Below are 288,358 nucleotides of genomic sequence, written 5' to 3'. Positions count from 1 at the left end.
CAGATTGCTCGCAGCGAGCGTTTTACGAAACAATTCAGAGTGTATGTGCCTTGTAGGGCAGTGGAGATCGATGGAATAGTCGCCGAACCGGGTCTAAAGTGCGAAGACCTGTTGAAGTACGGGGTTGGCTGCTTTAAGGACCCTTCACTTCAAAAGGTGAAGATTCTGGAATGCAAGCAATTGTATTCCGCAAAAACAGAAAATGATAAGACAACTTATTCTCCGTCAGACTCGATTCGGGTGACTTTCTCCGGGTCTGCTCTTCCCAACTATGTCCTCCTGGATAGGGTTCGCTTACCCGTTCGCCTGTTTGTACCGCGGGTAATGAACTGCAGCAATTGCAAGCAACTGGGCCACACAGCCACTTATTGTGGCAATAAAAAACGGTGCGGCAAATGCGAGGGAGAGCATGAGGATGACGCTTGCGGTGGAGAAAAGTACGATTCAGACGATACATCAGCTTCCGTCAACGTCAACGGAACGTCACCGTTCCGTCAGGATAAGTTACATGCAGTTAAATGGAGGCATTCAAACACAACATCAACGGCACGGAACGTTTTGACGTACGGCTTGTGTGAACGGGCACAAGAGAAAAGTATTAAACTTATCCTGACGGAACGGTGACGTTCCGTTGACGTTGACGGAAGCTGATGTATCGTCTGAATCGTACTAAACTGAGAAGTGTATTTACTGCGGGGGCCCTCCGCATGCTCTTAAGTCATGCCCGGTGTACAAGCAGCGCGGGGATAAAATTAAGCGCTCCCTTAAGGATCGCTCGAGGCACTCTTATGCAGAAATGCTAAAGAATGCTTCGCCATCTGTCCCTTCCGAAAATTCCTTTGCTCTTTTGGCTGGCGTTGAGCAAGAATCTGACGACCCACAAGAGGGAACATCATTGGTTAACCCAGGGGAATCCAGGAAGAGGAGAAATCTAGCCTCCCCTACATTGCCTCGTAAGGGTGCCAAGGTGTCGTCCACTCAGAGTGCGCCATCAACAACCAATAAATCCAACGGAAGTCATGCACAAAAGCCGAAGCAATTTGCTCCAGGACTTGGAAATATTAATTCTAACAAGGAGTACCCACCACTTCCAGGGACACCAAAAACCCCAAGTGTCCCCGTTTTTCAAACAGATACTCAGTCCAGTAACGGACTAATGAAATTTTCTGACATAGTGGACTTAATTTTCACAGCTTTCAATGTTACTGATCCTCTTAAAAGCCTTCTGATACGTTTTCTCCCTATAGTGCAAACATTTTTGAAGCAGTTGACTACTAAATGGCCCCTCCTTGCAGCGATCGTATCCTTCGATGGCTAAGTCATCGAACGAGGTCACCGATTCGATCACTGTTCTACAGTGGAATTGCAGAAGTATCCTCCCGAAAATCGATTCCTTCAAATTCTTACTAAACAGTTTAAAATGTGATGCTTTCGCATTATGTGAAACCTGGTTAACTTCTGATATAAATCTCAACTTCCACGACTTTAATATAATCCGTCTGGATCGAGAAAACCCTTATGGAGGAGTACTTTTGGGGATCAAAAAGTGCTATTCTTTCAACCGAATTAACCTCCCTTCGACACCAGGCATTGAAATTGTCGCTTGTCAAGTTTTAATCAAAGGTAAAGACCTTTGCATTGCTTCCATCTACATTCCTCCTAGAGCCTCGGTAGGGCACCGAACGCTTTGTAATATCACGGAATCCTTACCGGCACCGCGGCTAGTTCTGGGAGACTTTAACTCGCACGGTACGGTATGGGGCTGTCTTCATGATGATAATAGATCAACATTAATCCAAGATCTTTGCGATAATTTCAACATGACCATCTTAAACACGGGAGAAATGACGCGGATTCCTACACCACCAGCACGCGCAAGCGCGTTGGATTTATCGCTTTGCTCGACATCGCTACAGTTAGATTGCATGTGGAAGGTGATCCCTGATCCCCACGGTAGCGATCATTTGCCTATCGTGATTTCAATTGCTAACGGTTCAAGACCATCGAAAACAATCAATGCCTCGTATGACCTCACACGGAACATTGATTGGAAGAGTTATGCGACCGCGATATCCGTTAAAATCGAATACACTCAAGAACTTCCTCCGGAGGAAGAGTACAGGTTTTTGGCTGGCTTGATTCTCGACAGTGCGAATCAAGCTCAGACTAAACCAGTACCCAGCGCGAATACCCATGGACGGTCTCCCACACTGTGGTGGGATAAAGAGTGCTCAGAGCTGTACGCGGAGAAGTCCACTGCATATAAGGCCTTCCGGGAAGACGGGTTACCCGCTAGCTATCAACAGTACGCGTCGCTAGAAAGGCGAATGAAGAGTTTAATAAAAGCCAAAAAGCGCAGTTATTGGCGCCGGTTCGTCGACGGGTTAACGAGAGAAACAGCGATGAGCACTCTTTGGGGTACGGCTCGACGTATGCGTAACCGTAATAGTACCAACGAGAACGTGGAATATTCAAACCGTTGGATATTCGCTTTCGCCAAGAAGATCTGTCCGGACTCTGTCCCGGTACAGAAAACGTGCCGCGCCGCGTCTCCTCCCGATACCGCGAACGAAACACCGTTTTCGATGGTGGAGTTTTCACTTGCTCTCTTATCATGCAACAATAACGCCCCAGGGTTAGACAGAATCAAATTCAACTTGCTGAAGAATCTGCCTGACACTGCAAAAAGGCGCTTGCTGAACTTATTTAACAAGTTTCTTGAGGGTAACATTGTCCCTCATGACTGGAGGCAAGTGAAGGTCATCGCCATTCAAAAACCAGGAAAACCAGCCTCCGACCACAACTCATATCGGCCGATTGCAGTGCTATCCTGTATTCGGAAGTTGTTCGAGAAAATGATTTTGTTTCGCCTCGATAATTGGGTTGAAGCAAATGGCTTACTGTCAGATACACAATTTGACTTCCGCAAAGGCAAAGGGACGAACGATTGCCTTGCGTTGCTTTCTACAGAAATCCAAATGGCCTATGCTAACAAAGAGCAGATGGCATCAGTCTTCTTGGATATTAAGGGGGCTTTTGACTCAGTTTCTATCAACATTCTGTCAGAGAAGCTGCACCAGCATGGTCTTTCACCAATTTTAAACTTTTTGCTAAACATGTTGTCTGAAAAGCACATGCACTTTTCGCGTGGCGATTTAACAACATCGCGATTTAGCTACATGGGTCTTCCCCAGGGCTCATGTCTAAGTCCCCTGCTCTACAATTTTTACGTGAATGACATTGACGATTGTCTTGCCAATTCATGCACGCTAAGGCAACTTGCAGACGACGGGGTGGTCTCTGTTACAGGGCCCAAAGCTGCCGACTTGCAAGGACCATTACAAAATACCTTGGACAATTTGTCTGCTTGGGCTCTTCAGCTGGGTATTGAGTTCTCCACGGAGAAAACTGAGTTGGTTGTTTTTTCTAGGAAGCGTGAGCCGGCGCAACTCCAGCTTCTATTAATGGGTGCAACGATCAACCAGGTTTTCACATTTAAATATCTCGGGGTCTGGTTCGACTCTAAAGGTACCTGGGGATGTCACATTAGGTATCTGAAACAGAAATGCCAACAAAGGATCAATTTTCTCCGAACAATAACTGGAACATGGTGGGGTGCTCACCCAGGAGACCTGATCAGGCTGTACAAAACAACGATATTGTCGGTGATGGAGTACGGGTGTTTCTGTTTCCGCTCCGCTGCGAACATACACTTCATCAAACTGGAGAGAATCCAGTATCGTTGCTTGCGCATTGCCTTGGGTTGCATGCATTCGACCCATACGATGAGTCTCGAAGTGCTGGCGGGCGTTCTTCCGCTAAAAAATCGATTTTGGGAACTCTCATATCGATTGCTCATCCGATGCGACATTCTGAACCCGTTGGTGATTGAAAACTTCGAGAGGCTCGTCGAGCTTAATTCTCAAACCCGATTTATGTCCTTGTACTTCGACTACATGGCACAGAGCATTAATCCTTCTACGTATACTCCCAACCGTGTTCGTTTCCTAGATACTTCTGATTCTACTGTATTCTTCGACACATCCATCAAGGAAGAGATTCGTGGAATCCCGGACCATATACGCCCTCAAGTGATCCCCAATATATTTTATAATAAATTCCGAGAAGTCGACTGTGACAAAATGTTCTACACTGACGGATCAAATCTCGATGGGTCCACTGGCTTCGGTATCTTCAACAATACTATCACCGCTTCATTCAAGCTCAATGATCCTGCTTCAGTTTACGTCGCAGAGTTAGCTGCAATTCAGTACACCCTTGGGATCATCGACACTCTGCCCACAGATCACTACTTCATCATTTCGGACAGCCTCAGCTCTATCGAGGCTCTTCGTGCGGTGAAGCCTAAAAAGCAATTCCCGTATTTTCTGGGGAAGATACAGGAGTCCTTGTGTACGTTATCTGAAAAATCTTATCAGATTACCTTTGTTTGGGTCCCCTCTCATTGTTCTATCCCGGGCAATGAAAAGGCCGACTCATTAGCAAAGGTGGGCGCATTAAATGGTGACATATACGAAAGACCAATCTGCTTCAACGAATTTTTTAGTATTTGTCGTCAGAGGACACTCAACAGTTGGCAAACCTCGTGGAGCAATGGTGAACTTGGACGATGGCTACATTCGATTATCCCAAAAGTATCAACGAAACCTTGGTTCAAGGGGATGGATGAGGGTCGGGATTTTATTCGTGTAATGTCCCGACTTATGTCCAACCACTACACCTTAGATGCACATTTGCGGCGTATTGGGCTTGCGGAGAGTAGTCTGTGCGCTTGTGACGAGGGCTATCATGACATCGAGCACGTTGTCTGGGTATGCGCCGGGTATTTAGACGCCAGGTCTCAGTTAAAGGATTCCCTTCGGGCCCGAGGTAGACCACCCAATGTCCCAGTCCGAGATATGCTGGCAAATCGTGATTTCCCCTATATGTCCCTTATTTATACTTTCATAAAAACGATAAATATCCCAATTTAGCCCCTCTCTTTTTATTTCTCGTTTTTAGAAGTTTCCTCTTTCCGTGTGGAACCGATATGCTTCAGACTGCCACTATGTAACCGCCGTCGCCCTTATCACTACGGAATCTGAAGCGAGAGCGACTCGAGGTCCGAAGGATTCCCTTTGAAGGATCCCCCGCGGGTCCGAAGAATACCATCCGCCAATCCGACCTACTAGACTGAGGCGCAAATTTGTTTCGCTGATCTCCCGTTTGCCTGAAAGTTGCAAGTTTTGCTCTTCTCTACCGGTCACCATCTACGCCTTCTCTCCCCTGTCCTTGATACAACTACTTCTACACCGATTTTGGATATGACCAAGCATAAGTATCCGATAAAAAATCAAATTTGTATTCCGTATTCCTAGTTTTAAGATAGTTGTAATTTCTACTCTTTGTTAAAACTATTGTCCCCCATCTTGCAAATAGAATTGTATCCCTAGTTTTAAAACATCTGTGAAATTTTTCATAAATATTTGTTCCCCCTTTTGTGTACCAAACTATATTGTTAGTTTTAAGATAACTGTAAATATTTCCTAAAAAACTATTACTATTGAATTCCTTGTTTTAAAATTTTTCATAAAAAAAAATCTTTTGCCCCCTCTCTTATATATAGAATTTTTTTTTCTAGTCTTAAGATAGCTGTAAATTTTTTCTCTTTTATAAAAAAAAATATTTCAACATTGTAACCTCCTAGTTTTAAGATATTCAAAATGTAAAAACAAAAGAATTCGGCACCGCCAAGCTAACGCATTTGTGCCTATCAAATAAACGAAATGAAAAAAAAAAAAAAATTGCTTATTTAGTTGCAGAATATCACAACTCCCTGAAAACCTCTTGATTCATACCACACCGTTGCGTACATCGCCTGATTTCCTGTCCGTCTACTACCTGAACGTTTGTGGAATGAGAACAAAAACGCAGGTCTTCTTGCTTGCCCTCACTTCCTGCGACTACGCCCGTTGGAAAGATCATTTATTCTTCTTCTCAGAATACTTAAATAATTGGAAATCGGTTGAGAAATGTTTGCGTAGAAAACTTTTTAGTGATTAATGTCCTGAAAAATAGTTTTTTGGCCATAAGTCGATATTTTGGGGGTATATTGAATTGATTAAACGTGGTTTTGAGTTGTATTTAACCAGATCTACAACCTTAACTTGAAAAGTACATTCAGTTTTGTATTGTGTAGCATCGCGTAATTGACAAACGTCAACACGGATTTGTTAAAAAAAAACGTTCCGCCACTTCAAACTTGATGACGTACACAAGCTTTCTAGTTCCAGCTGTAGAAAAATGTCAACAAGTGGACGCTATATGTTTTGATTTCGCGAAAGCATTAGATAAGGTGCCCTACAACGTTGCTGTTTTGAAACTGGAGCGACTAGGTTTTCCTGGATGGGTAACCAGATGACTGCACTCTTATCTCTTACAACGTTCCGCTCAAGCGCATTCGAAGCGCCAACTGGTGCGCCTCAAGGAAGTCATCTAGGGTCACTGATTTTGCTCTTATTCATCTGCGCTCTCTCACTTGATGCGATCAAGTCTACAAAACTACTCAATGCTGATGATCTGAAAATCTTTCGTTCAATTGCCTCTACTGTGCTCCAAGACGATATAGCCAATATATAGGTATAGCAGATCAACGACGATAAATCTAAGGTGATAAGTTTCGGACGCTCGACAACTCTAAGGCGTTGCGACTATACAATTCAAGCCTGTGTCATCGAGAGGGAGGATTCTATCTTTGGTTTGGGAGTGTTATTCGACAGAAAAAGTCCTTTTCGCCGGCTACATCACTGCTACAACGGAGAAAGCTTTGGCAATATTGGGTTTTCTTGAACGGAACCCAGTTGATTTTATGGATTTCTACGCACCGAAATCTTTATATTGCGCATTGGTCCGAAGCACTTTGGAATGTGCTGTACAAGTATGGGTGCCGTACAATGCACAGTGGTCCAGATCCTGGGAAAGCTGGCCAAAAGTCAATATCTCGCGAGTTCTTTGATAATGTTTCCGTAGTAGCAGATGTCACTGGATTCGACAAAATGGTTTTTAAAGCATTTTCTGTGATTTTAGTCACTCTATTGTTTACACTACTTCAAAGTATTATTTGTTCAAATATTGTATAATAAACAAATAAACTAACTATAATACGGTTTCCATTGAAAACCATCCGTTTTTGTTGTTTTCACATATAATTCGCGTATCTGCATATTTCTGCATGAAATGTTAAATTTTTCTAATAAAAGATACCTAAACAATTCTATAATAATCGATTATGTCGTGGGGTATGCTGGGGAACGGAAGTTATTCGTAATTTTGTGGTTAAAATATATCTAGAGAAAATTTTCAATAGGACGTAAGTAACAATGAGAGATTCTCTTTGAGGTCTTTCTCTTCTGTTAATTACTCGGCCAATTCAACATTTGCTATTCTACTCTTTGCATAATATTGTAGTAAAAACCGTCGACTTTCGACATGTACTGGAAAATTAGTACAAAGTGTTGTAATGACGTCGTAATAAACGAAAGAAAAAGTAAACAAAGAGAGGCTCTCAATATTACTTACGTCCTATTGAAAATTTTCTCTAGATATATTTTTTGCGTAGAACAAATAATAACTTGTCAGATTCACGATCAAGTGTACTAAAATGTTAATAGATTTTTTGCGTATTATAGTATGAAACAATTTTGTAGAACATTTCAAACATGTGAATGTCAAAGAAAAATAATTATTAAGTAAAAACCGTTGTGTAGTTTTTCTGTAAAAAACGTTTAATATTTCAATTAGTTCAAGAAAAGGACACTTGGTGTCTTCAGCAAAATTTCTTGTGATGATATTTGCTAAAATTTTGCCGAAGATACCGATCCGGAATAAGAAATATTTGAAAAAATAAAATTCGGATCCCACTGTTAGGGCGATTAATAATTGATCTGTCAATGGCGAAAGCAGGGGCTACTTATGTGCAGAAACATTGCCGAAGACATCACTAGTCTAAAATGCAACACTCGCGAGATAATGACTTTTGGCCAGCTTTTCCAGGATCTGGACCACTGTGCAACGTCGTCCAAAGTAACCGGCTGGAGAGCGTTCAGAGAAACTTTGTACGATTTGTTCTCAGAAAACTGCCTTGGAACGACCCTATCGGTCTCCCGCCGTATAATAATACATGCATATTGCTAGATTTGCCAACACTGGACTTTCTTGCAAAGAATGTTCATTTTGATGTGTAGTCGAACAATTATTGACTGTTCCGACATTCCCTCAAGGATTAATTTATTTATTCCTCCACGTAGTATAAGCAAACTCCGCTTCTGTCGATTCCTAGGCACCGTACAGTATCTTGTCAGAATAATCCACTAATACCACTAAATCTAGCTATAAGTTAGCTATTAGACATTTTTACATTGACACTAGCAATAGCTTTATGTGCAAAATGTACGGTATACACCGAAGACGTAATAATAAATAAATAAATAAAATAAAAAATTAAACGATATTGGAAAAATTTACAGAATAAATTGAATTGTGTCAAATTAATAATTGGGATGAATTTAACAATCAATCAATTAAAATTAAATCAAAGATATGAATAAAATACAAGTTCAGGATGAATCAACAGAATGAAACGAACAAAATAGGTAAAAGGAACCCATATGAAGAAAATGATTAAATAAATGCTGAATGAAATGCATGATTAAACGAATAAAATACATGAAACGAATAAACTGAAAAATGAGTATATAGGATATAATAAAAAAAAGATGGGTGAGTAATGTCAGAGACATAACCGGAGTGAAGTAGGATACACTTTAGTTTGTTAATACGAATGCTACAATTTTGACTATCTTCTGATAGGTTGTATTAAAACCAGCTATTTCTTTATTTCTAATGGAAATACCGAAATGTCAGTACACGTACATCGAAACCTAAAATATTCGAACATATTTATCCTCACATGTGTAGATAGTAAGTGTTGATAATAAATTAAAATAAATGGTCTTAAAATATACTCCTACATAGTATGCGGGAAACAAACAAAATGCGACAATATGGTAACCCTGAAAAGAGCATTTAATGAGAGCGAAACAATTCATTAGGCAACAGCAGAAAATCGAATATACTTGTACCGTTATTTCGCTATTTCCATTAGAAACACCGAAATAACTTATTTTAATAAAATCTTTCTGAAATTAGTAAAAATTGCAGCATTCGTATTAATAGCTTAAAATGTATACTACTTTATTTCGGTAAAGTCGTTGACATTATCTACCCATCTTTTTCGCTATTTGCAAAACAAAAACCGATATTTAATCGATCACAAATTTCCAAAAAATTCTCATTTCTAGCTTTAAAAAATATGGGTAGGTAACGTCAGAATTTTTAATGGTAGAGTTGCGCAAAAAGCATTGGCAACATTGGATCAATCATTGGATTTTTTTAAATTTTGGCAACCTTTTATTTTTTTATTAAATTTCAAACGACTTTACCCGAACGCTTCAGTTAGAAGTTAATATGGTGCGTTTAAAAGTTTAAAATGAAGTGTTTAGTTTTATTTTGTTAAAATCAGTTTGATAGAAATAATCGGATGAGATGGATTTTGAAGGAAATGATTCAGGGAATCTAGAAAAAATAGTAATTTTTGGTTGCAGTGTTGCCAAATATCCTATATTTCCAATTTAAAACTTAAACTGCATTTTTCTCACAATATGTGTAGTTTTATTTCTCAGATAGTTTTAAACACAAGTCATTTGAAGCAAAAAATTGAATATTTCTCAGCACGTTTCTCGCTACATCTCACTAACCAAGCAGAATGTCATAATTCTGAAAACACCACTTTGTAGAGATTTTTTAGACAAGTGATGCGGCATATCTAACTCAGTTTTCCCCAAAATGGCGTTTGTCATAAGATAGCAGAACAGCGACGAAATATCACTTGAAATGTTTGAGCGCTTCATCAAGAAATAGATCATTCGAATGGGCCATCTCAAGCGCTGCTAAGTTAAACAGTCAAAAGAAATTGTTTTCAAGCAATAAATTGACAAAGAATGTTCTTTCTAGTGATAATAAAGATTTCGCGATTTAATTCATTTTTCAATTTTTTGCTGGATTGAAAAATGATAAATTACCCCGTATTAATAGGGGAACAGCAGATAAAAACAATTTTTTTCTGCCCAAGCCATGGACATTAACAAAAATTTCACATTAGTAGAAAATCTTACGGCGCAACTTAGAAATAGATAGAGTAATAGCAAAATAGATGTGACATTATTTTTATATTATATATTATGCGATATTTTGACTCCTTACATTCATATTATAAATAATGCAACTGTTTATTTTTGCCCCTTGACCAGTATGACCTAAATCTTGAAAAGGAAGTCAAATTTTCACTAGAGTTTTGAGATTCAAAAATTCAGTTGCACTCGGCGATGCCACGAGTATAACATGCACATGAACTATGTGAGAAATTTATTATCTCGCTACTATGTGGATTCCTTGGTGATCTGTGTATTCATATCAGGAATCAGGAATCAGTAGCGACTGGCTCAAAGGGCACGTTCCCCATGTTGATTGGAGATTTGTGCCTTTCCATGATCTGCTTTTTCATCATTTCCCTGATGGGAAGGATTGGGAAGTGGTAAGGTTAGAGGTAAGGGAAATAACGACACTGAACAATTACAACAGAACATTCTGCACATCCGGAAGGATGCTGGACGCTCTGCAGGTGCCACAAAAGCAGGAATAAAACTTCCAACCCCCGGAGGGATTTAAAATTTTTAATTCAAACAGTGAGCGGATATATCAACACTCCCGAGGGAATATTGAGATAACAGAACGACAACACCCCCGAAGAGATATTGTCATTCAAACAGAATTAATCCTTCACTCCCTAAGGAATAATCAACCTTTCTTAAAGAGCCTCTAGCTCATTGCAAGCTCTTTGCATTGAAATTTTCGTATGCGCCTAAAATATTACGACAAATAAAGATTTCCTTCCGAGCTGGCACCCCCAAAAGGATATCAAACATGGTCTAATAAGACATACAATTACATTCCAACACCCCCTGAGAGGTATTGAAAAGATAACTAAATTGTTAGTTAGCAGGAGTTCTGCTGAGCGGCCTTGCATTAACTTTTTGGAAACCATAATTTAGCCGAAATTTTTGCTGTTCTAGAAGGTTCAGAGATTCGTCAACAATACCGAAGAAAATCAAGCGATGTTCTGGATTGATTGGTGTGGATCTCAAAATCTTCCACTTCCGAACTTGTATATTAACATTTTGTACTGCCAGTCGATTCAAAACATCAATATCACTCAACTTTTCCATAGAATCCCATGGTATACTGAGTGATATCTTGTTTTGATGCAAGCAGTATGGTTCAATTACGAACTTGTAAACTCCAGCCTTTTTATTGATTATTCCCAGCTTCTCCTTAATCCAGGCACAACTTTCCTCGTTCTCTGGCGAAAACTAAAGAGCTCCGAATCTTAAGCCTGAGCCACTGAAGCTGGGAACAAATGAATTAGGTGGAGTAGAATAGCCCGCCCTTTGTCTTACCAAAGTCTCGTTCCGAGTTGGACTCACGATCACTTTGCTGCTGGGCCGCCATTTGCAATGCGATAATTATTAAAATCCGAAAGTGACCTGATGTCGATCGTAGTCAGAAGTAAAAAAAAAGATGCCACGATGCGATGCCACGAGTATAACATGCACATGAACTATGTGAGAAATTTATTATCTCGCTACTATGTGGATTCCTTGGTGATCTGTGTATTCATATACCATCCAACATCTACCTCACAGCTCAATGCAACGCTTAATCCAAGGGGTAAATAAATCAACTCTGGATAAAAAATTCACTTTTTTTTCATCTAAAGATTTATTTCAAACGGCTAAATGCGTTAGCACAACTGAGCCGTGGGTTTTTTAATTTTTTTTCAATAAGTAAAAATAAAAAAAATTGTTAATGTCGGCCTGCCAGATCTTGTTGACACAGTTTGCTGTAGTAGATGAGTTTTGACTAGTTGCTTCGGCGCATGTTTTTCCGTAGGGGGCTGGATGGTTACAGAATTAGTATGTTGGGGGCTGCCCGGGATATGTGATTAGCGTTGTTTGCTTATAGGTTAAGCCTTCCTTCGATGATTTGCATTCGATAGTCATGTAAGAAATCCGTTGGGAATGCCGGTGAAAAAAATTCTCCAGGTGTTATTCGTAATAGATTCTACTTCTCCGTATTGCGACATAATTCTTTTGATGTAATCTTCCCTAGTGCGCGGGGCCAAATCATGGATACGCACGTCCACCATGACACATTCCACGCACTTGTATCGCTTACCTCATGAAAATAAATCTGCTAAGATAAGTAAAAGTTGTTCTGAAATATGTTGGTATAGGTTTAAGCCAAATCATAGATATATAAATTTTTTTTAAAAGAATTTAATGACGGTCGTCAATGAAAACCAGTAATGCATTTAATTTTAATATTTGAACTGTTTTTTTCCGTACCACACCGGTAGATTTGTAATAAAATTAATTTGGAATAATCTTGAATGCCATTTTATTGTTTACATATTGTACAAAGATTTTATCTTTGGACGCAGATTTATTGAGTGAATGAATCGCCGGATAAAAGGGGGGCAAAAATTGATGATTTTGGCGTTGTCCCCTAACGCAAAAACCAGGTTTTTTCAATTTTTCACGAAAACTTTTGAACTTTGAAATCTTTTCAGAAGCTATTAGTACTCATCAATACCTTTCTAAAAATGTGCTATTTGTATATAAAAATCTTTGAAATCGTTCTCTCACAGGGGTGCACTGAAGTGTTGTCCCCTAACGCTTTCTTTTACAGTACGATGAATCCTTCTGCAGTTACTTTGAGAGCCTACAGAACAGGATGTAGACATAAAAGATAAAAGCAACCTATTTCAGTAATAGCGCAGCCATGCAGTGGTAGGAGTGGCAGGGCCTAAGGGGCGAAGAGAGGGGGTGGGGGGCCTACCTTATAATATCGAAAGATAATCTATTTTTTTATTTCATCTATCAATAGATAAACTATCTAAGGATAAATCAATAATTTAGAACAGAGTTAGAAGTGATTTCAAAGATATAGAACGGGACGCATTAGAATGCCAAACAAGTATGAGAGCGCACGGACGAATTTGGTCTTAGGGAATGACACTCACTCGTTCTCCTTTAATATTCTTTCGAATTGATTGGTTTCTATTTCTTTGGCATACATCAAATGGATTACTTATTTTGTTATCAATGGAATATTTCAACATCTCATTGAGTTTTCAATTTGCTTTCAGTGATAGCATAAATAGTTTTCTGTTTGCTGTTATAGGACAATTTTTTTTTGTTTTCGGTTTTGATCTTTTAACCGTTAAAACGACCAAAACGATAACAGCCCAAGCAATCATTACCTACTACATCACAACATCAAGTTTAGTTCTCAATTTGATATCAGACTCTGCTCGGGCTTTCTTTCGAAATGTTTATTTCAACCGTATTTCAGGTATTTTGCGACAACATTATATACAAATTGTAAATATAATAACTGCTTGACTGAGAATAATCGTTTGACAGCCTTGTTGAGTTGCTTCAGTCACCTTTGTCTATTTTTAACGAAACAAAAAAATAAATATTGAACCACCCTAATGGCGATTTTTTGATCTACCCTAATCAACAGTAAATTTTATTTTCAAGATTTTATAATGTCAAAAAACAAAGCCAGCGCACCAAAATTACTTGAAATAAACTTATTTGGTCAACAACGTCCCTAATAAACAGTTAATTTTATTTCATATATTTTCCGATGTCAATAATGTATTCAACTTACCAAAACTACTTGAAACCACCTTTTTCGAACCATTAGAATGTGGCGATTGTGGTCTACAAACTCTTTAATACCGGGCCACACTGTGGTATGCAGTGTGTCCTGTTCTCAATCAATATTAATTTGACTTCTAAATATCATTTGTCAAATACACATGAAGGTAAAACTAGAAATACATATAGTTTGACATTTCAAATCTTTATTTTGAGTTATCAACAGGTTTAGAGGTAATATACATCGCTTTGTTTGAGCTTCAACAAACACTCCAGTCGCGTTAGGGGACAACACTTCATGTGCGACCGTTTGTGTTCATTTTGGTGTTGTCCCCTAACGCAGCGTTTGCATCGGTCGTGGAAAAATTTTCATGAAAGCTCGAAAATCTAAGTATACAGTATTGTTCTGTGACTATCATTGATCAAATTCCTAGAACAAATGAATGCTCTAAAGTTTAAGATAGAGCAGGTTTTTTGATAAATACAAGTGTAGGTTGAAAAATCAATATTTTGCTCTGTTGTCCCCTTACGCGACATTTTCACCTCTCAGAATGAAATGACAACCTTTTAAAGTATTCAATTCAGTTTTTTGAGCGTACATCGTAGGATTTTTCAATCGACGAGCTGTTAACAGTTGCATGATGCGTGCAAACGTTGTCCCCTAACGCTGGAATGTGTCCATGTCGTTTTCCATTTGCACGGGGATCTTGATTCTGGTGTAATTATATTTGACCTCGTGTTGCATGTTGTTCCTTGCAATGAAGTTTTCTGCCTGTGCTAAACCTAAACGTGATCAAACACAGTTTTTAACGTGATGTAGCTGAATGTACGTAGCTACAGCGAGATTAAGCTCCATTTTAACCCTCCCTCCCTCCCGGTTTCGGAAAAAGTTTTCAAAGTTTGAGATTGGTTATCAAAAATTCAAATGTGAATCAAAAAGCGAAGTCGCTGACACTAACTTTTGTGGAATACACTCAAGTTTTTTTTTACGCGGTTTTTTTTTGCGCGGTATTTTTTTACGCGGTTTTTTTTACGCGGATTTTGAAATTTACGCGGTTTTCATTTACGCGGATTTTGAAATTTACGCGGTTTTCATTTACGCGGTTTTTGAAATTTACGCGGTTTTCATTTACGCGGTTTTTGAAATTTACGCGGTTTTCATTTACGCGGATTTTGAAATTTACGCGGTTTTCATTTACGCGGATTTTGAAATTTACGCGGTTTTCATTTACGCGGTTTTCATTTACGCGGCTCGTATCCCCCGCGTAAAAAAAAACCTGAGTGTAATTCAAAACGATCGCATTTTAACCGGGCATATAACATAATCATTTCACCCTACTGCATCGAGCCAATATTAAGATAAAATCCGAGTTTCTTAGTCAGGAAAATTCCGATTATTTGAACACTAGCATGTTTATCGTTTATGTTTATTCGCTCAATATTGTTATTGATTACCGAGAAGAAATATGAAAAATCATCTACTTCAAATGATTGTAAAAATCGTTCGTTAAAAACATTAGCACGAAGATTGCACCTATAGTGCTAGGTGAACTGTAAATTAGCTGCTCATCAAACATCGTTTTCATTACTCATTACTCGTTCGCTATTTCTTCACACCAATCTCACTGGTTTTTGGTATGTGTGACTACCGTTGCTTGACTGCCACTCTACCGACATGGTAGCATGTTTTTGAGCACACCTTTTCGGTCCTTTCCTCAAACAAGCATGCTCCCATCTATAGTGTTGGTGAGTTTATGCACTTTCTGCTCGGTTACGACGCCAGTGATAGTACAGCATAAACTGAGATCAGCTGCCATTTATCCCGCCACACACATAACCAACACGACAGGCCAGTCACTGCAGTCAACATCGGACAAGCCACTTGACGATTTGTTTGTTTACACATTCAGTTTCGATACGGTCTAGCTACCTACCACTATTTGCTACAATCGATTCGTGCTTTTTACAGGACTAGATATCACACAATTTGGTGTGATCTGTGGCCTCTGGATACGAAGTATGACGGGCCATTTGCGAGGTCCAGGGTGACGATGGGTAGAACTTCACTGTCCAGAATGAGAAAGAAATTCATGAGGTGTGGTTTGGCAGGTCATCCTGGTGGTCTATAAATAGTCGATTAATTAGATTAATGCGATTCCAGACTGCACCCGGTATGGCGCATCTATTGCATGGTGCTCATAATACTTATCCTGTACAACGAGGTGTTCATTTACATTCTTCAAAAGTTCAAGTGGTCGAATATTTACTGTAAGAGAGGTAGTAGAAGGATCGGTTGAATTATTACATAAATAGATGAAAACACAATTCGTCCTTTCACAGAAAACTGCCTGCGAATATTGCTGGTTGGGGATCCGCAGATTCTGGGCAAATCCTTTGACACTCATTTCTATGCCGGAATCGCAAATTACGATTCGGATCGGTACCTGGCGTGGTACTATGAGAAAGCCATCGAACACGTGAGACCGGACGTCATTTGTTTTCTCGGAGATCTGATGGACGAGGGTACCACCTCCAATGAGGCGTACTTCAAAGAGTATTACGAGCGCTTCGGAGCGATCTTTCCTACACATCCCACTGCTAAGGTGAGTGATTTAACGGTGCAACATATTTCAATTATATTTTGATGCAATTTTTAACAAACGATAGACCATTTACGTACCGGGCGATAACGATATCGGTGGCGAAGCGGGTGAGGAAGTGAAACCTTCGATAGTGCGACGATTTCGGCAGTATTTTAGCGAAAAGCCGGCATGGATTATCAACGAGAATGTTACCATCTACAACGTGAACAGAATTACCCACGAGATGCCAATGAACGATCCTCGACTTTCGGCGAACGGCGATGGGGCGGACGTGTCCGACCAGTATATCAGGATATTTCTAAGCCACATGCCATTTCTGAGTACACCAGGCTCATTTACTTATGATGTAAGTACGATACTGATGGGTTATTTTGTTTCTGAATTTGCAAACACCGCAGTGACTTTTGTTAAACTGAGGCAAAGGCAGTATTTGCAAAGTGTTAAGGGTCGAAAAGAATGCATCGTCACTGACTCAGCTTCAGGCCCAAATTGGAAAATCGAAATATTGCTAAATTGTGGCATCATCACCTCTCACGTTATCCGAGCAAAGCCTAATATCAAATTGAAAACTAAACTTTATGCTGTAACGTTGCAGATAATGCGAGGAAAAAATGCCATGTTTTTACGTCACAAAAACAGGACTATGAACAAAAATCATGTTTTTTTTTGTGAGAAATTTTGGTGTTTACCCAATTTTTCTCTTTAGGGTGAAATATAGCATAGTAAAGATCGCTTTTATTAGAGGAAGTTTTTGTTTTGTGAACTTCAGCACTGGCGGCTCCAGGGAGGGGCACGAGGGGCACTTGCCCCCCTATTCGACCAGAAACCGTTTTGGTGAAAAGATATTTCCATTTTCCTATTTCAACATGCTAATATTTTAGAAGTGATCAACAAGGTGATCAGTTCGTTTTGTTCTTTATAACACTTTTTTGACTAAGTAAAAGACAATGAATTAAATTTGGTAACAAAAGTAATTTCTAATTTTGGCTAATAACAAGCAAAGTACAGTTTCTACTAGGGTAATACCGGTAACGAAAATCCGGGAATCTCGACGGGCTGGTTGTTGCCCATCTATAGTAAGCTGTGTCCTGTCTCGCGCGCGTCACGTTTCTTTAGAATATATCTAATCTAGAGTTAAAGCTTGACGAGAATCAAAATGCCATCGCTTCCAGAAATGTATCCGGTGATAACTAAAGTTAAATGACACACTCATCAGTAGAATGGCGCAGTATAGGTAAACATAATACCTAAGTGGGAAAAATAAGTGTAACAGCAGGCGATCCACAGGGTTTCATACTCGGCCCAACTCTTTGCAATGCTATGTACGACGCAACCTCCCTAGGGGCGTGAAGATTGTCGATTTTGCGGCGACGTGGTGCTCTTAGTGATCGACGAATCACTAGAGGAAGTAGAAGTACTCGCAATAAAGGCAATAGATGTTGTGGAAGATTGGATGCGCATGAAGAAGCTGACGTTAGCTTACCACAAAACTGAGAAGGTGTTGATAAGCAACGACAGGGCAGTGCAGAATTTCGGTTGGAGAGAGTACCATCAACTCAGCGCAGGAAGTTAGACAACTGGGAATGATGATAGACGACCGACTAAGCTGTAATAGCCACACCGACCACGTATGCGGGAGAGCCGTAAGAGTGATCTCGGCACTATCATGGATCATGCCCAACAATTCGGCGATCAGCAGCAGTAAAATGCGACTACTTTCAGGATCTGTATGGGTGAGGGAACTGCAGACGAAGAGGAACTCATCTCGGCTGAATAGCACGTTCAGGCTGATGGCCATGCGGGTGTCTAGCGCGTATCAAGTTATCTCGTCAGAGGCAGCCTACGTGATAGCTGGAATAATTCCCATAAACCTTCTGTTCAAAGAATATAGCGAGTGTTATAGAGATCGAGGCACAAGAGGAATCCATAAACAAGCCCGAGCTGATACCTTAAGCAAGTAGCAACATCAGCGGGATAACGCTGTAAACGGTAGATGGACACATCGACTAAGTCTATGCTTGTGGGTGTGGATGAACAGAGCGCACGATGAAGTGAACTTCCACATGGCACATTCTTGTCTTGGCTGGGCATGGTTCGGCCACGCGAGATCGCCGTACTGCATCGCTTGCGGTGATGCAGAAGAAACGCCTGAGAACGTGGTCTTCGAATGCCCGCGATTCGAGCACGAGCAAAACGAAATGAGAACCATTGTCGGTGAGGACGTTAGCATGAACAATATTGCCCAAAGAATGTGAGAAAAAAAAATGTTCAGATCATGTCAGCATTGCAACAAAGATGGTGAAAGGAGAAACGACCAACAACGTAGCAGTTCACGGCTTCGGGTCGTCAAGGCACCGATGAACCGAAAGTTACACTCCAACTGGAATCGCCGGACCGACCTTGGCACTCGAAAAGTCAGTCTGGTGAAGAGAGATATAGGAGACCAGCAGACGCGACCGAAGTAGACTAGATCCACCACGGGGGACTAGACTGAGCGCACGTATCGTCGACGATAAATCGTCGGGGCATATGAGAACCGAAAGTCATCTTCCGGAATCGCAGGATTGACCTCGGTACTCAACCAACCAGAATCGAGATAACGGTTTCAAGGGAACTTTCGACGTCGACAAATTTCTCCTTCGGAGTAGGCTAGGCCCACCGCCCGGGATTGGCTCGAGTAGATCGAGAAGTAGCACTGGCAAAAGGTCGTCGGGGCGTTAGCGAACTGGAAGTCAACGCTCCACCTAGAATCGCAGGACCGACCGCGGCATATGCCTGGGTAGTATCGGTTTCGGAAAATCTTCCACTGCCGGGGAACTCTTCATAGGAGTAGGAAAGATCCATCGTCGGGGACTACTCCAAGTAGTCCGTAGGGAATCCCCGGCTTAAATCTTCGGGGCAGCAGTGAACCGGACGCAATCCTCCACCTGGAATCGCCGCACAAATCTCGGCATTGTGCCGGACTGCCTGGAAGCAAGAATAACGCGTCCGTCAACGGTTTCGGGAGATATTCTTTGTTCGGGGAACTCTGCCGAGGTAGGCTATCTCCACCGGCGGGGACTATGCTGTGTAGCACCGACGAACCACCATCATAAGGTTGTCGGGATACTAGTTTTTATTAAAACAAAGACGCTTCCTAATAAAAATGTGGGCAGTGAACCCCGGGATTTATTTGAAATTGGTTTTCGCATAAATTTCATCGTCGATCAGGACACATCCATCAAATTTCGTCAGCACATGGCCGTACCACTAACGGGCCCGGGTTCTGACCAGTTTCTTTTGTTTGGACCTACTGTTAGGTTATTTATTCGCATTTGTAGCCTCCTCGAAGACGGATTTTCCGCGAATAAACCTAAAATCAATTGTCCTAAGTGACTTCCTTGAGTGAAATCTATCGGCATTTCAACTGAGATTGAGCCCGAGGAACTCTAATCCTTTAAAGGCATTAAGATATTGGATTTCAGTCAATTATAGTCAATTGTCTAAATTTTACGAAAATCTGCTTTTTGTGGAACGTGGAATTCGCCCAAATCAGTTAAATGCAAAGGATGCCAATTTAAAGGATGAATTCGGCCGAATAGACGTCCACTGACTGCAAAGCATTTGTTTAAAAAAAATGATACCCAGATCTTCGTGTTCCTTCTCAGTTTAGCAACAACCTTGTGTGACTAGGAAGCAATATGGGTACACTGCTGTACACGATTCAAGGGTGCAGAATTTATATGTTGTGTTGGGTCAGAAAATTGTCCCATGAAATCAAACAGAACTTCTATTGTGAAATCAGTAAAAGTAAATCGAAAAATCATTGAGATGTTGAAATTTTTTGTTGAGCAAGTATTTCAATTTGATGTTTTGCCGAGGAAAAACAAATAAACAAAAAAGCGCAACAAAACGAGAACAAACTTTGAAATGCTATTTGTTAATCATATCCTAAAATTAAATTAATATTTAAATCTGAAGCTAATATCAGAATATTATTTCGCTTTTCTGTAAAGTGTGACGCTAACAGACCTGCTATAGTGAAACCCTTCATATCACCCATTGTATCCTGACCGATTGCGCAAAATCAGTGGCGAAATGAACTCCCTGACGATTAGTAGTGAAAAAAGAATAGTTTTACGTTACGAAGTAACATTCCAAAATTTGACATTTTTTTTGTCAGAAAGGTGTGCCCTAGGCTGTCCCAAAAAACGATGTTCGAAAAGCCATGGTGCTCAACCCTATAATGAAAGACAAGCATATTTTAAGCACTTTTGGAGAACAAATCAAGTTTCTGAAAAATCATCTAGGGGTTCCGCAAATGCGATTTATGAAAAAAGGTCATTTTTGAGCAAAATTGTCGTATATAAGTGGTTTTCGCAACCTTTTCAAAGCCCAATTATTTTCAAAATATTTTTTTATTTTTCTGTGGACCTTAGAGAATAAATCCCATTTAAAAGTTTTTTTTTCAAAAAATCCTTATATTAATTATAGAACCTTTTAATCATGGCGAAAAAAATATTGAACATCAATTTTTTTGGGACAGCCTTGTGCCCCCCTTTCCCAACCGGCTGGAGCCGCCTATGAACTTCAGTCACGGTTTCTGCTATGACATTACCAAATCCATTTTCTATACGTGAACTAGTTCACAACTTTATGAACATTGTTCATACAATCAAAGGTTGACTCGGGCTTTTATTCATAGATTTAGGAACATAAATCAGAGTCAGACTATACGACGTGTGCTGATTAAAGATTTATTACATTATGAACATGATCCGGTTTTCGTGTTTGTGAATTAGATCACAAAATCAAGACGTATTTTCGCGTATTTCACGAAACTCGAAATATTATTCATGAATCCTTTCCATCATTTTGAGCTAGTTTATGATTACTAATATATTAGCCACGATTCAATATCCGTGCTGGTTAAATAGTTTCCAAAATCATAATGTTTTATTCATGTATACGTGAAGTGAATCATAATTCCTAGCGAATTAGTACTCGTGAAATAGTTTACAAAACCATGAAATAAGTTTCATGTATTCGTAAACAAGTTTACTAGTTGCTAGTATTATAGTAACCACTACTGACCCTTCGTACTCGTGAGATAGTTCACGGAATCGTAAAATATTCCTAGTACATGATTCACGATTTATCTTGAGTGCTTGTGATATTTAGAAGATATCCCAAATCATTTTCAATTTCATGTACCATGATCATGAAATTTTCACGTGATCTATTTCACAAAATTTGAGTTTTTTTCATGAAATATCATATAGTTATGTTCAGTTGCAAGCGACTAGTAATAGGTGTGAGCAGCAGATATAAGAAAACTATTAGGACCTCCATCATCATTATTCATTTCATAAGGTTCAATGCAGGGTGGCCAACCATACGGATTTTTCCGTAGATCTACGGATTACTATCTTTTCTAAGGATCTTTCCACTTAACTCGTGAAATCTACGGAATTTTCAAAATTTCTTCAGAATGCTACGGAAGTTTTGTAAAAATAATACGTATTTGATTTTTTAAATCACTCAAGATTTGTTCATTTTTCATTTCATGGCATCCGATAAACAATCATGCATGTTTTGTTCACTTGAATTCCGAAACCAATCGAACCGTAATCGGTTGATGCATTTGAGCAGGAATAGATGAGAATTCCGAATGGTATTTCTACAAAATTTGACTGGTATTCAATTTAAAACAATTTAATTAAAGTTCGTAAAGTTCGTTCATTTGGAGTACAGAGCAACGAGAATTCCTATAATGGACGAAGAGGGATTTCTTCCATGAAGTAAATGGGGAATGCTATTGGTACCTTTGAGCCAATATAAACTCTGGCTTGAAAACGTGGATAATTTCTTCAATGATAAACAGATTCGTAAAATACTATCGGATCCTACAACTAAACTTTATTACATTTCTAACGTTAGTGTGATAGATCACCGATTAACTCAACAGATATTTCGCATCGGAAAAGTCTGAAATAGTATTATATGATAGAAGACTGAAGGTGAAACAAACGTTGGGATATTTTGTGGACCCAGAAAATCTTGCTAAAAGTTGTGGAGTTACTGAAACCAACTCCAAACCCTTTGAACAGGTTCGAAGAAGTTGTTAGGATATCGGTATTGAGTTATCCATCTATAATTATATCCGGAATTTCAAGATTGAACTTTTTACAGGAATGCAAACCAATAGAACAAAGTACTGGCTCTCGATTTTAATAGTTGCTCTTTAGAGACTTACCCCGTATTTTGTGAATACAACTTGTGAACTTATCATCTCTTTGTGTATTTCAAGGCAGTCCATTATTCAGTGCAATAAAATCAGTTGTGGAACCAGATAATTCTTGAACATTACTTCCCGACAAATTGAATAGTTTGGGTTAAAAACAAGTCACATCTTTAGCTATTAGACATCCGACTCGTTGGTGACGCTTGCTGTATTGAAGCTGAGCAATGCACTTCCTGATTTGTTGTTCAAGAGTGCTTGAAAGTGCGATTCCAAGAACTGCTGTGCAAAAGAATGACACTATCATTAAAAAATCTCGCATGCTTCTTGGTTTGGGGCCGTACACAAATGACGTAGCTTTTTTCTGGCGATTTTCGACCCCTCCCTCCCCCCTCGTAGCATTTGGTCACAAAATTCTAACCTCCCCCTTGTAAATGACGTAGCATATCTCTAACCCCCCCCCCCCACGCAACGCGACCGGGAGATGAAAAAATTTCATATGTTTTTCAATTCTTTTAAATATATGTCCTTACAAAATGTTTGACGACTTTTATCGACATTTTCATTGTAACAGCAAATTGCCTACAAAAGAAGCCCATTTCATGACATATATAGTGTGGATAGTTTTGTTTAGAATTTTACATGTCATAAAGCACGAAGAAAAGTTCACAATCCTGCAGCTGCCAACGATTTTAGGAAGCATAAGCTCAACTAAATTACTAAATTTTCTTTGATTGAATCCGAAAGAAAATTCAATTCAGCTATTAAAATAAGTCTACTAGTTAGCAATATTAGCTAACTAATGTGGAAATTTAAATCCGCATGAAAAATCTATCATTTTCTTTGCGAGCCTGCCATTCCGCGAACAGTAAAATTTACAAAATGAAAAAACCGCGTGAAAATCAACTTAGGAATGGAGGAACATTAAATTTTTTTCTCTAATTAATGGGTTTTGATGCCCGCCAAAAAATTAAAACTTAATGCTACGTCGCACAACTTCTGACCCTACCCTCCCCCTCGTCACACTTCATCACAAATTTGGTGTACCCCCCCTACCCCCTAAAATGCTACGTCATTTATGCATGACCCCTTTCTGGGTGACTAGACACCATTGGAGTCGACCGTAGAGTTGTGAAAGAGGCATTTGTGCCTTTTAAAAGAGGGGCTGCCAATATCGATTTGAGTATAAACTCTGGCAAAATAAAATAAATTGCTATTTTTTTTATTTCGTTTATTTGACACGGCTCATAGTGGTAGCTTAACTGAGCCGTTGATCATTCATGTGTTTATAATATGTAAAATATAGAAATAAAAACAAATATTATTGATTGGTCGTTGGATCTCGTGCGCGTAACTTTTGATTGCGAGCGGAGATCTTTCACAGCCTACTGCGTCATGGGGATCATTTAATTCTCTCCTGTCCTTCACGTCAAGGTCATCATCGTAAAAGTGTCTTGGTGCTCGCGATCAGATGTTCTTTCCTGCTTCTTACACTTACGGGTGACCAATGTAAATGCGTCGTCATTGTTATTATCTTCTTCGCCGATATTGCTTACGGTGGTTTTCGGGGTACTGGATGCTGCTTTTGCTGTTGTCAATATGGACTGAATAGCTGCGACAAATTTGGCAACCGTTTGTGGCTCAGGTATTGGTATTGAAAAGTCTTTTTGGGCTGATTTGCCGTGGATGCACTGGCAATCGGTAGAGATGCATTCTCCTCTGTATCTTCCGCGCAAGGTTGCCCGTGGTGCGCTGTCTGATTGAAATACTTACACGTAGGAGTTTGTCCCTCAAAAAAACGTTGTTTGGTTAGTAGTAGCTTCGTGGATTTTGAGTTTTATAGTCAAGTGAGAGGGGATAGGTCTTTCGATCCGCAATCCTCATCACAAAAACACCGTTAGGTGTACCTGGGAAGAAATTTCTCCACTTATCAGGTGTAACGGATTCTACTTCTCCGTATTGCGTAATGTAATGTAATGTAATCTGCAATTAAATCAAGAGGGGTACGTGGTGATAGGTCATGTTGCTTTACATCTACATAATCTTTTTCTATATACACGGGGATCTTAATTCCAACTTTATCACTTCCAGCTGAAGCACGTGGCAGTTGTTCTGCAAAACGAAGGATTCGGCTTTGGCTAACGTGTTGAATTATGAGTACTACTTTGCGAAGATAACCTCCTAGATATATAACCTCCTTGAGCCTAAGCTGCATCTTTACATTCAGCAAGGAATCCACTTCACGAAAACTCAACAGTATTGAACAAAATTTAAAGTCAACGACCGCTGTGTTGGGTCGGAGCAGAGTTTTTTCGTCAACTTTACTCATGATGGCAAGAATAAACTAAATGTCTTTTTGTTCTCGAGACAACGCACACTAGATCGAGAGGTTGCTAGTTGTTGTTCACTTGGTTCACTTGGACTTGGGCAGAAGTAGAAAGTAGACTGAAAATAAATTGTAGTTGATAGAGAACCAGGTCGCCAGCACGGTGTTGGTTCCGAGATAGAAATTCACGCGGCAATTGAATACTTTACGGTGACGTCACAAACGAACTCAGTGTTCATTTTTGACAGTTTGCTTGTACTGTTTACATGGCCTTAGAAAAATTCTTTACGATTTGCTTCGAGCGAATCTAGTCGTCTACAAATTTTTCTAAGTCCATGTAAACAGTACAATCGAACTGTCAAGAAAAGTGAAAGTGTGTCAGTAAAGAACCTAATAGCTTGTCGACGAGTTCATATACCTTGGAAGACTAGTGACATTAGTGATATCGACATGTAATAACGAATACAACCGTGAGATAAAAAGCGGTTTGCGGCTATAAATGGCATTTTATACGATTTGCGCATTCAACTGAAAATTGGAGCCTGCGGACACGCACAAAACTTTCTCCATACATATTGCTGGTACACCCCGTTGCTCTGTTCGGATATGAGATGCGGTAGTTGAAAGAAATAGATTATTGTCGCGCTTATAATAAAATCTCACATAGCGGGCGTCTGAAAGGCGCATCAAATATAGCCGCAGTTGCTCCGCATGCAGATTTCAGTGGAGCTTTTTTTCTGCCAGCTGTGTGCTTTTCGAAAGCTTCAAGGAAAAAGCTGTCTATAAATTTATATAGGCGGCTGTCGCGCGCCTATCTCAATTGAGCTTTCATATAATCGCATATAAGCGATTATCCTGCAAGGCACAATATCAACTGGTATGCAAACATGCAAGGCCTATAAAGTGCGGCAGACTACAGTTGGCAGGGCATGTAGCTAGTTTGCAGGAAAAGGAAAACAACTAAAGCTCTGTACAGTTGTGAATCTGGATGCCGTTGGTGTAGATCCCGTACTCGAGAAATAGGTTAGTCATTTTTGCTCAAAATTGGTACATAATCTTAGGCAGAAACCGTCATGCCAACACAACGATGATTGCATTTTTTCGAACTAGTTTTTTTTCGAACACACAAGGTAATTCAATGCGATAAACTTTAGACTTTCCAAGAAAGGTATGCCAATGTACCGTTTATATGCAGAAAATTGTGCGTGCCATGTCTCCGACGAACTACATAATTAACTCACATTTAACGATGAATTCCTAGATACACTAGAGTCATGCGAAAATAATACTCTTGGGTCAGACAGAATCAAACTCAATTTTTGAAGTATTTGCTGATCCGACGAAGAGTCGACAGTTGAATTCATACACTGATTTTTGCAGAGGAGCGTTGGTCCACGGGACTGCAGACAAGAAACTTTGATTGTTATTCATAACCAGCTTTCGACCACAATTCGTATCGGTCGATTGCATACACTACGCCCAGACAATTTGATGAAGGTTAACGGCTTATTATCAAAAGTCAATTTGCCTTTCGTTAGGGTACGAATGATTTTCCTACGCCGCGAAAATCCAACTAGCATACGCCCTAAAGAGTAACTGATTTGTGTATTCGTGGCCAATAAAGGATCATGCGATTCTGTAGAAATTGTTATCTCGAATAAACTTAACCGTCCATTCTAAGTAACTATTCGTATAATTTTAAATAACTAGTCGTATAATTTGTTGTTCCCACAAGCCGTGGTACAGATACATAGTACAGAGTTACAGATTTGCAAAAAAAAAAAACAATGCAAGATATCTTTGAATATTTTTGCACTCTGGGTGCAAATTCGCGTATTGAGTTCTCCAAGAAGAAATTGAGCTGGTTTTCAATGAAGCGTGGTTCAGCTCAACTTCAGCTTCTAATAGTGGATAGAATGATCGCTGAAGTTTCACATTTAAGTACCTAAAGGGTAGTTCGATTCATAATGCATTTGAAGAGGATACATCCGGTATCGATAGACTAAATGTCACCAAGGAGTTAATTTTATTCGTACATTGATTTGATCTTGGCAGGGTGTTTACCAAGGTTATATCAAATAACTATACTCTCTGTAACTGAATATGGGAGCTACTGTTTCGGTTCAGCCGCAAATTGACTCATATTATCAACGTGGAACGAATACAGTAGCGTTGTTTGCGTATTGCCCGAGATTGAATTCCATTTCTGGGATATCCCTTCAGTGTATTTCAGCCACATTCAGATTACACTTTCTAAATAGAATACACGTGCATGAAAGAGAATTTTTGGAGGAGTCCGGATCATCTACGTTCGCTGGCTATACACTAGAGTGCCCAGGAAAATGATGAATTTTGGAAACGCATTCGGCCCACCCCTGAGTCGATTCCTAGTCCACCAGGAGTGCTTGCTCCAAATTTGAAGCAAATCGGACAAGTCTAGCTACCGGACCAACGTGCCTGAAATTTTTATGGGATTTTTCGACAATTTACATGGAGAAAACCCACTAACTCCCATTTTCGCCGCTAGGTGGCATTGTATCCATCATATCATCACTGTAAGTGAAAATAAGAAAGATCATTTAATTGCCTACAACTTTGTTGAAGACTGCTAGTGAATCCGGCTTTGTTAAAAGAAGTTATTACACTTTTAACGAAGTGCTGTCTGAGTCAGTTTTGCATGGGGCCTAACAGAGCATGGTTGTGTATCGGTACTCGATTCCCACCAACTATACATTTTTGTGAGATAATGGTTAGATTTAGCTGAATAGTATGTTCAGAAGAATTATAGTACAAAATACGAGTTATGTTTTGGTTGGAAATTTTTAGTTCCACCTGTGACCGCATAGAGGGCGCCAATACTAACTTTTCATAGAAGTGAGATAGAATATCGATATGTTCGGAAGAATTATTTAAAAATGCATGTTCTACAACTTTGTGGAAAACACCTAATCTTTATCTCTTTCCGTTGAAAAGTTAGTGTTGGCGCCCTCTATGCGGTGAAATGTGGAACTAACATTTTCTAACCAAAACATAACTCGTATTACTTACTATAAATCTTCTGAACATACTATTGACCTAAACCTAACCGTTATCTCACAAAAATGTTTAGTTCGTGTGAATCATGTACTGATACACAACCATGCACTGCTAGGCCCCATGAAAAACGGACTCAGACATCATTTCGTTAAAAGTTTCATAACTTCTTTTAACAAAGCCGAATTCACTAGTAGTCTTCGACAAAGTTGTTGGCAATTAAATGATCTTTCTTATTTTCACTTACAGTGTAAATACGATGTGTACGGTGCCACCTAGCGGCGACTCAGGAATGGGCCGATAGGAGTCTTTTTTTCCTGTGACTCTACTATACACACTATGTACATCTCTTTCATATTGGGACCACTGATAGTGAGCTGTGCGTGTATGGCAAGGGTTACCATGACATTGAGCGTGTTGTTTGGTCAGGAGATTCCTTTAAAGTCCGAGCTAGATCACTCAATGTCCATATTCGTGATATCTTGGCCAGCCTGGATCTGCCGTTCATGTCACTGATCTATTATTTTTGAAAGATCGTTAATATGCTGATGTGAGTTCTTCCTAAAGCCAATTAATTCTCAGAAATAGAACCTTCATATTTTCGGTTTCTCGTATATACCAGCTATCGAGTTTCTGCAGCACAGCTGTTCATTTCGCATTTAGTCCGAGTTAACAATGCCTGCACGCTTCTCTCCTTCGCCGGTAAAGCATATAAAATAACAATTATCATCGATAACATTGTGCCAGGGCCTATTTTGATACGCTTGATTCGATGCTGCACGTTCGCTTCGTGTAATAATCGGAGACGAATGAAAATCTGCATGGATGAATGGGCGGTTTGTTTGTTTCAGAAAACGAAAACTGGGCTAGGTACCAAAATACATTATAGAGACGCGAGTCGTGTTCGTGATACAGTTCACACAACAAGATACCGCGAACAGTCACACTTTTGTGATCCAGTTCATACTGTCACGTTGTTCCGAATAAAAAATCCCATGGTAACCTAAACATAACAATACGACAAGACTAATAATATGTTCACACTACAGAGTTAAAACACGCTGCAAGAAAAATGTCATCAAGATAGCGTTAAGACACGTTTAAGCTCGTAGTGTAGTATAAAAGAAATTTCGAATATAATGATAAAACTGTTGATATCATGAACATGATTCACATTGCTCCACGACTCTCCCACAGTAGACACGCTTTTCAGCAATGCAAGAGTTATCGTAACGATTCTCTGCTCACTTGCCACACCAGGCTTTTGTCATTCAAAATCTTCAGTCACTGGAGCAAGGGGTCCTTGATACCCCGTCCTTTAGTAGATCTAAACCAGACAAGCCCGAATCGATGACCACACCGTCGATCTCAGCATTGTGGGTGGGCGCGTGGGTGAGGTAGTCTTTTATAAAATATTTGTCGCCGGTAATGCCATTTGCTTACTTTTGGTTGGATATTACAATAGTAATATATTGAAATGCTGAGCAAATTGTCCAAATCTTCAAAATACTAGCTCTTCGATTATAAAGAAAATGGAGTATGGTCCTAGTTAGATCAATACATATGATTTTAGTAGGAAGTTGGAGTCTTCGATGACGAACTTGTTCGACAACCATTTTATCATCGGCAGATTCTTTTTCAGGAGAGTTCACTTAAGCATCCATTGAGCTCGACGCAAAGTGAACACTACAATAGTACGGAGGAAAAGACATAAATTACAGAAGATATAAGAAATGGAAAGTCGTGTCAGGAGATTGTAAAGCAAAAATAACCACCTTTCTTTTCTTGATGTATGGCTAGATGTCACCAATGAAAAGGTGTTAAGAGCTTTAACAGTAGCAGATCATGAAATTATTTCGAAAAATTGAAACTTGAATCGAAATGTTGGATTGACTTGAATTGGCTCAAAACTACCGTGGTCATGCAGTGCCACATTTCCTACCGCTACCATGACTCCGTTTGGCTGTCTGATGCATCTTAAACGTCTTGATAACATTTTTTACATTTTGTAAAACCTTAAAAGATTACCGACTCAAATAATGAAAAAAATTTGTACCCAAAACTTAATATCGCAGTATATTTTCAAGCGATGGGACTTTAGTTTAATTTATTGAAACCAAACACCGATTTATTTTAATTGTAGTAATGTGTGTTAATTATTTCCAGGCAATAGGAAGACTTAAACCAAACGTAATATTTTCCGGCCACCTGCACTCCTCCCGTGTTGTCCGAATACACCGCAATCATCTTCAGTCCGCTTCGTACATGCCACTGAGTGGCGATAAAAAGACAGCCTACAAGGTGCATAGTTTCGATCTACGCTACCACCGGGACACACAGGAACTGCTCGAGATTGTGATACCGACCAGCTCCTATCGGATGGGGGTACCGGACATCGGTTACGGTTTCGCTGTCATAGGTAAGTTTGTCTATAGAAAAGATCTTCTTGCAAATACTGATTCATATTTCTTTTTTAAATTTTCCTCAGATGACACCACACTACGCTACACGGTTCTCTGGACCACTAATCGCTTTCATCAACTGATCTCCTACTTGGTCGTCATTTCTGTGCCACTTCTGTTTCTTTCATTGACAGTGTTGGCCAAAGTTCTTCGGACGATTTGCGTTTGTCGAAGGGAACGGTCAAAGCTTCCCATCTAGAATTGGGCTGTTGTTTTGCAGCGTTAATATCAGTAGTGTTGTTTCTATACAGGTTTAAGTTAAAGTTAACATCATTTTGATGTTCTTTAAAAACTTTTTTTGGGCAATAAATCTTTTCTGAAAAGTTATATTTCTTTCGTGATTGCCTTGTACCATTTAAGTTATAATAAGCTTTGAAAGTTACAATATTAAGGGGTTATATATGTTGAAATGCGGGAGAAAAGGGAAAAGTTTGAATTTTTATAAAGGTATGTGGCCATATTTTTATGAAATACTTGTTATACGTTTAGCGTAGTACAATGTCCAATTTGCAAAATCCACTTGAGAAAATAAAAAAAAAAATATTTCCCTAATTTCCGTAATTTCCGTAAAACGCGTTTTTTCAAAGAGGTTTACCGTGACTACGATTCCAATCCAACAGCTCAACAGAAACCATCAAACTAAAAAAAAATCATTAGTATATGTACCTGTGGTGTCCTTGAACGATCGATAAAAAAAATTCTTCTTTTTGAAAACGGGGACGATTTTTCCAAAAAAAAATCACTATTTTCACCTGAAAAAAATTATTAAAAAATCCTTAACAATAATATGAAAATTTGACGAAAAAATGGAATCGTTCAAGGACACGGCAGTTAAATTACGAACAAGTCAAAAAAAAATTGAGATTGGTTGAAAAATTTTCCGGCTACCGTAGTCACCGCAAAGACGCTTTTGGGAAACATGAATTCGAGATAATCGCGTTTAAAATTTCAAGTATAAGCAACACCTCCATAAGGAAGCAAGATGAAAAACGCTATACCTTTGGTCCACTGCTCCGATCTCTATAAACATTTGAGTTATAATTCTTAAGAACCTGAGCTTTACGATAGAAGAATAAAAAATTTCGATTTTTTGGCCGACCTCAACATATATAACCCCTTAAATATTGTGTGCAAGGCACGAGCACCGTGACAGCGGGTAATGCAATTCGCGTAAACCTATCAAAACCAATGAATGTGTCTATCATAAAATTTGAAAGTGCGCTGTTATCGAATGAAAGAATAGAGGTAAGTCATAGAAAACGCAGCGCTTTGTTCTATATCCAATGCACAAACACTGCACTTATATATACTTATCAAATGTAATGTCTTGGCAACACGGTTGTTAACGATTATTGTTTTCATACTACGCGTACAGATTTTTACTGATTTGTTTATGTAATTTGCGTTGTTGAATACTAGTTTTACTTCCAATTCGTTATCGTGACCTCTTGCTGTGCTATCAACATAAAGTGTTGTGTGTTTAAGTCGCTGTTGGCTGGTGTTTCAATATTTACTACAGCACTGAGTAGAAGTGATAGTTGCCCACCATTATCATCGTCATTATCAACGTCATTCAGTGGCATTATTACCATCATAATTTGTCACCGCTGCCAGAAGATCGTGAAAGATAAAGAGGCAGTAATATGTAAGGGCTACTGCGGTGTAACCTTTCATGCAGTTTGTGCCAATGTTGATGGTCTTTTGTTGGACCAGACGAGGAATTACAAAAACAACGTATTTTGGATGTGCGACGGTTGTGCTCTTCTTTTCTCTAATGCGCACTTTCACAAATTGATGACCAGATTCGACGACAAATTTGCCTACCGCTATTCAATCCATGCAAACGGAAATAGAAAAAATGCGCTCAGGATTTGAATCACTAACTGCAAAAGTAGACTCCAAATCGAGTGCGCCTTCTCCTTTTGTTACACCGATTTCCTGGCCAAATGTAAATCGCTTCGATATACCAATCAACACACCAAAACGTCGCAGAGCAAACGATGAGAATTCATTTAGCTTCACCGCCGTAACGAATAATGTAGGTACGAAGGCACCAAATGTGATCAAGACTGTGAATCTCAACCATCGTGCTGATGATCATTTGCTTTGGATATATCCTTCTGCCTTTCATCCGGCTACTGCAGAGAACCAGATTGCCTCACTGGTTAGTGAATGCCTCGATCTATCGAACGTAACACCCAAGGTAGTTAAATTAGTACCCAGAGGAAAGGACGTTAGCTCGCTTCAATTTGTGTCATTCAAAGGCATCGATGAAAAATTCAAAGACAAAGCTCTTTCAAATGAATCATGGCCAGAAAATGTTCGATTTCGGGAATTTGAAGATATCCGCTCAAAAAACGGTGTGCAAATTATCAGGTTGACATCGGCCAGTAACGTTGGAGAGGAAACCCACGTCCCATATGGAGCCGACGATGGAGCCGTCACATTTGGATGTTTAGAGTTGGCAGTCTTATCTTCACCGGGACGCACTAAAAACCGTACGGTGAAAGCCCCTTCCGACCCCGTAACTGCCGATCCATCAGCTGTCACCATCAGGGCCGCCGAGAGGGGGGGGGGACCGGGGCGTTTCCCCCCGGGCCCGGAGTTCTGCAGCGGGCCCGGATTTTTAACAGAAACTAAAATTTTGACAAATACTTTCTCGACAAAATTTTTTTTGAGAATGCAATTAAAAATTTAATATCTTGTGTATGAGGTAACTAGAATAGCGAAAGTTCTAAACTATTGCATATTTGATATCAAATATGTTTATACCAACCTAATTATCGCATCGAAATAAGGTCAGACTCGATTGGGCATAGCGGAATTTGTACATTGAATGTCATGTACGCAGCTCACCTGGGTTCGAATCCCAGCCCTTCTCACAGGAATAGAGATTTTTATAGGAAAACTCCTAACCTGAATGAAGAAGCGAATGACCTTAAGGTTAAAATTGAACCTTCGCTTCAATGGATCAATGTTCCTCACAAAGATTCTAGAAAAAATTGAAGTGTGATTTCACACCCCGTGTTTGTTTACTGATGAGCAGAGCAAAGCTCGCTCGGGTTATCCTTCACAGCGAGAGTAGCTGGTGCTTTTAGATTCTTTGTGAATATCCGTGGAAGCGAAGTACTACATCCAACTATATCAACAAAACTGTTAACAAATGCAAAATTATACAACAAAAAGGTGAATGGCACAGAAAGGTGGAGTGTTTTACCAAAACATTACACTCTACGGTGAATGTGAAGAAAATAAGATATTTTTCCTCTAGTGTTACGAGCTACATATGAAATAAAACAGTGCATATTTATTTGTTTGTAAGCGTTTTATACAATAAAAAGCAATGGAAGTGCTTCAAAATTCTGTCGAGTGATCACTTTAATTCGAAATTTTAATTGATTTCAACGTAAGCCCACGTGTCTCTTGAAGTCTATTTCCTGCCCAGTAAAACTCTTCTGGTCAAAATACCACTAGAGGCTGTAACCCTACCTCTATTTGAGAGCTCAATTGGTCAAATGAGTCATCAAATACTCTTGATATTCCAAAAGAATTTGAAATTAATCCAAAAATTTCAATTTAAAATTTAATATATGTGTTTTACCGTTCATTGTTACAAAATCCATAAAAAAATCATATTCAGATACGCGATGATACTGAAACATTTTTGTCAGGGGTCGTACTAAAATGACGTAGCTTTTTTGGCGATTTTCGACTACCAATTCTCCCTTGCAAAGATGCCAGGGATAGAAAAAAATAAATACGTTTTACAATTCTTTCAAATACGGCTTAGAAATTTTCATTAATTCATTATAACAGCAAATTACGTATACAACAAGCCCCTTTCATGACGAGTATACTGCTAATAGTTTTGTTTTGAATTTTATATGCCAACTCTGCTACCAAACTAAATCAACTAGTTAGCAAGATTAGCTAACTAATGTAGCAAGTTAAATCCGCATACAAAATCTTTTCGTTTTGAACGTAACGATTTTATTTTTTTTTTTGAGCTATTTACTAGAAATCGGTTACAACATTCTTGTAAAATATTTTAAGTTGTGCTAACACACCAACACAAAAAAAATATTCATGTTTTTATAGGATTATGAATGTTTTCGAAACAAGCATAGCATAAAATCCAACCACAACCCTTATTTTAATTTGATCCATGTGTCTCACTTTTTCCCATTTTTTTCTTCCTACTTGGATTTTTTTATTTTGTTAAAATTTCATTGATCTATTTTTCCAAGTTGTGGATTGTATTTGTATTTCTACATGATATTCCGCCTTTTTTACCTATTTCCATACTTTTATTTTATCCATCTTTTTACGTTCCTTACTTTTGTTTTTTTTCTATTGCTATCACTATCACTTACTTTAATTTATAGTTTTTTCTCTGTTATTTCATTTTATTCGCAATTTTTCGAGAAAATTCTGCTCTCGTTATTTTATTTTTCTTATTGTTTCATATTTTAATACCCTTCTTTTTTATTTGTTTCTTTTGTCACTCCATCTAATTTTTAGAATTTTTCTATTTACTACATTTATTCTTATCATAGCTTTTTTCTATTTCCCGCTTTCTATTTTTTTGCATTTCCAAAAGCAATTTCACTTATTTAAATTCATTCCAATTTGTCTTATAGTGTAATGTTTTATCTTTCTCCTATTTTATTCTTTATGTTCTAGTTTTTAGCTTTCAGTTTTTCGCAATTTTATTTTTACCCATTGTTCATTTAATATAATGTTATTTATTTTTATACCTTTTTCTTAAGATTTAATTCGTTATTGTTATTTCTTCATTTTTTGTGTTTCTATAGTTCTATAGTTGACTTTTTCTACTATTTTTTGTTTTCCATTTTGTCTGTTTGCTCCGTTTTTGTTCAATACCTCCAATTTTCTTTACTTTTTCGTCTTTTCATCATTCCATTTTTCCAGCTTTCAAAATTTTCCAGTTCGTCCATTTCTTTAATTTCTCTATGGTTATTTTATTCTTGTCTTTTATATACACTCCTCTAATTTTATGCATTCTTAACGTTTTATTTAGTTTTTCTATTGCTTTTAATATGTTTTGTTTTTAATGTTAAATAAATTTTATTATTCTTGATTTATCGAGTTTTTCAGTTTTATGCATTTTTATATTAAAGTTTTCTGTAGTTTTTTTTTCATTTTCATTGATTCTTAAAATTTTCCTACTTTCTTTAATCTTCGCAATATGTTTTTCTAGTTTCCTGTTTTCTTTTATCAATTTTTATAGGTTTCGTTTTGGTTTTTTTAATAAACATTTTTTGACAATTGACATTAATTTATTTATTTGGTTGATTTTGTTGTTTTAGCTCTTTTGTACATTCTTTTAATATTTAGTTTTCCAATTGACAAAAATGGCGCTTTTTAAAGTCACCAAAACTGTCGAAGAGGTATTAAAAAACTCCCAAAGTTTAAAAAACTACGTTTTTTCTTTCATTGGCACTACAAGCAACTAGAGCATAAAACTGGTACATGAATAAAAAATTTCAGTGCATTATACACTCAGGTTTTTTTTACGCGGGGGATACAAGCCGCGTAAATGAAAACCGCGTAAATTTCAAAATCCGCGTAAATGAAAACCGCGTAAATTTCAAAATCCGTGTAAATGAAAACCGCGTAAATTTCAAAATCCGCGTACATGAAGACCGTGTAAATTTAAGAATCCGCGTTAATGGGAATCTCGTTAATGGATACCGCGTAAATTAAAAAATCCACGTAAATGAAAGCCGCGTAAATTTCAAAAACCGCGTAAAAAAGCCGCGTAAAAATACCGCGCAAAAAACCGCGTAAAAAAACCTGAGTGTACATAATATTAGTGAACTCCAATGGATTTCAAACATTAACTTTTTTTACTCAGGCAATACATAGTGGTGGGGGCCCGTACGTTGGACCCCCGGGCCCGCATTTTCTCTCTGCGGCCCTGGTCACCATCTTTCAATGCTCCGACACGTTTCCAAATCTGTTTGGTCTTCAAGCATCCAGCGTTATCCCATTAGTATGCAGCATTACTCCGTCAGGTAACATTTGCAGCAGTATATGTCCTGCTGAAGCTTCGACTGGTACTGCTCGCCTTTTAAGTAGTGATAACTTCCAGGCGTGCGTGACGTCATCCGATCATCAAAACATTGTCGCTTTATCAGATCTGCTTGGTCTTCAAGCCTGCAGCGTTACACCGTTAGGTGATCATCTTTGGAGTGATGTGGGGGAATTTGAGGAATTGACTCTCGACGCTGACTTGAATGGTAAACTGATGATTTATTACCAGAACGTCCGAGGCCTACGCACAAAAATCGACGAAGTTTTCATAGCAATCTCTGCCTCCCATTACGATGTAATTGTTCTCACCGAGACTTGGTTAGATGATAGAATTCATTCTCGTCAGCTTTTTGGTGATTAATATGCTGTTTATAGAAACGATCGCAGTTTTGTGAACAGCCGTAAATCACGCGAAGGGGGCGTGCGCATAGCTGTATCTACTGCATTGAATAGTTTCGTTGATCCAACACCTGTTGATGTTTCGCTTGAACAGCTGTTCGTTAAACTGAAGTTACATGATCGTTTTGTCAGCATAATTTACTTACCATCAGATCGTAAGAGTGATCTAGTCAGTGCAAACAACCATGTGCGATCAATTGATGCTGTTTTTTCTTGCCTTGGAAGTAATGACTGCGCATTATTGTTTGGAGACTACAATCAGTCTGGCTTTATTTGGAACACACATGACAATGTCGCAGTACAGTAGTCAGCGTACTTCGCTCTTACATTTCTAACGCTTGCGCTGAGCTATTAGATGGATTCAGCTTCAACAGTCTCACACAAATTAATAGCATGGAAAACCGTTATGGTCGTATCCTGGAATCCATCTCTGTGATTAATGCAAATCATCCACCAGTAGAAGTTACTATCAGTCTGCCGAAACCTGTTATTTTTGAGGATATCCCGAATGATCTTGGTTTTGACTTTCACCGAGCTGATTTCTTGGGACTTCCATCAGCACTCTTTCATACTGATTGGCATTCACTTGAGCATACGGAAGATATTGACTGCGCCGTTGAACATTTCACTGCCGTGATCAATGCTCTCATGGCTGATTATGTTCCTTTGCGTAGGCCAGCTCGTAAGCCACCGTGGGGTAATGCACATCTACGATATCTTAAACGGCTCAGATCTAAGGCACTTCGATTGTATTGCCGTACACGCTGTCGTTTCGCCAAATATCATTTTGCGCAAGCGAGTAATAATTATCGATCTTATAACCTTCTCTTGTACAAACGCTACTCCATTCGAACACAAGCAAACCTGGGCAGTAATTCCAGACAGTTTTGGAAATTTGTGAACTCCAAGCGAAAGGAGAACGGCTTACCTACTGATATGTTTTTGAAGGAGCAGACTGCCAATATGGCTTCGGAGAAGTGTAACCTATTCGCTACTCACGTTAAAAGCGCATTCAATGAAACAATTTCATCTGCTGATCAAATTGCGCACGCTTGTAGAGACACTCCATTAAATATTTGTCCTTTGAGAAGTTTCACTGTTACAGATCGGCAGGTTATTGTAGCAATCAACAAGCTAAAATATTCAGTCACTCCTGGTCTTGACGGCATTCCTTCATGTGTTCTCGAAAAATGCGCGGATGTACTAATTTTACCGCTGACTACTCTATTCAACAGTTCCTTTAGGCAGTGTCGTTATCCTTCCAGCTGGAAAAGATCAATTATGTTTCCTGTATTCAAAAAAGGAGATCGGCGAAATGTTGAAAATTACAGAGAAATTACATCGTTGTGTGCCTGCTCCAAAATTTTTGAGATCATAATGAACGATGTGCTCTCTGCATCCTGCCAAAGCTACATTTCCCCTGATCAACACGGATTCATCCCAAAAAGATCAACTTCCACGAATCTCGCCCAATTCGTGTCATTCTGCTTACGTAATATGGACGCTGGTGCTCAAGTTAACACTATATATACCGACTTGAAATCAACATTTGACAGAGTTGATCACGCAATACATTTGGAACGGCTGAAGTTATTAGAAGTGTCTCTTGATCTGATCCGTTGGCTCGAACCATATCTGATAGATCGAACACTTGTAGTAAAAATTGGGTGTGTGTTTTCTGCTCCTTTTACGAACAACTCGGGTGTTCCCAAAGGAAGTAACTTGGGCCCACTCTTATTCACACGCTTTATCAATGATCTAGCCACGGTATTACCTCCGGGTTGTCGTATATTCTACGCTGATGACGTTAAATTATATATGATCATCAAGTGCTGCATCAGGGATTGCTTAGCTTTACAACAGCTCTTGGACACTTTAAATGACTGGTGCTCCTTAAACTCGCTTACAATTAGTATTCACAAGTGCAGCGTAATATCGTATCATCGCAAGCACAAGCCAATTTCGTACGACTACTGTATTGGAGATCAACATCTTGAGCGTGTACGACAAGTGTCATTAACATTATCGTTAACAAGGCAAACCGCCAGATGGGATTCATGTTTAAAATTTCGAATGAATTTAACGACCCTCTTTGTCTTCGCTCACTGTACTGCGCATTGGTACGGTCGATATTGGAATCTAACTCCATAATATGGTGTCCGTATCAAGCAACATGGATAGCAAGAACTGAAGCCATTCAAACAAAAATCGTTCGTTATGCATTAAGACGCCTTCCGTGGCAGGACCCTATTAATCTTCCGCCGTACGAAGACCGCTGTAGACTATTAGGTCTACACACGCTTGAAACGAGAAGGAGAGTAGCCCAAGCTGTTTTCGTCGCTAATATTCTTCTAGGTGAGTTAGATACGCTGGAATTATTAGGTCAACTCCACATCTATGCACCAGAACGTATGCTCCGTCAACGAAGCTTTTTGTTGTTGGAACATAGGAACTCCCTATATGGTGATCATGATCTGATTCGTTTCATGTCTGCGATATTCAATGATGTGTTTGCGGATTTCGATTTCAACGTGTCATCCACCACTTTCAAGAACCGGCTGCTCAGGAGTCTCTGACTTGACAGTTATTTACCGACGACTTTTTATTCTGTAGTTTTATTTGCTGCTTTTCTTTTATATTTTTTTACTTGTTCTTTACTTTTTTGTATTAGCCTGTTTAGTTACATTTTTTGACGTAGGACTACGTCTTTGTTTTCGATTTAGGGGTGCACGTTGCAAATTCTACAAAAATGGTATGTAACGAAAAGTGGTCCAATTTTAAACGCATATAATTCATATAAATACTTCTAAGAATAGATTCCAATAGATTAACCCAAAGATTTTTGATATCATGGCATTAAAAATTTAAATAATGAACAACTTAGTCAAAATATCGCGCATTTACACACAGAAGATAGCGCTTCCCTAGTCCAGCACGACAGATTTGTGTACCTAGCGCGCTACGCTTCTATGAATGACGTCATCATCGACTATTTAAACGGACGGATTTGGCCGAACACGCTCAGTAACCTGTTGAGCGGCAGGCGAGGCAGATCACTGCGCTGTGTGTTTTCACAGCCAGTGTAGCTGAGTTAAGGACGATTCAGACGATACATCAGCTTCCGTCAACGTCAACGGAACGTCACCGTTCCGTCAGGATAAGTTACATGCAGTTAAATGGAGGCATTCACACACAACATCAATGGCACGGAACGTTTTGACGTACGGCATGTGTGAACGGACGCAAGAGAAAAGTATTTAACTTATCCTGACGGAACGGTGACGTTCCGTTGACGGAAGCTGATGTATCGTCTGAATCGCGCTTTAGAAGTCCGTTACACTATTTGTGGAGGTACGCTACCCAGTGAATGCGACTCCGTTCAAACACTATGCTATCTTTTGTGTTGTGCTCGTTTCCAGCACACTTTTATGTATAGTACACAAAATAGTTTGTACATGCGAGCTCCATTTGCAAACACGGCTAACATAGTGTCGTGGTATTAGTTGTCTCTTTCGCTCTACCCATCATCATCAGCGTTCATTCATTTTGCTTTGTGCGCTTGGGTTTAATTTTTTTTTTATTCATTTCGTTTATTTGATAGGCACAAATGCGTTAGCTTGGCGGTGCCAAATTCTTTTGTTTTTACATTTTGGATATTTTAAAACTAGGAGGTTACAATGGTGAAATATTTTTTTTTACATTTTGGATATTTTAAAACTAGGAGGTTACAATGGTGAAATATTATTTTTTTTAAAGAAAAATTTTACAGCTATCTTAAGACTAGAAATAAGATTCTATATACAAGAGAGGGAGCAAAAGATTTTTTTTTTATGAAAAATTTTAAAACAAGGAATTCAATAGTAATAGTTTTTTAGGAAATATTTACAGTTATCTTAAAACTAACAATATAGTTTGGTACACAAAAGGGGGAACAAATGTTTATGAGAAAATTCACCGGTGTTTTAAAACTAGGGATACAATTCTATTTACAAGATGGGGGACAATAGTTTTAACAAAGAGGTAAAATTACAACTATCTTAAAACTAGGAATACAGAATACAAATTTGAACTTTTTTAGCGGAGACTTATGCTTGGTCAAGATATTCAGAGGGGGCTGTAGAAGCAGTTGTATCAAGGACAGGGGAGAGAAAGCGTAGATGGTGACCGGGAGAGAAGAGCAAAACTTGCAACTTTCGGGCAAACGGGAGATCAGCGAGACAAATTAGCGCCTCAGTCTAGTAGGTCGGATTGGCGGATGGTATTCTTCGAACCCGCGGGGAATCCTTCAAAAGTCATCGGACCTCGAGTCGCTCTCGCTTCAGTTTTGTGCGACGGTGCGACGGCGGTTACATAGTTGCAGTCTGGAGCTGATCGGTCCCAAAAGGCAGGAGAAAACTTCTAAAACGAGAAATAAAAAGAAAGGGGCTAAATTGGGATATTTATCGTTTTTATGAAAGTATAAATAAGGGACATATAGGGGAAATCACGATTTGCCAGCATATCTCGGACTGGGACATTGGGTGGTCTACCTCGGGCCCGAAGGGAATCCTTTAACTGAGACCTGGCGTCCAAATACCCGGCGCATACCCAGACAACGTGCTCGATGTCGTGATAGCCCTCGTCACAAGCGCACAGACTACTCTCCGCAAGCCCAATACGCCGCAAATGCGCATCCAAGATGTAGTGGTTGGACATAAGTCGGGACATTACACGAATAAAATCCCGACCCACATCCATCCCCCTGAACCAAGGCTTCGTTGATACCTTTGGGATAATGGAATGTAGCCATCGTCCAAGTTCACCATTGCTCCACGAGGTTTGCCAACTGCTGAGTGTCCTCTGACGACAAATACTAAAAAATTCGTTGAAGCAGATTGGTCTTTCATATATGTCACCATTTAATGCGCCCACCTTTGCTAATGAGTCGGCCTTTTCATTGCCCGGAATAGAGCAATGAGAGGGGACCCAAACAAAGGTAATTTGATAAGATTTTTCAGATAACGTACACAAGGACTCCCGTATCTTCCCCAGGAAATATGGGAATTGCTTTTTGGGCTTCATCGCACGAAGAGCCTCGATGGAGCTGAGGCTGTCCGAAATGATGAAGTAGTGATCTGTGGGCAGAGTGTCGATGATCCCAAGGGTGTACTGAATTGCAGCTAACTCTGCGACGTAAACTGAAGCGGGATCATTGAGCTTGAATGAAGCGGTGATAGTATTGTTGAAGATACCGAAGCCAGTGGACCCATCGAGATTTGATCCGTCAGTGTAGAACATTTTGTCACAGTCGACTTCTCGGAATTTATTATAAAATATATTGGGGACCACTTGCGGGCGTATATGGCTTGGGTTTAATGTTTGTGGCGAATGTGTAGGTAGATCGATCTAATTTGTTACTAAATTGCACAACGAAAGTTTATTATTGACGTTCGATCAATTCATTGATTCATTTCCCCATCACGTGATTCATTTCCACTCAGCCTATAGTATTTTGATTCTACTAATAGATACATACTACAATGTCTATTTATGAATGAATATACTGCCACTTGAAAAACCGTTGCAAAAACGCATCTTGTGCACATATAAAATTGTTTTCCATTCTTGCATATTTATAATTTCTATATATGATTAAGACCACTGCATTCGCTATATTAGTATGCGTACTTTAGGAAAGTTACAAATAATGGCAAAATATAACTAGAATGCTTGGTATATACATGAAATGTGATTATATTGTCTAAAATTTTATTTTTCTTCACTGGTCCGGGTTTTTTACCACACACAATCGAAAATTTTTTACAAGCTAATTTTATTCTATAAAGATTTAGTTCCAGATATTAGTTCGGTCACAGTTTTCTGTCTTCTTTCTTCAGATCTTCTTAAATAAGTTTAATCGGATTCGATCACCTGCTACAAATGAAATGACCTGATAACCAAGAAGGTTTGGTTCAATATGTAATATTCGATGTTGATTGGTTGTGATTAAACCATACGCAAGAAATTTATTTGATTTATTATTACTATTAATGTACTAAGAAAATAAATATTTTACATTAAGTAGTAAAGTCCTACGTCTACAGCTCGTGCAACCCCATAGGGCTGCCCCTTGTTTTTTTTCTTTTATTTTTATTGTTATGTTATTATTGTTATTGTTAAGTTCTGTATTGTGTATTCAATTGAAAAGATATGGGGATTTTATGTCAATTTGAGAAGAGATAATGTTTCACTCAAATTGGCTTTTACCCATCCCCATATTCATTAAGACCAACTAGGTCAGATGACAAATAAAATAAAATAACGCAGTATTGTATCGTTGCCGCCGGCTGTGCCGTGAAATGAGTCTACTAAAGGAAACTAAAGTGTCCGTGTTACGGGATAATACAATTTCGATTGACTTTAATAAAACTTGTGTTAGACCCACAGTTCAGGAAGTGGAACAACTAGTTTAAGTCACAATAGAGCTTAATCGGGAGTTACGTACATTCATACAAGTCAGAAACTGTGTTTTGATAACGTTTAGAAATTTAGCTCAGGCAGAAAACTTTATTGCAAAAGAACAACATGCAACACGAGGCCGAATTTAATAACACAAGAATCAAGATCCCCGTGTATATGGACAACGACATGGTGGACGTTCGTAGCCATTATCTGGCACCGTGCAGGAAGGAAGATTACATCAAACGAATTATGCCGCAATACGGAGAAGTGGAATCTATTTCGAATGACACTTGGAAAAAAAATTTCACCGGCATTCCCAACGGCGTTCGTATTGCGAGGATGCGAGTAACTAACCAATACCTTCTTACATGACTATCGAATGCTAATCACCGAAGGAAGGCGTAACCTGTAAGCAAACAACGCTGATCACATATCACGGCCAGACCTCAACATGCTAATTCTGTAACCAGACAGCCTACTACGGAAAAACATGCGCCAAAACTCATCTACCACAGCCAACTCTAACAAGCAGCCACCGACACTTACAGATAAACCAAAAACAATGATCCAATTATTCAATAATGCAGGTACAACGACCACGACAAGCGCTCCCAAACCCACAACTTGTATCGCCAATAAAGAAGCAAATATCGATGAAGACATCGATTTACAACAGCGACCCGTACGAAAAAAAAACAAATAAGAACCTCTGACCGTGAACAGTAAGGGTGCTTACAGAGTGGCGGCGAGAAGCTGAGCTGGCGCTGGAACTGACATTAGAATGCGAGATGCGAGAAACCTGCTTGCTGCAAACCAAATGGGTGATGTCAGAGTGAAAGCCGAGCGGATCTGCGCCGACTGCCCGCTTTCACTCTGACATCATCCCTTTACTTTGCTGCAGGCAGGTTTCTCGCATCTCGCATTCTAATGTCAGTACCAGCACCAGCTCAGCTTCTCGCCGCCACTCTGTAAGCGGCCTAAGAAAGCATTGCCGATGCTGACATAGACGTGAAAACGATAACGCGAGAGAAGGCAGACTAAACGACGACGAATAAGGCAACTAATGATTCACCGTCGAGGAAAAAGATCTCGACACGCAGCAGCAAACATTCTTAGTATTTTTTATTTTTACTTATTGTAAAAACTTAAAAGATCCACAACTCAGTTTTGCAAACGGTTTGAGCCGTGTCAAATACTCAAAGTAATCAATGATTGTCATATTCACGACGAGAGATTCGATTTATATAATTTCTTTTATAGCACCCCTGGCGGCACAGTTTTCTACTAATTGAATATCCAAATTACTCTAAATTGTAGGTTTAAGTAAGCATATCAACTTTACCAAAGAAAGCGTGGCGCTAAATGTTAACGTAGACGAAATATTCGGCCACAACCCCAATCAGTCGAAATGGCATAAGCTATAGGATTCGTACTACACGGATACTCTTTTTACGTCCCCGTTTATTCGCGTAGTAGGAAACCCGACTGTAAATCAAGATTTTGACGGTATGCAACATTTTTCATACATTTGTTTGTGCTGCATTTGATGAGATCTACAACCTATACCAGGTTACTTGAGAAGTACAAAATCACTGTAGGACGGTGTTGTTACTGGTGTTGTTCAACTCGATCTTTTTTGAAAGCTTTCGTATTCCACATTATGGTGCATTTTATGGCGTCTCTGCCTAAAGCTCACCAGCATACAAATTCATGCTACCTGTGATGAACACCGTTGATTGCTAGTTGTGTCCGGCAACGATCACTTTCCGCTCGGATCAGTCATACCTTACCGTCCGATCGTATCGGTTCGCGCGTTTGTTCTTTCTGTGGTGCTTCGATTCGAGACGTTTTAGTTTCCATCACGCCATCCAGCGCACGGGTTCGTCGCCTACTACTTGGAGCCTGTGGCCGCCGATCAACTTTTTTCGGGTTTTCGTTCGTTCATTTTTGACAGTTCGGTTGGTTGATCAGTTTCTTTGTTGGCTCCGCGTGTTCAGGCATTATTTATATTTTTATTGGATTACTCACCCAATGGGGTCCCTGTAGCCCCCACGAATTGGATGCGGATTTTCTTTCTGTGTCTTGTCGTTTTGCTGCGGCATTGTTGTTAAATGTGTGTGTGTGTGTTGGTGGTTAGGTTTAAGCTTTGGCGCGCTGCTGTGGTATTTTTCGCATTTGGATCGCGGATTCGATTCGTTTCGTTTGGCTTAATTTTTCCTTTGGTGTGCGACCCCGCGGCCACCTACTTCTTCCTCGCTCGGGCTGTTTCGGTCAGTGGACGGCGTTTGAATTTTATGTATATTTCGTTTAAGAAGCACTGTTTGTTGAAAATATTTCCGTTTGATTTGTTTACATAATAAAGACATAAGTTTTTTTTATCAATTACTTGTAGTTACACTTAACTCTACAATCAGTAAATCAATCGCTTTCAATTTAAATTTTTTGAAACCACGTTTTTAAAATTTTAAGTGCATAATTTATCAAAATATTAATCCTCATTAGTTTTCTCCGTAAAAAAATGTAAAACATTCGCATCGTGTGCGCTCTTTTGTTTGCTCGGCACACCACGCGGCGATCGTTTGGGTCTCCCGCGGATAGCGAATCAGCCGGTCGGTCGATCGTCGCGCGAGTTGGGGGCTGAATTCAATGCCGAGCGAGACTTTCTATACGCAATAATATTCAGTTCCATTTTGGCTGTTCCGGCGTGCAGCGCGCTCGAGTAATTGAGGCTCGGTTCGACAGACGTAAAAACCAATAATACGTACACAATCGATTAAACATAAGTGAAATAACTTCACTGTTTTGATCGACTTCTACTGCGCTGTGTAATATATTAATAGTTTCGGTTATTGTTTTTCACTATCGCCCCCCGATTGGTGCGAAGACCTTGACGATCGATAATTAGGTGCGAGATTTGTTGGAACGAGATAGCGTTCATTGACGACGGTGGAAAGATATTAGCCATTTGGAGTGAAATCCGGCCAAGTGTCTCTGATGTTTCCCGGGATTTGACCGTAGAGATCAATCGATAAGGCACAGTGCAAAGTGAGTGAAAGAGAAGAGACCAGTAGTGAGTTATGATTGCTGACTAACGCTTATCTTCCATCGTCAATCAGTGCATACAGTTGAAAACGCTGCACTCAGCTAGTGCCTTGGAGTGAAGGTTTTGATTGCCCTCCCAACTGACCGAGCTAACACATCGAAACAACGCAACCGTCACGAAGTGTAAATGTAGGAGAAATAACGTTTCGAGATATGTCACCTGAATACTAAAATGTGGAAGGCGTGAATAATAAATATGGTGCTTGAAGGAATATCAGCTAATTGGACGTTACACTGAGAGAGGTGAGTTTCATGCGTGATATGTGTTTGGTAATTTCTGTAAGATTTATGTGTGATGTGAGTTGAAAATTTTTGAACCACTTTGGCCCGGCGTTTGTTCGTGTTTTTCGAATTATTTTGGGTTTGTTAATGTAGTTTTGCTAGTGGTTTGCTCCTTTAGCTTGGATAGTTACATGTACACAATTGTGGAATATTCGTAGCTGCGCTTGTCGCTGGTATAAATAATCTACTCATGCTCAACTTTGTTCTTGGTCAGACAGGATTCCAAAACTTTTTTTCCTTAATATCTGGAGTCGATGAACACAGAAAGCTTGTTTTCAACTATGTCTTGATCATTTTTTTTCTACCGTATATAGGGTTCCAAAACTATTTTTCCTTGGAATTCCAGTTTTGAGCAAGATATGTGTTTCTTTCGCAGTGCTACAAGCAACTCATCTTTATATTCCAATGCTCAATACAATTCAAGAATATTTACAATACCCCAATTGCATTGAAAAGATCGTCGAAGACACTCTAAATTGATAGGCTTTATCAGTCTTCCGTAATATTGCAAGACAACGAAGTTATATCAAAACTTCATTTTTCACCTTTGACGAAACTGTTCTTGGCAGCACTGTTTTAACGGATCATTTTCTTAATGGGAAGAATTGGGGAGGTGGTTAGGTTAGGGATAAGGAAAATATCGATACATAGAACCTAGACAATACCGAAGTATTCTTCACTCTCAAGGGAACTAAACGACACTTTTCGATAAGTGAATTTACACAGAAAAAAATTGTTCATGAATCATGAACTATAAATTACGATTTCGGGAACTGAGCGATTTACGAAAATCGTGACCATGTTCCTGTAACTACGGATAATAATCCTCGTATTCATGAAACTATGTGTGTTTTATTTAAAAACTAGTTCGCGCAACAATGCACCTTGCATTACATTGCAAGTTTTGGATGGGTTACTGTGGTTGTTTCCTGGACATGTTTAGTTTTTGTTATGATTCTTGTTCATACTTTGGGGATACACTGGTTTTTACTATATAAACTAAAACGGTGGTCATGATTTCAGGAGCTTAGTCGCGGTTTTTCTTAATTTCTCATCACGGTACTGTGATATTTTATTCGTGAGTTTAGTATCGCATTTTTTCTGGCCGAGTAGCACGATTTCTTTTTCATGATTTCAGGATTTCAGTTACAATATTCGTAATTTATATTCACTTTTTCGTGATATTTCATTAAGCTTCGTCAGGCCCGTAGCCAGAATTTTGTTTCGGGAGGGGCTTAAAACTTGTTCTGGTGACTTGAGATAGTCACTTGAAACTGAATGTAATTTTGAAAATATCTTAGTGAAAACAGTTCCAAAACTAAGGCAATAGACAATATGTTGTCTAATACATAATGGTATAGTACATCGACGAATTCTTGCTTTTGAATTTGGTTTTTATTATTAATTTATAAGCTACCATTTTCACCGTTGGAATTTGCAAACGTGGTCTGGTGGGTGCTCCCATCATACAACTTGAAGCCAACGAAGTGAGGTTGTCCAGCGCAGATTCATACGATATGCGTTACGTCAATTGCTTTGGAATGGTCCGCTGAACCTGAACCATACGAAGATCGTAGTCGATTATCAGGGCTACACACTTTAGAAGATCGTAGACTCGCATCGTAAACTACCTTCGTGTCTAAGCTTCTTATGGCTGAATATGATGTTCCCGATCTTCTATCACACCAACCCGTGTCCTTTGTTCTCGAACACTGCTGCACTCTGAAATGCACAACACTAACTACGCTGCCAACAACCGATATTAGAAATGACCCGTAGCTTCAACGATTATAACGACATCTTCGACTTCGTCATTAGTTCCGCGCATGCCACTTTAGGTCTTTTCTTTTTAGTATAGTGCATTAAGACTCAATTATTTAAATACAAATGCAAATACAAGAGAATGTCGAAATTCACTCCAAATCTTCTGATTAGGCAGGCGATTTGTAGATCCGCAGAAACGGTTCAACTCCTATTCAACACAAATTTATAATAATTTTCAATTTAAATTTAAATTTACATTAAAGACTATTTTCAGACAAGTGAGGACCACTAATTATTTATCTATTTAAGTATTCAGATTTTTCACAGATCCTATTCTTTTATGAAATTGATACTTTTTATATCATTAGACAGGCTTATTTTTTTAGACAATTCTTCTACTAGATCCTTGAAACTATGGCAAAAGACAAACCAGTAATTTTGTTTGTTGACATGTGAAGGATGTACAAAAATACTACTGATTACTCTACAAAGCATAAACAAGAATTATAGTTGTATTTACCTAGATAAGGCAAAGATTATATTTGAACACTCGAAGCTTACAGGTTTCATTTCGGAATTCATGGATTTTTGGACAATAAAAAAGAGATGTTTCAATGAATTAATTTACTAAACTAGCCGGAATTTTATCTACTATAGGACTGCTCACTAATCGAAAGGAAATCGCCTGATTACTTTTATCAAGCAATTTACGTAAATTTTGTTAAATGTAACCAGAGCTTAAAAAACTGACATCCCTGCGTGAACTTGAATGAGAACCGAAATTTGATTTCTGTCCACCGCGATGAATGGAATGTTTGGTTCGTTTCCCTCGTCATTCATTCTCCCGACATAGCGCATTCGGGTTCGTATATGTTCGGTTTCAGAAGCAAATTGAATTTTGTTTCTATGCTAGCTTATTGAGCGAAAATGCACTAGACATAGATTACGCAGCTCACTAATGCTCGAACTGTCTACATAATAACAAATGAATGCTTTGGTTGGTGAAGGAATTACTATTTCCACTGCACTCAAACATTCGATTCTGCATGAAATTCCAGTCAGTTGGAAAGTTAATGAATGACCGAGGCGTTGAATCTGAATGTCAGTTTCGATAAGCAGAAATAGTTAACTGATTTTGAAAGCACTGAATGTAACATTGATGATACCACTAGAATTACTCGAAACTATAAATATGGGTGAGCTAAATAATTTTAGCATCACGCTTGCTTCCGACAAATCATAGAAAACACATCGCACTTGCTTCTCCTGTGCCGAAGAGACTTTCTTTAAGATTTCTATGTTTTTAAATTATCCGATTTCTGTGAATCTTTTGCAAAAATTTTTATCAGCGGCAGTTTTCGTGATGCGAAGATGCTTGCAGTTAGACTTTCTAAGTAAATTCAAACAATCATCTCAGTAATTGTTTCGTTTTAAAATAGCTAAAAATTTTTTACATTCATCATCAAATTTGGAAGAGATGCATTACTTCTTGAAGAAAGCTGTAATACTTTCTGATTATAGGTTTGTTTTACTAAAATTTAGGAAACAATTTTCAATCAACGTTGTTCCACCTAACGTTGAATGTTGTGCGGATAACGAAGACGTAATGTGTTTTCGAAAATGCTGTTTTATGCAAACCGAATTGAGAGGATCAGAGCGAAATTCTGAAAGCACTCGTTCTGAGTGCATAGAAAAGATCAGTGCAGTAAAATTTCATTTCATTCAATCGAAACTGAATGAACGCAGTCAATCAGTCGTCTACGGTAGCATTCATATTCATTTAACGCATCAGTTGCTGTTGATCTGAAGCTCAGTTCGTGGCACTTCACTCATCGATGCTTTCAAATGAGTTGCAATTCATATTCAACCTCCTTCGTTTGATCCTCCTCTGGTTTTCTGGTGGTAGAAACTAAACAGGCATAAACGTCAAATGACCAGAACCTGTTATTCAATTGACAGTGAACTCTGAGTGACTCAAACGAAGACGGCAGCAGAACTCAATTGATATAGTGGTGGTATGCTTACAGTGAAAGACTCGCAGTTTCACTTGAAACGAATATTTTCGTTTGAAATTGATATTTTACCGCACTGGAAAAGATAGAAGAGGTGCTCTAGAAGCTTCTTAGATTAGCTGATTCTTTTTTCCTCCTCCGTGATTTCCGATCATCTCTCATTTTAGTCCAAAATGAATAAAAAACAGATCGTGAGACTGCTATATACTGAAGAAATAGAATCGAAATTATTTGACTAATATATTCAACCAGTCACAACATTTTAGTCGCAACGGTGTTACGAACTCGCATGAACGGAACGAATTCCTCGCATGAAAGTGAAATTAAGTGCCAATGAAAATGATGATGCGTTAAAATGAAGCGAAAGCAAAAACTGTTGCCTCAGCTATATCATTCTCAGCAAATTGAAATATTTTTTTGCTTAGTACGCTTGAATGTGATGTCTAGTATTTATACTAAGAGTACAGAGTGCACAGACCTAATACAGTAATTCAAATTGGGTACAATTCAAAAACCTGTCATTTAAATTTAAAATAGAGTTGCCAATATCGAGTATTACATCTGAGTTTTGTTAAAAGGGACAATCACTTGCGATGATGCGTTCACTTTTGCAGAGTTTTAGTACTCAGTCGTCCATTAAACTTCTTCTACTATTTTTAAAATAATTCATAAGTGAACTTGGTTCAATGCTTTAACCAATCGAAACAGTGGTTCTGTTATATCTATTTCCAACAATAAAAATAATAAAATGAGTTTTACTAGTTGTCCAACAGATCTCACGCAAGCTCTTAACCATTGCACGTAGATGCCTGTTAACGAAGCAGGGAAATATTTTTTTCTCGCCAACTGCGTATGGAGGGTCGTTCATATCTATCTCGCTATTGAAATCTTCCGTTTCATAATCGTGGTTGCTGCCTTTATGTTCGCAAACTTGCTTGCTTGTTGTCTTTATGATTGTAAATTTCCTCAATGATTGTGCTGGCTGTAGATTTTGAGATATTGACACAGCTTTTGCCGTTGTCAATATTTCCTGAACATGTGCCACATATTTGGTAATTGTTTGTGTTCAGCGGTAAATAAATCGTAATGTGACGTTTTTCACAGAACTGGAACGTATTAGTTTGCCTTTGATATGTGCAAAGAATACTATGTGTAATTGTACTATCGCATCATGTTTTGTACTGCATTCCTCCCATATGTTTATGTATCTGCAAGTAAGCGGTATCCGATCTTGTTACCGAACATTGATTCTCTCATCGTCCATTTATATGATGATCTTAATTGCAGCATTGTCACACAAAAATATTAAAATTTCATGGCTTTAAATCATTCAAAATCAATGATTTCGCCTGATCCAATTTGTTAAACACTATGAGCGCTGGTAGAACTCAATAAAGGTGGCTATCGTAAGTATAGCCTCCATTTTCACCTTCAGAAAATGTTCCTTATCACAAATACTCGGTCTTATGCGAATCATCACTAATCACAGTATTTGGCAGGTGCACCACTTCTTGCTGCTGCGACTCACTCACCTCGCCAGATTACTAGGGCATAGTATAGTAGAAGTTTCCTTTGTTCTTCAGACAAGGAACACAATATAAAAGTAACTTTATTTGTCGTTCGCTTCACACCGGCTGGGACAGAAGCATAAACCACACTGAATTTCGTGACCATTGATTTTGGTTGTTGGAAGCAGCAATCTTCTAGCTTTATCTCAAACCAAACGAGCTACAAGCTAATGACGCTGATAATAATGTTTTACTGTATCGATTTTGTTGGCTATTTTCGGCAAATTTGAGACTAAGAGAAACGAAAGCAATGAAATTGAAAGACGGATAGGTATTCTAGAGCGTATCAGTTATAAAATTAGAACGGAAAACTAGAACCAGGCAGGCTCATATGGGCATGATCGAAAGGAAATGTGAAGAATTCTTTGCCTTCTGCAGAGTAGGAGTTGGGCGTTGCACCCAAGTCTACCGCATGGTCTATGGTAGAACATAACTCATCATCATGTTTTACCGCCGACGCCGGCCATAGTAACATAATAATGGTTTTGAAACTTATTTTCAAAACATTTCGGGGAGGGGGGGGGCTTTAGTCTCCTAGCAACCCCCCCCCCCCCCTCCTCTAGCTACGTGCCTGAGCTTCGCGTTGAATTTTTCTGGTAGAGTAGTGTGTCTTATGTTCATGATTTCAGGATCTCAATTACGATTTCCGTAATTTCAATTCACTTTATCGTGATATTTTAGTTTTAGTTTGTGTTCATGAGTTCAGGATCATAGTCACGATTTTTGATATTTTAATCACGAGCAGTGTAAATTATGTTCATGATTTCAGAATCTTAGTCACGTTTTTCGTAATTTATATGCACGTTATTGTGATATTTTATTTCGTTATTGACTTCACGTTCGATTTTGACACGTGCAGTAATGTAACTACTGTTCTTGTTTAATTACTATCGGATTTTCTACTCTGAGTAACGTGACAATATGATTTGGTTCAGAAAACCGTAAAGGATTAACTTGTTTTGACTACATTACGAACACGGTTCGTGGCTCTATAATATATTTTTGATGTTCAGTGTAATTTTCGTTTTCTGAACCTTATCGAATGAATAATGATGTTCATGATCCTAATAGTTTTCTTATATATGATGTCTTCTAAATATCACAAGCACTCAAGATAGATTGTGAACCATGTGCTAAGAGTCATGAACCAGTTCACATATTCATGATTTTTTTATGATTTTGTGAACTATTTCACGACAGCGCATGGTCAGGTGTGACCATTATATTAGGAATCATGAATCAGCACTCGTTTCTATGAATAAGATTTCATGATTTTGTGAACTATTTCAAAAGCATAGTCAGTCGCTAGGAATCATAAATCAGTTCACGTATACATGAATAATATTTTCGCGATTTTGTGAATTATTGCCCGAGCTAGAATGGTAAACCTTGACTAGTATCTTAGGAATTATGAACTAGGTCACGAATATATAAATTATTTCATGGTTTTGTGAACTAGTTCAAGATCTTCAATGGTGACCAATTCTTTAGAAATCAGGAATCAGTTCATCTATACATGAATAACATTGTGTGATTTCATGAGCACGAATATTGAATCGTGACTATTATATTTGGAATCGTGAACTAGTTCACGATGATTGAAAGGATTCATGAGTAATATTCTGGGTTTCGTGAAATAGTTCACGAGTAAATGTTTTACAAAAGCTATGAATAAAATCACGATTCAACCATTGGTTTTATGAATGATGTTCATAAAGTTATGAACTAGTTCACGTACGGAGAATCGATTTAGTTTTGGTATGGCCGTGACTGAAGTTCACAAAACCAAAACGAATATCTTCACAAATAAATTACTATTATAAATAATTACAGTCTACTATCAAATTCAGTTTGTTCTTCAAATTATATCCCCCATGATTTCTGTCATTTCCTTCCTATACTTCAGTGTTCACTTTGCGTCTGGCTCTAGGTTCGTGCATCAATAAACTCTGCTGAATCGACCCAAAAGATCCCAAAAAGGATGTCGAACAAGATTCGTCTCCAAAGACTCCGAGTTCCCATTTAAAATCAAACAGATTGAACTGGGTTCCACCATATCCAACCTTCTTTCAGATCAAAGATAGTCCGCGAAGTATTCCAATATTCCACAAGACGCAGAAATATTAAGCTGTGCCAGATATATCGAAAGTTCGCCTAGATAAGTTCAGAATTGTGATATTTTGTCTAAAGAGAATAAATGGCGTTACAGGCGACAAGACATTCATGAAGAACTAAAGCGTTTACATACCCGCTCACAGGTTGAGATCGATGGTGTAGTTATCGATTTGAACTTGGCATGCGTGGATCTACTGACCGACGGGATTGGCTGTTTCAAAAACCCTCTGCTCCAGTGAGCGAAGATTTGAAGTGACAATCGCAACAGGCGAGACTGCTTGTTCTTCGACAAAGATCGTCTGCATGATCGGTTGTTGGTGCCGCGCGTCATGCATGCAGTATTGCACTAATTGCAAGCAAATGGGTCTTTGTAACAATATTTTTTTTCTCTCTTGAAAGTCGCTAAATACACTACCAAGAGAAAGCTCTGCCACAAATTTGAAGCTAAATGGTCTTAGACAATTGAGAAGAAACAAAGAATTTCCTACGCTTCCAGGAACACTAAAAATCTCATGTGACATGTCAACCAGAGATTCAACTTATTAAACTTAGTGCAGGATTAGTTGGACCTAGGTTGGGAATTTACAATTTTGTGGTATTGTGGATCTTCTCCCAGTATTGAGGAGACTTCATTTTTTTATGGTTCGGCAGGGGGTTATCTTCTCGATGATAATTGATCTAGCTTACTCTACGATCTTTGCTACAGCTTTAAAAAGGTGGCCTACTTTACTGCTCATGACCACATTTCCGTTTCCCTTGTTCCTATGAAACTGAGCAAACGAGCAGAAAATGTTCGCAATAATTTTCGCTTTTTTATATCTTTATTTTAGAGGCTTTGAGCTGGTTCACCTATTTTCGCTTTTTTTGGTTAAAATTTGAAGTCTTGTTCTTTGTTTAATCTGGACTAACACGACTGTAGCGTAGTCGTTTGGCACTTTTGGTAGAGTCTCAGTTATGCACATTTTTGCTGTCTGCTTTCTTTTACAGTTCAACTTTCAAACAGTAATTTTGTGTGTACCTGAGAATGATACTTCTAACCTGATTTATTTTATGGCTTAACCTCACTTATTTTATAAAGCTGATCAAGATTTGAGAACCCCCCCCCCCCCCCCCCCTTTGAGGTTGGCACCTTTGGCGGGGGCCAACCTGGTCTTCACCGCAAACTCCCTATTGAAGTGCCGATTGGACTCTACACAGAATCGCGAAGATTTCTGCTTGAAATACGGTACAGTACCTACCAAGCGCATGAGATAGGCCTAATCTCATTTCACGACAATACACACCAGCACCGGCTCAGTCCTCCAACAACCGTCAGTATTGCAAACTATGCATTCTTCAAGTTGTTGCTCCATCCAATCAGACAACCATCGCTCACAAGGAGGAATTCTCACATGGAAAGTTGTAAAAGGAAAACTACGTGTGAGTGCAAGGTCACTGGGAGCAAGAATGTATTCAACTCATGTAACCACATTCTTGTGTGGCTAGTTGAACGATCTATTGGGTTGCTGTGTTTATTTTCAAGAGTGCCTCTAGAGCAGCAGTAGGTGTTGTCAAGAACGCACGACCGTCTTCTGAAGATGGTGTAACTTTGATTGAATTGTCATGACTTCTTCCTTCTGTCATTAAATAAGGCACCCGTATGCCAGTATTAGTCTAACAATTGTTGTGTAGATCCACTGAATGTACTATGGTTTGAGTGTTCAAGGTTTGCCGAGAGCCAGTCTACATTGACCGAAGGCTTCTTGTTTCTGAAATCGATGTGATCTGTCCAATTAAGTTTTGAGTGAAGAATTACCCCAGCGTACTAAACTAGATCTGCGACAATAATTTCAGAGTCAAAGAACTGCAATGGACGAGCTCGAGTTGTAATCCTTCGTTGCGTAAAAAAGCACCATTGATGTTTTATTTGGATTTACTAATAGTCCAACATGAAGACACCATTGCTCAGCAACACACAAAGCTTGCTTCATCAAAGCAAAAAGTGTATGATCGCAAATACCGGTCATCGGCATATGATAATCATCGACGAAACCATATGTCGAAAGCCCAAGCTCATTAAGTTTTCTTATCAAGCCATCGGAAATAGGTTCCATAGAAATAATGACAGTACACTACCTTGAGGACATCCGCAGACACTCAGTTTTCTTATTTCTACTCGTCTTAACGATAAGCACAGATGTCGGTTGCTCAGCATTGCGTATATGCAGTTCGAGATCTATGAAGGTGCTGCTTCCAAAATGGATTCGTAAGACACGTTGTCAAAAGCAGCTTCAATAACAAGAAACATTCCTAAACTTGAATACTTTTGCGAAAAATCTTTTTCAATATTGTAGACAACATTGTGTAACAGGGTGATAGTAGATTGCCCCCGCTGATATGCATGGTGCATTGCATGCAGCGGGCTCTCACACGATCTAACATTCCGAATGTAGTGGTCGATTAAACGTTTCACTGATTTGAGAAGGAAGGAGGTCAGACTGATTAATCTGAAGCGTTTTTATTTGCTCATTAGCAACGCGGCCACTTTTGTTTTTTTTTTATGTTTTAACGAAACTAAATTGGCAAGGGACTGGAAGGTGTGAAATATTTTTCAATATTAAGAGCCATAATACTCAAGAGAGAGCAATGAGTTGAAGAATGAAAGTTTAGAAATACGTGGAGTAAGGTCATATGAGCCAGCTTAGAGTTTCCCGGCGACTTAACCTTTTGTCTGCTACCGCAGGAGTCAAGATATTTCGACATCAATCTATTGATACATTCCGTACTAGCGCGCGGTGCCAAATCGTGGATGTGTGGATTCCGTATGATCAAGGTCCATACACACGGGGCTCTTCGTTTTGACGTTTTCGTATTCGATATCGTGTTCGATGTTGTTCTTCGCTACGAAATGTTCTGCCTCGGCTAAGGAGGTAAACGTTATTAGTACTACATGCCTCGTATGATGTAGCTGTAGGTGTGACACTTCAGTACGCACAAGTTCCATTTTCACCTTGATCAATTTTTCAACCTCGTGCACTGTAGGTCAACGACTAGTTTGCGTAAAGTCAACTGCAATTGTGTTCTCCTGTAATGTGCGAAATTTATTTCGCAATTCGCTCATTTCACTTGCAGTTGGGGGTAACGGGACTTTGCTAAACATATACGCCAGAGTGGAGCGGCGCGGGCTGGTATTTTTGTTGGTGTGCTGTTCGCTTGCGCTACGTTTTTGCTTTCTAATCTGTCGGAACCTTTTTGAATATTGAAAATCCCAGAGCTATATTGAGAGTTACTTCTTAGCTTATAGAACATATCTTCTGTAAATGTGTTGACTTGAGCTCCCGAATCTATTAAGAATTCGCAATGCATTCCAGCCACTCTTGCCGCAATTATACTTCCATCAGTACATTCAGCAATTGATGCTATTATTTCCACACGATTTGGTTCAGACTTCATTATCTATCACCATTGAAATATTTATTTTTATTTGAGTTTATTATTTAGTTACATTATTAGAAAACTAAGCTACAATATTGCAAAATTTAATTATCATTTGAATCACTCACATCAGGTTCAACTGTTGAAAGAATTTCCTCCATTTTCTCTACGGTTGCTATCTTTAACGGCTTTTTATTCAATTCTCCGCTATTTTCATCAGCCGGCCTTTTTCTGTCTGTAGTTCTGTAACGACATGCACGTTGAATATGGCCGATTTGCCCGCATCTTCTGCAAATTTTGTCTAGAGCTTCGCATTCTGATGATCTGTGGTATACACTACTGCATCTCCAACATCGATCTCCATGATTAGGATCAGTATTTCTGTAAAATTCGCGGCGACTGAATTCCCCGTTTCTGGAGCTGCTCGATCTATCCGTTTGCTTGTAACGTAATTCACCTCGATATGTCTGATTGCGTCGGTAGGGTTTACCACGAGTTTCAAAGCGCTGATAATTTTTTCGGTGACGATCTGTATTGGTGGGAAAATCGGCGCTGACCGGTGCTATGATTCCTTGTTCGAATTTACCATGTTTTTTTTTGAAGAATTCCTCGTTAATGCGTATTGCTTCGATTTCACGAACCTTATCGACGAGATCAGTAAACGTTCCTTTGCGACTTAATATCTTTAAAGCTGTAGTGCGTACCTCCTTGCTGCACGCATGTTCTGCGATAGTCCCGATAATCTCTTCAAATTCTTTCTCAGCGCCGAAGTCACATAGACGAGCGGTGGACCCAACTCTCGTGATATATGTTAAATCGGATTCACCTGGTTTCTGTACCATCAACGCCAATTTACGACGCTGCAGCATGACATCGGAGCCTGACCCGAAATAGGATTTTAAACGGTATAAAGCATTTTTAAATGGTTCAGAGACGGGATCCGGTGCTCCCTCTCCGGACTTCGTGTTTCTAAATATCTCCAATAAGCGTTGACCAGCTTTGACTTTGAAAATTGTGAACATTGTTGTTTCGTCAGCAATACCCGCTAATTTCAATGAATCTACCAAAAGGTCTTTCCAAAGCTCGAAAGTGTGACGGTGGATTTCTTCGTCGTCCGCTAACGGTTTGCATTCGGGGACACTGATGGAGGAGACCGACAGCTGGTTAACTGAAGATACGAAACGGGACTCATCCAGAGTCACTCCCTCACGTCTAGTACTTGACAGTCCCACTTCTTTCTCAAAATCAGCAACACTATCATCATTGTTGTCTTTTTCAGTAGCCGTACGGAGTATTCCAATGTTCGCTTCAAGTGCATTCTTTTCTTCGCGGATCTTCTTTAATTCCTCAGCCAATTGTGCATTGAGCATTTTCTCGTCCTGTAGTTCTTGTGTGAGTGCATTCAGCTTTGCGCTCTTTTGATAGCGTTGCAACACCGACAATTTTTGCGGCTTCATTATTACGCCTTTCTGTAATATATCGAGGCAAAAAAATCTTTCACTTCATGGAGAACCCATTATTTAAAAATAATATGAACATTCCATCTAAGTTTGAGAATTATGTAGCACCAAGAAAAACGGTTGGCAAGACAACATCACAAAAGAAGGTTCTTCTTCTTCTTTTTTTTAATTATAATTTGCTCTTGAGCCAAGCAAATTTCAACAGCTGCTCGATTAATCGCGGAAGCAATGTTAAAAACAGAATCTTGACCTATCGCAAGAATCTACAATGTATGGAAGTAATCACAGTTCCATTACTTCATTGAAAAACCTATTCTTTTATATGAACATTACATGTACTTTTGAAAATGAGCTGATGATCACTAAGAGAACGGTTGACAAGGTAACATATTTATCGAAATTAAAGTTGGTGTGTTCATATCTTGGCCTATCGCAAGAGTATGATCTTTTCTCTCTTTTTTTGTTAATTTGCCCCTAAGTCAGGCGAATTTTGTGAGCTGTCCAACCAACCGCGGAAGCAACGTTAGAAAACAGGGTCTTGACCTTTCGCAAGAATCTAGTTTAACAGTACTCGTGACAGGATCTTGACCTTTCGCAAGAATCTAGTTTAACAGTGCTCGTGACAGGATCTTGACCTTTCGCAAGAATCTGTAATTTAACAGTATTCGTGACCTATCGCACGATACTGAAATTATCCTCAATCTGTGAGACCACTCGCTCACATTCACATTTGCGAAACAATTTTTTTTTGTTCTTGTAGGCGTTTTAATTCATTTAACTCACCTTCCAGAGCTTCGACTGCGCCAATGTAGTGACCGAACCTAAATTCTGCGCAATGGAAAACTGAACTGTTCTTCCTGAATTTCTTCAAGTGAATGAATTTTCATACCAAGTTCGTTGCTAACCCATCTAAACATGGTATGTTCGCACGCTTTGATCATTTACTGACTGCAGTCCCAACATGTATGAAGGAATATAATCAATTAATAAATGGCTTCATAGAAAGCTAGATAACTATTAATATGTGTTAAATCATTATATACAAATTGTAATAGTTCGATTTATTTCATTAGTTTTATTTATTACAATTATTTATTTATTTGTTTTAGTTTTATTACATTATCATCTGTTCTCTACAGAGATGTGGAAGCAGACTGTGCACTTCTTAGTCCTTATCGCTGCTTTTCTATTCTTTTCAATTCTCGGCTTTGAATAAAGTTTCGAAAATTCCGCCAAGGAACCCAAGCAATCAATTACCATTATAAAGTAGCCTTAGATTTGCTTTAAATGTTCATAGAGGTCTTAAAGAGCCATTGCGGCCTATAATACGATTCAATGCTGATATAATGCCAAAGAAGCAAAATAAAGTGCTATTACTGAGTAGGGATTGATAGCTTACACACCTAGAAAAAATCGTGTAAATTTACGTCTCCTGACCCTGACATATACGAGCATCAAAAATGACTTAGTTTTATGTTTGATTCCAATTTTACATAACGTTGAATTTCACAAAGCACGTAATTTTACTTCACATATGGCGTTTGTGCTGAATGGTAGTAACTGTAATTTTGTGTCATTGAACATGTAAAGTGTATGTTTCATGTAAAATTAAACGAAACACGGTTGTTTTTCGGCATTTAGTGAATTACGGCTTGTTAAATTGTGTCATTTTTGCAATTACGTCAACGATAAAATTCAGAATTTTTTGGTGTGTAGTTTCTGCATTACTAACGTTAATATTTAGCCGCAATGCAGAACTATCATAATTGAAAGCGCAATATCGGCACTACTCATGCTGTTAGACAGCTTCAATTGGCTGTCATTTTCCGCAATGATTTTGCGCAAACGGATGTACTGATTTCATTCTACCTCGACCAGAATCTTTCTTAAATCTTCACAACTGAGAGGATGTAGACAATACACTCTAAAAAGAAACTGGGCAAAGTTTGGTTAATTTCGGTCAAGTACGAAAAAAGTTACGCTAGCTTAAAAATGTCACAATACTTATCGACTCACGCTTTAGATGCATAGCACATAATAAGTTCCGTTCCGTTACAACTATTTTATATTCACTTCATGTTCATAATAGCTTCCGCTCCCCAAACCTACATGTAATCAACTCCACTAAACCAATACCTGCAATTAATTGAGTGGATTGTAAAATCACCTGCAAATTTGTTGATTGCGGTTGGAAAATTATTAAACACCAACCGATTGCCGGTTGCTACCTTTTACATCTACCTTTATCAACACACAAGGAGTTAGCTTTTCACCGACAACGGACCGCTCGTGGCACGTCAATTATGTATTTAATAATGACGGATTGATTTGTGTAAACGAAAATTCCATCCAATGGTCAGAGTCGAAGTATTGATTGCAATTCATTCCACACCCGCCCGAGCCACGCCGCGTTGCGTTTCATTCACGTTGGCATATGAGTCACCGGACAGCCATGTGCTCAGCTCCGATCGCATGTGGGAAGGCACAAACCTTCCACCAGCAGCAAGCGCCCGCAGTTTCATCACACTACCGTTGCCGGGCTGGGGACGGTCGGGGAGACTGCCTGGCAGCGTACGCTGAGCGAGATTCGATGGAATAGAGGTTGCCGCAACGTGAGTGTTTATATTTTATCCAATGATCAGTAAGTAGGTACATGTAACGAACAACGTTAAAAAACCCCTTTTATAATTGGACAGCTCATATCTTCATCATCGTAGAAATTGTGAGACACGTGGAGTTTGAGAAATACATAAAGTATGACATCCTAGGTTGAGAGAATACATGTTTAGAGTTTCTATTAATACACAGAAAAAAATATTACAGCTGATTGCATCGTATTGTTTGTTTAACTATAAAGTTTAACTGTGCTGTGCTACTCATGATCGCATACTTCTCGCAATTTCTATGGGATTTTCTATCTTTATGGGACTGACTTGCGACCATATGCAGTGTGCTAGTTAGTACGCTCAGCTGAGAGATATTGAATTTTTTTAAAAATTCCGCACATTATGGAGCCACTTGTTTCCCATGTCATCCTGCGACGCTGTCTTAAATTTGAGCTAATCTGTCACCCCATTTTTAAAGTGTTAACGGTGAACCACGTTTATTTGTTTATAAATTTAACAAAAACGATAGGTCACAAAAAAAATATTACTTCAGAAGTATGAATTGTTCGGAGAAGTTGTTGCCTTTGGGATTGTGCTTCTATATGAATACACCGTTCAGTGATTATTTCCAGAGCCGTAGCAATCCTGTTTTGCGTGAGGGGGCAAATTTTTTTTATTAAACTTAACTTATATTTAAAGCAAGGGACTGGAAGTAAAATTATTTTTAATATTTAGAACCACAGTACTCAAGACGATTTGGTGTTTAATGTGGATGAAGCAATTGCGCAATGTCGCGACACGGATCCAATGTCACGCCCCAGGATCCAGAAGCTGAAGTATTCTTTTAAGTTGACCTGTGAACTTCAGGTCATGAATGGTAACGTGCTCCCAATTCACCTGGAATTTGTGCAGAACTTACTACAGTGGCAACCGTAAGATGTTTACGATACCGACTTACACCTAGAGGCAACCCGCCTCAATATTACCGGGAAAAGTAACTACCTACAAGGTAGCGTTGGAGAGTCGGATCTCGAACAACTCTGCCGCTATCATTCCACATACTGAGCTTCGCATGCTGGGAGCTCGCCAGCTGACGAAAAAACACAACACACCAATTCAGTAATAGAGTCTTTTATCTATTTTTTTTAATGTTACTTCTATGACCAAATCAGCCACAAGAAGTCCAATTTCAGCGAAGGTCTACCGGATATCAGCGATGTTATAGCTTTGAATCAGTATTTGGGAGGTCCCCGTACAATATCGTGAAGGGCAACAGTGGCTTAGGCGCGTGGAGAAAAGACCAGGCGAAGAAATCGACGAGATGTCAGCTGTCTCCGTCGAAACCAATGATGTATGCGAGGGTACACAGTATCTTAGAAATTGGGCGTTACGCGAACCCCGTTAATCGCCGGATTTCATCACCCGTGGTACCACAATTCTCATCCCCAAGGACATACCAATTACCTGTCTAACAAGTCTGCACAAGATCATGAGCACCTTCATCACTACATACAGCCCACTATGAGAAGAATAGCACCAGATCAGGACCAGAGGAACAGAAGGGATGTAAAAAAATACACAAGACTGAAAAGATCAAGTTATCCTCCATGCAATCATTGTTTGTATTTGTATTTGTATTTATCATATATACACCAACAGGCAATTCAAAACCACAATGATGTCTTAATGCTAAACTTATTGCTAACAGTCAAATCGTTACAAACTTTGATAAAAATAATAACAATACAGTGAAAAAATCAACAATGAAGGAATCAGCCGAAATTAACGGGTCCGTTGAAGGCTAGGTAAAATCATTGGCGTTGGGCGAGGCAAATTAAAGTCGAAAGCTGATGCGACTCGGTTGACGATCCTTTGTAGGCCCGTAATGGCCCCGTGCAGAATTAGTGCGTCGAAATGGCAATCGGAGCATGAGGTTGTTACGCGTTGTTCGAGGTGCAACATTTATGTTAATTTGTTCCAAGATGGCTGAGCAATCCAGATGACCTCACAAAGTATCAGCATCAAACAAAGCCCTTGCTGTATTCCATCGAACAAGCAGGGGTTCCAAACTAATCAGCTGGCACCGGCTTTCGTAACTTGGCAGACGGACGGGATCTCTCTACGGCAAACTACGAAGCGCAAAACGTAAAAAGCGTCGTTGCACGGACTCAATTCTCTCAATACCGTTGTTATAGTTTGGGCTCCAAACTTCGCAGCAGTACTTCAGGATTGACCACGACAAAGAGCAGTACAGCGCTTTGAGAAAATACATGTCAGTAAAAATTTTCGCTATCCAGAAGATGCATCCCAGCATTCAATATGCTTTGCTAACTGTATAGGAGACGTGCTGTTTAAACGCAAGTTGCGAGTGTCCTAGATCCTTCACCTGACTAACACGTTCAATGTCAATATCAGGTAGACAGTAGTTAAAACAAACCGGGTCTTTTTTCGTGAGAACGATGTCACCTAGCACTTTTTTGGATTTACACACATACGGTTCGTGTTACACCAGTCAGCGAAGGCTTCATACTGCGGTTGGAGTAATCTGCAATCTTCAGTAGAGCTGATGAGAAGAAACATCTTGAGATCGTCTGCGAAGGACAGGCGTGGAATCTTCAGAACTAGATGAACGTCGTTGAAGTAAAGCAGAAACATCAGCGGTCCCAAGTGACTTCCCTGGGGTACTCCTGACGTAGAAATAAATGTGGGTGCCTGACAATCTCCAATGACAACCACTATTTCTCAACCTGAAAGGTAGGATCGAAACAACTGCAACAATACTACCGTTAATTCCAAATCTCTCCATTTTAGTGATTGTTATTTCATAGTTCACTTTGTCAAAAGCGGTAGATAGGTCTTTATAGATAACATCCGTTTTGAGCGCGACGTTCCATACTCTCTGTTATGTATGATGTTAGGCAAAGCAGGTTAGTCGTTGTCGAACGGCCAGACATGAAGCCATGTTGACCGTCACTTAGGTACTGCTTGCAGTGAGCCTGAAGAGGTTCCATAATCACCAACTCTCGAACAACTTCGAGACAGCACTCAATGAAGTAATTCCCCGGTAATTATTGTCGTTTCGCTTATTACCCTTTTTATGGACTGGGAACATGTTCGCGGACTTCCAGCAGGATGGAAAGATGCCAATTCGGCAATCCACCACGACGTTTGATTGAGAATTCAGCGAGTGGTTTTGTCAACAAGTTTGCTCCAGCGAACAGAAAAACCCGTCCGATGACCATACTTCGATAGCCCGATAGTTTGATGTTGGATCAAATCGGCGATTTTGTCAGATATCGCACCCACCCGAGTTACGTCAGAAGAAATAATCATCTAATCAGAAATGCCTCATGAATTGCCTAATGGCAATAGATGCTCTAAATATTCGAAGAAGGGGAAGTGCTAAAACGTCGATGTGCCTTTTTTAAAGTACTGAAGGGAAACCATCGAGTCCCGGATTGAAAGACGATTTTAACCGAGAACAAGCTCTGGTAATCAACGTTTCATTGACATCAATAGCGCTTCGAGTTTGGCTCACAACCGGAACTTGACTAACAGCGAGTTCAATTTGATCAACTGTTAGGGCCTCATATGTGAACACATTCGCGAATTTCTCCGAAAAAATTCTGCACATATCTTGGGTTGTGATAGCTGTGTGCCCGTTGAAAGTCATAGACGACGGCAGCCCGGATTCCTTGCGCTGCTCACTCACATATTTCCAGAAACGTTTTGGGTGCAATACGCTGAATGTTTTGCTGATATCGAAAGAAACAATCCTGGCTAGCTCGTTAATAAGCATGGTTGAGACTGACGTAAAAGTTTCTAAGTGGAATTGTGCGATACTTGGTCAACCTCCGCAGAGCAGCTCTCTTAATGGACTTCAGCCGTCGCATCGTGCTCATTTGCCAAGGATGGCCAATTTGTTGATGATGAATTTCGGGACGTGCCTGTCAATAACATAATCCAAAACGTTGGAAAATGTTTGAACTGCCGTATGAACATCTTCGGGGTCCAGAAAATTTAGCCAATCGAGAATGGAGAAGAGGTCTGCGATGTTGTTGGAGAAGTAATGTGTAACCAACGGAACATTAGTATACCGATTACAAGAAGACATACAACTCCATATCGCACTCGCTCCTCATCAAGGTATTAAAGATGTATAAAGCTGATCCTGTAGTCTAAGGTTCCTACGGTAGGTGATGGAGAGAGGAACGACAAAACTGCTCAGCTCAGAAGTGGAAAAGACGTGATGCGGTCTAGAATGCTTCGCATCTTGAGGGGGACCTTCCAAGACGATTCTTTTATCCCGCACAGTAGGACACGTACTTTCTACGTGGACGACATCAAGATCTATGCTGACTCGACAGAACGACTGGGTGTAGTCATCAAACTAGCCGAAAGAATTAGTGGCGACATCAGCATAGCGTTTGACCTAGAGAAATGCCGATCTGTTCCGCTACTATCAGGGCTATTGGTCGAGACTGGAGACTGCGAGATCGACGAAGGTGAGATGATTCGGGACACGATTCGAGGCGAATCATATCAGTATATCGGATTCCGGCAGCTCCTCGGGATTCGCCACACCGACATCTGGCTTAAGCTCCGAAATAACGTTCCATTATATTACTTTTAGGTGAATTAACTAAACGATATACTTCTGGAGATCGCATGCGCAATCATAAGGGCAACAACTTCTCCGAACAATCTATACTTCTAAAATTAAAGGGTTTAGACGCTATTAATTTTGAACACGAAAACGACGTTTTAAAACACTGTGCAGAGTGGAAGTGGCACACATGGTATCCCGGTCGATCGTAACGCTGTTTCCTAGCCGGGTCCTGTCGTTTTCGGTTCCGCTTACCAGCATATACTTTGTTTTGGTCGCATTTACCACCAGTCCGACCTTCGCTGCTTCGCGTTTCAGGCGGATGTACAGGTCTGCCACCGTTCCAAATGTTCGTGCGATAATGTCTATGTCGTCCGCGAAGCATACAAATTGGCCGGGTTTTGTGAAGATCGTGCCCCGGCTGTTGAGCCCGGCTCGTCGCATCACACCTTCCAGAGCGATGTTGAATAGTAGACACGAGAGTCCATCACCTTGTCTCAGTCCCCGTCCAGATTCGAATGGACTGGAAAGTTCACCCGAAATTCTTACGCTCTTTTGTATACTGCCCATCGTTGCTTTGATCAGTCGAATCAGCTTCCTGGGAAAGCTGTTTTCGTCCATGATTTTCCATAGCTCTACGTGGTCAATACTGTCGTATGCCGCCTTGAAGTCGATGAACAGGTGATGCGTTGGGACCTGGTATTCACGGCATTTCTGCAGGATTTGCCGTACGGTGAAGATCTGGTCCGTTGTCGACCGGCCATCGATGAAGCCGGCTTGAAAACTTCCCACGAATTCATTTACTTTAGGTGATAGACGACGGCAGATGATCTGGGATAGCACTTTGTAGGCGGCATTCAAAATGGTGATCGCTCGGAAGTTCTCACATTCCAAATGGTCGCCTTTCTTGTGAATGGGGCAGATCACCCCTTCTTTCCACTCCTCCGGTAGCTGTTCGGTTTCCCAGATCCTGACTACTAACCGGTGCAGATAAGTGGCCAACTTTTCCGGGCCCAACTTGATGAGTTCTGCTGCGATACCATCTTTGCCAGCTGCTTTGTTGTTCTTGAGCTGTTGGATGGCATCCTTAACTTCTCTCAACGTGGGAGTTGGTTCATTTCCGTCCTCAACTGCACTGACGTAGTAAAATCCTCCGTTGCCTTGGTCATCTGTACCTACATTCTCCTCGCCGTTCAGGTGCTCGTCGAAGTGCTGCTTCCACCTTTCGATCACCGTCCGTCCTTATCCCTACATACTTCGGCTTGCGGCACGAAGCCTTTGCGGGATGCGTTGAGCTTCTGGTAGAACTTCCGTGTATCTTGAGAACGGCACAGCAGTTCCATTTCCTCGCATTCCGCTTCTTCCAGGTGGCGTTTTTTTCTCCCGGAAGAGGCATGCCTGCTGTCTCCGTTTCTGTTTGTATCGTTCCACATTCTGTCTCCAAAACCGCCCTGCACTTCTCGTCTAACCAATCGTTCCGTTGCCTCCGTTCATCATAACGACAATGTCCTCAGCTACGTTGTTGATGGCTGTTTTTACTGTTCTCCAGCAGTCCTCTAGAGGGGCCACATCGAGCTCTCCCTCGTCCGGCAACGCTGCCTCGAGGTGCTGCGCGTATGCAGTGGCGACATCTGGTTGCTTCAGTCGCTCCAGATCATACCGAGGCGGCCGTCGGTACCGTACATGATTAATGACGGATAGTTTTGGGCGCAATTTAACCATCACCAGGTAGTGGTCAGAGTCGATGTTAGCGCCACGATAGGTCCTGACGTCGATAATTTCGGAGAAGTGCCGTTCATTGATCAGGACGTGGTCGATTTACGATTCAGTATGTAGCGGTGATCTCCAGGTGTAACGATAAGGGAGGCTGTGCTGGAAGAAGGTGCTACGAATAGCCATGTTCTTGGAGGCGGCGAAATCAATGAAGAAAATTTGTATCTTCAGCAAAATTGTAAATAGTTTATATTATTGCAACAAAATTGCTGACTATATTGTATATCTTGAATTATTAAATCTAAAGTTATAGGTTAACTCTTTTAAATTAGTTTTCTATTGCCAACTTAATTCGCCATTCTTTTACGTTCTTTATATCTGGTGCAAAGTTGTCCGCTGCATAAAAACACGTACTTTTGGAGAACAAAGTAGCCTCCTATCTGTAGAATTTAAAAAGATTTTCCAAATTTTCCGATAATTGTAAGGTTATTTTCACTGTTAAGGAGCGAATAACATCATAAGGAAAGTATTGGCTTTGTACTTTCATATAGCGTTAGAATTGTCAGTCAGTCTTTTTCCAAGTGTTACATTCAAAACAAAATGCCATCGCAGTGGTAGGGTAATTTGGGGAGAGATGCCGTACATTTCTAAAAATCGATCCTACATCAAAGTAAACCATTCAATATTTGATTAAATCATTTATATCAATTGCGACTACTGTGAAATGGTTTTTGCCATGAAAAAAAAAATTCATCAAATTTCCAAGAACATTTAAAAAAACCTGTTTTAATCCACCTAGCGGTGCAATTGTGCCTTTCTCATTTCTCTAAACTATGGCACTGAGGCTTTTTATGTTCAACATAATTGTGGAAATGTCCATTACATTCTTAGTACACTTGAAACAAAAAAAATATCATACTCTATTAGCCTAATCAGCATTAGATCAATGTTATCTGCTTGCTAACTCATTTTGTCATGCGGGGGTGGGTATGTGAGGAGGGCGAAAGTCCCATGAACGAACGACTCCCCAGCTTAAATTGGTATGCTTTGTGATATAGTGATGGTTTAAAGATGATGGGGTTGAAAGGGAGGGGTATGAGGGCTGGATGGGGTGGTGGTCTGAGGGGTGATTTAAAGAGATTTTTAAATGAGGGGAGTGAACAGTAGAGGGGGGGGGGGGGTGTAACCCCTCTCCGTAAACCATCAACTACGCCCCTGTTAAAATCCAGAAACCTTATGCGAGTCGAAAAAAATTTGGCCGGGATTAGGTTGACGTTTTTCAGAGTGATTGCATAACCTTTCTATATGAGAAAGGCAAAAAGGTCATTGCGGAATAGATGTCGCTTGTGCGGGTGAGACGCCGCACCTTGGTCTCAAACTGAAAAATGGTGAACAAAAGTATTTTTTTGCTCTCGCTGATGATTTTGTGATTAGGTGTCTTCAGCTGAGTTTCATGAAGTTTGGTTACACCTATAAATCGGCTAGCACCTTCACTTTTCTTAAGGAGGTACTACCATTTCTAGAAACATTTTTGCCTTTCTCATATGGAAAGGTTATGCAATCACTCTGAAAAACGTCAACCTAATCCCGGAGGGCCGAGTGTATATCCTATTCGACTCAGTTCGTCGAGATCGGAAAAAGTCTGTATGTGTGTGTATGTATGTGCGTATGTGTCAAATAATGTCACTCATTTTTATCAGAGATGGCTGGACCGATTTGCCCAAACTTGGTCTCAAATGAAAGGTGCAACCTTCCCATCGGCTGCTACTGAATTTTGGATCGGAACTCTGGTTCCGGAATTACGGGTTTCAGAGTGCGGCCCACAGAAATTTCTCATATAAACTATAGGAAAAATTAAAAATAGAATTTTTATTATTGATGCTAAATGTGTTCAAGGTGCATGAAACGTCGAGATTTGATGCAAACTCGAAAAAAAATTAACGGCGATTCACTTTTTTGGATTTTGGCACATTTTTGCTTTTCTCATATAGAAAGGTTATGCAATCACTCTGAAAAACGTCAACCTAATCCCGACTCGCATAAGGTTTCTGGATTTTAGCATACCAATTTAAGCTGGGGAGTCGTTCGTTCATGGGACTTTCGCCCTCCTCACATACCCACCCCCGCATGACAAAATGAGTTAGCAAGCAGATAACATTGATCTAATGCTGATTAGGCTAATGGAGTATGATATTTTTTTTTGTTTCAAGTGTTTCACCGTCGACACGTAGCTCATCAAGTTCGTGGCTGGCATGCCATTGTGTATACGTGCAAAGTGTACTAAGAATGTAATGGACATTTCCACAATTATGTTGAATATAAAAAGCCTCCATGCCATAGTTTAGAGAAATGAGAAAGGCACAATTGCACCGCTAGGTGGATTAAAACAGGTTTTTCAGTTCAATATTGCCGTGGCTGTTTTTTCTTTTTCAAAATTTTAGAACTCGAATAATGATTTATTTTCCTGTATATAGTTGTCATATGATGTATAATAATAAAATGTAATATATATGCATTTAAAAGTTTTTAATGAATATAAACAACGTACACATTCTCGTGATTCATGATTGAGAAAGGCACAATTGCACCGCTAGGTGGATTAAAATAGGTTTTTTTCATTAAAATTGTGTTGTGTATGTGTGATAAAGTGTAATGATGTGTATATGAGTATGTGTGATGCAAATGCATGCTTTCTGGAATTTCGTCGCGTAGCAAGAGGAAGAGCATACGAATGTGTGGTGTGAATAATTAATGTTCAACACTTGGTTTGTATTATGGTAAAAATTTTCCCCTTTAATCTTTTCAAGCTTTATTGTCGCTTGTGAGGCCATTCTAAGGAGTAAGATCCGTTCTGCAAAAAGAATATATCCCCTGTTACTAGGATTCATTCACTTAGAAGTAACATACGCTTTTATAGTAAGCTATTCGGTTCGTATTATGATTTTTCGGAACTCCGTTGATCAAAATTCGGCAGTCGATGGAAATTGTTCTTCAATATCATTTTAGAATCTTGTATTAGATTATCCTTTTTCCTTTCGCTTTACAATAAAACTATGAATCGCGCTCAATTAAATTTTTATTTTCTGGTCGGTTTAAGACAATACTGACAAGGAATAAATGCAAATACCGGAGTTTCCGTGTATTTCAAATATTAACATGATGTTATAATAGTGTAATTGAATACCATAAACAACTCCCAGTCGTTCGCATTGAATCAAAAATGAACTCAACCTTCTAAACAACGTGTCGATCTTACCCATCCTAAAACTGTGTGTCTTACCCCAACAGTGCACATTTTTGTTAAATGCCCAATAAACAGTGTTGGAATACTCAAACTTATCCTCAACGCAGATGAATAATGATATGGAGAGCAGATTAGAATGTGCGGCAAAATACTGGTGATTTCCAAAGCTTTTGTGCTGTTAGCACTAGAAAATGTTTCAACTAAAAATAACATCCAAGTGCACATCAACTTTCTTTTCGCATATTTTGTTTATTTTGTGACGTTGGATGAATCTATATGACATCTATGTGTCTCGAAATGCTCAAAATAATCGTACTAATGATTGCCTGTTATTATTGTATGATTTAAAATTTGATATCTGGGAAAAGTCGTGGAGTGTCGGCTTACCCACGGTATCGGACTTGCCGGTTCCCCTACTTTCAGATAGAATAATAAAAATATTTCTATTTTTTGACGTAGGACTACGTCTTTGTTTTCGATATGGGGGTGCACTTTGCAAATTCTACAAAAATGGTATGTAACGAAAAGTGGTCCAATTTTAAACGCATATAATTCAGCCATCTCACGATAAATTTTCAATTTTTTTTGCGCATATCGCTCCGAAATACTTCTAAGAATAGTTTCCAATAGATAACCCAAAGATTTTTGATATCATGGCATTAAAAATTTAAATAATGTACAACCTAGTCAAAATATCGCACATTTACACACAGTAGATAGCGCTTCCCAAATCTGGCACGACAGTGCCTGACGCGCTACGCTTCTATGAATGACGTCATCGTCGACTATTTAAAGAACGGTTTTGGCCGGACAAGCTCAGTTGCCTGTTGAACAGCAGGCGGAGTAGAGCACTGCGCTGTGTGTTTTTACAGCCAGTGTAGCTGAGTTAGAAGTCCGTTATACTGGTTGTGGAGGTACGCCACCCAGTGCCGTCCAACACGCGACTGAGCTTGTCCATTCAAACACTATGCTTTCTTTTGTATTGTGCTCGTTTCCAGCACACTTTATGTACAATCTTGAACACAATAATTCGTACACAAAATCGCTTGGACATTCGAGTTCCATTTGCAAACACGGTTAACATAGTGTCGTGGTACTAGATGTCTCTTTCGCTCTACCCATCATCATCAGCGTTTACTCATTTTGCTTTGTGCGCTTGGGTTCAATGTTTGAGGCAAATGTGTTGGTAGGTACATCTCATTTGTTTTCAGGCTTACCATATTCACAGATTTTTCTGTAATGTCACAGATTTTTTTCACAATTTTTGATCATAGATTCTTTTTCACAGATAGCAGATTTTTGGCATTTTGATGAAAATTTTACGGATTTTTGGAAACATTGTGATTTTTCACAGATTTTTTGGAAATTTATCATAGGTTTTTTTCCTGTTTCACAGATGGTAAAAAGATATTTTTGACAAAAACACAGATTTCAATGTGGCATCCCTTTTTGTTAGCCGTTGCATGTGTAACCTGCATGATAGCAATCTGTGCTTTCATTGCGCAAAGACGAAAACTTTCTTAGCAACAAATTTGCGCGGATCGATGGAAAGCACAACGAAAGTTTATTATTTATTATTATTTTATTATTTATTATTTATATTATTTCTTCAGATCTTCTCAAATAAGTTTAATGGGATTCGATCACCTACTGCAAAGGAAATGACCTGATAACCAACAAGGTTTTGGTTCAATATGCAACATTCGATATTGATTGGTTGTGCTTAATCTGTGACTTACGTATAGATTTTGAGTTATTATTACTCTAATTGAACTAAGAAAATAAATATTTTACATTAAGTAGTATTGTTCTACGTCTACATTTCGTGCAACCTCATAGGGCTGCCCCTTGTAGTTTTTTTTTAAATAAAAATGGTATGTAACCCCTGAAGTTTTTGTAATGTGCATGCAATTGAAAAGATATAAGCCGTGTGGTGTCCGGCGGGCTAAAATCTTTTTGCACTATTTCAGCCAAGAATAGAACCTCTGGGAACCTGCTCCCATGTCGTAAGAGGCGACTAACAACATGCTAGGAGTTCCTAGGTCAAGGTATTGCTCCGTACCGAAGACTTAACCTGGACGGACATTAAGGTTTTACATCATAACCTTTATCCATTCTGTATTTAGTGAATCACTGACATATAGTCACCTTTTTTGATTCGCTATTCCCGATTGTGTAGCAACGTTTTAGGTTTCTTCTGGCGGTTGTATAACAGTCGTAAAGGACGAAGTTTAATTCTACACTAAGCAACAGCATATATTAATATACCGGCTCTTCCACGCCAAGGTTTAACTTCCAAAGCTTTGGTTTAAAACCCCCTTTTTTTAAAAAAAGCAAACTTTCATGTAGGAAATTTATTGAATTGGCCTAAGATGAAGCTGTCGAATTACACAAAAAGTTATTTATGTTGCAAGCGATCTGTAGATGTATCAAGTTAGGTATTTTTTTAATTAAATCTGGAACCGTCTAGCGACAAATCTACATTTACGAATACCTCCAAAAGTAACTTCTTGAGGTCTCATGAAGGCTTGACACTAGCTTTGTTATACTTTTGCTTTCCTAAACAGTGGTAAAAATCTCAACATTCCAGAACTTCACTTTGTCGGAAAATGTAGGGTCATCGGAAGCTAAAACTTCGCAAAATCGCACTCCTGGTTCTTTCTTCAAAATCATCCAGTGCAGTACTCTACGTCACTCGTTCGAATTTGCACCGCTCATATGGTAGTCGGTATTTGCTAGTATTGCTGTTCTCCCATCCATTCTTCGTCTGGGTCACCGAGGGATCCCCTGTCGCAGTGTTTATTATATTTGTTACGCATAATAAACATATCGTTTGCAATTGGTATTTAACCCAATTTTGGGAACGTATCTGATAGGGAGAATGGAGATGCCAACTTGTCATTATCATGTCGCAGTGAATTTTTTCACATTCATTTGGGATATCTTTTATACATTTGTACGCTTTCTTTGTACTGAAAACTTTGAAAATGATTATTGAAGTGTTAATAAGAAGCATTACTCCCGATGGCCGGCTGTTCGGAGTTTAAATTGTTCGTTTCGAATTCTCGGAAATTGATCGCGAGCGACTTCGTACATATTGCCTAGATCATATTGTCTATAGATGAATAGATCTCTATCATATTCCATGCGGCTGTATTCTTTTATTACCCCCCCCCCCCCCCCCCCCGGAAGAATAATTTTTAAATGCCTATTTGAATGGATTCATATTTCTACTGGAGGTCGCACACCTGAAAACTTTGATCTAAAATGAAACGACAAAGCGCGTGAGTACTTAGTTAAATCACAATATCTACCAAGATATATCTCCCTACCTACTAACACCAATCCTGTCCTGTGACACTTGTGGATGATGCAGAGAATTCCTCGGTCATAATAGTCACAAGTGTTGAACTAACATTCCTTCCCATCCTAAAATTGACCTGCATGGGCGTGGCCATCTACGTTATTGATCATTCTATAATCTTAGTATATTTACATCCCCATATTCATTAAGACCAACTAGGTCAGATGATAAAGAAATAAATTTAAAAAAGAAGGTTTCGTGGTGAAAGATTACGAGATTGGGACGTACCACTAATTCCATTAGTATTTCGAGCATGCGGTTATGAAAAATATTTAAATATTTTTCGTTATCGATCGTAATATATGTATGTATAGTATGGATCAGTTCAGTAGATTTCATCGTCTGAAAATCCATAAAAAGCCTTCTAATCCGTAGATTTATGTCGTCCTACACATTTCTGGTCTTATCTGTTGTAATCTGTTCTTAAATTTTGAGCGATATGTGCAAAAATTTCGGAACTTTGTCGTGACATGGCTGAATCATAGGCGTTCAAAATCTAACCACTTTTCGCAGATCTACGTTAAAATAAGAATTGTGCGAAATATGTTCAAAAGTAATGAGTTGCTAATCCTTGCTCTAAGGGTTGATTGAAAACAGGTAGCGTGAATCAAAAGTTTGCGGTTTGGCGCCAGTGAATGTGTTTATTTTCAAGTAAAGTGGTAGTTCGAGAATTAATATAATCCAATGAAAGCTTTTTTGATGGATATGTTAACGATGTGGATCACTGATTCGATTTGATTAATCGGTTTCGCTGATCAATACATCTGTGATGTCATTCTATCATATTTTCATAGCATCTTTTATAATATAAACGAAAAAACAGCGCCCAAAATATGGCGGCGCTATTACGTCGTCTAAAACGGTCCATCTTATTCCTGCATATATTTTGCATTTTATTGCAAAATTCCAAATAAGTCATTTATTTTTATATATATTTTGGATCATCAACGGTCGAAGTACAGGCTACCCAGCCCGGGGACAACTTGACACATAGTGCTTGTTTCATATATGTACCACTAATTTGATGGTGGCGCTAGTATGCCTTCTCCGTACGAGTACCACGAACAACGAAACGAAATTGTTTCAAGAGAAAAGCGTGTTTCGTTACGTGTGTTATGAACGCCGTCAATGCAGCAAGAACAACATTTAGAAAAAGCGTATTCCAAAATGTGGATAAAGAAAACAATTATTAGAGAATAAATTTATCCCTAACTGGAAACTACAGACACTTTATACACAGACTAGCGAAGTGTCAAAAATTGCAGCCAAACGGACTGTCAAAAAGTGCAGCCAAACGAGCATGAGGGTTTTTGTAGGGGAAGTGCAAGAGGAAGCCCATGCAAAGCTTATGGGAGCTTCCGTGATGCCAGTTTACATCCACGGTTGCTAGTTTTACTGTTTTCTCTCCGCTAGTCTGTTATATACAGTGTCTGTACTGGAAACTGTCAGCAAGGTACATAAATCTTATTATAAATTTAACTGGAAGTCGTTATTTTTTGTTTTATTGTTGTGTGAAGTGTATAATCGGTAAATCATTTGTGCTTTTTGCCCGAGAAATATAAATGAAAATCATTTTGGCCAATCACCAAGCCTAACAATTCGTGAACATATGACATCTTATTTCAAATTAATTAAGAACGTCAAGAATTCTAGAATTTCGTTTGGGAATATAAACGAAATATGTAGGATTTTGCACAGTTAGCAAAATTGGTTTTGGATGTAATTTGTGCGCTTTTACCAGAAGTCTGGCAGCAAACCGGTAGTGCCTGGTTTTAGCAAGAATACTGCCAGGAATATACAATTATGTTCGACTCTTGTCAGAGTTTTGTTCGACTTTTGCAATAATTCTTTCCAAAAGATTGTGCGATGGTTTTGGTACTGATCCCTTCAGAATTCATTTCGCATATTACTCAGCTCCAGCCCGACAGAAAACTAATTGAACGGCGTCTACCGGAGGATTTCATGTTGGTTCGATTCCGAAGATTTTCGGAAATTTCAATACAAGTGGAAGTATCTTGTATTTCTGAAGATCGATTTATTTTTCTTGGATTTTGTAGATCCAAAATGGAATCTATGTTTCTGTTAAGGTATGGACTAATTTGAAGAGCGAAATAAATTTGGTGATAGAAATGCTTAAATTGTTAATTTTTTACAGATATAGAAAATAATAGATGGGATGCGCCTTTTTTAAATTTTGTTCCATTCGAGCCGCCATGACATCATCAAATCACCACAAAATTTGCTTCGGAGTTCAATATATGTAGGGTGACCATATCAGACGAGTAAAAAACCAGGACAGCCGAAAGGGTCCTGCTTCCCCCCGTTACCTCTCAATCGACATTGCCTTTTCCGCATGTTTTCGGCAGTTAAAAAGTTCTGGGGTCTGGCAGGCGGAGCTTGGACAGTAAAAAAGTTATGGGAGTCTGGGAGGAAGAGCCCTTCCAGAAAGTCCTTCATCGGAATTCCACAGGGGCAGTTTTTGCTACACCACCATAAGCAAACGATTCATGCTGAGATGGTCTGTGCAGGACCGGCGAGGTGTTTTAGTACTAAAACACGACATGGACGTAAATCAGAAACATCAGTGATCCCAAGTAGCTTCCCTGCGCTATGCCTGGCAATCTCCATTGACAACCATTATCTTTGAGAGCTGCAAAACCTATCGTTGTTACCAAAAATTTCTCCGTTAATCGATTGTTATATGAAAACTGGCGGATAGCTCGGTATAAATAATATCAGTTTGAGCCCGAGCTTGAAAAAATTGACATCCCTGCGTAAACTTGAAAGAAAGCAAAATTCAATTCATGCCCGTCGCAATGAATGAAATGTTTGGTTCGTTTCCTCTTCATTCGTTCTCCCGACACAGCGCATTCAGGATCCATTCTACCTATGAGAGGGATTATTGAGCAAAAGTGCACCAGATATAGATCATGCAGTTCACTTATGCTCGAAAATGTAGAAGATGCCAGCTTCTGCCTTCAAACTGTCCACATAAAAACAAATAAATGAAGTTTTATTTTTTGTGTTTCGAATTCATCTCGTCAGTAACTAGCACCATCTGGGTGTCTAGCTAGACGATGTATCTAAACTAGTACCCAAACTAGCACTAGTTAGGGCCGATTTCTTCACCCTCGCTTAACTTTTAAACCAGGTTTACCAGTGCATTTAAACCTGGCTTAAGCGTTAAGCGAGGGTGAAGAAATCGGCCCTTAGACACAAAAAAAAATCCAAACAGATCGCACGACACATGTTAACGTTCAAAAGAACTGACTTGTCCCGAGTGATGTCCCGAGAAGCAAATACAGAAGCTCAGGTTTGTTGACGAGAAAGCGAAAACGAACTCTTGTCTTTTGATTTTTATAGGAAATTTGTCAAGGAAACAAAGTCTAGAAGACTGCAAAACGATCTGATGCTTGTGGAAAAAGTTATTAAGCAAAAACCGATTGATGCCCTGAAGATTGATGAAAATTTCACTTTTCATAGCATCACTGCTTCTGACGGTCTAATTATAAACAAATTTTTGAACTTTCTCTTATTATGTACAAAAGAAGCCTCTATTTATCCCTCAAAACCTTGCGAAGTGGCCAAATTGTATAGATAAACGATTTAGACACATTAAGAGAAGATTAAAACAAAATTGCGTATAATTGGACAACCAACAGCAGTGGTGCTAGAAAAAATGAATATTTTATTAATCGTCAGAGCATCAATCGGTTTCTGCGTAATAACTTTTTTCTCAAGCGTCAGATCGTTTTGTAGTTTTCGAGACTTTGTTTCTTTGTTAAATTTCCTACAAAAGCCACATAACGGTTTATTTTTAGGGAGCAATGGGCGAGTCCTGGAGGAATTATTTTGTGAAAGTTAATTTTCCCAAGCAAAATCCCATGTAAACTTTAAACGGTTGGCGCAAAAATATAGTATCAGGGATCAAGCTAAAAATTTGCACAGATGGTACCCAAAAAGCTGTTCGGAGCTGGAATCTATTTTTGTCCCACCCTAATGAGTATACGTTGCAGTTATGATTGTGGTCGGTCGTTACTGCGATCTAGAGCATAGTGAAAATCGAAGACTGAATAAATAGACATATATTAGGCTTACAGTAGAAAAACCAGGACAAATAAAGCATTTTCATCGACTTCCCAGGACACCAGGACAGTCAATGCAAAACCAGGACATGTCCTGGGAAACCAGGACGTATGGTCACCCTAAATATATGGGAGCTGTCAAGTTGTCCCCGGGCTGAGGCTACCAAAAGGGTAGGACAGAAAAAAAAACTACAAGAAAAGATCGACCTGCTGAAATTAGGTCATTGTTTCGGATGAACGAAAAGTGTGTTTTGATGGTTATTCTGACGTTTCTTACAAATAAGCTTTACAGTATGCTTGATGAATTTAACAAGTTCTCACCGTCGAACTAATTGCACTTCTTCTAAGCAACCATGATTACTTTCTGTTTTGCTCTTTTCTTCAAAATCTCTCAAATGCTCCCCAAAAAAACCTTCTCGAACGGGATTTCCTTTTTATTACTAAATGATCTACAAAGAAAACAACAGAAATAAATGTGCCAAGAGCTCACGTGCTCGCACTTGTATGCGAAAATCAGCCTAGTTTCATCCGCTACTTTGAACACCACTCCCGAAAATGCTTCACCGGGCGGTTATTTAGGTTAGGTCCAGTGTTTTAGCTTAGCCTTCACCGCTCGGGCACGGCTTTACGCACCGCTTTTCGAATGTTTCTAACGTTGCGTTGCAGCGGAATTTCAACCTAGGCAAAAATAAATAATGGCAAGAATGCGGCTGGCTGGTGAACGGCGTACCATCGCCGCATTGAGTAAAGAAATAAAAAATACAACGCCTCTAATTCGACATGAAACAAAAACCTTCGATTTCGATGCGATAATTGAAATCAAATTCCTCCTAGCTGCCCGAATGGAGAATGCACGTAACGCCAGCGAACTTCTTACGCACGACAACACCTAGGTATGCGGCATGCTGCAACATCGAAAGTAGGCAGGCTTTGATTTGGAAGGAAAGACCATCAGGGTCTAACCACAGGTTCCAAGGTTAGTTTCGTTATATTCGGTTGGTTCATTACTGCCTGCGATTACAATTGCTATTGCCCCATTAAGAACTTTCGTTCATTTCGTTTCGATGTGCGCTGTCAGATTGGAATTTAAGTATTGTCCTATCATAACTCTAATAGTAAACAATTCACGTAACTCGAAGTTAGATCGTGATATCTTTGCTGATGATCGATAATGCCATCCAACAACAACTGGACCACTTTTAGGTTCCCCATGCCATCCATCGTGATCGTTACGAGACAAGCCCATTCGTCACAACAGCCAGCAAACCGAAATCAGATTAAGTTGATCTCTCAATTCGAACGCGATCGGTTATGATTTTGTTTTGAGTGGCGGGTTTATCGGATCCGCCGGTAGAGATTAGCTTTTAGATTAGGTAGTGCGCGCTGCGAAGGGTGTTACGTGAAAACATCGCTTGCTTGCAAGCGAGGCTTTGCGTTTTAGGTTTACCTACTAAAACCACTAACTATTTGACTGATTTACTACTTTTTGTGTTAAACTTTCTTTCGCCATGTGGTACGGTTGGAGTTCGATGAGGATCGCGCAAACTAATCATCGCCGTTTCCTCCCATTGTTTCGCTGGGCTAATATGAACGGTTTATGAACTTTCATGCTCTTTCTTTAGTGTAAAATTTATTAGACTTTTCACTTCCGGATGGCTAAAGTACACTAAAAGTGAAATAAAAATTATCCAGATCTATGCCATCCGTTGCTTTTGCGTGAGCGGAATGGTTGTGGAGTACCTTGGATCGAATCGCACGATTTTACTAATTTGCTCGATTCTTCAAATCAACGATACGATCGTGTCCAATGGAAAATAGACAGGGAAAGAATGATCGGAGCGGTGACAATTCACCTTTAATTGGACGCACTGAGAAAAGATATGATCTCAAGCAGATATTTGGACCTAACCTGCGATCTCCTTGTCTCTAGTTGAGCGCATTAACCACTTCGCTATCGAGGAACTGTGATGATATCATCATAGATTGCCAACAGTATCGTGATCGTCGTCACAGCGTCATGGACCCATGATCCTCAAAGACGGTTCAAAGACGAACAAACTCTAAATCTGTTTGAGATTACCAGAGCCCTGACGTAATGATATTCGGCAGGGACTGAAATATCAAATATTCGCTCTGATTACACTAGTTTACAGCATTTCTGAACTAAATAAGCTAGTGGTCATTTTATAATGTAAAATCGTGTGCAGTAGAGCAGTTTTCGAGTTACAGTGAAAAAATGAATTTTACCCTTAAAATTAAAAGTACGTTTAGTAAAATCCAAATATCTTCGGTTGTAGTGCATCGATATAAAATATTATTGTGTTGAATTAAAGGTAATTGAATGCGCTTTCGATCGTTAGAACATTTTGTTTTAGTGCGACTACTGATTCTGACGTTATTTACGAATTTATTGAACTTTTTCTTAATTTTTCGTCATTTTTTGAAGAAAAATGAATAAAAATTATATTTTTATGGGAAATTAAAGCCTGTTTCAATCCGATGAAAATTTCGAAAGTTATTTAATTTTTTGTAAAATAGTAATTTTTGTGTTTCTCTGGGTCAACTTATTGAACCGTCTCGATTCCATTTTTTTCTAGGGCTTGTTTAACCCATTCATGCCCATATTGTTTGTGGACAACAACGTTTTTAAATAGCTATAACTTTTGTTTGAGGCAAGATTTGCTCACAAAAACAAGTAAGGCTAATAAATGTGACTATTAGCTTTTATTTGAGTATTAACAGTTACAAGGATCAGCTCTAGAACTGAAATTATTGCAATTAGTCTGATTGAACTCCGATGGAGCAGTGCTGCCAGGGACCGTTTACGTTGACGACGGAAAATGAATTTTTCATATAACTTCGTTATGTTGCAATATTAGTGAAAACTGATAAAAGTTATCAATTTAGACTATTTTTGACTACGTTTTCCACGCAGTTGAGCTATTATAAATATTCTAGGAGAATTGTAGTGAGCATTGGAAGGTAAAAATTGAGCAGCTTCTAGCACTGCAGGGAAAGCACCTACCTTTATGAAAAAAAAGTTTTTCGAGTTTCTTGACCCCGCCGTTTTGAAGGAAAAATAGTTTTGTAACCCTACATGCACTAGAAAAAAGTTGGGCATGAAAGGGTTAATAATATACGAGAGACTCTGTCAGATTTCTGTTAAACAAGTAAATGGAAGAGTTTTGAAAGAAATATATGTGGGGTAATATTCGAACTCATTTGTTCAAATGATTAAAGACTTTTTTTATTTCAATCATAGAGGTTTTAATCTTAAGGTCATTCGCCTCTTCGGGCTAGAAAAATCTCTTAAGAAAAATTTCTAACCCTATGTGCGGGGTCGGGACTCGAACCCAGGTGCGCTGCGTACATGGCAATCGATTTACCAACTACGCTACGCCCACCCGTTTAATTAAAGACTTCTGATAACAATGTTTTCAGGCTCAGTGGAGTAATGTCATCAAAAATTTGGCATTAAAAATACGCATGATATTTACATGTGTCATACAGAAACGTATATGTACAAAATACGTTGTAAACTGCACGCTCCACAATGCCTTGACGCACACGTTGGAAGCTTATGACGGTGCAAAATGAGTAAAGCCGCCATGTCAAGTGATCCTCGAATTTTTCGCAAAATCACCGATCTTCATGAGGTATAATTTATTGTATAGGGATTATGGTGATTAGCTTTTGGTATAAATATTTCGTTACAATTCCTTTTTTTCTTTAAGATATTAACCCTTAAACTTTATTGCATGATAAAATTGAAAATTTTGTATCTTAAAAACTACTGAAGATAATTCAATGAATTTTTGCACACTTATGGAATGATATTTGCACTATCTTATAAAAATGTTTTTGGTTTATAATTGTGTAAATAACGGTACTTTGCATCTATTTAAAGTTTTCAGTTGTATTTCTTCTTGTGTTCTTCACGCTAAAAATTTTCAAAACTTATGTCAAATTATGCGAAAATCTTTTACCTTCAATAATTTGTATTTATAATTTTTCATTTTTGTTCCTATCGAGAGTTATAGAGGATTTTGTAACTGTGCGCTGTTTCAACGCATGGCTCATTTTGATGCAACCCGCGAGAACGTACCTATTGGCAATGCCGCACGTCGCAACGTCCTAATGCGCATCGCTTTGAAGGAGCGTATCTCATGTTCAAAAATGGCATCTCTGAGATTAAAGCAAAAAGACAAGCTTTTCTTTATGGATAATTGAAAGTGAATTTTTTCTGAGTAATTTGCATGCTCTTTAGCGTTATTATATTGTTCAAGAGTTATTTAATTTTCTGTCACTCAATACCTCGGACAAGTGCGCTCGGTTATTGCCAGCCGATGAGCAAAGTTGAGCAGTGGGCATGTTTTAATCTGCGTTAGCATATTTTTCACAAATTGACATACTTCACCACGTTTTATTTTCACTTGGTTCTGTCTAAGAGGTAGATTGTGAATCTTTTCTTAAATCCACATAGCGCCTTTTCAGCCATGCGTCATCGGGTCGTGCGTTAAATTACGCGCTCATTTAATTTGCATCAGTGCGAGTGAGAAAACGTTTTGACGTTTGTTTTTGTTTCGATCGCACTTGGGTGTTTCCCATATAGAGAGAACTGGACGAAATGCTATATTATCTCAAGATATACAATATTTGCTCAAAAAAACATTCGATTGATTTATGTTATAAATATGGGTCGATCACACGAATGATGTATTCCGTTAAAAAAAATTCATAAATATGTTCGTCGTATCTTGTTTTTATGGCATCCATGTGGAGTGATAAATTTAAAAATTATATTGGTCAACACATGTGTAGCATATGTCGTAATGGGCGCAAAAAATACAACGAAAATAAATATGGACATGAACAAAACACAATTTTCCTTAAATTTTCGATTTTACATCCAATGTTTATAGTAATGGGTTCCTCTATAACGCGTTTAAAATATAGGAAAATTTACGCGTTTAATTTTTCTTCTTATAGTGTTTGCCAAAGTAATGGAACTGGAATATTCGATGACTCAACAGGTACATGCGGAAAACTGTAACGAGGATTTTGAAATAAAGATCGTTGATGAATAATTGAAATTCGACAAAAATAAATAATATCGTACCAGAACTTGGAGAACCACCAATCAACAGAATTAACAGAAGCAATAGTGATAAAAAACCCCAACATCGATGCGATTGAACAACAGATTTTACGTAAACTTTTTTCAAAAGCACATCGTTGTTCACTCGGTGAAAATAAAAACGTGAAATAAAATGCTGTTGGCATAAGATTTTCCACTTTCATATAGTAATGTTGTAGACTAAAAAAGAATTTGGATATAACGTAGATGTATTTTGACTAACAAAAGTGTTTTTAAAGATGTTAATCGTTAGTAGCGTTAAATTATAATAATAAAAAATATATTTAACAGCTATAATTTTCGTTGTGCACTTCAGTCAAAAAAATTTAACGCATCTCAAAATATCCGGAAAAAAATTACCTTCGATAATTCGTATTGAAAAGTTTGCCCTTTTGCGCTAATCGAGAGATATGGTTTCTTTTAGTCATGCGATGCGCACTTCCTACACGATGCGCTTTCTGACGTAGTGACGTGCGACGTTGCCAATATGAACGTTCTCGCGGGCTGCATCAAAGTGGGCCGTGCGTTGAAACAGCGCACTGTTACAAAATCCTCCATAACTCTCGATAGGAACAAAAATGAAAAATTATAAATACAGATTATTGAAGGTGAAAGATTGCCGCATAACTTAACATACGTTTTGAAAATTTTTAGCGTGAAGAACACAAGGAAAAATACAATTGAAAATTTTAAATAGATGCAAAGTACCGTTATTCACGCAATTATAAAGTAAAAATATTTTTATAAGATAGTGCAAATATCATTCCATAAGTATGCAAAAATTCATTGAATTATCTTCAGTAGTTTTTGAGATATAAAATTTTCAATTTTATCATGCAATAAAGTTTAAGGGTTAATATCTTAAAGAAAAAAAGGAATTGTAACGAAATATTAATACCAAAAGCTATTCACCATAATCCCTATACAATAAAATATACCTTAAGAAGATCGGTGATTTTGCGAAAAAATCGAGGATCACTTGACATGGCTTTACTCAAATGCTAAATTCGGGCACTAGCTTCACGGATGATGACTTATCCACCTATTTCGTCACGTTTTGTTCTACTAACAATTTATTTTACGTTATTGAAACATCTAAAAGTTTATAATTTGAAATTATATTGGATTCACATTGGCTTCTACGATGTACCGATTTTACTGTACTGGTTCACAAGACATCAACATACTACAATATATTGCGTAAAACATCTAAGTGCAACTACAAAATATTCTACGTTCTTCAAATCATTCTTAAGCTAAAAAGCTCCAAGGTTTTGAGATTTCAAACCTAAAATAAGTCTTGTTCGATGTCCTACATAATTTCAAAACACGCTAGATGTTCTAGGAAGGAACACAATTTAAAAGTTTTACAAATTATTAATTTTATAATACTTAACGTATGTAGTATCACATATTTCTACGGATTCGTATAGTTTGTATTAATATTGTACAAAACCCAGTTGAGCAGCTAGCGTTTCAAAATACGAATTTTATAACGTATGCGGGTTTAGTTCACAACGAATTTTGTATCATAAGAGTGTTATTTTATGTAATACACTTATAAATATTACACGCAGTATTGCATACTAATCATTCGATGACTTATAATTTCAGTGAGCCTGAAATTATTGTTATCAGAAGTCTTTAATCATTTAGATAAACGAGTTCGAATATTACCCCACATTAAATTCTTTCAAAACTCTTCCATTTACTTGTTTAATAGAATTCTGACAGAGAGTCCGTCAAATATTATTAAACAAGCCCTACAAAAAATTGTAATCGAGACGGTTGAGTTACCCAGAGAAACACAAAAATTGCCATTTTACAAAAAATTGAACTTTCGTAATTTTCATCGGATTCAAACTAATAAGTGTTTATTTTCATTAGTTGTTAGCAGGCTTTAATTTCCCATAAAAATAATTTTTAGGATTTCTTTATCTTGCCGAAAATATTGACCACACGCTCATTTTTTCCAAGAAATGACAAAAAATTAGGAAAAAGTTCATTAGATTCGAAAATGGCGTCAGAACCAGTAGTCGCTTTAAAACAAAATGTTCTAACGATCAAAAGTGCATTCAATTACCTTTAATTCAACATAATAATATTTCATATCGATGCACTACAACTGAAGATATTTGGATTTTACTGAATGTACTTTTAAGTTTAAAGATAAAATTCATTTTTTTACTGTAACTCGAAAACTGTTCTACTGTAACTTTTTTGGACCTCATTTTCGGATTCAGCACGCAATTTTCCATCAGAATTGTAATCGAACGTGTACGACGGGGAACCATGCGTACTTACCCGCACACGAAGTTAAGATCGACGGGGTGGTATCCTATTCAAATTTTAATTGCGCGGTTCGGTCGCATTACGGGGTTGGCTTTTTATATGACCCTTGGCTTGGGTCAATGAAGATGCAGGCCTGCAAATGTTAGCTTTCATCATTGGTAGTATCCGACTTATTTTCATGTCAGGTGGCTTGGCTGTGTTAGCTCAGTCGAACTAATTTCTGTTTCACAAGTTTCGTCAACCTGCTCACCATTTGTTCTACGATTCAGGAACTGATGTAGTTGCGAACAATTGGATTATAAATCCACTCGTTGTAACAATTGTTGTGGAAAATTCTTGTTTAAGGAATCTTGAAAAGTGAAAGAATCCCTGTCAACATACCTCGCAAGTAAACAACGTAAATGTTATATTATCTGCTAACTCTGATGATCCTCACAATCTTCTGCTGTGCTATAGAATGACAATTATTCTTTGTAAACTTTAGCAGGGAGATTGAAATAGATGAAATGCGTTGGATTAAATTGAAATAGAAGAAATGTTTTTTTTGCGGGGGCTGTTGTGTGATCTCGTTTTAGAGGCGGACAAGTACGACTGCTGTAAATGTGATAATTATGTGTTCTTCCTGGGATGTCATAGCCCAAGGATAGCATTAGGGTTAGTGCATTGGGCCGGAGAACCGAAGGTTGCAGGTTCTAATCCAGCCAATGCACAGTGGTCAAGGAAGACAAATTTAGATATAAAGCTTGAGTAATTCACTTTGTCGCAGAATCCGAAGTGTAATTAACAAATTCACATGTTTTTTGTACTAGTTGTACTCCGTACATCCCTAAGAGTTGATTAAAAGAAAGAAAACGTATTTAAATGTCCACGCTAACTAGAAATCTAATAAAAAAATTAGGAGAAGTAGGTGGGACGTATACGTCACACTGCGTCGCAAACGGTTAAAAGACACCGGAATGGAGTACCTATGCTGTGGCGCTTTCAGAACAAAGAAACAGGGAGGCACGGTAGGTCTTAACAGAAACGATACCTGAGAACTTTTTCACCAGTTGAAATATTGGAAATTACTCTGACAGAATAGGCAACGACCTCGGCTTCCTTGTGAATTGGCTACACGGAAAAAAATCCGTTCATAAATTCGTGAACAAAAGGTCACGATTTCGTGAACTGCACGATTTACGAAAACCGTGACCAAGTTCCTGAAATTATGAAATGTTTTCTAAAAACCAGTTCGCCCCGAATATATACATAGCGTTACATTAGAATGGTTGGTTGGGTTACTGATGTTGTTCCCTGGACATGTTTAGTTTTTGTTGTGATTCTTGTTCATGATTTGGGAATACACAGTCGACAGTCAAACGTTGTTCATAATTTCAAGAGCTTATTCGCGATTCTTGTGAATACTCAAGGCGTTAGCGGAATTAAAGTTCATGATTTCAAGATCTTAATCGCGATGTTCATAATTTCCATTCACGTTATCGTGGTATTTTAATCATGAGTAGAATGCTTCATGTTGACGATTTCAGGATCTTTGTCACAATTCTAAATATTTTCGTCACGAGTTGTGTGATTTAAGTTAATGATTTCAGGATCTTAGTCGCGACTTTTGTAATTTCTGTTCATGTTATCGTGATATTTTAGTGATGAATAGATCAATTCATGTTCATGATTTCAGGATCTTGGTCACGATTTTAAATATTTTTGTTACTAGTTGTGTGATTTGTGTTCATGATTTCAAGATAGTCACGATTTTCTTAATTTCTGTTCATGATATCATGATATTTTATTTTAGAGTTTACTTTCAAAGAGTAGTGTAACTAATGTTCATGATATCAGCAGTTTTATCATGGTATTCGTAAATTCTCTTAGCCTTATCGTGATGTATTACTTTTTGGTTACTAATGTTTTTTGCCTTTCTCATATAGAAAGGATATGCAATCACTCTGAAAATCGTCAAACTAATACCGGCCCGGAGGGCTGCGTGTCATATCCCATTCGACTAAGTTCGTCTAGATCATGTTTATGTATTTTCTAATCTCACTCACTTTTCTCAGAGATGGCTGAACCAAATTGCTCAAACTTAGTTTCAAATGAACAGTATAACGCTCACATAGGCTGCTATTGAGTTTATAGTTGATCCGACTTCCGGTTCCGGAGTTACGGGTTTAAGAGTGCGACCACGCTGAAATTATCAAATGAACGGTATTGTCGTGTCCGGACGTAGCAGCAGCCGAACTTCCTCGTTCATAGTCTATTACACAACTGCCGAACGTTTTCCAACTCTTTTCCTTCGACCCCTTTCTACAGTACAGTCTCTCCGCTCCACCAATTTTATTTTAATTACTCTCTCTTTCTCTCCATCTCATTCCTTACAGGTATAGCGTTCGCATAGGCAGCTATTGAATTTTTAGTTGATCCGACTTCCGGTTCCGGAGTTACGGGTTTAAGAGTGCGAACACGCAGAAATTTTTGCCTTTCTCATGGAGAAAGGAAATGCAATCACTCTGAAAATCGTCAACCTAATCCCGGAGGGTCAAATTTTTTTTCGACTAGCATAAGGTTTCTGAGTTTTAACAGAGGCGTAGCTAGGAGTGCACGGAGAGGGGTTACGCCCTCTCTCCTCCTCACTGGTCACCCCCCCCCCCTCTTTGAATCCCCCTAAGATCACCCCTCATTGTACCACCTTCAGCCCACCACCCCATCCATCGCTCATACCCCCTCCCCCTCTCAACCCTATTATCTTTATACCACCGCTATATCACAAGGCATCCCAAGTTAAGCCTGGGAGTGGTTCGATCGAGGGTTTTTCACCCTCCTTACACACCCACCCCCGCATGACAAAATTAGTTAGCAGGCAGACAACATTGAATTAATGCTAATTAAGCTACTTAAGAATGATATTTTTTTGTTTCCAGTGTTTCACCGTCTACCCGTAGCTCATCAGGTTCGTGACTGGTAAGCCATTGTGTGTAGGTGAAAAGTTTACTCAGAATGTACTAGATATTTCCACAATTGAAACGAACATAACCAGCCATGGAACCATAGTGAGAAATAAAGAAAGTGGAGAAATGAGAAAGGCACTATTACACCACTAGGTGGATTAGGTTTTTTACTCGGAATAACGTGACAATATGAACTGGATCATTAAAATAAGACTCATTCGCGATATCTGGTTCGGTGTACTATATCACGCATACTATTTTGGGTTCTCAGTGCAGTTTTCGCTTTCTGTCCGGATATCACAATCAAATAAATCAAATAAATAACGATGTTCGAGGTTCTTAAAGTTTTTTTTATATCTACTGCTCGTACCCAGGGATGCCAACGGTACCGATAAACTACATTTTTTTCGGTATATTTACATTTGCACAAGCCGTACAGCCCGCTACAGCGACGCATCACTACAGCTCTTGCCAGAACGGTAACCTAACCGAGTACATTTTCCCGTACAGCAGTAGAATACATTTTTGTTTTGCTGCTGTACTCCGACTGCTCGGTGAGAGTGTGGCGTAGTAAAGTTTGTTCTCTCGCTTTGTACATTTTTCTCTGCATAGTCAAAGGGAGAGGCCCGCACACGAAAGCGTTAATGCCAGCCGTGGCGTAAGTGAGCCGCATTCATTGTAGTCATTTTTGAATAAAAATATTAAAAAGATTGAAAATATTAAAAAATGTAAAATAAGGAAAGAGAAGCTGTACCGCTCGCGTCTGATGGCTGTACTGGGGACAGTAGTTTCTTGTCATGTTACTGCTTTGCACACAGGCAGCCGTACAGCGCTGGACGTCCTGCACTAGCGGACGACAGCAGCATAAAGAGAGAAATGAGAATGTAGGCAGAAAAATTACAGCCGCAGAAAAGGTAGGCATTTTGCATCCTTGCTCGTACCTATTACTGGTCGCTAGCAGCTGGGTATTTCATAAAAAAGTGCATGGAACAAAACATGATTCCACGAATAATACTCCAAGTTTTGTGATAGAGTTCACGTAAAAATTCATTACCATGTTGCATGAAATTGTAAATGATTAGGGATATCTTCTAAATATCACCAGCACGCCAATAGATACTAAGATAGAACGTAAATCATGTACTAGGAACCATGAACCAGTTCACGAATACATGAATAATATTTTATGATTTCGTGAACTTTTTCACGAAAATGAATGATAAGTTGTGAATATTAAACTTGGTATCATGAATCAGTTCACGAATATATAAACAATATTTCATGATTTCGTGAACTATTTCACGAGCACGGATATTGGATCGTGACTGGTATGTTAGGAATCATGAACCAGTTGACGAATACATGAATAATATTTTATGAATTCGTGAACTATTTTACGAAAACGAATGGTAAGTTGTGACTGTTATACTAGGTATCATGAACCGGTTCACGAATATACGAATAATATATCATGATGTCATGAACTATTTCACGAGCATGGATATTGGATCGTAACTAATATATTAGGAATCATGAACCAGTTCACGAATGCATGAATAATATTTGATGATTTTGTGAACCATTTCACGAGCACGGATATTGGATCGTGACTAATATATTAGGGATCATGAATTAGTTCTCGAGGATTGAATGGATTCATGAATAAAATTCCGAATTTCGTGAAAAAGTTGACGAAAAAACAGCCAGAATAATTTGATTTTGTGAACTATTGTTCCTATAACTATGAAAAAAAATCATGAGTCAACCTTTGGTTTTATGGATAATGTTCATAAAGTTGTGAACTAGTTCTTGTCGGAAACCGTGACTGAAGTTCACAAAACAAAATCAAATATCTCCACTAATGAAAGCGTTATGCGGGCGTTACTGAAGGGAAATTGAACATAATTATAAAAGCCACGATTTTTGGTCATGGTCCTGTTTTCGTAACGTAAAAAAGTGATTGTTCCAGAATTCATGGCACTTTATTCACGATTTTGTGAACATTTTTTTTCCGTGTATCTACTGCGAGAACACGGTCTCATAGACGAACACGAAAACATAGAAATTTAATGGCATTTTTTTCAATTTTCCTATATTCACCTACGTGATCAGAAACACTTTCAGAACTAATTTAAATAAACATACCTGACATCGCCAACCACAACAAAATGTATACCACTAGCACCTAAATAGGTATAAGACCCTCCAAGACGACACCACTAGAATTGATTATGTGAGTTACAATCGATTCATTTGCGTTTATTAACAGTTATATCCAACTTATGGTTTGTTATTTAACTTTGATCACTTGTCCTCCTTCGATTGAAGCATGTTCCGTAAACTTTAAAACCCCCGTCAAACTCATACACACACGAACGGTGAATGATCTCACCGATATTTAAATAAAATGCCCGGCGGCCAACCGCCCAGAGAATCGCGCCTGTCCAATGACCCACCGAAGGTAAACTTGACGAGGATCATCATTTTCGATGGGCAACTTCATCGCATCGTGTGCAAGCCAGCACACACCTTCCTGTCTTTTCGGCAAAGTACAGTTTTGCGAGCCCACATATGTAAGCGGACAGGATTGTTTTTTTTTTCTTCTTCGAAGTGTTTTGAAATGTTTTCCTCTACCGGCATGGCAGTTTTAATTACATGTGATGTGATGTTCATGTTTGAAGAGGGCGTTTTTCATTGCCATCCGCCACTCGAACTGCCAAAACAAACGGATAGATGAGTTTCGGTTTACGTCGTAACTACCTACCTACCCTGTGTTATGATGGGTGTTGTGTACGAGCTAGCCCACGAAGCGGCCATCAACATCAAACTTATAACACTTATACAGCGGCTGGCATAATAATGCGGAAGGTGTGTCTTTTCAACACCTTCGCCAAACTGTATGGAGCGACTATTGTGCACATCATCATACTTTATAAGAAGCTATGATGGCTTTGATTACTATCGAAAACGGAACGCCTATGAGGCAGTGAACTTGGAGCTTTTCATGATCATCGCGATCGTGTAGGTGTCATTTGCCGTTCACTAAAAACCAAATCGCGTTGATATTAAAAATGCACAAAACTGGGTGCATTTTTTATTGGACAGGACAGTTATGTGTCGACAAAATAATCGAAATAATTTGATGATTCGGAAATTGTTTCAAAATATGAGATCGTTTCAAGATTTTTATTGGTTGTTCACATGATGGTTGAATACTTATCAAATGTTTATTTGTAGTAGGGTTACTGCTCCCTAATTCATCTTAGCTCCTTTATTTATCTCACCCATTTGAACACGTTAGTTAGAGCAGTATCTGCTATCTCTATTCAACGCATTAGCTTAAATGGTAGGATGAATAAGGGTACGTTGTACTCGACTTTTCGCTTCGCTCAAACGGGAGCATTTTACATTTTACAGGCAAATTTTTTAACTGTACTTCTTCTTAGGTACGTAGCAAAGATGATGATACCTATTTAAGCGCAATCCAGTCACTATAAGTCGAGTTATCAATTGAATAATGTGACATACTGACTAATGAGATGAATAAGGGCACGTCCACCCTATGTTGGGAACAATGCCGATTAGAATTTTAATGACTAGTACAAATCCCCAGTGGCTCGGTGTGATGAGCTGCACGTCAAGAAGAATGATCGAATGATGAGCTAAACGTAATGATGTAGTACTTATTTCTAATGTAAGAAGAGGTACTTCCATCCTACAGTTGCTCAATCAAATTGGATGTTTGAATGAGTGAAGTCTCGCTAAATATATGGGTAAACACTTCATGCACAAAGCCAAATGGTAGAGTGCTAACAGCGCTGAGTGTGGCGAAGTAATAGTTTTGATATAAGCAAATATGATCTAATTTTTCGTATAGGTACTTTGAATTGGAATGGGGAAAAACATAATGTCATACTGTAAATATTCTAACCATTCACTCAGTGGCTAATGTTGCGATATATGTGCATTGTGCACCTCTCTGTTATGCGGATTATGTATACGCATATATACAGGTTAAGTCAATGCAAATGTTAGCGTTGTGAAGGATGATTATAATCTCGAATAAAGTTAGATTTCGAACTCTAAATGTTGATATGAAACATGATGTCATAAGTAGCCGTGGATATCTGAAGTGTTATGTTTATTTATTAAGGTTTTAACACCAAGGTTCTTTTGAATTTCTTGAAAATAATTTACAATTCTATGAAATAATTAATTACAATTATTGAAAATTGATAGAAGAGAAAAACCAAATATTATTGCTGCTCTCTATTCTGGGCGAACAGCTTTCCGCTTCTTGTAGTAATTTTCTTTCTTGGTGGTGAACAATGGACAGATTTACCCTCTGCCGCTTGCTGATCATTCCCTTTGCCTTCTCGCTCGCTCGTGCTTGCGTCCATGTCGTCGTCGCTGGAGTGGCTTTGATTTTTGCTGTTAAATGTTTGGTACTTCTTGTGTTTTCGAGTGACTTTGATGTAGCCGTCTTCTTCCTTGTTTATTTCTTCCCTAGGTATGTTTACTATTAGGGACCATTCATAAATTACGTAACGCAAAAAAATGCCTAACATTAAGCCCCCCCCCTCCCCCCATGTAACAAATTGTCACAATTTTCTTAACCCCCCTCTGGTTATTACGTCACACATCCGAAGCCCCCCCCCCCCCCCCCTACATTCAAACTTTTACCGGTTTGGTTTCATTTATGTTTAGAAAATTTGTTTAATAAAGCTTTTTTTTTATTATATCCAAGTACAAAAGAAACAAATCATCTTATTTATGATGAAAAAACACTTAACAATCATCCTCAATCCAAGGATTGCGCAGATGTTTTTCTATATCAATGACAGGGAAAATAACGGTATCAACTAAAGCATCTTCTAAGATTTCTGATACATCACTCAGATCTAGCTCTTCTTTATCAATCCATTCGCAGTCCACGTTTTCTCCACGGCCTACAACTGCCATACATTCATGTTCACGTTTTGCCAAAATTCTAACAGGGTTCACTTTTCTCTCTGTCTGCACAAATGTCTTCTTATGAATTTTTTTGTGCTCGCGAAGCATGACTATTGAGGCAAAATACAATCCACAGGTGGCACACACTCGTTCGTCCAATAAACCTTTAACCGAAGGACAGTAAAGATCATATGGAATCGTTTTATATCGCGACATCGATTTTGGCAAAAATTGTTCAAGTTGTAACGAATTCAATACAAACATTGATGGGAAATTCTGCTTTTCGTCCTTTGGTGACCCAATCAGGCCATTGGGTGTTTGGGACAGAGAAACTGGTGGAGGCAAAAAACCATTGCGGATCACGTGATCGATACTGCTTCGTCGCTCCACTCTGTTAAAAGCACTTCTTCCCGGAGCGTTCGTTGCAATGAATAGTGCATCAAGATTATATTCCTTAAAATGATGTATTGCTATCTGAATAACCTTACGGTACCGCGGATTTTCATCAGGTCCACCATCTACGGTAAAAATCAGAACTGGTTTGACTAGTCCATCAAATTTCAAAATGCCTTCAAACGATTTTAAGGCAAGTAGCCGCTTGAAATCTAATGCATGAGAATATGCCGTTGAGGAAGCATGTTTGCCTGATCGAATGGCAATATAAGTGGGGCCAGAATATCCAACAGCATCCGGGTTTCCAAGACCATTTGGTTTGATTTCAATACCGGCGTAAACGGATGGGATTAATTTATGTTTGTTTGCAACTATCCAATCATGGTCAGGCAGCGTGATTTTATATTCCACATGCATAAGCATGGGAGACTGCTTGTTAGCAGCCGTAAGGCCTATTGCCACTCTCGCTTTATCGTCCTGACTGATAATTCCAACTTCATTTGGTCCTAGTAAAGATGCTAGTTCTTCCAATGCCCTTATGGTCGCAGTACAGAATCGACCATCAGAATGATCTTTATGGCTTGCATTGCTTGCACGCAACAATTTCACAGGTACGGTATTCACGTGACGTTTACCTTCATTAGAATCGGCTCGTTTTGGAATCAATCGCAACTATGTTGCTGACCTTTTGATGAAAAATCCTTTCCCTTGCAGTGCTGAAGTCAATTCATCTAATGTTTTAACGCTTCTCACGCTTTCATCGCGGCGTTTTTCGTGGGCAGCAGAACCATGGAGTGCAATATCACATATAGTCTTAAGTAACTCCGGTTGCTGCTCCTCGATGCGTGGGCGCCCAGGAGAATTTCGAAAAGAAAGATAATTTCCTGAAATTCAACATTTATGCTTTAAGAAGAAATCGCTCAGCTTTTTTATAATTACCTGCTTGTGGGATGTCTCTAAATAAATGTAGTTTAGCTTGCTTCGTTTTCTCGCGATGTTTCTGCTGTCGCTCTAGCCCATCTTCCTTAATTTTTAGATTCTTTTCAAGTTTGATTTTTTTGTTTTGAGCCTCTCGAGTTTCAGTTGTTCATCATCCGTCAATAGACCTGAAGACCTCTTATCGTTCAGAAAAAGTAATTCAGAGCATACATGATTGAGTTGGGTCTTAATTTGATCCTGTACTGGTGCAGGGCGTTTAGTTGTACTTGTTGATGGTTCAACAATATTCTCATTTTCCTTGGAAGGCTGTTTGAGGTTCTTCACCGGAGCTAATTCTTTGGGAGCACTCAAAGATTTTCCCCAGAACTGAAGAAGTTTCCCTTTATTTTTCAACTGTAAGCCTTCCAGCTCTTTATTTTTTTCATTCACTTTCCCTTCAAGTACCACGTTGTTTTTGTCCTTCCATTGACTCCAGAAATCAACAGCATCTGACACTGTTTTTTTTCTTATTGGGAAAAGCCTTCACATACGCATTGTACAGAGTATTAAAAAGTTCTCCTCGTTGCATCCTTTCAAATTGACTCCCTCGACAGTGTAGATATTCTGACTGATAAAGACTGAACTTTCCTAATCACTGAAGCAAAATGAATGAGCTATAAATGTCATTCATAAACATAACTTGAGTTAGGCATACTACAATATATGTGTAGTTGTATTGAAGCGACTGTTGAGGTTGTGTTTGTCGCAATGGAGATTGCAGTTAAATTTTGTGTACGCACACGTTCTTATTCTATATACAATTAAGGTTCAGCTGAGAGGGCCTGGAGGGCGGCCGCCTTGGAAAACGAAAAAATCAGTTTTTTCTCACATCGTTGGAAGGATCTTCATGAAAATTAATCAATAATACTCTACCAATGCCTCGAATGCATTGATTGATTTTCATGAAGATTTTTCCAACGGTGTGAGAAAAAAACTGCTTTTTCGTTTTCCAGGATGGCCGCTTTTCCAGACTTTCTCAGTTGAACCTTAAGCACTATTTACACCTGTCCGTTCCGATTCAGTCACGGTTCGGTACCGTGCACGGACACCAATATTGTTTTTACTTTTAGATGTGAGCATTCACAATTCTCCAGGACGACATCGTGCCGGACAAGTGTGAATGCTCGCATTTGATATGTATGAAGGAGTATTGGTGTCCGTGAACGGCAATGTAGTATATACAGGTAGGGCTAAGATGGTACTTTGGTATTCGTAAGATGAATCTTACATGACTAGAATGAGTGATGTCAGAATGAATCGACTTGCTTTCGTCATACCGGTCCGCCCGGATTTTTTCGTCAGAGTTGGTCAGCTTAATTATACATAAGCTGATCAACTCTCACGAAAAAACCGTACATCATTCACCACGCTCAGACACAAAGCTCGCATGGCATGCGGATTTTTTGTCACAGTTGGTCAGCTTAATTGATACATACATTGTGCGTAATTCTATCAAATCGAGTTTTATGTGCTGGAGTTTATATAGAATGTGAATATCAGATTGTTTCTTATTATTTTTCAGATTAGATTCTTGTGTCAGCATAAAGTAACTAGACAGTTAAAGTAAGTGTGCGGAAGACTAATATGAATTAGCAATCAATCCAATCGATGGAACAAGTTGAAATGCGATTGATTTTGTAATGCGTTTTCATCGAGAAATTATTAATCCTTTAGAAAATTTATTGATGTAATATTTTGATGAATAAGTATATGAAATAGCGTGCGTAGATGTAGATGATGGTTTACCATTTTTAACCGCTAGGATAGATAATTTATCTTAACCACTTTAACTTAACTTAATTTAACCACGGAATGTTTTTTAATTGGAAATGAAAAGAAGAAACTTAAATATTTTAATATAAAATTGTTGTTGTGTTTGAATGTAAAATTTTTGGTTTATAGTTTTCATTGTCAAATTTATTTTCCTCTAAAAATATGTTACGTAACGTTTTAGCATACTCCCCCTCCCCCATATGTAACAAATTGTCACAAAATGGTATACCACCCCCCCTCCCCCTAAATGCGTTACGTAATTTATGAATGGTCCCTTAGCTTGGGGTTACAGTGGAATATTGTTTGTCTGACATTTATTTTTTGACCGGATGTCTGTGGTGTATCAGCAAATGTTAAAGGTTGTTTGGTGGCGTTGGTTGAACTAGATAAAATTTCTTTAGTTGTTTTGGCGCGTGGTTTACCGTAGTGTGCCATCTGATTACAGAACTGCCACGTGAGCATCTGCCCAGGGTATGTATATAGGGTTCCTTGTAGGTAGTTAACACCTTGAGATGATCTGCCCTTGAAAGTTAAGTAAGTCAGTGTAGGTTGGTTAAGGGGGTCCTCTTATATAATTGAGCAAAAAGTATCTAATGTTTGATAATTTTTTTTGAAGAAGTAAAATGATTTACACATGTGCGCTGTTCTGCAAAATGTTTATTACGGTTTCATCTATAAAATAAAAATTTTCGTGTGTAAGATGTCAAAAATGGCGTCCAAAATGGCGGCTCCAGCAAAACGTGTTTTGAAACCCGACTTCATCTGGGGGCCCGATAAAAGTCGCAATTCGTCGTCTCCAAGCAACAATCTAAGACGATCTTGAAGATTTCATTCCGTAGAGGCGCCCCGACCTAAAAACATGAAAAAAATCGATATAGAAACAAAATGGCGGCCACTTAAAAATAAAGTATCGTTTTTTGCCTTTCTCATATAGAAAGGTTATGCAATCACTCTGAAAAACGTCAACCTAATCCCGGCCCGGAGGTCAGAGTGTCATATCCCATTCGACTCAGTTCGTCGAGAGAGGAAAAAGTCGGTATGTGTGTGTGTGTGTCTGTGTGTGTATGTATGTGCGTATGTGTCAAATAATGTCACTCATTTTTCTCAGGGATGGCTGAACCGATTTTCCCAAACTTAGTCTCAAATGAAAGGTGCAACCTTCCCATCGGCTGCTATTGAATTTTGGATCGATCGGAATTCTGGTTCCGGAATTACGGGTTTTAGAGTGCGGCCACACAGAAATTTCTCATATTTATAGGAAAAATTAAAAATAGAATTTTTATTTTTGATGCTAAATGTCTTCAAGGTGCATGAAACGTCGAGATTTGATGCAAACTTGAAAAAAAAATTGACGACGAATAACTTTTTTGGATTTTGGCACATTTTTGCCTTTCTCATATAGAAAGGTAATGCAATCACTCTGAAAAACGTCAACCTAATCCTAATTTTTTTTGACTCCCATAAGGTTTCTGGATTTTAACAGGGGCGTAGTTGGTGGTTTTTCTCCTTAAATCACCCCTCAGACCAACACCCCATCCAGCCCTCATACCCCTCCCTATCAACCCCATCATCTTTGAACCACCACTATATCCCAAAGCATACCAATTTAAGCTGGAGAGTTCGTTCATGGGACTTTCGCCCTCCTCACACACCCACCCCCGCATGACAAAATGAGTTAGCAAGCAGATAACATTGATCTAATGCTGATTAGGCTAATGAAGTATAATATTTTTTTGTTTCAAGTGTTTCACCGTCGACACGTAGCTCATCAAGTTCGTGGCTGGCAAGCCATTGTGTATAAGTGCAAAGTGTACTAAGAATGTAATGGACATTTCCACAATTATGTTGAACATAAACAGCCTCCGTGCCATAGTTTAGAGAAATGAGAAAAGCACAATTGCACCGCTAGGTGGATTAAAACATGTTTTTAAATGATTTTTCCACTTTGGCCGGTTGTAAAAAATCGGTAATGATCAAAATATTGCGATTTTCTAGGTTACAGCGCCCGAGAATGTTGTCTTCTTTTAGGCGGACAAAACCCGAATTTGATTGGTTGAGTGGTTTAAAAACGAGAATGCCCGCAAATTCGAAAAATCTTGTTCTGAGAAAGCCGCCATTTTTGACACCTTACACTCGAAAAATTTTATTTTATGGATGAAACCATAACAAACATTTAGCAAAACAGCGCATATGTCTAAATCATTTTACTGCTTAAAAAAAATTATTAAACATTAGGTACTTTTTGTCACAATTATATATGAGTTTTCTCCTTAAGCCGCATTCGCACCACCCGAACACCGTTAAGAATGGCAGGGAAAAGTTCGTCCAAGTGTTGTTTGTAACGGATTCCATTTTTTATATAATATAATATAATCGTGCTAGTACGAGGTGCCAAATCTTGGAGGCGAATTTCCGTCAGATCAAGATCCATTTACACGGCGGTTTTATTTTTGACGTTTTCATGTTCGACGTTGTGCGGAATGTTGTTTCTCGCTACGAAGCTTTTTGTCACGGTTAAGGAGATGAACGTTATTAGCGCTACTTGTCTCGTTTGATGTAGTTGTATGTGTGACACTTCACTTCAATTTTCACATTGATCAACTGTTCCACCTCGCGCACTGTAGGTCTAAGACGGGTCTATGAAAAATCAATCGTGATTGTGGTCTTCCGTAAGGGACGAAATGAATCTTGTTCACTCATTTCACTCGCAGTTGGGGACAACAAGACTTTGGTGGTCTATAGTTTACATGTACATGCCTATAGCATGTACGGAGCGGTGCGGGTAGTATTTCGTTCATACTGGAAATTAATGTAACGTTCAAAAAATCCGAAATGTTGACTTTCGCCATTTTTGTACGACATCCGGAAGAGCTCAAACATGTTTTATAGTTGAAAGTTGTACATAAATAACAAAAACCACATTGAAATTGGGGGATTCACCGATGTATTAGACTTTTTTGTATCTGGGGACATATGTTTAGGATTTCTAGTTACTATTATCTTTCGAATTGGTCTTTCAACCCGTTTTCAGTGACTATCAGAAATAATTCATGCTTTTCCGCTGGCGCAATCCTGGATACGGGTCTGTAAGTGTTGCTTAGATATCGGAAACCAAGTTTTTTGTCTAATTTGAATTGTTACAGTTTAGTAATTCTTTCCGGTGTTCAAATCGGATTAGAACATTAACTTGTATTGTCTCTTACTAGTAAATGTCTGTGCCACCAATCAGGCAGTTTTTTCATGCTGAACATTCCTGCGTTATGCAGAGCACTCTAGTTTAGACTACGCCACTGACGAGTCACTTATTCCATGAATGCAGGTCAACTTTTTATGTGTCGGCATTGTCACATTAATTCTCATCACAGGCCATTGTTTTCCTATAATTGCCATACCTACTAAACATTTAGTGCAGTTTTGTTTTTTTTCATGTCTTTCGTCCACTACCCGCAGCATAAATTCTTGGTTATCTGTACTGGCAGTGGAACTGATGGCACCCGCCCCGTTGAACGAGTCGGTGTATAGATGCCACATCGCCCCACCTTTATCTTGGTCGGCACCATAAAGGTCAAGTTTCGAAACGTGTCCGAGAACACCGCAGGCAGAAATGAAATTATGCGGTGACTTTCGACTATACAAACAATTTTTTTTTGAATTTTGCACTGCGGCGGTAGGTCTCCGACCCGGAAAAAATGCCACGCAGGTGTTAAAGCGTACTTGTAATAGCTATGTTGTCAGTTGTTTTGGTACGGGAAGAAAATTACGGTATGTACCTTCAAATGCATCAGTTGCAAATTTTGATTCGGTTTGATGGTTGGATTGTTATCGTTGCATAATCTAAATTTGCATAAACAAGTGTTTGAACAAGTAAATTGATCGGTGAAATTTTCTTCGCACTTCCTTTTGACCACGAAAATAACAAGTTCCGCTTCATATTTACTTTGGCAAATCCTGGTTTGATATTTATCTTCAAAGTTTGTGACAGCCATCATCAAAAACTGCATTACCGACCTTTTCTTAATTATTTTAACGAAGGCAAATCTCGGAGAACACACCGACAAAAATTTGCATTTAGCATTGCGTCGTGGCTCTTTGCTGCCTTGTTTTCATATGCAGTATTACAGGTTGCACTTGGAGACCGCAGGCGGATTTCATAAACGCGTGGTTCGTCAGAATCATTCATTCTGTGCCGTTTGGTTGATCTTCGTTTTAAGATATTCCTAAGATGCACCACATGTTCACCGTAAAAGAGAAAAACAATGCAATTGAATTCCGATCATCATCATCATCATGGTTGCCGTTGTCTGCACTAGCAAGGCAATGGTCGCAAGCGGTGGCGGACAAAAAAGCTAACGCAACAAACATCCTATTGCATTGCAATGGAGTACCTAAGTAATAGCGAAAACGCGTCGGTGAAGATGCGATGCATCGAACATCATAGGAGATAATTTGATTGAACACTGTGGGGTGCATGTTAAGGCGTACCGCAGAATACAAAAAGAAATACAAAACAAAACAGTTGTAAGTCATGAAAGGAGGGGGGGTTGCTAAACATGTAGGTAGTAATATGTTGCAGGAAATTACACTGCATACTCGCCGTCAAGTTCTATGGCAGAAAAAAGCGTACAATAGCTGGGTTATGATTTTTATTGCCCCAACCCGATAGGGTATTGTTTTGGACGATCCGCCGCACAGGGTTCGAAGCGGGAGAAGAAAATTTATGCGAGGGTAAAAGTGTAGATATACTGTTAGAGAAAGCCGTGTCTGCATATTTGCGTCTTCTCTCATAGTACATTTGTGCTAATCAAGGTTTCTTATGAAACGGATCTGTTAAGGAATTGGATTTTTTCTTACCGTTTTTCTACCGATGGTTACCTATGCATGAAACAATTGAAAGCATGCGTTTTGTATATGCATTATGCAATCGAATGAATGCATTGTGCGTTTTTCATTTAACTGCAGCAAATAGTGATGCATTAGGAAATATTAGGATGACTCAACGATAGGGTTCGTGCGTTTCAATGAGTTCATATAGATTGGTTGTTCAAAAAACTTATATTAGCTGGCAGTAAACTTGACCGAACGCGAAAAATATGTGCATAACAAATGCAAAGCGAATGAATCTTTTGTCTATGTACCAATTTTTTTCTGAAATTACAGAATTTCGATATTTATTATGAGATCATCTCAAAATGTTCTTCTATAGAAAGATGTTCTTCAAATATAATTTTGCATTTGATTGTTATTTGAAGAGGCCGACGAAGCATGGATTGAATTGGGAAGTAACTTACATAGTTGGTTTATTGTAACTTAACCATTACGTGAGAATAAAATATCATCCGTGGTAACTATTCCGTTATTGACCAAGAGCAATTGAGATTGAAAAATGTTTATTGAAAGCAAAACGTTCGGGAACATCATGGACTGAAGGAATGTTTGTCTGATACATGTTACTGCTAGTGAAAATTGCATCTTCCCAAGTATCACGGGAAGGACAAATTTGTTAGTAATTATTTAAATAGATTTTTAATATATTGTATGGCATAAAATTTTCGAAATAAGCCATATAAACTCCGGATAGCCGATTATCAGAAGTTCTGCTTATATTTTTCTAGCTAATATCCGTCGCGCGTTGCTGCGACTTTCAACGAAATAAATTCGGAACAAATTGTGTAAAACACAATTTGTTCCGAAGCGCCGTAGATAATCCCCAACCAATAGCACACATAAACGCTCCATAAAAATTGTCTACTATGTATAATAGACCAGCAACAATTTTGACATTTTTTCGGAACACTGCTTAATCAAACGGTAATTGGCTTCACATAGCATTTATCAAATATGAACTTTTTTCAAAAACTCTAGTTCTCTCACAAGAGCTTAGAAGTTTGTATGTGGAAATATATGAAAAATAGGCAATAGAAACAATAAATTCAGTACAAAATGCCAGTGTTATCTTGTGCATCTCAAAATCTGGATCAACACAGGTCCGTAGCCAGCATTTTGTTTCGGGAGGGGCTAAAAGTATGAAATTTTTCAAGTGTTTACGATTTGAGATGACCGAACAAGTTGCAAACCAAAATGAGGTACAGGAGACAACAAACCGAATTGTCATCACAAAAGTTCGTGTTCGTAAATGCAGTTACTCTCCAATTCGATGTACATCGCGATCGATGACACAATTTGCGTAAAAAATCACTTCAGTTTTCTTCGTAAACAAGAATTTTTCAGCGGGCCAATCTAAAGGCATTTCAGAGTAATTTCAAAAGAATAAAATGATTTTTTTTCTTGCGGCCGATTTACAGGTGTGGTAAAACTGGCATTGAATTCTACTTTTCACAACTGATGCAACAGACCTATTTAAATTCCCATTACGAGAATAAATCTTGCATTTTTTTATTTTTCTTGAATTAAAACAAGTAAATGTTTGAATTATCGCCTGGGCCGATAGACTATCCAACTCAATTCATCCGCCAATATCAAAAAATGGGGGTGGAAAATACCAAACCATAAATGAAACTAATCTGCTCAGTAAACTCACGTGATACATATTCGATAAATCTTGATCGCGTTCATGAATTTTTTATTACTCCAATCTAGGGACAAATCACTCTAGGGATGTATAACAAATTTGGATGAAATCAGCAAAAATGCATTTAATTTCTATTTTTGCATCAACTTTACACTCCCTCGCAGAAAAGTTTTGTTTAACAAACGTTCTACGCTTCTCCACTTTGTTTGACGTGTTATTGAATATAGTACTAATTTTTTATAGTGTTTTGACGCTTTACACGCAACGCAAGAAACATGATGAATTTCTATTATGATGGAAAGATGCATTTCATTTCGCTGACTTTTAAAAATGCTTCATAAGTGATCTGACCTTAGACTACAATACTAACAGTACACAACCGCAATTAAAAATAAACGGTTTATTTCTAAATAGTATAAACACCAAATTATTAAAAGTATTTTAATCAGATAATTCTGATTCGGTTAGTGCATAAAAGAACACAATCTACCGACAACCTGCAAATTTTAATGTATCACAGCTCCTAATAGCAATTTTGGACATTTTTAAAGCCAAGTAGGGATGTTTCGCAAAGTGAACTCTTTAAAAAGTATCGTTGACTTATCCACTCATAACACGGCTCAAAGCGCTAGCTTAACGAAGCCTTGGATCTATCATACATTTTTATAATGTATAAAACTTAAAACAAAAAATGTTAAGTGGGTGTCCGATAGATCACGCACACGCAACCCGCGGAGATCTTGCATCTGGGAGAAACATGGGCTTTAAATCACTCTCGATGCCGTTATTAGCATCTTTAATAATGTGATGGTGTTTTTGTTCAGATCTTCTTCCTTGTTTCAACTCCTGGATCACAAGCCGTCTGTGATATTAGCATCCTCCTGGCAGTTTATTCGAGGGTACCGGACGCAGCTTTTGACTACTATGTTTGACTTGGATATGAGCACCGCTGGTTTTAGACTGATTACGTTTTGGCGTCTCTGCTGTTTCATAATACATTGCGCATTAGAGTGGCTCGAAAATGACATTTTTCAGCACAGCACTTTTTGAGTTCCTTTTGTGGTCCCAAATGCCTGTGAAAAAATTGGGAGCGGTCGGTTGCTTCCCGGGTTTGCGCATTGTGTTTAAAGTTTGTATGGGATTTTATATGGGGAAATCAATTATTTTGCATTTACGTTAATAAAGATCGCTATTTCACTCAATATGAAAAACCAGGTTTATAAAACGATAATTCAAACCTTGGTTAACAACTTTGTCGAAACCGGTAACTAGCTACGAGTTTTCAAAAAATAGTTATAACGATTTTAAAACTAATGGTTCAATCCAAATGCAGAAATTAATTATTTCTTCCAACACTGTCAGCACACCACGACACCGATACTTTAAACTTGAATTAATGAGAATATATTCATCGCAGAGACTTGGTACCTTTGAATGAAATGTTCAGAATGAATTGCTGAATAACACAGACGTAGTCAGAAAATGAAAAGAAGACGGAGGGGGGGGGGCTTGTGTACTCCCCAGTTCCCTTTTTAGATAGTTTAGTATAACATAAGGAGCACATCTTCAACGCAGGTTTGTACCGTCGAATTTAAAATTAATCTTACGTGTTTGAGTGCTACTATTTAAGGGCTCTACTGTTATCTTATTTAAAATGGTACAACGGTTTATAAGTTTTACATATTTTAAAACCCTATTTCTTATCCGTTCAGAGTCAGAATTTTTTTAAAAAAATGCATGTCCTTAGATTCCTTGAAGTCTCGGAATTGTTTTTTTTAAAGTTTTCGTTTGAGAATCTAGGAACGAAACCAGGATAGTTACTTCAAACAAGTGTTTTTTGATGAAATTGAGTTAGGTTCACGCAAAACAGAGGTGATCTTGGTGGACCAGCAATACACTTCAGGTTAGAACCCAACGCGATTTCCAGACCTGAGTGAGTTTTTGCATCAAGCAAAAATAACATAAATTTGTAGGTGTAAATCCTAAATATTGTAAATGGTTTTTCTTACAACAAAGATTGTAGTATGATTCATATTTGGGTCTCTCAAAATATTAAGAAAGTTCAGTCGTTGACTTTTACAAGGACGTAATGATTCTTTGTCTTATACAAAACAATCTAAAAAGGGACTGGGGAGTACACAAGACCGCCCCCCCAACCCCCGTTTCTTTTCATTTTCTGACTACGTCTATTTTATTCAGCAATTCATTCTGAGCATTTCATTCAAAGATACCAAGTCTCTGCGATGAATATATTCTCATTTATCTAAGTTTTTAATGTCGATGTCGGTGGTGCACCGGCAGTGTTGGAAAAACTAATCAATTTCTGCATTTGGATTTTACCATAAGTTTTAAAATCGTTATAACTATTTTTTGAAAACTCGTAGCTAGTTACGGTCTTCGAAAAAGTTGTTAACCAAGGTTTGAACTATAGTTTTATGCAGCTGGTTTTTCATTATCAGTGAAATAGGGATCTTTATTAATTAAAATGCAAAATTGATTGATTTGATTGATTTCCCCATATAAAATCCCATGCAAACTTTGAACGCAATGCGCAAACCCGGGAAGCAACCAACCGCTACCAAATTTTGCACAGGCATTTGGGACCACAAAAGGAACTCAAAAAGTGCTGTGCTCGCTAGTTTAAATCATTTTGAAGTTTTCCCATACAACCACGAGCCACTCTATTGCGCATGTGTGTATATTTACAATCATGTAAAGCGACTAAAATGTTGCTACTGATAGCTACATTAGGTTCATCATGATAAAATTAAGAGCGAATGATGGAGGCAAAAATTGATACATATTGACGTGACTAATAAATCTATATGTGATCGGCATCCGACCAAAAGAGACGATTGAATCACGTAACTTACTTCAAGGGGAGGTTTTCATTCAACTACCCAGTCAGCAAAATTTGGATTTTTGTGGGCCAATGAGAAATTATAGAAGGAAATAGTTTTAGGATTCAAAATTATAGAAGGAAGTAGTATTAGGATTCACTTATATTTTCGTCTTACAAATTTCTTTACAAATTTTTTCAAGACGAAAAAACAAAATGGCGCCCGTGGCGACGTTCTGTCTAAGGTTAGGTGCGCGTGGAATACCAAAACTGCATAGAGCCTGCTGCTTCAGGATCGATCTAGAACACCAAATTTATTATAATGCTCTAAATTAAACTAAATTTATTGGAGGAATGACCTAAGAATGAGTAAAAAACTTCAAATTTGACGTAATGGTGCGAACGCAAACTTTGAAATTGATTTTTAGCCCTTTTTCCACTTTAAGGATTTACTAGAAACGGTGAATACGAAGAATTTGTGGATTTTACGGGTCGTTCCTCCAGTTAAAAAGGATTTCGTTTCGAAAAATGATGTTTTGAGATAAACACGTTTAAAGTTTATTCGTGGTAGAATGTCAATTAGACTGCCCAGAAAAATAATGAATTTTTGAAAACTCAATCGGCCCACCCCTGAGTCGATTCCTAGTCCCACCAGGAGCTCTTGCACAAAATTTGAAGCAAATCGGACAAATCTAGCTACCGGACCAACGTGCCTGAAGTTTGTATGAGATTTTTCGGAGAAAACCCACTAACTCGCAATTTTGCCGCTAGGTGACACTGTATGCATCGTATTATCACTGTAAGTGAAAATAAAGTAGATAATTTAATTGTCTACAACTTTGTCGAAGACTGTTAGTCAATCCGGCTTTGTTAAAAGAAGTTATTAAAATTTTAACGAAGTGATGTCTGAGTCAGTTTTCCAAGGGGCCTAGCAGTGCATGGTTGTGTATCAGTGCTCGATTCCCACGAACTATACATTTTTGTGAAATAACCGTTAGATTTAGCTCAATAGGATGTTTAGAAGAGTTATACCACATAATACGAGTTATGTTTTGGTTAGAAAATTTTAGTTCCAACTGTGACCGCATAGAGGGCGCCAACTCTAACTTTTCATAGAAGAGAGATAGAATATCGAGATGTTTGAGAGAATTATTGCAAAATGCCTGTTCTACAAATTTGTGGAAGACACCTAATTTCTATCTCTCTCCGTTGAAAAGTTAGTGTTGGCGCCCTCTATGCGGTACAATGTGGCACTAAAATGTTTTAACCAAAACATGACTTCTATTATTTACTACAATTCTTCTGAACATCCTATTGAGCTAAATCTAACGGTTCTTTCACAAAAATGTTTTTTCGTGCGAATTGAGCACTGATGCACAACCATGCACTGCTAGGCCCTATGGAAAACTGACTCAGACATCACTTCGCTAAAAGTTTAATAACTTCTTTTAACAAAGTCGGATTGACTAGCAGTCTTCGACAAAGTTGTAGACAATTATATTATCTTTCTTATTTTCACTTACAGTGATAATACGATACGAACAGTGTCACCTAGCGGCGAAAATGTGAGCTAGTGGCTTTTCTCCATGTAAATTGTCGAAAAATCTCATACAAACTTCAGGCACGTTGGTCCGGTAGCTAGATTTGTCCGATTTGCTTCAAATTTGGAACAAGTATTCCTGGTGGGACTAGAAATCGACTCAGGGGTGGGCCGATAGGGGTCATTTTTTTCCTGTCACTCTAATGTCAATACTACATAGAATTTTGTGTTTTGGACATCGCTGATCACGAATCTGAAGTCAGTTTTTCATAATGCAGAATGGCCGGTCCAATATGGCGGACCCCTCCTAAAAAAAGTGGTATTTTATCCAAAATCGTCAAAAGAAGAATTTGTGGTTTAAAAACAAGAATGTGAACCCAACCTTAATATGTATTAAAATTTAAAAAAATGAAAATGGTGATTCCAATATGGCCAACTAAAATGTTATTTTAACAATTTTGACCAACATTTTTCGTTTTTCACTGTTTTCTGTGGTTGTTTGAAACCTCACGTTTAGTCTGCGATGCCTCTACAGATCAAGCCGTGAAATACGTTCTCGAGACCTGTACACTACTCTTCTACCTGATGAGCGCGTATCGAGCCAAGAGCGTTCCATGGCGGCCAGCACGCTGCTTCGAACAATGGCCTGTATAGAAATTTTTGATGCGCCGTTTAACACAATATAGTAGACACTAATACCTTTCCAAAAATGGAAAAAAGTCAAATTTTTGCAAATTTTAAATGAGGACCTACCCTTAAACATTTTGTCTTATACTACTACGTACGCAATTCTTGCTAACATGAAAGCACCATAGGCTCTCATGACTAGATTCGCAAACCGCTTAAGTTTTATTGAATACCTGCATAAGTAATAATCTGTTGATTATGATTGTAGCAATCAATTTTATCGCAAAGTCTTCTATATAATATCTTCTACAACATTTTCACGTTAAAATGTTTGAACCAGTTCTTGAGTATTCACTAAACGGAAGTATATTACAAATTGTGTAGGATTACTCGAAATTTCGTAAATTTTTTTTTTCAGAAAAGTTTCGGGAGGGGCTTTAGTCCCCTAGCCCTTCTTCTGGCTACGTGCCTGGATCAACATTGCCGAAGACTGTAAATTGTTCCGTTTTTGCAGTAAAAAGATATTTTCATATAAATTTATGTGTTGCCTCTCTTTCTCGCACATGCTTAGAATAGGAATTTTCAAAAAAATCGGTTGGTCTTCAAAGTTAAATAACTCTATCGGGGAATCTCCGATAAATATGCAACCTTCCTTCAACAAAGCTGTTCGTTATAAAAAAACTACGCGACCATAAGTTTTGAGGTATGTAGAGTTACTCTGGAATTTTTTATTGGATTTTAAGTGTGTATTTCCGAGTTTCCACATATATTACAATAGAAACTTGAAACCTATTGTGGGTAAACTAGAGCTATCGGAAAAAGCTCATATTTAGCATATGATCGGTCTAATGTATAATTTTTTACGGGCCCCCACCACTGTATATTGCCCGTGAAACACAAAGTTAAAGTTTGAAGTCCATTGTACTTATTGATATTATGTATATTACACTGAAATTATATTGTACCAGTTTTTTGCTCTAGTTGTTTGTAGTGCCAATGACGACAAAAACGTACGGCTGTCAATACTTTATAGTAATTTGAATACCTACTCGAAAGTTTTCGTGACTTGAAAAGAGCCATTTTTTTCAATAGTATTAGTTAAAGTAAAGAAATGGAAAGTTTAAATATGTTACTATGTTTTAATTGCCGCAAGGTTCTACTGTATCGATTTTGTTGGCTATTTTCGGCAAATTTGAGACTAAGAGAAACGAAAGCAATGAAATTGAAAGACGGATAGGTATTCTAGAGCGAATCAGTTATAAACTTAGAACGTCATAGCATAGTGCTTTCGCATAGGCCTGCTAAGCCAAGACAAGTTTCGGCTTCACTTGTGTCTCATCGGCATAAACAGAACTTCTGCTCGAACGGGACATCACGTTTGATCAGTCGTTTGATTGAAACACATAGTGTGTTTTAGTTTTAAGGGATTTGCGTCAAGCCGGCGCTAATCTATTCCGACAATGTGTTAGTGTCGGTTTCTGATGAGGCGAAGCCGAAACGCAACATAGTATGAAATAAGGATTTGTGCCCTCCTGTACAAAGACTGGTTTTTACCAACAAATTTTCACCCTAGTGAGAAATTTTGGTTTTTACCAAATTTTCCTCCTTAGGGTGAAATATAGCATAGAACTTAGAACGGAAAACTAGAACTAGGCAGGCTCATATGGGCATGATCGAAAGGAAATGTGAAGTCGGCGGTAAAACATGATGATGAGTTATGTTCTACCATAGACCATGCGGTAGACTTGGGTGCAACGCCCAACTCCTACTCTGCATAAGGCAAAGAATTCTTCACATTTCCTTTCGATCATGCCCATATGAGCCTGCCTAGTTCTAGTTTTCCGTTCTAAGTTTATAAATGATTCGCTCTAGAATACCTATCCGTCTTTCAATTTCATTGCTTTCGTTTCTCTTAGTCTCAAATTTGCCGAAAATAGCCAACAAAATCGATACAGTAAAGTTTAAATATGCAATAATTACAAAAAAAAACATTATCTAAAGGGGGAACAATTGTACAAGAAAAAAAACAAAGGGAAAACTTAATCTTGAAAGAGTGTACAGAAACACTAAAAATCGCCAAATCAACCACATAAACAAGTTAAAGTCAATTGTCGAAAATGTATAATCGAAAACAAAAACCAAAACAAAACCTACAAAAATCGTTAAAAGAAAACAGGAAACTAGACAAACAAATTGCAAAGATTAAAGAAGTCGAACATTATTGAACAAATGTTGGAAATAATTAAAAAAATCGGTAGATGTTGAAAATTTTTGAGAATCAATGAAAATGAAAAAAAAAACAACTAAAAAAATACGAACATTGATATAAAATAAAAATGCATTAAATTGGAAAGCTCGAAAATAACAAAATATATTTAACATTAAAAACAAGAAATATTTAAAGCAATAGAAAAAGTGAATAAAACATTAAGAATGCATAAAAGTAGCGGAATAGATGTACAAAATAAAAATAAAATAAACACGAAGAAATTAAAAAAATGGACCGGAAGATTTTGAAAAATTGGAAAATTGGAAGGATGGAAAAACGAAAAAAATGAAGCATTTTGGAATGCATGGATTGAACAAAAATGAACAAAATGGAAAACAAAAAACAGTAAAAAACCAAAATGGTATACCGTAGAAACACACAAAATCTAAAAAATAACGAGAAGAAATTGAAAAAACAGATGAGATTATTTAATGAATGGAAAACAGTATTAGAAATGAAACTTAACAGAAATTCAAACAACAGCCTAAATGTGAAACGAAGAAAAAATGCGCATAATGGCAAAAAAGATAAATTTAATGTTTTCTAGAAAAAAATGCAAACCTATTGGAAAAAGGCCAACAGAAAAGCACTTTCAAAATAGGTTAAACGGAAAATGAAGAATTACAAAAATTAATTAATTACAGTAGAAAAAATAAAACTACGGGAAACGGAAAGTTAAAAACTACAAAACATGTACCAAAATATGAAAAAGGTAAATAAAGGGACTATAAGACATTTTGGATTGAATTTAAAAAAAAAGGAATAATGCAAAAATCTAAGGAGAAAAAGAAAATAGAAAAAGAGGATGATAAGAATGAATGGAGAAAATAGACAAATTTTAAAAGTTGGATGGAATGACAAAAGAAACAAATAAAAAAGCAGGGTATTAAAATATGAAACAACAGAAAACATAAAATAGAATGGAAAAATTGCAAATAAAACGGAATAACAAAGCAAAGACTATAAATTAAGGTAAGTGGTAGTGATAAAAGCGTGAAAAATTTAAGAGCGTGAAAAGATGGATAAAATAAAAATATGGTAACAATGGAAATAGATAAAAAAGGCTGAATGTTGAAATTACAGAAATACAAAAAAAATGTACAGCTTGAAAAAAATTAAAACACTTTTTTATGATGTATTTCGTTTTAATTCTACTATTTTATGAAAATTGCAAACATGCACTTTTATATCACAGATACGTGTTTCGGCCACGACTTGCAGATTTCATTAGTTTTTGTATCAATATGCGAAAGACATCAAAAAAGAAAAGTGTTTAATATAACATTCCACTAAGTCGCCAAAAAAACTGCTTTTTAAAGTGTTTAAATTTTTTTTTCAAAAGATTCATGTAAACATATAAAAAGGGGAAAATAGCGAAACATGAATCAAATTACAAATAAGGGTTGTAGTTCGATTTTACGCTATGTTGGTTTCGAAAACATTCATAAAAGCTAAGTAGGCTCTGCTTTTTTTTCTTATGTAGCTCGTAACACAAAATGTATCATAAATTCTTCACATTCACCGCAGAGTGTATTGTTGTGGTAGAGCATTTAGGGGTATTTTTTCGCATTTGTGAACAGTTTTGTTGATTAAGTTGGGGTAGTACTTCACATCCGTGAATATCCATAAAAAATCAAAAAGCACCAGCCACTCTCACTGTGAAAGATAACTCGAGAGAACTTTGTTCTGCTCTACAGTAAATAAATCCGGGGCGTAAAATCACACGTCAGTGTCTTTCGAGAATCTTTGTGAGGAGCATAAAATCCGTTGATCCATTGAAGTGAAGGTCCTGTGGGGTACAGTAAATCTGAACCCAAATGGTGGTGAACACTTTTTTTAAATATATTAGCCAGGGGGGCCTACTTATCGAATACGGTCTGCAACCCGAGGATGATGACTGTGTGCTAGACGATTTATAAAATGATGCTGATGAAGAAAAGATTGCAAAAAAATCCACTGGATTCTTCCAGGCGAAATCCGAATTACCTGAACAAAGACCCGGAATTCGCCTCCAAAAACCGGTGTGGCAACCCTAAATAGAAGATTGAGAGTTGGGGGTGGACATAGCGTAGTTGGTAAATCGATTACCTTGTACGCAGCGCACCTGGGTTTCAGTTCCGACCCCGCACATAGGGTTAGAAATTTTTCATAAGAGATTTTTCTAACCCGAAGAGGCAAATGACCTTAAGGTTAAAACCTCTATAATCGAATTTAAAAAAGAAAAAAAGAAGGTTGAGAAGTTTTCTTTTTCTTTCAAATAATTACTTTCGATAATAATCCAGCAGTTGCGAAGACAGAAAATTCAATAGATCAAAAAATCGATTTCTTATTGACGAACTTTGAAGAAAACCTCATGAATTCTAATCAAATCATTTATTTTTTATCCCTAGCAAGTCTGGTATTATTTTTGTCGATTGTAGAAATTTTTACCTTAGGGCCATTCGCTTCTTCATTCAGGATAGAAAATTTTCTTTAAAAATTGTCCATTCCTATGTGCGGGGTTAGGAATCGAACCCAGGTGAGCTGCGTACATGGCAGTCGATGTACCAACTAAGCTATACCCGCCCTGGTCTGATATTCTGATTGACTACAAATATATATTTGATATCAAATATGCAGCAGTTTATAATATTCGCTATTCTAGTTGCATCCTACACGAGATAATAAATTTTTTGTTTAAAGTATTGGCCAAAATTTTAGTTTCTGTTAAAAATCCGGGGCCCCTTCAAAACTCTGGGCCCGGGGGGAAATACCCCAGGGATTGGAAACTTGTCATTGAATTTTTATATCTTCGGATAAAAAGCATAAAACGTTTATACAGTATGTTAAGTATGACAACCTTGGAGTGCTACAACCACTATTTGAAACTAATCAAAGAGTATCAAGAAAATTTCAATTTATTTTTGACAAAAATAAAAATAGCCAAAAAATGCGAAGCGGAACGCAAGAGCAAAATTATAGACAAAAAATTCAATTATCTGAAACAGTCATTTGGGAGTGTATTGTTACCGTTTTGGGACGCGGCTGCTCTCAGCCCCCGAGGATGATGTTAACCAGTTCCGGAAGGGAACTGGTTCAAAGCCCCAACGCCTGGTATACGCGTTCCGGGGTGGGCACGCAAGGCCTCTTTTGGTCCTCGGGTCCCAGGGTCGTCTTATGTTGAGGGGGAATTTCGGATCTGGGTTCAGGGAGCAAACCTGCAACGTGTGTAACAATACAATGTATATAATTTACTCACTCTTACAAAATTTTATCCTCTTCTAATTTCTTGGAACCCTTTCCTGCTGCTTCTTCGGTCGGCGTGGTAGCGGTAGGTGGTCGGAAAGTAGCGGGGAAACGATGGGTTCTCAGCGTTGTCTTCTCGGGATTTCGTTCTCGGCTTCGACGTTCAGGTGATAGAGATCTTAATCTGGCCCACGGGCCACGCGGTCGTCCTTGATAATTAGCGGGCGGAATGAAGGACTGCACTCGGCAGCACGGACCCGCGACGACAGCCTGTCGGATGACTCCTTTACGGTTAACCGTACTGGATAAACCAGTCAGGGCGAAACAGGCACTTGCCGATCCTTTGCTCTTAACTGGCGTTATTAACACCGTGATCGGGGCTTTCCAAACCGGTCAGACCGTCCAAAACTTGATCACTTTCAATTAATAGCGGAATGCGATGTGTTCACTCCCACGGTCAGAACCCAAGAGAGCTCCTCGCCCATCGCCAACACATCACCAGCCTATCTTTGTTCCACTTTCCATCTTTTCCGCTTCCTTTTCATTTTCCACCTTCTTTTTACCAACTCCGACAACCAAATTCTCCTACATTTTCCTACACCCTACAGCCAAAGAAACTCGCCCTATAGGGTTCTAAAATATCCTGTCTATCACCTATTCTCTGCTTTTTCACTTACTTCTTATCGTTACATTTATTGGTTTTTCCCCAAACACAGACACTCATTATACTTGCATTTGTAACCTTAACGGTTACAGTATGGTCTGTTAGTACAAAATATGAGGTTCGTGCGAGGAAATTTGTAAGATTGTAAGAATTTTACCTTCAGGAGGCTTTTTTCTGCTCCAAATAAATAAATACGAAAGACAAAAAATCACATCTGCTCCTAAATTAGTTATGCAATTTTCGTTTCGACTTCGACTCATCATAATCCGACACTAACTTAGGGACAGGATTAAGATCAGTTTAATCAGAACACCTTTTCTTTCCGGACATCACGTAGGACTAAAGGTTGGCTCAGAAACACAAATAGTGTCATCGTTTTTTGGAGCTAGCGTCAATTCAGCTCTAGCTTAGTCCTCTCACTAAGTCAGTGTCGGATTATGATGAGGCGAAGTCGAAAAGCAAATTCCATAACTCCGGATCCAGGTACTGGTCCAAATCTGGGAACTGGTTCGGATCGGGCACTGTGCCGGATCCGGAAACTGTGCCTTTCTCATTTCTCTAAACTACGGCTCGGTGGCTGGTTATATTCAACATAATTGTGGATATGTCCGTTACATTCTTAGTACACTTTGCACTTATACATAATGGCTTGCCAGCAACGAACTTGATGAGCTACGTGTCGACGGTGAAACACTTGAAACAAAAAAAATATCATACTTATTTTATTAGCCTAATCAGCATTAGTTCAATGCTATATGCTTGTTAACTCATTTTGTCATGCGGTGGTGGGTGTGTGAGGAGGGCGAAAATCCCACGAACGAAAGACTCCCCAGCTTAATTTGGTATTCTTTGTGATATAGTGGTGGTTTAAAGATGATGGGGTTAAGAGGCGGGGAGGGGGGGGGGGGGTATGAGGGCTGGATGGGTGGTGGTATGAGGCGTGATTTAAGGGGATTTTAAAGGAAGGGGTGTGAACAGTAGAGCGGGGGTCCGCCAGAATTCCTGGTTTAACTCGATACTAATACTATCATAGAAATCGACCGAATTATCCTAGATACTGTGATGCACATACATGAACAGCTACCGAAATTCGTAAATTACACCATTTACTACCTATGCGGTAATAACGCAATGCGAAATTTCGTGGTCTGTTACCGAAAAGACAATAGAATCTTACCAAAAAGTAATAGAAACATACCCGTCGGATTTTGGGTGTACTTTTCTATTACGGTCATTAAGTCAAATAGAATGAACATTCGTCTAAGTAACACTTTCGGCTAAATATCTTTTGGACCAAAAACTTTCGGCCTAACGGCACTCGGCAAAATGACATTGGGACAATTGATTCTCTCGGCAAATCGACATTCGGTTAAATGACCCATACTGCCAATCGTACCTTTCGGTCAAATGGCAGCGCTCGGCCAAGGGATATTGGACCAAAGGGCTCTCGGTCTAGTGGTTGGCTCTTTGACCTAAAAACGGAGATCCTCGGCACCACGGGAATATCCATTCCGCAGTCAAATCATCAAAAACTGAAGGGCTTTGAGTTTTCGGTGACAATTCCAAGAATTTTGATACCCATATTGCTGTCGTTCTACGCATAATTTAGCCATGTATATAGAAAATCCCATAGAGCATGGGACAAATATGCTTATAGTGGCAGATTGCCAGTAGGCTACAAATAGTACAAAGTATAAAGTGCAAAAACGCAAATAATATCCAAATACTGGAACATACTTACAGAAATCCGAATTCCCGGGAACCAGAAGAATTAATTTGGTTGATTTTTACGTCTAAAAGTAGATGAGTTCTTGACTCCAAACATCTAAAAGTGTCCAAATCAGTTGAAAACTGCCATTTTTATAAAAAAAATCAGTTTACGGGTACCCGGGTACCCGATGGGTTTGTTACGGGGTAAAAATTGCAGAAGCCCCTTCTCAGGACATCGTTTCCCGCATCATCAATTTTATTGCCTCAAAAGCAATGCTTGCTGTTATTGTAAGATGTCACTTAATACCAATTTATTGTTTGTGGAAGAATACTGAGATTGCATAGATTTGAAAAGATACCCGGGTTCCTTGTCGGAAACAGGTCGTTGCATATTAGAGCGAGTAATTGCTTGATGGAAAATTTGCCAAAAGTTTTCAGACCTTGGGTTCACTGAAGCTACCTTTGTCCAGTTCCATCATACCAGGCACTCGGCACTGATAATGTTCAACGGGTTGCCACAGGCAGATAAAATTGATTCAGAGTCAGATGAAAACTGAACTCTGAACAAATCTCCAAATTAATTACAACTGTCTAAATATTTTAAATCACCAGTTAAAACAGCGAAAGAATTGAAAATCTTGACGGGAGCCGTCGATTGTTGCTGTGATCAGGGTTACCATATTCACAGATTTTTCTGTAATGACACAGATTTTTTTCATAATTTTTGTTCACAGATTCTTTTTCACAGATGACAGATTTTTGGCATTTTGATGAAAATTTCACAGATTTTCACAGATTTCTGGAAATACTGTGATTTTCAGAGATTTTTTGGAAATTTATCACAGATTTTTTTTCCTCTTTTAGTCATTACAGAAAGTAAAAAGATTTTTTTGACCGAAACACAGATTTCAATGTGGCATCCCTGGCTGTGATCCTTACTTTTGTTGTACCTACGTGTGCTATGTTGAAAGAAATTAATCAGCGCTTGTCGCAGTATAAACATTTGGCCCATCTGGAAACTCGCTTTGGTATTCAGCTAGCAGGTGCTGTGTCGCAAACAAAACACGTGAGAATATCGTATACAGTCGTGATTCGCTGGTTGGGCCACAGGCACTGTCCAACTAACGAATTTGATTCGCTAGTAGGACCGACTGACAAATGTCAAAAACTCTCCAAAGAAGACGTTAGTAGTGCAATAGATGGTTCAAAGTAAATTTGACATGAGATTTTGACATTCAGATGCTTTTTAGTTGGACAATAGTCCAACTAGCGGAGGTCCAACTAAAAAGCGGTCCAGTTAAAGAGTGTCCAACCAGCGAATCACGACTTTACGAGGTATTAAGGTCATATGGCATTTCTAATGCCAAAAGATCCTGACTCCTGCGGTAGCAGACAAAGGGTTAAGTCGCTAAATTCTAAGCTTGCTCATATGACCCTTTCCACGCTTTTCTAAAACTTTCTTCCTTTAACCCCTTGCTCTCCCTTGAGTACTATGGCTCTTAATATTGAAAAATACAGTTCATTTTCCAGTCTAAATTTATAGCTGTTTGAAAACGCTGTAGTTTATAAACAACTTGACAATGAAGGTGTTAAGAGCCTTTACGAAAGGTAGTATACATTTCTTTCATAAACAGCTTCGAGTTCATCGTTTGATTGGTGATGAAAAATTTGGTGTTGACTCCTCAACTACGAATTCCTTGCCTGATCATCAGTTTCTGTGCGACTTTATCAGCGAAAACCAACCTGTGGTGTGGTGAAATAAAAATTTTTGGCCTGAAAACTATTTTGACATAAACTTCATCGTCCATGAGAAGGAATTCTCTGTTTTCTTTGCCGGAACGCGGTCGTACAACTACCGGTTGAATCTGGACCGCTAGGTTCTACTTATTCGTCTAGGTCGATTGTTTGAAGGTTTGCTTTTTTGAACCAACCTGCAACCTGCTTATAGACGACTCCTTCAGACGATGCTACTACTTGCACCGTATTCCTTAACAACAACCCAATCTTAAAGTCCTGAGTTTTACTGGACCGACCTCATCACCTTTCAGTTTTCAGCTGTTAGTTCAAAGTTCCTGCCAGACATTTGCTTTGGGCCTTTCGGACCAAACTCTTACTATCACGAAACCACTTGAGACCATCTTCCATAATAGAAACAACGATTTTCAACATTTGCGCGATATTTCGATTGGACTACGTCGGATTTTTTATGAGTATGCGAAGGATAAAGTTTCGTTTTTCGTCTTCCATATAGCACAACTTTTTAAATACAGCACGTATTGATTCACATAAATTTCACCCATAAGATACGTGTACTTTCCAACCAAATCGCCGTCAAAACATTCTAAATTCGACGACTAGCAACGATGCTGTAGATTTAATAATGTGTCCGGATTCGAAGTTGGCCAGCCTTTCACCCTGTCGGGTACATGTGCGTTAGATTATTTTTTTGAGATTAAACTAGTGATAGTGTCTTAAAAAGAAGACATGCGAACCCGTGTTTGGGGTTTAATATTTGTGTTAAACTATATAAACTTCAAGTTTAATCAGCATCCAAAAATCAAAAAATTTCCCTTTCGCATGGAGAACAGAAAGAAGTAAGAACTGCCAATTCACATAAAAAAGTACCGTGCACTATAATTATGATTACTTCGCTCGTCCTCGAGCAAGGAGCAATACATTTCCGGCTCATAATGTATCATTACTGTGATCACAAAACAACATTCTTACATCTTGTGCAACCGGTCTAGTAGTCTGACCAAAACTTCAGAACTTTCAATTTCTACGGTAGGCATGGTCATGGCAATCGGTTGTGTTGTTATTTAAAATCATGATGCGCATTAGCACAAACAAACCGGCTCGGCGCAGACAGCGATGCCGATTGAAATGAATTCAACCAAAACAAGTTCCACTCCATAGTTGATTCGCTGCATTGTGTCCAGCTTCAGTACCTATTTAATTTTCGATCCCCTTGTGTCTTCTTTCGTTTCGTTCATTAATTGAGCATGAATTTCATACACCTTCCACTGATCGCTTGATTTTTCTTTCTTTTCATTATATTCCAGCTCTCGCAGCCGATAAGTTAACCAATCGACCGACACCACGACCGTTTGTGGTCGGTTATCGAACAAGATCCGAGACAAAACGAAAAGCCGAAATCTTCGGACCCAGCTTTAAACGAATGAACACGCGGCAGTCAACAATGGAAACAATTTACCGAGCGGTTGAAAATAGGAAGCCGATAACAATTTGAATAATCAATTCGAACCAACCATCACTAGGCAGGCCGAGACGACGCGAGTGCAAATAATGAGGTGAGCAAATTTTGGCCAAGTGCGCAAACAGAATAAAGAAGAAAAAACAAGTGTAAAGTGTATTGCACCTCTACTCGAATAATGCAATAATCGTTGAATGCTGTGAAGTGAATATCGTCGAGAAGTGGAGTGTGAATTTTTTGGTGGAAAAAAACATCGATTCGTCGAAAACAAAACCCGGCGCATAAAACAGGTTAAGACGGTACTACACATTTGGCGAACGGTGATTGAAGGACTTCAACGAGGAGCACCCAACGAACCCGACACCGAACCCCGATGAGCATCGAAGAACGGCCACTGAAGGATGGGATATTTTTCGAAGCGAAACATTTTTATCTACTGCTGCATATCGGCGTGTCTGTCACTGGTGAGTTTGACACTGTTTGCGGTTTTGATTAGCGAAGCGTGGTCATGGCAAGTGACTTGTTGGATGATATTTACGAGAGTTTGATTCGTTCAGATCAATCAATTCAGAGGAATTGGGTTATTGGGTTGTCTACTGATATTGATTTTTTTGTTCAATGCAGCTTACGCGGTGTCTTTGTAGAACAACTTTATTCAAAAAAAAAATCGGCATCTGTGAAACTTCGGGATATGAAAGAATGGACTTTTCCCTTTCATTTGAAAGCAAAATCAAAATATTCTGTCGGGGGGTCTAGAACAACTTTTTATTTTAAAGTTTTATGATTGAAAACTTATTTTTTGATTATTTTAAAGTTTTATGATTGAAAACTTAAGTTTAATGAAATTAATTGGTATTTTCGCTACTAATTTATGATAAAGACATTCAAAAAATACTAAAAGTGAGAATCTGATAAACAATCTCATTGTCTACTTCGTAGAATGCTATAAATCGATGTAAAATCACCCGAGAAAGTTATTAAAATTTTATCAATTTTTAGGTGTGCGCGGGGCCTATGGATTAGCCCTCTGGAAGTCGCGCATATGGACCACTGAACGAGCAGCCGCTGATGGCCTAAGACGATTTCGCTAGTTTTTCAGAGCAGCGTGCACTCAGTGCACTAGCGCGACTGCCGGAAGGTTAACAAGTCGATTAACAAGGACTTACAAAAAATGTTGGGTGTAAATGAACAGTAAATTCAGATAAATTTCAATGTGTACAAAGTCCCATTCTCAGCTGAAAAAATATATCCTCCTGGTCTTGGGCGAAAATGACACTTTATGAACAAGGAGGTGTGGAAAGTTGTTGACCAAATTTATTCGATATTCTCAGATCATTGAAAAGGTATAAGAATTTTATCATGCCGGATTTTATCATGCCTTTTTCATTTATTTTCTCGCTCTAGGAGATAGCTATTGTAAACTAGAATGACCCTTCTTTCTGATCCTATCCTGCCTGGTAAAATACAATTGGATTAAATTCAAAGCTTTATAGTTGAATGAACTAAAGTAGACAGTTCGAGTCATTGTAATAAACGACGGATTTTATTGCAACTTTGGGTTGAGATTCCTGTTTGTCTTTATCAACATTAAAAGAAAGATGATTGAAAGAGAAAAAAGCTCTTCGAGTTTTGGATCCATGTTTGTTTACTTTTCATGATAGATTCATTTCATCAGAATTTATAGATGCATATTTTTGCTTGTCCTAAAATTTTATTTCCATATCGAATGCACTTCACATAATCTTAGAAAAAAGAACAAAACCAAATTTCAAAATTTCCTTTAAGAAGAAATTCCGGAGTCGTTACTCGTTGAGCACGGATCACAACAGAAAACGAACAAGAAAATATCAGGCTGGACTATACATTCAGTAAATTCTCAAAGTAATACACGTCTGTTTATTGAAGATTTCCTTCATAATATGCAAAGACAACATATCAAGAAGACAGAGTTGCCAGTTCATGTCAGAATCTGGAGACATTAACAGCAACACCTCTTTCGGGTAAAGGTGATACATTCTATATCTATTTTTATATTGAGATCGCTATCTTCGTACAATAGACAAAACCTTAATTTCTCATTTACTATTACGATTTCTGTTCAATGTACAGCAATTCCCAAAAGTTAACAAACTTGAACATAAATCTCATCGAATTATTTTTCTATCCTTCATGAAACTGTTAATCAGGATTCTCAATCGAAATGAAATCAAATGACTGAATATCTAATCGAGTTTGATCAAATATAATGTAAAAATTTGGGCTAAATATATCCCACAAGATGCTAACGAGCAAAAAGGTTGATTCAAGACTACATCAAGCATACTCCAGAATGAGTGAAGAAATAATAAAGAAGAAACAAATATATCTGTGATAGAAAAAAACTGTTTCATTTTGCTGCATTACCCAGCATCTCTCAAAAGAGTCTTAATTTCGTTCAAATTTTATCTATTCTTCTCTTTATCTCCTTGCTCTTAAAATATCATTGGTGCGCATAAAATGGTGGAGTCTGGAATTATGTTTTTTACGCTTAAAGGTGGGACTTTGCCAGCATTCAGGTTTTTCTGAGCACACCGTTAAAATAAGACAATCCATTTTTTACAAATGAAAATGTTTTTGGAATAAAGCTTCTTAACCAATAAGCCCCGTGCGAATCTGGAGACTTCGATAAAATGTAATAACTTTCTCTGGCGATTTTATATCGCGATGTAGTTTTCCACAAAGTTGCAGACAATGAAATTGTCCATCAGATTCTCACTTTTGGTAATATTTTAACGTCTAAAGTCTTATCTAGGTGCAAAAATGTGAACTAGTTACATTGAAAAACAAAGTTTTCAAACAAAAAAACTTTAAAATAAAAAGTTGTTCTGGAGCCCCCGACAGAATATTTTAATTTTACTTTCAAATGAAAGGGAAAAACCCATTATATCTCAAGCCGAAGTTTCAGCGATGCCGATTTTTTTTCGAATAAAATTGTTCTACCAAACACACCGTGTCCGGTTCGCAAAATACAGGCCATTGCCGGTTCGTGGTGACATTTACTTTTTTTTTTCTCTTTGCACGTCTCAGGGCATACTTATTTTTCAGCATTATCAATGCAAGAGTCATTATGATTCTCGGTACAAACAGCCCGACAGGCAGATGGTTCTTGTCGAAGAAGAATCAAATTAAACACCAAAGGTCATCCCATGCGAGTTTGAAGGGACACGCTATTGTCCAATTCAGTGCGATTCTCATTCAAAAACCTTCGCTCAATGAAACAAAGGGACCTTGAAATAGCCAACCCCGTGCTTCACTAGATCCAAGCACTATTTCGAACCGGTGACCCCACCGTCGATTTCAACTTTGTGAGCGGACATGTAGGCACTGTAGTCCTTCATACAAGCCTTATCGCCACTAACGTCATTTGCTTGCTTTAGACAGAACATCACAATTCTGAACTTACGTGGACGTTTTTCGGGATATCTGTCACTGTTATATATGTCTGCATCAGTTCTTTCGAAATCTTTAGAATACTTAGCGGATTGCCTTCGATCCGACGGAAGCTCAAATATGGTCCGAGCGAGTTCAATCAATGGTTTTAAACGGCAAGTCAGGAGTTGGGTCTTTTCAGGAGGGTTTATTCCGGGCTTGGAGCCGGCACAAAGTGAAAATTTAAAAAGTGCGAATGCTGAGACAAAAATCACGGGAAATATAATAAATTGTAAACATGTGGTAAGCTTGGGGGTTCGTAAGGGATGACGTTCCCAACGGATTTTATCCGAAACTGTTTTTTCAAGTCAGCAAAACTTTTTATGTAATTATCTATAAATGAGGAAACATCCGACTGCATTGTGACATTATTTTGACACTCCAAATTCACGAAAGAACTTTGTGTTATCGAACTGAAACACCTACTGCTCGAGTTTGTGTCCGTGGAATGTTATACAATGTATGTTATTTTTTATTTATTTATTTATTGAAAGGCTTTAACCCAATGGTCATTCGCCTTTGAAATTTCGATAATTTACATCACATAATATTGTTCATGGTTTGTAGCACAAGTATAGAATCCGTGACACCTTTACAGCTGGTCGAGTAATCCCGCGTCCTTCAGAAAGGCCAGTAACACTTCTTCTCGGTCGGGGTCGTTTGCAAGAATCTCTCTAATGGAGAGCTGTAGTTTGTGGTGCTGCCGTAAGTTGGCTAACTCTGGACAGTTCACTAGAAAGTGTTCCACAGTGGTTCGGGTACCACATGTAACGCATGTTGGTGGGGGAACACGCGATACGGCATGAGCATGAGAGACCTTCGTATGCCCTACTCTGAGCCGCGACAGTACTCGCTCTTCCCTCCTATCAGTCCGGTCTGTCCAGCGGTCGGGTGAGCCTCTGCTTCGCTGAAGGTATCCGGTGCTGCCACGCCTGTGGCGTACGAACGCTTCGTTAATCCCTGACTTCAGCTGGCCCAAAATAGCTGCGGTCGGGACGAGTCGAGTGAGACGTTGGCTAGTGTGTCTTCCCCTGGCTGCCAGGCGATCAACCTTTTCATAACCATCGATGCTGCAGTGACCGGGGACCCAACAAATTGTGGTGAGTGGATCATACTCGGCCTCGGTGGCCTGGATGAAGGGGTGGCGGGATTTCCCCGACTCGAGGGCGGATATGGCCGCCAGAGAGTCAGACAGTACAACGATGGGTCTATCTTCCAGTTTCTGTACCAAGGCAAGCGCGATAGCCGACGCTTCGGCAGAAAACACCGAGCATGGCGCCGGTAGGCGGAAGAAGAGTCCTTCCCCTATTCCGCTCACTCCTATTCCTACCTCATCACAGCTCTTGGAACCATCGGTGCACGTGATTTTTATACTTTGTAGCCATCAGTCGGTTATATTTGGCCCTGGCCTCACTACTGGCAGCGCCGGCCATCAGCTCTATTGACACACGGTGTGTTTGGTAGAACAATTATTCGAAAAAAATCGGCATCGCTAAAACTTCAGCATATGATAGAATCGGCTTTTCTCTTTCATTTGAAAGTAAAATTAAAATACTCTGTCGGGGGCTCCAGAACAACTTTTTATTTTAAAGTTTTTTTGTTTGAAAACTTAGGTTTTTCAATGAAACTGTTTCACATTTTTGCCCCTAGGTAGGACTTTAGACATTCAGATATTACCAAAAGTGAGAATATGATGGAAAATTTCATTGTGTACAACTTTGTAGAAAACTACATCGCGATCTAAAATCGTCAGAGAAAGCTATTAATTTTTTATCAAAGTTTCTAGATTCGCACGGGCCTATTGGTAAAGAAGCTTTATTCTAAAAACATTTTTATTAGTAAAAAAATGGATTGCATTATTTTATCAGTGTACTCAGAAGAACCTGAATGCTAGCAAAGTCCCACCTTTAAGCGGAAAAAAATATAATTCCAGATTCCACCGTTTTATGCGCACCAATGGTATTTTAGGAGCAAGGAGATATAGAGAAGAGTAGATAAAATTTGAACGAAATTAAGACTCTTTTGAAAGATGCTGGGTAATGCAGTAAAATGAAACCTATTTTTTCTGTCACAGATATATTTGTTTCTTCTTTTTTATTTCTTCACTTATTCGGGATTGTGCTTGATATAATTTTGAATCAACCTTTTTGCTCGTTAGCACCTTGTGAGATATATTTGGCCTAAATTTTTTACTTTATATTTGATCAACTCGATTAGATATTCAGTCATTTGATTTTATTTTGATTTAGAATCCTGACTGACAGTTTCATGAATGATAGAAAAATAATTCGATGAGATTTATGTTCAAGTTTGTTAACTTTTGGGAATCGCTGTACATTGAACAGAAATCGCAATAGTAAATGAGAAATAAAGGTTTTGTCTATTGTACGAAGATAGCGATCTCAATATAAAAGTATATATAGAAAGTATCATCTTTACCCGAATGACGTGTTGCTGTTAATGTCTCCAGATTCTGAACTGAACTGGCAACTCTGTCTTCTTGGTATCTGGTCTTTGCTCTTATCCCATATTATGAGAGAAATCTTCAATAAACAGACTTGTATTACTTTGAGAATTTACTGAATGTATGGTCCAGCCTGATATTTTCTTGTTCGTTTTCTGTTGTGATCCGTGTTCAACGAGTAACGATTCCGGAAGTTCTTCTTAAAAGAAATTTTGAAATTTGGTTTTGTTCTTTTTCCTAAGATTGTGTGAAGTGTGTTCGATTTGGAAATAAAATTTGAGGACAAGCAAAACTCTGCATCTATAAATTTTGATGAAATGAATCTACCCCAAAATATAACAAACATGGATCCAAAACTCGAAGAGCTTTTTTCTTTTTCAATCATCTTTCTTTTAATGTTGATAAGGACAAACATGATTCTCAACCCAAAATTGCAATAAAATGCGTCAATTATTATAATGACTCGAACTGTTTGCTTTAGTTCATTCAAATATAAAGCTTTGAATTTAAGCTAATTGTATTTTACCAGCCAGGATAAGATCAGGAAGAAGGGTCCTTCTAGTTTACATACGCTATCTACTAGAGCGAGAAAAGAAATGAAAAAGGCATGATAAAATCAGTGACATTAATCAACATCTTGAAAAGGTATAAGATTATCGAATAAATTTGGACAACACCTTTCCACACCTCCTTGTTCATAATGTGTCATTTTCGCCCAAGACCCAGAGGAATCTGAAAATTTATTTTTCTTTATATTTTTATTTGAGAATGGGACTTTGTATACATTGAAATTTATCTAAATTTACTGTTCATTTAAACTCAACACACACCCAAAAACTGATAAAATTTTAATAACTTTCTGGGGTGATTTTGCATCGATTTATTCTACGAAGTTGTAGACTATGAAATTGTGCATTAGATTCTAACTTTTAGTATTTTTCGAATGTCTATAGTACCAATTAGTACCAAAAATGCGAATTAATTTCATTACAAAACTTAAGTTTTCAATCAAAAAACTTTAAAATAAAAAGTTGTTCTAGACCCCCCGACAGAATATTTTAATTTTACTTTCAAATGAAAGGGAAAGGTCCATTCTTTCATTTGTCGAAGTTTTACGGATGCCGAATTTTTTTGAATGAAGTTGTTCGACAAAGACACCGTGACAAGCTTGTGTCAAGATTGGGTCCGCGGTCGTGCCAGGCCCGATCACGAACTCGGTGTAGACGGGCCATTGGTAGCAGGTCGACGTCTGTATATTCGCGATGAATCTCGCTGACCGTCCGTAACAGAAAGCAGTAATCTCCGGTTGTCTGCTCCAAAAATCCCAGTGCTCTTCTGGCGATGGTGAGTGCCGCCACTCAACGAAGGGGTAGGATCCCGGCCTCCACGCAGGCCGCTTCAGCAGGCGTGCTGGGAAGCAAGCCAGAAGCAGCGCGGATTGGCCCGTGATGTAGAGCCACGGTGTTCCTAAAACCGTTATTAACAAAAAATGACCATAAATTTGTCATACGGCATTCGAAAGATACGGTATCCAAGCATCTTCTCAGTGAATTTCAAAATGATCCATCGAGGGATTCGAGAGAAATTGCAATTTGAAGTTTTATGACATGTTTCATAAGGCTACCAGCAAACACCCACGGGTTTGGTCCTATCTCTACAAACACATTTTTTGTCTACTTATTTAGTACATGGCATTCGAAAGATATAGTAATCAAGTATGTCTCCTGCAAGTTTGAAAATATTTCATTGACGGAATCGAAATTTATAACGGTTTGGATGTGGTATGCGGTCATAGATGGGTTTTCTACCAGACTTCAAGCGTGAATCCATGTTTGTCCATTGACTATTTTGATCGTTTATACGTGCCGCGGTTTTTAAAGCAAAACCTGACCATTTAATTACATAAATATAATGTACAAAAGGTGTTATTTATATGGTACACTAAAAAAATATGAAAATAGGGTTGTCTACCAAACGTTAAATATAATGTGTAAATTAAAAAAAAATGGATAAAAGTCAGAATGTTTACTTCAAAAGGCCATATTTCAATGGTTTGTTGACCGATTCTAATTATTTTTTCATTATTGAACAAGTAGACGTTTCATCGTTAATTTTCATTAAGAAGAATATAAAATAGAGTTGCCTACTTCAAACAATAGACAACATAATTATCCTCAATTATATGTATTATCACTATTTAGTGAATATCTTTGTATTCAAAACGATGACCTATACATTAGTTGAATGCAACGAACGCAAACTACAAATGATGGAAAAATAAAACCATAAATTTAAAAAATATGAAGGTATTTGCTGATTCAGATCAATTTATGTTATGATACGGTTTTTGTTGGAAATTTTGTACAATCGCTGGTTGGGTTGACAGATGTTAAAACCTGTCAAAGGGGATGTTATTAGTACAAGTTCATCTGCTCATATCTCTAACTATTGTGAGTTTTATTGTCGAATTGAACTTATCATGAGAATTTGACATTCGGATGTTTATACAGCAATTGCAATCAACTAGTATATAAAAATGGATAGGCAGCTATTTTTAAAACAAAAATATTTACTAAATAATGATAATACATATAGTTGAGATCAACTATATCGCCTATTTATTGATGTAGATGACTCTGTTTTATATTCTTCTTAATGTAAATCAACAATGAAACGTTTACCTGTTCAATAATGAAAAAAATAATTAGAATCGGTCAACAAACCATTGAGATATGGCCTTTTGAAGTAAACATTCCAACTTTTATTCATTTTTTTAGTTTTCACATTATATTTAACGTTTGGTAGACAACCCTATTTTCATATTTTTTTCAGTGCACCATATAAATAACACCTTTTGTACATATTTATGTAATTAAATGGTAAGGTTTTCCTTTAGAAACCGCGACACGTATAAACGATCAAAATAGTCAATGGACAAACATGGATTCACGCTTGAAGTCTGGTAGAAAACCCATCTATGACCGCATACCACATCCAAACCGTTATATATTTTGATTCCGTCAATGAAATATTTTCAAACTTGCAGGGGATATACTTGATTACTATATCTTTCGAATGCCATGTACTAAATAAGTAGACAAAAAAATTTTTGCTTGTAGAGATAGGACCAAACCCGTGGGTGTTTGCTGGTAGCCTTATGAAACATGTCATAAAACTTCAAATTGCAATTTCTCTCGAATCCCACGATGGATCATTTTGAAATTCACTAAGAAGATGCTTGGATACTGTATCTTTCGAATGCCGTATGACAAATTTATGATCATTTTGTTTGTTAATAACGGTTTTAGGAACACCGTGAGAGGGCTTAAAATGTTGATAAAGCCTTCCATATTACAGGGCGTCAGCTCCATCCCGTAAAATATCTTGCTGTGGATGAGTGCCTGGCTGGTATTCAACTCAGTGCGACGGTTGCAGCGCTTGTGGTGGGAACTGATTGTTTTAATTAGCCGTTGTTGGCTCCTGCACTCGCCTTTGATCCGTCGAAAGTGTGGCAGGAAGGTAAGACGACGGTCTATGGTTATCTCCAGAATCTTCGGTTCTATGCGGTAGAGAATAATCACCCCGTCCAGCTGGATCGACCTCCCTGTTGCGATATGGTTTGTGTTGCAGCAGTGCGTAATCATGCTTTTAGTGGGAGACATGTTAAAGCCGACTGATGCAGCCCATCGGCTCACCGCACTTACGGCGGCTTGAAGTTTGCGGCCGGTGCGATACCCTAAAGTTGTATCGTGGAAGTCATAATAATGTTTTATAGCGTAACTACGGAACAAATAAAATGACAACTGCTTAAAACCATGATGAAATCATCGGCTTCAAGGAATCCTTCTTAAACCCAAGATAAAACAATAATAGATCCTCCAAGCATTTTGATTGTTACTTGGGCTATTAACAAGTTGAATTTTATTGGCATGTTGCTAAATATTTTTCCTAGATTGTTATAGTGTAAGGGCAATTATTGAAGAAATCGGTGACATTGTAGTGTTGACATTCATCCCGCATTACTCCATCGTTCCTCATTATTGACGAAGGCACCATTTAGGCCTCAAACAACGTCTTACAACTATGAAGATCAGATTATATCATATAGGGAGGGAAAAGCGCAGCTGGTAAGTCCATTACACTGTACGCAGCTTCCCTCAGTTTGAAATCTCAGAATCGCACATAGTGTGTTAGGCCATTTGCCACATTTGGTCAGATTGATCAATATTTTTATATCTTTTTAAGATCTATCAAAATCATCTTCTGTTTTCGGCGGTACTAGGGCATTTACAATTCCACCTATAGAGACGGAAATCTATTTTTTTCATATATTTTGATTCTTACAGTATTTTTTATACTTTCACATGGTTAAATGATTTGACTTAAATTTGAAAAATGAATGTGTAGGTGGCATAGATGGCTCCCTGATGCCGGGGATCATTTTTTGATTATCCCACTCTACAGAAGTTTATATCTGTTCAATTATACAAGTCCCTCAGCTCGGTTGTGTCCAGGGCCCCGCGCGGTCTTAAGACGGCCCTGCCTGTTTACATTATCAAAGAAAATCAATTTGAATTCGTTCTGAAGTATCAATGAATGGAAATATATTGTTAGATTTGAAAGGATCTTGAGAGCATCAAAAAAATCTTCATTCAGTGACCTATTTTTTGTTCTATATTTGTTATTCGTACACAAAACTACGCCTTTCGTCACCCATCGGTTCTTCTATTTTCATCAAATTACCAGTTAAGCAGCCATGGTTTGCCGTAGGATCAGCGAAAACAAAAACGAATGCAAAATTTCGACCTCAAACCGTCAATGTATTTTGAATTTGGCGGTCTACATCATTACATAATTAAGCGAGTAATTTCCTTGGGAAGGTATAAGGCAAGTAAGGCCAAAAGAACAGAGCATCACCGAGCCGCCCCGCCGGAGCAATTACACGCACCAAATCATCGACCGTGGGAATCATCCACCTGCTCTGGCTGGGCTGCTTCACGAAGAAGTGCTGTGTGGTTTTGCCACTGCCTCAATCAACCTGTGTTAGTTGGTAGGGTAGATGATCCCATATTCATCTCATTAGTAATGGTGCTGATCTATTTTATTTTAATTATTCGGCCTAAAATCAATTGGTTGCATTTAAATTTGTTTCTTTGTGTTTAAATAGTTTCTCAGGTTCAGTACGGTAACATAACTGGCGAAAAAATTGTGAAATACACGATCTCAATTAATATGACCAATTAGGGCACTTCTACCCTATTTGGGGGTTCAGTGATCGCAGCATATTAGTATGTAATATATCGAACCGAGAGAAGTCAATTGTTTTTACATATATTTTCCATGGTCGCCGGTTTTGCAATATTAGTTCAAATAAGCCCATCACGTGAAGAAAGGCAAAGTGATTCAGTTTCAACATCGAAACCCTCTTAGGCAACAAGTTGTGTTGTTCTTCTGATGAAACAATGCTTTGTTCTGAAAAGTTCCCACGAAAATCAACCTCAGGTAATCGCTAAGGGTGTGACCCGGCACCATGCCCCAAACCACGTGCTGTCTGGGGCAAAATTGCTCTGTTTCTAAGTACTGTGCAAAGAAAAATTCTTTTGTTTTTGTTTGAATATTTTGCCGCGTTCAGCATGCGCCTGGTGCCATTCATGACCGACCGCCGTCGCAGAAGTAGAATTCCAGCATATGTAACAGGGTGTTTGCGGGGGCTGAACTAGTGCGCGGTTGTTGCACAATATCGAGCACTGGTTCTCATATTTCAGCTGGCTGCAATCAATTTGCAGACTGGATATGTTGAAGCAGATTAGATCGGAGTAGTCGAAACGAGCTGGGAACATTCTCGTGAACGTTTGGCTATCTCAATGCAGCCCGCTTCGCCGATCCAAGTGAACTATTTCTAGGCGAATTTACATTTCCCAACTGTATCTAGTGTGCAACGATTCATACAATAATTAATTTTATAACTTGGTTCATAGTCTCTATTTCGTTCAGCTGTAAACAAACTTTCCATATTTTTCAAACAAGCGCACTGGGTACCTATCGCCTGCTTGTGTTCCATATACCACCCGAAACCTTTTATCGTAGTCATTTAGCTTTTCCGAACAAGTGCGGATTTTCACTTTTGGCCGAAATTTCTCCCATCGCGCTCGGTGACCAGCGGTGCGCACAATATGAAACGGTTCGCAAAACAACTGTCGGCGGGTTCAATGTTAATTTTTACCTATTGCCGCCGCCTGCTTCAGCCTCTTGCGGGGGAATACCGCGCAGGTTATGAGCAGATATTTGCACATTCAACATGTGGCCCAAAATGACCTGAATAGTAGTGCCACCATGAGTAGCTGAATTAATTAGGTGCCCGATGGTTGGACTTTGTAATGTTTTACTCTGTTTAGTTTTTCTCGGGAAAATAAAACGATGCCACATAAAGCGAACAGGGGCTGACAAGTACAAGAGAGTTTATTTTTACAAGTAAACAAAAGGCATACTGGGGGTGTCTAGGTATCGTTACATTTGACGAAAATATTAATACGATTTTGACTACAGCGGAAGATTTTTTTAAATTTTTGATTTTAAAGGTTCTAACGTTTTGGTCATTCGCCTCTTTGTGGGTTAGAGAAATCTCTTTTGGAAAAATCTCTAACACTATGTGCGGGGTTGAGAATCGATCCCAGGTAAGCACTGTAGAGATGGGCGGGTATGGAATTTTTCGTACCCGAACCCGACCCGTACCCTGATTTTATTAAAACACAAAACCCGAACCCGACCCGTACCCGGGCCTGTAAAAAAAATCTGAACCCGAACCCGACCCGTACCCGACCCGAATCCGACCCGCATCCAAATTAAAGTAAATTAAAAACAGTGTACGACCCGAACGCGATTTTCAATGAATAAAGAGTGGGGAAGCCCGGTGCTAGTTGACGGAATTTTCATTTTTCATTTCATTTATTTAAGTAGATTGTGTACTATTGAAAAATATTATCATTAACGTAATAGAATAAAACTCACCGGAAATCACACAAACTCCACAAAATTAAGGAAATTCGTTTATTACGTTCGAAAACGGTAACCCAAGATTTTTACAAAACAAAATCAAATGCAACATATGAAAACATATTTCGCATAATTTGTGGTAAAAACGAGAGATGTCTAATACAAATGAAGCCAAAGGAACTCTGCTGACTTACGCCTTCCGCAAACTAGGCCTGGGCTCTCTTATTAAACTACCAATTTTGGAGTGGTAGCAGAAAGCTAAGAAAAAAGGCGTTTTCTATGTCGATTTTGGGTGCTGAGCGCGGAAATCATATCCATTTTCTTTTTCGTAGAATCGTTTTTGAGCTTTGTGAAAAACGTGTTTTTGGCACTTTTTGCAGTCTTATAGTATGTTCAGTTCTTTTCTATGGAAAATTTTCCATGCACGATTATGACACGTCATACAAATTTTGTCGCCCCCCGGGCTACTTTACGCCAAAAAGTTTTTTTTTCAAAATCATGTTAACTTCTTGATTTATTGTTATAGACTATGATCGTCGTTTATGTGTGAATTCAAATGAATGTCGTGCTCGTAAAGATAAAAAGGGTATGTTCAAAAACTGCTTTACACGCATCCAATAATCTTGTTTTGGAGGGTCAATAAGTCCTACAATTAAATACAACAAGCCGAGAAAAAACTTTCTTCATAATATACTTTTTCATTAAGCCTTATGCATGGTGTGTTTGGTAGAACAATTTTTTTCGAAAAAAATCGGCATCGCTAAAACTTCAGTATATGATAGAATCGGCTTTTCTCGTTCATTTGAAAGTAAAATTAAAATATTCTGTCGGGGGCTCCAGAACAACTTATTATTTAAAGTTTTTTTGTTTGAAAACTTAGGGTTTTCAATGAAACTGTTTCACATTTTTGCCCCTAGATAATACTTTAGACATTCAAATATTACCAAAAGTGAGAATCTGATGGACAATTTCATTGTGTACAACTTTGTAGAAAACTACATCGCGATCTAAAATCGTCAGAGAAAGCTATTAATTTTTTATCAAAGTTTCTAGATTCGCACGGGCCTATTGGTAAAGAAGCTTTATTCTAAAAACATTTTTATTAGTAAAAAAATGGATTGCATTATTTTATCAGTGTACTCAGAAGAACCTGAATGCTAGCAAAGTCCCACCTTTAAGCGGAAAAAATATAATTCCACATTCCACCGTTTCATGCGCACCAATGGTATTTTAGGAGCAAGGAGATATAGAGAAGAGTAGATAAAATTTGAACGAAATTAAGACTCTTTTGAAAGATGCTGGGTAATGCAGCAAAATGAATCCGCTTTTTTGTCACAGATATATTTGTATTTTCTTTTTTATTTCTTCACTTATTCGGGATTGTGCTTGATATGATTTTGAATCAACCTTTTGGGAACCGCTGTTCATTGAACAGAAATCGCAATACTAAATGAGAAATAAAGGGTTTGTCTATTGTACGAAGATAGCGATCTCAATATAAAAGTAAATATAGAAAGGATCACCTTTTCCCGAAAGACGTGTTGCTGTTAATGTCTCCAGATTCAGAACTGAACTGGCAACTCTGTCTTCTTGATATGTTGTCTTTCCTCTTATCCTATATTATGAGGGAAATCTTCAATAAACAAACTTGTATTACTTTGAGAATTTACTGAATGCCTGATATTTTCTTGTTAGTTTTCTGTTCTGATCCGTGTTCAACGAGTAACGATTCCGGATTTTCTTCTTAAAGGAAATTATGAAATTTGGTTTTGTTCTTTTTCTTAAGATTGTGTGAAGTGTGCTCGATTTGAAAATAAAATTTGAGGACAAGCAAAACTCTGCATCTATAAATTCTGATGAAATGAATCTACCCCAAAAGATAACAAACATGGATCCAAAACTCGAAGAGCTTTTTTCTCTTTCAATCATCTTTCTTTTAATGTTGATAAGGACAAACAGGATTCTCAACCCAAAATTGCAATAAAATCCGTCGTTTATTACAATGACTCGAACTGTTTGCTTTAGTTCATTCAAATATAAAGCTTTGAATTTAAGCCAATTGTATTTTACCTGGCAAGATAGGATCAGGAAGAAGGATCCTTCTAGTTTACATTAGCTATTTCCTAGAGAGAGAAAAGAAATGAAAAAGGCATGATAAAATCAGTGACATTAATCAACATCTTGAAAAGGTATAAGATTATCGAATAAATTTGGACAACACCTTTCCACACCTCCGTGTTCATAATGTGGATAATGAGGAATCTGAAAATATATTTTTCTTTATATTTTTATTTTAGAATGGAACTTTGTATACATTGAAATTTATCTAAATTTACTGTTCATTTAAACCCAACATTTTTTTTGTAAGTCCTTGTTAATTGACTTCTTAACTCATAGACCCCGCACACATCCAAAAGCTGATAAAATTTTAGTAACTTTCTCGAATGATTTTACATCGATTTATTCTACGAAGTTGTAGACAATGAAATCGTGCATCAGATTCTAACTTTTAGTATTTTTTGAATATCTATAGTACCGATTAGTACCAAATATGCGAATTAATTTCATTACAAAACATAAGTTTTCAATCAAAAAACTTTAAAATAAAAAGTTGTTCTAGACCCCCCGATAGAATATTTTAATTTTACTTTCAAATGAAAGGGAAAAGTCCATTCTTTCATATCGCGAAGTTTTACGGATGCCGAATTTTTTTTTGAATGAAGTTGTTCGAAAAAGACACCGTGTATGAATTAGACAACCTTGTTTTAGTATTTTTCGAAAAGTAGTTTTATTCCGGAGTAGTCGTATTCCGGAGTGCAAAGGTTTTTTCAACAGAAATGCGAATGGTACTGTTATATTTAATGGTCAGGTCAGTTCATCCATCTTTAATGAGATATTGATGACCTTTTTGTTTAGTAAGGTTTTAACCATAAGTTCATTCGCCTATACTGCAGAACTATTCCCCGCTGCTTATTTTGTCATTCCACGACAAATTGCTTCAATACACATAGTTTAAATACATCTAGAAACGATGGCGTTTTTATATGTTTGCCTCCATTGCAACTACATTACTCAACTTTCAAATTATCGATTGCTGTTAATTTTCAAAACAGTCAAACTAGTACGCTAATAAAAATCTGCTTTGAATTAGAATCAAATCCCAAAATAAGAGTAAATTTTGGATCATATATACAGATTGTGCAATATAGACTTCAGTAAAGCTTAGCATAAACCCAATTTTAGATAAAATGGACAGAAGGTCACCAATTACCAAAAAATCAAAAATACAGACAAAAAGTACAAACACAAATAATTGTTTTACATTGTCAGGTTAATTTCACGTAATCTATATCTTCTTATCTAATAATTTGACTAGTATATCACACTTTCCCAAGAGAATTTAAGTTACAATGCTTTTTGCGTATATTTTATATTTCAGTTTCATCGCCTATTACAATTATTTGGAATCATTTTCTTAAACCTATTTCCATTTTTTATCTTTGTGTTGAAGCAGTGAATAATGCTATGCTTTGTTTTTGTCAAAATACAACGTAAAATTTGAACTAGAAGCTCAAGTATCATTCTTCAATAATGGCGTAAAGTAGCCCTCGTGACGTAAAGTAACCCCCGGTGGCGGTAGCATAAATCTTGCAAAAGAAGATAAAATTTCACTAGAATTTTATTAATCAAAAACACAGTTGCTCTTGAGTGTAATATGAATATGAATTATGTTAGAAATCTATTTTCTCACTACTAGGTGGATAAGTTGGTGATCTGTGCATTCTTATACCTTCCAACGTCTACCTCACGATTGAACGCAATGCTTAATCCAACGGATAAATACATCAACTCTGGAGAAATTTTCACTTTGAATTGAACTTAAACATTGATTTGTCTTTGAAGTAAATTTGTGTATTAATTTTTGAGAAATAGTTAATTAATTATTAAGTAAATTCACAAAATATTTCCAGAATCGAATTCATTGAATCACGCCGATGTGTTTTCATACTACAATATGCAAAATCGATTTAGTTTTGCCCTTAAAACATCCGTAAAGCAATACTCTGTATGATCTCATTTTCAGTTAGTGGAAATTGGTAAGCGAGGAATAAAAATACAAAATGGTTAATATCTCCCCCGTTCGTGAACGGATTTTGACAATCTATAACTTGTTTAAAGGGTATTTTTACAAGCTTTCAAATTATGTGCACATAATACGGCTGCACTGCTTTCTTCGAAAGTTATTTGCTTCAAACTCTTTGTGGTTTGACAAAATTGTCCATATCTCAGAATGTAAACAACATAACTGAAAACAAAAATAATAGTGTCAAATAGCAACGTTTGGTCTTTCATTTGAAACTAATTTCGTTAAGATCGGTTCAGCGGTTGCTGAGATAATTACATGACATTACTGCACATACATACATACCCACACACACACACACACACACACACACACACACACACACATACATACATTGTCCCAATTCGTCGAGCTGAGTCGATTGGTATATGAGACTCGGCCCTCCGGGCCTCGGAAAAACAGTTTGCAAAGTTTGAGCTAATTCTATATATTTCTTTTGTAAGAAATGTAAAACTCGCAACATAGTCAACCTATCTTCGTAATATTTGAGAGAATAATACAGAATAGGTAGAAGCATCAATTGTCTTCTCTGAATTGTTTGTACCATTTATAAGTTTTAAGATATTCAATCTCAAGCTTTAAAAATCGTTTTTCTCGAAATGTGCTATATGGCGCTTGTCATAAGATAGTACAACAGCGAGGAAATGGCATGTAATATTACACGAGCGAACGTGTAAAATCATATGCTTTTTGATGCTCCCATCGAGTGCATCGAATTCAACTTAATTTTCAATCAAATTTTTGATTCAAGCTTCGCATGTTTACATTCGTATTGATTCACATGTCGTTTAAATTTCATTATTTTTTGGTATGTACTATTATTATCATGCATAGCAACCCTTTAACGACCACCGCCTGAAAATGGGTTTACATAAAAATAGGCGAAAAAAAGAATTATGAGATTTCAAAACTGATAGCAGAAATGGATTCAGTTACCCAAAAATAGTTCAAAACCCAATTTTTACAATTTTGTCACAACTTTGTATGGACAGGTGCCCCTGTGCGAATGTGTTACCGAAAGACGTAAGACGATGAAAATTTGGTATACAAAAGCATTCAGCGTCAATCAATAATTTAGTCAACTACTTCCAAAAAACAATAATTAATGCCACCCCTAAAACTAGTACCAGCGAAAGTGATCAATGTGATGGCTCACTTATTTCTTTATGCTCGACTCGCTTAGCCCCTGTTGAGTCGGTTGAATGAGCTACTGCTGCTTGAGTTAATATGAAACCATGGATAGTAGTAATCATTGCGAGAGATTGTCGAGTGGAAGATAGCGAATAACATGCTGTGTAAAACTAGCATTTTCCATTTCTAGCTAATGATACCCCTTTTCAGCTAATTGTATTTGTTTGAGTGCTTTTAAGAGATATCAATTTGTCAAACCTTGACTGACTCGGTGATCAAGCCAAACGCACGATCATGCATGTTAAGAGTTGTGAACCGAACATATCATAATCTATACTTTGATTTGTAAATTGGTTGATTTCATCAAAAAGAAATCGAATAACAATTAACATTAATTTTGCATTAACATTGTGATTATTTAGGAGGAGGCAAATGACCTTGAGGACCTATAATCGGAACAAAACCAAAACAGTTCGTCCCAATTGAGCGACCGAAAAGTCGCAAGGATAGAACATGCATCGGAAAACCCGTTTCAAACATATTAGAATATAAAAATCGGAAATAAACTTCAAGAATAAAAGTCAACCAGAAATCCTTCAGCATAAGAATCGCTTAAAAAGTTTTCACCCGTTAAATTCGGCAAGGATGAACTTCCAGTATACAAATTGGTTAAAGCAAATAAATCACTCGTAGGAGCATCCGTATATTTTGATGTTCAAGATTATTTAAAAGTCGGCTAACAAAAACTACTTTGTAAGAATCGGAAATATTTATTATGTGACTCTTCCAAAGGAAAGTCCCTGTCCGATTGTTATGCTTGAAGTTTGTATCCGGTTTTTATTTTCTAATATATTTGAAACGGGTTTACGTAGCATGTTCTATCCTTGCGAATTTTATTTTTTTGGTCCAGTGTAGTTGTTGCAATTTTGAAATATCTCCTTTCCGTTCACTCAATTCTTGAGTATCATCGAACAATTGCCCATCAAGTCACTAAATAACGATTGTGGAAAACAATACATTTTCTCATTATACCAAACTTCAAACGGTCGTCTTAGCTCTCATTGTGAGAGGTCTGAAAGTAGCGTCAGTTGCATAAACTTGCTGCGAAATCTTGATAGGTTTGGGTTAATTGCTAACCGCTTATTGCGCAAAGTTTAATTTTAGCAAAACCATCAAAGCCGCCACAGGAGACTGGCAAACAATTGCAAATAACTAACTAAGCGGCAATGACTTGATAATGTTTCCATTATTATGCCATCGGCAAATTCGGGGTTTCTTTAATCATTTCTGCGGAATTGGCGAATGGTTCGATTTTATTTCTATAGTGATCTTCGCTTTCGCTATTGTTTGGATCACTTTTCATAGCGCTAGTTTTCATTGACTCAATCATCTTACGTTACGTTACGTTTTCGCAGATCACCTATCTGATAGCATTTTCCTGCGAAGTTTCGTGGATACTGGAATCGAAAGGTAACCTCCCGATACCGTCCTACCTGCTGTGCACGGAGTTTTTCATCCTCTTCATCTCGTCGGCCGTGCTGATCCATGGACTATCGACGGTGAGTTGAGAATAATAATCATTCTATAGAAATATTGAATCATTTGTTTTTTTTTTCTACCTTTGCAGGGAGTATCATGGGGGCTGCTTTGCTGGTCGATCATCATAGGGATGCTGTCTGTGCCGGAACTGGCGCTCGTGATGTACATGACCATACAATATTGGGTTGGTATTTTCGGTGAAAGTTTTCCTAAAATTGACTTCGACTAACTCTGTTGATTTATTTTTGTAGGGACTGCAGTCAGCACATGGACTAACGGAATTAATTGGATATTTAGTACGTTTAATAGTCAACTGTCTGGCGTTGCTGTGTGTTATTCCAACTGCATTGAGGTAACTGCAATTATTCATTACGCTATTAATGTATGTTTAAAGCTGTACGCACACGAGGCGACAGGACACACGCTACATGGAATATTTACAATGGATTTTGTTCTAGCAACAGCGTTGGAATAGGTAGAGCAAAATCCTTGGTCAATAATTTTGTGGCAGTGTGTCCTGTCGCCCCGTGTGGGAACAGCTGAAGACAAAATGTTGAGAATCGAACTCTGCAAATAGGTCTTCAACTGTGGTCGGCTGAATTAGACGGAAAAAGATGTGTATTACAGGGGCAGGGAAAGAATTTATGCATGTGGGTATCACAGACAGGGAAGTGAGGGTGGACAAAATAGTAATTTCAATTTCGGGAAGAAGGACAGACCAACGGTATCGATTACAGACTTGGACGGCCTTCGTCAGAAGACATCATGAACTGAGATTTCCTGGTATGGCTACACATCGAATTGCGCGTGTGATGTTTGTGCTGTAGATCGAGATTTTTCGTGTCACCTTGAAGTCACATTAAACCATTCATGGTGTACGGTACAGGCGGAAGAGGTCACTTCTGAGAACGATGTGATAAATAAAAAGGGCAGTTAAATATGTATATTGATGGTTTTTAGGAAGGTGTATACGAGAGACATATAGAGGAGATCGGATCTACTTCTGGCCAGAGGGGAATCCAATAATTGTGATCTGGCAGAACAATACTCCCTCATTCATTCCTCTGAACCAATGTTTCGTTGATACCTTCGGGATAATAGAATGTAGCCATCGTCCTAGCACTTCATTGCTCCAAGATAACAGCCAACTTTCTAGCGTCCTCTGACGAGAGATATTAAAAAAATCGTTAAAGTATATTGGTCTTTTGTAGAAGTCACCGTCTAATGCGCCCGCCTTAGCTAAAGAGTCCGCTTAGCTTCATTACCTGGGATGGAGCAATGCGAGGGAACCCAAACTAAGATAATGTTGTACGATCTTACAGACAAAGCATGCAGGAACTCTCATACTTTCCCAAGAAAATATGGAATGTCCTATGTAGCTTTCAATGAACGGAGAGCTTCTATTGAACTGAGGCTATCCGAGACAATAAAGTAATGATCGGTGGGAAAAGTATCAATGATCCCAAAGGTATACTGAATAGCAGCAAGTTCTGCATCGTAAACTGAAGCAGGACCATTGAGTTTTAATGAGGCGGTGCGGTTTTGATTGAATATACCGAAGCCTGTGGAATCCGGGATTCCAAAAACTTCTTTCATGAATGTGCAGAAGAATCAGATGTGAATCAGAAGGCTGAGGGAGATTGGCATGGTTAATATGAAGAAAGATTGATATTTTGTGTCATTTAATCGAAGTACAAAGACATAAACTACCCATGATCGCATATTAGTCTCGTTCTCTATGAGATTTCCTATCTTTGTGGGACTGACTTGCGATCATAGGCAGTAAATCGAGTTTGAGAATTGAGCTCGACAAGCCTCTCGAAATTTGCAATTACTAACGGGTTCAAGTTATCGCATCGGATGAGCAATCGATATGAGAGGTCCCCAAATCGATTTTTCGGCGGAAGGATGCCAGCCAGCATTTCTAGACTCATCGTATGAATCGAGTACATGCAACCCAAAGCAATACGCAAACAACAATACTGGACTCGCTCAAGTTGAATAAAATGTGTGCTTGCAGCGAAGCAGAAACAGAAACTCCCGTACTCCATCACCGACAATATCGTTGTTTGGTACAGCCTGATCAGGTCTCCTGGGTGGGCACTCCACCATGTTCCGGTTATTGTACAGAGAAAGTTGATCCTCTGTTGGCACTTCTGCTTTTGATACCAAATGTGACATCCCCAAGTACCTGTAAAGTCGAACCATACCCCAAGATATTTGAATGTTAAAACTTGATCAATAGTTTGACCCAGAAATTGAAGCTCTAGTTGCGCTAGTCCACTCTCCCTTGAAAATACGACTAGCTTATATTTCTCCGTAGAGAATTAGATACCCAACTGGAGGGCTCAAATGGACATTGTCCAAGGTATCTTGCAATAGTCCTGGGAGATCGACAGCTTTGGGACCTGTAATAGAGACCACACCGTCATCTGCAAGCTGCTTTAGCGTGCAGGAATTGTAAAAACATTCGTCAATGTTATTCACTTAAAAATTGTAAAGAATTGTAAAGGCTTAGACATGAGCCCAGGGGATAGCCCATGTAGATAATTCGTGATGTCGATAAATGACCATGCAAAAATGCAAGTGTTTTTCAAACAAGTTTAGAAAAAACCGGTTTACAGTTGCTGAAAGACTATGCTGGTGCAGTTTCTCAGAAAGAATTTTGATAGAGACTGAATCAAAAGCCCCCTTAATATCCAAGAAAACTGATGCCATCTGCTCTTTGCTAGCATCGGCCATTTGAGTTTCTGTTGAGTGCAACGCAAGATAATCGTTCGTATCTTTGCCTTTGCGGAAGCTAAATTTTGAATCTGACAGTAAGCAATTTACTTCGGAATAGAATCTATTTCTCAAACAACTTCCTGATACAGAACAGAATTGCAATCGGTCGATATGTGTTGTGGTCGGAGGCTGGAAGCTCTTGTGTCGACTCAACTTTCCCGATATCACGGATGCGTAGCTCTTCCAATCAATATTTCATGTGAGGTTATACGAAACATTGATTGTATTCTGTAACCCCTGAACCGTTAGCAATAGTAATTACGATTGGTAGATGGTTGCTACCGAGTGGATCATATACTACCTTCCACATACAATCTAACCGCAGCGAGGGACAAGTCTAAGGAGCACGGACACGTTGAAGGGGCAGTGGAATCTGTGTCATTTCACCGGTGTCCAAAATGATCATATTGAAGTTGTCTTAAAGCTCGTGGAGTGACGTAGATCGATTATCGTCCTGAAGACAACTCCATACCGTACCGTGGGAATTAAATCACCTAAAACTAGCCTCGGTGCAGGGAGGATCCGTCGGTGGCCAACTGAGGTTCTAGGGGGAATGTACACATTTGGTTCGGTAATTTCCCAACAGCCTTGTAGTCAGTAAATTTTGAAACTGAAATCTCAGTAATGCGAAATTTGTTTGCTGATTTTCGGTGAAATATTTTCCGAGTCTCAGCTATAAAACGTCACTTTAACTATGAAGAGAAAATTTAATGCATAATACATGATAAAACGTATATCACACTTCCAGTATAAAAATTGGATGAAATAAGCGTTAGGTGAACTGACCAAACATTTCTGCAGACGTTCGAGAAACTTTCCTTATTTTAAATAGTGTTGGCGTTGAGTACAATCTCTTGGAATAAATTTAAAAAAAAATCTCGGGATTCCAGAATGCCTGGAACGAGAAAATACAATTTATCGGGATTCGGGAATTCCGAGATATCCGAAAATCCCAGAATTCCTGGGATGGAAGCTGTCACAGTCAATATGACTGTTGATAACATAAACTGAGAACTATTTATGGCATATTTGTCGCATAATGCAATATAATCTTCTGATGATTTCAATAGGGTTGTATCATACTGAGACAGAATTGGATTTCAAATTCATAATCGGCAGTGATGCAAATGTTCACCACATATTGTGGGGCTGCTCAGGAATCAATTTTAAAGGCACTGAGTTGAAAGAGTACTTAAGGGGAGGGGGAAAGGGGTTTCAGCGTGAAAAAACACCCTTTTTGCGAATTTGTTTTAGAACTTTGGGTGAAGCGAAATAACCAAAACTTTTGTGCATAATAGTGTATCATTTCAATAACATTCTGTAATTTTTTCATGCAAAAATATCGACAACCGACTCGGTAACGAAGCTTTTTGTAGAATGTCACTGGAAAAACACGATTTGCGGTGTTAACTGCCATTCAAAAACTACTTGAACGATTTGTTTCAAATTTTGCATACACATTCTATAAAAAAAAACGCTTTTAATCCACCTAATAGTGTGATGAGACATTTCTTATAACTCTTATCACCCTCTTCGGATATTATATCGTTTGAGAACATTTAGAACTTGATGCTTCGCGATGTATTTGATAACACATACTACATGGGATAGTGATAGGACTCAGAGAATCGCTCAAATCAGCATAGGACAACATCAGTGCTAGAAATCTCAAACCAAATCAATGGGAAAGCGAAAAAAATGGTCCATACAATAAAATATCTAAGTTGTGGGGGGAAAACTGAATTTTCCTAAAGGTGTTATATATTGTACTGAGCCAAAAAAAATCGAATTTTTTCGAATCAATTTGAAGTTTATACTTTACTCAAATTTCCAACGCGACTGAGAACTAAGAAATCAACGCTTTTTCTTGAAAAGGGCGATACTAGCAGTGATACCATTCAAAGAAAATCAACAGTGAAGATTTCCATACTTTTATTTCCTATTTAAGAACTATTGTGTTTTTTTACATCCTAGATTGCATGATTCAGTGATCGAAACCCAAAACTTCATAAAGTATTTGAAATTATTAAATTAAAATTTGTTTTTGCTATTGAAATTGACAAAATTATAGTATCGCCCCTTTGGCGATTGTTTACTTTTTCGGTCCCACCTATCAGCATTGAAGTATCGCCCTTACGTTTTTTTACAATAACTACCGTTTTACACCACCGATTTCGTCCGGGTTTTTTCAATAGCGATCATTGTTACTATTTACAGCTGGTATCAGCTTGATAATCCTAAAAAAATACGAAAATAACAGTTTCGCCTCTAAACTGCTAGCAAAAAAAGTATCGCCCTGTTTGTTTGCATGGAGCGTGGAGGGCGAAACTTTAAATAAACAAACAAAAATACAGTTTCGCCCGTTGTATTTTTTGCTGTAGTTTAAGAAAGCAATATCATATCGTAGAATCCAAATTTTTAGGTTAATTTGTTGCGTTTCAAAGCCCTCAGTCGCATATATGAAAAAAGCCCTATGTTTACATTTGTAAGTATCGCCCTTTTCACAAAAAAGCGTTGAAATGAAATCGCAGCTCCTGATATCACGCTATCTCTGAAGTGCATGCGTGCATAGTTCCAAATTTTACTTCGACATCGACTTTTTCTAAAGGTGACTTCCCAGTAGTATCCTTGATTTGAATTATTATCGCTAATCCTAATGCCAACGAACAAATAAAAACCTCTCGAAAACGAACCGTTTGGGAAAATCATCATCATTACTGGAATTTTCATTTTCACGAAACTTTTCGATAACCTTCCGTCACTTGCGTTAATGCACTGGGTGCACAGTTTTCTGAAAATCTAGCGAAATCGTCTTAGGGCACTAGCGGGTCTAATTCAGAGCTATCTGCGCGGCGAGTTAAATCTGTAAAGAATACTAAAAATTAATTTCTATTCCATAATTTTCAGTTCAGCAAATCCGAGAGATCGTGCTCACCACAAGCCATGAAAAATAGACTACGTTGTGAAGCGATGGTCACTATTTATTAAAAACTCACGGTTAAATAAAAAATAAAACTATTAAAAAATTTCAAATAGTTTATAATTTTCACAAACTTATTAGGAGAAATTGTTTAATAAGCTTTCGTAATATTGTGTAAGAAAAAAGCTGAAAATTTCAGTATTTTCTCTATCTGCAACATATAAACCCTTAAGTATACCAATTAATTGGTATACGAATTGGAATAGGTTCGCCAAATTTTGGAAGAAGTCTATAAAATAGCCCCTTGAAAGCTACCTAAAAATTGTTATTGTTCGATGCAATAAAAAAATCCCCAAAAATGAAATGTACCTATTAATGTGAAACACAGCGAATAATACATACAATAAAGACCCATTTTTATCAGTCTCATGGTGTATTTTAGGCTGACAAAATGGGGACATTGATTAAATCGGGCAATTTTTTTTTATAATAAACTGAAGCTGTTAAAATATTCTTCCCGTCCCATGATGTAGTCTGATAACTATTTCTGATTATGATTAACTTTTTATTTTTGCATATTTCCATCTTCATAATAAGGAAAACATGCGCAAGAAAGGATTTACTCGAATTCAGTCTTGTTCGTCTGCTAGAACCCATCAAACATATGTTCATATTTGGCTGATAAAATCGGGGTTTCAATGTACTATAATAGATATTCAGCATTCGAAGAAGTTTCTTGTGAACGAGTGTAGAACGACTTTGTTTCTACTTACTTGAAGTCAGGGGCGTAGCCAGAAATTCGGTTTGGTGGGGGTTTGGTGAAAATCGATCTTTCTGTCCAAACGGCATAATTTCGAAACCGTAATTTTTGAAGTTTTAAAATTATGCAGAATTAATTTTTCAGAAAATAGTAACAGAGTTCGTGCTATTAGCGAATTTGTTGAGACTTTATTGAATATTAACCTGAGAAAATTCACTATAAATACTTCTTGGACGATATACCGTCAAAATTATTTTATCAAATGATGCGCTGTTTAACGTTTGTAAAAGTCATTGAAGATACTAAACCTCCGAAATTGGCGGTTTCAAAATGATGCTATCTTGACCTTAAATTACTGTTTTTGAACATTTGACCTATACATATAATTGGTAATACAACAAAAATCAAATGCTCATTAAAATCGATCAGATCGATAAAGTCGAATGGAAATCGTCATTTTTCATGTGATACTGAAACATCGCTTGAAACCAGTGGCGGATCATCGAGAAAGATCCGGGAGGTCCGGGTCCTGCCAAAAATTTTCAACTTGTTAAGCAATTTTAAACTAGTTTTAGTTTTAAAGTAGCAACCCCTCACTGCATACTCCCTCCGGGCCGGTATGATTGACGATTTTTGGAGTGATTGCATAACATTTCTATATGAGAAAGGCAAAAATGTACTAAAGTCCAAAGAAGTCAATTTTTGTCAAACATCTCAATGTTTCATGCATTTTAAAGTCATTTGGCATCAAAAATACAAATTTGATTTTGAAAATTTTTCATTTCAGTTTATATGGGAATTTGCTGTGCACTCTTCAACTCGTAACTCCGGAACTGGAAGTCCAATCAATAAAAACTTCAATAGCAGCCGATGGGAAGGTTGTTTAATTTGAGACTAACTTTGTGCAAATCGGTCCAGCCATCTCTGAGAAATATAGGTCACATTTTTTTTCCACATACACACATACACACACAGACATTTTCCGATCTCGGCGAACTCAGTAGATTGGCATATGACACTCGGCCCTCCGGGTCGGGATTAGATTGACGAATTTTAGAGTGAATGAGAAAGGCAAAAACATTTTTAGCAAATATTGAAAGTTATGCATTTTTTTTGGTGGGCAGTTCTATGTTTCATAGACATTAAATCAATTTTAACTTCGCTTCCTATTAAATAAAGACCCTTATTACAGTACATCTCTACAAAAACGAGATCAATTTGAAAATAAATCTGTGGATTATGATTGATTACAGAACTTCTGGAATTGCATCAATAAATTTTCAACTTCAATCCAATATTTTTTTGGGTGTGGGGGGGGAGTTGTATGGTGTTAAACCCCAAAACCTTCTCTTGGCTACGCCGTTGCTTGGAGTTATTTATTTCGCTTTTCATTTTCCGATATGTTTCAGATCGATCCGATGGTCATAAGTTAGAAAAATTGCAGTCAGAAGGTTCGCACAAATGAACATTTTTGCACTGATAGGTTATCAAGTTCCTTCCAGACAACTTGGAAGTGTTCGGTGATTATTTCTAGCGGTTGTAGATAGAAAAATGAAATACAAAATTCGATTTATCGAAATAATGTTTGGCTTATTTCAATGGATTATTACTATATTGAACAATAAATAGGCGACAAACAGTAATCCACAAGTTTTTCGCAAAAGTAAGAGCTACAAATTTGCTGAAGGCATCATTTCGATATAATCACTTCCAAGAAAATGTGTGAAAATATCTCACTTATAGGGGGATTAATCAGCAAAAGCATAATACCAAACGAAAGGGCATATTGCCTCCATTAAATTCTTCGAAGATACTATTGACCTAAAATAAGCCGTTTTGGCGTTAATAATAGATTACATGTTTTTGGTCATATTTCTGGCAATGGGAAATGATAAAAATCTTTCGTCCGCATTTAATGTTAAATATCTCTTTTGATAATGAGATATATTGTCAATTTCGGCAGATAATTCAAAAAAACTGCGAAAAACGCCATTTTTACGCATTCAAACATTCATATCTTGGAAAATAAACATCAGAATCAAAAACAAATTAATAGCGTTCTTACTGTTTTTTAGTTCTTTCATTTAAAATTGGTTTGGATAAGATCGGTTCAGCCATTGCTGAGAAACACGAATGAGAATTTGTCCGTTACTTACACACACACACACACACACACACACACACACACACACACACACACACACACACAGACATTGTCCCAAATCGTCGAGTGATGAATAAGACTTGGCGCTCCGGGCCTCGGAAAAAATCGAAAAGTTTGAGCGAATTCTATACATTTCTTTTATAAGGAATGTAAAAACCGTACAACACGTTCACGGAGTGCTTACTGTTACGAGGCTATCTTCGATTGAACTGACAACACCCGAGCGAAAAGAAATATGCCACCCATTTCTAGGGAGCAATTCTGTTGGAGAGAACAAAAATTTACGCTCTTTACTTTAATTGCAGAAATCATTCTCATTTTTTATTGAAACACCCTGTAATCCAAAAATTATCTCAAAAACTCAAAGTAGGGGTTAGGTATTTTAGACAGAGAATGTGTATGCAAAGTTTGAAATAAATCGGTTTAGTAGTTTTTGAATGGAAGTTAACGCCGCAAATCGTGTTTTTTTCTAGAGACGTTCCACAAAAAGCTTCGTCGCCGAGTCGCTTGTCGATATTTTTGCATGAAAAAATTAGATAACGTTATTGAAATGATACATTACACAAGTTTTAATCAATTCGCTTAGTTCAAATTACTATAAAAATTTCGCGAAAAAGTTATATTTTCACGCTGAAACCCTTACCCCCCCCCTCCCCTTATCTACTTATACAAAATGCCCAAATCTACTTATACCAAATGTAGGAAATCGCCCAACATTTGTACGATCATGGCAGAGGCAAGGTGTTAGATGTAACTCTCTGTTCTGACGGTATTACGCATGAGTTGGCAAACAGGTTCGTACCCAACGAGCTCGAACCGTCCGATCATAAACACAAAATTGTATTTAATTTTGTAGATTTTTCTAGGATGTAAATTCCCATTCTTTTTGAGCGTTGCGTTGATGCGTGCAACATCAGGTGTGAATACTGACACTCGCGAGAAGCGTGCTGCTTCTAATAATCCCTTAAAAATGGTACAATCGCAGAGGAGCTTTCTCGAACAATGAGAGTCTTCGAGTCTCAATACTTATCCAGAACAAACAAGATTGAAGAAAGGTTACTTTTCGATTGCGCTGAAAAATGATTTATTAGAAGATCTTCACGGGTGTCTCCTTTCATGTCTCGTTTCAATCTCTCCTAACTCTTTTATTTCCAGTTTCAGTGGGTTTAGCTTATTGTATGGTATTGTTTGGCTTCTCTCTGGATAACGAACAAAGCTGACTGAATCAAAAATTGAAGGAGATAAGTGGAAGAGCAGAGGACTTCCATTTTATTTTCGAACCATGTAGCCTTCACCAGAATAAGGTATTCTTTTACATTTCGCGGAATCCCATGGAATGTTAAAGTTTGCTGGGAAGTTCTGAGAACCGAGTCTATTATAGAGAAAATATAGAAATCTAAACTGAACTATGGCTTCCAACAAGTCACGGCAAACGTTTATAAACATAAATCGATTTAAGCCGAATTTGAATGACAATATCTCTTCTATACTTTGACGAATCACCGCAGAAAAACGAACGCTTAGCCACCAATCGATTCACCACCAATCCTAAGTACTGTTTCGCTATTATATTGGCATTTAACTGAACAATATTAATTTCATTGTATATTTTGCGAAAGAACTGAAAATTTGCTTTGTCGAACATTCGCTTATCAAACTTATTGAGGTATTGCATATCTTTTCTGAACAGACCCAAATATTTTCTTGTAGACCAGCTAAAATGCTTCTGTGATGCTTTGGCGTCTTCCGGAGACAGTTCAATGAAAAACCCCACATGAAAGACGACATTAGGCTGTCAGCAGTGTTACCACATTTTATACCGTACCTGAAGTAAAAAAAACCTTTTTTACTCCGGGTCTAGAATACATTAATTTCTTATTTGGTTAGGATTTTTTACTGAAACGCTCCAATAACAACTTGTCATTTCCATTTCAGATGGCGTCAGGAGAAGAAAGTCCTTGCACAGCTCGAATCCCTTGCATCGCGGCTTCAGCTGACCACACCGACACCGACTACTCCGTTCAACGCCACCAATGGAATGAACTCCTTGCGAGCCAGCAAACGGAGTCAATCTAGCAGACGGCCCTCAACTGGGTTCGACAATCCCGGCTATGTTCCACACGAAACCAACTCGGTCGATATCGTTCAACAGTACACGGCATACAACAATTTGTATGGGTCGCACAGTGAATTCAATGCGAGCATTTTCGGACTGAACCCTTCGCAGTACATTGGTCCTCCACCTCCGGAGTTGGGAACAGAATGCAAAAAAACACAATCGCTATTAGATCTGCGGTTCATATTCCCTCCCAAGTTTCTCACTAGCAATGAGAAGAAAAACGCCAAAGAAAAAGGAACCGACGAGACGGATAGTGTGTTAAATAATAATCTAAAAAACAAGATCAACAACAAACTGAACGATACTTCGAATAAAGCTAGCAAGGACAACAACAGTGTCATAGATATGAACACCGATCCGACGGCGACGAATAACGACCCCATCTACTACACGATCGAATCAACGAAAAACAACAAAATTCTCGGCAGGAATTGCGTTTCGTTGGAGAACCTAGGCAACATCACCCTATCCGAGTCACCACTGCCATACAAGAAGAACGATTTTGCTCAGTACCGGTACGGAAATAACCTTCTCAAGAACTACGCCCAAAACCCGTGGAACGTGATCGCGTACAACCCGGCGTACAGTGCCTATCCGCCGGCCTACTTCCACTATCACATGCATCCCTACCAGATTTACCAGATGCATCACAATAACTTCCCTCCGACGTCCACAGTGCCGACGGCAGGAGGAGGAGGCTACTTTGCCCACCATCAAATGCAGCAACACCAGTACCAGCCTCATCATCACCACCCGGGCGAACCTCGGGTAGCCTATAACACTATGCATCACTCGACCATCAGCTATGGGTACAACAATGCTTATCTGAACAGTGCAAACAATAGTCGGCAATCGCTGGGTAATGAGTCGGACGACTTCCGGAAGTACCGCGATGTGGCTCTGTAGGATGTTGGTTGATAGCCGCGGAATGTTTGCGTGGCCGGCCGGGTGGAAATGTGCATAGATTGTCGAAATCTGGGAAGTATATTGATGAACCAGTTTCTTTCGTGGAAAAAGTATTTATTTACCGATGTTACAATAGTACAATAAGCTTTAGTTAGTAGGAGAATTGTAAAACTAGAAAGTAGGAGAGTTGGTGTACAGATGTAATACTCAGATGACTGCAAACAACTGTTTCGGCAGCTTTTGCTAACACGATACGTAATAGGAAATATTACAACCCACAACGAGGAGGAATCGAACTGTAATAATATAGTCACAGTTACCTTTGCTAAACCTAAGAACACGAAACTGCTGAAATAAAGTCAATCACATCGAATCGTAAAGAATTTTATTTACTCAATTCAAACATTAATGTTTTTACTTTATACATAATTTTGTTAATAGTTTTCCAATACTCAAGATAATGTTGGAATTTCTTTTTTATACAAATCCGAAATCATTTATTCTGTCTGACGACCGAAATAGGCAATTCGAGGTTCACATACTGGTTTTGAGCAAACCAAGCAACTATAGTTTCAATGGAATCAGTCTAGGTACTTCTTAACAACAAATAACAGCAAGAGAGCTAACAAACCTTTGATATACAACAAACACGAAATCTATCTATACATGTGGTACATAATCAATAATCAGCAAGTAGTATTCTCTATAACTGTACCAGAAACATTAGGCTTTTCACTAAATTTATTACGTGACGAACGCATTTCTAGTTTAAAGTCACTAAAATAAAACACACCAAACCAATCAAAATTAAATTTATTGAAAAATAGATGTTGCATTTCACTTAGAGTGTGATGTATGATCAATTTCATTATATAATGCTAGAATTTTCCCAAAAATTTCTTCAAAATTATTAGCAACCTCAGAACTGAATGGTTTAGGATTTATTTAATTTCAACCACGAAAACACTAATTTGAAGCGCTGTGAAGAGATGGAACGTCGTATCGTAGTGTCTTGCTGTAAAATGTTGTAACAGTGCATAATTAAAGGCGTTTAAGTATGCAACCCTTCTCTTACATTTTCTATTTCGAGTGTAGCTTTTGCTCGATCATATTTCTGTCGAACAATCATGTAAACGGCTGGTCACTTCGCTTCGCTTCTTTGGGTTTTTCGCAAATTCAACTTTGTGCTATCCGATTTACTCGCGAGTTTTTGTTGATTTTTCTGCAAAATATTTATAGTAAGAGAAAGTGTTCGGTTGTCGGAACGCCGACGTAACTTATGACAGAAAGCAGACATGATCTCGGAGTTCTCTATAACCCGATCAATATGGGTATTTTCTGAACGGTCTATACGAATCGATGCCAGAGATCGATTTTTAATACCATTGTGAAAACAAAGATGGCGACTTCATTTGAGCATTTTTGATAATTTACATGGACAAAGGCCACCACGTCGTGTTTTCACGACCAGGGAGACAACTTTGTCAAAGACTGCGAAGCGATCCGTCTCTGTTTGCACTGAGTGTCAAAGAGGCGACTTCACCATCTGGACCCTAGATATCGGTCCATCAAAACATGGAACGGGGCCAACGGTGGTATTTACCTTCCGAAGGAAGACATGACCACTGATTGTTTATCTCAAAAAATCTCAAGGACTTGGTTAGGATTGAGCCCAGACCCTAGTGTGAGAAGTGGCCACGCTTACAACTGAACCACCGGCGTCGTCGAAATTCGTCGTCGAAACGATAGACAAAGTTTTAGCTTTTGTTAGCAAACTCTAAGTAGGCAAATATGACTGAGTGCGCAAACCGAATCGTCGAACCAAAACTGCAGGTCCAAGTAGAAATTTTGAATCGGTGGCTGGTTATGTTCAATATAATTGTGGAAATGTCTATTACATTCTTAGTATACAATGACTCGCCAGCCACGAACTTGAAGAGCTACGTGTCGACGGTGAAACACTTGAAACAAGAAATATCATACCTAATTAGTCTAATCAGTATTAGTCCAATGTTATCTTCTTGGTAACTAATTTTGTCATGCGAGGGTGAAAAACCCACGAACGAACGAATCCCCAGCTTAATTTGTTATAGTTTTCCCTAAGGAATATGGTAATAAACCACTTTGTTTGAGAAACTCAAACGGCGGTGATTCGACTATCGGTGACCGCTGCCAACAAGCTGGCGGAGACCGGTAAGATAAAAGTCGGATGGTCGGTGGGCTCGCTGAGAGTCACTCCGCGAGTGTCCAAGCAGTTGGAGCGATGCTTCAGATGTTTTGACCTCGGACACCTGGCGAGGAACTGCAAGGGCATGGACAGGTCTGCACTGTGTAGAAAATGCGGAGAAAAGGGGCATGTTGCTAGAGCCTGCACGATGCAACCTAGGTAAATCAAACCGGAGGACGGAAACGAATACATGACGGGTGGCTTCAAATGCACTGCATACATAAAGGCGTAGGCAGGCCAATGATGATGGAGATAACCCAGTCAACAACAGAAACGAAGTGCGACGTTGCAATTATTGCAGAACCGTATCGTGTTCAAGGTTGTATAATTTTCATTCGCCTGAATGCGAAATGAACTCATCTGCCGAATGGCTTCAGGTGCTAGATTTATGGGAAGGCAATACACCCAGGTTTTTTTACGCGGGGGATACGTACCGCGTAAAAAAACCGCGTTAATTGAAAAATCCGCACAAAAAAAAACTCTCAGCAAAAGACTTCGAATATTTTTGGAAGTTTTTTTTTCGCGGATTTCGCAATTAACACGGTTTTTGCAAAAAAATAGTCCTTTTGAATGCAAAAGAATGGTCTTGAAGAGTAGGTTCCAGAAATTGATTTTTGAAGCCATTTTGAAATCAAAGATGGCAACTTCCGGTTTTAGCGAAATTCACTATAACCTAATCAATATGAGTATTTTTGGAATTGTCTTGAAGAGTAGGTGCCAGAAATTGATTTTTGACGTAATTTTGAAATAAAAGATGGCGACTTCCGGTTTAGCGAAATTCGCTATAACTCAATCAATATTGATATTTTTGGAATGGTCTTGAAGAGTAGGTGCCAGAAATTTATTTTGGACGTCATTTTGAAATCCAACATGGCGACTTCCGGTTAGAGGTGTGCGCCGCGCCGCCGATTTCAGGAAAAAGTCGGCGGCGCGCCGGCGTCACGCCGATGTGCTTACTATTTTTACATGCAATCGTCGGCGCGGCGCGGCGGCGTGGCGCACTCCTCTACTTCCGGTTTAGCGAAATTCGATATAACTCAATCAATGTGGATATTTTTGGAATGGTCTTGAAGAGTAGCAGACAAACGTCGATGTTTGCCGTCATTTTAAAATTCTAGATGGCGACTTCCGGTTTACCGAAATTCTCGCATGAAAAATTTGGGCAATCGTCTTAATCACCCTCAAATATAAGATCTAACCATAAACCAGCAAAATGCAAAATATTTTTATGTGTTCATCCAGGAAAGTGCGGTGAGAATGGAAGAGAGAGAAGAAAAAGACGTATGTGGTGTGAGTTGGGGGTTTGAATTTATTCAAATTAAACATATTGCTTAAATTTAAGTAAATTCAACTGTTTAATTAAAACTATTTGTACTACAACTTCAACTTCCAAAAATACCAATATTGATTGGGTTATAGCGAATTTCGCGAAATCGGAAATCGCCATCTTGGATTTAAAAATGGCGTCAAAAATCAATTTTTGGAACCTACTTGTTAAGATCATATCAAAAACACTCATATTGACTGGGTTATAGTGAATGTGGCTAACCCGAAAGTCGCCATCTTGGAATTCAAAATGGCATCAAACATCTATCTTTGTCTACTACTCGTCAAGACCATTCCAAAAATACCCATATTGATTGGGTTATAGCGCTAAACCGGAAGTCGCCACCTTGGATGTCAAAATGGCGCCAAATATAAATTTCTGGTACCTACTTTTCAAGACCATTCCAACAATACCCATATTGCATGGGTTGTAGGGAATTTCCGCTAAACCGGATGTCGCCATCTTGGATTTCAAAATGGCGCCAAACATAAATTTCTAGCACCTACTTGTCAATACCATTCCGAAAATACCCATATTATTTGGGTTACAGCGAATTTCGCTAAACCTGAAGTCACCATCTTTGATTTCAAAATGGCGTCAAAAATCAATTTCTGGCACCTCCTCTTTAAGACCATTCCGAAAATACCCATATTGTTGGGGTGCGGGCCTTAAGGAATCTTCCAGACCCGTCTCTTCCATCTTTCCGAAAATCTTCTAAGTTTTTTGCATTCAAAAGGACTTAGAATATTTTTTGCCAAAACCGTGTTAATGGCGAAATCCGCGCAAAATAAAAACTGCCAAAATTCTTCTAAGTTCTTTGCATTTAAAAGGACTTAGAAATTTTTTTCAGAAAAAAGTCTAAGTCTTTTGCATTCAAAAGGACTTAGAATATTTTTGCAAAAACCGCGTTAATTGGAAAATCCGCGTAAAAAAACCTCGTAAAAAAACCGCGCAAAAAATACCGCGTAAAAAAATATGGGTGTACTTGAAAGAACCATAGCACAGATTGAAAACGAGAGCCTAAATCAACCCTCTAAGAACGGTTGGTTTCAAAATTGTCCAATGAAGGACGTTCGTTGGACCAATTTGGACAACGTCCAAATAACCGTTCAACAAACGTCCATCGTGTTGAACGATTTTGAAACAATTTTTTGGACGTCTCAGTGGGAAGCTCGAGGTAGTGAGAGCTTCGGGAGAGAGAGAGAGTATAAACAAACTCACAGCATAGGTTCATTCATATGCCATTCTCCTCAATACATTTTCGTTTAGGCTGTGAGTCCACACTGGCACGAATTTTCGGAGTCTAGAATCATGAGAATGAAATTCGCAATAATTGAGTGAATCGTATTCGCATGAATGCCGTTCTTGAGCGCCATTTCGATGCCGGTGCTGCTGCTATTCTTGTGCGCGTTGGTTGTAGATTCTAATTGATTCGGAATACTGCTAGTGGCTGGTGCCTATAATGTGTTCTGCCTCCGTTCCATGAGTAGGAAGGAACTGATTTTGGTGGGCGGCTGCTGTCTCCGGGAATTGAAATACTGCGTGCAAAATTACCCGATATACTAAATGAAAGAGCGCACTTCTGTCTTGAAATGGAGTGCAGTGTTCAAGGCATACCAATAATATAAATCATAAATAATTTATTAATTTGGTGAAAAAAAAACATCGCATGGAGACCAATGGCTTGTATACATTAACACTCGGAATACCAAGGGGGTAAAAAGTTACGCGGACTACCAAGGGGGTCTAAAAAAATGGGAACGCTTACTTTGACCGGTCATATCTCAGCCGTTACATAATCGATTTTAAATCTGTCTTCACCAATAGAAAGATATGTCTTTTGTGAATACGTCAAATTAAAAAACAGAAGAATAGAGTTGTCTACCGTAAGTTACAGTAAAAAGAGTATAACAAAGTCAGTGAGAAAAAAAATGGGAACGCTTCTTTGACTTGCCATATCTTAGCTGTTTGCTCACCAATTTTAATTCTTTCTTCACCATTGGATAGGTAAATCTTTTATAAAAACAGTGAACAAAGAATGATGGAAAACAAATTTGTGTATCTGAAGTAATTGTAAAAACAGTAATTGAGAGTCAGTATAGACGAAATGAGTTTTTCTGTTCAAACAATCGTATCACGACCGTTTGTTAACCAATTTCAATTTTCCTTACACCAATGCAATCCTTAGAGTTTCTAGACTTGTAATATATGCAATAAATAGTAGATTTTCAAAAAATACTATACTTTTTCGAGTTTTTAGGAGATAGGATTTTTACAATGTACGTGGCATACGGTTGATTGAAATTCTTTGCGACTTGTTAGTTTTACGGTTTGAAAATTACCTGTTTACTCAATAGTTCTACATATTATACATGGATATTATTATATCAAAATGATTGCACGGACGTGGAGAAACACATTATTGTATGTAAGTTACTAAATAATAGAGTGTGTTAGGACGATTCAGTAAATACGAAGAAGTTCAGAATTTTGAAATATTCGTCATATAACTTTAAATTTGAAGCGATGACCTATACATTTTAATACACCAGTCGATTGTAATTGATGGCGGCTACAATTTCTGAAAAAAACACATTTTTATATTTTCTCAAAAAATATCCAAAAGTACGTAGAAGTACAGAAATTCCATTTAGTTGGCAAATAACGTCGAGTTCAAAGTGATGGCCTATACCTTTTTATATACCAATCGATTGTAATTGATTTTGGCTACAATTTCTTAAAGAACACATTTTCTAAAAAATAGCCAAAACTACGTATAAGCACAGAAATTTCATATAGTGGGTAAATAACGTCGAATTTTAAGGGATGATTTATACTTTTTTATACACCAATCGATTGTAATTAATGGTGGCTACAATTTCTGAAAGAACACATTTTTATATTTTCTCAAAAAATAGACAAAATACGTAGAAGTACGGAAATTTGATTTAGTTGGCAAGTATGGTCAAATTCAAAGTGATGACTACACTTTTATATATACCAATCGATTGTAATTGATTTCGGCTACAATTGTTGCAAGATAAACTTTTTATATTTTCTTAAAAAAAACGACAAAAATACGTAGAACTACAGAAATTTCGTTTGATTGACAAATAACTGCAAATTAAAAGGGATGACCTACACTATTTATACACCAATCTATTGTAATTGATGGCGGCTACAATTTCTGATAGAACAGTTGTTTATATTTTCTCAAAAATTAGCCAAAAATACGTACAAGTACGGAAATTTGTAGTTGTGTGCCAATCAGACGAAATTTCTGTACTTCTACGTATTTTTGTCGTTTTTTTGGGAAAATATGAAAAGTTTATCTTGCAACAATTGTAGCCGAAATCAATTACAATCGATTGTTATATATATAAAAGTGTAGGCCATCACTTTGAATGTGACCTTATTTGCCAACTACATCAAATTTCCGTACTTCTTCGCATTTTGTCTATTTTTTGAGAAAATATAAAAATGTGTTCTTTCAAAAATTGTAGCCGCCATCAATTACAATCGATTCGTGTATAAAAAAGTATAAATCATCCCTTAGAATTCGTCGTTATTTGCCCAATAAATGAAATTTCTGTACTTGTACGTATTTTTGGCTATTTTTTGAGAATATATAAAAATTTGTTCTTTAAGAAATTGTAGCCAAAATCAATTACAATCGATTGGTGTATAAATGAAATAGGTGATAGCTTTGAATACTTGAAGCTATTTGTCAACTAAATGAAATTACTGTAGTTCTACGTACTTTAGTCTATTTTTTTTTGAGAAAATATACAAATTGTTCTTCCAGAAATTGTAACCAAAATCAATTATAATCGATTGGTATATAAAAAGGTATAGGCCATCGCTTTGAATTCGACGTTTTTTGCCAACTAAATGAAATTTCTGTACTTCTACGTACTTTTGGCTATTTTTTGAGAAAATATAAAAATGTGTTTTTTCAGAAATTGTAGCCGCCATCAATTACAATCGACTGGTGTATTAAAATGTATAGGTCATCGCTTCAAATTTAAAGTTATATGACGAATATTTTAAAATTCTGAACTTCTTCGTATTTACTGAATCGTCCTAACACACTCTATTATTTAGTAACTTACATACAATAATGTGTTTCTCCACGTCCGTGCAAACATTTTGATATAATAATATCCATGTATAATATGTAGAACTATTGAGTAAACAGGTAATTTTTAAACCGTAAAACTAACAAGTCGCAAAGAATTTCAATGAACCGTATGCCACGTACATTGTAAAAATCCTATCTCCTAAAAACTCGAAAAAGTATAGTAATTTTTGAAAATCTACTATTTATTGCATATATTACAAGTCTAGAAGCTCTAAGGATTGCATTGGTGTAAGGAAAATTGAAATTGGTTGACAAACGGTCGTGATACGATTGTTTGAACAGAAAAAGTCATTTCGTCTGTACTGACTCTCAATTACTGTTTTTACAATTACTTCAGATACACAAATTTGTTTTCCATCATTCTTTGTTCACTGTTTTTATAAAAGATTTACCTATCCAATGGTGAAGAAAGAATTAAAATTGGTGAGCAAACAGCTAAGATATGGCAAGTCAAAGAAGCGTTCCCATTTTTTTCTCACTGACTTTGTCATACTCTTTTTACTGTAACTTACGGTAGACAACTCTATTATTCTATTTTTTAATTTGACGTATTCTCAAAAGACATATCTTTCTATTGGTGAAGACAGATTTAAAATTGATTATGTAACGGTTGAGATATGACCGGTCAAAGTAAGCGTTCCCATTTTTTTTACCCCCTTGGTATTCCGAGTGTTAAGGAGTTACACCACTGTGGAGCGCGAAAAAGAGGCATGTTTCGGTAATTTATCGTAGCGCAATAAATAGATGAATTGAGATCTTATTAAATGGGATTTATGCCATAAGTAATGAATAACAAAAAAAATTCGAGTAATTTCATCACAAGTTTTCAGTACACTCGAAGTGTACATAAGAGACTAACCAGGGCTAAACATGTTTGCATCAATAAACTAAAACAAAGTATTAGTAAATATGTGCAAGCAAGTTTTTTTCCATAAAAAACACTGCCGATCAGTGGGGGATGGATTGAATACACACACTCGAAGTGTACATTAGAGACGTTACAGCGGAATTGAATATTTAAATTTTTATATATTGCTTTCGTCTTCTATTTTTTGGGATATCATCACATACAAAACATACAAAAGCATACAAAGTATATGTACTTCCCATCAACAATCTCTATCTAAGAAAAGCGTTTCGTATGGAGCACAAAGTAGCCAAAGCGAGAATTGGGTAATCTAAATTTTGTTTTTCGCGAAAACTTGATTTTTCTGCGGTAGTATTTTTTGCAAAGTCGTTCTGTCTTTAAATATACCCAGTAAAGTTCAGTCGGACATGAGCCAGCTGGTTCTAATTCATACTCCTACACAACCGATTCAAGTTGTGTCACTGGAGCCGGAATACAAATTAGAACCAGCCAGCATTCCGGCTCATTTTCCGGTTTAACATAACTGGGTAGAGTTATGGAGTATATATACACTTCTTTAGGGTAGGTCATTTTTTCTTTTGGACGTAAATAAGGTAAAGTTTGTTATTTTTTTGTGGAATAATTTAAAGACCCTTAGGTATTGATGGTTAAATACGCTTATTATTCAAGACCGTAAAAATTAGTATCCGAATGAAATCAAAAATGGCGATTTCCCTCTGCCCACCCGCGCGAAGCATAGTCCAAAACCTACGAGCTTGAAGTTTCTTTTGCATAGTAAACCAAAATCAAAGATCATTACAATTTCCTAAAGGTCTATATTTTCTAATGAAATTCTTTATGACTTATACCTAAAACTAGTATCAATAATTATTTATTTATAATTTTTCAACGTGATTCAAGTGAAAAAAGGTGACATAAAAAACTGCTTTTAAGAATTCAAATATTTGTTATGCAATCACTTCATCGTCAAAATTCATTCCAATTAGGTATAAATCGAGCAAAATTTCATTAACTTAAGGAAATTACAATGATTTTAGATTTTAGTTTACTACAAGAGGCTGCAGACTCGTAATTTTCGGACCATGTTTCGCTCGTAGTGGCTGATGGAATTCGCCATATTGAAGCCGGCAATTTGAATTTCACCCAGATACTGATTTTTACGAAGTCTGAGCTATTTAACCATCAAAACCGAAAGATTTTTTAACTATTTGACAATAAAGACAAACTTTTCATTATTTTCTTCCAAAAGGAAAAGTACCTCCCCTTAAAAGTAAATCTTTTCGTTCTCATTTATCTGTATAACAATTTAAATTATTCGGCAAAATTATAGTATATTTCCTATGTTTTCTAGAGATTTGCATTTTTTTAACGAAATACTTTTTAATAATTAATTTCAAATATCTCACTCAGGTGAATTTCTTTGTTTGCATATAATTTAAGTATTAAAAATTTTGTTTCTATCACTCTATTTATTGTGTATTTTATAATTTTATACTAACAATCTAGTAATCTGTTTCCGACTCTTCACTTGCAAGGATAGTTTGCATTAAACCTGTAGACTCGATTTCCGAATAACCCTATCTTAAGCTGTGCCAAATATTTGATAAAGAGAAAAGTTTTGATGAACATTAGCAGTTTATATATTAGCAGTATTGTTATAGAGTGAAAGATTACGATAATTTCATTCCTGTCACCCATATCCCTTTTTGACTCTTCAAGCAATGGCTCGTGATTATGGTTAGTGGGTAATGCTTGATCAAATTTTAATGAGGGGATAAATGCAATCCGCTATGCCGCTATGGTAGCAATACATACACATCATTGGATGCGCGATAATTTCAATCAAAATCACTCTGCACACGCTATGCATCTGGTAGCCTTTTCATCCACTGACTCTTCATCCTACAGCCAAACGCAACACACACTCTTACAAAAAAAATCTCACGAGTCGCATTCGCATGAAAATGCTGCCTCCAGATTCAGTGAGCGTGGTATTCGGGAGAATTTACTTCATCCATCGAACGAAATGCTGTGTGAGCAATTCTAAGCTAGATTGTGCCAGCCTTTACTCAACAACGCCACTCATGAGGCATTGTATTCATCGCATGAACAGATAGCTGTGGATGAACAAACCATTATGAGATTCGACGTGTGAATCATCACAGCACAAAGCGAAACGGGAAAAAATCGACGTTCACTCTGCAATCAACAAGCTTGATCGTGTTCCTCCCGATAACGGTAACTGGGTGGTGGATTGTGCAGGAATGGCTGCAATACAAGTAATGGGCGGTTTCCCTGTCCAAGAGGTGGTTGACAACACAAACGAAGGCTTCGGGATCGCTAGAATCAACAGCGTATTTTTCTGTAGCTGCTATGCTCCCCCGAGATGGACACCAGAGCAGTACAATATGACGCTGGACGCACTAACCGACTCGTTAGTCGGACGATCGCCGGTTGTTATAGGAGGAGACTTTAACGCTTGGGCCGTGGAGTGGGGTAGCAGGCTGACCTGCTGAACTGTGCAACGAAGGTTCCACTACCATATTTCGTAAAGACGGTCGAGAATCCATCATCGATATAACATTCTACAGTCCTTCGCTGATGGATAACATGAATTGGCGAGTTAGTGATCAGTACACACATAGTGACTACCAAGCGATCCACTACACCATTGGTCGGCGAAATGGTACGGTATCACCGAGAATGAGGACTGGCGAGCGGAGGTGGAAAATAAAGGACTTCGACATGGACCATTCAGAGAGAGCAAGGATACTCAGGATAGTCCTATAGAAATACCTGGACGATGGCTATTTCCCGGATAGACGGAAGATCCAGAAGCTGGTGTTGCTGCCAAAACCAGGGAAACGACCCGGAGATCCAGCATCGTATCGGCCTACATGCCTGCTCGATACTCATGGTAAACTTTTGGAAAGGGTCATCCTCAATAGGCTGACGACCTAAGCTGAAAGTGAGAACGGACTATCGTAGAAGCAGTTCGGGTTCCGGAAAGGGATATCGACGATGGACGCCATCCACACAGTCATCGCTAGCGCGGAGAAAGCATTGAAGCAAAAGAGAAGGGGTAATCGCTACTGCGCCGTGGTAACGATAGACGTGAAGAAAGCGTTCAACAGTGCTAGCTGGGGGGCTATCGCCGTAGCGCTGTACAGAATGTGGGTTCTGTACTATCTATGTAAGGTTCTGAAAAGTTACTTCCAGAACCGAGTACTGGTCTACGAAACGAACATGGGGAAGAGGTCGATAAGGGTCACGGTATGGGAGTACTTCAGGGCTCCATACTCGGCCCAACGCTCTGGAATATAATGTACAACGGTGTGTTAACATTGGAACTACCTAGGGGAGTTGAGATCGTCGACTTTGCAGTTGATGTTGTCCTGACGATAACCGGCGAGACCCTTGAGGAGGTGGAGATATTGACGACAGAAACAATAGGCATCGGTGATAGCTGACGTCAAGCTGCAGCTGGCTCACAAGAAGACAATGCGGGAGTCAATGTGGTCAGCAACCGTAAAAAATCCAGCGTGTCGTGATCAGTGTCGGGGAACAATCCATCCTATCGATGAGTACGCTCGACGGTCGACAATCCGTTAAATTACAACAGCCATGTCGACATTGTATGCGTCTCCTGGCAGGTGTATATGAGGAATACATGAAATGGTCCGAGCGGACTCGTTGGCTAAGTGGCAGCAAAAGTGGGACGACGTGGAGAATGGAAGGTGGACTCACCGACTCATCCCAAATGTGTTGGCGTGGGTGCATAGGAAGTATGGTGAGGTGAACAGTAGGGCATTGCAAAAAAATTTTTTTTTGAATTCTCAAAGGCCCCCCCTCTCATATTGTGACAAATGTCAAAGTAAGCTCAGATGCCAAATTTCACATCATTTGGACAATTTTAGACCCCCACCCACTTCGCTTGAAATTTTTTGAAATTGATACTATGGGAAAATATGGAGGAAAAATACATTAAATGCTATAACTTTTGAAATAGCAATCAGAATATTACAATTTATACCTCTTTTGGAAGGAAATAATCTTAGTATTTGAATGAAAATATTTTTGTTTCTAGGAAAATACGGGAAAGTGGGGTACTGGGTCATTTTGGCCCCAAAATCCCCTATTTTTAATGATTTTTCTGCTCCGTGATGCAAATCACGGAGCAGAAAAATCATTAAAATCACTTTTGCCATTCATATTAAACTTCATCATTTTCTCGTAAATATATCTCTATTATTCTTCACTCAATTTTCATAAGCTATACCTTGTTAAACGTGGAAAATCCTTAGGATTATAACAAAAATAGATTCGTTATCGGTAAAATTCAGGAACATCAAATTATTTGACATATAGGGTCGATTTCACATTTTTATCATAAAATCGCACATATTAACTCCATTTAACAACAAAATTCTTATTTAAATTACTACTTTTAGTGTAAAATATGCTTAGGGATCACATGAGAAAAGTTTCATTCCTGGAAAAACAGGAGAAGTTGAGGTATTAGGACAAACAATGAAAAAAATGAGTTTTGTAGAGTCAATATCAAAAAGTTTGATGTTTCTGAATTTTACCTTTAACGTTTTCATTTTTGTTTTATTCCTCAGAATTTTACACGTTCAACAAGTTACATTTTATGAAAATTGATTGAAGAATAATAAAGATATATGCATGAGAAAATGATAAAATTTAATATGACTGACAAAAAGCCCTATAACTCCAACTTCTCGTATTCGGACTAAGGTCAAAAGGGTTGCGATCGATTTCTGAGATTTTTTCACATTAGAAAAACTACAAAATATGTATGATTTGCATCACGGAGTAGAAAAATCATTAAAAATAGGGGATTTTGGGGCCAAAATGACCCAGTACACCACTTTCCCGTATTTTCCTAGAAACAAAAATATCACCATTTAAATACTAAGAATATTTCCTTCCAAAAGAGGCATAAATTGTAATTTTCTGATTGCTACTTCAAAAGTTATAGCATTTAATGTATTTTTCCACCATATTTTCCCATACTACCAATTTCAAAAAATTTCAAACGAAGTGGGCGGGGGTCTATTATTGTCCAAATGATGTGAAATTTGGCATCTGAGCTTACTTTGACATTTGTCACAATATGAGAGGAGGGGCCTTTGAGAATTCAAAAAAAATTTTTTTTGCAATGCCCTAGTGAACAGCCATTTGATGCAGTTTTTGTCCGAGCACGGATGCTTCCGGAGGTACCTGCATCGGTTTGAACATGTTCTGTCACCCCTTTGCCCGAGGGGTTTGAGACAGTGCAAGAGATACCGGAACACGTGGTTTTTGAAGGCCCTAGGTTAGAAGTAGTTCGAAGGGGCATATATGGTTTACAAAATCGTCGAAGATGTACCACGGTGAGCATATCTGGTATGCGGTCAACAGAGTAGTGACAGGTATGCTCTCCGAGCTTCAGAGGGACCAACAAAGTAGTGCCGTCCACTAGAAAGCCGTCATGAAACCACAAATCGGGCTCGGGAAAAATTCCGCCGCTGGGGAACTCTCCGGCGGAGGAAACAAGTTCCACCGCCGGGGATCAGGTAGGTATTACGCGACGCAGCACTGGGTTCGGGTTATCGGGGCGCCAGCGAACGCCAGGCTCCACCGGAATCGCCGAACCAATATCGACACCCTACTACGTAGCTCGTGAGTAAGCTAGATCCGCCGCCAGGGACTAGATTAAGTAGATCGCGTCGAACAGCCAGCAGCGGGTCATTGAGGCGCAATTAAACCGAAAACTATGCCTCACCCGGAATCACTGGATATACCTCGGCACCTACTGACTGGCCCGTTGGGTGGGCTAGGACCATCTCAAGGGACTAGATCGAGTAGATCGGGACAAAACGGGGAGCTAAAAGGCTCACGAAAACAAGCACCGGGATAAATTCACCAGATTCTAATTAGCTGGGAGATAATTGGCTCACGAAACAGTTATCGGTACCGAGAGAAATTCCGCCGCTAAGGGACTCTCAGTCGGAGTAGGGTAAGTTTACCGATGGGGACTATCCGAAGAGATCGTGATAAGACTGGGGGTTGAATGCAAACGTGCCTTACCAAAGTATCAGCAGCGAGCGAGGCGACAGCCCATGGAGATGACCAACCGGTGAATCCCCAAATATTCACGAGGCTTGACCCGTAGTGAATGGAAAATTCGAATATGAATTCGGATGGTTTCAGTGATATTCAATAGATTTAAACCGTGTGTAGTACTTCTATCATTAAAAGCATCGCTAACAATACAATGATTTATCTCTACTTGCTACATTTTCACATAAAAAATGACACAGAGAACTTTTGGATGATGCTGCGCGTGAGAGAGCTTATCCTTAGCCTAGTGAATCTTAGGAGACTAGAGCTTAATTCTATTTGTTTCTATGTACAGATGGTCACATGATATTCGAACAACTTACCACGAAATAACCGTGGAAAATACATCAGCTTCATAAACTTTTAAAATATCCAAACTTAACAATACTTCAGAACCGAATTTCGAGGAAGAAACAAAAAATAACGCCGGTCCTTTACCATCCAAAACAAAAAAAATCATTTCTCCTCAATACTTAAATGCATCCTCGATAATAGTGGCACTTTCATCCAGTACGACTCCTTTTCGGTAGCAGTCGAAAGCTGCCGACTCGGAGCAGGACTTTTCTCCGACTAGAAAAGATCCTTCAACGAACACCTGCTGTTTCTGCCGCTGCTGTTGTTGTTGTTGTTGTGACCAGCCCCGAATGTCTCGGGCATTTCTACGAGCTTTGGAATCTTTATCACCTTCGGCACTGTCGATAGCATTTCCACCGGAATCGCCTCTCAGAAGATAACCGCCAAAGGAAGATTCCAGCAGACCGAGCAGGGAGTCAATCGCAGATTTTTCAGCACTACTTTCCTCATCGGATGCCGGGGGTGCCGCAGTTGTGGTGCTTGTGGTCAGTTTCATGGAGATGTGAGACACTTCCATTTCATCGCCCGATTCAGCTCGGTTGACTACACGCCGGTTCACGGGATCTTCGGAACTTGCAACCGGAACCATCATCGGAGGTCGCAGCAGTGTGTTATTATTGTTCAATCCGTAGGTTTTGACCTTCGAGTGACCCTCGATTATCAGGTACAGTGGACTTTTGGGTGGACGGGGCGGTTGATTGTAGTGAGAGAATAAGGAGTCGGCGGTCACTGAGGGCGGAGGTGTCACAGTTGTAGTAGAAGTTGTGTCAGATCTGGTTGTCGTCATCGCAGCCATGAATGCGGTTGGAGTTACTGCAGGGGCTCGAATGTTCACACTGACCGCCGGGATGTCGTTCGAGGTTTCCGATGTAAGATATTCCGTTGTTTGTGGCGGGTGAATTATGGTCGTGGCCATGGCGTTGATGCTTTGCGGGTTGTAGAAGCTTGGGGTGTATTCGGTTATTGCGCTGGTCACGGTGGATTTTGTGAATGGATAGGCTTTCTCATTTTGAAGAATTGTGTGCAGGATCGGTTTCTTTTGACTCAGGTCATTGGGAGTTACTAGACGAATGGTGGTTGTGTAGGGATGGTTGTGATGCGATTGTTGTTGTTGTTGTGGTTGATATGAAGTCATCTGATGTAATGGTACATCTGTATGTTTCGGGCCTACAATGAGAAAGCAGAATGAAAAATTTAGTATTTTGAAGTCTAACTAACACTACTACCTGAATATTGATTCACGAAGCTGTGAGCAGGATAAGAAGCTGGACCTGGTTTGTATCGGAATCCTTCTGCTTGCGACTCAAACCGCTGTGGATGGTTGGTACTTGCTTGTGCCCACAGATACCCATCACTACCTTCCTGCTGTATGTGATTGCTGAGCGGAGGCGGCATCAAGACTGTTGGTAACTGATTTATTTGATGGTGATAGTAAGTCCTTCGCACCGGACCACTGTTTGCCCATGGCTGTTGATATTGTTGATCCGCCTTCGAGCTGGACTTTTTCGATGGCACTCCAAGTAATAGGATGTCGCTTCCTTTGTCCTTGTTGGCCAGATTTTCGGGCCAATAGCGCACCCGGTCCAGCACTGGAGGACTGTAGTCGTAAGTCGGATCATTTTTCAAAGGATCGCCTCGGCCGACGGGAAGCCACTCGTTGTAGTCGAGTCTTGGGGAAAAAATGGAAGAACGGCTTTTGGTGTCTGAAAATGGCGGAAGAAATTAGAACAGGTTAGTTGAATCATTGGAATCCAAGTGAATTTTTCAATAGTTAAACAAAAAGCTAAAGAGCTCGACAAAGAAGGATTCTGCGATATTTTAAAAAATAAGTATGAGACTTATTCTCTTTCGCATCATTTGAAAATAGATCGAAGCAAGCGATGGGGGACTACGAAAAAAGTTTTGCTCCCCGTCAAGTTAATTTTTTGAATATAGTTAAATTCGTGTACCTAGTGCTGTAATGGTGGTAATTTGTTAACGTGAAAATTGAAGTTCGCGATTTTTTAGAACAATGTGTGTACATTAGCAGCATTAATTTGGAAAGTGTTTAATGGATGAACAATCCGTCAGATGAGTTTTTTCAAAACCGTTTTGCGTCTGCCAGCTGAGAATTCACTCCTTCAATCAACTACGCTCGCACTATTTCTGGAGATATAGTCAGTTTGGGTCTGTACTGGGTGATGAAGAAAAGTGTCTCTTTGATTAAGGATTAAAATGATGCTTCTGAATGAGAAGTTTCAAGTAAGTTTTTTTTATTTATTCATGTATAGAAGAGTAGGAACTCTCGTTTCTTACAGACAATTCACGTAAAACATGATAAAGTATTGTTATAACTTATAACGATACGTGTTATAAAGATAAGAGGAAAGTTTTACATTTTTTGAGATTTTTTATTTCGTTCTGTTTTCGTTATATTTCAATCGGGCCAACCGGTAGGGTGCCATGGTTAATCAGGCGATTCTGGTAGGAGCGTGACGTCCGCGTTCTGCGTTTTTACGTCGCTAGTCATTCTATAGACATTATTCGGGTTAATGTCTGGTCCTCCCATTTAAAGCATCTCCCTACGTGTCGCTTCGAACCTCGGATATTTGAAGACCATTATCACTCCCAATCAGGCCCGCGCGCAAGGGGGGGGGGGGGGGGTTGAGGGTTCACACCGTGCCCGCTGTGCGCCCCGTCTACTTGTTCCTGTAGGCTCGCCCTCAAGAACCATCTTCACCGGATCGTCGTCCGACCTTCTTACGACGTGTCCAGTCCACCGCAAACGTCCTATTTTTGCGGTATGCGCGATGGATGGTTCTTCCAGCAGCTGATGCAACTCATGGCTCATTCGCCTGCGCCACGTCCCGTCTTCCATCTGCACACCACCATAGATGGTACGCAACACTTTTCGTTAGAAAACTCCAAGGGCGCGTTGGTCCTCCACGAGCATATTACAGGCCTCGTGGTCGTAGAGGACCACCGGTCTAATCAGCGTCTTGTAGATAATCAACTTCGTGCGGCGGCGATTTTTTTTCGACCGGAACGTCCTCCGGAGTCCAAAGTAGGCACGATTTCCCGCCAAGATCCGTCTCTGAATTTCTCTACTGTCGGCGGTTACCAGTGAGCCCAAATACACGAATTCGTCGACCATCTCGATTTCGTCACCGTCAATCCGAACTCGGGATGGGAGGTTCACATTGTCGTCTCTAGAATCTCTTCCTCTCATGTATTTTGTCTTCAAAACGTTGATGGCAAGTCCAATCCTGCGGCTGCTTCAGCTTTCAGTCTGATGTACGTTTCCGACATCGCCTCAAAGTTCCGTGCAATTATGTCAATGTCGTTGGCGAAGCCAAGAAGCTGGACGGACTTCCTGAGGTTCGTGCTACTCGTGTCTATCCCCGCTCTGCTTAATTCCACCTTCTAACACAACGTTGAACGGCAAGCACGATAGACCATCACCTTGCCGTAACCCTCTTCGAGATTCAAAGGGACTCGAGAGTGTCCCTGATACTCGAACAACGCACATCACCCGATCCATCGTCGCTTTGACTAATCGTGTTAGCTTATCCGGAAAACCGTACTCGTGCATTATCTGCTCTAGCTGATCTCGATCGATTGTGTCATACGCCGATTTGAAATCGATGAACAAATGATGTATGGGCACGTTGTATTCGCGACACTTCTACAGAACCTGCCGAATCGCGAATATTTGGTCCGTGGTGGCGCGGGAATCCATCCAATTCTGCTTGGTAGTGCCCCACGAACTCCCTTGCAAATGGTGACAATCGGCGGCAATGAATTTGGGAGAGGGCTTTGTAGGTGGTGCTATGTAGTGTGATCGCGCGGTAGTTGCAGCAATCCAACTTATCACCCTTTTTGAAAATTGGGCAAACGACAACCTCCATCCACTCCTCCGTCAAAATCTCCCCCTCCCAAATTTTGGCGATTACCCAGTGCAGCGTTCTAGCCAGTGTTTACCCACCGTATTTTAATAGCTCACTTGGTAATTGATCTACACCGGCAGCTTTGTTGTTTTTCAGCAGACCAATCTCCTCCTTGACTTCTTGGAGATCAGATGCCGGCAGCCTATCGTCTTCTGCGCGTGCTCCAAGATCTGTTGCAATATCGCTTTTGTCTGCTTCACCATTGAGATGCTCGTCATAGTACTGCTTCCACCTCTCAATTACCTCACACTCGTTTGTAAGAAGGTTGCCGTCTAAGTCCCTGCACATATCGGCTCACGGAACGTAGCCATTGCGCGAACTGTTCAGCTCCTCGTAGAACTTCCGTGTGTCGTTTACGCGGTACAGTTGTTCCATCGCTTCGCGATCTCGTTCCTCCTGTTGGCGCTTCTTTCTCCGGAGGAACGAGGTTTTCCTGTTCCGTGCTAGTTTGTATCGCTCCACATTCTGTCTCGTTCCGTGCTGCAGCATCCTCGCCCATGCTGCATACTTCTCCTCTATTAACTGCTTACATTCGTCATTGAACCAGTCGTTTCCTCGATTCGGAATCGCTGTACTGCCGCTATAGCAGTAATTCCTATGGCGGAACGGATCTCCCTTCAGCCATCTTCAAGAGTAGCTGCGCTCAGCTGTTCTTCCGTGGGTATTTCTGCTTCCAGTCGCTGTGCGTAGTCTTGGGCAACCCCGGCGTCCCGAAGTTGCGCGATGTTGGGCCTTGGCGTCCGACTACGACGAGTGTTGTACACCGTCGAGAATTTTGAGCCCATGCATACTGCAGCTAGGTAATAGTCCGAATCCATATTCGCACTGCGGTAGGTTGGTGATATCAGAGAAGAACTGCCCGTCGATTAGAACGTGATCGAATTGGTTTTCGGTGCGTTGGTCAGGTGATCTCCAGGTGGCTTTGTGGATATCTTTGTGGGGGAAGAAAGCACTTCGGACTACCATGCCACGGGAGGCTGTGAAGTTCACGCATCGTTGGCCGTTGTCATTCGATATGGTGTGCAAGCTGTTTGGCCCGATTACCGGTCTAAACATTACCTCCCGTCCTACCTGAGCGTTCATATCACCGATGACGATTTTCACGTCCCGTTGCGAACAGCCGTCGTACACCTCCTCCAGCTTCGCATAAAACGCTTCCTTCTCGTTGTCGGGTCTCCCATCGTGTGGGCAGTGTACGTTGATGATGCTGTAGTTGAAGAAACGGCCTTTGATCTTCAGCTTAAACATCCTTGCGTTGATCGGAGTCCATCCAATCACGCATTGACACATCCTACCCAACACTACAAAGCCGGTTCCCATCTCGTTGGTGGTGCAACAGCTCTGGTAGAAAGTAGCCGCCCGATATCAGCTTTTCCATACTTTTTGTCCTGTCAAGCAAAGTTCCTGCAGTGCTACGACTTCAAAGTTGCGTGGTTGGAGTTCATCGTAGATAATCCTGTCGAAAGCTGGAAAGCAGAGTGACCTGCAGTTTCATGTTCCGAGTTTCCAATCGTAGTCCTTATTGTTATTGTCTGCAATGTTCGTAACGGTTAGTTTTCCAGGGCGGCTGGTTGGGCCTTCCCCAACCCCCTGTTTCGCCGGACCATCGTGTCAGCTCTGTTTAGAGTCCCACGCTGACACGTGGATGATACATCAGCCGCCCCTAACATGGAGAACAGACACTGTCAGCATACGACCGCCCACCATGGTTGGTTACCCGATCTGTCCTATGGTTACTCGTACCCTAGCTGGCACCGCGGAGAGGTAGGGATAGGAGTTATTGGATAAGAGGCTAACGACTACTGTGGCGAACCACCGGGTCTATATTACGCATAGCCCAGTTATTTACCAACCAACTATATTAACCAACATTTTCTAATATAATTCAGTCTCAATACCCCAGCATTTTTCTTTGACGCGTACTCCACATTCGAAAGCATATTTTCGAAATTTTTTAAGCAATTGGCCGATGCAAATATCCCCTGTATTAACGAGCTACACAAAGTTTTACTTTGGAGTGAATTTCAAAAATAAAAATATTTGATGACTATATTTGCACTGTAAATAGTATCGCCAGCTTGTCCCGCGTGCGTCACCGCCAACTTACCCCAACCGCATATTTTACAAAAAAACTATTTAAGAATAACTAATGTGATGTAATAGCTATACGGATACTGAAAGCTATTTTTACGCACTATTGAAAAATAGAATCATTTTGGTAATAGATTGAAAATCACCTAAAATAACACAAAGTGTTTAGAATTTAGAAAATTTTATTGGTATGCTCGACACACAATATCGCCCATAACTTCTACAAAACAAAATGTTTTTAACAAAAACACATTGGATAATGGCTTTTAAACAACTTGAGGTTACCCCAACTGCCAATAAGCTCCGGGCATCCCTAATATTCAATTAGCTTAATCAGCATGAGTTCAATGTTATCTTCATGTGATAATATTTTGAAATGTTGGTGGAATGGGTTTGGAAGTGGAGGGGGTGGGGGTTTAGTAGAGTGGGAGTGGAGGATGCGTCAGAAATCCTTCATCTTATTTCGGTATACGGGGTGGATGAAGGAAATGCGGATGTGAGGGGAGGGGAGAGGAGCGGAGTGATGAAGGAATAAGGTGTGATGGTAGAGGGGGGGGGGGGGGGGTGGCGACGCAATACTAAACTGCATATATTACCTTTCATTCGAGACTTGGTTTGAGAAAATCGGTTCAGTCATCACCGAAGAACCGATGTGATTTTAATTGTGGAATGTACCCGGAATCCGGGACTTCCTGAATCGTCGATAGTGGACAATGTATTCAAAGAATGTTTCATTGGCAACCAGTGATCTAGACGTGCGAATCAAAGTAATTTAGCTACCATTTCACTAGTTTTTAGCCTCTGCGGTATTACGATTTTACCGATTTATATGGGAAATTCCAGTGTAAGCTTATTAACCAACGTGTAACTCCGGAACCAAGATTCAAAACATGAAATTCAGCAGCAGTCAATGGCATTACAGTATCTTTAATTTGAAATAAAGTTTGTGAAAATCGGTAAAGAATTCGCTGGGAAATAGGTGTAATATTAGCGTAAGAACCTGGTGAGTTCCCCGGAGGCATTATGAACCGACATAGGTGGCCAATGTGGTCTAAGCTGCTTTGATTGGTCATTAGTGATGCAAACCCGTCAACTGGAGTAAAGTTGCACTAATTTTAATATGTTTTACATCATTTGGATATCATGGTTGAACCAGTTTATATGGGAATTTACTGTGTAATCGCACTCTTCAACTCGTATCTCAGAAACCGGAGGTCGGATCAACTAAAAATTCAATAGCAGCTTATGGGAGCGTCATACTTTTCAGATGAAAATAAGTTTGTGAAAATCGGTCCAGCCACCTCTGAGGAAATTGTGTGAGTTTAAATGACACATACACATCCATACACACACCGACATTTTACCAGCTCGACGAACTTAATCGAATGGTGTATGACACTCGGCCCTCCGGGCCTCGGTTAAAAGGTCGATTTTTACAGTGATTGCATAGCCTTTCTTTATATGAGAAAGGCAAAAACTTATATATGATTTTCAGTATACAACAGAAATGTTGCTAAAATATGAGATTTTAAGGACAAAATATCCCAAAACCCTAGCTTCTGTATTTTTCAAGAAACGATCGTGCACTCGTTCAAATACTAAAATTGCTTCATTAAAAATTGGATGAACCGCAATTTTCTAAAGGCCAACTCGAAAGTTCTAGCATTTAATGTATTTTCCCTAATGTTTTCTCATAAGACCAATTGGTAAAAATTTCAATTGAAGTTGACGGGGGTCAAAAATTGTGCAAACAATGTGAAATTTCGTAACTGAGCTAACTTCCCAACGAACAACATAGCTGGATAATAGCTTAAACAGTTCTTGTTCAGCTTCTTCTCTCGGATTAAAGGCTTGTTCAGCTTTCGTTGTTTGTTGGGTTTGATACTTTGTCACATGAAGGGGTTTTGAGAATTACACAAAAATCACAGAACTAACACTAACTTTGAATAACTTTATTTCAATAAAGTCACAAAATACACTTAACTGAAAAGTATTAGGATTTAATTTCGTATAAAATTTTCGCAGTTTCCCATTGGAAGTACGCCAAAAAAATTTATGCACTATATTTTTTGGAAAATAGTCGAACAACAGAAAAATTCACAATGAAGTTACACAGAAATCACATTTGATGTTGAAGAACGAATGATAGGTTCATCAGCCTACTATGGACCCTTCCTTATTTTGGACGCTTTTCATACTTTTATCTCCTTTACTGCCAATTCCTCCATATTAATTACATTCTTTGGGTTGTGTTCATCATTGTTAGTTCATCACTAATTGCTTCAAATTAATCAAAATTCACAACGATAGGTCGAATGCCGATTATATTCGGATTTCTTCTCAAACCATAAACAATTGAATGGAAATTATTATTATTTTCTGAATTGTAGGGTGAAAAGTAAAACTCGACCGTCTGACAGAAGTACCGTAAACCGGGGTGACATTGATCACTTTTCGAAGTAATCATTACATATTTTTCGACGTAACACATTTTTTTCAAGTTTAATATTTTTAAACCATGTACTGATGTATGAAGGACATGATTGGATGGTTTTACCTGAAATTCTCTGCTTACCACTATTTTTTCAAAAATCATTACAATTTGAAGTCCGTCCGAAAAAAATGCCTACACTGTTTGTGAAAGTTTAGTTAGTTTTCCGAGCTCCTCAATTTTTGTTTATATCATTGTAATTATTGCCTCGATATCCTGCAAAACCGTTCAAACTTGTTATCCAGCCTCCGTGTTCACTTGCCGAATGGCGGTGTTTTGCTCACACGCAAGGTAGGACCGCAATATCAAGGTATTCTGGACAAGCTGGAGCAGTTTGCTGATTTGCCACAACCGCCATACCACCGCTACACCACCACCTCGTCACTCTGCACCTCGCCACTCCACCACCATCACTTCCACTCGCAGTTTACAAAAGTTTCACCATCCTGAACAAAATATCAACACAACACACCACCAAATACTGCCCATCAATTTGCTAATTCATCATCCAGCAGAAATAAACATCATCGCCGCTGCTGTGTTTTATTTCTGCCAACCGAAAGAACATACATCCATCAGTTGTCGTCCGCCTTCCTGAGCTCCAGGTGCCAGAACGAGAAAGGTGAGAAGTAATTCGTAGTTGTTTTGGTTAGTACTTTCTTGCGCTCCTTCGATCTTGTACCTAAGTGAATTTCGTACCCAAAAACATACCTGTCATTATCTTGTAGAGTGTAAGTGGCGCCATCTGTTACTGAGCATTTCAACTAGTAACCCTTACACTACCGCATATCGTAAAATGCCTGGATTTTGTGAGAGTTGTACTGATAAATTTTCCGATGGTCGTAATGCTGTAAAATGTGGCGGTTTTTGCTCTTCGTTATTTTGCGCAAAATGTTGCGGACTAAACGACGAATTATTTGCCGCAGTTGTTAACAAGTCTAACTTATTCTGGATGTGTAACACCTGCAAAAATATCATGGACAAAGCACGTTTTCGTAACGCATTGGTGTCCGTTGAGTCCGCAAACCAAATGGTGATCGAGGAGCTTAAAAATTCAATTCGCAACGACATACTGGAGGAATTAAAGGTAGAAATTCGGACCAACTTCAAAACGTTGATCGACGCTGTACCAAAAACGCCGATTCCTGGACCGCGACAATTTTCCTTTAATTCTGCTAAAAGAAACAGAGACAACGACGATACAGGCTCCAATCCTTCTAAGCTGCTACGTGGTACTGATGCCGCCGGTTCATTGACACCATCCATCGCTGTGAATCGTGAAGATAAAAAGTTTTGGTTGTACCTGTCAGGAATTTCGCCCGATGTCCCTGATGAAAGCGTCACCAAGCTAGCTGCGGATAAACTCGGAAATTCGAACATCACTGTCGTCAAGTTGGTCCCTCGTGGCAGAGATCCTAGAACGCTGAATTTTGTCTCCTACAAAGATGGCATGCCCACGGATCTCAAAGAAAAGGCTATGACGGCGTCTACATGTTGGCATTGCTTATCGTGAGTTTGAAGAGAAGTCGAACCGAATGCGCCCGACTCAGCAACAATGACTACTTCCACTGCTCTTCGCCCTCCTCCCAACTAGTTACATCGCCTGTTTCACATCCTGTATTGCCTGTTCCCAAAGTTACCGCACATTCCGAGCAGTTTCTTTCCGTTTACTACCAGAACGTGCGAGGAATGAGAACGAAAACACAAGAATTCCATCTAGCGCTTTCTTCTAGTGACTACGACGCACAGTGGCGGGTCTTTAAACAAAAGTCGGACAAAACCTCAAATATTACCTAATTTGGCTGAAAATCACAATTTAAGCTAATTTTGAGGTGCTGAGTTCATTTTTGATGTCAAAAGTCGTAAAAAATAAAATGCATTTTTCCATACAGTGTCATTGAACCTTTCTTATAACTATGATCCCGTTTTCATGATAGATTTTCCGTTACTGTTCACCAATGTCAGCAATATCATAAAAATGAAGAATACTACTTTAAATGCATTGTATAACATATTGGTTTACTGTAGATTGTCTAAGTATTTTAAACAAAACACCATGCGCCTCCATATCAGCAACAAAGCTTCAAAATCTCCTTAAAACTTTTTGCGCACCTAGGCGCAGAACGAGACAATGATATTTGAAAAATAGAGGTTATTTCCCATAGAATGTATACTATGTGACCGTTCCGAAATGATTCCGAAATTCGTACAGAATACATTAGTGAAAAAAGTATTTTTGATCTGACCACCTCAAACATATTTAAACAAAAAAGTCATAGTTCCAAGCAAATTTACCAAATGTATTTTATTCACTAACCAAGTTCTTTTGTTCCTCTGCACAATGAAACAAGTTGTGCTAAAATCGGACCAAAATCAAAAGAGCAACATGCATTTGAAGTAAACAGAGCAATGGTGGTTTCAGAAATGAAAATCAATAAAAAATCCGAATTTTGCTACGTTTAAACTCATGTTAATCGTGTTCTTACCCAATGATCATAAAATTTTGAATATACATCATTCAATACATGAGAAATTTAGGAAAAATATAAAATATCAATATTTCAAAAATAAATTATTGAGGTTTTGGCCAGCCTCCAGCCACTGTGCGACGTCATTGTCCTTATGGAAACCTGGCTGCGCGAAGACATATTAAACGCTGAGCTCTCGTCAAACTACGTAATATATCGCTGCGACCGCAACTCAACAACCAGTCATCTGCGTCGAGGCGGTGGCGTCCTAATAGCGGTAAAGAACAACCTCGTAGGCTCGCAGCTAAGCTTATCTGGAATTGAACGCCTGGAGCAAATCGCCGTGCATATCGCCCTCCCGAATCAATCTGTATATATTAGCTGTGTTTATCTCAGGCGAAATAGTGATCCGGATTTGTATCACGCGCACGCTAATGCCGTTCAAACAATTCTAGACAATGCTGGGAGCACCGACACTGTTCTCGTCTTTGGAGACTACAATCTTCCACGCCTTCAGTGGTCGCTCGATAATGATCTAAAATGTTACCTACCTATTAATGCCTCTTCGGAACAAGAAATAGCTGTAACGGAGTCTATGGTTGCAGGCGGTCTGTACCAGATCTGCTCATTGACGAATGTGAACGGGAGGATCCTCGATCTTGCATTCGTAAACAACACGGATATCGTAGAGCTGCTTGAACCTCCGACTGCTATTCTCAAAGTCGATCCTCACCACAAACCGTTTGTCCTGCGGCTAGATGTATGTACCAACACTTCATTTTATTCGATTGACGACCTTGATTTTGACTTTAACCGTTGCAACTTTGACGAAATCTCCGCACTGATTGCCACTGTCGACTGGACCGACTTAATGTGTTGTAATGAGCTTGACGAAGCAGTCGCGCTGTTTTATGGCAAAGTATATGACATACTCCGCCTAATGGTTCCACTGAAACGAGTCAACAGGAGGGTGGATTTCAAATTTCTATGGTGGAACGCTTAGATTCGCCGTTTGCGTAATGGACTACGAAAACAACGCAAGCGTTATTTCCGCCATAAATCAGACGAAAACAAAGTTACTCTTCGACGAATAGAACTGCAATACGAAACGGCCCGGAATTCTGCTTTTCGTGAGTATTTGAATCATGTGCAAAATAGCCTTCGCGATCACCCCGCAATATTTTGGAAATTCGTTAGCAGCAGAAAACGATCTGGTAGTACTCCCACTGACGTTTTCCTTGGAAACGTAAGCGCGCAATCTCCAGCTGATACCGTAAATTTGTTTGCTGATTTCTTTCGCTGAGTGTTTAGAAGCAACTATACCGTCCCTTCGGAAGAGTATTTGGAAACATTACCATCGTACAACATAAATCTCCCTCGTCCTACTGTAAGCCGAGCTGACGTCTTGAAGGCTCTGACTGCTGTTGATTCGTCGAAGCGGCCTGGCCCCGATCATCTCTCGCCCCAATTTATAAAAAGCTGCGCCCACGTGCTGTCTCTTCCGGTGTGCATCATTTTCAATCGCTCTCTCGCTGAAGTCATTTTTCCTATCGCCTGGAAAGAAGCTGCTATCGTTCCCATTCACAAGGCTGGAAATATTCACAACGTCGAAAATTACAGAGGGATCTCATTATTAAACTGTCTCTCCAAAGTTCTCGAAAAGTTGGTCTACAATGTCACGTATGCAGCTGCATTCCACATTAACTCGGAGTATCAACACGGGTTTGTCACAAAACGATCAACAACTTCTAACCTGATAGCTTACACTTCTAAGTTGTTTCCCGCCGTCGAGAAGCGTCATCAGGTGGACGCAATTTACGTCGATTTCTTAAAAGCTTTCGACAAAGTACCGCACAACATCGCAATCTTGAAATTAAAGCGTTTGGGATTTCCCACCTGGCTGACTAACTGGTTGCAGTCGTATCTTTCCGATCGCTCGGCATTCGTGAGTATAAAAAACACGCGCTCAAGCACATTCAGAACACCCACAGGTGTCCCGCAAGGCAGTCATCTGGGCCCGCTTATTTTTATTCTGTTTATTACCGATATCTGTAGTCGGATCAAGTCTGGGAAATTGCTGTACGCGGACGATCTCAGAATCTTCCGAATTATCGCTTCTGCCCTTGACGCCGTAGTGCTTCAAGAAGATATATGTACTATTCAAGAATGGTGCACGCTTAACGGAATGGAAGTCAACGTTAGTAAATGCAAAGTAATCAGTTTCGGACGCTTGCTTACTCCAGGACGTTATGAATACAGCCTAAAAGGAAGAACAATTGAAAGCGTCGACTCGATCCGAGACTTGGGAGTGCTCTTCGATAGGAAGTTGAGCTTTTCCGACCATATCACGGCGACAACTGCTAAGGCTTTCGGAATGCTGGGCTTCTTGAAGCGGAACACGGCGGACTTCGATGATTTCTACGCACTAAAAGCACTTTACTGTGCCCTGATCAGAAGTGTTCTGGAGTATGCTGTACATGCCGTTCAAATTGACCGACTAGAACGTATACAAAGATGTTTTGTGCGATTCGCCCTCAGGAAACTTCCATGGAATGATCCAGTTGTGTTGCCTCCTTATGCCGATAGATGTATGCAACCTTGTCTGCAGACTATGGCGACTCGGCGTATCTTCCTGCAAAGAGTTTTTATTTTCGACTTGCTGTCAGGTAATATCGACAGTCCCGATCTTCTCTCGGGCGTTAATTTGTATGCACCTCCTCGTGTTCTCCGTAACCCACTATGTTGTGAATCCCTAGACACCGTACTTCATATGGACAAAATAATCCACTGGAAAGATGTTGCCGCAGATTTAACGAAGCTTCTTCAGTGTATGATTTTAACATTTCCAAGCATAGATATAAGATATTAATAAGAAATATATAGTTTTAAAATGTGTCTGTACGGTGTATACCAAAGATAAGGAAATAAAATAAAAAAAAAAAAAGTTTTCATATTTCGGGGTGACTTTGATAACCTGTATGTTCACCCACATTAAGTTCTTGATGTCAATGTTTTTCATTCAAATGTTTGTTTAAACTAATGTTAAAAAGATATCCATTGTTAAATAGATGTTAATTGGCATTGTACACAGCATTTCAATATACTGTAAAATTCAACTGACCAAAATTCGTATAAATCGGGTCTAACTTGAATAAAAGTATCTAAAAACTTGTTTAACTGCAAAATTTGTTTTATTTCAGTGGTTTATCAATTAACAACGATTTTCATCTATTTTAACATATTGGAGTATTGCATATAAAAAAATATTGTGAATTTAAGCTTGAAATAATTTAAAATAATTGCTAACTAGTTTCACAAAACAATTTTTTTTAAATTAAGCTAGCTCTCAGAAATCGATTTGGCACATCTGATACCAAAGAAAAATAAAAACTCGCTTGGAATTTACTATTCTTGCTAAAATCTATGATTTATTTGTTGTATAAAAAATAGACACTTTAAGAAGCTTAGTCAAAATAAAATAAAGTAAAAGTTTAGATTTTTGCATATTTTGTACTCAAAAATCGAATAATGTGCTCAAAAAGTATAACCAATCACTACTTCATAAGTTTAGAGTAAAACTCATTACAAATTTGAATGATTAGGTAGACTATTCTAGCTAAATATGTAATCTACGAAAAAAGTTTCGAGTGATCAAAGTCACCCCGACGATCGAAGTCACCCCGGTTTACGGTATTCTCCTAACAATGCAATGCTAAGCATTTACCAAGGCAATAAATCTAGTTGCGTCCTTCTCAAATGGTAAAAGTCCTTATTTTAATCCACTTTTAAAGCAAGCGTGAGACTTATTTTTATCCATTATTTTTTTTTGAAACGCAGTTGCGGTAATACTACGCGGTAAAATCTCATGTCCCGTACCAAACCTTCGGGAAAAAGTGTCTCACCGTACCGATTTTGCGGTGCGGGTGCCGCATAGAGCTTCCATTTCCCGACGGTTTTCAGCTTCCCGGGATTCGGGAAATAAATAATAAATTTCCCGGGAAATCCCGGGATCCCGGGAATACAGAAGAAATATAAAAACGTGAATGATTTTCTTAAAAAAAAGAATAAATTGAAAAGTTTTCAAACCCGTTTGATTGCATGTATATCTGTCCTAATAGCAGTTGTCAGAAAAAGGCGATTTGGCGTCCTACACATCATTCAATCATTTGATAACTCGTCAATAAGTTTACGCAACATCAACTTCATTTGATTTTTCTTGGTTATATGTATAATCTAAATTTTGGTAATCACGGATACGATTGGGACGATATACTAAACGCGGCTGCTGGAGTTACTGTCCAAAATTGGAACTCGTTGTTCTGATACGATGGGTCAATTCAATGCAAAGCACCTTCTTTGGTAATCTTGAATGAAAAGATTAAGCTGCTTCAGGGTATTGTGCAGTTATTTCCGATCAAATGAGAAAATGTGATACACTCAGGTTTTTTTTACGCGGGGGATACGAGCCGCGTAAATGAAAACCACGTAAATTTCAAAATCCGCGTAAATGAAGACCACCTAAATTTAAGAATCCGCGATAAAGGGAACCTCATTGATGGATACCGCGTAAATTTCAAAATCCGCGTAAATTTCAAAAACCGCGTAAATTTCAAAAACCGCGTAAATGAAAACCGCGTAAATTTCAAAATCCGCGTAAATGAAAACCGCGTAAATTTCAAAATCTGCGTAAAAAAAACCGCGTAAAAAAATACCGCGCAAAAAAAACCGCGTAAAAAAAAACTTGAGTATCAGCATCATTCCGAATTAAGTGTGAATCAAAATCAAGCAGATGATGGACGAACTGTGCAGCGATGGATGAAGCCTACCATCGATTTCCTGTTACGGGCGAGTATCTGGATTGCTTGATCTTATCCCTTCAAAAATCCTGCCTGCATCGTTGAAAGCGACATTCGGCGGTATAACAAATTAGACGAAATATGCATTTGATGAACCGATCAAATATTTCTACAGACGTTCTAGAAACATTCTTTATTTTGAATAGCGTTTGCGTTAAGCATGATATCACTACAAACCATCCCAAGTTTTGAAACAAACACTCATCGATTTTTTTAAGAAATTACCGCCATTTCAATTACTACTTTGATTGCATTCATTCAAGATCTTTCATTCAAGATCTAACTATTAAAATAAACTATTAAAAGAACTGTTAAAAAATCTGATCAATCGGCTCATCGGTTGCAGAGATATCCTGCGCATCACTAACCGGCAAATTAATCCATTTTTGCATGAAAATATCAACATTTTTAGTAGTATTTTGAGTAACGCTTGGACTATATACCTAAAAATCATGAAAACATATCAGCGAGCCTAAAGATATATAGTCCAAAGATCTGCAAATCAGTTGGAAAAGCACAATCTGCATTCACTGCTCACTCCAAATGTTTGCCGATAAAGATATTTCCTACAGAATTTCTTTCGCAGAACCTAAGCCTTTTGAAATAAATCAAAAATCTTTTTTCCCGGGATTCCCGAATCCCGGGAATGAGACAATACAATTTCCCGGGAATCGGGAATCCCGGGAAATCCAAAAATCCCGGAATTCCCGGGAAATAAATTCCCGGGATGGAAGCTCTAGTGCCGCAACCGTGACGAGCTCCATAAATTCAAATTTTGGACCACTGTGCAGCGCTACGGCAAGAGCAGCTAGCACCACCAACGAGAAGACAGGTAGCATTAAAGATGGATCATGAATTGCAAACCGAAGAAACTAACGAACACTCCAAGCCAGCAGCAGTAATGCAAGTATGGACGAAATCGGCGTTATAAGAAATGGACTAAATTTACATATCTCATGAGCTATAAGGCGACACTCAAGCTGCTTCACCGCCGTGGAACAGAATCTCCGCATGTACTAATATACTACGTGCGAAGAAATCGATGGACACAATTTAAATACTCTTTTTATTATTTGTTAATATTGGTTAATATTTATTAGAAACACGCCCACTTTTCCCTCAGCAAACGTCTTGCTCTCGCACGAACATCATCATTTTATCCTTGAACAGAAAGGAGTGACTAATTAGATGTCATCGCGAAGTAACGCCACCAACGCAACATTTTCAGTACTGACGAGACTTTGCGTCTATATTTGATCGTTAGCAAGTTTTTTCACTTCTTCTCTGTGCTGTATGTGATCATTTTTCACCAGCCACGGGCAGATGAATGTTGCTGCAGTTGCGAGAAAGGCTCTCCAAACCCTGTTCACTGCCAAGCGTGAATACAACAAGCAGAAGCTTCGTCGTTTGTGAATAAAGCAGCAGCCTACTGCTGAAGGCAGCAACCGCAGATAAACATAAAAGGCTAAATAGCTGATCACCACACCGCCGCTCGCTCGCTCACACGTCGTCGTCGTCGTCGGTGTCCACGCGTTTTGGCATGACGGCTATCGATAATAGACTGCTGCGGTTGCAGCCAGTGACCGCCAACCGAGTTGGCGGCAAGTTGGATGTGAAAATTGCGATTCGTTTTGATGCGTCGCTCGTAGTCGTTTTCGTGTTCATCCTCTTTGGAAGAGGAAAAGTTTCACTAATGAAATCAATAAAGTATTTAGTTGATTATATCCAGACATAAGCTTACCCGTAGCTTACAAATGGGCTTTTCCTGGGTAAATGCCGCACGCCGTCACGCCGCGGTGTCGTATACGAATGCGACCGGTAATTTTGCCGCTTTTTGTCTGTTTGGTTCGAAACGAGACGATGGTTTTACAATTTATTGCAGCGCGATTTGCGCATGAATCAAACGCGGCGAGAATTGGCGGAAGATTTGAACATCCATTTGTACCACAAATTACTCGTTATGCAATAAACTTGTTGTGATTTTCCGCGAAGATATCTCGTATTGGCAGACAAGTTTATTAGAGAAGGAAGTTAGTGAACACGCAATATATAGCCAAGGGACAAAATGGTCTTTGATAGAAATTCGCTAATACTTGAAATTTTTGATAAACTTTAGGTTTTGACAAAGGATTGGCAGATAAAAACAATGATAAAAACGCTCTTTATTTAGGTTCTGTAGGATGGATCAAATCTGGACAGATCAATTACAGAATATCACCGTTTTATTCAGTTTACCTTCCCAAATTAGCTGCTATTTAATACAGTTTGGGATCATTGGCAAAGGCCCACGGATCATTTCTTCATCGTGTCGGATGGACTTAGTTCCATTGACGATATCTGTTCGATGAAACCCGCAAAATGCTTCCCGTATTTGCTGGGAAAAGTACGGGAGTTAGAAGTGCTTTATCTGAAAAATAATTCCAAATAAACTTAGTTTGGGTCCTTCCTCATTGCCTCATTCTGGACAATGAGTAGGTGAACTCCTGAGCTAAGGTGGGTGTATTATAAGGTGGATTAATGCATTTGATTTAACGAATTTGTTAGTATTTCTCCTCAGAGGACACTGGAGTGATGGTAGACCTGGTGGAGCAATGCGGAACTTGGTCGTTGGCTACACTCTATAATCCTGAAGATGTCGGCGAAACTTTGGTTTCTTTTTAATTTTCTTTTAATTCGTTTATTTTACACGGCTCAATGCGTTAGCTTAAATGAGCCATGGGTCTTTTGTATACTTACAATACGTAAAAAATAAAAATTACAATACATTTGATTTTGAATCTGTAAGATTCCGTGCGCGCAACTTGCTATTGCGAGCGAAATCTTTTTTCGCGTTGGGAAGATGTTCCTTCCTTCGTCAACTTCAGGGTTATCCATGTCTCTCTCGTTGTTGTTTACGTCCGTATCATCTTGATTACTGCCATGATATTCGCGTTCAGATGTTCTTCCTGACTTCTTGGCCTTGCGGGTCACGAATGTGAATACTCCATCCTTGGTGGCAGCTTCTTCACTGGTGGTATTAGTTGTTAAGTTTAAAGTACTTGACACAGCGTTTGCAGTTGTCATTATTGCCTTAAGTGCAGCCACAAATTTGGCAACCGATTGTGGTTCAGGTAAAGATATTGGGGCTTGGGTGTTGGCATTTTTTTCTGCAACTGAGTTTTCCTTAGCAGTTTCTGGGCAGGGTTGTCCGTAGTGCGCCGTTTGTTCACAGAATTGGCACGTATTAGTTTGTCCTTGATATGTACAAAGAGTTCGCTGTGTAATTGTATCACCCCCTTCTGTTTTGTACTGCAGGGTAAGGTAGGAGGGAATGGGTTGGTCTACCCGCATTCTCATCACAAAGACACCATTTGAAATACCTGGGAAGTAGTTTCTCCATGTGTTCTCCGTAATAGTTTCCTCTGCTCCGAAATACGACATGAATCTTTTAATTGCCAAGCGTTTTTGCCTTTCTCATATAGAAAGGTTATGCAATCACTCTGAAAAACGTCAACCTAATCCCGGCCCGGAGGGCCGAGTGTCATATCCCATTCGACTCAGTTCGTCGAGATCGGAAAAAGTCTGTATGTGTGTGTGTGTGTGTGTGTGTATGTATGTGTGTGTATGTGTATGTGTGTGTATGTGTGTGTATGTGTGTGTATGTGTGAGTGAGTGTATGTATGTGCGTATGTGTCAAATAATGTCACTCATTTTTCTCAGAGATGGCTGGACCGATTTGCCCAAACTTAGTCTCAAATGAAAGGTGTAACCTTCCCATCGGCTGCTATTGAATTTTGGATCGATCGGAATTCTGGTTCCGGAATTACGGGTTTCAGAGTGCGGCCACACAGAAATTTCTCATAAAAACTATAGGAAAAATTAAAAATAGAATTTTTATTTTTGATGCTAAATGTATTCAAGGTGCATAAAACGTCGAGATTTGATGCAAACACGAAAAAAATTTGACGAAGATTCACTTTTTTGGATTTTGCACATTTTTGCCTTTTTCATATAGAAAGGTTATGCAATCACTCTGAAAAACGTCAACCTAATCCCTAAACCCTAATTTTTTTTCGACTCGCATAAGGTTTCTGGATTTTAACAGGGGCGTAGTTGATGGTTTACGGAGAGGGGTTACACCCCCCCCCCCCTCTACTGTTCACTCCCCTCCTTTAAAAATCTCCTTAAATCACCCCTCAGACCACCACCTCATACCCCTCCCTTTCAACCCCATCATCTTTAAACCACCACTATATTACCAAGCATACCAATTTATGCTGGGGAGTCGTTCGTTCATGGGACTTTCGCCCTCCTCACATACCCATCCCCGCATGACAAAATGAGTTAGCAAGCAGATAACATTGATCTAATGCTGATTAGGCTAATGGAGTATGATATTTTTTTGTTTCAAGTGTTTCACCGTCGACACCGTAGGACATTTCCACAATTATGTTGAACATAAAAAGCCTCCGTGCCATAGTTTAGAGAAATGAGAAAGGCACAATTGCACCGCTAGGTGGATTAAAACAGGTTTTTAAAGTTTGAGATTGAATGTCTCGAAACTTATAAATTATATAAACAATTCAAAGAAGACAATTGATGCTCCTATCTATTATGTATTAATCTCTCAAATCTTACGAAGATCGGTTGACTATGTTGCGAGCTTTTACTAAAAATGTAAACAAAAGTTGCACTCACACGTGTCATAGACGTGTATTGATGACAAAATTTGTATGGCGTGTCATAATAGTGCATGGAAAATTTTCCATAGACAAAACGCAGCAATTATTAACTTTTATTAATATCTTTCGCTTCATTTGGTCTATAAACAATCAGTGAGATGCATTTACAAGAAAATGAGTCAGGGAACCTAGAAAAAATAAATATTTTTGGTTACAGTGTTGCCAAACATGCTAAATTTCCAGTTTAAAACTTAAATTGCATTTTTCTCACAATTCGTGTATTTTTATTTTGAAAATGATTACGCCATTGTGTTTCTCAGATAGTTTTACACGTAAAAACATCTTATACATCAAGATAACTTGAACCAATCCCCAGACACAGTCATTTGAAGCAAAAAATTAAAAATTTCACGGCGCGTTTCTCGCTATATCTCAGTAACCAAGTAGAATGTCAAAATTCTGGAAACACCATTTTGTAGAGAATTGTTAGACAAGTAATGCGGCATATCTAACTCAGTTTACCCCAAAATGACGTTTGTCATAAGATAGCAAAACAGCGACGATATAGGGACAACGGCTCTAGGGAGATGCGCTAACACTATTTATCTCCGCGCACTTCTGACATAGTGATTAATTTTTGAAGTAGAATACTTCTTCTAACGTTTCAATATGGGGGTCCCTTTTCAAAAATTTCTGCTGAGATATTTTCCCAGTTTTCAAAAGCGAGTAACTTCCGTTGTACTGATCGCTATATTTTTACACTATCTGATCGGAAATATGTGCACGTATATTGTATTTGATTCCGTAAAATGTACGTCTATTATAGATAACAAAAATAATGTATTTTGTAAAGATGGTAATTATCTGCGCTGATTGGTCCGTACAATTCAACCAATCAGCGAGCGGTGCTAGGACTGCCTCTTTGTTATCCAATAAACTGCGACAGGTATAAAAACGGCACATAAGAGAAAATTCGACAGTTTGCTTTCTGACCTTGTAGTAGTTGTTACGTTTTGGGTCAGCTCGAACTCTTCGGTTGGAATCAATGACTGCCGCCATTAAATGATGCACAGGCGTGCCAGTTTCATACATATAATGATCGGCACACATCGCAGAAAAAGCAGAACGCTCTTTTTTAGGAGTTCAATAAACGGATTGCAATAGTGCGCGTGCGAAGGGGTGGCTGGATGCGAGAGACCTCCTCTCTTGCTCTTTAAATTATGCGTGGCGGGCTCAGATAAATTCATTAATTGGTTAATTTTCTTTTGGTAAGCGGTAGTGCGATTGACGATAACGATTTGATTAGCATTGGTTGTTGCGTTGTGTGAAGGAGATGATGTTGGCTTATTGGATACTGATATAATTTGTTTCTGCCGACTCAGGGCAAACTGGGACAACTGTTTACATATCAGCTATGTATATTAGAGTGACAGGAAAAAAATTACCCCTATCGGCTCACCCCTGAGTCGATTCCTAGTCCCACCAGGAGTACTTGCTCCAAATTTTAACCAAATCGGACAAGTACAGCTACCGGACCAACGTGCCTGAAGTTTGTATGGGATTTTTCGACAATTTACATGGAGAAAAGCCACTAACTCGCATTTATGCCGCTAGGTGGCACCGTATGTATCGTATTATCACTGTAAGTAAAAATAAGAAAGATAATTTAATTGCCTATAACTTTGTCGATGACTGTTAGTGAATCTGGCTTTGTTAAAAGAAGTTATTAAACTTTTAACGAAGTTTTGTCTGAGTCAGTTTTGCATGGGGCGCAGCAGTGCATTGTTGTGTGTGTATCAGTACTTGATTCGCACGAACTAAACATTTTCGTGAAATAATGGTTAGTTTTAGGTCAATAGTATGTTAAGATGATTTATAGTAAGTAATACGAGTCAAGTTTTGGTTAGAAAATTTTAAATCCATATTTTACCGCATAGAGGGCGCCAACACTAACTTTTCACCGGAAAGAGATAGAGATTAGGTGTCTTCCACAAAGTTGTAGAACAAGTATTTCTGAATAATTCTTCCGAACATCTCAATATTCCATCTCACCTCTATAAAAAGTTAGTGTTGGCGCCCTCGATGCGGTCACAGGTGGAACTAAAATTTTCTAACCAAAACATAGCTCGTATTATGTACTATACTTCTTCTGAACATACTATTCAGCTAAATCTAACCATTATCTGACAAAAATGTATAGTTGGTGGGAATCGAGTACCGATACACAACCGTGCACTGCTAGGCCCCATGCAAAACTGACTCAGACATCACTTCGTTAAAGGTTTAATAACTTCTTTTAACAAAGCCGTATTCGCTAGCAGTCTTCGACAAAGTTGTAGGCAATTAAATTATCTTGCTTATTTTTACTTACAGTGATAATACGATTCATACAGTGGCACCTAGCGGCGAAAATGCGAGTTAGTGTGTTTTCTCCATGTAAATTTTTGAAAAATCCCATACAAACTTCAGGCACGTTGGTTTGGTAGCTAGACTTGTCCGATTTGCTTCAAATTTGGTGCAAGTACTCCTATAGCGGTAAGCTTGAATCTAGTTGGTACCGCCACACGGTACTATCTTTGATTTTAGGCTTGAGTTTAGTCCGGCCTAAGACGTTAGTACCTGTTATTGCAGAAATGGCTGCATCCTGAAGCCAAATGAAAACAGTGTAAAAGGCCGCAATGTTCCTCTTGCATACATCTCAATAATTTGAATCAACTTTTCGAACTTTATGTGCAATATTATGGCCCATGTTGCACACAAACCATATGAGGGCAAGTAAGCAAATTTTATCCCGTACGAAAAACAGGTGTAATCGAATTTTAAATGCATTTTTTAAATATTCTTTATTATCGCATATCCAGAAGGTGCTACACGCTCATTTCAAAACGCCACATCGAAGAGTTATATTGCAGGTTAGCAGAAGTCGAATCATATTGAAACAAACTGTCGAACGAAATTTTATAATTGGATTCAGAAATGAAAATTGTTTTCGTTCGTTAGTTTACCTATGGCTATCAAAATGAGTGAAGTTTAATTTGCTCACAATTTTTTAGTTATTTTTACATGAGGAAAAGAATATATAATCACAATTTGTTCCCTTTTCTAGTTGTATCTTCTCACAAAGAACACCAGAAGCAAGTGGAAGTTTATTTATATTTTTACTGCTTTTGAAAGAGTTCAAAACTAAGATTGAATAAAAAATTGTAAATGAAGCCATGCCATATAGCCATATTTTGATCGTTATTTAAATGTTATCGAAGCTTGCTGTATTGTTTCGTAATTTATAATTTTCTAGCATATCTTGAACGATTTGCATTTCCGCTGTAGTACAAATTTTCGTTTAATTCTTTATGCTAGAACAGATATGCACAGGGTATGAAAGAGCTGTGAAAGCTGAGACTAGACAGATGACTTGGCAAAATGACGCAAAAAGTTGAATACGGAAAAATCGCTTAAATCGTGTCGGAACTTAAGGGGCAAAATATTGGATACTTTAATTTTTTTTTCGGTGCAAAGATTCTTTGTCTTTTCAGTCAGGCGCCACATCGAAATCTTGTTGTGCGGTATACACCATAACTCAAAATCTACTGGACAAACGTTGAGACATTTGCACAGTTGTTTTTCACAGCATTTCACAAGTAATTAAGGGAGCTTTTATTTTTTGGTCGATTTTCGATTTTTTCGTAACCAAGTCCGATTATTGCTAAAACAACGATTAACATGTTATTGTGAAATAATAATATGTTATTGTGAAATAATAAAATGCATTTAAAATTCGATTAGTAGTTGCCTGGGCAATGATGTGAAGAAGAAGTATTGTGCAAAATTCAGAACGATTGGTCCAAGAAATTTTGTCTGCATCCAGTATCAGGTTCAATTAGTAAATTTACAATTATCAATTCATTATCCGACAGATGGAAGACTATAAGAAGTAACTAATTATAATTTTAATTAATTAAAATTACTGGACTTTTGGTATTTCAGGCATGATTGGATAATCGTGCTGATAATTTGAATTACTTCATTTTCAGCAAAGTAGGTCTGCCAAATTCCATATGCATGGTTAGTTAACTAGTTGGGTAGGATGGTATAATAAGCCCCACCAGGCTAAAATTTCAGATTTCCATTCCATGGACGACATAATTATCTGAAGCAAATAAATAATTTTTATGGCTTTTTTCATGTGTTGCAGAACAGCAACTGATACAAACTTTTCAAAAGATGTAAGCTTCCACTCTTTTTCTATAAGCATTTGATTTAATTTGGAACAGTCAGATTTGGCTGAACTGACAAACTACTAAGTGTAATGTTAGAGAAGCTCTTCAAGCCCTTGGAGTGGCTAGCGCCTAACAATACAACTCTATAACGTTCTCGATAGTATGCACCATTATTAGCAAAATAACGTTTTAGTCAATTGTGGATTTTTTCTTAAATAATAAATTGTTTAAGCGGCTACTCCACTGTAGAATTTTAAAACAATCGATTTTTTTTATTTATTAGTCTAAAATGTGCTTTAGGATGTAAAAAATGATATCCCAAAACATGGAGAACGAAAACAATTCAAAAATATAATTTTCACTTTGCCGCAACGCTTCTTATGAATAACCCATGTGTACTGCAAACTTTAACCGCGTTTTTCTCGAAACCACTGGCCGGAAATGTAACTCGAGCAAATGATTTTTGGTCGCTTTGAAATTTTCACAGTATATTCAAAATTGATTTTTCTAGTCACGTACGCAGGATTAAATTTTTTATTGCTTACCTTTTTATTGATTAACGATTTTGTGTAGATTTTTATGACATTCTCTACGTTTTTTCACTCACTGTGCCATTTCGCTTAAAATCAAAATATCGAAAAAGTCCTACGTACATTGCTATTGACATGAGGAATCAGAAAAACTTTAGTTTTTGGCGCTAGGTCAAAAATCACGGGAGATAGATTTCCGACCGTGGACCCCTTCCAAAAAAACGCGCATGAGGTGAAAATGCTGCAGAGTCGCCATCTTGTGATGAAATTACTCGAAAAAAATATTTTATTTGATACAATATTTATGTTATAAATCCCATTCAACAAGATGTCGATTCACTATTTATTGAGCAATAAAAAAAATTCTTGAAATAATCAGACTATTAAATGGCATAAACAGTGAATTTTAAATTAACTTTATTGTACACTTTTTTAAAATAGCCGTGTATTGCTGATCAGAACGCAGCAATGCAAATGGCAGCATCATGTTACCGGAAAAAAGACAAAAATATGCAAAAATTTGTCATGCTTCTCCTGCACACATTTCGTTATTTTCAATCCTCTCTTCGGCTTTCTTCTGGATAAATATGGCTCTCTTTGCTCGCAATAAAGATGGCAATAAATAAGCCAGTTTATCAGGTAGGAAAGACAAGCACTGTCGAACTACACTAATAAAATAAAATACCAATTAATGCGTAAAAAACTACGCATTTTTAATAAAAGTGGAATAACCCATTAAGTGGGTAAAGAGTTCGTATCCATAAATGAATACAGCTCTTGTACGTCAACCTGGGTATGTTTTACCCTTTATTTTTCGCTTTATTTCTTTGAAAATATCCATTCATGAAAATCGCGCCAGAATAAAAAATATTGTCAATAGAATTATTTCTGAATTAAAAAAACATAAAATAACATTCATTTCACATTATTGTCTCCTTAACTACTTACCAAAATAAAACTGCCAACTGGATATATTTTTAATGGCTGGATCTTTTGGCTGCTCTAAAAATGCCAAACGCATATTTGCAACATCCTCAGTAGTTTAAACAACCGTTTTTTATGAGCATTGCCGAAATGTTCCGTTTCCGCCACGTACTCAGATGCAGGCCTGTAATTTGCAGCTTCCGCTACGAATCTTAGTTTGCAGGTTAACTCGCTTAAAATAATTCTTAATGACTTTTCACTCATTATTAAGATCAGTATATCCATTGACATTATCTCATCGAGTAGTTGTGAAATGAATAAAAAGCACCAATTGTTGAAAGCAATAAAATACCCATTTTTTGACAGCTCATAAAATGGGTAAAGTTTTTTTTTACCGTGTTTGTCTACCCGCATTTTTTTATTTCCTCGTTATTTCCTTCTCTCCACACGCTTGATTCCAATTGCACATCAAAGGGTTACAGTAGAGCACGCTAAATCGCTAAAAGAATAAGTGGGACCATTTAATTCGTTAATATAAATCGATAACATATTTTCACGAATTATTGCCCATATATCTATTGTATCACACATCAAAGAAAGTAAATAACGAAAGAAAATTATTGTTTTTAGGGGATAGATCCAAACAAATGACAATTGGATATAGATCGTAAAATGCAATATTTTATGAATTTACTTACACTGGTCGTTAGCAAATTGAATCAGAATGTTAACAGCTTAAAAATAAGCTCCACAAATACCCTAAGCTAAGAGTAAATAATTGATTTTAAATATGTGCAATGTTCCAATAAGAATAAAATCACATAACACTTCTGAATACACAATGTTTTGAAATTTATTGTGAACACAACGGTGATCAATATATTTATTTCGATTTTTGGCATAAATCGTTCTAATTTTCATTGATGCATTATAGAAATATATCTATATTCTGCCTGCCACAGTAAAAAAAAATAAATATAACGCTCGTGAATATAAATGATCATTCTGTCAAAGTTTAATTTTCTGTTTAATCTTTGTTTACTTTTTATTTAAACCTCGCTGAAAAACGTGTACAATTTTAATTCGCAGACCTTCATTGATAGTTGATCTTTACTCCAAACTTGTGAAAATTCACTTGAAACGAAAATAAATGTTCTCCCCCACGTCGATAGGTATCATGTTCAATTAGAATGACACTCACAGTTCATTTCAAATTCAAATTGAAATATTTTAATCAATTTTTTAATCAAAGTATGAAATCTCGACAAACATATAATTCCGGCTTAAAAGCCAACTGTCAAAATTCGCTTTGAAAGGGAATTCCGGACAAACCGTTACTGGCGAGTAACACAGATGTTGGTAGTAAACAAAGAGAAAAATTTTCTCTTCCATTAACTGCTATGAACTGTGTTTATCCAGCGACGGTTTGTCCGGAATTTACTTTCAAAGAGAATTTTGACAGTTGGGTTTTAACCAGTAATCATATTTTTGTCGAGAAATTACTATCATGGCACCAATTACAACCGATGGTTTAGCCACCTCTAACTCGACGAGCGCCTATTCAAACTGAATAAAAACATGCATACGTATTTCAATTTATTTTCTTTTGTGCATATTATGTCACTACAAAGTACTGCACATCATCGGCCTACTTTCAACAATCCATATCGGCAACAAGTTGACAAAATTGTTCTCAAACCCTATGGAACGAGATATTTGACGAAGAAAAGCTATTTTACTGCATGAAAATATCGGAATGAATTTACTCATTTTCTTTAACTTGAATTTGTTGTTTTTTAACTTTGACGTGTAACGCAGATCAGAACGCAGCCATATAGATGACAGCATCGTTTGATTAAAGCTTACCAAATATTTTAGGCCGGTTTAAAAGTTAGTGCGGTTTAAAAACAGTTAGTACGGCTTTGTGCTTACGGCTACTAGTGGGACTAGGAATCGACTCAGTGGTGGGCCGATAGAGTTTTCAAAAATTCATCATTTTCCTGTGCACTCTAATGTATATGCTGCTATAAACACAGTTTAATTGTATAATTGCTGCATGTATGACGAGATTTGTACATCCACATTAAGACCTATTTCTTTTATGTTCAGCTAAATGATTTTACTTATTTCGTATTTCAACTAGTGAATTGCTCCATTGAAAGTAATTTACTGGCACTACATTTGTTGTTGGTTATTATCCTACGTGGCAATTGCAGGGTTATTGCGAAAACTCTACGCTAACAAACCTGCTTGGTGAAGGTTTGAACTAATTATGAATAGGGAATTTTGCCTTAACTCTTTAATGCTGACATTCCATGCGCAAATGCCCTTCTGCTGGCTCTTAGCTGTAGAGTGAGTTCAATTTACAGTTAGTCCAAAAACTATTTGTTATCCGATTTGGCTCTTAAATTACCTTATTTGTACATGCCATGCTTTAAAGCGGCCTATTTCTAAAAATATTCAGCAAGACGAATGCATTTTGATATCACTATACATATGTGTAATGAAATATTCAATAATCAGGGCCGGTGGATAATGTAGGTAGTAAAGGTAGTACTATCCACTTGAAAATAATCGAGTTGGTAATTACCCACTTGAAACTTTGGAAATCAAGAAAAAATACTACTAATTTTCCTTGGTTTTGATATACTTTTCTATATAAAAATCCATTTAACAAATTTTCTATTGCGATTAGAATTAAGTTCACCTGTTAAAACATCTTAAGATATGTCTAAGGAAGAACCTTTGATGATTTGTGGGCATGTAGGGCCTATTAAATCAGAGTATAAGTGATCTCACTATGGAAACATAGTAAAAACATGATTTTTCATTGGAGACACCTCTAAATCATGTCCAAGTCATTTTTGGCAAAAGTTTTTAAATTCACACCTAGAACAAAAATCTCAGCTGACCCATGTGTATTTCAAAACTTTTTCAAAATGTGGAGAGGTCTAATAACCATTTTATGCAAATCAACTGAAGATGGGACGCTTAATCCGACAACAGTGGTCATGAACCGAGGGCAGATTCTTGTTTGCAAGTATTGCTAGAAGACACTGCACCACGGAAAACCACACCCAGCCAAATCATACAGCGAAATTCATAAGAATTATCTTATGATGTATAGAAAAATAACAAAGCTATGTTTTCATAAGATGATTATGAAAAAATAAGACTTTATTGGATATTGCATACGTTACTCGCTTGAGTTTCGTACGAGCATCTTATAATTTACATAAACATAAGAGAAATATATAATTTTGTCTTATGAAAAATCGAAGATGCATTATGGAAAATTAAATCATAGCAAACCGATTTGACGAAATAAATGCTGCTTCATAAGATAGTCTTATGATTTACATACGTCCTGCTTGTGACTAAAAAATATACGAAATACTTATGAAGTTCACTGTATTTTTTGGCTGAGTGCATGTGTAATCTTAATTCCCACGTGGTAACTTTCAATCACGTGTTGTAAATTGTTCCGTAAAACGAATAGCTCTGTTTGGTCTAAAATGTTCAAAAATAGTAATACTGCATTGCGCAGGTGATGAAATTGAATATAGACGACTTCCGTAAGCCTAAGCTTAATTTATAACTTCAGGAAATATTCCACCTCACGAAGACTTGCTCATATACTTTTTCGTCAGTTTCACCAATAACGGCAAGAAAAGATAAAAACTTTTCTTCGATTTTTAGACAATGTGTACTAGATCGAGAGGTTGCTAGCTATCCTTTCGATCATGTCCATTTGAGCCATTTGCTTAGTTCCAGTTTTTCGTTCTGAGTTTATAACTGAATCGATCCAGAATACCTATCCGTTTTTCAATTTTCATATCTTTCATTTCTCTTAGTTTAAAATTTGCCAAAAATAGTCAACAATATTGATACAGTAGTTTTTTTAAAAAGATTTTTTTAGTGGACACGAATATGCAATATGCAAAACTATCTTCGAGTAGCAACTCCCAGCCGTATCATGCATAACATACATCATCACATCTCCCATGAAGGTACCCATCGAACCGAACTCCTCTCAACAGCAGCAATATTCGAAAGAGGTACTCTACAGTTGATATACAATTGAATATTTACACTGAATAGGGGGGATAAAAACGACATGCTCGTAATTAATTCAATTGAAGCTGCAGCGTTCAAGCAATCGATAAACATGTTTCATAATAACGTATCGCCTTGTCCAGAGGACCTCATCGTTTCCTACGCTAATCTGTCGCCCGTAGACTGAATGATGGATTGGATTAGTTGGTTTCCTGAATAGGAAAAAACATTACCCGAGAAGTGTGCACTCATAGACATTGGTCTATGGTTGGGCGGTGTTGCGACGACCGGCTGGATTCGATGGCACTTTAAAACAAGATGCGCCTAGCGCTTAACAAGTGCGCGTACCGCGAGGTGTCACATAATAATCGTTATGGCAGTTGTAAAACTATGTCAATGAAATTGAAGAGCAACGGGCATTCTGTATATTTGATCCAATTCGATTAAATAAACTAATAAGTGAATTTTACAGCCATTATGAAGCATGAACTTACACCGTAAAAGTAATTTTAATTCTTACCTGACCAATCCCAAATCTAACTGAACCACTTACCTTGGGCCAAATTGGATGCACCACCTCGGCTGCCAGGCCGCGAAAAAACCGGGGCGTGCGGATCATTGGCGTTCGCTCGATGGTGGATGAAAAAAATCAGTATGAATATTAGTTTGTATCGTGGCACACTCATGGTCAGCGGTTGTGGCTTTTTGGGGCGATGGCGGCGGCTGACGACTGAAAAATACAACACGGAAAGAAAAAAGAAAATCAAAACACGATCATCTATTGCAGTGCTCCTTGTTTTTGTTTTGCTGTGCAAAGTATGTTATAGTGGTACTATGTCGTCATTGTTGTCCTATCTTATGAGAAGCGCTATTTGGCACATACATATCGAGAAAAACGATTTTTTTTCACTAAAAGTTTATTTGTCACGGCTCAATGCGTTAGCACAACTGAGCCATGGATCTTAAATTTTACAATGAGTAAAAATTAAAAAATACTAAGAAAGTCTGTCTGCCAGATCTTGTTGACGCAGTTTGCTGTTGCGTGTCGAGATCCTTTTCCTTTGCGGTGAAGCATTAGTTACCTTATCCGTTGCAGCTTGGCGATATTTCAGTCTGCCTTCTCTCGCGTTATCGTCCACGACCATGTCATCATAGGTACTGCTTTCTTGCTGTTCACGGTCTTATTTGTGTCCTCTTCTTACGGGTCACTGTTTTAGATCGATATAAGCTTCTGGTTTGAGAGCGATTGTCGTAGTCGTAGTCCCTTCAATATTGCTTAATCGGGTCGTTCTTTTTGGTTTATCTATAAGTGTCGGTCAGTGGCGGATCCAAGGGGAGGGTCTTGGGGGTCCGGACCCCCTCCGAAATGTTTTTACTTGTTGAGAAATTTTAAATTAGTTTCAAGTTTATATTAGTTTTAAACTCAAAATAGTCCCAAACCAAATTTCACTAACAGAACTTATATTCTTTAAATATGGTTATTACGTATAACAAACTGTACAAAGTTTTTTAAAACCCGAAATTTCAGACCCCTCTCGAAATTTTTTTCTGGATCCGCTCCTGGTGTCGGTGGCTGCTTGTTAGAGTTGGCTGTAGTAAATGAGTTTTGACTAGTTGCTGTGGCGCATGTTTTTTTCGTAGTGAGCCTGGTTACAGAATTAGCATGTTGGGATCTGCACGGTATGTGATCAGCGCTGTTTGCTTATTTGATTACGTCATCGGTGATTTGCATTCGATAGCCATGTGTTATCCCGTAGCGTAGCGTTTTCTTTGGCAGACTCATTTCATTGCGACCCCGGCTTCGCAATACTGTTTGTGCACTGGATACAGAACAAAGTGATTTTTTGCCTCTGTTTTGTGGGAGGTCAGAAGATAGACTGGGGGAGGGGGGGGACTAACGATATTTTCGTTGGAATTTGGAACAATTTGGAGATGTTTTCTAAATGAAAGAAAATGATCTCACCGAATTTCAGTATTCTTGATAGATATTCATCGAAACTATGAGATCGGATCCTACGGGTACGAATTCAGCATTTTTCCATTGGAAAACCGGTTCAACTTTTCAGCAATCGCAAATCATGAGTCCGTCGATGTAGATTTTACTACTCCGCCAAAGCTTGCTAAATTCCTTTCAACAAAAACACGATCGAAATCATCTCAAATCCCTCTTTTTCTAGGCTAACACCAGCGACAATTTTCGGAATACGTCCAGTTACTTGAGCACCAGCGGCAAACAGGTATTTCATACCCGAAGTAATAATAAAAAAATTCCAAAGGTAACACTAGTATGCACAAATTTTACGGAAATTTCCACATCCTACACTTAGGACTATTGCGATTGAATCCAACATTTTAGAGAGAGTCATATTAATTAAAATTAAAATTGTTATTTCATTTATACACTTTTGTCCTGCATCTATTGTAGGAAATGTGTGACTAATCACGTCAAAAAATGGCCATTCTAACTGGAAGTAATATCATGCACAGCGTAATGAAGCGTCGATTTTGGAGAACGTTTCAACATCGTGAGAAAATATTCCTTCCAACTCGTAAGCAATCCCTCCGATCCCGACAGGGGCTTAAGTACATGAAGATTGAGAGATTGTTTCCCTTTTTTCTGCCGGCGAATGGAACAAGCCAAGCGGCTCCTAAAAGTCTTTAATCGTTTAAACGTGCGTATACAATTCCGGCTCGTGAAGAAGTCCACTTGCCGGTTCGGCACCACCGAGTAACATCATCAACAAACTTTACCGTAGCATCATCATCATCACCATCATCATCACCACATGAATGAACGAATCAATGGAACAATCCCTGCGGGGTTCACTCGTCGATCCGGCTGGTTGGGGCGATTGGACAATGGTGCGATTGTGAGTGGTCGTAAGGTTTGCGTTGAAAATGAAAGTTTTTTTCACGATCGATTTTTGATTGATTTTGCGAAAAATTTGATGACGAGTCTAGATGGAAATTTAGTGGTTAACTGCGTTGAATTTTTGTGGATATCTGTTACCAAGACGAAGAATTTCCCTTGATCTATCAATGACTAACTACCAGAGGTTGAAATTTTCGCATTCGTGAATAGAAACAGATTTACTTCTATCAGCAAAAGAAAAGCAAGCATATGATGTATGATTGTTTGCTCTCCAAGTTTTTGTGACAAGATAGCATCCGACCTTATCTTTTCACGGTATAATATGCAACGGCGGATCCAAGAAGGGGCACAGGGGGCACGTGCCCTCCTTTCAGCCAGAAGCTGTTTTGAAAAGGTATTTGAAATTACTTCTGGCGTGCGTAGCTTGGTTTAAGCATTTTGGTTTATAATTCCAGTGCAGAGAGTCAGGCAGTAAGCAGGCCCGATGAGAGGTTGTTAAAACAAACTTTCTTAAGGGAGTCTACTTTGTGTACAAGTTAAAAAACGAGTTTTATTACTTGAATCGACGGAATACACTATATTGAGAAGCCAATTCAAAGTATTTTCGAAGGAAGCAATAGAGCGTCAAAAAGAAATGTGAGTGCACGGACAAACGCATTCGTCCTCGCGATTCTTGTTGTGTGAATATTTGTTCCTGTCAGATCCTTAGATATTGGTTTTGTAGCCGTTTGTTGTTTAGCATAAGATAAAGATGTGCTGTTTACGATTATAGTAGTATAGTATTATATTTTTTTTATTTTCTTTTGCACAATATTTTACGTGGTGCAGTGCCTTTTTGCAGAAGTCGCGTATAGTAATCTACCATGTGTGTCTGATGAAACGTCCCATTTTCGGTTAATATGCATAAAATGGTTACGTATGAAGGAGTTGGTTTGTACGGAAGCATTCTCACCACAAGAACATCGTTAGGGACAACCAGGAAAAGGCGAAGTTTCTGCTGTTATGGAAGCCATTTCTCCGTATCTTGACATAAGTTTGTTAATCACGATGTCAGGAGTGTGTGAAGAAAATTCATGTAAGCGCATCTCTCTAGAGCTCTTCCCTATATATACGGAGATGATGTTGTTAACATGGCAGCTTTCGTTAGTGTGCTTACGTTGGTCCACGAAACAAAAGACTGTGCTTCTTAATGCTTGAAACGGTGCATTTGCAGGGCAGTAACTTCTCCCGGATTGAGTATAATCTGCACGTTAAGTAATGGTTTCACTTCTCGGGTAGCTGGTCTTACAGAACATTTCCAAAAATCAATAGCAACACATTTGGTCTGCAGTCGTTTTTGCCGTGTATCTATAGCGGAACGATTTTTAGCTTCTACTCTCGGCGAGATGAGAAGGTAGACTGACCTTAATTAATCGGTGATTAAAATGGATAATTTTTGTATTTTCATAGCACGTTCAAGGAATGTTTCCTTTAAAAATGCATTGTGTTGAGATAGAACGGTTTGGGCCTCGCCAAAGATGCGTGTGATGTCTATAAGAACCCAATTATAATGTGCGAAATAACGAAATCAAATCAGTTCAGTTCAGTCAACTCGGTTGCCCGCCGTACTCACAGTTGTTTAATCTGCGTCTGATTACTGCGTATTACTATTGTTGTCGGGTCCTACATATTCTTACAGCATATCAAAACCGGCTCCTACGTTAGACAATTAATCGTTATGTATATCCCACAAATTGAAAATCTCGTATTTTACCCGATTTGGATACAACGGAATAAGCTTCTGTCGAAATTCACCTGTCTGGCACACTATCTGTGGATGTAGCAATATCAGTCAACGGGAGACTAATCGAAACCATGGACTCACGAGTTTCCCATGGCTGAAGAGGTAAAAACTCATGCTAAACTAGAGGGCTTAGAAGGGCCCGGCAGTAATACAAGCCTTGGGGCCCGACGCGGTTCTCGAAGGCCCTAGTTATTGGTCAGGCATGTTGCAATTTAATCAATCGAACGTCGTTGAGAACATCTGTGTAGTAGTTCTGTCAAATCTTAAATGAAGTCGATCCCACTTCTCTTTGTTGTGCATCTCTGTCGCCGTTCTTGTACCCAGTGATGATCGTCACGAAAAGACGGTACGACAATACTTTACATCAGACCCGCGCGGAGAAAATTCTCAAGGGGGGGGTTTGATTTTTTAACATTTGTTTTAAAAGAAACGTACAGAAACCCTCAAACTTTGAAGATTTTTTCAGAGGCCTGGATTTAGTCTTTTGTGAACCAAACTTAATTCACTAGAGGCCAAAACATCGAATATATACACAGGGTATCTTTGGCCGAATTGTGTGTAAGAATATTCCCCACAACCTGATTAACTTTTTATGCTGACGAGGTAGAAAGCTGGTGTCTTCGACAAAGTTTTAGAAATGCTCGTAATGAAGAATTTTGTTGAACAACTTGAACTTGTAGGACTTAAAGTTATCGATTTATAAAGCGTTTTTTTCCACTGTGACTTTTCATGCAAACCATGTTCCAAATAAATGTGGGTGGAGGCATTAAAACCACATAATATTGTCGAAGACTGTAAGTAAAAATACTCATTCGTTTCAAAGTTGAAGATTTTAACATTTTTTACCAGCAATTACAAAATTTTACGAAAAAAGAACCACAACAAATTTTTTTCGTTGATTTTTATATGGAAAAAATAAAAAATATTACAAAGTGAGCTTACCCTATAGGTTTGTAGAGTGCCACGCATCAACCCTTCTTACCTTTATTATGCGTGGTCTGGACATTGAAAATAGTGCCTGCTTGTCCGCGGTACCAACCCCAGTGAGACCATGGTCGTATGCTGACAGGGAAGGGGGCCTCCTCTTTTCGGAGGGTGAGTCCATCCGAGCGTCTGTTCCCCATGTTAGGGGCGGCTTAAAACAGCGTCTGTTCTCCATGTTAGAGGCGGCTGATGTATCGTCCACGTGTCAGCGTTGGACTCTAAACAGAGCTGACACGATGGTCCTCCGGCGAGACAGGGGGTTGAGGAAAGCCCAACAAGCCGCCCTGGAAAACTAACTGTTACGAACAATGCAGAAGAAAATACGAATCGGAATAATCGGCAAAGACCTACGCGACGAAATAAGGACTACGATTGGAAGCTCAGAACATAGAACTGCAGGTCACTCTGCTTTCCAGCTTTCGACAAGTTAATCTACGACGAACTCCAACCACGCAACTTTGAAGTCGATCAACGCAAGGATGTATAAGTTGGAAGCAGCCTTCCGTGACATGGTAGTCCGGAATACCTTCTTCCCCCGCAAAGATATCCACAAAGCCACCTGGAGATCACCTGACCAACGCACCGTAAATTGAAACGATCACGTTCTAATCAACGGGCGATTCTTCTCTGATATCACCAACGTTCGTACCTACTGCAGTGCGAATATAGATTCGGGCCATTACCTAGATGCAGTATGCATGCGCTCAAAACTCTCGACCGTGTACAATACTAATCGTAGTCGGACGCCAAGGCCCAACATCGCGCAACCTCGGGACGCCGGGGTTGCCCAAGCCCAAGCAGCACTACCCACGGAAGAACAGCTGGGCGCAGCTACTCTTAAAGATGGCTGGAAGGAGATCCGTTCCGCCACAGGAAGTACTGCTATAGCGGCACTAGGTACAGCGATTCCGAATCGAGGAAACGAACCAGTCGATGACGAATGTAAGCAGTTAATAGAGGAGAAGAATGCAGCACGGGCGAGGATGCTGCAGCACGGAACGAGACACAATGTGGAGCGATACAAACAAGCACGTAGCATGCAAACCTCGGTCCTCCGGAGAAAGAAGCGCCAACAGGAGGAACGAGATCGCGAAGCGATGGAACAACTGTACCGCGTAAACGACACACGGAAGTTCTACGAGAAGCTGAACAGTTCGCGCTAAGGCTACGTTCCGCAAGCCTATATGTGACGGGACTTAGACGGCAACCTTCTAGTGTGAGATGATTGAGAGGCGGAAGCAGTACTATGACGAGCACATCAACGGTGAAGTAGCTGAGGACGAAGGCGGTATGGCAACGGATCTTGTGACACGCGCAGAAAACGATAGGTTGCTGACCCCTGATCTCTAAGATGTCAAGGAGGAGATCGGCGGCTGAAAAACAACAAAGCTGCCTATTAAGCTATTAAAAGACGGTGGTGAAACACTGGCTAGAGCGCTGCACTGGGTAATCGCTAAAATTTGGGAGGAGGAGATTCTTCCGGAGTAGTGGATGGAGGGTGTCGTTAGCCCATTTTACAAAAGGGTGAAAGATTGGATTGCTGCAACTACCGCGCGATCACAAACCTTAGCACCGCCTACAAGGTCCTCTCCCAAATTCTTTGCCGCCGATTGTCACGATTTTCAAGGGAGTTCGTGAGGCACTGCCAAGCGGGATTCATGGGTTCCCGCGTCACCACGGACCAAATATTCGCGATTCGGCAAGTTCTGCAGAAGTGCGGCGAATACAACGTGCCAACACATCATTTGTTCATCGATTTCAAATCGGTTTATGACACAATCGATCGAGATCAGCTATGGCAGCGATGATGGATCGGGTGATGTGCGTTGTTCGAGTATCAGGGACACTCTAGAGTCCCTGTTGAACCCCCAACCCCTCCCCTCCTTGCGCACGGGCCTGCTTAACATCAACTACCACGGTGTGACTTCATACAAAAAGTAATCAAAATGGGTCGAACATTTCAACTAGGAGCCGTTTCAAAAATATTTGCTTTTTGCATTGTAAGCTCAAAATTTCTTAAATAGTATTTTAGTTTCTAAAATCATAAACTTTACTCAACGAATAATTGTCAGACGCAGACTTTGTTTTCAATCCGTAAATTAAATTTATATTTCATGTTACAGAAACTGCATTAAAAGGATAAAATAAACTAAACTAAAAGGACAAAATAAACTTATACTACCGTTCTACGCATAATTGTCCCATGTATATAGGGAATCCCATAGAACATGGGACAGTTAAGCTTATAACGGCAGTATAGTGACACTTAAAAATAGGATTTTCTGTTGAAAGTACCCATAAAACAGAACCTTTAAACCTTGTTGACCAAAGATCCTCTAAACAGCGTCCTAGCATGCGTCAAAATCGTTAGTGGTAGTGAACAGAGACAGCCTATAGAACGTGATATTGATGACGTGAACGATACCATTCCACAGTCCAGAATGCAAATTTAGCAGAAATTTTGAAATTTTTCTAAAACTAAACAACTTACTTTTATTAAGTCTTTAGAGAAGTTTTCGTAGTTTATGAGCCCCTACTTTTTGTTAAAACAACAGTTAGGGTGGTTCTAATTTGCCAAGATCAAAAAAATAACTTTTTAACCATTCAACCTTCAGCAAAGTTGTAGAACGACGAATTTTGAAAAAAGTCTGCTGAAGACATGTAAAACTCTCTCTATCATACTTTTCATTCTACATCAATCTATTTTTATTTTGAACCCAAGGATTTTCAACGTTCAACAAGGTACACTTTATTAAAATTGAGTGAAGAGTAATAGAGATATATGCTCTAGAAAATGATAAAATTTGATATGAATGACGAAAGACCCTATAACCCCAACTTCTCGTATTCGAAGAAAGGCCAAATGATTCCATTTGATTTCAGAATTTTTTTCGCATTAGGAAAACTGCAAAATATGTATGATTTGAATCACGGAGCAAAAAAAAATATTAAAAATAGGAGATGTTGGGTACAAAATGACCCAGTACCCATCGAAAAAACAGAAATATCTCCATTCAAATACTAAGGTTATTTCCTTTGAAAAGAGGAATTAATTGTAATTTTCTGACTGATCTTCAAAAGTTATAGCATTAAATATATTTTTCCTTCATATTTTCCCATAGCACCAATTTCAAAAATTTCCAGCGAGGTGGGCGGGGTCTAGAATTGTCTAAATGATGTGAAATTTGACATCTGAGCTTATATTGACATTTGTCATAATATGAGAGTCATAATTTTTTTTTACAATGCCCTAGTGGACAATATAAAAATTATAGATTCGTTTTCAATGTAAAGTATTGCATTTTACAATACTTTTCTATTATTTTAAATAGTCGGTACGGTGGTTCTATTCTTTTCAAAATCTGAAAATAACTTTTTCTTGGTCTTCCAGAAAATTTTAAAAAACTTTGTCGAAGACACTGGAACTCTATGTCTTGTACTATTCTTTTTACAAGAAATTTACCAAAAAGGTGTTTCTTAAAAACTGGTTTTCTTTATATAACTTTCGCAGTTTTGATTTTTCATTAAGATCACTTTGGAAATACTTTCAGATATTTTGAAGGAGAACAATTTGTCTTAATATACCGAACCACTAGCTTCTCTAGTTAGAAAGTTATATATATACTTTTTACTAAAAATAAATTATTTCTTGAGTAAACTTTACAAGATATAAAAGAATTTCGCATTTGCAATTTTTTGGTGTTTTGTACTGCAAAGCATGCTATTTCATATACCAGCAACGGTTTTAAATGTTAAGTGCCTTTATCGAAGGTAATGCTTGAACTTTAAACAAGGCAATTTTACACTAATCGCTCAGTGATAGGCTTGTTATAATTAAAAAATCTCGTAAAACACTTCGAGTTCTATTCTACAATTTTCACACAATCGTCTTAATATAATTATGTTATCAAAATATTGTTTTCGGGGCGACTTTGAAAACAAATTATTTGCTTTTGATATTTGGATACCACCCAAAATGTCTTAAATTTTTAGAAGGCGGGTCATTGCACGTTCCCTCCATTTTTTTGCATTCTTCAGCTTAAAATTATTGACACGAATTTTTGTTCTAGCTGAACTTAACATTTTTTCATGTTTTGAGTTTTTGAACTTTATAAAAATTGGTTCTTCGAAGTTCGCGCCTAATCATGGCCAATGGGTTTCGATTGGATGGAGTTAGGACAGTTTGGTGGCTTTATGGCACAAAAACCACCGAATTATCTGTATTTGGAATGGGTGATGTCCATGCGATTTTTTTCAAAATCGATTTTTTCAGCTTGAAGAATCGATATTTTGCATCCGATTTTTTCAGTTCGATGTTTGACAAAATCCATTTTGTTGATTCAATAAAATCGATTTGGTGAAATCGATTTTTCTTTCAAAATTCCTATTCCTCCAATCCGCTCGATTTTTTCCACAATCGATCTTTTTACTGCGTAAAATCGATTTTTTCATCGATTTTTCCCGATTCGATGTTTGACAACATCGATTTTTTCGAATTAAAAAGATCGATCTAGCAAAATCGATATCATTTTTCAAAATGCCCATCACTAATTTGTATTTCACCCTTGTACGGTTTTGGAATAGTGGAATGAACCAAATTAGACTAAAAGAACTGTTTTAGCTCGATCTGCCTTTTTAGCGGCAAAAGCTGGACATAAAACATAAAATAGTTCATGGAGCTTTTGGTCAACGAATGGTTCACTATGTTTTCCACAAGTGCATATGGCCTGCCAAATCAGGTACTTCGAAGCGAATTTCGACGGCTTCTTTCGTTTGAAACGGCTATCTATAGCACTGCCGTTCTACGCATAATTGTCCCATGTATATAAGAAAACCCCATAGAAGATGGGACAAATATGCTTATAACGGCAGAGCAATCCTTTACCCATGAAATTCTGTAGTCCCAGCAACCAGGATCCAGTCGACGATTCTGTCAGTAACGTCAGAAGAGATAAACAATAAATAATTAGCTGATCAGAAAGTCTCATGGACTGCATAATAATGGGTAATTTATTTATTTATTTTATTTATTAACAGATTAAGGCCGAAGTGGCCTGTGCCGTACACAAAAGATTCCTCCATTCCACTCGGTCCATGGCCGCGCGTCGCCAGCCACGCAGTCTGCGAAGGGTCCGCAAATCGTCTTCCACCTGGTCGATCCATCGGGCTCGCTGCGCGCCACGTTTTCTTGTACCGGTCGGATTGCAATTGAGAACCGTTTTCACCGGGCTATTGTCCGACATTCTGGCTACGTGCCCGGCCTACCGTAGTCGTCCGATTTTCGCGGTATGACATATGGGCGGCTCCCCCAACAGCTGATGCAACTCATGGTTCATTCGCCGTCTCCATGTGCCGTCTTCCATCTGCACTCCACGGTAGATGGTACGCAGCACTTTCCGTTCGAAGACACCAAGTGCGCGTTGGTCCTCCACGAGCATGGTCCAGGTCTCGTGCCCGTAGAGAACTACCGGTCTAATCAGCGTCTTGTAGATAGTCAACTTCGTACGACGGCGAACTCTGTTCGACCGAAGTGTCTTGCGGAGGCCAAAGTAAGCACGATTTCCTGCCACGATGCGTCTACGAATCTCTCTGCTGGTATCATTGTCGGCGGTCACCAGTGAGCCCAAGTACACGAACTCTTCAACCACCTCGATTTCGTCGCCACCGATGCAAACTCGAAACGGCCGGTTCTCATTTTCTTCTCGTGAACCTCTTCCTATCATGAACTTTGTCTTTGGCGTGTTGATGGCAAGTCCGACGCGCTTGGCTTCTCTTTTCAGTCTGATGTAGGCTTCCTCCATCTTCTCAAAGTTTCGTGCAATAATATCAACGTCATCGGCGAAGCCAAGTAGCTGAACGGACTTTGTGAAAATCGTACCACTCGTGTCGATCCCTGCTCTTCTTATTACACCTTCCAGCGCGATGTTGAATAACAGACACGAGAGACCATCACCTTGCCGTAACCCCCTGCGTGATTCGAAGGGACTCGAGAGCGTCCCTGAGACACGTACTACGCACATCACCCGACCCATCGTCGCCTTCACTAAACGCGTCAGTTTATCCGGGAATCCGTACTCGGGCATAATCTGCCATAGCTGATCTCGATCGCTAGTGTCGTATGCGGCTTTGAAGTCGATGAACAAATGATGTGTGGGCACATTGTACTCGCGGCATTTCTGCAGTACTTGACGAAGAGCGAACACCTGGTCCGTGGTAGATCGTTCGCTCATGAAACCCGCCTGGTACTGCCCCACGAACTCTCTTGCAATTGGTGATAGTCGACGGCATAGTATTTTGGAGAGTACCTTGTAGGCGGCGTTCAGCAGGGTGATTGCTCGGTAATTACAGCAATCCAGCTTGTCGCCCTTTTTGTAGATAGGACACACGACACCTTCCATCCACTCCTCCGGTAAAATCTCCTCCTCCCAAATCTTGGTAATCGCCCAGTGCAGCGCTTCAGCCAGTGGCTCGCCTCCGTGTTTTAGTAGCTCGCTTGGTATTTGGTCAACCCCAGCGGCTTTATTATTTTTGAGCCGGCTGATCTCATCCTGGATTTCTTGGAGATCCGGAGCCGGTAGTGTAATGTCTTCCGCGCGTGCTCCCAGGTGCGTTACCGTGCCATCCTCGTCGTCTGCTGCATCGCCGTTCAGGTGTTCTTCGTAGTGCTGCCGCCACCTCTGGATCACCTCACACTGGTCCGTGAGAAGATTCCCGTTTGTATCTCTGCACATGTCGGCCTGTGGTACGTGGCCCCTGCGCGAGCGGTTCAACTTCTCGTAGAATTTCCGTGTGTCTTTAGCGCGGTACAGCTGCTCCATCGCTTCGCGATCTCGGTCTTCCTGCTGGCGCTTTTTGGTCCGGAAAACCGAGTTCTGCCTGTTCCGTGCCTGTTTATATCGCGCCTCGTTCGCCCTCGTGCGGTGTTGCAGCATTCTCGCCCATGCTGCATTCTTCTCTTCGACTAACTGCTCGCATTCGCCGTCGTACCAGTCGCTTCTTCGGTCAGGGCCCACCGTACCTAGTGCAGTGGCTGCGGTGCTACCTATGGCGGATCGGATATCTCTCCAGCCATCTTCAAGGGCAACTGCGCCTAGCTGCTCTTCCGTTGGTAGTGCCACTTCCAACTGCTGCGCGTATTCTTGAGCCACTCTGCCATCTTGTAGCCGCTCGATGTTTAGCCACGGCGTTCGGCTTCGACGAGAGCTATGCACTGTCGAAAGTTTTGAGCGCAAGCATACTGCAACCAAGTAGTGGTCCGAATCTATATTCGCACTGCAATAAGTGCGGACGTTTGTGATGTCCGAGAAGAATCTACCGTCGATTAGAACGTGGTCGATTTGATTTTTTGTTACTTGGTCCGGTGATCTCCAGGTGACTTTGTGGATATCTTTGCAAGGGAAGAAGGTGCTTCGGATTACCACTCCACGGGAGGCTGCGAAGTTCACACATCGTTGGCCGTTGTCATTTGATACGGGATGCAGGCTGTTAGGCCCGATCACCGGTCTGTACATTGCCTCCCTTCCTACCTGTGCGTTCATGTCGCCGATGACAATTTTCACGTCTCGCAGAGGGCAACCGTCGTATGTCTGCTCCAGCTGCATGTAGAACGCTTCTTTCTCGTCGTCGGGTCTCCCTTCGTGTGGGCAGTGCACGTTGATGATGCTGTAGTTGAAGAAACGGCCTTTGATCCTCAACTTGCACATCCTTGCGTTGATCGGCTGCCACCCGATCACACGTTGGCGCATCTTGCCCAGCACTATGAAGCCGGTTCCCAGCTCGTTGGTTGTACCACAGCTCTGGTAGAAGGTAGCCGCTCGATGCCCGCTTTTCCACACCTTCTGTCCCGTCCAGCAAAGTTCCTGCAGCGCCACGATATCGAAGTTGCGGGGGTGTAGCTCGTCGTAGATTATCCTGTCACATCCTGCGAAGCCGAGCGATCTGCAGTTCCATGTTCCGAGTTTCCAATCGTGATCCTTAATTCGTCGCCTGGGTCGTTGCCGATTGTTCTGGGTCGTATTCTCTTCTGTATTGTTCGTTATGTGGGTTTTTTAAGGGGCGGCTTATAGGGCCTACGTCAACCACCTGTCTCGCCGGTGGGCCATCGTGCCAGGACTGCTTAAGGTCCCACCTGGGCACCAGGACAGGTTTATACCTTCCGAAGAAGGGTAACCCCCTTTAACTGCCAGCATACGACCAAAGTTCCCACCGGGGTTGGTTACCCGATCTTCACTAAGGTTACTCGTATCCCAGTCGACGCCACGAGGAGGCCAGGGCTAGGAGTTACTGGGCAGGAAGCTAAGGACCGCAAGTGGGGTCTATTTTATGCCTTCAGGTACAAGAGGCTTACGCACTGCCCAGTCATTGCCGATGGGTAATGTTAGCATCAAATGCGATCAGTACTCCAAATTTTGACGTAGGACTACGTCTTTATTTTCGATGGGGGTGCACTTTGCAAACTCTACAAAAATGGTATGTAACGAAAAGTGGTCCGATTTTAAACGCATATAATTCAGCCATCTCACGATAAATTTTCAAATTTTTTGCGCATATCGCCCCGAAATACTTCTAACAATCGATTCTAATAGATAAACCCAATGATTTTGATATCATGGCATTAAAGATTAAAATAATGCGCAACCTAGTCAAAATATAGCGCATTTACACACAGAAGATGGCGCTTCCCAAGTCCGGCACGACAGATTTGTGTACCTAGCGCGCTGCGCTTCTATGAGTGACGTTATCATCGACTATTTAAACAACGGATTTGGCCGAACAAACTCAGTTGCCTGTTGAACGGCAGGCGGAGCAGATCACTGCGCTGTGTGTTTCCGCAGCCAGTGTAGCTGAGTCAGAAGTCTGTTTCACTGGCTGTGGAGGAACGCTATCCAGTGCCGTACATACGCTTGTTTCTTTTTTGTTGTGCTCGTTTTCAGCACACTTTTATGGGCAATCTCGAATACAATTATTCGTACACAAAATCGAATACAATTATTCGTACACAAAATCATTAGTACATTCGAGCTCCATTTGCAAACACGGTTAACATAGTGTCGTGGTACTAGTTGTCTCTTTCGCTCTACCCATCATCTTCAGCGTTGACTCATTTTGCTTTGTGCGCTTGGGTTTAATGTTTGAGACGAATGGGGAAATTCGAGTGTTATTTTTTCACAATTTTTGATCACAGATTCTTTTTCACAGATGGCAGATTTTTGGCATTTTAATGAAAATTTCACAGATTATTGGAAATATTGTGATTTTTCACACATTTTTCGGAAATGTACCACAGATTTTTTTCCTATTTCAGTTATCACAGATGGTAAAAAGATATTTTGACCGAAACGCAGATTTCAATGTGGCATTCCTGTTTGTTAGCGGTCGCAGGCGTAATCTGCATGATAGCAATCTGTGCTTTCGTTGCGCAAAGACGAAAACGATCTTAGCAACAAATTTACGCGGATCGATGGAAAGCACAATGAAAGTTTATTATTTACGTTCGATCAATTCATTTCCACTCAGACTATCCTATTTTGATTCTGCTAAAAGGTACAAACTACAAAGCTTATTTATGAATGAATACACTGCCACTCGAAAAACCGCAAAAACGCATCTAAGTCCATATATAAAATTGTTTTCGATTCTTGTTAATTTTTAATTTCGATATATGATTCAGACCACTGCATTCGCTACATTTTTGGTCTGTACATGAAAAGTGAGTATATTGTCTAAAATTTGATTTTTCTTCACCTGTCCAGGGTTTTTACCACACTTTTCTGTCCTCTTTCTTCAGTTCTTCTCAAACAAGTTTAATCAGATTCGATCATCAACTACAAATGAAATGACCTGATAACCAAGAAGGTTTGGTTCAATATGTAACATTCGATGTTGATTGGTTGTGCTTAAACTATACGTAAGAAATATATTTGATTTATTATTACTCTAAATGTACTAAGAAAATAAATATTTTACATTAAGTAGTATTGTCCTACGTCTACAGTTCGTGCAACCCCATAGGGCTGCTCCTTGTAGTTTTTTACCAACTCAAATGCAGCAACCGTTTTCGCAACAGCTGAGTCTGCAAAGGTAATTGTATTTGACCCGGAAATCATTTCAAAATCGTTCAGAACTCCGAGCAGAACTCCGAATGATTGAAGTATCGATACCAAAAAATCGAGTATCGTAAACAGAAGTATCGATTCCGTACTAGTATCGAAGGTATCGCAACGTCTCCAAACATAACCTATTTCACAACCGAAGACATATGACATGTGATGTCACAGTTCGATCGTTCCTTTTCAAGAGCCAAAATTGACGCAACTATTACGGAACCTTCTTAGTAACCTAGATTTGTGTAACTTTATGGTGGCGCTAAATACACGTATCGCTTCTTCCGCATCTCGTGGGCTCCGTCGTCGGGGCAATTGTAATTTTACTACCGCACCGCGTGATCATCGCCTTATCCAGTCAGTGGTATAGCATGCTTATTTGCGACCTGTGCAGCTTGCCTTCATTTTTCAATTGCTCTTTCTCGCTTCAAATCCCAAAATATCGCAGTCTGCTCAAAGCGATCACACGCCCGACAAATGATGCATGCCTGTAAGCCGGGTATTTGAGAGCCGGCATTTCCACTTATTGGAAAATTGCTTTTACTTTTCCAGCGAGCCCCCGCCGCCTGCTTTGGTTCGGTTTGATGATTTAATTGATTTAAATTCCACCGAAATTGTATGATCTTAAATATTGCGTAATTTACGAATCGTTATGTTGAATTATTAGGACACTTAAGCCACGTGTGTCCATAAGATTTGGCTTAAGTAATGGCACTCATTGCGGTTTCGTGTAACAAGTGAGAAGCTCGAATGCAGGTGCGGTTTTCGACCAAATTTAACCCGATAGGTTGGACAGGTAATTAATATTATTATTAGCAGTATTATTTTTACCATTATGGTTATCTGCACGCGGCGAACTTATGGCCGCCGAAACGGCTCATAGCGACACTACTGCAAATTTGTGGATTATTGCTGTTCATTGCAAATTGTTCAAATTTACCCTTATCGCAAACGTTGAGGTCTATTTTTAGAAACCAACCTGTTTTACTAACTCTAACTGTAACTCTAGCTATTACCTATTAGTTTCGCTATGGTTGACGGGTGGTTCAGAATAGCCTGCATGTGAGCTGATTCAACCATCGATCCAATCATAAACATTTATGGCATCGCTATGGGTCACCGGAGCGAGCGCGTACCATTCACGGTCGCCTTGCCGGGTCCCGAGTGTGAAAAGATGACTCATGCCCAAATTCTTTTGTGGTGAGGTTAGGCGTTGATGTTTGCACGATCATAAATCATTCTGATGGAGTTCCGTCCCCACGCGTCTCGTCACCCCGTGTGTGTGCGTAGATGGAAGACACAATCGCCGATCCTATAGGTATAGTAGGAAGCTTCAGCTTTCCTAGACTTTGTGGCGGAAATTTGGACTTTGCCTCCCCTAACGTTTCGTTCGCAACGGTTCGTTTGTTCGCATATTGCCGTATCGTAAACAGCTGTTGGTTGTTAGTATGGGCACGGATTTATTCCCTAAAGTGCCGTGGGGCGACGAATTGCAATAGACAATTTGGTATGGCCAGTTAACAGATTGAACAACTTTCGCTTCGGAACCTGCTTGAGATCTGTGGAGGATATAGGGGCCCTCTGGCGTGTGAATTCACGCCTCGGTGGTCTTGGTCGTTCAGTTCTGTAGTTAAAGTTCGATTATTAGGTATTAAATTTCTCACACAAGCCGCATTTAATTGTGCACGTGTGGGAGGAGGTACGATATTTTTTGCCTATGTAGAAAGGATATGCAATTACTTTGAAAAGCTATTAATCAACACAGTTTGTCGAAATTGGAAAATGTGTAATGGGTATGTGTCATTTAAATTCACACAATTTTCTCAGAGGTAGCTGAATCGATTAGCATAAACTTTGTTTTAAACGAACGATAAAACGCTTCCATGGGCTGTTACAGATTTTTGTTGTTGATCAAAGCTTTGATTCTGGGGATACCGGTTCAAGAGTGCGGTCACATAATTGTGAATTAAAATAAGTTATAATGATAAAAACAGAAAAAAACTGGTGGCATAATTGTGCCACACGCAAATTATATTGCTAATCAGAAAATTTAGTGCATTTTATAGATATTTAGTGTTAAAAATATATATTCGATTTCTAAAAATTCATGTACACAACATACAACTTGTTTCTGATAAGTCTAAGCCTTTTTCCATCTCAAGAGATGAGATATCCGTGAGTCAGGAATCAGACTGTATTGGGTCAAATGGCTCGTTCTCCGTATGTAGTCGAATTTTGGCGGCTTACCGTGTCTTTTCATCATGGGTCATGGAACATCGTTATCGGAAAGAGAGGAGAAGGATGATGGAGGAAGTAGAATGGGAAAAAAGTACAGCACAAATACAAACATCTGGTAAATTAGGCACACTTTAACGTGTTACTAATTTTCAGTCGCCCAAACACAGCTTCCTCTATTTACATAAGCAGCTGAAAATTCGAAGTCGCAATTGCGTTGCTACTGGCAGTTGGACATCAGATGTTATGAAAATCCGGAATCACAAAGATCACATAAAAATGACTCAGCGCACTGAATAGTAGCCATGTGATAATTGAGTTTGCAGTGACCGGTTAAAGACCTGATCAGCATGCCACTGCGTAGCTGTGAAAAGTGGTTTGTCGAAATCACCGGGCACGCTTTTTCCAGAAAAGCTTTTGTTCGACGACAAGTTCGTATATTGCGCCAATAATTAAAGTGCTCGGTTGAAGTCCAAGACCGGATATTTTTTCCTTTCTCCAACTTGTTGAAATTGGCAAAGTGGGCTTAGGACCAACAGGACCAAAGTGGACTCATCGGCCCGTTCATTACACGGTGCTGCAGTGATTTTGGACTTTTCAAGTGTCCTAGTGTAGGTTCAAGATCTCATAAAAATCAACACAAGACCATGTTTGAAAAAAGCTGTATACCCTCAAAATCTTGATTTATGGCAAAAAAAACTATTTTTCGGGACTTTCGGCATTTAAAAAATTTTTACGCGGCATTTTTCAACAGATTTTATTTTTTGGAGTGTTCTGGAAAGAAGAAGAAATGACCTTTCCTACGGTTTGCTATGTTATGTTCTTTTGTCAAAGATACTTTGCGGTTTTGGGTCAACAATATGAAATCAACCATAATTTTGCGATTTTTCCATGAAAATTATGGAAAGTTCTTCTAAAGAAGCGTCGTATTTTTAATAAAATTTTAGAGAGAGCATTCAATTTCGCAACCAATGACCAATTTATCATCAAAATCGATTGGAGAATGGCAGTGTTATTAATTTTTTTTCTAAATTAGAAACTTGCTTGCATGAACTCTTAAGGGGTTAGTGAGGTATATATAAGATGCTATAATTATATCTTCCGTTATTTTTTCCAATTTCAAGCTCAAGGTTCACACCCATACTTTTAAGTATAAACGTAATCGAGAAAAAATATCAATTTTTTGAAAATTTTATATGAGACTGTGACTGATCAAGTTTCTAATTTGAAAAAATATTATAGCTCTGCAATTTTCAACCAATTTTGATCTTAAATAGGTCGTTGGATGCGGAATCAAATGTTCTCCCTAAATGTCTATTTAAACAAAGATTCTTCCTAATAAAAATGTATAGCCATTCTCAATTTTTTAATGAAAAAATCGCAAAATAATAGGTTTCATATTGTTGTCCCAAAACCGTATAGTATATTTAACAAAAGTACATAACATAGCATACCGTTGAAAAAGCCATTTCTTCCTCTTTCAAAAACACTAAGAGTATTTAAAATCTGCTGAAAAATTACCGCTTAAAAATTTATTTCGTACTGATAATCCAGAAAGATGTTTTTTTTGCTATAAATCAAGATTTTGGGGGTATATTACATTGATCAATCGTGGTTTTGTTTTGTATTAGATGAGGTATCTACAACCTTTAACAGACCACTTTACAAGTACATTCAACGCACCGTGTTATCGGCGATACCATACATCGGAAATCCAAGCACATCAAGTTTCCTCAACAAGCCATCGGAGACAAGGTTCCATAACAGCACACCATCTTGAAGACACCCGCTGACATTCAGTTTCCCTATCTCTACTTGACTCAACGATGAGCACAGATGTCGGTTGCTAAGCATGGTGTGTATCCAGTTCGTGATATATAAAGGTACTGAATGACCTCGTGCTGATGAAGATGATGATGATATAGAAATCCACCATCAGTGCGGTGGCTGCAAATGCTTTTAACGGTAGAGATAAAATCATGTTATCAAACGACATTTACATTATCGCTTTATGAAGGGCCTAAAAGAAGTGGATCCATAAACAGAGTAATTTATGCGTAATCCGAAGGGACAGAAAGTCTCCTGCCAATGATAAGATCCAGCCATTTGAATAATGCAATTTCCAATACATGTTAAGGCAATGCCTGATGGTTTGTGCGAGAAGGGCGCGTCAATTGAATTACCGCTTGACAGATAAGAACATGCGGGACCATGCTGCGCACAGCATGGTCCCGAGGATCTGTGCAATCAATGGCACTCTCAGAGGAGGACATCTTGGGACTCTTACGAGGTAGTCTAGGGGAGGCTAGAGTTCTCCTCTTCCTGGACTCCCCCGGGTTAACGAGAGATGTTCCCTCTTGAGGGTCGACAAAGCGAGCCAAACCAGCAAAGGGATTTTCAGACAGGACAGATGGCGAAGCATTCTTTAGCATTTCTGCATAAGAGCGCCTCGAGCGTTCATTAAGGGAGCGTTTAATTTTATCCCTGCGCTGTTTGTACGCAGGGCATGATTTAAGAGCATGCGAAGGGCCTCCGCAGCAAATTCACTTTTCAGTTTCTTTGCCGCAAGAGTCATCCTCATGCTCTCCTTCGTATTTGCCGCATCGTTTCTTATTTCCACAATATGTGGCTGTGTGGCCCAGCTGTAATTGCTGCAGCTTATAACCCGCGGTACAAACAGGCGAACAGGTAGGCGAACCTTGTCAAGGAGGATGTAGTTGGGAAGAGAGGACCCGGCGAATGTCACCCGAAGCGAGCCTGATAGAGAGTAGGTAGTCTTACCTCCCTCGGTGTTTGCGGTATACAACTGTTTGCATTCCAAGATCATAATCTGTTGAAGTGAGGGGTCCTTAAAGCAGCCAATCCCGTGCTCTAGCAGTTATTCGCATTTCAGGCCCGGTTCGGACACTACCCCATCGATTTCCACGACCATAGCAGGCACCTACGCCCTAAATTCCCGCGTAAAGCGCTCACAGCAAGCAATCGCGTTTGCCTGGCCGAGATCATTCACTAGAACACGTAGCTTGTTTGCCCGGAACACGTTGTTGGGTGGATTGAATAAACGGCTTTTCAGCATGAATCAGCTAAAAGATCGGTTCAATACGTAATCCTTCTTCTTTCCATCAATTGTGCAGGTAGAATACTATCCCGTTTAAAACTTAACTTGAACAATCCGACACCGTCCGTTCTGACCGACAGTATTCTTGTGCTACTATCACGGGATTTAAATTTTTGCTTGTGATGTTCACCAATTCAATGTTCTATATTTTCAACATCTAACAAATTTCAACAATATTTTTTCTATCTTTTTCTATCCTACCATTTCAAACGATCCTGTTTTCCTTTTTTTCTATCCTTCCATTTCAAACGGTCCTTCTTCCCTTTTCCTATCCTTCCATTTCAAATGGTCCTCACAACATCAAAATTGTCCTTCACCGACAGGTGGTCGACCGTGGAGTTGGTTGAAGGGATCAGCGGGACATACCGTAACACTCCCCAACCCGTAAGGCTGGTCAGCTATCTCCGGTTCAGCTTTACCTTCTGCTGTTCCCAGCTGAAGCCCCACCTTTTCTATGTCGATCCGCGCCAGCCTTGCTACAGGTTGATGCACCATTCCGTCGGGAGTCTGCACCACGGCATCGCGAACTCGCCCATCTCGGCCCACCACGACCTTGGCTACACGTCCTCGAATCCATCCGTTGCGTATCTTCTCCTCCACGATGATCACCGAATCTCCTACCTCGATCGGTTTCGTCTCCTCAAACCACTTGGTACGACGTGCGATGGTAGGAAGATATTCCCGCACCCACCGGCGCCAAAACTGATCTACCATTGTACGGCATATATTCCAGTCGTTCCTGCAGGCTTGTCTTGGATCCGTAAGCCGCTTCGGAGTCTGCGTTACACCGCTCGAGCTCATTAGAAGAAAGTGGTTCGGTGTTAGAGCCTCCTGTTGCGCCGTCTCCAGAGGAATATATGTTAGCGGTCTCGAATTGACCACACTCGGCGTTCGAGAAGACTCCATTGCAGCAAGAGCGGTTTTCACCGGCCGCACTAGACGCTCCCAGGCGCCACCCATGTGAGGTGATCCAGGTGGGTTAAACACCCATTTCGTGTTCGCGTTGGTGAACGTTTCGGCAAGCTGGCGCTCGATTTTGCCCATCTCCTGCTTAAGTTCGTTGCTCGATCCCACGAAATTTGTGCCCCTGTCGCTGCGGATCTCCACAGGTGCTCCTCTGCGTCCGATGAAACGCCTGATCGCCATCTTGCAAGATTCCGTTGAAAGTGTGTGAGCGACTTCGAGATGAATTGCTCGTGTGGTCATACACGTGAACAGAGCTACCCATCGTTTTGCAATATTTCGGTTCACCCGCACGCCGATCGGCCCGAAATAGTCGACGCCTACGTAGGAAAATGGACGTACGTACGCCTGCAACCTGGCCGCCGGGAGTGGAGCCATTCGTGGTGTCGCCAGACCTGGCTTCTTGACTTTACACAAGGCGCACTCTTTAGCCACCTTACGCACGAACGGGCGCAGCTGCGATATGTGGAAACGCTGTCTCACTTCGTTCACGACAGTCTCGCCATTGGCGTGAAGAAATCGTTGGTGGTACCATTCAACCAGCAGTCTAGTCACTGGATGGGCCTTCGGCAATATTACTGGAGACTTAGTGTCAAACGCGGCGACGGTCGCAGCAGATATCCTTCCATCAGAACGAATAACACCTGCTTCGTGCAAGTACGGAGACAGTTTGTATATTTTGCTGGTTTTCTCCAGCCGCGCCTGTTGTCCCGGCTGCTTGTCCCGCATTGCTGACAATGTCGCCACTTCGTCCGGATACTGCTCACACTGCACCAAACGAAAGATTGTGGTTTCGGCCGTTGCTAATTCCTCTTGAGTGAGTGGTCCGTCCAGTCGAGTCTCTCGTTTTACCGATCGCCGTAGATTTTGTACGTAGCGATGAACATGTGCTACCGATCGATACAAATGCGTCAGTTTCGAGAATCGCTCCACCTCACAAGTTGTGGTGGTACGATAACCTCCTTGTGCACCAAACACGACCTCAGCTCTTCATCGGTCGTCGCGCCGACTGAATCTGCATCTACGGTCCATTGATCTTCTGGCAAATATAAATCCTTGTCACCACGGAACCAACGGCCGCCTGAGGACAAACATGGCCCTTTTCCCCACTTTGTCGAATCGTCGGCGATGTTCTTTCTCGATGATATCCAACGCCATTGCTTCGCCTCCGACTTGGACAAAATCTCACCCACTCGGCAAGCAACGAACTGGCGATATCTTCGATGATCTGAACTTATCCATGCCAGCACCGTCTTAGAGTCACACCATAACACTGTCTTCTCGACTACCAGCGAGTGCCCAGTGAGGACGGTCTTCATCAAGCGTACTCCGATTACCGCTGCCATCAACTCCAACCGTGGGATGGAGTTTGCCTTCAGTGGAGCTACCTTGGATTTCCCACCGACTAACGCAACAGAAATCCCATCCGGAAATACCGCCCGAAAGTAAGCGACACACGCATAAGCTTCTTCGCTAGCATCCACGTAGATATGCAGTTGCAGCGACAAGATATCTTTCACCGAACGTTGCGGAAAGTAGCAACGCGGAATGCTAATCTGGTCCAGTTGTTTGAATAAACTCGCCACCGCATCCACTTCCCAAGTAACTCCTCCGGAATCAGTTGATCCCATGTCGTCTTCGCCCTCCACAGCTCCTGGATTAGTACCTTGCCGTGTATGAGAAAAAAACACAACAATCCTGCCGGATCGAATGGGCTCATCACTACTCGCTGTGCCTGGCGCTAAGTTGGATGCTCCGCACCCACCGCTAGCGTCGTTGTAAACGTGAAGACATCGTCGACCGGCTTCCAGTACATCCCGAGCACGCGTTCGGTTGAGCTGTTCTTGTGCAGCTGGAGACACTTTTCTGTGACTGGGTCTCTCTCCCCGACCCGTGCGAGAACCTCGGTGGAATTTGAAAGCCAGTTCCGCAGATGGAATTCGCCGAGAGAGTGGACCAGTTTGACTTCATGTGCCAGCTTCACCGCTTCGTCAACGTCGTCAGGGCTGTCCAAGTAGTCATCCACGTAGTGCTTCCGGATAATTGCGTCGGCTGCAACTGGATACTGTCTTGAATGCTCCTTAGCGTTCAAATTCTTCACGAATTGTGCCGAACACGGTGAACACGTTGCACCAAACGTTGCGACGTCCATCAAATACACATCGGGGGCTTGTGTTGGATCATCTCGCCAAAGCAGTCGTTGCGCATGTCGATCTTCTCGTCGAATCTGAATCTGGTGAAACATCTCCTTCAAATCCGCGCACAGAGCGACCCGTTTCTCCCGGAATCCGTATAGAACATTGAGCAACGTATTTAGCAGATCCGGCACTTTCAACAGCATCGTGTTGAGTGCGACTCCATCCACTTTGGCCGCTGCATCGCAGAAGATACGAACCTTGGACGGCTTCTTGGGATTGATGACCACTCCTAAAGGTAAGTACCACGTACGCCGTGGATCTGAATCATCGAGCTCCTTCCGGGTCGCTTTGTGTATGTACCCTTTCGCTTGATACTCAGAAAGCTGTCTCCTCACACTTTCGCCGATGAGTAAATCCTTCTGCATACGCCTTTCCAAACACTGCAGTCGTCGAACCGCCATCTGGTAGCTGTCCGGGAACTCGAAGCTATCGTACTTCCAGAGAAGCCCAGTTTCGAATCGCTGTCCAACCCGCTTAGTAGTTTCCATCAGGATCCGATTTGCTCGTTGAGTTTCCGCGGACTCAGGATGGGCGACTTCCATTATACCCAGACTCTCGACTGAGAAAAACTTCTCCACGAGCTCATGTAGGGTCTTCTCGGCCTCCTGGCACTCGCATATGTGGAAACTATGAACGATATCCCCTGACTTGTCCTGGTTGGATCCGTAAACCGTCCATCCTAAACGTGATTTTGCTGCTATCGGCTCTCCCGGTCGGCCATCTCGTAGCTTGAGTGTCGATGTAACGTGAGCGTTGTCGTTTCCGATGAGGATGCGAGGTACCGCTTGATCGTAATCATCGATGGGTAGGCCCTTTAGGTACGGAAATGTTTCTGCGAGTTCCGCGTACCGCAAGGAATGTCGTGGTAAGTCCAGCTTGCTTACAGTGCGCACGTCCGACAAAGAATGTTTGGATGCCCCTGACCGTCCTGCTCTTTCCAATGCGACCCGTTGAGAATTAGCTTCTGACCTCTTCACGTTCGCCGTCCACTGCAAGCACAATGGTTGCGGATCTCCTACAACCCCAAGGTCATTTACCAACTCTTCGTCAATCAGCGTTCTCTCCGAGCCGTCGTCCAAGAAAGCGTACACGGACACAGATCGATTGTTCCCATACAAAGTCACTGGAATAATACGAAAAAGCGTAGTCTTCCCAGCGAAATGATGGTTGGTGACAGCTTTGGAACTACTTAGCCTAGCTTCACTCGATTCTTGCCTGGACCCATTCTTCGCCGAATTTACGTCGTTCCCAAACTTCTTACAGCAATTTCCTGGCATCTTTCTGTTTTCCCTGACCTGCTGGGCTTCATTTATGTCCCGTTTGGAGTGCAGCAAGGGGTGGTGTCGCCGTTGACATCCGTCGATATCGCATTGCTTGCGATTCTTGCAGGGGCGCCTTCCGTGTGCTCCAAGACAGAGCCGACACAAGCCGAGTTTCTGTATTGTCTCCCAGCGTTCATCGACCGTTTTCTTGTCGAACTCTGAGCAGTCTTTTACCCGATGCCCCGGGTTTTTGCAAATGAAACACGCTGAGCTTGATGAGAGCGTCGTAACGCCAGCTGCTTCTTTGGTCGTCGCCATCAAAGAAGAATCCTCCATTGAGTGAGTTCCGCAGAAGTTTTTGTCCTTTCCGTTCTTTTCCTTCACTATTCGCTGCTGCTGTACAGGTTGCGGCCTAGGATCGTAGTTCACGGTCATGTCGGATGCCGCTCGTACCAGCGTCTGCATATACTGCGAGAAAGAACGCAGGTTCACTTCCCCGCAGCGCTGCTTGTATAGCGACCAGTCCAGTTTCATATGTGCTGGAAGCTTCTCTACCAACTCGAACAGTAGCATCGGATTGTTGAGATGCGCTTCATGCCTCCCGGCTTCCAGATGATCACAAAAATTCTGCGCCGCCATACCGAAACTGATTAGCGTATCTAGTCTTTCCTGTTTTGGCGCAGGCACCCCTCGGATCCTCTGCATCAACGCATGGATCAACAATTCCGGTCTACCATAAAGTGTCTCCACCGTAGCTAAAACATTTGGGACGCTCGCCGGTAGTAACAGTCAACTCCGCACCGATTCAAGTGCGTGCCTCTTCAAACACCGTTACAACCTCGCCAAATTTTCCTCGTTCGAAAACCCGCACGTCTGAGTAGAGTTAACGTACGAGCTAATGAATAGCGGCCAGTCCTCCGGATTACCAGAAAAGATTGGCAACTCCTTGTTCATCACGTGTCTTGCCGCCAATTGTCGCGGTGTCGGTCCCCAATACGCCTCCTCGTCATGCAACGGAGGTTGCTGCGCACCAGCCTGGAACTCCGCAAACCGTGGTTGCTCCTGCGGTCCCAATTGGATTCCTGGTGGCACCGTCTGCCTTCTCGAAAACCTTTGCTCAGTGGGGATCACAGACGGTAACGGTTGGCCGGCGTACGACTGGGAATACTCTCCTCCCAGTAATTGTTCCACTGTCACTGGACCTCTAATCGGGCCTGCACTATCTCTATTCACTGCGGTCGATTGCGCGGCGATTGCAAAATTCGGATTACCAACTCGCGGAATGACAAACGAATTGCCTGCTGGAGGAGGCTGGGTGAGAGGAAAGGGATAGTTTTGGAAAGCATGCTGCTTGGGGATTACATTTGCGATGCCTTTGCTTGGCCCGGCGAGCGCGGAGGTAACCGAGAAAATGTTAGCCTGACCTCTACCAACTATTGGCGCTGTTGTGCTTTCGGCTCGACCGATAATACCCCCTAACGTTGGCTCAAACCCTGACTGCCCTAACGAAATACCTGCCAACGCTGCTTCTAGAATACCCTCGTTAATGCTAGTTGGTTGCTGCATGCCTTCCTGCCTAGCTTGTATTCCAGTTGCGGTCGTCGCGTTACTCGTACCAATAGCTGGAGCCATCTCCGTCGGGGCAACCATCGTCGAATGGGCGTCCATCCACTGCTGTACCTTGATGAAGGAACTCTGCACTGAGGCGACACTCCGGTTGTCTTCATCGCCTTCCCCACCTAGATCAATCACCTCTCTCAAACGGAATGACTCGTTCATTACCGCCTGCTGTAGCTGCAATTGCCTCAGCTCAAACTCTGCTTCCTTTTTTCTGCTTCTCTTGCTCCATCTTCCGCTCGTTCCTGCTTCGCTGTTAGCCTTGCTTCCGGGTGCATCAATCACCGGAATCTGTTCCGACGGTCTCTGACAGTTTGGGCATGTGAACGGTCGGTCTGTCGCATCAATGCTGTCGTTCACACCCACACAGGTAAAATGCCACCACGAATCGCAGTGACAACAGCTTACCATCAGATCCGTGTCAGGTTCATTACACTGATTACAGTGTGTTTCCACGGTGGGGGCACTTCCTGTACAATTCGACATTGCTTCGTGGTTATCTTGAACCGATCTTTTAGATTGTTGGGTGGATTGAATAAACGGCTTTTCAGCATGAATCAGCAAAAAGATCGGTTCAATACGTAATCCTCCTTCTTCCCAACAATTGTGAGAAAATGTCTATTCTCTCATACCCTGAATTATTAGAGATTCCGATTTTTTTTTATTATAGTCGTACTACCAAATACACTATTCTTGGGAAATGTGGAAAATCACAGCTATAAACCACTATTAGAGCATCATAACTGGATTACGACAAATAAATAAATTTATCTCATCCAACGAGAAAAAAGCCCGGAGTTGCTTAGACTAAACAAAAAGGAGCTTTGCATCATAACTGGACTACTTAATCCTAAGAAAATTAGTAAACTTACAATCAACAGATGTCGCGTATGTGAACCTAAAATTTGGACTACAAATCCTAAACAGGTAATAAGCTTCATGTGGAGTGGAGTGCCTAACTGGGAAGAGTGTGTATCTCAAAAACGAAGATCATTCATCAATAATGATATGTTGTAGTGGATAGTACACTTAGATTGAGGACGGGGCATACCACAATAGTTCGAAATACTAGCCGCAGTAGTTCGTCTTCTACCATAAATATCATTATTAATAACTTTACTGAAGTCTCTAAATAATGTTAAGGAAGACTTCATTCTCCATTATTACTGCTAGGGGGATTATTAATCAGAATTATTTGAAATCATGTGATCTTGACAGTAAAAAACAAATTTTGAACATTTATTTCTGTATTCTTGACAAAAAAGTATACAATTTTAGAACGCGGTTTCGTATACAAAATCCTATTACGCCATTCGCTTTCAAATTTAAGATTTGTTCCAAAGTTTCGAGTGTTTTCAAGGGGGGGGGGGGGTACTACCTATAGTACCCATGTTATCCACCGAGCTTGCTTATTTTTAAATAACACCGGGTGTGGCTATTCTAATAATTGATTTGATAATACAAAACAATCACTATGCTATATTTCTCTTTAGTGGAGAAAAATTAGGAAAAAACTATTTTTTGTCCACTTAGGAGAAAATTGTTTAAAACGACCTTTGCACAATAAAGGGCACAAAATCTATAACTATATTAGTTATGGAATCGGCATTTCGACTACGTCTCATCAGAATTCGACACTAATTTAGTGACAGCATTAAGCTAGCGCCGGATTGACGCTAGCTCCAAAAACGAAAACACGATCTGTTTTTCGAGCAAACCTCTAACACTGTGTGATGGCTCGCATGAAAAGGAGTTCAATTTTAAGTTGATGAAAACTACTGCAATCGAAAGCGAAATTTTCTCCACTAGGGAGAAATATAGCACAGTGAATCTTTGCTAAGCCAAACCAAATGGTTCGATTTCAATCATTCTCATCAGCTTAAAATTAAACTTCTTTTCTTGCGGGACATCACGTAGAGGTTTGCTAGAAAATCAAATCATGTTTTCATTTATGGAGCTAGCGCTAATCAAGCTCTAGCTTAATGCTTTCACTAAGTTTGTGTCGGATTCTGATGAGACGAACTCGGAACACAAATTTCATAACTAACAAAAAAATTTATATTCTCAAAAATACCGATTCTGACGCAGAGAAGGAATTTCCCTTTCTACTTCCCGAAAAACAATATACTGTGACAGAACACTAAAGTTGATCTTTTTTCGAACTGTGTCAAACCCTAAAACAGCCAAAACAATGTACACATGCTGTCTTTTGGAAAAAAAGGCAAATACACAAATGAAACATAATGGCATCAATCTTTGTTTTAGTTTAAAATATCAACTCATTTTTTCCTAGTCCCATAATTAAAAGAATAAAATTAGAGTGTTAATTGACCACAATACACTTTCCATTCAATGGATAGTTTTCGACTTACCGCACGAGGTTCCACCTACAACAGATCGAGTACCGCTCACCTCTTTAACGATAAATATCCTCAATAAGCTTACGAATACTGATAATTGCACCTAATCCCTCCACAGCGATACTACCGATCACAAGTTCTTAAATACACGATACCGAAACGGCCCAACCAGTCCCAGGCTTGCTTAGCACTGCATTCGACGGGTTCCACTTCAGAGACTAATCCTCTTTGGCGCGCATAAATCAAACAAACGCGTTTCTTTCGGCTGCCTCTTTTCCCAGCACTGAATCCATTTTCCACGCCATGCGCGCCTAAAAGCTCTCAGCAAACTTCACTTCCTTCCAAAACTGAAACCGTGCGTATCCACTCCCCCCCCCACTCTGCCGTGCCGGCGAGAAGGGTCCGGCAAGAGCCGATTTTGTAGATAATTTAATAAACTTGTTCCAAGCTGGCAGGGTTCGTGTATTTGTGTAAACGTTGCAAAAAATTACTTTGAACTTGACCGAAATCAATATTTTTCTTTTTTGGTCGTGGGTTCCAAATAAAACAAAACTCGTTTTTTTTTCTTCCCGAACTCTTTGCGCCAAACTGTTTGCTAGTGGTGGTCGACGCTATTAACGCTTTGATACTCTTTTTGTGCTTCAGCAAAAGCTGTGCCCGACCCCCGGTTGTTGTCTCTGGATGATGATGATGTTTTTTTGTGTCGCAATGTGCGGCGGGTTTCAGAGGGAGCCCGGCAAAGTATATCTTTTCTGGCACTCCTTGCTCTCCGCCGGCAGCAGAAGCAGCTTGGGCAGGAACAGCGACCAAACACTGAACACTCGCGCACTCTGTTGATCTCACGCGGGGGGTGGCAAGCAACAACACTACTCTCGGGGAGGACCCCTCACAGATCGCACGACGCCGTTTTTGGACACCACGCAAAAGTTGTACCCCCTCTGTACCTAGCTTCCGTCCGCAGGTCCGAAGAGCTTCACACCGTATAGACCCGGACCAGGCGCGAAATGTGGTCTTCCGACACCACGGGCTTTTGCTTTCTTTCACGTTTTTATGTTTTCATTCAACACACAACATATCAATCAAAAAGAAATTAATATATTAATAAGCCTCTTTTTCTTCTTCTTTTCCTCCGGCCTGATCGGAACACACAGGCCTAGTGTCGAACGGGAACGTGATGGCCAGGTTTTTTCGAGGCTTGAGCACACATTTGATCGGTCGATTCTTGTTTCTCACGAATCTTTTTGTCGTATTGCATATGTGTTACAATGATGGCTTTCTGTTTGTTCACTTCCACTTTTTACCGCTCGATCGTCAACGACTTAATAATGGGACACGCTCGGGGACAATGGCGGCAAATGTATCACTAATTACTAAGCTCACGCATATAGTACATCAACATAACTGATTCTATTTGATGAATATCCTGGCGAGGAAACAACACTTCACGTACTAATCGACGAACCCGACTCGAGACGTTAGTTTTCTCCACCATCGAAAGCCTGCTTGCGGTTTATTATGCTGTCGCGATACGACTGATCAGTTGGTTTGAGAAGGAATTAAACTTTAAGTTTTACTGCTTCCAATCACTGCGCGTGCCAAGAGGTAAGCCACTCAGCGCTCTCCCGGTGTTCGCATAGACGAGAGGGAGTTGAAGTCACTCACCGGTGTGGTCTATGCTGGGGATTGATGCCTATGAGGATAGTAGATAATGCAAGATCAAACAATAAATGTTGCTTCTACTGGGTGATAATTACTGGTTTCATCACAATCTAATAACAATTATTGATACACCACGATACTTGAAATAGGTGGGTTGTTGAAATTAAAAGTACCCTTTCAAACTGATATATGATTAATGTCTTAAAACGTAACGCTGTGCATAGTTCCAATTTCTCATTACAGTACCCGTATATGGATTTCACGACCCGTTCAGTATTCAATACAACTTTTTAGGTGTAAAAATGTAATCAAAATCGAAATTATATTAACTTTTGTGGACCTCATTTTTTGTTTCTTGCATATTTGGCACGGCTTCATGCGTTAGCATAACTGAGCCGTAGGTCTTTTTCTTAAAAGTACTACACACCAAAAAATAATGAAATTTAAACGACATGTAAATCGATACGAATGTAAACATACAAAGCTTTGATCAAAAATTTGATTGAAAATTATGTTGAATTCGATGTACTCGTTTATTTTACAGCAATATTGGATTAAAAATACATTAAAGTGCATTGGTATCCCGTTCAATGAAACTGTAATCTTCAATGAACGTGTAAAATTAAAATAAAATTCGTTGAAAAAAGCACGACAAGTTGTGTGTATTTGTGGTGGAACTTAATTTTACATTTATATTCATGCTCCAAATATGTGCATGAAAATAAATTTAAAATCACAAAATATTTTTTTCTGTGTAGAAAGTCAATTTTAATGTTTAAACGATGTAAAAATCTTTTTCTACATCGTGTAAAAAGTTAACTTCGAACTGTCCATCGGGTCTTCTTGACGAAGTTTACTGATGCGTGTTGAGATCCTCTTCCTTGGTGGTGAAATATTAGGTGCGCTGTCTACCGCGCCTTAGGGGTCATTCTGTCCATTTTTTTCTCTCGCCTTTTCGTTCACGTTTATGTCGTTACCGGTACTGCATTCATGATACTCACGGTCGGATCTTCTTGTTTGTTCTTGTACTTACAGGCCGCTGTTGTAAATCCTTCTTCATCGGTTTTTAATTCTTTGTTGATGGTGTTGGATGTTGGTTTGGAGGCATGTCAATCGGTGTAGATTTATGTGTGTCTTTGGTATCTACGATTGGCAAGTTCCTTGTATTTACCACTATGCTGCTGGGGGAGGATGTCGCCGACCTTTATTGAGCGAGTGAGACTATCATCGATGTTTGGCCCGGCGTCGTGCCAAACCCGTGGTCTTACATGTTGCAATAAACTCCGCTAGCGAATGACGGATCTCAATAGTAGCATGTCTGTAATAACCTACGTACTTGGCACTATTGAGAACCAGAGCTACAGGTCCAAAACCCTGGTAAAGGAGGATGGTTGTGATGATCTGGGCCGCGGTCACCACGTAAAGCAAAATAGGTCATAACCCCAAGTCCAAGGCGTGAAGCGACCCGTGCCGAGTTATGAGTGATCGAGGGGGTGAAAAAGATGCTCGATCGTTAACGGAGCCTGTGGGGTACCTGGGCAACTCCCACAGTAAGCGTCCCTTACCACGTTACTGCGGAGCTCTGGCGTGGAGCACCTTTCTTTCTCGCGCGACTTGTGGGATCAATGAGCGACGTAAAAAGCAACAAAAACCAAAAAACGGAGGTGCCGAATACCTTTGCTAAAGGTGGTAGTGGGGAGAGTAGTGGAGCGACGAGGGCTGTATCCGACAGCACCAGTGACCCCCCAGCAGTGGTAGAAAATAGCCCTACCAACGCGCTGGACGGGCCACTATCCACGATGCGTAAATTTGTGGAGCAGCTCGATACTATAATTGAGTTCACTAACGCGAAGCAAAATATCAGCAAGGAGCTGAAACAGAGCCTGCTGGTTCTCCGGAAGGCTGTTGGTGTCGCAAGACAGGAACAGCAGACTTACGCCAAGAGGGTGGAGTGCGGAGAAAAGTCCGACAGAGGAACCCTGACAGTGGCCTCCAAGAGGGAGGGAAGGGAGAAGGCCGTCATAGGTACCCAGACAGTGGCCTTCCCGTTCCCCTTCTATGGAGCAGCCAAGTCGCTCGAAGCGGCGGCTGAGTTCCCCTCGGAGGGTAAGGGCAAGGGCAAACGCAAGACGGCGTCGAACGCAAAGCGCCCTAGGAAGTCACCAGGCGAGGGTGCAAAAACCAACACCATACGGCGTGTAACCGTCACGGCCAAACGCCGTTTGGTCGAGGTAAACCGGGGCGAGAATGCCCCCGCTGGGCAGAGAGAAGGTACCAGCAACTCGGTGCAACCGGGGCAGGGGGGCGTAAACCCCTGGACGCTGGTTACCAAGAAGAAGCCGGCACCGACACCAGATGTACCGCGGCCCGCGAAGAAGGCCAAGGACAGAGGCGAGGCCTGGTGGTTAAAAACCGACAAGGACAAATACGCCGACGTCCTAAAGTCGATGAGGGCGGCCGTAAGCCTCTCGGGCAAGACGTGCGCAGCGCGAGACGCACCAACACAGGAGAAATGCTTCTGGTGCTGAAGCGAGGTGCACAATCTAGTGCAGTGTACAAGGCCTTGGCCCAAGAGGTCCTGGGTGAAGGTGCCCAGGTCAGGTCGTTAGGGGCGGAAATGACTCTCCACTAAATCATGCCCAAATTAAGCCATTTTTGGCGAAAGTTCTTAAATTCACACCTAGAACAAAAATTTGAGCTGACCCATGTATATTTCAAAACTTTTTCAAAATGTGGAGAGGTCTACTCTCCAGTGCAAGTATCTGGACGAGTTCACGACCGCAGACGATGTCGTCGCAGCCGTCAAGGAGCAATGCGACGTGCCAATCGAGCGGGCCTATGTGCGTTTTAGAGGGGGACCCTCCGGCACCCAAGTAGCCTACCTCAGGCTACTGAAGGCGGATGCCAAAAAGGTTACCGTGAAAGGTAAACTGAAGATCGGCTGGTCGGTATACCCAATTAGCATACACCAGCCGCCTTCAGTGGATAGGTGCTATCGGTGCCTTGAGTCCGGCCATAAATCTTACGAGTGTAAGGGCACAGACAGGAGCAAATTACGTCGTCGCTGCGGCGAGGAGGGGCATAAAGAGCGGGTTTGCACTAAGGCGCACAAGTGTTTTATCTGCACCGCTAAGAAGCAAGCCCATAATTACGCTATGGGCGGACCTTCGTGTCCCTTCGGTGAGGCAAATAAGAAGAAGCCGTGAACGTTACACAGCTAAATCTTAACGAACCATCAACCGAATTTGTGTCGATAATGCTGCCATTCTTGCAGCAAATGCCAAACTGAAAGCATCTTGTTCCCCGGGTCCAGATGGTGTTCCCTCGATTTTTGTCAAAAAGTGCATCAGCGGGCTTCTTGAACCACTTCGGCGAGTCTTCGAGCTATCACTCACTACTGGTACATTCCCTTCCTGCTGGAAAGCAGCGCGCATGTTTCCAGTTCATAAAAAAGGAAACAAATCGAACATCTACAATTATCGGGGAATCTCGTGTTTAAGTGCCGTATCAAAACTGTTCGAGCTGGTTGTGTTAGATCCTATTTTCTTTCACTGCAAACACTACATTGCAGATGACCAACACGGTTTCATGCCTAAACGATCGACAACGACAAACCTGCTCTCGTTCACAACATATGTAATGGATGGATTCGCTGACGGATTGCAAACCGATGCTATTTATATGGATCTATCTGCGGCCTTCGACAAAATCAACCATGATATCGCAAACTCGGTATTCATGGACAACTTCTGCGCTGGTTTCGTTCCTACCTCGATGGAAGGCAACTCCAAATCAGCATTAAGGACTGTCTATCTGCACCATTCTTCGTTACATCCGGCATACCACAAGGAAGCCATCTCGGTCCAGTAATATTCCTCCTCTACTTTAATGACGTCAATTTCACATTACAAGGACCCCGCCTTTCTTTCGCCGACGACATGAAATTTTTTCAACAAATACGGGATAATACCGATGCCGAGCTTCTTCAGAGGGAACTGGACAGCTTTAGTACGTGGTGTGATCTAAACAGAATGGTTTTAAACCCGAGCAAATGCTCAATCGTTACGTTCACGCGGAAACGCCAACAGACTCAGTTTAACTACCATTTCTTCGGCTCGAGCATTCCAAGACACTCTCACATCAAAGATCTCGGAGTCATCATGGATTCGGCATTAACATTCAAACCACATACGTCATACATCGTGGATAAGCCATCACGACAGCTTGGGTTCATCTTCCGAATAGCGAAAAACTTCAGGGATGTATATTGACTTAAATCGCTTAACTGCGCGTTGGTCCGCTCAACGTTAGAATATTGTTCAGCTGTTTGGAATCCGAACTACCAGAACGGAATTGACAGAATCGAGGCTGTCCAACGCAGGTTCATACGCTTCGCCCTTCGTCATCTCCCATGGCGAAACAGATTTCAGCTGCCGAGCTATGAAAACCGTTGCCAGCTAATACACCTCGATACACTAAGCATTCGGAGGGACTGCTCTCGAGCCCTGTTCGTCTCGGACTTACTCTCTGCCAGAGTGGATTGCCCTACAATCCTCGGACGTCTGGATCTTCAAGCCCGCGTTCGAGCTCTACGTAATAACTCCCTTCTGCGAGTTTCGCTCAGGAGAACCAACTATGGTTGCCAGAGCGTTGTTACCGGACTCCAACGAATTTTCAACAGTGTGGCGACGGCCTTTGACTTCAACCGGACGCGGAATGCGATAAAAGCGAAAATGTTGTCAATTTTAAAATGTAATTAGTTTAAGCAACCACCATTGGGGCCAAGGGGCCGGTTGGTGAAGGTAATAAACATAAACATAAACATTGTGCAGCAGCCCAACAGCTGCTGTGGCAGTCGGTCTCGGAGTCGAGGACAGATGTCGCGATTGCCAAGATCAATGGTGTGTTCTATTGCAGCTGCTATGCTCCACCAAGGTAGCCAATAGAACAGTTCAACCAGATGATCGACAGGCTCTCGTCGGACCTAGTGGGCCGGAAACCGGTAATCACAGCGGGAGACTTTAACGCTTGGGCAGTGGATTGGGGCAGCCGCTGTGCAAATAGCAGGGGCCAAGCGCTAATGGTGGCGCTTGCGAAACTCGATACTGTGCTAGTCAACAATGGCTCCGCTAGTGCATTCCGTAGAAACGGGATGGAGGCATGGATTGACGTAATATTTGCTAGCCTGAGTCTGGTTCCAGGCATGGAATGGAGGGTAGACGAAGGCTACACCCATAGCGATCATTTAGCAATTCGCTTTAGGATCAACTATGGTGTGCAGCATCCGAGGGCAGAAGATCCCTGCCAGGTACGCGGGTGGTAGTCTAATCACTTCGACAGCGAAGCTTTCACCGCGGCCCTGGGACTGGAGGCTAACACCGACAGTCTAAGCGGGGATGCGCTGGTAGCCGTTCTACCACGCGCGTGCGACGCCACTATGCCGAGAAAAACCCTGCCAAGAAAGGGCAGATGCCCGGTATACTGGTGGAGTGCCGAGATTGCAGCTCTACGATCAGCCTGTCTCAGAGCTAGACGTAGGATGCAAAGAGCCCGCCTCGAGGATGCAAGAGAGAACCGCCGTGAAGTGTTTCGAGCTGCGAAATTGGCCTTAACAAGGCCATTAAAAGCAGCAAGAGAGCGTGTTTCGACAACCTGTGTGAGAGTGCCAACACGAATTCGTGGGGTGACGCCTACAGAATCGTGATGGCCAAGACCAAAGGGGGCTCTCCACCCCCAGAATGGTCTCCGAACCGGTTGGCGACGATTATCGAAGTACTCTTCCCGTCTCGAGTCACAAGCCCCTGGCGAAATGGTGGCTCCGGTGACGAATGAAGAACTACTCGCAGTGGCTATTTCCCTAGCAATGAACAAAGCTCCAGAGCCGGATGGAATTCCAAACAGCACTCTCAAGGCAGCGATCATAGCGAACCCGAACATGTTCAGGCTAGCTATGCTATGCCTTGACGAGTGCCGTTTCCCCGATAGATGGAAAAGGCAGAAATTGCTGCTGTTGCCGAAGCCCAGGAAGCCGCCAGGCGACCCATCGGCGTACAGACCAATCTGTCTGATAGACACGACTGGCAAATTGCTGGAGAGGATCAACCTCAACAGGCTAACCCCGTACGCAGAAGGTATGGACGGCCTGTCAAGCAACCAGTTTGGCTTTCGGAAGGGTAAGTCCACGGTGGACGCTATCAACTGAGTGATAAAAACTGCTGAGATAGCGATCCAACGAAAAAGGCGAGGCATTCGATACTGTTCGTTAGTGACACTTGACGTGAAGAACGCATTCAACAGCCCAAGCTAGGATGCCATCGCGCTCTCGTTACACCGGCTTAGCCTACCGGTGGGTCTGTACCGGATCCTGGAAAGCTACTTCCAGAACCACGTACTGCTATACGAGACCGACGCCGGTCAGAAAAGGGTTCCGATTACCGCCGGAGTCCCGCAGGGCCCGATCCTAGGCCCGGTGCTATGGAATCTCATGTATGACGGGGTTCTGAGACTGAAGTTCCCTCCTGGGGTCAAGATCGTCGGCTTTGCCGACGACGTAACCTTAGAGGTCTATGGGGAGTCAATCCATGAGGTAGAACTAACTGCAGAACACGCGATCAACACGGTGGAGGAATGGATGAGCACGAGAGGCCTGGAGCTCGCTCAGCATAAGACGGAGGTAGTTATCGTCAACAACCGGAAGTCGGCACAACATGTAGTTATCAATGTGGAAGAAGTCGTGATCACCTCACAGCGGAGTCTGAAGTCTCTCGGAGTCATTATAGACGACAAGGTGACCTTCGGCAGTCACGTCGACTATACATGCAACAGAGCGTCGACTGCTGTTGCGGCTCTATCGAGGATGATGTCCAACAGCTCAAAGGTGTGTGTCAGTAGACGTAGGTTACTGGCAGGCGTTGCCGTATCTATCCTCAGGTACGGCGGCCCGTCATGGTCAAGAGCACTGAGGGAAACCAGTTACCTACGGAAATTGGAGAGCACCTACCGCGTGATGTGCCTCAGAGTGACCGCATGGTATCACACGATGCATCCTGCGTGATAGCGAGCATGATGCCAGTCGGGCTGGTCATCCGGGAAGATGAGGAGTGCTTCGAGCTACGTGGAAACAGAGGAGCCCGCGAGCGCACCAGGGTCACCTCGGTCGCCAGATGGCAGCGTGAGTGGGATAACTCCTCGAAAGGTAGGTGGACCCACCGGCTGATACCTAACATATCGAGCTGGGTGGGCAAACCCCATGAGGAAGTTCACTTCCATCTGACACAATTTCTGTCAGGCCATGGCTGCTTCCGACAGTACCTCCACAGGTTCGGGCACGTGCAGGTCTCCGCCTGATCTGACTGCCCTGGTGTCGACGAAACTACCGAACACATACTGTTCGTATGTCCTCGTTTCGACGTCGAAAGAAGAGCAATGCTTGACGTCTGTGGCTGGGACACAACCCCTGATACCCTTATTCAGCGGATGTGTCAATCGGTAGAGAAGTGGAACGCAGTCTCGACTGCAACCACCCAGATTGCCTGTAGGCTACAGGGAATCTGGCGCACCGAGCAACAAACGACGGGCACGACTAACTAAGTGAGTGAATGGCCTGTTCATGCTGAGGCAGGTTTGACGCAGCGACTGGCAACCGCGTAAGGGGTAAACCCAGCCACCCCGAAGCAAGGCAGAAGAGAGAGTGTATAGGCGTATATGTGGACTGCCTCATACCAAGATGGGAGGGTCGTAGCGTAGTATGTTGGGACTTAGCTATCGATGCCTCGTGGCGTGGCAAAGAAGTCAAGGGTGAGCTTCTAAGTCAGCCTCACACGGTATAGGTGGGGCGAGCACACAAGTCAGCCTCGCAAGGAGCGAAAAAGGTGAGCACAAAAGTCAGCCTCATGTGGAGTGTTAGAGAGTGAATCAAGGTGCGATAGAGAGAGCACCCAAATAAGCCTCATACAGGACGTATGAACGCGTGAGTGAGATGAATGAGTACATCAAGTACAGCCATCCCCCCAGAAGTAATACCGAGAGGTAGGAACGATGGCGGAGCCCAATGGAGTTTAGTCGGTATTAATGGCTGCGTCACCATTCGAGCCCGACACACCCCCAGTACACCCCGTGTGGTAGCTTGGCATCTACTAATAGCACGTGTACGTAAATGTATTCTCCATTGTAAAAAAAGCATGTTGCAATTGGCCGGTGGTTGGTAGGGGCCTCGTTCGTGAATTAGTTGGCAACGAAGGTCTTCTCGAGAAGGTTCAGAGTTCATTTGAAAGCTACCCTAGCTGCTTCCCAGTGGCAGGGTGGTATTCCGGCCTCGATGCAGGCTACTTCAGCAGGGGTGCTTGGTAGTAGCCCGGAGGCACTCCGCACCGCTCCGTAGTATGATGGCCCGAGAATAGTGGAGAGCCCTTCTACGTTTCGGTGCGTCAGTTCGATTCCGTAGAAACATTGACTGTGTATTTGCGACCGTCTTGGACATTTTGTGCTGTTCTGCGGTTGTTTTTCGAATGGCGGACCAGCCGCTTTCTGCTTTTGTAGTCCATTTTAAGGCGTTGGAAGTGGGCCGTCATTGTTATTTTTCTGTCGAGGATGATTCCACGGACCACTAATTCCTTCGGGAAAGGGACGGCGATGTTGTTGAGGCGTATTGGTCGGGAGTTTGGTAGGTAATGGGTACCACAGCAGTGGGTGATGAGGCAGAGATGTTGAATCCGCTGGCGAGTGGAGTGGAGTGATATCCGGAAGCGCGGTACCGCTTTTACCAGTACCATAGGATGATTTCGTCCGCGTAGACGAATAGGTAGACGCCTTTTGTAGTGTAATGAAAATCAAGTTGATCCGAACCAGTTTCGTGGACCTCCTGGGACAATGTGCAGCCTATGCAGATCCAGAAGCGTCGTTTTGTGAGATAGTGTTAGGTGAAGGTGCCGAGGCTACCCTGCAGGCTCCAGGTCTTGAAGTACGTCTTCGCGCCACATTGTGTAGTAAGCTTTTGCCAAGTAGCACTGTTGGCAATAAGGTCATTGAAATGTAACAACACGCTTCCAACTGTCGTGACGCAAAGCAGTCATTGCTCTTGTCCGACGCAAACAGCTGCCAAACACGTCCGCTCGCGCTAAATTTTGCCAACAGGATAACGCAACCTCAGCGACCACAATCCTTCGCTCCTTTTCATGGGCAAAGCCACGCTCTCATCCCAAGTTCGTTCTTTCGACCAAGCTATTCCACGAAACTCAGAACAGATGTATGTTGCCGAAAGGAACTCTCCACTCTTTCATCCGTACTCAACAGCTCTCCCGGCTCTCGCTTTCTCTTGTCGGGTAAAATTTAAAACGAACCTCTCTGCAACGATTTCTCATCATCGTGCTACCGTCAACCTCAAGACGTGGTACTCAGAATTCGATCTGCACCTCTCACCAATACCCTTAAGCAAGAATGCGTCCGGCAAAGAATAATCTTTTTATTCTATATTACTACGCTGATAAATGTTTTTAGCCATTTTTTATATTTTATTCCCTAAATGATATCTACCACACCAACTACAATAGATTCGGATAATTTGTAATATGTAGAACAAACTTGGGAAATCACATGAATGGTGGTGGCAGTGCACAGTAGTCCAGGAAGCGAAATTAGCGGGAAACAATTGTTAACGCATTCATCTTTAGGTTTAGAGATTTGGTGTCTTAGAAACATTTATTGTGCGTGACAAACTGCATCTTTTGGCTGAAACGGTTTTTGGGTGGCCCTTAAAATGTCAAAGTTGTAGACATTATTTCAAATTATAGTTCAGAGAGAATGATACTTTCTTCTGCAATATTCTAGAACAATCAATTTTGAGCAACTTTGTTGAAGATACTAAATGTGTATCTCAAACCGTTTTCATTTTATAGTGAGTTCCATATCATAACTTAGGGTGTCTCTCAAAAAAGCAGTTTTCTCCGTACAGTTTTTTAATATGATTTTTCTCACAAAAGTACCCTTCAGTGTACTTTTAGAGCATGATTAGAAGCAACTTTTGCTGAAGAAAGAAAAATTTTATCTTGTCTGGTTTAAAAGTTATACTTAATTTTCATTTAAAAATACGCTCTTTTCAAATGTCGATATCTCAAAAGGGGGCAAACGAAAATTGATAATTTTGATTGCATTTGAAAGGCTGTACTTTTGCCTACAATATATTGAAAAATTGGAGAACGTTTTTTTGTCTTTCTCAAATAAATCAAATTTAAGTAAAAGCATTTTTGCGTATAATCCTACAGCGCTCATATTAAAAAAATATTTGTTTTACGCGGATTCTGTGAATTCATGTCAAGACTTTTCAAGGATCACATACACTTGCAGGCTTTTCATATTGCAAATAGGGTGAGGACCCTATTTTGGGCTCACTCGTTAGGGTGGCGCACTCTATCATTAATTGCTCGACCTATGTACAATCGTTGAAATACATATAAATTATGATCAATGCGTTAGGGTCAATATATTTGCTTTATTCCTGAAAACCAGTATATTAAATAACTTGTATACGAGTGCAATAGAAACTAGAATCGCTTTCCTCTTACTTCCACCCTACCATACCACCAACAAACATAATGGAGCTATCGAAAATGCAAATATACACTGAAGTCTTTTTAGGCGGTTTTTTATGCGCGCATCCCCTACATAAAGAAGCATAAGTGTACAGTATGTAAAATAATTAGACACCCTCGTTCTTTTCTATTTAATCCCATTACCACTACTACTAGTATAACTGATACTGCTACCTGCTGAAACCGTTCCTGCAAATGAACGAAATCGATTGTAAATATGTGTAGATTTTGGGAAATCTTGGCAATAATTCAAAGTAAATTATAGGTCAAGTCATTGGTGATTGGTGGTCTTTACCCTATCTGCATTAGGAAAAGCCTGCAAATGTATGTGATCCTTGAAAAATCTTTATAAGAATTCACAGAATCAGCGTAAAACAAATATTTTTTAATATGAGCGCTGTAGGATTATACGCAAAAATGCTTTTACTTAAATTTGATTTATTTGAGAAAGACAAAAAAGCGTTCTCCAATTTTTCAATATATTGTAGGCAAAAGTACAGCCTTTCAAATGCAATCAAAATTATCAATTTTCGTTTGCCCCCTTTTGAGATATCGACATTTGAAAAGAGCGCATTTTTAAATGAAAATTAAGTATAACTTTTGAACCAGACAAGATAAAATTTTTCTTTCTTCAGGAAAAGTTGCCTCTAATCATGCTCTAAAAGTACACTGAAGGGTACTTTTGTGAGAAAAATCATATTAAAAAACTGTACGGAGAAAACTGCTTTTTTGAGAGACACCCTAAGTTATGATATGGAACTCACTATAAAATGAAAACGGTTTGAGATACAAATTTAGTAACTTCAACAAAGTTGCTCGGAATTGATTGTTCTAGAATATTGCAGAAGAAAGTATCATTCTCTCTGAACTATAATTTGAAAGAATGTCTACAACTTTGACATTTTAAGGGCCACCCCAAAACCGTTTCAGCCAAAAGATGCAGTTTGTCACGCACAATAAATGTTTCTAAGACACCAAAACTCTAAACCTAAAGATGAATGCGTTAACAATTGTTTCCCGCTAATTTCGCTTCCTGGACCACTGTGCAGTGGTAAAGTTTCCCCTAACAGGAAAAAATACTGCCGGAACTTCAGCGAAAGCTATGAAACGTGACGCCAACTGACTGGAGAAAATGATCGAGTTAGTATGAAGTCAACATAAAAACCCTGCGAGGGTGTATGTGAAAGAATGTATATGATGTTGGTCTGCATCTCCAGATCAGTTCACGTCACGCATTAGCGACAGACAGTAAATACACGTATCAAACAGCGTGCTAGATACATCAGCGGATGAGAGAAAAACAAGAACGAGCAATCGAAGGAAAACTGGGAATTAGGTGTACGGAGAAAGTCCGCAGTCGGGGATCTCTCCGTCGAAGTAGGGTAGTTTCACCGCCAGAATCTATCCGAGTATGTCGCGACAAAACTGGGAGCTAAATGGCTCAAAGAATCTGACATCGGTATTGGGAGAAATTCCGCCACTGGGGAACACTCAAAAGGAGTAGAGTAGATTCACCGTCGGGAACTATAAGCGTAGATCGCGACAAAGCTATGAGCTAAATGGCTCTGAAACGAGCATCGATAGCCCGAGAAATTGCGCCACCGAGGATCTCTTAGATGGAGTAGAGTAGATTCGCCGCTGGGGACTACTCGAGTAGATTGCGAAAAGGTTAGGAGCTAAACTACTCATAGAAGCAAACCGAGGTGGAAGCTAAATGGCTCAACGAACGCCAAGGAACCAAAAGGTTCAAAGAATGAAGGTGTAGAAGAACACAATCACTCCCGAAGTAATACCCTATGGTAGTCCTGGGAGGACGAGAACATGGAGGATACAGCGGTTAAGCGAGCAAAAAGCAAGAGGATAAGGCTCAATCTGAGCTTTTATTTTGGATAGTATGTATCAAATTGTGTTTTTTGTAATCTAGCTGAAAAAATAGAAACTGCTCCTTACAGGATGAACAATCTAATGTTTGATTTACCAGTATTTCTAACATAGACACGATTACCATGAACAGCAAAAAAATTATTTCAGCGCCGTCATGCTTAGAGTTGGTTTCTTGATCAACTTAACTCAATTTTGAGATGATACAGTAAACGTTGCAAAATACACCATCAATGTTTAACCCTCGTAATCGCTACACATTTCGTTTCATTCGCGAAACAATTTCCCATGATTATACAGATCATCCAAATTGCACAGCCCAGCCCATTGATTGAAATGGCTCTTATTCAAACAAACGGTTCGATCGATTTTCACATGGCATTAACAGTAACGACCTCTCCGAGCAGCGCACGCACCTTTTTTTTTCTTCTGCCTGTTGCTTATGTTGGTTTGCTTCGCCAATGTCTGACTGAGGAGATCTTGGCCTTCATCTCAGTGCCACAAATTCTCCCACCAAGCCAGCCACCACCGACCGTCCGCGTCCACCGAACAACGAAAGTTCACTCTCTCTTTCATTGAAAATTTAACCTCTTCACTCCCGGCAGCACTCTGATCCCGGTGTGTGGGGGGTGCACAACACTGCGAATTATGATGCAGCTTCCCATCGACTTTAGCATAAGCATAAGCATAATCATGATTGCTTCATACACGACCGGTTGCACGGCTGTTTATTGTCTTATATGCTGCAATTTTTTTCCTGCTGCTATATAATCAGTGCCGGTAAAGCGAAGAAAATAAAAACAACCAGTTATAAAGATAAACCCTTCATTCCCTGCAATAATTTTATGGGATCAATTCAAACAAGCGCAACAAAATCGTGATCATCGGCTTCGAACTTCGGCCCACCGCGGTCACGCCCAAGAGAGATGGTTCCTTTGTGTTTGGCATAGTATAGTTACATATTGAGATCCGATAACGCAGAGTTGTGCATCATATAGGTACTCCGTTGGGGCGCCGGACAAGCATGCATAATATACACACAATAATCGCGATCTCACTGAGTGGTGCAGTGCGAATCGATCGCGATGTTTGGGTAGGATTTCGTGCAGATCGACGCAATCCGATCTCTGATCCTCGCCACCGAAGATACTGAGCGAGAGCGTGATCATCCAAATAAAAAACAAATGCTGGAGAGAGTGCGCACTCATCCAACGAGGGAACTCACTTCTCAATACTAGTAGGTACATTACGAATTTACGTCACATTGTGAATTACTGGGAGATTCATCGATTAGATCGATGAAAGTTATGCATGAAGTTGCGAAGCTTAGTAAAGCGTGATTTTTTTCATTGAAGGCAGTATTAGGGTGATCAGTTAGAAATGGTGCACACTTAAAAAAATGAATATTAAAATTGATGTGAACAACCGTACAAAGTAAAAGGTGAGTCGTTAATTATTGCGACATTTTAGATTGATTGGTAAGTCTGCTATACACTATGCTATATTTCCTCTTAGGAAAATTGGAGAAAAATTTTGGCAAAACTATTTTTTCTTCACTAAGGAGAAAATTGTTTAAAACCACATTTGCGCCTAAAGAGTACAAAACCGATTACTAAATTAGTTATGGGCATGCGTTTCGAGTCCTCTCATCAGTTCTGTCACTAAGTTAGTGTGGGATTCTGATAAGGGGAACTAGAAACGCACTTCCATAACTAATTTAAATCGGCTGTACACGGAAAAAATCCGTTCATAAATTCACGAACAAAAGGTCACAATTTCGTGAACTGAACGTTTTACGAAAACCGTGACCAAGTTCCTGAAATTATGAATAATAAACCACGTATTCATGAAACTATTTGTGTTTTCTAAAAACCAGTTCACCCTGAATATATACATGACGTTACATTAGAATGTTTGGCTGGGTTACTGTCGTTGTTCCTTGGACATGTTTAGATTTTGTTGTGATTCTTGTTCATAATTTGGGAATACACAGTCGACAGTCAAACGTTGTTCATGATGTCTAGAGCTTATTCGCGATTCTTGTAACGTGATACTTAAATCATGAGTAGAGCGATTCATATTCATGATTCCAGGATCTTTGTCACGATTTTAAATATTTTTGTCACGAGTTGTGTGATTTGTGTTCATGATTTCAGGATCTTAGTCGCGATTTTTGTAACCTCTGTTCATGTTATCGTGATATTTTAGTCATGAATAGAGCACTTCATGTTCATGATTTCAGGATCTTGGTCACGATTTTCGATATTTTTGTCACTAGTTGTGTGATTTGTGTTCATGATTTCAGGAGCTTAGTCACGATTTTCGTAATTTCTGTTGATGTTATCTTGATATTTTATTTTAGAGCTTACTTTCAAAGAGTACTGTAACTAGTGTTCATGATATCAGCAGTTTTATCATGGTATTTGTAAATTCTCTTCGCCTTATCGTGATCTATTATTTTTTGGTAACTAACGGTTTTTTTACTCAGAATATCGTGACAATATGAACTGGATCATTAAAATAAGACCGATTCGCGATATCTTGTTCTGTAACTATATCACGCACACTATTTGGGCTTCTCAGTGCAGTTATCGTTTTCTGTCCCGACACAACAATGAACCTTATCAAATGAATAACGATGTTCGAGGTCCTAATAGTTTTTTTTATATCTACCGCTCGTACCTATTACTGGTCGCTAGCAGCTGGGTATTTCGTCTACTCTATTACTCCGCAATATAGTCTCCCCTGAAGAAGGCGCAAACAAGGCGTCGAAACGTTGGGATTTAAAAGCAAACAAATCGTTTTAATCCACTAAGGACTGTAAAAAAGCCGTTCAAATTTCTAGATAACAATAATCCAGTCGAAAGTCCACAAAATTACATAGTTCCTTTTACTCAACTAAACTAATTTTTTCATTCATGATTTTGGAATATGCACGCAAAGAAATTAAAATTTGGCAGTCGTAAAAGACCTGTGTACCATTTCTGTAACATCATTCGACCACTCACGATGGTAATCAGTAAAAGGGGCTGCTTACAACACGCACAGAAATAATGACACAACTTTCCTAAATACAGAAAAATGCCAAATAAACACAATTGTTCTGCAATTTGTAACGTACTGATTTGATTCGAAAATCGTATAGCTCACTTATGACATTAATTATACTATCATACTGTCTAGAACAATTTTGATTATAACTATTCAATAGAATAAAACAATTTTACGTGTATCCGTTCCTTTTACTTATTTGGCTGCTAAATACGTCTGAATACTATGTCCAAAATATTTTCATAAGACGCTTAGGATGTAGTTAGGATACTAGGACTACATAGTTAATGAAAACTGTCAAGAAGGATCCGGTTCGTGGTGACATTTACTCTTACCGCATCGCACGCTCTGTCACAGGTTTCGCATGGTACCAGAATTTCAAAATTCTTGAATCAACAACTCAGGCAAAGACACTGCACTTCTATATAGTCGGAGTCTTGAGATTCAGAAATCATGAATATGCATGTTCACTAGTGCTACCTAGTGTCAACATCGTAAAGTATTCAGCAGTCTTCCTAAATGAACATTGAACACCATGTTCGCTCTAGTTCTGTGCTCATCCTATACCCTCATTTCGTGTGAAAACTCGATCGCGCTAATGCGTATCAAAACACGAGCACATGTTCGTCTGCACAACCGATCCCCATGTACGTACGCGGTGTTCGTACACACAGGTTCTTGATACTAGTTTTTTCTTTCTCTCACTCATCATAACTAGCGTTGACTCATTCTGTTTTGTATGTGCCTTTCTTATGTACACACACGGTGTACGTACACGGTGTTTAAACCTAAGTTTGCACATCGTTCGCTTGGGTTCGGTGTTCGATGCGAACCTGTACAAAGCATGTTTGAGGTTGAACGCGTGCACAAAATATTGTACACGGGTGTAAACTTGTCGATGTTCATGGGAAGACTGGTATTCAGTGTATCACTTCGTAGGTTTTTATCACTTGTGTAACAATATCGAAGACACCGTCCTACCAACGAATCAGGAATTCGAGATACAGTACGCCAAAATGGCATATACCCTAGCGCCACTTAGTGGCAGAGTATCGAACTATTTCGCATACCACCTCGTAGGTTCTGATCACCAAAACAACATTGCCGAAGACACAGTGGATCGAAAGAAAAACTAATGCTCACTAGCGCGGCCTGGCGGTAGAATTCCGTTATATTCATTCGGCCATCCGAAAGGCCAATATCTACTGTCCAAGCTTGCAGAAAGAAGTAGTGCTCCAAATGATGCGGATCGCGAGGTATTCTAAAGACTATCTGTGTTGTACAAAGTACAACACGCGAGTGCTCGTGTGACACAAATTTGGCGCGAGTGCCCGAGGGTTAAGACGCACATATCGGGCCTACTTGTAACTTGAGTAGTGTGAAAAAAATTCTTAAAATTATATTCCAATGAATGAAAAGTATTTTTTTTAGTTCTTGGAGCATGTGATATGGATGATCTCTGTACAATTCAATTCACATTATCTATGAAAACCTTGAAATTTTAATCGACAATATCTCTAGAATTGTTCAGTCTAGTCCAGCTATCTAAAGTCGGGAACAAATGCGTCTAAATTTTGGCCCAGATGCAAATTTTTGAGATATCCACCATGATTTTTTGAAGATTGACCGACGTTAGGTATATGAGTAAAGAGCACTCCTGCAATACCGACGCCCAGTATCGCCTAACTCGACAAAACTTCAAAATTCTATGTTCGATTTTTCATGATTTAACATTTTTTCTTTGTTTGCATACAAGTTGACCAGAGTCGCCACAGATCTTCAAAGGTGAAATAGATTATCAATTCTGAAAAAAACTGTATTCAAACCTGTTATTTTAATGAATATATCATATTAGTTAAGATTCCGATTAGGGTCGAACTGGTTTCTGCCCCGAGGAATGAAAAAAGGTGGTTTTACATGATATGCCTGAAGGAGGCGCTTGGTAGTGTTAGATTACCCAGGGTTCGTAATACAATTTATAAATGTTTCTCAGCATTATCAACAATTGAAAAAATGTATATTCTGCTAAAAAATCACTACGTCACATTTGTTGAAAATGAATTTTGTGATTATATTCGTTAATGTGGAGTTTTCGAACCACCCTAAGTTCCAAAATTTCGAGGCAAACAAAGAATAAAAAAACTAATATTATATATTCAGTGCCACAAAATTAACCCAATGTAAAGTTTTTATCAAACTCTGGCCACTTTTGAAGTTTTGCCCGACTTTTGTATGGAAGATAATCACTGTGCGACGTTAGATCACCAAATTTACTCGCAAAGAGAAATATCGGTGGTAAATGTTGCACTCACGTTGTTCGTTCAGAAACCGTTCTTGTTGGTTCTACAGTACGATAAAAGTAATTGTTGGATATCGTGATATCTGTTCCGTTCCTTTGCCCAACAAATAAGCGCTTCCCTTGACTTAAATCAAGCTAACATGAGTTGTCTCTCTCTGATTATTCTGCCGCTAAATTTTTACCCGTCGTTATCTGCCCGGTTCGTTTCGTTTCATTGAATCGTACGCTGCCTTGAAATCCACAAATAGATGGGGAGTCCGCTAGTCGTTTTTTTTAGAATTTTGTCCAAGATATATCGCAGGATAAACATATGGTCCATCGTAAATCGTCTGTTTTGGTATTCACCTTCACACAATTCGGCCAATTGGTGCAGTCTGTTAAACAGGACAGGGTACTCATTGGCGGTATTGAGGATTGTTGTGCTTAGATTGATGTTAAACTTTTTAAAGTATTACTATTGATTCCCTCGCGCACAATTAACTATTGCGCGCGGAGATTTTTTTGCGTAGCGAGGAGCTTTTTTATCAATGCCTGATGGTCATTGAATCTGCGCCCTTGATCGTCACTTCGTCCATACTAATATCGCAGCAGTTGTCTTGAATATAACGATCGATTGGTTTCATATGCTTTTTCGATTTGCTGACTACGGTCATGGAGCCTTTCTATCTATTTTTTGTATCTTGTTTGGCGGTGTTGTTTGTTTCTATAAAAGTACTGCTTGTGCGAAGACTTTCTGTGTTTTAGCTTTGGGCATTGAAGTCTGGATGTTTTTGTTGGTTGTGGCGAAATTTAATGCATGCCCGCCGCGATGAGGGAATTTTTTCAGTTGCTAGGCTCGTCCTTCATTCTTTTGACGCAGTGCGTTCATTCAGTTATTTTCGGTTCAAAATCAACATCATAACACTTATACACCCAGGCTTTTCACGCGGTTTTTTACAAGTTTTTTTTGCGGATTTTCCAATTAACGCTGTTTTTTACGCGGATTTTCCAATTAACGCGATTTTTTACGCGGATTTTCCAAGTAACGCGGTTTTTGTAAAAACATTCCTTTTGAATGCAAAAGACTTTTTCTGAAAAAAAAAATTCTATTTCCTTTTAAATGCAAAGAACTTAGAAGAATTTTGGCAGTTTTTATTTTGCGCGGATTTCGCAATTAACACGGTTTTTGCAAAGTCCTTTTGAATGCAAACGATTTTCGGAAAGATGGATGAGCCCGGTCTGAAAGACTCCTTATGGCCCGCACCCCAACAATATGGATATTTTCGGAATGGTCGTGAAGAGTAAATTGATTTTTGGTGCCCTCTTGAAATCCAAGATGTCGACTTCCGGTTTAGCGAAATTCATTATTCGGAGATTGGGTACCACGACTCCAAACCTTTTATAACTGCTTTGTACAATATCAACATTTTTGAGGTACTTTTAAATAAAAATCATTTTTGAAAATGCTGGACACTTTCCCGGGCGTCTGGCCATGCGGGATACGTTCGTCCAATCCGAGACTGTCCCGCCTAGTTCGGGACATTTGGTCACTTTAATCTACATACAGTTACTCAAAGACCCCGACTAGTTACACTAGTTTACAAAATAAAAATAAATATCTGAACTTTAATATTCGAACACCATTTCTGATGTAAAATTTCGTGCTGAATCCGAAAATGAGGTCCAAAAAATTTACAGTAGGTAAGGTAATTAAATGCACTTTCGATCGTTAGAACATTTTGTTTTGGTGCGATTACTGGTTCTGGCGTTATTTAGGAATCTATTGAACTTTTTCTCGATTTTTCGTCATTTTTTGAAGAAAAATGATCGTTTGGTTAATATTTTGGGCAAGATAATGCAATCCTAAAAATATATTTTTATGGGAAATTAAAGCCTACTAATAACCAATGAAAATAAGCACTTATTAGTTTAAATCGGATGGAAATTGTGAAAGTTATTCAATTTTCGTAGAATGAAGATTTTTGAGTTTCTCTGGGTCAACTTATTAAACCGTCTCGATTCCAATTTTTTTTCTAGGCTTTGTTTCATAACATTTGAGGGACTCTATGTCAGAATTCTATTGAACAAGTAAGTGGAATAATTCTGAGAAAATTTAATGTGGGATAATATTCGAACTCGTTTATCAACATGATTCAAAATGTTGTTCGATGAGCATACTTTTTAAATTTTTGATTTAACGTTTCGAAGTCAACAATTAAAAAAATTAATAAGTTTGTCATCGTAATAAAGTGTGGAAATCAAGTAGTGCTAATAGGATTCAATAGAAAAGAACGAGGGTGTCTTTAACTCTTATGCTTACTGTACGCTTAATTAGAATGTTTTCCCAATAGAAAAAATATCCGTGGATCGCTGTTGGTAACCTGTTTCAAAAGTGCACCGAGCTGAATTCGTAGATTTCCGTAGAAAACATTCTATTTCCGTAGATTTCATCTACGGATCCGTAAATTCGTAGAAAACCTTCAAATCCGTAGATCTACGGAGATTTCCGTAGGTCTGACATCACTGGATTAGGGATATCTTCTAAATATCACAAGCACGCAAATAGATACTAGATAGATCGTAAATCATGTACTAGGAATCATGAACCAGTTTACAAATACATTAATAATATTTAATGATATCGTGAAATATTTTACGAAAACGAATGGTAATTTGTTACTACTATACTAGGTATCATGAACCGGTTCATGAATATATGCATAATATTTCATGATTTCGTGAACTATTTCATGAGCGCGGATATTGGATCGTGACTAATACATTAGGGATCATGAATTAGTTCACTAGGATAGAATGGATTCATGAATAAAAAACCGATTTTCGTGAAATAGTTCACGAAAAAATACCCAGAATAGATGAATTTCGCGCTAAATCGTATTCACAGTTGGCAGTACCCTCTCAGATTTTAATGAAACTTTCTGCACATAAAGACTTTGTCACAAAAAACCACTTTGCATACCTTGTTTTTCCAAAAATGATCTAAACTGTCTTTTGAAAAGGGCCAAACTTTTTTACCAATTTTTTTTCAAATGGCTATAGCCTAAAAATGACAAATCCTACAAAAAAATTTTGTACGAGTGATTTTCACAAAATTAGTCAAATTTTTGAAAAAAAAATATTGAAAAATTCTTCATTGACTCCTACACTGAAAAAATCGATATTAAAAATTTAAAGTCGATTTACAAACAACCCATTTTTGATTTGGATTAAATTTTGTTACAAGATGGGTAATTATGTTCCCTACCTACCGTCAAAAATTCAAGTTTGGCACTTTTAAGGAAAAAAGTTATTTAAAAAAAACTTTTCCTTGTCCAAACTGATTTTTTTTCTTCAGTGTTGTTTTTATCGAAAACTAAACCAATGAAAGCCATAATCATCTCAGACTACAACAAAACTTATGTTTGTGAGAAGGTGTTGTCTAATTTAGAATCAAAGCATATTTTTATTAAGGGGTTAAATACTTTTTCATTTTTCAAGAAATCGTATTTTTTATTACTTTATCTGAAAGTACAACTCCTTGAGAATGTTTTCCCAACTTTTTATTGAGATCCGAGAAATAGATCGAAAGTTACAGCGCTTCCAAGCGCGCTTCGTCTACCAAGAGTAGTGGTAATTTGAAATTTTAAACTCAACGATCTGGAAATGTCGTTTTACTAAAAATGGTTTTTCCGTGATCACGATTGCCGAAAAACTACTTAATCAATTTTCTTAATTTTTTTCAGTTTATTGTTAAATAATTTTTCTCGCGCCTTAAAAATTTCTTTTTTATTCATAAATTTTTGTTTCATGGGTAAAATTTTTTTAATACAATTTTTAGAGATTAAAACAAGGTTTTTTTTACTAAAAACGTTCTCGAATGCAGGAAAAAAATATTTTTTATTCAACTAATCGTTAAGGTACGAGGAATACTCATATACTAATGGAATTTTTTGAGTTTTAGGATTTTAGATGATCTATTGGTCTTTAATCGTAATCACCGTAAACCTCTTAAATAAAAACGGGATTCGAGGAAAATCATCACAGCATCACAGGGTCCTTTTCCATGGGATGCTGCAACAAAATGCCATTCTGCGCTTCACTCATACTTTGACTGGAATCTACACAATTTTGCAAAGTTTTTCTTATTTTTGTATTGTGCTGCTGCTCCATCAGACACAAAATAAATTTTAGAAATTTATCAGTTATGAGAGGAAAAAATGAACTGGAGTCTTCAAGTTTTCCAGTCTTCCAGTCTACATGTCTTCCAGTCTTCCAGTCTTCCAGTCTTCCCGTCGTTCAGTCTTCCCGTTTTCCAGTCTTCCCGTCTTCCAGTCTTTCAGTCTTCCTGTCTTCCCGTCTTTCAGTTTTCCCGTCTTCCAGTCTTCCCGTCTTCCAGTCTTCTCGTCTTCCAGTCTTCTCGTTTTCCAGTCTTCCAGTCTTCATTCAAGTTTGTTATGAATATATACCAAATTCGTTACTGATACTTTTTGCATGTATCAGGCCACTAGCAGCTGGGAAAATGGATTCTGAAATGATTATGACTTTCATTGGTTTAATTTTCGATAAAAATGCTCTTAAAAAAGTCAGTTCAGTTTGGACAAGGAAAAGTTTTTTCAAATAACTTTTTTTTCCTTGAAAGTGCCCAACTTGAATTTCTGACGGTAGGTGGAGAACATAATTGCCTATCTTGGAACAAAATTTCATCCAAATCAAAGATTGTTTTTTTTGTAAATTTAAATTACTTTAAATTTTTAAAATCGATTTTTTTTTTCAGTGTAGGAGTCAATGAAGAATTTTTTCATATAGAAAGTTTCATTAAAATCTGAGAGGATGCTGCCAACATTTGTTCGAGTTGGCGCGAAATTCGTCAATATGTTGATTTTGTGAACTAATGTTCCTAAATCCATGAAAAAAATCATGAGTCAACTTTTGGTTTTATGAATAATGTCCATAAAGTTGTGAACTAGTTCGCGTACTGAGAATCGAATTATAAATAACTTGGCGGAAACCGTGACTGAAGTTTACAAAACAAAAACAAATATTTCCCCTAATGAAAGCGTTATGCGGGCGTTACTGAAGGGAAATTGAACAAAATTATGAAAGCCATGATTTTTGTTCATGGTCCTTTTTTCGTAACGTAAAACCGTGATTGTTCCAGAATGCATGGCACTTTTTTCACGATTTTGGGAATAATTTTTTCCGTGTAGTTTTCGGAATATTAGGATTGAATATATTTTCTTAATTTTAATGGGACAATAAAAACATATGAAACATGATGTAAACCAAGCCCGTTCAACCAAATCGCCGGTTTCTTCGCAAACGTCACTTTTTCGCTGTGAGTGGTAATAATGCACATGTTGTTTTGGGTCACTGCTGGCTCGCTCGCTCGAAGCATAGTGTTGGAGTGACCCATTGATGCTGCGACAAACGACTGATATAATCCACATTGCAGTAAAAATTTAAATGCTCTGTTCTAGTTGCTTATGTCACTGTGTGCTGTGAATACTAATAACTCACTAATCTGGCGTTTTGCTATTCTCATGTTGTCGCAATTTTATTTACATATGTGAACAATTTTGTTTCTGATGTCGATTGTTGTGTTGAATATTTAGACTAAGAAAGATATTCAGATGAAAGGTACATGGCCTATTTTAAGAACCAACACATATTTTTCCATTTAATGTTTTTCAGTTAAGTGTTTGTGGACTTGTTTCGGTTTAGCCAGTGCATACAGAGCAAATCGATAAGTAACCAATTTCACCTCGTTTACGCAATCATATTTTTATAGTCCCCATACGTTTTGAAACTGCAGTTCGTCAAATACGTGATCGTCAGATATGGGACTCCAAAGGTTTTAATTTGGTGCTGCCTCGCCATTCCATAGTGCAGTGAATGACAGCTGGGACACCTTGTGCTCAAAAGTGAAACAAACTGTTCGATGCGCGAATATTACGTGATCAAAATCTAAACGATGTCACTACACCGGGCAGCCGAGTCAATGCAAATTTATAGTGGAATTTCATTTTAAATACTTTCTTTTCGAACTGGACGCGAACGGTGATCGAGTGGTATTTGTCCGGCTAATCGTATCCAGAAATGTGTATGAAGATAGCCTCTTTGTGAAAGAAAGGCGCTTTTAGAATTAATTTCATTATATGCTCAGAAGGTTACTGGTTCCGGATGTGAAATAAGTCAAAAATTTGTTGGGACGCTACTTGCTGGTGTTCCTTGAATTGAGTTTGTTACCGGTTAATTTCTTAGTCTTTCCCATTAACCGTTATGTGTCCGACTGGGTACTCGGATACCTTTCAGATCTCAATCCATGGAATTCCAATGCTGTTCCGCAAGCTAGGAATTCGTATTTAGTGACAACTTAGAACATCACTAAGCATAGCTTTTGAGAAAATAAAATTGATGTTGCGGTCATAAAAAAAATTTGACGGATTATTTAGAAATTGGTTGCAAATGTCCATTCATTCATATCCTGAAGTGATAGAGATGCTGATTTTCTTTTACATTTGTTCTACCAAACACACCGTGTTGCTAAATATATAGCAGAATAACAGTTTTCCACAAACGTGCTAGTAATGAGATGACGTCTACCCTACATTCTGTAAGTTCTTCCAATACTCATCACCTTTATTATGTTCCACTTAAAAAAGCACAGTCAATCGCAGCCAAATGGTTTTGGAAAGCAGATAAATAATAATTGCTCATCACATCGTTCGCCCATCAAAAGGATAGGATCCCTTTCATTTCACCATTCACACGCTGTATACTTGACATAGCACTTCCTCATAACAGTTTTTGCAACCGACCGAGACGGTTGTGCCTCCAGGTGGAAGGTTTTGTTCTCGAGAGAGTGACGGAGTGCGAGACGCTGTATGCGTTATTGTGGGAGAGAGAGAGACCAGTTTGTTAAGTGTGAGTCGACAGTTGATACGTCGGAGGCGTGGTCAACGGCATCCTCGACAAGTGGTGTTTGACAGCAAACCGCGGGTAGACGAATTTGCCTACCGCGGTGGCAGAAATCGACAGTGATCGTGCCTGTACACACAGAAAAAAATATAGTGTATTGGTGTCGTCGGGCAATTCTAATCGACGAGAGGGAAGCGTCACAGGTAGACCCATTTGCTCTATTTGTCTACCGCAGAAGTGGTACGACGAATAAGGAAAACAAGTGGCACCGAAAAGTGCCGCATCGACAGTGGGATTTTCGCAGCAAGCCACAGGTAGCCACATTTGTCTACCGAGGTGGTGGAAACGGAGAGAGCGCGCTTGTGGTGGTGATACCGACGAGCAGCTTAATCGGAGAGAGTTTTGAAGTGTTGCAGGTAGGACTATTTCTCTACTGAAGAAGCAACGCGACGAAGAAGGACAGCAAGTGTCACATTGTCAAACAACGGGCACCGAGTTTACAACGTAACACATGAGGTGTGTTCTACAGGTATAACAGGTATATTTTTCATTCCTTTTTGTGATACTTTTTCTTGCTAGGTAAAATGGATGAAGAGATGGGAGAACGAGTACCAGACCCTCCCCCTAAGCCTTATGCTGAAAATGTAAATCCGACTAGAATTAAAATTTACCCAGAGTCGTCAACGGGACCATGGATTGTATTTATTAGGCGTAAAGTAAAGGCGCTAAATATTATTCAAATTTCTAAAGATTTGACTTCGCGATTCTCGGATGTAAAAGAGATCGTCAAAGTCAATAAAGATAAAATACGCATTGTCGTTGGTAGTCTCAAACAAGCCAATGCAATTGCTTCTTGCGAGCTTTTTACGCGTGAGTATAGAGCGTATATTCCTTCAAAGGAAATTGAAATTGATGGGGTCATCACAGAATCGAGTTTGACTGTTGATGACTTAGTTAAGCATGGGGTTGGTCGTTTCAAAGACACCATACTTAAAGACGTAAAAATACTTGAATGCAAGCAATTGCATTCAGTATCACACGAAGGAGATAAAAAAGTTTATCGACTGTCTGACTCATTTCGAGTGACTTTCGCTGGGTCTGCGCTGCCCAACTATGTCATTATCGATAAGATTCGTCTCCCTGTTCGCCTTTTTATCCCTCGTGTAATGAATTGCCTTAATTGCAAACAGCTTGGCCACACAGCCACTTACTGTTCCAATAAGGCACGGTGTGGCAAATGTGGGGGTTCTCATCAAGAGGATACATGCAATGAAAATTCAGAAAAATGTTTAATGTGCGGAGAAAACTCACATGAGCTCCCTGCATGCCCCATTTATAAATTGCGTGAGGATAAAATTAAACGATCCTTGAAGGAGAGGTCTAAGCGCTCCTATGAAGAAATGTTGAAAAATGCTACCCCTAAACCCATCTTCTTAGAAAACACTTACGCATCTCTATTTTCGGAACAGTCTGACTCTGACGGAGCGTGCGAAGGTACATCATTTGTTTTACCCGGAAATTCCAGAAAAAGAAAACAGTCTTCTTTTCCCAAGCTGCCAAGCAAGGGCCTTAAAATTTCTCCACCAATAGATAAACTGCGCCCAAAACCGAAAAATTCCGATTCAAAACCGAAATCAATTCCGCCCGGTTTTGGGAACGTACAATCCAAACAGAACACCATTACTGGAAATAATAAAATTTCGACTACCTCTGAGCCTCAGCCGGGGGTAGGATTATTGAAATTTTCAGAAATTGTTGATTGGATTTTTAAAGCATTCAATATTTCTGAACCACTAAAGAGTATACTTTCAGCTTTCCTCCCAACAATTAGAACATTTTTAGAGCAGCTGATTGCTCAATGGCCCATCCTTGCAGCGATTGTATCTTTCAATGGGTAATTCACCTCCTCCAATGAAAGATTCCATCACTGTTTTACAGTGGAATTGCAGAAGTATCATACCTAAAATTGATTCCTTAAAAATTTTACTGCATAATTTAAAATGCGATGCTTTTGCTCTATGTGAAACATGGCTTACCTCAAACATTAATTTCAACTTAAATGATTTCAACATTATTCGCCTAGACCGAGACACCCCGTATGGAGGAGTGCTTCTAGGAATTAAAAAGTGCTTCTATAGAATTAACATCCCCTTGTTTGCGGGCATTGAGGCTGTTGCTGTCCAAACGAACATTAAAGGCAAAGACATGTCTATCGCTTCTATATATATACCTCCCAAAGTTCAAATTGGACAACGTCAAATTTTTGAGGTAGTGGAATCCATGGCTGCTCCGCGTCTGATACTGGGAGACTTCAACTCGCACGGAGTATTGTGGGGTTCCCTCTACAATGATAATCGATCCTCTTTGATTTACAATGTTTGTGACGAATTTAATATGACAGTTTTAAATACTGGCGAAACAACACGCATCCCCAGACCTCCTGCACGTCCAAGTGCATTAGATCTATCTCTGTGCTCGACATCACTTCGGTTAGATTGCACGTGGAAGGTTGTACCTGATCCTCACGGTAGCGATCATTTGCCAATCGTTGTTTCAATTAACAGTGAATTAGGCCTTACGAATTCAATCAATGTTCCTTATGACTTAACACGAAATATTGATTGGAAAACATACGAAACATTAATTTCCACTTCTCTTGCTTCGACAGAAGAGCTACCCCCTACCGAAGAATATGAATTCCTGGCGGGTTTAATTATTGAAGCAGCAGAACAAGCCCAAACGAAATGCAATCCTGGAATGACAATAAATAGACGGCCCCCTAATCCTTGGTGGGACAAAGAGTGCTCTGATGCATATGAAGCTAAACAAGTTGCCTACAAAGAAATTATGAAACAGAAAGGGGGTATACGTGAGAACTTTGAAAATTATTTCATTTTGCAAAACAAATTTGACAGTATACGTCGTGCCAAAAAATCTAGTTATTGGAGACACTTCGTTAATGGCTTGTCAAGAGAAACATCAATGAGTACTCTTTGGAACACAGCCAGAAGAATGAGGAATCGAAACGTGACTAATGAAAGCGAAGATTTTTCGAATCGTTGGATATTTAATTTTGCCAAGAAAATTTGTCCCGATTCTGCTCCTGCGCAGAAAATCACTCGCGATGCTCCCACAAGTAACGATTTCATAGATTCGCCTTTGACAATGATGGAATTCTCAATTGCACTCCTCTCATGCAACAATAATGCTCCGGGACTAGACAGAATTAAATTCAACTTGGTGAAGAATCTGCCTGACCTAGCAAAAAGACGCTTGTTGAATTTATTCAATAAGCTTCTTGAGCAGAACATTGTCCCGCACGACTGGAGACAAGTGAGAGTTATCGCTATTCCAAAACCGGGAAAACCAGCCTCCGATCATAACTCGTATCGACCGATTGCAATGTTATCCTGCATCAGGAAATTGTTGGAAAAAATTATCCTACGACGTCTCGACAATTGGGTTGAGGCGAACGGCTTGCTATCAGATACCCAGTTTGGTTTTCGGAGGGGAAAGGGAACGAATGATTGTCTGGCGCTACTTTCGTCAGAAATCCAACTAGCTTACGCAAAAAAAGAACAAATGGCGTCTGTGTTCTTAGACATAAAAGGAGCATTCGACTCTGTTTCCATTGATGTTCTCTCAGAGAAACTACATCAATGTGGTCTTTCACCAATATTAAATAATTATTTATACAACTTATTGTCAGAAAAGCACATGCATTTTTCATATGGCGATTTGGCAACATTCAGAATAAGTTACATGGGCCTCCCACAAGGTTCTTGTTTAAGCCCCCTTCTCTACAGTTTTTACGTGAATGATATTGATAATTGTATTGTCAGCCCATGCACTCTAAGGCAACTTGCAGATGATGGCGTGGTTTCTGTTACAGGACCAAAAGCCTTAAATTTACAACAACCACTGCAAGATAGTTTGGATAATTTATCAAGTTGGGCTTTGAAGTTAGGCATCGATTTCTCTACGGAGAAAACAGAGTTGGTTGTTTTTTCAAGGAAGCGTGATCCAGCTCAGCTTCAGCTTCAGTTGGTTGGTAGAACGATAGCCCAAGTCCTGACTTTTAAATACCTTGGAATTTGGTTCGATTCTAAAGGCACATGGGGAGGCCACATTAGGTATCTAATAACGAAATGCCAACAAAGGATAAATTTTCTGCGAACAATAACTGGATCATGGTGGGGTTCTCATCCAAATGACATGATAAGATTGTATCAAACAACAATACTTTCAGTAATGGAATATGGGTGCATCTGTTTCCGTTCAGCTGCGAACACTCACATTATTAAACTGGAACGGATACAGTATCGCTGTTTACGAATTGCCTTAGGTTGCATGCAGTCGACCCATACGATGAGTCTTGAAGTACTAGCGGGAGTTCTTCCTTTAAAAGACCGATTCTGGGATCTCTCTTCTCGTTTACTTATTCGATGTGAGGTTATGAACCCACTGGTAATTGAAAATTTTGAAAGACTTGTCGAGCTTCAACCCCAAACCAGATTCATGACAGTGTATTTCAATCACATGTCACAAGAAATAACGCCTGCTAGGTATGTTCCCACATACGTCAATATACTAGATACTCCTGAATCCACTTTATTCTTCGACACGTCCATGCAAGCAGAGATTCGTGGAATTCCGGATCATCTACGCTCGCGGGAGATCCCTAAAATGTTCACAAGTAAATATCAACACATAGACTGCCTTAAAATGTTTTACACTGATGGGTCACGAATCAGTGAGGCCACTGGTTTCGGTATTTTCAACAATAATTTTTCAATTTCTCTCAAACTTGCAGAACCCGCCTCTGTTTATATAGCGGAACTAGCAGCAGTTCACTATAGTTTGCAAATAATTAATACTTTACCCCCGAACCATTACTTTATCCTCACTGATAGTCTCAGCACAATTGCAGCTCTACGCTCAAAGAGGATTGATAATCACGATCCATTCTTTTTGGGGAAGATACGAGAATCTCTGAGTAACCTGACAAGAAAATGTTATAAATTTACCCTAGTGTGGCTCCCCGCCCATTGCTCTATTGCGGGCAATGAGAAAGCTGATAATTTAGCCAAGATTGGTGCACTAGATGGTGGAATATATGAAAGACCCATCGCTTACAATGAATTTTATAGCGCTTCTCGACAGAGGACACTTGCTAGTTGGCAAACATCTTGGGACAATGGAGATATGGGACGATGGCTACACTCAATTACCCCTAAAGTATCAACGAAGGCATGGTTCAAAGGATTGAATGTAAGTCGGGACTTCATCCGTGTGATGTCTAGGCTCATGTCCAATCATTATACTTTAGATGCGCATCTCCGTCGTATTGGGCTCGCTGAGGGTAATCATTGTGCTTGTGGAGAAGGTTACCATGACATTGAGCATGTTGTTTGGTCCTGCACTGAATATCGTGAAGCCAGATCACAATTAGTAGATTCTTTACAAGTCCGAGGAAGACCAATCCATGTTCCTGTTAGAGACATCCTGGCGTATCGCGATCTTCTATACATGGAACTTATCTATCATTTTCTAAAAACAGCGTCTGTCAAAATTTAATTAAATTCATCTCCTCATACTCTCATCCAAGGCTAATCATTCACCAATTAAAGTGTCCTAGAATATTTAGTTTTTAAATTTAGACAATAACAGAAAAAAAGTAAATAAATACACCCGAAAATACTAGATCAGTATGAAATACAACAATGTAAGGAAAAAAGCAAACAATAAAGTGATTTCAGTGTTAGTTTTAGACAAAGTACTAGTATAGTTAAAATTAGTCTTAAGGATTTTTGTAACGTGCTATGTAAAAAAAGAAACTGGCGTAAAAAGCTATTGCAAATGCCGTGTCAAATAAACGTATGAAAAAAAAAAAAAAAAAATAGCACTTCCTCAATGGATGACGACAATTACTCAAATCAAGTTTTATTGATTCTACTGCGGTAACAATATGGGCCATATTTGAACTGCAGTGGCAAATTATGCAACCGCTAATCGTTCACTATGTACCTTTCTACACAGTGATTGGCAGCCGTTTGCTGGGTTCCTCTTCCTGGCTAGCACCGGGGGAGTGCTTACAACCATCAACGCAGGTGTTTAACCCTTGCAGCATTATGCGGATCGTTCGCGTTGTCACTTTTGTTTTTGTCATTTGTGAAATCCATTTGAAGTGGCACCATCGTAGATCGCAGATCGCAATAGCATTGTCAGTGCGGTTCGGTGCGCGATGATTATATTTGCCTCGTCCGACGCGACCAATTTTATGGAGGCACTTTTACTATCACTTCGAGAAGTCGCGCGCGGTGCATGCATAAAATGCGAAAGTTTAGCACACCACGGGGAGAAAGAGGGAGAGTGTCGCGCTTGCCATCATCATCGCCGGTTTTGTTTGGGGCCTACGACGTGTTTCTGGCTTCTGCTACCCTCTGCGCTGCCGCGCGCCAGCCTCCGCCATTGTGGAATATGCGTCGCGACGCGTCGCTATGCAAGTCCGCTCAGTGTGCGGTACGTTTTTTGAATAGATATTAATGTAATAATTTCATCAATTCAATTTTCTGTGAACGGTGCCATGCTTACGAAATGTGCACAGTCGATTCGAAGCGGTATTCACGGATGTGAAATATCATAGCCGGTTTGCACATACCTATAGCACTAGTTAGGATCTAAGGTTTACAACTGTGCGGAATTCATTATTATAGTGGATCAGTTAATTAACAGAACTATTTTCACAAACTTTTTGAATAGCTAGAAGCTAAAAAAAATACGCGCGATTGACCGGGAAGCTGATATTAACGGTGCAAGAACAGTGCTTGCAATTTCCATACTCAATAAATGCGAATGTAAAACCGAACCAGAATGAACGAATCACGAAAAGTTAACATTGAGAAAATGAGGTAGAATTACTATTGCTTTCTTGCTGGAAACTTTTTTCGAACTTCAATGAGTTTTTGGTTTAGACGCGCCAAATTCTGCGAAATTTCGCACGGAATTTCGGGCAAAATTTCATGCGAAGTTCTGTGCGAAATTCCGTGCAAAATTCCGTGCGAAATCCTGTGCAAAATTCCGTGCGAAATCTCGCACGGAATTTCGCACGAAATTTCACGCGGAATTTCGCACAGAATTTCGCACGGAATTTCGCGCGGATTTTCGGACGGAATTTCGCATGAAATTTCGCGCGGGATTTCGTACGGAAGTTCCACGTAATTTCGCACGGAATTTCACATGTAATTTCGCACGGAATTTTGCACGGAATTTCACACAGAACTTCGCACGAATTTCGCAAAATTCCGTACGACATTCGTGCGAAATTCCGCGTGAAATTCTGTGCCAAATTCCATGTGAAATTCCGTGCGAAATTACGTGCGAAATTCCGCGTGAAATCACGTGCGACATTCCGTGCCAAATTTCCGTGCGAAATTCCGTGCGAAATTCCGTGCGAAATTCCGTGCGAAATTCCATGCAAAATTCCATGCGAAATTCAGTGCGACATTTCGTGCAAATTTCGTACAGAATTTTGCACGATATTTCGCGCAAGATTTCGTGCCGAATTTCGCACGAAATTTTACGCGGAATTTTGCACGGAATTCCGCAAGGAATTGTGCGCGGAATTTCGTGCGGAATTTCACACGGAATTCCGCACGGAATTTCGCACGGAGTTTCACGCGGAATTTCGCACAGAATTTCGCGCGGAATTTCGGACGGAATTTTGCATGAAATTTCGTGCGAAATTTCGTACGGAAGTTTCACGTAATTTCGCACGCAATTTCACACGCAATTTTGCACGGAATTTCGTGCGAAATTCCGCGTGAATCACGTGCGACATTCCGTGCCAAATTTCGTGCGAAATTCCGTGCGAAATTCCGTGCAAAATTCCATGCGAAATTCCGTGCGACATTTCGTGCAAAATTATGTGCAAAATTCCGTACGACATTCGTGCGAAATTCCGTGCAAAATTCCGTGCGAAATTCCGCGTAAAATTCCGTGCGAAATTCGGTACGAAATCTCGCGCGAAATATCGTGCGAAATTCCTCGCGGAATTTCGTGCGAAATTCTGTACGAAATTTGGTGCTAAATTTCGTGCAAAATTCCGTGTGAAATTACGAGCGAAATTCCGTACGAAAATTCGTGCGAAATTCCGTGCGAAATTACGTGGAACTTCCGTACGAAATTCCGCGCGAAATTTCATGCGAAATTCAGTCCGAAATTCCGCGCGAAATTCCGTGCGAAATTCCGCGTGAAACCATGCGCTAAATTTCGTGCAAAATTTCGTGCGAAATTCCGTGCAAAATTGCGTGTGAAATTTCGTACGAAATTACGTGGAACTTCCGTAAGAAATTCCGCGCGAAATTTCATGCGAAATTCCGTCCGAAATTCCGAGCGAAATTCGAGATTCCGCACGGAATTTTGCACAGGATTTCGCATGGAATTTCACACGGAATTTGGCACGAAATTTCGCACAGAACTTCACACGAAATTTTGCACGAAATTCCGTGTGAAATTTCGCAGAATTTCACACGGAATTCCGCACGGAATTTCGCACGGAGTTTCACGCGGAATTTCGCACGGAATTTCGCACAGAATTTCGCGCGGAATTTCGGACGGAATTTTGCATGAAATTTCGTGCGAAATTTCGTACGGAAGTTTCACGTAATTTCGCACGGAATTTCACACGCAATTTTGCACGGAATTTCGCACGAAATTTTGCACGAAATTTCGCGTGGAATCTCACGTGGAATTTCGCACGGAATTTCACGCGGAATTTCGCAGAGAATTTCGCGCGGAATTTCGGACTGAATTTCGCATGAAATTTTCGCGCGGAATTTCGTACGGAAGTTCCACGTAATTTCGCAGGGAATTTCTCACGAAATTTCGCGCGGATTTCGCACGGAATTTCGCTCGTAATTTCACACGGAATTTTGCACGAAGTTTCGCACCAAATTTCGTTCAGAATTTCGCACGGAATTTTGCACGGAAATTCGCAAGGAATTGCGCGCGGAATTTCGCACGGAATTTCGCACGGAATGTCACATGGAATTTGGCACAGAATTTCACACGGAATTTCGCAAGAAATTTCGCACGGAATTTCGCAAGCAATTTCTTACAGAATTTCGGTTTCGCAGAACATTTCGCACGGAATTTCACATGAAATTCTGCACGGAATTTCTAACGGAATTTTGCACGGAATTTCACACGGAATTTAGCACGGGATTTCGTTCGGAATTTTGCACGGAATTTCACACGGAATTTTGCTGGGAATTTCGCACGAAATTTCGCACGGAATTTCGCGCGGAATTTCGCACGAAATTTCGCACGAAATGTCTCACGGAATTCTGCACGGAATTTTGCACAGAATTTCGCACGGAATTTCGAACGGAATTCCACGAAATTTGGCACGGAATTTCGCACGAAATTTGGCACGGAATTTTGCACGAAATTTCACGCGGAATTTCGCACGAAATTTCGCACGAAATTTCGCACGGAATTTCGTACGGAATTTCGCACGAAATTTCGTGCGGAATTTCACACGGAATTCCGCACGGAATTTCGCACGGAGTTTCACGCGGAATTTCGCACGGAATTTCGCACAGAATTTCGCGCGGAATTTCGGACGCAATTTCGCATGAAATTTCGCGCGGAATTTCGTACGGAAGTTTCACGTAATTTCGCACGGAATTTCACACGTAATTTTGTACGGAATTTCGCACGAAATTTTGCACGAAATTTCGCGCGGAATCTCACGCGGAATTTCACACGGAATTTCGCACGGAATTTCGCACGGAATTTCGCACGGAATTTCGCACGGAATTTCGCATGGAATTTCGCACGGAATTTCGCACGGAATTTCTCGCGGAATTTCGTACAAAATTTCTCGCGGAATTTCGCACGAATGTCGTACGGAATTTTGCACGGAATTTTGCACGAAATGCCGCACGGAATTTCGCATGGAATTTTGCACGGAATTTCGCACGGAATCTCACGCGGAATTTCGCACGGAATTTCGCACGGAATTTCTCGCGAAATTTCGTACAAAATTTCTCGCGAAATTTCGCGCAAATGTCGTACGGAATTTTGCACGAAATGTCGCACGTGATTTCACGCGGAATTTTGCTGGGAATTTCGCACGAAATTTAGTACGGAATTTCGCGTGAAATCTTGTGCAAAATTCCGTGCGAAATTCCGAGCGAAATTCCGTGCGAAATCGTATGCGGAATTCCATGCGAAACTCCGCGCGAAATTCCGTGCCAAATTTTGTGCGAAATTCCGCGCGAAATTTCGTGCAAAATTTTGTGCGACATTCCGCGCAAAATTTCGAGCGAAATCCCGGGCGAAATTGCACGCGAAATACCGCGCGAAATTTTGTGCGAAATTCCGTGCGAAATACAGTGCAAAATTCCGAGCGAAATCCCGTAAAATCGTTTGCGGAATTCCATGCGAAATTCCACTCGAAATTCCGTGCACAATTCCGTGCCAAATTTCGTGCGAAATTCCGCGCGGAATTCCGTGCGAAATTCCGTGCGAAATTCCGTGCAAAATTTCTCTCGGGATTTCGCTCAGAATTTTGCGCTGGATTTCACACGGAATTTCGAGCGGAATATCGCGCGGAATTTCGCACGGAATTTCGAGCGGAATCGGCGCGAACTATTTTTTTGGAAACGCTAATAGCTTTAATAGGTTTATTATTCATAATATTAGAAACTTGATCGAAAACCGTGATCAAGTTCAGTAAACCGTTCAGTTCACGAAATCGTGATTTTTTTCATGAAATAATGAACTGTTTTTTCCGTGTGTGTTGTACAAAACGTTTTATTGTTTCGCTCAAAATAAATTGAAACTGGAATCGAAAGGTTAGTTTGACGTTGGAATTTGTTCATTTGAATTTGTTGTTTGCAATACCTCATATCCTACCGCTACCATCATTCCGTTTGGCTGTCTTTATGCTCTGTAAATGCACAATGTACGATTCCGAGCTGCAACCGATCCATTTTTACCCTCACGTTAAAATGTTATAAACAATTGAGTGCAACTACTTTTTTTGGAATATAGCCTTTAGAATGATTTTATATCTATCCTAAGTTGGGGCTCCCAAAATCCCGGGGCCCCTGGCCCAGTGCCCAGAAGTTTAAAGTTTCCATTTTAGGTGCAGGTCTACTATAACTAACTGAATTAATTTTTCACATACTCTATGAATTTTACTATTCAACTCATATGACCGATTTATGATTACCCAATCGTATCGCATATGCAGTCCTACCTGTGTATGTGTTAGATCGCAATTTTTTTTCCCGCCAGACGCCGAAAAGGTGAATGCGATTAGCGAACACGGTGTCACCGGTTAAAGCGGCAAATAAATAAACCTGCTTAAGTCATCCAACCCGGTGGCATTTTGTGGCATGATTCCGTATGCAAATCACGAACCTTTCTCTGTATCTGAGATAATAAAACTAGATCATGAAATAGAAACGTTGTACTTTTATTCACCTGCCTATCTTAAGAGAGCATTCTACGCATCGGTTCGGTTTTTTTTTCATAATTTAATAGTATAATAAAACTAAAAATTTAAATCACATGCCAGCGCTTTTTTGTTCATGTCTTTTAAATGTGTCATGCTAGGAACGGCCACGAATGGCAAAAACAGCACCACTACTTTAGGATGTCTTTCACGCCGCTTATCGGTGGCATCTCCTTTATCGTCGTACGGAACTCGTTCAGCTCACAGCACAGAACGTACCCGAGCGCTGGGTTACTGTAGGAGTCGTTCTCCCTCAGCGAGTTGATCCACGACAGCTGATCGCAGATGCTTTGACAGAAGGAATCCTTTTCCCGTTCCTTCTCCGTCAGCTGCACTTTGTTGAATACGGCAAACGCTACGGCCTTTTCCTCGGAACGTACCACCGTCCAGTGGAACTTTGGCACTGGAAACCGGTTCTCTTTCAGGAAAACGTCCACATTGTTGTCGTGTTTATCTTTCAGCTGCAGCACACCGTGCGCTCCGGTGTAGATTTCGATTTCTTTCGCATCCAGTTCCGTGATGTCGTCGACCAAGTTGTCAAAGTTGTCCATGGCGTCCAAATCCTTAACAATCTGATAGTTCCAGGCCAACTTTAGAACCGCTTGATACTGCTTATGCGTGAGTAGTTCTTCGTTCACGTAACGACGGGCTTCGATTTTTGGAACGTTTTTAATTCCAAACACACCCTTGAACCGTTCGGCCTGATCGTTGATGTTCAAAGCTTTGTTCAGTTCAATCTTATATCGCGACGTGGGATGTTCCTGGCGGAAGTAGTTGGCATTGTTGATGGTTTTCAGAGCCAATTCATCAACGGTATTGCTTCTGGACTTGATCTTGGTGTGAACGAATAGAGTCTGACCTCGCTTCACATCGTAGCAAGCTTCGCCGAGGATGTATGACTTGCCGTGAACAGGGTTGGTGTAGCCGTACTCGATCGAGCGAGCACTCGTCGGGCATCCTCGTACCGGAACGATAATCTCCTCAATCGAACGCACCTCGCAGGACAGTTCCGAAACGAAATTCTTATCCAGACCATTAACGACTAGAGGAAAGGTGGAAAAACTTCCATTAAATCAATTGGTTAGACGGACGGAACAACACACTTACCCAGCGTCTTATCCTTTTTGCATTTGGCTTTCAGCACTTTTTCCGAGGAAAACTCACGGAAGTAGTTGGGGGCACAGGACAGCAGTACCTCATTGCCGACCGGTAGCGTGATGTCCTCCGTTTCGTCGCTCACATTCTCCGTCGAAATCAGTGTTCCGTCCTGGCTGAAGATGAGGGGCGAGAAAAAGGACCAGTCCGGTTTGAGGGGAAGTACGCAATTGCTCTCAATTGCTGAAACAATAAAGAATCGTCGAAACAGAACTGATCATAAGTTTATGCTGGAGCTATTTATTGGATGGTGCTTAAATGAATCAATTTCGCTTTTTTTTGGACGGGGTGTGGCGTCTAGCAATCAATGATCTCCGAATGAAATGTAGGTTGAATGGACCGAGCTATTTTTGGTGGTTAAGTAAACGTGTCCCCGTTCGATTGCCGCCGTGATGTCAATGATCATCATAAATAGTTATTTTATTACCCGAGTGAGGTTTTGTGTTTAGTCGTGTCTGCCGTGAAGCGAGAAAAAAAACAAGGTCAAGCGGATGGTACAAAGTTTGAATCAGGTTAGCACTGGAGTCAAGAATTTCACAATCTCTAGTAAAAATTGCGTCAGTGACCTATGGGTATCAATAGCAACAGGATTTATTTTATTATGTGTTTGCGTTAACCTTGTTGTGAGCTTCAAGTTCTCGTACATTGTACACTAGGGTGGTTACTGGTCAAGGTATGTGTCTAGAACAAAAAACGCCTACTATGACGACATGTTATAGGTTATCGGCGTACAATGTGAGGTTGGTTAAAATTCTTATTAAGGTTGCACTATGTTTTTATACTATTCGCTTTTGCATTTCAATAAAACCTGGACAATTACAAAGACTGTTAGTAAATATAGCCACAAAATCCATTCAGGCGCATTCTCGCTTGATTTCATTTGGTCATTCAAACCAGTTAATTTTCGTTTCGGGTTTAGCGTGATAACAGATGTGCGGAAGAACATTTGTTTTGGTCTGGTCAAAATGCTGGTCATCTTGAATGATTGGCTGCCGAAAAAAAGTAATCTTTGTTTACAAAGGAAGCTCTCACGTAGTATGATAAACCTCAGTGTAAAATAATTAAGTAAAGAGGAAATCCAGTTTTACCCCCATGATTGTAAGTGTTTGGGGTTTAGGGTTACTGGACACAACGAAGGGGGACCAGAGATCATCAACGGTAATAACTCCGCTGAACCTTATAATGGACACAATGTATTGGTACTTCGCACCAAACGACCAATACTACATCCTCTTCCTAGTAGTTTTTCTTTTTTCACCTTCAAATACACCGACTATGGTCAGTTCCATGTAGATAGGGAATTCCATAGAATATGGGCAAATATGCAATAAAGGCACTATATCCCTGAACTTGTAACTCATTGTTATTGTTATTGAAACAGCGTCGAGAGATCACTACAGTTTGTTCAACAAGATAAGAACCAAATTAGTTATGGAATTTATGGAACATTTCCAATATTTTTATGGGGCATTAGTTCATTTTAATTGCTCTTTTATTACTATTTTAGTGCTCTTTTGCGACCAGTGACGTAGCCAGGGGGGGGGGGGGGGGGTTTGGGGGTTAAACCCCCCCCCCCCCAAACCAAAATTAATTGGATTGGAAAAAAAATTGATGCTGACGAATTTAATTTAATTTTCCACAAAATATTTTTGGAAAAATATTCTCTGATCACTACATTGAGAACTGTGTTTAAAGCGTCATGAGAACTTTTGGAAAATTATGGGAAGGGGATCTTGTAACTTATCTCTTAGCCAAAATCCCATAGTTGTCAAATTACTTCAATGTAAAATAAAATAACTGTCTGAATTATTATGAGCTCATTTTTGGAAAGATGCTTCAAAATATGGATTAGAGACAATTTTTCGAATGGAAATCTAAATTTGAATAGGTTGATTGCATATAAAACATAAGCTTGTTTACCGAAAACTTACATACATTTCAACATTTGCTGAAAATGTATTTTTTAGATTGTGTAGAGTTTAGACAACAATCCAATATGGTTAACAACAAGAATAACATTTCAGAAACTAGTTGAAAGCTGATGTAATTTTGTCTCTAACAGGTCAGGATCGGTTTTATGAGCATTGGATTTTTGTTGTATTATCAACTATATGAATAGCCTCTTAGCAGGATGCAATGAATGGCGTACTAAAATTTTGTGTGCTACGTACTAGTACTGCAAGTTGTGAGGTTGACTAATGAAGAAAAGTAAAATTAATGCTCGATAAATTTTTAACGGTCACGATCACATTTCATTCGAAACTGCCAAATTTCGATGTTAAGTAACATTGAAGAATTTCGAACGGTTAATCCTCCTAGAAGTAATTATAGACAAGAATTACTCTTCAACCAAATTTGGGTCGAGACTTAATGTCTCCAGCAAAGTTTTCGAAAGTGCTATTTCAAACAACTTTGTCAAAGACATAAATATCCCACATATTCAGAGTATCGAAATATAGTAGTAGAAAACCTTTACAACAAGCTATTCTGAAATTACTGTATTTGATAAATCTTTTCTGCGGTAATTAAATAATAAATTCACATTGCGTTCAAGGTGCCTTTGAAGCTTACAAAAAAAAAAAAATAAGGGAACTGGATATAAAACAAATAATTCCCAGATATTAAGAGGACTCAAAACACAAAGAGTGATTCCATTTTCAGGAGCTAGCATCAATTCGGCGCAAGCTTAGTCCGCCCACCAAGTTAGTGTCGGATTCTGATGAGATGAAGTCGAAACGCAAGTTTCAGTTCCATCCATCCATAATTTAGTTATAGGTGTTGTGTTCTCAACTCGCAATGATTGTTTCAAACAATTTTATCCGTAGCGCAGAAAAAAATAGTTTTTACCTAAATTTTTCTTCACTAAGAAGAAATATAGCAGGCCCAGTCCATTTAAATCCCTATATGTTGAATACATGTAGCCTTCATATTTCCAACAAAATTGTTTGAAATGACATTATCAAAAACTTTGCTGAAGGCACCATGTCTCTTAATATTTTTGAAAAATTAATTCACCATAATTACCTCTATGAGAGTTAATCACTAAAATTTCTATATCAAAGCAGGCGCTGTTTTATGTTGATAACTTCCCGAAGTTGTCAAACCTTCAAAGTCAAGGATTATTATATTAGGTGATCTTGAACGTTGAAATTTTTTTAGATCATTTATCCCACTTTAAAAGATCGCAATTTTTGACTTCATTGACATATTATACAAGAAAATAATCTATAGAGGTTTGAAAACTGTTCCATGTTGATTCTTCTTGTTTGTAGACTGGAATGACATCTGTTAGACTACTTATGTTTTTGAGTTTTCAATAATTTATCAAACTCATATTAAATTTTAGCATTTTTTCAAAAAATTTGCGATTTTCATCAAAACCCCCTCCAAACCAAATTTCTGGCTACGCCACTGTTTGCGACCATTTTATGGTTCAATTTTACATAATCTATGGATCAAATCACCCTTTTTTATGGATCATTCACACAGTTTTATGGATTTTCAGTTTTGTTTTATGGAACATGGACAACTTTTTTATGGATCGTTTTACAATTCTTTATGGATTATTTTAAATATTTTATATGCAAAAGTACATTTTCCCATAACTAATATAGTTTTAGGTGTTGTGCTTTCCTTAATGAAGAAAAATATTTCTTACCTAAACTTTTCTCCACTAAGGAGAAATATAGCATAGTGAAGATAAAAACTGTTATTTTTAGAAAGTTTCCTAGATATTTATACACCCAGGATTTTTTATGCGGGGGTACGTACCGCGTAAAAAACCGCGGTAATTGGAAAATCTCTCAGCAAAAGACTTAGAATGTTTTTGGAAGTTTTTTTGCATGGATTTCTCAATTAACACGGTTTGTGCAAAACATATAAGTCCATTTGAATGCAAAAGATTTTCGGAAAGATGGAAGAGACGGGTCTGGAAGACTCCTTATGGTCCACACCCCAACAATATGGGTATTTTCGGAATGGTATTGAAGAGTAGGTGCCAGAAATTGATTTTTGACGCCATTTTGAAATCAAAGATGGCGACTTCCGGTTTAGCGAAATTCGCTATAACCACAGATAACAGACGTTTAGGCTCGATTTGAATCGTGTGTAAATACCCGCTACTGAAATTCCGAATAAATCAGACGTCTGAAACACGTTTGGCAAACGTTAGTAGATTTTGTAGATGGTGCAGTGATACAATGCAGTTAGAGTATAGCTGTCAAACACGTGTAGCAAGTAGTTGCGCAGATGGCAATAGTGAAACACGGATTTCCAACGTTTATCAATTTGAAAATTTGCACAGGTTTTTGAAGAAATTTTGTTCTAGCCTAAACGTCTGTTATCTGTGCTATAACTCAATCAATATGGATATTTTCGGAATGGTCTTGAAGAGTAGGTGCCAGAAATTGATTTTTGACGCTATTTCGAAATCTAATTTGAAGTTGTAGTAGAAATAGTTTTAATTAAACAGTTTAATTTACTTAAACTTGAGCAATATGTTTAATTTGAATAAATTCAAACCCCCAACTCACACCACATACGTCTCTTTCTTCTCTCTCTTCCATTTTCACCGCACTTTCCTGGATGAACACATAAAAATATTTTGCATTTTGCTGGTTTATGATTCGATCTTATATTTGATTGCCCAGATTTTTCATGCGGAAATTTCGGTAAACCGGAAGTCGCCATCTAGAACCTTGCGAGGAAGGTGCAGATTTAATTATTTCGAGCGACTCGACAAGACCATTCAAAATATCCATATTGATTGGGTTATAGCGAATTTCGCTAAACCGGAAGTTGCCATCTTTGATTTCAAAATAACGTCAAAAATCAATTTCTGGCACTTACTCTTCAAGTCCATTCCGAAAATACCCATATTGTTGGGGTGCGGGCCATAAGGAGTCTTCCAGACCCGTCTCTTCCATCTTTCCGAAAATCTTCTAAGTCTTTTGCATTCGAAAGGACTTAGAATATTTTCTGCAAAAACCGTGTTGATTGCGAAATCCGCGCAAAATAAAAACTGCCAAAATTCTTCTAAGTTCTTTGCATTTAAAAGGACTTAGAATTTTTTTCAGAAAAAAGTCTAAGTCTTTTGTATTCAAAAAGGACTTATATTTTTCTGAAATATTTTTGCAAAAACCGCGTTAATTGGAAAATCCGCGTAAAAAACCGCGTTAATTGGAAAATCCGCGCATAAAAACCGCGTTAATTGGAAAATCCGCGTAAAAAAAACCTCGTAAAAACCGCGTAAAAAACCTGGGTTTATTAACCGTTATGTATACGACGCGGTACCTTTTTAAGTTTCAATTAATGAAATTCCCATGTTTTATCCATAGCTGGAAATTGTTGCTTTGTGACATCTTAGAACTTGAATTGAAGCTTTGTGACATCTTAGAACTTCATTAAGTCAAGCTTTTGGGTTAATAATATTGTTGATCTAGTAAGGTGGGGAGTGGGGAGGGGTTCCTGATTTTTTTTACTAGAGTAAAGCCATGTCAAGTGATCCTCGAATTTTTCGCAATATCACCGATCTTCATGAGGTATATTTTATTGTATAGGTTATGATGAATAGCTTTTGGTATAAATATTTCGTTACAATTTCTTTTTTTTCTTTAAGATATTAACCCTTAACCTTTGTTGCATGATAAAATTGAAAAATTTATATCTCAAAAACTACTGAAGATAATTCATTGCATTTTTGCACACTTATGGAATGATATTTGCACTATTTTATAAAAATGTTTTTACTTTATAATTGTGTGAATAATAAATTTTCAATTGCATTTTTTCTAGTGTTCTTCACGCTAAAAATTTTCAAAACGTATGACAAATTATGCGTCAATCTTTCACCAATAATTTGTATTGAAATTTTTCATTTTTGTTTCTATCGAGAGTTATGGAGGATTTTGTAACAGTGCGCTCTTTCAACGCACGGCCCACTTTGATGCAGCCCGCGAGAACGTTCATATTGGCAACGTCGCACGTCGCTGCGTCAGAATGCACATCGTGTGGGAAGTGCGCATTGACTAAAAGAAACCACATCTCTCGATTAGCGCAAAAGGGCAAAATTTTCAATACGGATTATCGAAGGTGATTTTTTCCGGATATTTTGAGATGCGTTAAATTTTTTTGACCGAAGTGCACAACAAAAATTATAGTTGTTTAATATATTTTTTATTATATTATAATTTAACGTTACTAACAACTAACATCTTTAGAAACACTTTTTTTAGTCAAAATACATCTACGTTATATCCAAATTAATTTTTAGTCTACAACATTAATATATGAAAATGGAAAATCTTATGCCAATAGCATTTCATTTTACGTTTTTATTTTCACCGAGTGATATTACCTTTAAACAACGATGTGTCTTTTGAGAAAAGTTTACATAAAATCTGTTGTTCAATCGCATCGATGTTGGGTTTTTTATCACTATTGCTTCTGTTAATTAGTGGGTTCTCCAAGTTCTGGTAAAATATTATTTATTTTTGTCGAATTTCAATTAATCATCAACGATCTTTATTTCAAAATCGTCGTTACAGTTTTCCGCATGTACCTGTTGAGTCATCGAATATTCCTGTTCCATTACCTTGGCAAACACTATAAGACGAAAAATTAGACGTGTAAATATTCCTATATTTTAATCGCGTTATAGAGGAACCCATTACTATAAACATGGGATGTAAAATTGAAGATTTAACAAAAATTGTGTTTTGTTCATGTACATATATATTTTCGTTGTATTTTTTTTGTGCCCATTACGACATATGCTACACTTGTGTTGACCAATATAATTTTTAAATTTATCACTCTACATGGATGCCACAAAAACAAGATACGACGAACATATTTATGAATTTTTTTTTACGGAATATATCATTCGTATGATCGATCCATATTTATAACATAAAACAATCGAATGTTTTTTTAGCAAATATTGTCTATCTTAAGATAATATAGCATTTCGCGAGTTGTCTCTATATGAGAAACACCCAAGTGCGATCATAATGAAAACAAACGTCAAAACGTTTTCTCACTCGCACTGATGCAAATTAAATGAGCGCGTAATTTAACGCACGACCCGATGGCGCATGGCTGAAAAGTCGCTATGTGGATTTAAGAAAAGGTTCGCAAGATACCGTGCTACCTCTCAGACAGAACTAACTGAAAATAAAACGTGGTGAAGTATGACAATTTGCGAAAAATATGTCAACGCAGGTTAAAACACTGCTCAACTTTCCTCATCGGCTGGCAACATATGAGCGCGCTATTCCGAGGTATTGAGTGACAGAAAATTAAATAACTCCTGAACAATATAATAACGCTAAAGAGCAAGCAAATTACTCAGAAAACATTACTTTCAATTATCCATAAAGAAAAGCTTGTCTTTTTGCTTTAATTTCAGAGATGTCAATTTTGAACATGAGATACGCTCCTTCAAAGCGATGCGCATTGACGTTGCGACGTGCAGCATTGCCAATATGTACGTTCTCGCGGGTTGCATAAAAGTGGCCCGTGCATTGAAAGAGCGCACAGTTAGAAAATCCTTTATAACTCTCGATAGGAACAAAAATAAAAAAATTATCAATACAGATTATTGAAGGTGAAAGATTTTCGCATAACTTGACATATGTTTTCAAAATTTTTAGCGTGAAGAACACAAGAAAAAATATAATTGAAAATTTTAAATAGATACAAAGTACCGTTATTCACACAATTATTAAGTAAAAACATGTTCATAAGATAGTGCAAATATTATTTCATAAGTGTGCAAAAATTCATTGAATTATCTTCAGTAGTTTTTGAGATATAAAATTTTCAATTTTATCATGCAATAAAGCTTAAGGGTTAATATCTTAAAGAAAAAAATGAATTGTAACGAAATATTTATACCAAAAGCTAATCACCATAATCCCTATGCAATAAAATATAACTCATAAAGATCGATGATTTGGCGAAAAATTCGAGGATCACTTGACATGGCTTCACTCACTACGTAACAGGCCGACGTGGGTACGCAGGTACCCACAAAACTGAAATGCCAATAACTAAGGTAATATCCAGCCGATTTCGATACTTTTGGGTGTTTTGGATTCAGAAACTCATCCACTTTTGGACTTGGTAAAAATGAATCGGGTTACTTCATTCGGTTCCATTGCTGGGGTACTATTTGCGAACATCAATGGAATACTAGCAATATGGGTATCAAAATTCTTGGAATTGCATCAGTAGGCTGTTTCTCGTGGTTTTGGAACCATTTGGTGGTTTGACCCCGGAACGGACATTCCGGAGCAGGTTCCCGTGGGGCCGTGAGTGACCATTCTATTCCAATTCCACTTTTCAAATTACCATAGGGTCCCTTAACAATAAATAACAGACTTCTGAGACAATTTGAAGAGTTTTGATACTCATATTGCTAGGACATTAGTAAAATTTACAAATCATACCCTAGTACAGGAACATTACTCCGGAAAATCCGGATTACGAAAAACTAGATCCATTCTTCCGGTTTTGTTTTACAGAATCAAAAAGTGGACGAGTTCTTAAATCCAAAACATCTAAAAGTGTCCAAATCGGTTCAAGGAAGCCATAGTTATGAGCATTTAAATTTGTGGGTACCCGGGTACCCTCGTTGGCCTGTTAAAGGAGTTTTTTTGTTGGACACATAACAGTTAACTTTTCACAGCTAAACGTAAAATAACGGCGCATATTATCAGTAAACAGTAGATATAATTTATCCTTTGAATCCTATTTTTTGTCCTAAGGCAACACGATGCCAATTTCATTGTTTTACAACTTAATTTTTTTTAAACTAGAGGATTACAGTTTGATTTGAAAATAGAGGATTACAGATTATTGTTTAAATTAGTACTATGAGGAATAATTGATACGCTATCTTAACCCTTTCATGCCCAATTTTTTTCTGGCGCCAACATGTTTTTGTCATACAAGAAGGTCCATTTGAATCGCAAAGCAGAACAAAGAGGTTCCTGTGTTTCAAACGTCTTCATTTGACATGCACTGTTAAAGGGAAATGTTCGTTGATGAATCATCGGACCAGTAAACCGTCCTTATAAGTACGAATATAATGAAAAAAATGAATTAGGAAAATCTATCTCAAATCATTAAATAATGAAATTTTCAGATTTTTACTAGAATTAGCACCACCTGCTATTTAAATCAATGAAAAAGTTTTATATAGCGCATTTTTTGTAAGAACGAAACTATATTGTTTATATTGTCCATCGTAATAGTAATGACGAATTTCACGCTAGATCGTATTCAGAGTTGGCAGCACCCTCTCAGATTTTAACGAAACTTTCTGTACATGAAGACTTTATCACAAAAAGCCACTTTGTATACTTTGTTTCTACTTTGATTTTCCAAAAATGATCTAGACTGTCTTTTGAAAAGGGTCAAACTTATTTTACCAATTTCTTTCAAATGGCTATTGTCTAAAAATGACAAACCTTACAAAAAATGTTATAGGAATGATTTTCATAAAATTAGTCAAATTTTTTAATAAAAATATTGAAAAAATCTTCAGTGTCTCCTACACTGAAAAAAATCGATTTTACAAATTTAAAGTCGATTTACAAAAAACCCATCTTTGATTTGGATGAAATTTTGTTCCAAGATAAGTAATTATGTCCCCTACCTATCGTCGAAAATTCAAGTTGGGTACTTTCAAGGAAAAAAAATTAGTTGAAAAAAAATTTTCCTTGTCCAAACTGATTTTTTTTTCAGTGTAATTTTATCGAAAACTAAACCAATGTAAGCCATAATCATCTCAGAATCCCATAAAACTCAGTTTATGAGAAGATATTGTCTAATTTAGCAACTAAGTATATTTTTATTAATCAAAAATCCCTTTGAAAAGAGTTTGTCATTAAACAAATATTTCATTATTATTTATTTTGTTTAGCTGTTTAGTTCAGATGAAGGATTACGTGACAAACCCATTAGCGTACAAATACTTGAGCCCTTCGCGACCATCCACGGTGCCTACACGCGCGATCTCGCAAATATGATAACATCCCGGTAATCAGTTGGACGTCTCAGAGCTTATAAATTTTCAAACGCGGTCTCAAGCGTGAACCATGCCTTCAATTAAACCAATTTAAAAAAGAAAGCTCTCATATCCACTGAACAACGCATTCCGTGGGCACATGGCCGGAAACTTCATTGATATGGGGTAACTCACTCCCTGTCAGAACGTGAATTGAACACCGTAAACTAAATATCAGAATAACGGTCCGCTTGACCATCCAAGAACACACGCGAATATGTGAATGGCCACAGGGTTACAAAATCGAGTTTTGTACATGCGAAGTCACATGGACGCGACAAACACGTTAGCATACGAACGCTCAAGCCCTTCGCGATCAACCACGTACACGTGCACTCGCGATCTCGTGAACTTGATAACATCCCGATAATAAGATAAACGTTTGAGCACTTACGAAGATTCAAACGCGGTCTCAAACACAAACCTACAAACGTCCGTGTTCGCGCGATCATGAATCGGTCCCGTCTGGAAATTGTTTCCCTCCGTCCTAGCAACTTAGGTCCATACATTCAGTTGGACCAATAAAACAATAAAGCTCATATCCACTAGACAACACGTACCATGGCGACATGATTGGGAACTCTAGTGACATGGAAGAACCCACCTTCTATTAGAATCTGAGCCGTACACGAAAAATTAAGAATCAGATTCACGGTTCGCGTGCGATCATCCAAGAACACACGCGAATATGCGAAAGGCACACGATTATAAAATCGAATTTATACACGCGAAGTCACATACACGTTAGCACACGGAATATACAAACGCACACGCGATTAAACGCGTTAACATACAAATGCTTGAGCCCTTCGCGATGATCAGGAATCAGGGAACAGTAGCGTCTGGTTTAAATGGCACGTTCCCCATGGTGATCGGAGATTTGTGCCTTGCGAAGAATCGGCTTTTCATCATTTTCCTTAGGGATCATCCATAAATGACGTAGCATTTTTGAGTGATTTTTTAAACCCCCTCCCCTTTGTAGCATTTAGTCACAAATCAATAAATACCCCCCTGGTAATTACGTAGCTTGACGGTAACCGAACCGTACCCCCTTGTCCCCGTAAAAAAAAAATTAAAAAACGATGTTACTTAGAGGAAACGGGCAAGGTTGTCGTGTCATCAGTTCAACCCCTATTCCCTTTAAAAAAGCTAGGTAGCATGACATGACCCCCTACCCCCCACCCCCCGGCGTCACACATCATCACAAAATACAAAACTTCCCCCTTCCCCATATATTGCTACGTCATTTGTGGATGGTCCCTTATGGGAAGGATTGAGGAAGTGGTAAGGAAAATACCGACACAGAACAATTAAAACAGATCATTCTGCACCCCTGGAGGGATGCTGAACGATCTGCAGGTGCTACAATAGCAGGAATAAAACTTCCAGCCCCCGGAGGGATTTAGAATTTTTATTTAGGAAGTGAGCGGATATATCAACACCCCCGAAGGGGATATTGAGATAACAGAACAACAACACCCCCGACGAAATATTGTCGTTCAAATATTACAGCTTTTACCACCCTGAAACAATAGCATATCCTTGAGTTTCAGCTCTCTGTACATAGGTTCATCTATGTTTGGAGAACCAAAGATCCGGATACGCAATTGCAATACTACAGAGCAGTTACATATCAAAGGCTATAATGTTCCGTAACCGGACTCATAAAGATCACATGAATAATGTTCAGCGCTATATCACATGTCTTTTTTTTGTTTTTTTTTTTTTTTTTTTTTTTTAATAGCCCGCCTCTTACCCCCACACCAAAAAGCTCACAAACGGAGCCCCCTGGTAGTGGACACATCAGTTCTCAGCGTACAAAAAAAAAGGTCAGCACAACAAAACAAAGTTACGAATCGCGGAAACGCTGAGAACAAAAAAAAAAAACATTACGAGACCGACAAAACACAAAATTTGACAAGAAGCTACGGCGAGTACCCAGCGGAAAAGAATCCTTTTAAGGGTCCCATCGTAGCTTTGCAGGAAGCTCATAATAATTTAAATTTATTTATTACTAATTGCTATAAAAAATGCATTTATCAATTGTTTTTATCAAAAAAAATGTTAACCAATTATAGCTAAAGGAATAAGCTCGATTGGTGGTGAACGAAGTTTAAATTAAAAATTCTCCTATTTTATTTTTTAAAATTAGTTTCAATTTTGCTTGGAAACGAGTGCGACATGTTATTTGCTTTAAATCAGTAGGAAGCTGGTTGAATAACTTAGGTCCGATGAAAGAAATGCGTCTTTGACCAAGGTTCGTGGATACTCTGGAGTATAATAAATGATTGGCTTGTCTGGTTCTGTGAGCTCGAATTCCTGTCGTAAATTCTAGATTATTATGAGCAATAGTATTATGCAAAGCATTGTGGATGTACATTATTGTTTGGTAGTTAGTCAACCCAAGCAAAGGTAAAATGTTATGGGCATTATTATTGTATAACAAAATAGTAGGGTACATAAATGGTTTTTTATAAATAATTTTAAGACATCGGTTTTGAAGCGTTTGTAGCTTTTTCAGATTCGAAATACTGGCACGGCCCCACACAGATACAAGGTAGTTCAGCAATGAGTGGATGTGCGCATAATAAAATTTTAGAAGTACATGCTGGGGAACAAAAGAGCATACTTTACGCATAGCCCCACATAACGATGCAACTTTTCTCTCTATAGATGTTATATGCTCAATCCAGGAGAGTGTGGGGTCTAAGTGAAGTCCTAAATATTTGAAGCAGTTAGTTTCCTGAATTACAGACTGTCCCATTCTTGGGTCTGGATGCACGCCTATAGCTCTTCTAGATGAACGAAACAGCATATATTTAGTTTTTGATAGGTTCAAGGAAAGAAGGTTTTCGTTGAAATACGTCGTTAGTGTTTTTAAATCCGATTCAATGTCGCGTACAATATCCAGGCAGTTGTTGTTCGGGTAGAACAACGCTGTGTCATCCGCGAAAAGACGAGGAGTCCCTTTTAACCCGAGTCTACCTAGGTCATTGATATACAATAAAAATAACAGTGGCCCAATATTACTGCCTTGGGGCACTCCTATTTCTATTGGTCTATAAGAGCTACACGAGTCTCCAATAGATACGAATTGGTTCCTATACGACAGATAGCTACGAATAATATGATTTGCTACTCCCCTGACACCATAGCATTCTAACTTCTTAAGCAGGATTGAGTGATCCAGAGTATCGAATGCTTTTTTTAGGTCCAGAAATGTCTAATAATTGAGTTTGCAATTTCCAGCCAGTGCCCTGACCAGAATACTGCAGTTGTCCTTGGAACAATGCAACAAATTCTTTGACATTTTCGGACTCACATCCGGCAGAAAAGTCTTTGTTTGAACGCAAGTTTGCAAGCTATGCCAATGGTTGGCATGTTCGGATGCAGCCCACGAGCGAATCTTGTGCTTTATCCAACTTATCGACACTGGGAGAACTGGCTCTGGACCAACGAAGTCAGTCGCAGCGCCAGCTCTAGCCAATTCGTCCGCCCAATTTCCAGTAATACCGGAATGACCGGGTAAGCATAGAAGCTAGATATCTTTTGAAATGCTTAGTTCTTCGAGTTGAGTTCGACATGCGATTATTAATTTCAATCTCGAATGTGTCGAACTAAGTGCTTTCAGGACAGCCTGACTGTCAGAGCAAAAATAAATTCTTTTACTGCAAATTTCCTGTTGAAGTGCCGATTGTACGCTACACAGAATCACAAAGATTTCTGCTTGAAATACGGTACAGTATCTACCAAGAAAATGAGATTGGTTTAATCTCATTTCATGACAATAAACGCCGGCACTGGCTCGGCCCTCCAACAAAGAACTGTCAGTATAACAAACTACATATTCTTCAAGTTGTCGCTCTATCCATCCAGACAGCTATTCCTCGTTTTAAAAGTGTCTTGTGTGTTGCTGTTCTTAAGCCCAAATAGCTTTAAGACGGAATGCAGAAGAAATTGCCTCTTGTTTGAGAAACACATGTAGTGGTTTTATGTTCAAGAGTGCCTCTAGAGCAGCAGTAGGTGTTGTCGAGAACGCACCAGTCATCGCCATCAAGACCATCCTCTGAAGATGGTTTAACTTCGATTGGATTATCATGACTTCTCCCTTCTGCCACCAATTGTTGTGTATATCCTTTGAATGTACTTGGGTTTGAGTTCCCAAGACTTGCCAAAAGCCCGTCTACATTGGCCGAAGACCATCTTTGAAATTGATATGAGTTGTCCAGTTTAGTTTTGAGTCAAAAATTACCCCAACGTACTTAACTTGATCTGCGACAATAATTTCAGAGTCAAATAACTGCAAAGGACGAGCTCCGGTTGTAATCCTTCGTTGCGTGAAAAGCACCATTGATGTTTTATTTGGATTAATTGATAGTCCAACATGAAGACACCATTACTAAATATCACATAAGATAAAGCGTGTTAATGTACAGGGTGCGCCAGGTGGATGTATCCTTTGTTAACATTGAACAACTTTGCCATTTTCAGCCGATTTTCACAGGTAAACAAGTATTTTTAGGATATTTTATGCTATTTATTATAAACTCACGCATATAATTTTAAGTGCAAATCAGTTGTAATTTTTCAACATTCGTCCGCCATTTGGTTTTCGACAAATTCAATATTAAGTTCGTAATCAGCGACCTCGAAAACCCCTGAATACTAGTTTTAGGATAAATTGGTTAGCATCATCGACTTTTGGCCCGCTTTTCGGGATTCTGGACCACTGTGCGATGTGCTTGAAGCTTGTATGGGATTTATCGACAATTTACCTGGAGAACACTCACCCAGTTCTCCGTTAGGTGGCGCTGTATCACTGTAAGTGAAAATAAGAGAGATAATTTATTTGTCTAGAACTTTGCCGAAGAGATATCAAACTTTTGACGAAGTGATGACTGAGTCAGTTTTGCATAGGGCATGGCCCGAGCAACACCAGTTGTTGACTAGCAGTTTCAGCAACATAATTCGTTACATAAAGGTATATGGCAACCATTATTGCGCTGGTTTAGCAACCCAAAAAGCGCACGTGTAAAAGCCTTTGCTTATGCAACTAATCGCTGTCGTTGCTTGTTACAAGTGCTGCTTGGGGGTTGTGTATCCGTGCTGGATTCCCACGAACTAAACATTTTTGCGAAATAATGGTTAGGTGTAGCTCAATAACATGTTTAATGGAACAAGTACTTCTGGTGGGACTATAAGAATCGACTCAGACTTGGCCCAATATGGGTCTTTTTTTGTCACTCTATTGTGTATATTTGTCATTCTGGCTAAGAATCATACTTCAATTCCATATTAACTTTTGAAAAGGGCTAATAGGATTTGTAAACAAAATTTTGTTTCGATTATTCCTTTTGATACGTTATAGTTACAGCAGAGGAAACACTTTCAATTGCTACTATAAACGGTAAAAATGCCGATTAACATCTATATTTCAGTGAGCAAAATAAGTTTGTTTACAAGAATTTCTTTACCCCTTAGGGAGAATTAATATTGAATTTCACTGTTATCACACTATGGTTATGCTTAGCTTAGTTGAGTTTCCCGTGATTGATCAAAACCTGTTGAAATTGCATATTAAATGTTTGTATGATACTTGGGAGTAGTACATCATACTCAATGTGCAACCTAAAGAGACTAATATTATAGCATGATCAATAACGCAGATGGCCACTCCCATTAGGTCAATTTTGGGATGGGAAGGAATTTTAGTTCATCACTTGTGACTATTATGACCGAGGAATTCTCTGCATTATCCACAAGCGTCGCAGGATAGGATTGGTGTTAGTAGGTAGGGAAATGAATCAGGATATATCTTGGTAGATATTGTGATTTAGCTAAATACTCACGCGCTTTATCATTTCATTTTAGATCAAAGTTTTCAGGAGTGCGACCTCCAGTAGAAATATAAATTCCACTCGAATAGGTATTTTAACAATTATTCTTCACCGGGCGTTACATTAAAGGATAAAGTCGCGTGGAATACAGCAGAGGTATCTATTCATCTATAAACAGTATGATCTTAGCAATACGAACGTTAATCGCTTGCGATCAATTTCCGATAATTCGAAACGAGCAATTTGAACTCCGAACAGCCGGCCATCGGGAGAATTGCTTCCTATTAACACTTCAATGATCATTTCCAAAGTTTTCAGTACAAAGCAAGTGTACAAAAATTATTCAATTAACGTGAAGAAATTCACTGCGAAATGTTAATGACAAGTTGGCATCTTCACTTTCCCTAGCAGATGCCGTTAATAATTGAGTTAAATGCCAATTTTCAAACAACATGATTATTATGAGTAATAAATATAATAAACATAACGACAAAGGCTTTTGATTCATCGGCGGCCCAGAAGAAGAATGGATAGGAGAAGAGCAATACTGGCAAAGACCGACTACCATATTTGCTATTCAAACTCGAAAGCGTGACGCAGGAGTTCGATTTTACGAAGTTTTAGCTTCCGATGGCCCTACATTTTCTGACAGAATGAAGTCCCGGAGTGTTGAAATGTTTACCACTATTTAGGAAAGCAAAGGTAGTACAAAGCTTGTGTCAGACCTTTATGAGACCTCAAGAAGTCACTTTTGGAGGTATTCGTCAATGTAGATTTGTCGGCCGACAGTTCCAAACTTAATAAAAAACTGACAGATCGCTTGCCACGCAAAAAACTTTTTTTGTAATTCGGCAGCTTCCTCTTAGGCCAATTCAAAAAAATTCCTACTTGAAAGTTTGCATTTTTATATACGGTTTTTAAACCAAAGCTTTGAAAGTTATACCTTGCACTGATAGAATATATTCGTAAATCGCCAGGAATTTGTTTCGTACAGACAATTTTCATAAAATATACGAATTTTTTCGTACATATGTAGAATCGTTCGTAGTTCTATTGAAACATTTTTATTTTTTATTGCGAATTTTTCGTGAATACCACGAAACGACTTTTGTTGGCTTATTACGAAACAGCTTCATTCGGCAAACGAATTGTTCGCTGCTATATACGAACATCTTTGTAATATTTACGAGTACTATTCGTCAAACCGTTAACGTCAAAAAAGCTTCAATAGAGGTAGAATACGTCAACAATTCATCACGACGGTCTCAGTCTGACTATTTAGTAGCGGGCACGACCGCCGATTCCAGGAAGATTTCCTGAACCTCTTTCGTTTCCAGTTGATCCAGAATCCGGAGCTGTACGGATTCAGCTGAGCCATCGCGAACTGTTCGTTGGTTTTGTATGAATAAGATTGAGTTTTTCTCTGCCGGAGCAATATCAAAATAATATGCCATTTTTTCCTGCTCATTATTTTATTGAACAATTTATAAAAAGAACAAGTTAACGCGCATCACTATCTTTAACCTTTTAAATATACGATCAAACATATTCGTCACCGCACCTATCCACCGCCTTCTAACCATCGTTCTCCCGGCGGCTCAAACAATCTAGTGGTTTTCACGCTTCTTCCCAGCCACCCGCTGGAAGTCATCCATCTTAGTCATTGCAATCGGTAACCCGATGAAGGCCAAATGATCGATAATGTTCATCTCGTCACCAGAATGGTTATCCTTCACGAACAGCTGCATATTCTGCACGTTCTTAAATTTAACGAAGTGCAACGGAATCGGCGATCCCGACACAAGATCCTTCTGCCCCAGTACCAGATCCTGCACCGAAACTTGCGATTCGGCCATATCGAAATCGATGGTGCTTGGTTGATTGATAAAGATTCTCACCTTTTTTCGGTCCGTGAGAGGGCGGTGCTTTGAACTTGATGGCACTGATTTTGACCAGCTGATTGAAGGTAATCGAAATGATCAACTGTTCGTCACAATCCAGATGACCACCGCTAGAACTGAGCGCATTCACCATCGGGTGGTCGTTCGATTCGTTCAAACATTCGCACTTGTTCTTCTGGATGAAGTTGATCAAGTCCATGGCATGGCATTCCATGGCCGTAATCTTCTCCAGATTCATACAAGCTGGCGACGTAATGTTTCTGTATTTTGGCTTCAAGTCCATTAATGTCTGCACCCTGCATCCTGTCAATCTTTGTTCTGGCTCGGTAGAAAATAAACATTGGCATGGTCGACATGCCCTGGGACGGCGCCGTTTCGGTACATCTGTCGACGTCCATCTTGAGAAACACAGCCGCTGGATATTTCGCCGGAAGCTGATCGAACAAATGCGATATGTTTCGGCACGGTCCACACCAAGCAGCGGTAAAATCCACAACGACTAATTTTCCTCCTGCTGCGGCTAGTTCGGTTTGGAAATGAGCTTCATTGGTGATTGCTTTAACAGCCATGCTGTATGGTTTCTTGCGCTGCTATCGGTTAGATGAAGATTCTATTACAGAGCCACTATTTTACCCGGAGAAATTAACTACTTAATTAACTTTTAACGTTATGCACTTTACTCCTCACAAAATTTAACTAATCGAGAATGACGAGAGATGAACGATGAAAGATGATTACGAAAACTTCTCTTAGATGAACGAAATGAATTCGTGCGACCAACGAGATTGTTCGTAATATACACAAATGTTTATTAAAATTTTAAAGCAAAACATTTCGTTGCATGCACGAAAAATAATGTCGTTTTCAAGGACAACATTCGTGCAATGTACACTAAATAAGTAAAATTTACGAAAACTTTCGATTATCAAGCGGCCATTTCTTCACACCACAGTAAAATCGATTTGGCCACATCGATTTTTTTAAATTAAAAAAAATCGAAGTTGTCAAGCATCGATCCCAAAAGATCGACTGAAAACAATAAGAGGCTAACAAATATGAAAACTTTTCTAAAATAAACGAAATGAATTCGTGCGACCAACGAAGTCGTTCGTAATATACGCAAACATTTATTGAAACAAACGAATCATTTCGTTTCATTCGTGCCATGTACACTAGATAAGTAAAATTTACTAAATCTTGTGTTCATCAAGCGTCCATTTCATCACACCACAATCTTTCTAGTCCTTAATACAGGTGAGCAGGTTGAAATAAAATCGATTTTGCCAGATCGATTCTTTTAGTTAGTTAAAAAAACCGTTGTCGTCAAACATCGATCCTTAAATATCGATTGCAAAAATAATGAATACGAAAACTTTCCTAAGATGAACGAAATAAATTTGTGTAAGTAATGAAATCGTTCGTATTATACACAAACGTTTATTAAAATAAACGAAACATTTCGTTTCATTCACGAAAATTAGCGTCGTTATCAACGATTACATTCGTGCAGTGTACATTAAACGTGTAAAATTTACGAAAGCCTTCGTTCACCAAGCGGCCATTCTTTTTCATGAAATGAACGAAACCTACTAGTTACAATGCACGAAAGTACTTCGTTGCAGAAAACAACGAATGAATTCGTGCATTGCATGATCTATTTCATTATATTTACGAAGTTATATTATCAGTGTGGTGGGGATGAACCGGTATATTAAAATATGCTTTTGGTTAATGTAGAATGGAATTCATCATTAACGGCTATTGTACAACTTCCAGAATAAACCTAAAACGTTGGTACACATTCAGGCATAGCGAATCAGAAAAGGAGACTATATGTCAGTGATTCAATCAATATAGAAAGGATAAACACTATGATGCAAAACCTAAGTCTTCGATACGGATCAATTAACCTAGGAACTTCTAGCATGTCGTTAGTCACCTCTTACGACGTGGGACAGGTTCCCAGTGGTTCTATTCTTGGCTGAATTAGTGCAAGAAAAAATTAGCCCGCCGGACACCACACGGCTTACTATTATCAAACTATTGTTATGACAGAAATACACAGAAATGCTTTAATTATGTTTATTTGTTACAGGTTCAAAAATTGGAATTTTTGTTATCAGATTCTATCGAAGATTTTGCTATTTCTGCAAAGACTTCGTCAAAACGAATTTCTAGTGTTTTCTCGGTTTGTCCTAGACAATAATCTTTTGTATACCCCGGTGGATCGTTAATAATTAGAGCCCCGAAAAATCAAAGGCTGAACAAGGTAGCTTTACCGCGCAATGTATACAGCTTATATGTGGATGAATCCTAATAGCAGAATGTAGAATCCCAATCCCACTAATACTTATACTGTTACTTAGCACCCATGTACATAAAGAGCAGTATATAGACCATCCAATCGTTGGTAAACGACACATTGACGAAGAACGATAGATTTCTTACTCTTGAAAAAGGCCGAAAACAGTGGCCGAAACGTTGGATAGTACAAAACAGCCGTTCTTATATTATAGACCGAAAAAGCCGAACATTCGTATAACCGTCTTCCGGTCGCTTTTCTCATTCACAGAACGCTAGAAAATCGTCTCTTACGAAATAAAATGACACTGAAGGTTGCATTGATGTACGGAAGGATTACTCGAAATTAACCATACCAAGAAATAATCCTCTAGTATGAACATACTCTGGTTTATAACACCATGCTTTCGAATTCTCTTCCTATTACGCACGCACATATCACATTTTCAGTAAAGAAGTGGAGAGAAAAAAAAATTAAGGGGGTTGATCTTATCCCTACGGGGAAACTAATCCCTAAAATTAAATTTTTGAAGCGCTGACAAAATTATGACTCGCTGAGAATTTTTCAAAGAAGAATTCTGCACAGAAACTATCATTTTATTGGTTTAAAGGTAACTTAGAAAAGTGTTAAGCTTGACGTGTCGGTTTTCAACCATAATTCCCCTACCACATGGAAATGTATAGCATTGGGCATAGTGCAACAAGGATTTCACGAATCATTTATAATTGGTTTTTATATGAAATCTTCTGTGCACATTGGTGACTCGTCATACATACTTTATCATTAATACACACTTATGACAGATATGCGAGCGACTTTGGTGTATATTTTAAGCAAAAACTGTCACCATAGTTAACCGATCTTTACATAAATCTAGGGATTACTACAGAAAACATCGAAGCATCGATTGTTTTCTCCGTAAAGCTTCTAAAATTTATATATTTAAATATTTTTCAACTCAACCTTTAAAAATCGTTTTTCTCGAATAGTGAACTTGTCATAAGATAGCACAACGAAATAAACATGTGTGTAAATATAAGGCACCTTATAAAAATATCATTAAAATCCTTTGGGTTAGAAAATCTCGATCGATTTTGCATCAGATATTTAGACCGATTCTGTAGAATATACCACAATTCGGAATCCAAACTTCCAATTAAAATAAAAGAAAATCAAACCCGGCAGACCTATTCGCAAACACTGCTAATTGTAATATGAAACACGAATTGGTAAACCACTGCTAAAATGTTCATGAAATTCAGTTAATCTGACACCCATTCCAGGAAACTGTTTGTAACTCTATCTCACACACAGCACTGATTGGCAACACTCGATCTTAGAATCTATTTTCTACAACGAAAAAACCCCTTTCAGCAATTGAAACTGTAATAACGCCTCCTTCACTCGGGACGTCTTTCTTTGTTATATTTAAGCACTTTAATCAAGTGTGATTTTACATAAATTGTTTTTCATTTGACCTTAGTGGCGTACATCAGGAGAATCTCGCCGTGAGTCGTCGTCAATTCGTAACATTATTTATATCCGTCATAACCAACCAACTAATACCTCGCTCGCCGCGTGGACTCACTCAATAATGCAGACGCACGGTTGTCTGTCTGAGTCTAGTCGAGCAACAGCTGATGTGGAATAGATTGCCAAACTGGTACTATAGTCGATTCGTTTCTTTATTTTTTACGTTAGAAGAGCGACTCTACGACCGTTGTTGTTTTCGGAACGTCACTAGTTCATAAAAACACTGACAACACTCAACCACTGAGAAGAAAAAGAATCACACAATCGCCGTAATGAACTATATTGGAAAATTGCATTTGCACTTCCTGAACCTCACTTGGCCTGTAACCAACTGGCATTTTATCCGGAGATAATCGACTGTCTCTAGCGAACACACCCCTTTTCTGCATTTGTCACGTATTCCAAATATAAGTCGTGCAAGTAAGTACCATTTCCTGCGACGAAGTACTTTCCAACGTAGATGACTAGAAGAGCTGACACCAGCATTGCCGTGTTCCCTACTCCCATGCTGCCGGGTTATGTCTATCTGTAGTGCTTCCTTTATTCTATCACAGATTCACTGGCATGTACTCTCGCTCTGTGCGACACTGCGGACAAATGCCCTGCGGCTGACCTGCAACCTTTTTCGCGGCTAACTTCACACTTTTTGTTTCAGTTCCCCCTTGCAAGAGCTTCGGCTCGAATTCCAGATGCAACTAAGCCGGTGCTCATCTCGATGTGGAAATTTATAACCTCGTCGACTGTGGCTGTGGCGGTCAACTGATAACGATTACCCTCCGGAGTTCTGAATGAATCTCACAAGTGGCGAGATCGAAATGCTCGCGAGAAGCTGAACAATGCGGGAATCAGCATCGGTTTCGTAGTAGGTCTATTTTGAGGCAAGGGGGCTCGGTCCCGGTGCCCGGCAATGAAGAACGATTCAAACAGAGATCTTCGGGAAGTCCTCTCGGAGCAGATGTCACTGCTTTCTCTCTGAGGGTTCTCTGGATAGAATATACTTTCGTCGCTGCTCTTGACAGTGGATTCCAGTCCGTCCGCAATTGATTATGATGAATGCCCGATCGTCGGTAAGTGTGATTGAGGCGCGGGAGAGACCCCCGTCCGAATGCCATTAATCATCATTACAAGTCGGAGTGAACAGAGATCAGTGTGACGACCGACGGGATGAATTGGTCATCAGCACCTAATCACGCATGCTGCGGAAGCCGGTGGTGACTGTTGGAAGTTGTAATTCGGTTAGCGCTATCTCATCGTCTACTAGCGTGCACACACTCACACACGCGTGTTCTACAGTGTAGCAGCAGTTCTGCGACGGGCTGAAGTAGCGTACGATTGCTCTACGAGTTGCTGCTCGGTTTACTCCCGCCATTTACGGTGTGAGCTGATTGCGTCGATGTATTGTTATGACTGTTCACAAATTACCACGATGATCCCGCCTGAACTTTAGGACATACACAATGCGATATTTTGAATTAACTCTGGGCACAAGTAAATGGAATGTGGCTATTTTTGCTTCACATCTGCTGCTTACATGGAAATTTATAACTACGCTAAGTCTTACAACGGTTAGTATTAGGTTATAATATTATTACAAAGCACTCAGAAAAAAACCAAAAAAGGAGGCACAATTTACGAATTTTTTTTGGTCATTTTCCGCAAAGAGTCGAATTAGTGCATTGTATACAGTAGTTGGTTTCAAATGG

The 288,358-nt window shown here is 39.4% G+C and overlaps 6 protein-coding genes and 1 pseudogene across 7 annotated transcripts; 2 read left to right on the top strand and 5 right to left on the bottom strand.

Moving 5' to 3' along the window:
• The first annotated feature begins 15,618 nt into the window (after positions 1-15,618).
• Positions 15,619-30,815, top strand: LOC131679061 (uncharacterized). Its single transcript, XM_058959612.1, has 6 exons — positions 15,619-15,939; positions 16,006-16,121; positions 16,185-16,447; positions 16,512-16,793; positions 30,193-30,445; positions 30,515-30,815. Exons 1-6 carry the CDS (start codon positions 15,896-15,898, stop codon positions 30,685-30,687), a joined length of 1,131 nt encoding a protein of 376 aa, XP_058815595.1. The 5' UTR covers positions 15,619-15,895; the 3' UTR covers positions 30,688-30,815.
• Positions 30,816-46,009: 15,194 nt separating this feature from the next.
• On the top strand, positions 46,010-151,570 carry LOC131679059 (asparagine-rich protein). Its single transcript, XM_058959611.1, has 6 exons — positions 46,010-46,730; positions 119,654-120,269; positions 139,421-139,564; positions 139,633-139,728; positions 139,796-139,896; positions 150,108-151,570. Exons 2-6 carry the CDS (start codon positions 120,207-120,209, stop codon positions 151,195-151,197), a joined length of 1,494 nt encoding a protein of 497 aa, XP_058815594.1. The 5' UTR covers positions 46,010-46,730; positions 119,654-120,206; the 3' UTR covers positions 151,198-151,570.
• A 14,432-nt stretch (positions 151,571-166,002) lies between these two features.
• On the bottom strand, positions 166,003-227,468 carry LOC131679058 (uncharacterized). 2 transcript variants are annotated; one of them, XM_058959609.1, is made up of 4 exons: positions 225,968-227,468; positions 197,014-197,190; positions 167,467-167,943; positions 166,003-167,407 (listed from the first exon to the last, which is right to left on the bottom strand). In XM_058959609.1, the coding sequence occupies exons 2-4, from the start codon at positions 197,144-197,146 to the stop codon at positions 166,353-166,355; spliced, it is 1,665 nt and encodes a 554-aa protein (XP_058815592.1). In that variant the 5' UTR covers positions 197,147-197,190; positions 225,968-227,468; the 3' UTR covers positions 166,003-166,352. The 2 variants fall into 2 exon arrangements, with proteins under 2 accessions (XP_058815592.1, XP_058815593.1); XM_058959610.1 differs by having other exon boundaries at positions 226,008-227,468.
• On the bottom strand, positions 217,856-220,149 carry LOC131679639 (uncharacterized). The gene is made up of 2 exons (XM_058960369.1): positions 219,457-220,149; positions 217,856-219,286 (listed from the first exon to the last, which is right to left on the bottom strand). Exons 1-2 carry the CDS (start codon positions 220,147-220,149, stop codon positions 217,856-217,858), a joined length of 2,124 nt encoding a protein of 707 aa, XP_058816352.1.
• LOC131679637 (uncharacterized) lies at positions 220,260-222,617 on the bottom strand. The gene has a single exon (XM_058960368.1). It carries the CDS (start codon positions 222,615-222,617, stop codon positions 220,260-220,262), a length of 2,358 nt encoding a protein of 785 aa, XP_058816351.1.
• A 36,327-nt stretch (positions 227,469-263,795) lies between the features above and the next one.
• LOC131679056 (uncharacterized) lies at positions 263,796-287,423 on the bottom strand. Its single transcript, XM_058959608.1, has 3 exons — positions 287,084-287,423; positions 264,963-265,193; positions 263,796-264,897 (listed from the first exon to the last, which is right to left on the bottom strand). The coding sequence occupies exons 1-3, from the start codon at positions 287,160-287,162 to the stop codon at positions 263,987-263,989; spliced, it is 1,221 nt and encodes a 406-aa protein (XP_058815591.1). The 5' UTR covers positions 287,163-287,423; the 3' UTR covers positions 263,796-263,986.
• LOC131679057 (thioredoxin-like protein 1) lies at positions 277,788-287,068 on the bottom strand (annotated as a pseudogene).
• Positions 287,424-288,358: the final 935 nt, after the last annotated feature.

This window comes from Topomyia yanbarensis, chromosome 2, assembly GCF_030247195.1.
Source record: "Topomyia yanbarensis strain Yona2022 chromosome 2, ASM3024719v1, whole genome shotgun sequence".
NCBI classification, from domain to species: Eukaryota; Metazoa; Arthropoda; class Insecta; order Diptera; family Culicidae; genus Topomyia; species Topomyia yanbarensis.
The sequence above is the reverse complement of the archived record's forward strand: the minus strand, read 5'-3'. Positions and strand labels throughout refer to the sequence as shown.

Excerpts from the sequence above, each read along its gene's own strand:
- LOC131679056 (XM_058959608.1), bottom strand. The coding sequence starts at position 287,162 with ATGGGAGTAGGGAACACGGCAATGCTGGTGTCAGCTCTTCTAGTCATC. Across the intron at positions 265,194-287,083 it reads GTACTTCGTCGCAGGAAATG|CAATTGAGAGCAATTGCGTA; the intron begins GTACTTACTTGC and ends TTATTGTTTCAG. Across the intron at positions 264,898-264,962 it reads CAAAAAGGATAAGACGCTGG|TCGTTAATGGTCTGGATAAG; the intron begins GTAAGTGTGTTG and ends CCTTTCCTCTAG.
- LOC131679059 (XM_058959611.1), top strand. The coding sequence starts at position 120,207 with ATGGGATATTTTTCGAAGCGAAACATTTTTATCTACTGCTGCATATCG. Across the intron at positions 120,270-139,420 it reads TATCGGCGTGTCTGTCACTG|ATCACCTATCTGATAGCATT; the intron begins GTGAGTTTGACA and ends ACGTTTTCGCAG. Across the intron at positions 139,897-150,107 it reads GTTATTCCAACTGCATTGAG|ATGGCGTCAGGAGAAGAAAG; the intron begins GTAACTGCAATT and ends TTTCCATTTCAG.
- LOC131679061 (XM_058959612.1), top strand. The coding sequence starts at position 15,896 with ATGGGTAGAACTTCACTGTCCAGAATGAGAAAGAAATTCATGAG. Across the intron at positions 16,448-16,511 it reads CTACACATCCCACTGCTAAG|ACCATTTACGTACCGGGCGA; the intron begins GTGAGTGATTTA and ends AACAAACGATAG. Across the intron at positions 16,794-30,192 it reads CAGGCTCATTTACTTATGAT|GCAATAGGAAGACTTAAACC; the intron begins GTAAGTACGATA and ends AATTATTTCCAG.
- LOC131679637 (XM_058960368.1), bottom strand. The coding sequence starts at position 222,617 with ATGGCGGCGCAGAATTTTTGTGATCATCTGGAAGCCGGGAGGCATGAA.
- LOC131679639 (XM_058960369.1), bottom strand. The coding sequence starts at position 220,149 with ATGGGATCAACTGATTCCGGAGGAGTTACTTGGGAAGTGGATGCGGTG. Across the intron at positions 219,287-219,456 it reads TTATCGTACCACCACAACTT|TGTGAGCAGTATCCGGACGA; the intron begins GTGAGGTGGAGC and ends CGTTTGGTGCAG.
- LOC131679058 (XM_058959609.1), bottom strand. The coding sequence starts at position 197,146 with ATGAGTGTGCCACGATACAAACTAATATTCATACTGATTTTTTTCATC. Across the intron at positions 167,944-197,013 it reads TGCATCCAATTTGGCCCAAG|ACACCAAAAGCCGTTCTTCC; the intron begins GTAAGTGGTTCA and ends CGCCATTTTCAG. Across the intron at positions 167,408-167,466 it reads CTTCGTGAATCAATATTCAG|GCCCGAAACATACAGATGTA; the intron begins GTAGTAGTGTTA and ends TTCTCATTGTAG.